This window comes from Tachyglossus aculeatus, chromosome Y4 (assembly GCF_015852505.1).
Source record: "Tachyglossus aculeatus isolate mTacAcu1 chromosome Y4, mTacAcu1.pri, whole genome shotgun sequence".
Taxonomy (NCBI): Eukaryota; Metazoa; Chordata; class Mammalia; order Monotremata; family Tachyglossidae; genus Tachyglossus; species Tachyglossus aculeatus.
In genome coordinates this window covers 1,607,977-1,840,436 of record NC_052096.1, presented here as the reverse complement: position 1 = coordinate 1,840,436, position 232,460 = coordinate 1,607,977, and the positions used below count along the sequence as shown (strand labels likewise).

The 232,460-nt window shown below is 55.2% G+C and overlaps 15 protein-coding genes, 1 long non-coding RNA gene and 1 other non-coding gene across 18 annotated transcripts; 10 read left to right on the top strand and 7 right to left on the bottom strand.

Moving 5' to 3' along the window:
• Positions 1-240: 240 nt before the first annotated feature.
• On the top strand, positions 241-8,109 carry NELFE (negative elongation factor complex member E). The gene is made up of 11 exons (XM_038768546.1): positions 241-296; positions 531-613; positions 4,300-4,369; positions 5,066-5,211; positions 5,328-5,402; positions 5,562-5,599; positions 5,752-6,041; positions 6,137-6,281; positions 7,434-7,488; positions 7,699-7,801; positions 7,956-8,109. The coding sequence occupies exons 2-11, from the start codon at positions 539-541 to the stop codon at positions 8,051-8,053; spliced, it is 1,095 nt and encodes a 364-aa protein (XP_038624474.1). The 5' UTR covers positions 241-296; positions 531-538; the 3' UTR covers positions 8,054-8,109.
• Positions 8,110-8,209: 100 nt separating this feature from the next.
• Positions 8,210-21,598, bottom strand: CFB (complement factor B). Its single transcript, XM_038768545.1, has 18 exons — positions 21,327-21,598; positions 21,008-21,229; positions 20,549-20,734; positions 18,654-18,827; positions 17,898-17,999; positions 17,499-17,635; positions 16,323-16,461; positions 14,820-14,951; positions 14,298-14,399; positions 13,994-14,131; positions 13,222-13,340; positions 12,847-12,964; positions 12,613-12,763; positions 10,602-10,678; positions 10,398-10,513; positions 9,824-9,956; positions 8,804-8,853; positions 8,210-8,582 (listed from the first exon to the last, which is right to left on the bottom strand). The coding sequence occupies exons 1-18, from the start codon at positions 21,415-21,417 to the stop codon at positions 8,433-8,435; spliced, it is 2,337 nt and encodes a 778-aa protein (XP_038624473.1). The 5' UTR covers positions 21,418-21,598; the 3' UTR covers positions 8,210-8,432.
• Positions 21,599-22,026: 428 nt separating this feature from the next.
• On the bottom strand, positions 22,027-49,998 carry C2 (complement C2). The gene is made up of 18 exons (XM_038768707.1): positions 49,870-49,998; positions 49,526-49,726; positions 46,156-46,341; positions 38,503-38,676; positions 37,425-37,523; positions 35,845-35,978; positions 35,407-35,545; positions 33,093-33,239; positions 31,039-31,128; positions 29,025-29,165; positions 28,645-28,739; positions 28,447-28,558; positions 28,133-28,298; positions 26,121-26,197; positions 25,922-26,013; positions 23,745-23,871; positions 23,354-23,403; positions 22,027-22,459 (listed from the first exon to the last, which is right to left on the bottom strand). The coding sequence occupies exons 1-18, from the start codon at positions 49,913-49,915 to the stop codon at positions 22,277-22,279; spliced, it is 2,259 nt and encodes a 752-aa protein (XP_038624635.1). The 5' UTR covers positions 49,916-49,998; the 3' UTR covers positions 22,027-22,276.
• Positions 49,999-54,773: 4,775 nt separating this feature from the next.
• ZBTB12 (zinc finger and BTB domain containing 12) lies at positions 54,774-58,782 on the top strand. Its single transcript, XM_038768708.1, has 2 exons — positions 54,774-54,872; positions 57,326-58,782. Exon 2 carries the CDS (start codon positions 57,352-57,354, stop codon positions 58,768-58,770), a length of 1,419 nt encoding a protein of 472 aa, XP_038624636.1. The 5' UTR covers positions 54,774-54,872; positions 57,326-57,351; the 3' UTR covers positions 58,771-58,782.
• Positions 58,783-65,872: 7,090 nt separating this feature from the next.
• On the top strand, positions 65,873-78,461 carry EHMT2 (euchromatic histone lysine methyltransferase 2). The gene is made up of 26 exons (XM_038768209.1): positions 65,873-66,044; positions 67,072-67,289; positions 68,433-68,517; positions 68,651-68,736; positions 68,943-69,098; positions 69,786-69,908; positions 69,998-70,109; positions 70,278-70,382; positions 70,692-70,840; positions 71,150-71,293; positions 71,405-71,634; positions 72,332-72,514; positions 72,614-72,696; positions 73,079-73,185; positions 73,276-73,398; positions 74,270-74,371; positions 74,679-74,783; positions 75,043-75,197; positions 75,471-75,638; positions 75,843-75,987; positions 76,191-76,268; positions 76,585-76,700; positions 76,806-76,892; positions 77,252-77,330; positions 77,687-77,862; positions 78,197-78,461. Exons 1-26 carry the CDS (start codon positions 65,873-65,875, stop codon positions 78,375-78,377), a joined length of 3,468 nt encoding a protein of 1,155 aa, XP_038624137.1. The 3' UTR covers positions 78,378-78,461.
• Positions 78,462-80,902: 2,441 nt separating this feature from the next.
• On the top strand, positions 80,903-100,383 carry SLC44A4 (solute carrier family 44 member 4). Its single transcript, XM_038768680.1, has 21 exons — positions 80,903-80,977; positions 86,527-86,575; positions 86,872-86,945; positions 87,332-87,410; positions 87,514-87,613; positions 88,439-88,561; positions 88,782-88,842; positions 89,400-89,484; positions 89,585-89,668; positions 91,186-91,421; positions 92,220-92,319; positions 92,931-93,023; positions 93,358-93,460; positions 94,006-94,259; positions 95,161-95,255; positions 95,781-95,884; positions 96,207-96,280; positions 97,682-97,752; positions 97,861-97,955; positions 98,058-98,142; positions 100,166-100,383. The coding sequence occupies exons 1-21, from the start codon at positions 80,929-80,931 to the stop codon at positions 100,267-100,269; spliced, it is 2,118 nt and encodes a 705-aa protein (XP_038624608.1). The 5' UTR covers positions 80,903-80,928; the 3' UTR covers positions 100,270-100,383.
• Positions 100,384-102,288: 1,905 nt separating this feature from the next.
• Positions 102,289-110,244, top strand: NEU1 (neuraminidase 1). Its single transcript, XM_038768731.1, has 6 exons — positions 102,289-102,479; positions 102,583-102,775; positions 104,449-104,711; positions 109,115-109,297; positions 109,402-109,624; positions 109,700-110,244. Exons 1-6 carry the CDS (start codon positions 102,372-102,374, stop codon positions 109,924-109,926), a joined length of 1,197 nt encoding a protein of 398 aa, XP_038624659.1. The 5' UTR covers positions 102,289-102,371; the 3' UTR covers positions 109,927-110,244.
• A 194-nt stretch (positions 110,245-110,438) lies between these two features.
• LOC119947170 lies at positions 110,439-114,164 on the bottom strand. The gene is made up of 4 exons (XR_005456477.1): positions 113,920-114,164; positions 113,679-113,714; positions 111,144-111,186; positions 110,439-110,618 (listed from the first exon to the last, which is right to left on the bottom strand). It is a non-coding gene; the product is annotated as an uncharacterized LOC119947170 (long non-coding RNA).
• Positions 113,802-113,863, bottom strand: LOC119947418. Its single transcript, XR_005456492.1, has one exon. It is a non-coding gene; the product is annotated as a small nucleolar RNA SNORD48 (small nucleolar RNA).
• A 7,373-nt stretch (positions 114,165-121,537) lies between the features above and the next one.
• Positions 121,538-124,433, bottom strand: LOC119947300 (heat shock 70 kDa protein 1A). The gene is made up of 2 exons (XM_038768925.1): positions 124,395-124,433; positions 121,538-123,579 (listed from the first exon to the last, which is right to left on the bottom strand). The coding sequence occupies exon 2, from the start codon at positions 123,550-123,552 to the stop codon at positions 121,624-121,626; it is 1,929 nt and encodes a 642-aa protein (XP_038624853.1). The 5' UTR covers positions 123,553-123,579; positions 124,395-124,433; the 3' UTR covers positions 121,538-121,623.
• A 1,180-nt stretch (positions 124,434-125,613) lies between these two features.
• Positions 125,614-128,959, top strand: LSM2 (LSM2 homolog, U6 small nuclear RNA and mRNA degradation associated). Its single transcript, XM_038768830.1, has 5 exons — positions 125,614-125,707; positions 127,544-127,611; positions 127,911-127,941; positions 128,398-128,457; positions 128,555-128,959. Exons 1-5 carry the CDS (start codon positions 125,705-125,707, stop codon positions 128,678-128,680), a joined length of 288 nt encoding a protein of 95 aa, XP_038624758.1. The 5' UTR covers positions 125,614-125,704; the 3' UTR covers positions 128,681-128,959.
• An 8,590-nt stretch (positions 128,960-137,549) lies between these two features.
• Positions 137,550-149,515, top strand: VARS1 (valyl-tRNA synthetase 1). Its single transcript, XM_038768339.1, has 29 exons — positions 137,550-137,913; positions 138,011-138,145; positions 138,228-138,384; positions 138,715-138,842; positions 138,975-139,059; positions 139,273-139,373; positions 139,456-139,583; positions 139,954-140,118; positions 140,620-140,701; positions 140,835-140,954; positions 141,112-141,220; positions 141,493-141,587; positions 141,742-141,832; positions 142,049-142,173; positions 142,414-142,517; positions 142,625-142,783; positions 142,891-142,981; positions 143,532-143,637; positions 143,752-143,822; positions 143,930-144,055; positions 144,343-144,447; positions 144,561-144,629; positions 144,723-144,801; positions 144,989-145,116; positions 147,038-147,193; positions 147,362-147,589; positions 147,686-147,797; positions 148,160-148,485; positions 149,334-149,515. The coding sequence occupies exons 1-29, from the start codon at positions 137,560-137,562 to the stop codon at positions 149,400-149,402; spliced, it is 3,804 nt and encodes a 1,267-aa protein (XP_038624267.1). The 5' UTR covers positions 137,550-137,559; the 3' UTR covers positions 149,403-149,515.
• Positions 149,516-149,806: 291 nt separating this feature from the next.
• VWA7 (von Willebrand factor A domain containing 7) lies at positions 149,807-166,632 on the top strand. The gene is made up of 16 exons (XM_038768208.1): positions 149,807-150,250; positions 151,999-152,280; positions 153,422-153,518; positions 154,758-154,868; positions 156,876-157,071; positions 157,186-157,355; positions 158,676-158,788; positions 159,531-159,647; positions 161,304-161,492; positions 161,899-162,040; positions 162,278-162,430; positions 162,542-162,634; positions 164,412-164,695; positions 164,795-164,931; positions 166,114-166,276; positions 166,417-166,632. The coding sequence occupies exons 1-16, from the start codon at positions 150,026-150,028 to the stop codon at positions 166,630-166,632; spliced, it is 2,688 nt and encodes an 895-aa protein (XP_038624136.1). The 5' UTR covers positions 149,807-150,025.
• An 84-nt stretch (positions 166,633-166,716) lies between these two features.
• Positions 166,717-186,548, bottom strand: MSH5 (mutS homolog 5). 2 transcript variants are annotated; one of them, XM_038768575.1, is made up of 25 exons: positions 186,501-186,548; positions 184,539-184,688; positions 184,196-184,319; positions 183,228-183,308; positions 182,831-182,902; positions 182,509-182,630; positions 182,127-182,236; positions 181,515-181,550; positions 179,119-179,201; positions 178,354-178,399; positions 177,166-177,304; positions 175,536-175,598; positions 173,942-174,070; positions 172,703-172,775; positions 172,391-172,500; positions 172,117-172,197; positions 171,896-171,983; positions 169,693-169,879; positions 169,494-169,620; positions 168,954-169,103; positions 168,666-168,740; positions 168,433-168,576; positions 167,958-168,095; positions 167,763-167,836; positions 166,717-167,668 (listed from the first exon to the last, which is right to left on the bottom strand). In XM_038768575.1, exons 1-25 carry the CDS (start codon positions 186,513-186,515, stop codon positions 167,557-167,559), a joined length of 2,529 nt encoding a protein of 842 aa, XP_038624503.1. In that variant the 5' UTR covers positions 186,516-186,548; the 3' UTR covers positions 166,717-167,556. The 2 variants fall into 2 exon arrangements, with proteins under 2 accessions (XP_038624503.1, XP_038624504.1); XM_038768576.1 differs by lacking the exon at positions 173,942-174,070.
• An 11,159-nt stretch (positions 186,549-197,707) lies between these two features.
• CLIC1 (chloride intracellular channel 1) lies at positions 197,708-212,599 on the top strand. The gene is made up of 6 exons (XM_038768656.1): positions 197,708-197,765; positions 203,789-203,898; positions 204,443-204,568; positions 206,196-206,302; positions 208,102-208,283; positions 212,135-212,599. Exons 1-6 carry the CDS (start codon positions 197,727-197,729, stop codon positions 212,294-212,296), a joined length of 726 nt encoding a protein of 241 aa, XP_038624584.1. The 5' UTR covers positions 197,708-197,726; the 3' UTR covers positions 212,297-212,599.
• Positions 212,600-218,868: 6,269 nt separating this feature from the next.
• Positions 218,869-224,693, top strand: DDAH2 (dimethylarginine dimethylaminohydrolase 2). Its single transcript, XM_038768807.1, is given in 8 exon segments — positions 218,869-218,922; positions 220,720-221,121; positions 221,459-221,558; positions 222,955-223,028; positions 223,205-223,267; positions 223,269-223,325; positions 223,528-223,677; positions 224,575-224,693. Coding segments are annotated over 7 exon segments (852 nt in total). The 5' UTR covers positions 218,869-218,922; positions 220,720-220,830; the 3' UTR covers positions 224,692-224,693.
• A 1,032-nt stretch (positions 224,694-225,725) lies between these two features.
• MPIG6B (megakaryocyte and platelet inhibitory receptor G6b) lies at positions 225,726-228,396 on the bottom strand. The gene is made up of 4 exons (XM_038768206.1): positions 227,849-228,396; positions 226,388-226,476; positions 225,958-226,040; positions 225,726-225,800 (listed from the first exon to the last, which is right to left on the bottom strand). Exons 1-4 carry the CDS (start codon positions 228,394-228,396, stop codon positions 225,726-225,728), a joined length of 795 nt encoding a protein of 264 aa, XP_038624134.1.
• Positions 228,397-232,460: the final 4,064 nt, after the last annotated feature.

Genomic DNA, 232,460 nt, shown 5'->3' with positions numbered 1-232,460 from the left:
AATAGAATAGAGCCGGTTGAATGAGTGAGGGGACACTACAACAATAAAGAATGTCTCCTGCCCACGACCGTCTCTAGATGTTGCCGACTTGGACATCCCAAGCGCTCAGTACAGTGCTCTGCACACAGTAGGCGCTCAATAAATAGGATTGAATGATTGAATGGGCCGTTAGGGGGGCGGGCCGGGGGAGAGGCAGGGGCAGGGCCCGGCGACGGCCTGCCCACTCGCCCGCCCCCTTCTCGAGTCATCACTGGGCGACCCACCTCCCGCTCCGGTTGCCAAGCCCTTTGGGACAGGTGAGTGGTCCCCCCATCCCCTCCGAGCATCCCAGGTTGCCATAGAAACGCCCCCTCGAGTTGCCATGGTGACCCCCAGGCGACAGAGGAGGGTCAATGGATGCCCCGCCGCCCGCCCTCGTCCCTTCCCCCCGGGCCTAAGGGCTGAGAGGGGCCCCGGCCCTGAAACCCACCCCCTTTCCTCGCCGACTATGTACTGAGCGCTTGTGGCAAACCGAAATCTCCCCGCTTTAGGTGCCACCATGTTGGTGCTGCCCCCGGGGCTGAGCGAGGAGGAGGAGGCGCTGCAGAAGAAATTCAGCAAACTCAAGAAGAAGGTGAGAGGGGGCGGCGGAGGGGGGGGGATCATAATAATGATGACGGGATTTATTAATCAATCAATCGTATTTATAGAAGAAGCCTGGCCCAGTGGAAAGAGGGCGGGCTTGGGAGTCAGAGGTCAATCAATCAGTCAATCGTATTTATTGCGCTTAGTACAGTGCCCAGCACACAGCAAGCGCTCAATCAATCAATCAATCGTATTTATTGAGCGCTTACTGTGTGCAGAGCACTGGACTAAGCGCTTGGGAAGTCCAAGTTGGCAACATAGAGAGACAGTCCCTACCCAACAGTGGGCTCACAGTCTAAAAAGGGGGAGTACGATTGATTGATTGATTGAGCGCTTACTGTGTGCAGAGCACTGTACTAAGCGCTTGGGAAGTCCAAATTGGCAACAGATAGAGCCCACTGTTGGGTAGGGACTGTCTCTAAATGTTGCCAACTTGTACTTCGCAAGCGCTTAGTACAGTGCTCTGCACACAGTAAGTGCTCAATAAATACGATTGAATGATTGATATAGAGACGGTCCCTACCCAACAGTGGGCTCACAGTCTAGAAGGGGGAATCATGGGTTCGAATCCTGGCTCCACCGCTTGTCAGCTGTGTTACCTTGGGCGAGCCACTTAACTTCTCTGTGCCTCAGTTCCCTCATCTGGAAAATGGGGATTAAGACTGTGAGCCCCACGTGGGACAACCTGATCACCTTGTATCCTCCCCGGAGCTTAGAACAGTGCTTTGCACATAGTAAGCACTTAACAAATACCATCGTTATTATTATTATTATTGAGCGCTTACTGTGTGCAGAGCGCTGGACTAAGTGCTTGGGAAGTCCAAGTTGGCAATATATGGAGACGGTGCCCACCCAACAGTGGGCTCACAGTCTAGAAGGGGGAGACAGAGAACAAAACAAAACATATTAACAAAATAAAATAAATAGAATAGATATGTACAAGTAAAATAAATAGAGTAATAAATACATACATATATACAGGTGCTGTGGGGAAGGGAAGGAGGTAAGGCGGGGCGGGGACGGAGAGGGGGACAAGGGGGAGAGGAAGGAGGGGGCTCAGTCTGGGAGGCTTCCTGGAGGAGGTGAGCTCTTAAGCGCTTAGTACGTGCAAAGCACTGTTCCGCAGAAGAAATTCAGCAAACTCAAGAAGAAGGTGAGAGGAGGCGGGGTGGAGGGGATAATAATAATGATGACAGTATTTATTAAGCGCTTACTATGTGCAAAGCACTGTTCTGCAGAAGAAATTCAGCAAAAATTCAAGAAGAAGGTGAGAGGAGGCAGGGCGGAGGGGATAGTAATAATAATGACGGTATTTATTAAGCACTTAATACGTGCAAAGCACTGTTCTGCGGATGAAATTCAGCAAACTCAAGAAGAAGGTGAGAGGAGGTGGGGCGGAGGGGATAATAATAATAATGACGGTATTAAGCGCTTACTATGTGCAAAGCACTGTTCTGCAGAAGAAATTCAGCAAAACTTCAAGAAGAAGGTGAGAGGAGGCGGGGCGGAGGGGATAATAATAATAATGACGGTATTAAGAGCTTACTATGTGCAAAACACTGTTCTGCAAAAGAAATTCAGCAAACTCAAGAAGGTGAGAGGAGGCGGGGCGGAGGGGATAATAATCATAATGATGGTATTTATTAAGCGCTTACTATGTGCAAAGCACTGTTCTGCAGAAGAAATTCAGAAAACTCAAAAAGAAGGTGATAGGAGGTGGGACGGAGGGAATAATAATAATGATGACGGTATTTATTAAGTGCTTACTGCGTGCAAAGCACCGTTCTAAGTGCTGGGGAGGTTACAAGGTGATCAGGTTGGCCCACGGGGGGCTCACAGTCTTCACCCCCATTTTACAGACGAGGCCCAGAGAAGTGGACTGGCCCAGAGTCACCCAGCTGACAATTGGCAGAGGCGGGATTTGAACCCATGACCTCTGACTCCAAAGCCCGGGCTCTTTCCACCGAGCCACGCTGCTTCTCTGTTGTCAATAGGGCCAATCCAGGAGAAGGGGCTGCTGAGAGATCCAAGTCGGTTAGGATGGAGTAGAGGCCATTGGGTTTGGCAAGGAGGAGACCGCTGGTGCCTCTGCACCTCCGCCAAGCTAGCTCTCTTCCTCCCTTCAAGGCCCTACTGAGAGCTCACCTCCTCCAGGAGGCCTTCCCACACTGAGCCTCCTCCTTCCTCTCATTCATTCATTCAATCGTATTTATTTATTTATTCATTCAATCGTACTTATTGAGCGCTTACTGTGTGCAGAGCACTGTACCAAGCGCTTGGGAAGTCCAAGTTGGCAACATATAGAGACGGTCCCTACCCAACAGTGGGCTCACAGTCTAGAAGTCCTCTCCCCCTCCTTCCCCTCCCCACAGCACCTGTGTATATGTATATCTGTTTGTACGGATTTATTACTCTATTTATTTGTACATATTCTATTTATTTTATTTTGTTAATATGTTTTGTTTGCTTGTCTGTCTCCCCCTTCTAGACTGTGAGCCCGTTGTTGGGTAGGGACCGTCTCTATCTGTTGCCAACTTGGACTTCCCAAGCGCTTAGTGCAGTGCTCTGCACACAGTAAGCTCTCAGTAAAGATGATTGAATGAATGGTTGTCTCCCCCTTCTAGACTGTGAGCCCGCTGTTGGGTAGGGACCGTCTCTATCTGTTGCCGACTTGGACTTCCCAAGTGCTTAGTCCAGTGCTCTGCACACAGTAAGCGCTCAATAAATATGACTGAATGAATGAATGGTTGTCTGTCTCCCCCTTCTAGACTGTGAGCCTGCTGTTGGGTCGGGACCGTCTCTATATGTTGCCAACTTGGATTTCCCAAACGCTTAGTACAGTGCTCTGCACACAGTAAGCGCTCAATAAATACGATTGAATGAATGAATGGTGACCTCAGGCCCAACCCCCCAGCACCCACCCTCCGCCGGGGTCCTCCATTTCCTCAGCCACCCGGGCCCCGCCGCTGGGGAGGTCGCCCTGCCCAGAGAGGTCATTTGCCCCTGGGACATCCTAAAGTCCCGCCCCTCTTCCCTGCTCCCGGGGCCCGCCAAGGGATCAATCAATCAATCAATCATATTTATTGAGCGCTTACTGTGTGCAGAGCACTGTACTGAGCGCTTGGGAAGTACAAGTTGGCAACATATAGAGACAGTCCCTACCCAACAGTGGGCTCACCCTGCTTCTCGTGAAACTGCGCAAAGTACAGTGCTTAATGTATGGTGTTTAAATGCCACAGTCACCATCATCGTTATTGTCATTACCACTACTATTACTGTTATTGCTGTCGCAAATTGTTATTCCTAACGTGAATAACACGTTATTTCGGGGCAGGGCAACCCGGGTCGCCGAGTCTAAAGGGCAGGCTGGCCCTCTCACTCGTTCATTCGTTCATTCGGCCGTATTTATTGAGCGCTTACTGCGCGCAGAGCACTGGACTAAGCGCTTGGGAAGTCCAAGTCGGCAACATCTAGAGACGGTCCCTACCCGACGGCGGGGCAGGCAACGAAACAAACCACGGCCTCGGGCCTCGGGTCTAAACCCGATCCCTCCTCCGGCTACAGAGCGAATGTCTGACCGACGCTCGTGCACCCCCGAGTCCCGCCGTGGAAAAATGGGGCGACGGGGGGGGGGGCCCCGTACCGACCTCCTTTTTTCCCCTTCCTCCCCCCCAGAAAAAGGCCTTACTGGCCCTGAAGAAGCAGAGCAGCAGCAGCACAGCCAGCCAGGGCGGGGTCAAGCGCTGTGAGTAGCCGCGGCGGCAGAGCCAATCAATCAATCAATCAATCGTATTTATTGAGCGCTTACTGTGTGCAGAGCACTGTACTAAGCGCTTGGGAAGTCCAAGTCGGCAACGCATAGAGACGGTCCCTACCCAACAGCGGGCTCACGGTCTAGAAGGGAGAGACGGAGGGACCCCCGGGAAGAGCAGTGAGCCCCTCTACCCTGATGTGAGCCCCGTCTGGCCGCAGAGCGAGGAGGGGAGGGTGGCCGAGATAACTGCTTCCTGGGCTCAATCAATCAATCAATCAATCATATTTATTGAGCGCTTACTATGTGCAGAGCACTGTACTAAGCGCTTGGGAAGTACAAATTGGCAACACATAGAGACAGTCCCTACCCAACAGTGGGCTCACAGTCTGAAAGGGGGAGACAGAGAACAAAACCAAGCATACCAACAAAATAAAATAAATAGGATAGAAATGTACAAGCAAAATAAATAAATAAATAAATAAATAGAGTAATAAATATGTACAACCATATATACATATATACGGGTGCTGTGGGGAAGGGAAGGAGGTAAGATGGGGGGATGGAGAGGGGGACGAGGGGGAGAGGAAAGAAGGGGCTCAGTCTGGGAAGGCTCAGAGGGGACCGGCGGGAGAAGCGGGGCGGCTTCGGATGCCCAGTTGAAGCCGCCCCCTCCCCGGCCCCCCTCAGCCATGTCCGAGCAGCCGACGGTGGACACGGCCACGGCCACGGAGCAGGCCAAGCTCTTGGTCAAGTCCGGGGCCATCAGCGCCATCAAGGCCGAGACCAAGAACTCGGGGTTCAAGCGCTCCCGGACCCTGGAGGGGAAGCTCAAGGTCACGGGGGCGAGGGGAGGCATGCATTCGGGGAGGAAGAGCGGGGGCTGGGGGTGGAGCGGGGAGGGGGGCTTCCACTTCCTGAGCTGGGCCCCCGTCATTCCCCCTCCCCGCAGGACCCGGAGAAGGGCCCGGCCCCCACCTTCCAGCCGTTCCAGCGGAGCATCTCGGCCGACGATGACCTGCAAGAGGTGGGCGGGCGGGGCAAGAGGGGGAGCAGGGGGAGGCCGTCGCCACCGTGGGGGTTCTTTCATTCATTCAGTCGATTTGTTGAGCGCTTACTGCGTGCAGAGCGCTGTGCTAAGTGCTTGGGAGAAAACAGCATAGCAATAAACGGTTCTTCCTTCCAGTCATCCAGACGCCCCCAGAGAAAGTCACTGTATGAGAGGTAAGACTCCCCCCCACGCCGGCCCTGCCGCCCAGGGGAAGCAGCTGGGGCCGGGAGGCGAACGTGTGGCCGCCGGGGAGATTGGAAGCCCGAGTCCTGGGGGAAGAGCCCCCAGGCCCCCGTCCACACCTGCCCGTCCCTCTCTCCGCCAGCTTCGTGTCCTCCAGCGAGCGGCTGCGGGGGCTGGTGCCCGAGGGGGAGGAGTCGGAGGGTCCGGGGAGCGGCGAGGGGCCCCCCCGGGGCTTCGACTGGGGCTACGAGGAGCGCGGCGGCCCCCCCGCCCCCGCCTCCCCCCCTCGAGGCCGCAGCCGCGACCGGGATCGAGAGCGAGACCGAGACCGGGACCGCGAGCGGGACCGGGATCGAGATCGAGACCGGGATCGGGACCGGGATCGAGACCGGGATCGCGACCGGGACCGCGACCGGGAAGGGCCTTTCCGCCGTGAGTGAAGGGGCCTGTCGGGAGCAGGGATGGAGGGGCGGTGGGGATGGGCAATCGTGGGGCAGGGTCCCCAACCGGCCCCTTTGGTCTCCCAGGGTCAGACTCGTTTCCGGAGCGCCGGGCCCCCCGCAAGGGGAACACGTTGTACGTCTACGGCGCCGACCTGACGCCGGCCATGCTCCGCCAAGCCTTCTCCCCCTTCGGCAACATCATCGACCTCTCCATGGATCCCCCCCGCAAGTGAGGGCGGGGGCCGGTACGGGGCCACGCGGGAGAGTCCAGCAGCCCGACGGAAGATGTTCCAGAGGGATGGGGGTGGCATCCTGGGAGGGTCCCGAGGGGTCACTGGAGGCCGAGAGCTCCCGTTTGGCCATTCCCCCTCCCGCGGTCCCTTGTTCCCGGACCCCCGAGCGGAGCCCAGGAGCCAGGACCCGGTGGGGGTTTGACCAGTCAAGTCCATCCACGGTACCGACTGAGCGCCTGCTGCATGCAGAGCACCGTGCCGAGCGCAGTACAGATGGATTGTATCGATCATATTTATCGAGGGTTTACTGTGTGCAGAGCACTGGGCCAAGCACAGCAGAGGTGGATAATAATAATAATAATAATGGCATTTATTAAGCATTTATTATGTGCAAAGCACTGTTCTAAGCGCTGGGGAGGTTACAAGGTGATCAGGTTGTCCCACAGGGGGTCTTAATTCCCATTTTACAGATGAGGTAACTGAGGCACAGAGAAGTTAAGTGACTTGCCCAAAGTCACACAGCTGACACTTGGCAGAGCCGGGATTCGAACCCACGACCTCTGACTCCAAAGCCCGAGCTCTTTCCATTGAGCCACGCTGCTTTCCCCCTTACCGACCTGTAGAAGAAGTCTAGGAGAAGCAGCGTGGCTCAGTGGCAGGAGCCTGGGCTTTGGAGTAGGAGGTCACGGGTTCAAATCCCCGCTCCTCCAACCGTCAGCTGGGTGACTTTGGGCAAGTCGCTTCGCTTCTCTGGGCCTCAGTTACCTCATCCGTAAAATGAGGATTAAGACTGTGAGCCCTCCCATGGGCCAACCTGATCAACTTGTAACCTCCCCAGCGCTTAGAACAGTGCTTTGTGCATAGTAAGCGCTTCAATACCATCATTATTGTTATTATTGACCGCATTTATCGAGCGCTTACTGCGTGCGGAGTGCTGTGCCGGGCGCCGCCCGGCGCAATAGAGGTGGAGGGGGCGATCCCTGGCCTCAGAGAGCCTGCGGTCTGGAGAGTGGGCCCCGTTGACGTCCCCCCACCCTCCGCAGCCGGTTTGGGAAGGGGAGCGGGGAGCCCAGCGGATCGGGGGGCGGTCAGGGCTGGGACCGGGGGCCGCGACTCCCGCCCTGACAGCCTCCCCCGGCCCCCCCCAGCTGCGCCTTTGTCACGTATGAGAAGATGGAGTCGGCGGATCAGGCCATCGCTGAGGTCAGAAGCCCCTCCGACCCCCTGGGTCCCTCCAGCTTCTCCCCGACGAACGCTCCGCCTCTCCTCCCCCGCGACGGGAAGTCTTTTGCGTGTGCGTGTGTTTGCGTGTGCGCTCCGGGGAGGTCTTTTGCGTGTGTGTGCGTTTGCGTGTGCGCTCCGGGCCGCCCCTCGGGTCCCCTCTGAGCCATCCTCCGTCATCCCCCCCACCAGCTGAACGGGACCCAGGTAGAATCGGTGCAGCTTAAAGTGAGCATAGCCCGCAAGCAGCCCATGCTGGACGCCGCCACCGGGAAGTCTGTCTGGGGCTCCCTGGGTAAGTCCGGCCGCCCCCCCACCCTCCGGGCTGTGGGAGGCGGGCGGTCTCCCGTCCCCGCGTCCCCCTTCCCCGGCCCCCCGCCCCGGCGGTCCCCCCCTAGCTGGGCGTGCGCGCTCCCCCCGCCCCAACTCGCTCTCCCCTCCGCCGCCAGCCGTCCAGAACAGCGTCAAGGGCTGCCACCGCGACAAGAGGACCCAGATCGTCTACAATGACGACGTATACAAGGAGAATCTGGCCGACGGGTTCTAAGGGAAGGAGGGACCCGGGCTCAATAAAAGGAAGCTCCCATGTGGGAATGTGGCCCAGCCCACTCCCGCCCCGGCGACGCGTCCCATTGACGACTCCATCCCCTGTCCCGGCGAGCCAGACTGCCTTCTCCCCCCAAGACACTCGCCAACTCGCACCCTTGACACAAATCCCCCACTGTTTTATTTCCCCAGATAACCTGGGCTCAGAGGGGGCAGGCGCCGGCTAAGGGGGGCTTCCCGACAGAGGCTGGGCGGTGGGGACTGGAAGCCCCCTTCCCCTATCCCCTCCTCGGGAAGTCGTCCTCTCCTTCCCTACCCTGAGCCCCTGGGCCCAGTCAGTCCTCTTGGTAGCAGGGAGCCCGCGGGCCCCCCCGTCCTCCTCACAGGAACCCCAAGTCTTCCTCCTTGAGGATTTTCTTTAACCACGGTATCACGGAGAAGAGGTTGAAGTGGAAGTCCCGGGCAAAGGAGGGGATGGGCTTGCCCTTCTCCTTGCACACGTCGATTACGCCCCAGCTGATCACTCCCACCTGCGGGAGAGGGAGGGGGCATCTTCCACCTAGCCACGGGTGCGTGCGGCCCACCCGATGGGTTCGGGTGGAGCGGGCCCTCCCACGGTCCCTCACGGCCTCGGCGTTCCCCGTCCGAGCCGTGGAAAGGGCCGGAAGCTCACGGCGGCCACCCCCGGAGACCCAAGGGCGCGAGGGCCGGGCCGGCGGAAAACCGGGTTAGCGCGAGGCCGGAGACTCACCTGGATGAAGCGGCTCTTCTGGTGGATGATGAGGGGCCCGCCCGAGTCACCTGGGGTGGGGGGAGAGGAGGGGAAGCTACAGGGGAGAAGGCTCTCACGGCCCGCCGCGCTCCGAACCGCTCCAAGAGGCTTCAGGGGGGACGGCTCGCGCATCTCCCGAGAAGGAAGGGCAGGGAATCCCCGCATTGTGCCCAGGTGTCTTGGGAATTGAGACCCCGATGTTGCGGGGCGGGGAGAGGAGGGCTCCATGCACGCAGTAGAATAATATTAATAATAATTGTGGTATTTAAGTGCTCACTGTGTACCTCACCTGTAAAATGGGGTTGAAGACTGTCAGCCCCACATGGGACAACCTGATCACCCTGTAACCTCCCCAGCGCTTAGAACAGTGCTTTGCACATAGTAAGCGCTTAATAAATGCCAGTATGATGATGATTACCAGCCACTGCACTAAGTACTGGGGTAGAGACAAGCTAATGGGGTTGGACCCGGTTCCTGGTCCACATGAGGCTCATGGCCTTAATCCTCGTTTTACAGATGAGATAACTGAGGCCCAGAGAAGAGAAGTGACTTGCCCGAGGTCACACAGCAGATAAGTGGCGGAACAGAGTTAGAACCCAGGTCCTTTCGACTCCCAGGTTTAGGCTCTACCTGTTAGGCCATGCTGCTTCCCAGTGTGGGAAAGTATGACACCTGTGGAGCACTGTATTTCCTGCTCGGGAGATTAGCGAAGCCAAGGCACGCTGAATCCTTGCCCTTGAGAGGAGCACTTCTAATGACTGGTATTTGCTAAGCGCTTTCTACATGCCAACTACTGTACTAAGCGCTGGGGAAAGGCACAGTCCCACCGGGGGCTCACGGCTAAAGGGGAGGAAGAACAGATAACAGATGAGGACGCCGAGGCACAGAGAAGTGAAGTGACCCGTCCAAAGTCACCCAGCAGATGGGTGGTGGAGTGGGATTAGAACTGACACCCGGGCCCGGGTTCTCTCCCCTCGGGTGGCCGGAGGCGGCTCTTACCCTTGCAGGTGTTGGGGTCGGCGACGGGGTCGGAGCCACCCGTGCACAGGAAGTTGGGGGTCACCACGTCCGAGATCTGCTTGATGTTCTCGTAGCCCTGGGCGTGACGCGCGTCCTCCTCACACCCGCTCTTCTGTTGGGGAACAGGGGTTCAGGTGAGGGGTGGGGCCCGCTGGACCGCCGGACCAGCAGCCCGTCCGTCCACTTGCCGCGGACGTGTCCCCAGCCCCTCCTACGCCATACCCCTTCCAGTCAGACCCCTGACCCCTCCTCGACACACCCCCAGTCCCGTCCCCACCTGGCCAGCCTTCAGGGACTGAGAGCTCGTTGAGGGCAGGGCATGTGTCTGCTTGTTGTCATATTCATTCAATCATATTTATTGAGCGCTTACTGTGTGCAGAGCACTCTCTCACCCAAGCGCTTCGTACAGTGCTCTGCACACAGCACTCAATACGACCGGATGAACGGCCTCGTCCCCAAACCCTCGTCGGCCTCGACCTTCCCGGCGGGCCTCGGGCCCCGAACCCCGCCCGCGTCCAGGCCTGTTGTCGCCGCGCTCCCTCCGGCCCCTCACCTTCTCCCCGTTCTTGATGAGGACCTCGTTGCGGTTCTGGACCTTCTTCCCGGACGCGGTCTTGCCGTCGGTGATGAACATGGCTTTGACGTTTCCCACGGGCAGGAGCTGGGCCGCTGCGGGGAGACCAGGAGCCAGCTCGGGACCCCGCTCGACCCAGGCCCGGGACCCCGCTCGACTCCGGTCCGCCCCCGGCCTGCTCACCGTGATGCCGACAGGTGGAAGGAAGGGGCAGCCTCAGGGCCCGGGTGGTGCCAGCAGTGCAGGGGAGACACACAGGCCTGTTGGGGGGAGGCAGGGAAGGACGGTCACGGTCCAGCCACCTGGGCGTCCCCCCATGCCCGGCCACAAGCATCCCTTCCCTAGCCCCCAGGAAGGTCGCCCCAGTCCCAGAAGCCCTCCCACCCCAGGCGTCCCCCCGCCCAGCCACAAGCATCCTCTTCCTAGTCCCCAGGAAGGCTAACCCCATCACCAGGCAGGTCACCCCACCCTCCAGGAGGGTCACCCACCCCAGATACCCCCCACCCCAGCCCCCAGTTCCACCCCGCCTAGCCCCCAGCCGCTCACCCTAGCCCCATCCGTCCCCCTCCCCAGCCCCAAGTGTCCCCCTCCTAGCCTCCAGAAAGGCCACCTCAACCCCAGATGCCCGCCTCCTAATAATAATAATAATGGCATTTGTTAAGCGCTTACTATGTGCACTGTTCTAAGCGCTGGGGGGATACAAAGTGATCATCATCAATCGTATTTCTTGAGCGCTTACTGTGTGCAGAGCACTGGACTAAGCACTTGGGAAGTACAAGTTGGCAACATATAGAGACAGTCCCTACCCAACAGTGGGCTCACAGTCTAAAAGGGGGAGGCAGAGAACAAAACCAAACATACTAACAAAAGAAAATAAATAGAATAGATGTGTACAAGCAAAATAAATAAATAAATAGAGTAAGTGATCAGGTTGTCCCACGGCGGGGGGCTCACAGTCAATCCCCATTTTACAGTTGAGGTAACTGAGGCTCAGAGAAGTGAAGTGACTTGCCCAAGGTCACCCAGCACCCTCCTTCCTCTCCCCCTCCCCACAGCACCTGTATATATGTATATGTTTGTGTGAATTTATTACTCATTTATTTTATTTGTGCATATTTATTCTATTTATTTTCTTTTGTTAATATGTTTTGTTCTCTGTCCCCCCCTTCTAGATTGTGAGCCCACTGTTGGGTAGGGACTGTCTCTAGATGTTGCCAGCGTGTACTTCCCAAGCGCTTAGTCCAATCAATCAATTGTATTTATTGAGCGCTTACTGTGTGCAGAGCACTGTACTAAGCGCTTGGGAAGTACAAATTGGCAACATATAGAGACAGTCCCTACCCAACAGTGGGCTCACAGTCTAAAAGGGGGAGACAGAGAACAAAACCAAACATACTAACAAAATAAAATAAATAGAATAGATAGGTACAAGTAAAATAAATAAATAAATAGAGTAATAAATATGTACAAACATATATACATATATACAGGTGCTGTGGGGAAGGGAAGGAGGTAAGATGGGGGGATGGAGAGGGGGACGAGGGGGAGAGGAAGGAAGGGGCTCAGTCTGGGAAGGCCTCCTGGTCCAGTGCTCTGCACACAGTAGGCGCTCAATAAATACGGCTGAATGAATCATCATCATCATCATCAATCGTATTTATTGAGCGCTTACTATGTGCAGAGCACTGTACTAAGCGCTTGGGAAGTACAAATTGGCAACATATAGAGACAGTCCCTACCCAACGGTGGGCTCACAGTCTAAAAGGGGAAGACAGAGAACAAAACCAAACATACTAACAAAATAAAATAAATAGAATAGATATGTACAAGTAAAATAAATAAATAAATAGAGTAATAAATATGTACAAACATATATACATATATCCAGGTGCTGTGGGGAAGGGAAGGAGGTAAAATGGGGGGGATGGAGAGGGGGACGAGGGGGAGAGGAAGGAAGGGGCTCAGTCTGGAAAGGCCTCCTGGTCCAGTGCTCTGTACACAGTAGGCGCTCAATAAATACGACTGAATGAATGAATGAACACAGCAGACATGTGGCGGAGCGGGATTAGAACCCATGACCTCTGACTCCCAAGGCCGGGCTCTTTCCACTGAGCCACGCCGCTTCCCGCAGCCCCCAAGGGGGTCCCAGCGCCCCGGTGGCCCCTCCGCAGCCCCAGGTGACCCCGCTGCTCACCGCACGTTGGGCGAGAACACCAGTTTCTTGTGGAGCTGGATCAGGGCCACGTCGTAGTCGTAGAACTCGCTGATGCCCTGGCCCTTCTTCTTGTTGACGTCGTACTCGGGGTGGAAGTGCACGTGCTCCGTGTCCGAATCCCGCCCCTCCCCTGCGTGGGGAAAACACCGTGTCAGGGAGGCGGCTCCCCCACCTCCCGGGAGGCCGAGGGGCCGGGGAGACGCTGGTCCTCACCCACGGAAACCTTGATGTTCCGGGCTTCGTCGTCCACGTTGAAGCAGTGAGCCGCCGTGAGAATGAAATAGGGGGACACCACGGTCCCCTTGCAGTTCTCCTTCATGCCGGGCGGACGCTGAGAGGGGCCACAGCGTGGTGGGGGGAGAGAAAGGGGGTGGTCAACTCCAGCCCCCAAACCCAATGTCCCACCCACGCCCCATCCCCAAGATCCCACCACCCCACCCCTTAGCTCGGACCCCAGGCCCGCCCTTTCTATCAGGCCCCGTCCCCTCCAGAATCCCCCCAAACACACTCATACATTCCTCTTGGGTCCCAAGCCCCTGCTCTAGGCCCCACCCACCCTCCTCTTGGGGGTCCCGGCCCCAGGCTCACGGTGATGGTGATGCTGGCCTGCCAGGGGTACTTCCGCTGGGGAGGGGAGTTGGGCTGGGACACCTCGGGCGGATCGAACTCCCAGCCCACGCCGCAGAGGCCCAGGGTCTGGCTCTCGTCTGCAAGGGGAGGGAGAGTTGGGGGGCTGTCTGGGAAGCCGAGGGGGCCGGGGGCAGCCCCAGGGGTTGGGGGGAGCCAGGGGGAACAAGGGAGCCAGAGGCAGACCCTGGGATGCGGGGAGAGCCGGGGGTGAAGGGAGAACAGGAGGTGGGCAGGGGGCAGACCCTGAAGTGTGGGGAGAACGGGGGGAACCCCGGGGAGTAGGGGCAGACCCTTGCAGGAGAGCAATCAATCAATCAATCGTATTTATTGAGCGCTTACTGTGTGCAGAGCACTGGACTAAGCGCTTGGGAAGTCCAAGTTGGCAACATCTAGAGACGGTCCCTACCCAACAGCGGGCTCACAGTTTAGAAGGGGGAGACAGAGAACCAAACAAAACGTATTAACAAAATAAAATAAATAGAATAGAGGGATGGAGGGGGCCAGGGGCAGATCTCGGGGTGCGGGGAGAGCCGGGGCGACTTGGACATCCACCAAAGAGAAGCGGGGAGCTGGCAGTCCAAGTCTCAGGGAGGTGCCTGGTGTCTTCCTCATAGGGCAGGGGAGGGGGACCAGGGAACGGGGGAGGCCTGAGCCCCCCAGAAGTGGGGAGGCAAAGGGAGGCACGGGAAGGATCCGGCCGGCCCCAGGAGGACTCTGGGATGGAGCTTACCAATCATCATGTGGAAGGTCTTCTCCAAATCTTGCATGTCCTTGACCTTGAAGACGTGGGTCTCCCCACTCTTCTTGGATGCAAGAGCATTAATCTTCTCTTGGTCAACCAGGGGTCCGATGCCAAACACATAGATATCTGGGGGGGGGCGGGGGGAGCCAGATGTCAGGGTCCCTGGGGTGAGGGAGGACCGGGGGGTCCCAGAGGGAAGACAAGGTGGCAAGACATCCCCCCTTCCCAAGGTAGTGGAGTGGAGGGTGGGAGCAAGATGGGGAGAGTTGGGGTGGCCGGGAGAATCGCTCACCCAGATAGTCCTCTCGGGGGTTCCTGAGGTTCCGTCCAATGTTCAGGAACTCTCTGATGTCAGCTATCACCCGCTCCGGAGTACCCCCCATGTTGTAGTTCCCTGAGTGTTGGGGGAGAGACGGGGGTGAGGGTGGGGAGGAAGCCAGGGTAGGCCAGGGACAGGGAGTGGGGGGAGCACGAGGGCCCAGAGGGACGTCCGGTACGGGGATGGAGAGACCCCACCCCTGCCGGAACGGCTTCGGGAAGGGTGGAGGGGTCACAGAGGTATCATGGAGGAGGAGTCAGATTTGTCAGTGGGGTTCCAGGACCGGGGGCTTGGGGAGCTTTGCAGATGGAAGCCAAGCCCACCCCACCCATTCGTGGTTCCTACCAAAGGCCCCCCAGCTAGCTCCCGTCTGCCCCCCAACTCCCCCGGGCGGGACCCCAGGGAGGGAAGTGGGACTGGGATGGTGACAAGAAGTCATGGGAGGAGTTGGGGAGACTGGTGGGGGGGCGAGGGGGGCGGGTGGGCCCCTCTCACCATCGGTCATGAGCAGGATGACATGGCGGGTGATGTTCCAGCCTTTGGGGTCCTGCTTCTCCTGGGAGATCATCATGTTGTACACAGCCATCAGCGCCTTGTACGTGTTGGTGCCGGGCACCTGCTTGTGGTCTGCGGGGTTGGATGGGGGGCCACAGTGGTCAGCGCACGGAGCCATCTATTGGCCTCCTGGCCCCGTGGCTCCCTGGCCCCCGGCCTCTTGGCCCCTGGTCCCATGGCTTCATGGCCTCTGGGCCATTCGGCTCCCTGGTCCCCTGCCCCATGGCTCCTTGGCCTTCTGGCCTTCTGAGCCACTGGTCCCATGGCTCCCGCTCTCCTGGCCCCCCGGCCCCCTGGCCTCCTAGCCTTCTGATTACCTGGCCCCCTGGCCACTTGACCTTCTGGCCCCCTGGCCTCCTGGCTGTCCGGTCTCCCCCCCGCCGACTCCTCAGGTGACCGCCCCCCACGGGAGTCCCTGCTCTCTCTCCTCCGTGACCGCCCCGTGTTCCCCACCCTTTGACCCATGACCCCCCTACTGTCCCCTCCCTCTTCCCTGTGGTTCCCCACAGCTCCCACCTACTTCCCCATCTCCCCTCACAGTTCCCACCCTCTGCCCCCGTGATCCCTTGGGGTCCCCACCTGCTACTCCGGGCCCCCTCTCAGTCCTCCCCCATGACTTCTGCCATTTCCCCATGCTGTAATTTATTTTAATGTCTGTCTCCCCCTCTAGACTGTACACTCCTTGTGGGTATTCATTCATTCATTCATTCATTCAATCATATTTATTGAGCGCTTACTGTGTGCTGAGCACTGTACTAAGCGCTTGGGAAGTCCAAGTTGGCAACATAGAGAGACGGTCCCAACCCAACAGTGGGCTTACAGTCTAGAATGGGGAAGGGAGGGCAGGGAGCGTGTCTACCCATTCTACCACATAGTCCTCTCCTAAACTGACTCCCAGACTGAGCCCCTTCCTTCCTCTCCCCCTCATCCCCCCTCCGTCCCCCCCATCTTACCTCCTTCCCTTCCCCACAGCACCTGTACCTATGTATACATGTTTGTACATATTTATTACTCTATTTATTTATTTATTTATTTTACTTGTACATATCTATTCTATTTATTTTATTTTGTTAGTATGTTTGGTTTCGTTCTCTGTCTCCCCCTTTTAGACTGTGAGCCCACTGTTGGGTAGGGACTGTCTCTAGATGTTGCCGACTTGTACTTCCCAAGCACTTAGTACAGCGCTCTGCACACAGTAAGCGCTCAATAAATACGATTGATTCATTGATTGATAAACGCTTAATATAGGGCTGTGCACACAGTAAGCAGCTTGGCCTAGCGGAAAGAGCCCAAGGTCACACAACAATCCAGGTCCTCTGACCCCCTAGGCCCAGGCTCTTTCCACGAGGCCACGTTGATTGTCCGGGCAGTTACCCGGAGCCCCCCGTGGCACTGCCCAGGGCTCCCCTTTTCCCCTCTGGCCCCCACTGGGGCCCCGCTGACCGGAGTATTTGATGTTCTCCAGCTGCTGGCTGACCCAGTCGGCGTCACTGCTCCTATCGTCGGTGGTCCTGACGACAATCTGGGTGTTGGTGGCGTAGGTCAGGACCCCGTAGCGCGGCTTCACCCCGTAGCTCGCCACCTGCCAGGAGGGAGACCGTGAGGAGGTCGGGGGGGGGGGGGGGGGATGCAGGGGAGACAGGGGGGCGGCTCTGGGAGACAACCAGAGGGCGGGAGGCTGGGAGATGGACCCCAGAGGGGAGAGGACGGAGGGGCAGCTGGGTGACCTTGGACCAGTCACTTAACCTTTCTGGGCCTCAATTTCGACCGCTACAAACTGAGAATCCAATACCCGTTCTCCCTCCCCCTTCACTTGTGAGTCCCAGGTGGGATGGCGATGGTGTCCCACCTGATGGGTCGGGACCGTCTCCCTATGTTGCCAACTTGTACTTCCCAAGCGCTTAGTACAGTGCTCTGCACACAGTAAGCGCTCAATAAATGCGATTGAATGAATGAATGAATGAATATGTTTTGTTACGTTGTCTGTCTCCCCCTTCTAGACTGTGAGCCCGTTGTTGGGTAGGGACCGTCTCTCTGTGTTGCCAACTTGTACTTCCCAAGCGCTTAGTCCAGTGCTCTGCACACAGTAAGCGCTCAATAAATACGATTGAATGAATGAATGAACCCACGGCCTCCAACTCCCCAGCCCGGGTTCTTGCCACTGGGCCACGCTGCTCCTCGAGCCGTACCGCTTCTCAGTACTAGCAGTCGTAGTATTACAATCGATCGTATTTATTGAGCGATTACTGTGTGCAGAGCACTGGACTAAGCGCTTGGGAAGTCCAAGTTGGCAACATAGAGAGACGGTCCCTACCCAACAGCGGGCTCACAGTCTAGGAGGATTACAAGGTTTCTGGAGGTCGGGGGACTCGGTTCTGGCGGCCGGAGGTGGTGGCCAGGGCGGGGAGTTGGAAAGAAGTTGGGATTTCCTCGGCCCGGGAAAGAGGCCGGAGGAATCCCGGGGGTTTGGAGGAGATGGGGGCTTGGGGGGGTGGGGGAGGAATCGGACCCCCAGACCCAGAAAGGGAATGGGGCCAGGGTGGGAGCGGAAGGGTGGGTGTCTCCGATGGGGCTGCGAGGGGGTGGGAGCGGAGGGCGGCGCCGGCGGGGGCCCCTCACCTTCTCGATGAGGCTGTTGAGACACCTCTTGGCCCCGGTGAAGTTATGGGATCCGATGCTAGAGGAGGCATCCATGACCAAGTAGATGTTCATGGAGCCTGCGGGGTCGATGAGGATCCGCCGCTTCTGCTGGTCCCCTGCGCGGCCGGGGGTGGGGGGCCACCGGGACCTCAGCCTGGCGGCCCTCGGCCCACCCCCAGCCCGCCTCCTTGCCCACTTCTCCCCCCTCTAGGCCGTGAGCCCGTTGTTGGGTAGGGACCGTCTCTATATGTTGCCAACTTGGACTTCCCAGGCGCTCTGCACACAGTCAGCGCTCAATAAATACGACTGACTGACTGAATGAATGAATCCCCTCCCACTCCAGCCCTGGTCTGCCCGGTTTCCCGGGCCCCCACGCACCCGGGTTCTGGCCGCTGGCCGCGTCCGCTCCCTCCAGGGCCTCGGTCAACGAGGAGATGAAGGCCGAAGACACTTCGTCCGGGGTGTCGTACATGTAGGAGCCTACGGGAGGGGATGGGGGGAGAGGAGGGCCGGACCCTCGGTTGTGGACACGGGGGCGAGTGGGGAGGGGGCAGCATTTGTAGGGGGGCGGTTGTGGGCGTGGGAGGTGAGGGGGCAGCATCGGGGGGAGACTCGGTGGTGCACGCTCAGGGGTAGGGGGTCGGAGGTCATGGAGGGCACATGACACGGGGGTAAGGGAGCAGTACTGGGGGGGGAGATGGGGCGGAGCAGGTTTAGGGGGCAAGAGGCACAGCATCAGGAAATTCATTCATTCACTCAATCGTATTTATCGAGTGCTTACTGTGCGCAGAGCACTGTACTAAGCGCTTGGGAAGTCCAAGTTGGCAACATCCAGAGACAGTCCCTCCCCAACGGTGGGCTCGCAGTCTAGGGTAGCATAACAAGGGGGAAGCTCTCAAGGGTCAGGGCTTCTAGCCTGTGAGCCCTCCGTTGGGTAGGGACCGTCTCTCGATGTTGCCAACTTGGACTTCCCAAGCACTGAGTCCAGTGCTCTGCCCGCAGTGAGCGCTCAGTAAATACGACTGAATGAATGAATGGAAGGGCCCAGTCACGGGAACGCAGGGGTGAAGGGGCAGCCTGGGGCGGGGTGGGGCCGGGAGTCGGGGGTCGGGGGTCAGGGCCGGGGGCGGGCACCTCTGCAGGAGGGCTCCGTGCCGCTCCAGGAGCCGTCGTCCATGCAGGTGCGCTTCTGGGAGCCCTGCAGGGTCAGCCCGTGGGCACAGCGGTAGGTGACGGAGTCTTCCCAGCGGTACTGCCAGCCCGTCTTCCTCGTGCCGATGGGGATGCCGGGGTTCCGGCAGTGGGACGCTGCGGGAAAGGGCGGCCTGTGATGGAGGGGTCCGGGACCCTCCCGGGATGAGGGTGGGCAGCCCCTTCCCTCTAGTCCAAGCGCCGCAAAAAATCTACCCCCTCCAGGAAGCCTTCCCAGATTAAACACTAAACATAAGCGCTTAGTACAGTGCTCCGCACACAGTAAGCGCTCAATAAATACAATTGGAATGAATGAATGAATAAACAGCATTTATTTATATTAATTTATATTAATGAAGCAGCACGGCTCAGTGGAAAGAGCACGGGCTTTGGAGTCAGAGTTCATGGGTTCGAATCCCGGCTCCGCCAATTGTCAGCTGTGTGACTTTGGGCAAGTCACTTCACTTCTCTGGGCCTCAGTTACCTCAACTGTAAAATGGGGATTAAGATTGTGAGCCCCCCGTGGGACAACCTGATCACCTTGTAACCTCCCCAGCTCTTAGGACAGTGCTTTGCGCATAGTAAGCGCTTAATAAATGCCATCATTATTATTATTAATGTTTGTCTCCCCTTCTAGACTGTAAGCTCGTTGTGGGTTTATACTGTACCCTCCCACGTGCTTAATAAAGTGCCCTCCCCCTCTAGACCGTAAGCTCGTTGTGGGCAGGGACTGTGTCTGTTATATTGTTAATTTGTATTCTCCCCAGTGCATAGTCCAGGCTCTGCACACAGTAAGTGTTCAATACATACCACTGATGGACCGACAGGAAACGCTCAATAAATACCACCGATTGATCTATCGTCATAGTTGTAGTCTTTGTTGAGCACTTACTAAGGTAAATTAATCGGATGGTCCCACAGGGGACTCACAGTCCAAGCCGATGTACCCGGTCCCTATTTGACAGATGAGGAAACTGAGGCCCAGAGAGGTGAAGTGACTTGCCCAAGGTCACACAGCAGACATGCAGCGGAGCCGGGATGAGACCCCGGGCCAGTCACTCCGCTCGTCTGTGCCTCAGTTATCTCATATGTAGAATGAGGATGTATATATGTTTGTACGTATTTATTACTCTATTTATTTTACTTGTACATATCTATTCTATTGATTTTATTTTGTTAACATGTTTTGTTTTGTTCTCTGTCTCCCCCTCCTAGACTGTGAGCCCACTGTTGGGTAGGGACCGTCTCTCTATGTTGCCAACTTGGACTTCCCAAGCGCTTAGTCCAGTGCTCTGCACATAGTAAGCACTCAATAAATACGATTGATTGATTGATTGATCCCGGTTTCCCCCTCCCGCTTAGACCGTGAACCCGTTTGGGCCGGGGGCTCTGCCTCAGCTGATGATCTTGTCTCTCCCTCAGCATTTAGAACAGTGCACGTAGAAAGCGCTTAACGAATAGCGCAGTTAGGAATGATCTACTTCCCAAGCGCTTAGTACAGTGCTCTGCACACAGTAAGCGCTCAATAAATACGATTGATGATGATGATTTTTGGTGCTCATCCTCTCCTCCTCGGGACTGTAAGCTCGTCGCGGGCAGGGAATGCGTCCGTTTGCTGTTAGAGCGTACTCTCCCAAGTGCTTAGTACAGCGCTCTGCACGTAGTAAGCGCTCAATAAATACGACTGACCCACCGACTGCTGTACCTCAGCCTCCCCGGGAGGCCGGAGCCCCGTCTCGTCTCCGGGATCGTCTCTGGCCCCATTTGGGTCCCGTGTCCCCCGCAACAGGGGGCCGGGGGGCGGGGAGAGGGCTGGGGGTCGAGGGTGCGAGACTCACCCCCGCCGTCGCAGATGGCCGTCTGTCCGTCCCACTTGCCGGAAGGGAGGCAGGTACGCGTGCCGGAGCCGCGGAGGGTGTAGCCGTCGTAGCATTGGAAGGTGAGGACCTGGCTGACGTTGAAGGCCCGGGCTCGGGGCCAATACTCGCCGTTCTCAAAGTCCACGGGGCCCGGGCAGCGGATCACTGAGGGAGGGGGTGGGACGGGGGGCAAGGCCCAGGTGGGCTCGGGCCTGGGCACCGATCCCCTCCGGCCCCCCGCCAGTCCCGGGAACGTGTCCGTAGTATTACATCATCCTCTCCCACGTGCTTAGCACACTGCTCCGCATGCAAGAAGCGCTCGGTAAATACGACCGACCGCCTGGGAGGGTCCGAGCGGGGAAGACCCCCCCCCCCCCCAAAGTGGTACCGTGGGCCCCTCTCCCGGACTCCCGCCTGCCCACCGGCCCCCGGACTCACGTCGACACTCGGCGGTCCGGTGCAGCCCGCCCTGTTGGTCACGCATGGGGCTCCAGGTCCCGGAGCCGCGGCAGACCCGGGTCTGGACGGGGAAGGGGTAGTAGCCCGCGGGGCAGAGGTACTCCAGCCCCGAGCCATCATCGTGGAAGAGGACGCTGCCCCCTGAGATGGCGATCCCCTCGTGAGGGCATTTTCCGGCGGCGGGGGGCTCGGGGGCGACGGCTGAGAACAGAAAGACCGGGGTTGGATTGGGTTGACCCCTGCGGGGTGGGCGGCCGGGGATGGCTCTGGGGGGGCCGGAGGGGAGCCCGGCACTCACCTGCACCGATGAGCCCCGGGAGGAGGAGGCAGACGTGGAGAATCAGGGCTCGCCCCACGTCGGTGTGGACGGTGGCCGTCCTGAGGGCCATCTTTGCCTCAGTTTCTCTCTCTCTCTCTCTACTCTCTCTCGGTCTCTGTCTCTGTCTCTCTCTCCAGCAGGTTCCAAGAAGAGGGAGCTGAGGGCCAGAGGCCTGGGCTCCGTCCAACGGCAAGGGCTCTGCCTCTCCCCGGATCTTGGACGATGTTTCTGACTCCCTCTTGGTCCGAACTGGGGAGTCCAGCCCCGGACCAGCTCCGTCTCCTCCCCCGGGGCCCGCCCCCTCCCCACCCACTTCCCCCCCAATCCCCCCACCTCCAGTTTCCCCTTGCGCAAATCCCTTCCTGATACGGCCCCCACTCTCTGCCCGGCCCCTCAGGACACTTACTGGAATGCCCGGAGGGGAAGTCCCATCACCCGGGCAACCCCGGAAATCGAAACTTCCCTGTCCTCACCTTCCCAAGCCCCGCACCCTGTGCCCGCATCCCCCCCACCCCCACCCGGCCCGGCCGGACCCGGGGAGACCGTCGGTCCGGGCAGAGTCCGAGTCTGTTTGTTGGACGATGGGGTCCCTGACCTCCTCTTCCTGGAATCGCCGGCCCATCGACCCCCTCCGCCCCCGACCTAGCGGGCCTGAGCAATGACAGGGAGGCGGGACGGGCACCTGGGAAGGGCCTGGATTTTATTTGGAGTCACGGCGGCGGAGCGGGGTCGGGGCGAGCGGCAGTCGAAGGGGGAAAGGGAACGGGAAGCGGAGGGTGGCATGGGGGGAGAAGGGAGGGCGGACGAGGAAACTGAGGCCTGGAAAGGTGCGGAAACTCAGGTCTGGTTGGACGGGGGTGATGTCCGCGTGCCCGGGCTCCTGAGGAGGAGGTGGGGATGGAAGGGGGCCTGGACTGGAAGGTCAGAGGTCAGCCGAGCGGCAGGAAGACCAAGTCTCCCGCCAGGTGCTGCCTCAGCCACGGCTGGAGGCGGAACAGGTTGAGGTGGAAGTCGCGGGGCTGGAGGCCGCCCGGGTGCGGGCGGCGTTGGACGGGACCCTGGCCTCGGGACGCCGAGCAGGGGTTGTGTAGACCCCAACTCACCAGCCCCACCTGAAAGGAGAGGAGGGGCGGGGGCGCGGGGGAGAAGCGGCATCGGCAACCCCGTCATAACCACCGTCGCCGGGCTACTCGTCGGCCCCGGGACGAAGGAGGGCGGGATGACCCGTATTCTACTCTCATTTTACAGATGAGGCCCGGGGCCGTGAAGTGACTGGCCTGAGGTCACGCGCCGGAGCCGTGATGATAATAACGACAATGACAGCTGCGGCACTTGTTAAGTGCTTACTGTGTGCCGAGCACTGTACTGAGCCCTGGGGTGGATACAAGATCGTCAGGTCGCACATGGGGGCGGAGGGAGATCAGGGATCGAATCTCCATTTTGCAGACGAGGGAACTGAGGGCCAGAGAGGTGAAGTGACTGGACCAAGGTCACGGAGCACGCAAGTGGAGGAGCGGGATGAGAACCCAGGTCCTCTACTCCCAATCAATCAATCAATCAAACAATCGTATTTATTGAGCGCTTACTATGCACAGAGCACTGTACTAAGCGCTTGGGAAGTACAAGTCCCAGGCCCGGGCTCTTTCCGCTAGGCCACTCACACTCAAACCCCACCAAACGCCGCTGGAGCCTGGAGGCACCCTCCCCCACCACTCCTTCCACCCACAGGATCAGACCCTACTCCTCATCCCCACCTCTCATCGCTCACCCCCATACGTATATACGTTTTTACGTATTTATTACTCTATTTATTTTACTTGTACACATTCTATTTACTTTGTTCTTTGTCTCCCCCTTCTAGACTGTGAGCCCACTGTTGGGTAGGGACCGTCTCTGTATGTTGCCAACTGGGACTTCCCAAGAGCTTAGTCCTGTGCTCTGCACACAGTAAGCGCTCAATAAATTGTCCCATGATTGCATGAATGAATGAATGAATCTCTCCCTACCTGAAAGAACCTGGATCGCCTCTGGAAGAAAACGGACCCCCCGGATTCTCCTGTTGGGAGAGGGAGGGAGGGAGGGGTCACCCTCTGCCCCCTGCTCGGCCCACCCACCCCGGGCCTCTGACAGTGGAGCTGGTATTTTCGTGTCTGTCTTCCCCCCCGGGGGCGAGCATAAGCTCCTTGAGGGCAGGGAATGAGACTTTGGGCTGTTCCGAAGGGCCTAATTAGTGCACCACACCCTCAGGGGACTCAACAAATTCCTGGGCCCCGGGAGATGATGACTGATGGAAGAAATGTGGGATCCCCTGACCCCCTAATTCCAGCTCTTGACATCCTTGCCCTCCCAGAAGCCGTTCCTTCATCTCTGCCCCCCAAAAAAGCCCCCAGGACTCACCCTTGCAGGGGGAGTCATCGTTCTTCAGGCCGCTGCACAGGAACTGCTCCGTCACCACTTCCCCGACATCCACCAAGTTGGCAAACGTGGACTGAGGTTGCAGGATGCCCCGAGCACAGGTTGCCAGCTGCCAGGCGGGAGGAGAGGCTCAGAGCCGGGACAGGGCAGGCCGGGCCGGGGGAGAGAGTTGGGGGGCGACGACCGATGGGGGAGAAGACGGAGGGATGGGCCCGGGGACCTGAACGAGGATGTTTCTAATTTGAAACATGGTTACAAACTGTGAGTACCACTTTGTCTTCCTCTAGCACACGTACTTCCAAACACTCTCCCAATCTACGTAATTTCATTTTAGTCTCAAGCTCCCTGAGATCTAGAAAGGGGCAAATGTTAGTATTTAAATTTGACGAACGAGAGAACTGAAGCACAATGCTTTTTTTTATGGCATCTGTTAATCATTTTAGTACCTATTGAGCACTTACTATGTGCCAGGCTCTGTTCTACGCACTAGGGGAGAGACGAGTTAATCAGTTAGACACAGTCCCTGTCCCACATGCGGCTCACGTTCTAAGTATTCGTTCATTCATTCAATCATTCATTCGTTCAGTCGTATTTATTGAGCGCTCACTGTGTGCAGAGCCCTGTACTAAGCGCTTCGGAAGTCCAAGCTGGCAACATAGAGAGACGGTCCCTACCCAATAGCGGGCTCACAGTCTAGAAGGGGGAGACAGACAACAAAACGAAACATATTAACAAAATAAAATAAATAGAATAAATATGTACAAATAAAATAAATAGAGTAATAAATACGTATAAACATATATACATATACACAGGTGCTGTGGGGAGGGGAAGGAGATAAGGATGGTTCCAAACACTTCAGAGAGGCAACGGGAAGACGGCCCAATCCATTTCCAGCAAGGGAAGGGGGCGAAAAGGGAATCATTCATTCATTCAATCATATTTATTGAGCGCTTACTGTGTGCAGAGCACTGTACTGAGCGCTTGGGATGTACAAGTCGGCAACAACTACCTAGGAGGGAGGAGGATTTAATCCCCATTTTACAAGTGGGGTAACTGAGGCACAGAGAAGTTAAGTGACTTGCTCAAGGTCACACAGCAAGCAACTGGCAGAACTGGGATTAGAACCCAGGTCCTCCGACTCTCAGGTCCGTGGTCTTTCGACTAGACCACGCACCTTCTCTAATTTTGTTACTATTAATTTGTTAAGAACGTACTATGTGCCAGGCATCATACTGAGCGCTGGAGTATCTTCAGTCCACGTCCCACGTGGGGCTCGGTCACCATCCCCATTTGAAAGATGAGGTAACCGAAGCCCAGAGAATAATAATAATGATAATAACGATGGCATTTATCAAGCGCTTACTATGTGCCAAGCACTGTTCTAAGCACCGGGGAGATTACAAGGTGACCAAGTCGTCCCACGGGGGGCTTACAGTCTTAATCCCCATTTTCCAGGTGAGGTAACTGAGGCACAGAGAAGCGAAGTGACTGGCCCAAAGTCACACAGCTGACAACATGGATTTGAACCCATCAATCAATCAGTCAATCAGTCGTATTTATTGAGCGCTTACTGTGTGCAGAGCACTGTACTAAGCGCTTGGGAAGTCCAAGTCGGCAACATATAGAGACGGTCCCTACCCAACAGTGGGCTCACAGTCTAGAAGGGGGAGACAGAGAACAAAACCAAACATACTAATAAAATAAAATAAATAGAGTAGATATGCACAAATAAAATAAATAAATAGAGTAATAAATATGTACAAGCATATATACATATATACAGGTGCTGTGGGGAACCCATGATCTCTGACTCCAAAGCCCGGGCTCTTTCCACTGAGCCATGCTGCTTCTCTTAAGAGAAGTGAGGTGACTTGCCCAAAGTCGCCCAGCAGATACGCGGCGGAGCCGGAATAAGAACTCAGGTCCTCTAACTCCCGGCCCGGGCTCTATCTATTAGACTTCACTGCTTCCATGTACTGTACTTCAATAGGCGCTCAGTAAATCCTGTTGCCATAACGACTACAGGGTTTGGGTCAGGCAGTAGCCATCTGGGGAGGAGAGCGGGGCAAACTGGAAACGAGACAGTGAAAGAGACTCCCACGGGCTCAACGGAAGTGGAATCGGGGGGCGCGGGGAGGACCCCTGGGTTCCCTTACCTCCTTGCCCGTCCTGAGCACGAGGTTCTTCTGTTTGTCGTCCAAGGAGATGAAATGAGCTGGAATCTGGAGCTGGTTCAGGAGATCCGACTCTAGGAGGTGGAGGGCGGGAAGCGGGGAGACCCGGTTGAGACCTCATCGCCCCCCCGGGCCCGGCTGCCGGTTCCCCGGGCGCCCCGGCTCCCCGGCCCCGGATTACCGTGGTCACGGCAGGTGCTGGACGGGCGGCGTTTGAGGGCCACGTTGGCTCCCGAAGTGCAAGGGAGGCAAATGGGTCTAGGGGCGGGAGGAGAGACCGGGACAACAGTTACTAACGGCATTTCCTAAGCGCTTAGCGGGTGGCGGGGCAAGATCATCAGGCCCCGTACAGTCCCCGGGCCACCCGATCTATCAATTTATTGAGCGCTGACTGTGTGCAGAGCACTAGACTAAGCGATTGGCAAAGTCCAATACGACAGAGCTGGTAATCGATCAACGGTATTTACTGAGCGCTGTGTGCAGGGCACTGGATTAAGAGTTTAGGAGAGTCCAACAGAACAGAGTCGGTAATAATAATAATAATAATGATGGTATTTGTTGAGCGCTTACTATGTGCAAAGCACTGTTCTAAGCACTGGGGAGGTTACAAGGTGATCAGGTTGTCCCACGGGGGGCTCACAGTCTTAATCCTCATTTTACAGATGAGGTCACTGAAGCCCGGAGAAGTGAAGTGACTTGCCCAAGGTCACACAGCTGTCAGAGCCGGGATTTGAACCCATGACCTCTGACTCCCAAGCCCAGGCTCTTTCCACTGAGCCACGCTGCAACTGACCGCATTTATTGAGCGCCGTGAGCAGAGCACTGGATTAAGAGTTTAGGAGAGTCCAACACAACAGAGTCAGTAATAATAATAATAATAATAATGATGATGGTATTTGTTAAGCGCTTACTATGTGCCAAGCACTGTTCTGAGCGCTGGGGAGGTTACAAGGTGATCAGGTTGTCCCACGGGGGGCTCACAGTCTTAATCCTCATTTTACAGATGAGGTCACTGAAGCCCAGAGAAGTGAAGTGACTTGCCCAAGGTCACACAGCTGACAGTTGTCAGAGCCGGGATTTGAACCCATGACCTCTGACACCCAAGCCCGGGCTCTTTCCACTGAGCCACGCTGCAACTGACCGTATTTATTGAGCGCCGTGAGCAGAGCACTGGATTAAGAGTTTAGGAGAGTCCAACACAACAGAGTCGGTAGTCAATTGACCATATTTATTGAGCGCCGTGTGTGGAGCACTGGCCTAAGCACTTGAGAGAGTCCAACCTAATGGAATTGGTAATAATAATAATAATGATGGCATTTATTAAGCGCTTACTTTGTGCAAAGCACTGTTCTAAGCGCTGCACTGAGTAGACACATTCCCTGACCACAAAGAGCCTCCGGTCTAGAGGAGGAGACAGGCAGTGATATAAACAATTCATAGACACGTGAGCTAAGTTTAAGAAGGAAGGAGCGCAGGTAATTTATCCCCTTTTACAGAGGAGAAAAACTGAGGCACAGAGAGGTCAAGCAACTTTCTTAAAGTAATGCAGCAGGCTGGCATTAGTAGCTGAGTCTCCTGAGTCCCAGACCCGGATTCTTTCCATGAGAAGACACCACCCTCCCGTTGCGCTACCCGCCGGAGGTAGAGCTCGGATGCCCCGGCAGTGAAGTCCAGAAGTCTGGACCCCTGCCCACCTTCTCAGTCCTCATCTGTAAAATGGGGATAAGACTGGTGATCCCCACGTGGGACGTGGACTGCGTCCGACCTGATTAGCTTGTATCTACCCTAGCGTGTAGTACAGAGGCTGGCGCATAGTAAGCACTTAACAAATACTACTTGAAAAAAAAAGCGCTCAATAAATATCATTGATCGATTGATGCGGGCGCTCTGCCAGTCTCTCCTGTCAGATGCGGGCGCATAGTAAGCACTTAACAAATACTACTTAAAAAAAAAAGGGCTCAATAAAAATCATTGATCGATTGATGCGGGCACTCTGCCAGTCTCCCCTGTTAGATACAGGCATCCCGTTGGTCTCCCCAGTCAGAGGCGGGCCCCCCACCAGTCTCCCCAGTCACACGTGGACACCCCGCTGGTCTCCCCGTCAGAGGTGGACATCCCGTCGGTCTCCTTATTCAGGAGCGGGCACCCCGCCCCGGTCTCCCCAGTCAGAGGCGGACACCGAGTCAGCCGCACCTGGCCACGCTGGACAACTTGATGGGCTCCTTGAGCTTCAGCAGGGCGATGTCGTTGTGGTAGAATTCGGGGATGCCGAGGTGTCTCTTGGCCAGGGCGTCAAAGCCCTCGTGGATGATCCGTTCCTCAATTTCCATGTCCTGGCTCCTCCTGGGACCGGGGTCCCCTAAGGGTGACGTACGGGGAGCCGGTTGAACTCGGAGTGCCCCGAAAAGGGGCAGGAGCTGAGCCTGGGTCTCGGAGGGCAGGGATGGGGGGACTGGGAGCCGGGGGAAAGGAGGGGAAGGATTCGGGGAGAACCCGCCCCCTCTTGCCTACGGTCACCCTCCAGAGGGCCGTGTCCTCGATGTCATGGAAGCAGTGGGCCGCAGTCAGGACCCATCGGTCGGAGATGAGGGAGCCACGACAGGTCTCCCGGGTCGTGGCCTACAGGGGAACCCGGAGCCCCGTCCGTCAGGCCAGACCTGGGACCCGGCCTCACCCTCCAGCCCCCCTCCGGCCCTGGGCGCTACCTTGATGGTGACGTGCCAGGGATGCTTCTCCTGGTCTGTGGCGTTGGCGGACACGTTTCCCAGGCCACAGATGGAGTTCTCAAACTTGGAAATGTCTGGACCGGGGGGCGAGGGGGTGAGGCCCCACGAAGGGCGAGGGAGGGGAGGAAGGAGGGAGAGACTGGAAGGGGGGACGGGAGGGTGAAGAGGGCCGGGAGAGAAGGGTGGGGAGACCAAGCAGGAAGTCCAGGGATCAGCCCCTTGGGCAGCCACCCTGTGGTCCCCAGTCAGGGAAGGAGGGGCGGAAACCGGGGCAGGAGACAGCAGGGCCTGGGGGCCTGGGAGGGGACGGAGCAGGGCCAGAGGGGCGGGCCCCGGGGGCAGGTCCCGGGGACGCTCACCCAGCATGTTCTCAAAGACCTGCCGCAGGGTCTGTGGGTCCCTGAGGATGAAGGCGTGTCTCTCGCCGTCCTTCTTGGAGGCCATCTCATTCAGCTCTTTCCAGTCCATATCCATGTCTCCCACCCCGATGGCGTAGATGTCTGGCCGGGAGGTGAACGAAGCCCGGGGCGTCAGGTGGAGGGTGGTGGAGCGGGGCCCGGGGAAACCCACCAGCATGGCCCGGGGCAGCCTGACCCGAGGGCCGCCCGCCTGCCCACCCGAGACGCTCCAGGAGACGGCCGCTTCTTGTCCCGCTAGACTGGGATCTGGAGCACTGGAGGCTCCACAGCGTCTCCACGGCAACACTCCTGGACTGTCAGTTAATAATAATAATTTTGGTATTTGTTAAGCACTTACTATGTGCAAAGCACTGTCCTAAGCGCTGGGGAGGATACAAGGTGATTGGGCTGTCCCATGTGGGGCTCACAATCTTAATCCCCATTTACAGATGAGGTGACTGAGGCCCAGAGAAGTTAAGTGACTTGCCCAAAGTCACACAGCTGACAAGAGGCGGAGCTGGGGCAGAGACTACACTCATTGTGGACAAGGAATGTGAATGTTTATTGTTATAGTGTCCTCTCCTATGCGTTTAGTTCAGAAAAGCGTTTAGTAGAGAAGCAGCATGGCTCAGTGGAAAGAGCCCGGGCTTTGGAGTCAGAGGTCATGGGTTCAAATCCTGGCTCCGCCAATTGTCAGCTGGGTGACTTTGGGCAAGTCACTTCACTACTCTGGCCCTCAGTGACCTCATCTGGAAAATGGGGATGAAGACTGTGAGCCCCCCGTGGGACAACCTGATCACCTTGGAACCTCCTCAGCGCTTAGAACAGTGCTTTACACATAGTAAGCGCTTAATAAATGCCATCATCATCATTGTTATTATTATTACAGTGCTTTGCACACAGTAAGTGCTCGAGAAATACGATCGAACGAACGAATGAGTGAAAGTGTCTGCCGGCTCGATCGGACTCACCCAAGTGCTCAGTTCAGTACTCTGGACACAGTACACTGGAAGCTTCTGGAGGGCAGGGATCCCGTCTACTAACTCTACTGGACTCTTCCAAGCGCTTAGTACAATGTTTCGTACACAGTAGGATTCCCCGGGCCTGGAATCCCCCAGGCCTGGAATGCCCTCCCTCTGCCCATCAGCCAAGCTAGCTCTCTTCCTCCCTTCAAGGCCCTACTGAGAGCTCACTTCCTCCAGGAGGCCTTCCCAGACTGAGCCCCTTCCTTCCTCTCCCCCTCGTCCCCCTCTCCATCCCCCCCATCTTACCTCCTTCCCTTCCCCACAGCACCTGTATATATATGTATATATGTTTGTACATATTTATTACTCTATTTATTTATTTATTTTGCTTGTACATATCTATTCTATTTATTTTATTTTGTTAGTATGTTTGGTTTTGTTCTCTGTCTCCCCCTTTTAGACTGCGAGCCCACTGTTGGGTAGGGACTGTCTCTATATGTTGCCAATTTGTACTTCCCAAGCGCTTAGTACAGTGCTCTGCACATAGTAAGCGCTCAATAAATACGATTGATGATGATGACGATGGAGGTCAGCCTTTCCAGCCCTCTCCCCGGCAGGGCCCGCCCCATCTTCCTACCGACCCGGGGCCCGATTCCTCAGGGGAACCGGCCCTTATCTAAAGTCGATAAGGCCGGCTTCAGATGCCCTTGGCCTTCTGAAATTCAGCAAACACCCGAGTTTTCGTGGAAGAGGTTTGGGCCTGGCCTCAGCTGGGACTCCATGAAACAACCCCTTGGGGGGCCGCAGTGAGGAAGTGGGCCGGAGGGGTTCTCTTAGCGACTCTCACCCTCGCGGATACCATCTCACTGTTGGGAACCAGGTGTCCAGGGTCTGCTCCGTCCCCGCGCGTGAAAGCCACCGGCCCGGAAATACCCCTTCTTCACCCCCAACCGAGGCAGGCTGGTCAACGGGGATTGGAACAGGCGGCCTAGGGGAGAGGAGGGACTCACCCAGGTAGTTTTCCCTCTCCGGAGTAATGTCCAGGACTTCTTTGATCTCGACGATGGCCGTTTTGGGCGTCCCCCCCATGTTGGACTTTCCTGGGGAGAGACGGCGGTGAGGGGTGGGGAGAGGTCAGGGTCTCTCGGGGGTGGGCCAGAAGGGGCCGGAGGGCAGCCATGGTCAAAGCTGAGGGCGTTCAGGATTTTCTGCAGTGCTTCGTGAAGGCAGGTAACGCCTCTGGTGAGCAGAGTGTTTCGGGACACCTTGGGCTGGGGGGTCGGGCACAAAGCAGCATGGCTCAGTGGACTCAGGGGTCGTGAGTTCAAATCCCGGCTCCGCCAATCGTCAGCTGGGTGACTCTGGGCAAGTTACTTAACTTCTCTGCGCCTCAGTTCCCTCATCTGTAAAATGGGGATCAAGACTGTGAGCCCCCCGTGGGACAACCTGATCACCTTGTAACCTCCCCAGCGCTTAGGACAGTGCTTTGTACATAGTAAGCGCTTAATAAATGCCATTATTATTATTATTATAAAGGATTCTGGGTGGTGTGGGGCAGATAAATGCTATTATTATTATTATTATAATAAAGGATACTGGGTGGTGTGGGGCAGAAGAGAGGAGAATGGTATGCTGAAGGGGCAGGGGGAGATCACTGGGAGGGGAGTTGCTTTTATTTTAATTAATTTTAACTTCTGCCTCCCCAACTAGACAGCTCCTTGAGGGCAGGGCAGAGAGGGTCAACCCACTCTGATGTACCACCCTCTCCCAAGCATTCAGTACAGCGCTTGGCACTCAGTAAGCGCTCAATGAATACCAGGAATCGAATGACTGATTGATCGATCGCTCCCTCCTCACCCCCAGGCCACCTCCCGTCCCCACCCCAAATACCCCAGACCCCCCTCTGTTCCTTCAGAGAAACTTTCCCCCATTGCTGAATCTGGTTTGGGATTACCACACCGGGCCAGGGACACAGAGGAACTGGAACGGGGCCAAGGGAAAAATAACGGAATGATGCAAGGGCTGGAAAAGACTGAGGAAACATCGGGGAAATGTCGGGGGAGATGGCGGGGTGCGGTCCGGAACGAGGAAGGCCGTACGGATGAGGAAATGGCCATGTCGAAATAGAGAGGGGCCGGCAGGGCGGGGTGAGGGGAAGGGATGCTGACAAAACACAGTCCCCGTTTGTCCCCCGGGGAGATGAGGAAAAACCACAGTGAGGGGAAGAGAGGTTAGAAGGTAGGATCACATGACACCAGTTACGTTGTAATAATAATAATAATGATGGCATTTATTAAGTGCTTACTACGTGCAAAGCACTGTTCTAAGCCCTGGGGAGGTTACAAGGTGATCAGGTTGTTCCACATGGGGCTCACAGTCTTAATCCCCATTTTACAGATGAGGTCACTGAGGCACAAAGAGGTTAAGTGACTTGCCCAAGGTCCCACAGCAGACGAGTGGCGGAGTCGGGATGTACTCTCCCGAGCAACTAAGTACTCAATCTATACCACTGATGGACTGATGGTTTAGAAGGAGAGTTAGGCCCGGGGTCAGACGGCCTAGGGGGTTTCGGCTTTGCAGCCCGAAGCCGTTTCTGACAAACTGACATCTGTCTTGGGCCCGACGGTGGCCCTCTTGGAAGCAGGGGGTTGGGCCAAAAGGCCTTTCAATAATAATAATAATAACGATAGTAGTAATTATCGTTATCTTTGAGAAGTGCTTCCTCTGTGCTGAGCATTGGTAAGTATATGGTCGTCAGATTGGACACAGTCTCTGTCCCACCTGGGGCTCACGGTCTAAGGAGAAGGGATAACAGGTATCGAATCCCCATTTTACGGATAAGGACGTTGAGGCCCAAGAGAAGTGAAGCGGCTCGTCCAAGATCACTCAGCAGGCAAGCGGCGGAGCCGTCCCAGGCCCGGGCTCTTTTCCCCGGACCGAGATGCTCCCTGGGCCAGTAATTCTCTCCTCCCGTCCCTCGAGCCAGTTTCAGGGGTCTGTGAGAGCTGGCTGTGACGGACCACCCCCCACCCAAGATCCCCCCCAAAATTGAAGGTCCCCTCACCGTCTGTCAGAAGGATGATGGCGTGGTGGATTTCCTTCCACTCTTTCTCCCAACCTTTCTTTAAGTAGAACGCCCTCTGATTACTCATCATCTCAGAGACCTTCCTCAGGGCTGCCAATGTGTTCGTCCCGGTTCCGTCCTGGTGATCTGGCAAATATTCATTCATTCATTCATTCAATCGTATTTATTGAGCGCTTACTGTGTGCACAGCACTGTACTAAGCGCTTGGGAAGTACAAGTCGGCAACATAGGGAGACGGTCCCTACCCAACAGCGGGCTCACAGTCTAGAAGGGGGAGACAGACAACAAAACAAAACATATTAACAAAATAAAATGAGTAGAATAAATATGAACAAGTAAAATAAATACATAGAGTAATAAATATGTACAAACATTCATTCAATAGTATTTATTGAGTGCTTACTGTGTGCAGAGCACTGCACTAAACACTTGGGAAGCACAAGTAGGCAACACCTAGAGACAGTCCCTACCCAACAGCGGGCTCACAGCCTAGAAGGGGGAGACAGACTACAAAACAAAACATATAAACAAAATAAAATAAATAGAATAAATATGTACAAGTAAAATAAATACATAGAGTAATAAATATGTACAAACATATACATTCATTCATTCATTCAATCGTATTTATCGTGTCTAAGCAACGTGGCCTAGTGGACAGAGCCCGGGCCTGGGCTTCAGAAGGACCTGGGTTCTAAACTTGCCTCCACCACTTCTAATAATAATGATAATGATAATAATAATAATAATGTTCATATTTGTTAAGCGCTTACTATGTGCCAAGCACTGTTCTAAGCACTGGGGTAGATACAAGGTAATCAGATTGTCCCACGTGGGGCTCACAGTCTTCAACCTTATTTTCCAGATGAGGGAACTGGGGCTCGGGGCGTGGACTCCCTCGGGACCCCTCTAGCCTCCCCCCAACCCTCCCCACGAGAGGCCAGGACTCTCCAGAGGGGCCAGACTCCAGAGGCCAAAGCGGAAACGCCCGACAGACCCGTATCTATCCAGAATCCCCCGGAATCAGCTTCACATTAGGAATCCCAGGCCATTCCCATTCCCGTCCCTGTTTCCATTCCAGAAAGCCACGTTTTTCCACTTAACACCAACCATCGCTCTCCCCACCTTCGAGGCCTTACCCGTTGTTGGATAGGGATTGTCTCTATCTGTTGCCGAATTGTACTTTCCAAGCGCTTAGTACCGTGCTCTGCACACAGTAAGCGCTCAATAAATACGATTAAATGGATGAATGAATGAACGATTAAAATCCCACCTACTCCGAGACGCCTTCCCCGACTAAGCCCTCATCTCCCTCACTCCCTCTCCCGTCTGCGTCCTCTACATACTTGAATCTGTTCCCTTTTAGCATATGATACTCACCCCACCCTCAGCCTCTCAGTCCATATCCACAAATCATTTTTATGCTCCACTCTAAGGGAATGTGTCTGGCAACTCTGTTGTACTGTTCTCTCTCAAGCACTTAGTGCAGCGCTCGACACAAAGTAAGCGCTCAACAAATACCACTGATCGACTGATTTCGTACCTGTCCGTAATCTATTTTAATGTCTGTGCCCCCTTCTAGACAGAACCAAAGGCGGGTTCTAGACGCCCGGCGAGGAGGGCCTGGTGAGTCTCTGGGGTAGAGCCGACGGACCGCAGACCTGGAAACTGAGCCACCTGGATTCCAGTCATCCCCATCGCGACCGTTAGCCAACCGAAGAGCTAGACTACCGTCTTCCCCATCTTTAAAGCACTCGATCCCCCTGCCCCCTCCCACCTCACCTCGCTATTCTTCTACTACAACCCAGCTGGTTGCTCCTCCGATGCCAATGTTCTCACTGTCCCTCGATCTCGTCTATCTCACTGCCTCTCAGCCTCATCCTGCCTCAAGCTAGGAACCCCCTCCCGCCTCAAATCCGACAGACAATGGCTCTCCCCACCTTCAGAGCCTTATTGAAGACCCACCAGGTCTTCCCTGACTATGCCTTCCTTTCCTCTTCTCCCGTTCCCTTCCACGACGCCTTGATCTGCTCCCTTTATTCATCCCCCCTCCCAGCCCCGCAGCTCTTCTGTCCATCTCTGTTGTCTCCCCTTCTAGACTGTAAGCTCGCTGTGGGCAGGGAATATGTGTGTTTTTTGTTATACTGTCCTCTCCCAAGTGCTTAGTCCAGTGCTCTGCACACAGTAAGCGTTCAGTAAATATGAATGAATGGCCCAGGGAGTTCCTGAACTACCAACGGACACCCCGACGCTCCTTCGCAAACCACGGGACGCCCGGAGACCAAGAGCACACCTTTGTACTGGACTCCCTCCAGGATGTTAAACACCTCGGCCACATCCCTGGAGTTTGGATGTTGGACGGATAGGATGGTTTTCGGCTTCGAGGCGAAGGTCATGATGCCCACGCTCACGTTGACTTCGAAACTGAAGAGCTGCGGAGGGGAACGAGAGAAGAGGAAGGCCAGCCCTGAGTGGCAAACCCAGGGAACCCCTCGTGGGCACGGACCATGTCTACCAGACTCTCCCAAGAGCTTGGTACAGTGCGCTGCACACAGAAAGCGCTCAATAAATGCCATTGATTGATTGATCGATTGACTGGAGCGGGACTAGGGGCAAGGAGCCAAGTCGGGGACCGAGGGGGAAACTGAGGGAAAGACCGAGAGGAGGATGGGAACTGAGTTTGTGGGGGGGGTGCTGGAGAAGTGAGACCCTCCCTCTCCCTCCTGCTGACCCGGTCCACCATGATCTCCGCGCTTTCCTTGAAGATTTTGAAGTTTTCCAGGGACACGCTCTGGGAGGCGTCAAGCAGCAGGTAGAGATTCAGGAGCCCCAAGCGCTGGATGCTGATTCTTCGGGCCACGTTGCCTGGAAGCCAGTGGGGAAGGCCGGGGCCACGACCCCCGGAATCAATCACGATCATAATAAGCGGGGGACTCGTTAAGCGCTCACGATGTGCCAAACGCCCTACTAGGCGCTGGGGTTACTGCATCAGCCTCCTCGCTGACATCCCTGCCTCCTGTCTCTCCCTGCCCCAGTCCATACTTCACTCTGCTGCCGGATCGTTTTTCAAAAAAAAAATTCAGGCCAGGTTTCCCCACCCTTCAAGACCCTCCAGTGGTTGCCCATCCACCTCCGCATCAAACAGAAATGCCTCACAATAATAATAATGGCATTTATTAAGTGCTTACTATGTGCAAAGCACTGTTCTAAGCGCTGGGGAGGTTACAAGGTGATCGGGTTGTCCCACGGGGGGCTCACAGTCTTAATCCCCATTTTACAGATGAGGGAACTGAGGCATAGAGAAGTTAAGTGACTTGCCCAAAGTCACCCAGCTGACAGTTGGCAGAGCCGGGATTCGAACCCATGACCTCTGATTCCAAAGCCCGGGCTCTTTCCACTGAGCCACGCTGCTTCTCTACCCGCTTTGAAGCCCTGAATCTCCTTACCCGTTCCTACCTCACCTCACTACTCTCCCACTAAAACCCAGCCCGCACATTTCACTCCTCTAATGGCAGCCTTCTCACTGTAGTAAGAATAATCATAATGATGGCGTTTGTTAAGCGCTTACTATGTGCGAAGCACTGTTCTAAGCGCTGGGGGGGATACAAGGTGATCAGGTTGTCCCACGTGGGGCTCATAGTCTCCATCCCCCTTTTACAGATGAGGTCACTGAGGCTCAGAGGAGTGAAGTGAATTACCCAAGGTCACACAGCAGACATGTGGCGGAGCCGGGATTAGAACCCGTGACCTCTGACTCCCGAGCCCGGGCTCTTTCCGCCGAGCCACGCTGCTTCTCGGTACCTCAATTTCGTCTATCTCACCACCCTTGTCCACATCCTGCCTCTCCCTCTTTCGAGCCAACGGATCATCACTCTCCCCACCTTCAAAGCCTTACCGAAGGCCCATCTCCTCCAAGGAGCCTTCCCTGACTAAGCCTCCGTCTTCTAGACCGTGAGCCCACTGTGGGGTAGGGACCGTCTCTCTAAGTTGCCAACTTGGACTTCCCAAGCGCTTAGTCCAGTGCTCTGCACACGGTAAGCACTCGATAAATACGATTGATTGATTGATTGATTGACTGATTAAGCCCTCTTTTCCCCGGGCCCACAGGGGGTTCACATCCTGCACCACCCATGGTTTCCCTGCTTCGCCCCACTCTCGTTCTGTGCTCCCCAAAGTCCGGCCCTTCCCTTCTCACCACCCCCCCGACCCCCATTTCCAACCCTCCGGTCCTGAGGTCACCACACGTCCCCAGTTGGGACCCTCTCCCTCCTGGGACCACCGCCGCGGACCGGCCCTGCCCCCAGTTCTTACTGTCTTTCTGCATCAGGGGATTGGTGCCAGCTAGGAGGTGGGCGAAGGAGGTGCCCAGAGCCGGGGCCACGTCTTCCAGGAAGTCAAAGGAATGGGCGGCTGCAGGGAGACAGGGGATGCTTGGGGGTTGGGGGGCTCGGGGGTGGGAAATAAGGGGGCTGGAAGGATCGGGGAGCCTGGAGTGTGGAGGGATCTCGGAGGATCCGGGGGTGCTTGGAGGGTCAGGGGACTCAGAAGGGTTTGGAGGTATAAATAATGGTATTTATTAAGCGCTTACTACGTGTCAAGCACTGTCCCGAGCGCTGGGGTAGATATGAGGTAAGGAGGTAGTCCCACTTGGGGCTCACAGTCTTAATCCCCATTTTACAGACGAGGTGACTGAGGCACAGAGCAGGGAAGTGACTTGCCCAAGGTCACACAGCGGACAAGTGGCAGAGCTGGGATTAGAACCCAGAGTCCTCTGACTCTCAAGCCCAAACTTTTGCCACTAGGCCATGCTGCTTCTCCTGGTAGGGCAGAGCGGGACCTCCGGGGTTGGAGTGGTCCCTCCTCCGTCCTTCTCCCCTCTTTCCTTCCCTCCTTCTCTCCTTCCCTCCTGCTCCTCCTCCCTCCTTCTCTTCTTCCCTCCTGCTTCTCCCTCCATCCTTTCTAGACTGTAAGCCCGTGGCCGGGCAGGGGCCGTCTCTGTTGACGATTTGCACTTCCCAATCGCTTAGTACAGTGCTCTGCACACGATAAGTGCTCAATAAATACGATTGAATGAATGAATGGTTATTTTATTTTGTTAGTATGTTTGGTTTCGTTCTCTGTCTCCCCCTTTTAGACTGTGAGCCCGCTGTTGGGTAGGGACTGTCTCTATATGTTGCCAACTTGGACTTCCCAAGTGCTTAGTACAGTGCTCTGCACACAGTAAGCACTCAATAAATATGGTTGATTGATTGATTAGGGAGCTCAGGGGATGGGGGCTTGTAGGACGGAAGGCCAGGAGAAGCAGGGGGTTCAGAGAGAGGGTAGGGGAGTTGGGAGGACCGGGGTCTCCGAGGGTGGGGGGCTTGAAGGGTGGGGGTCCGGCACTCACAGCGACAGATGGGTTCGGCCCCGCTCCAGGCCCCGTTGCTCCGACATTCGCGCTCGGCAGAGCCGATGAGCGTGAGCTTCCCGGTACAGTGGTACCGAACCCTGTCCCCCGCCGTGAAGCGAGACCCCGTCCGGGTGGTCCCCACCGGGATGCCGGGGTCTGGGCAGTGCCCCTCTGTGGGGGACACCAGGGGGTGGGGGGACAGGGTGGAGGATTTATTTCTTTCATTTTGTTAGTATGTTTGGTTTTGTTCTCTGTCTCCCCCTTGTAGACTGTGAGCCCGCTGTTGGGTAGGGACTGTCTCTATATGTTGCCAATTTGTACTTCCCAAGCGCTTAGTACAGTGCTCTGCACATAGTAAGCGCTCAATAAATACGATTGATGATGATCATGATGAGGATGTGGGCTCAGGGCCGCCCCGGGGGAGTCCCTCACCACCACTCGCCTCGGCCTTCCTCTGCCCATTCAAGTCTCCCAGGCTCTGACGCTAGTGTCAGAGTAGGAGCTGTGGGCGCTTGTGAATAAAAATGATTAATAATAATAATAATAATACTGGCATTGATTAAGCGCTTACTACGTGCAAAGCACCGTTCTAAGCCTCGGCCTTCCTCTGCCCGTTCAAGTCTCCCGGGCTCTGACGCTAGTGTCAGAGTAGGAAATTGTTATTAATAATAATAATAATGGCATTGATTAAGCGCTTACTATGTGCAAAGCACCGTTCTAAGCGCTGGGGAGGTTACAAGGTGATCAGCTTGTCCCACGGGGGGCTCACAGTCTTCATCCCCATTTTACAGGTGAGGTAACTGAGGCACAGAGAAGTTAAGTGACTTGCCCAAAGTCACACAGCTGACAATCGGTGGAGTCGGGATTAGAATAATAATAAATAATAATAATAATAATGGCATTTACTAAGCGCTTACTATGTGCAAAGCATCATTCTAAGTGCTGGGGAGGTTACAAGGTGATCAGGTTGTCCCATGGGGGGCTCACAGTCTTCATCCCCATTTTACAGATGAGGTAACTGAGGCACAGAGAAGTGAAGTGACTTGCCTGGTCACCCGGCTGACCGGTGGAGCCGGGATTTGAACCCACGACCTCTGACTCCAAAGCCCAGGCTCTTTCCACTGAGCCACGCTGCTTCTCATAGTAATAATAATAATGGAATTTGTTAAGCACTTATGACATGCCAGGCACTGTACTAAGCGCCGGGGTGGATACAAGCAAATCCGGTTGGACACAGTCCTCTGTCCCATGGTGGGGTCACAGTCTCAATCCCCATTTTACAGATGAGGTCACTGAGGCCCAGAGAACTGAAGTGAACATGAGATCACTGAGGCCCGGAGAAGTGAAGCGACTTGCCCAAGGTCACCCGGCAGACGAGTGGCGGAGCCGGGATTAAAACCCACGACCTTCTGATTCCCAGGTCCGTACTCTAGCCCCTGTGCCGTGCTGCTCTGTGCCTCAGTTCCCTCATCTGTAAAATGGGGATTAAGACTGAAAGCCCCATGTAGAACAGGGGCTGTGTCCGACCTGATGGTCTTGTATCTACCCCAGCGTTTAGTACAGCGTCTGGCACATAGTCAGGGTTTAATGAATGCCATTACAAAAGAAAAGCTGCCAGGGTGACCACTGTCCTGGAGACGCCGGGGTTACCGAGCTGTAATAGTCGTCAGTCTGGCCCACCTACTTGGGGGTCCAGGGCCCGGGCCCCACCTGCCTCCCACCGCCTGCTGCTCCCGTGCGATCTATTTCCAGATATTCAGTCGCTCCGTCAGTCAGTCGATCATATTTATTGAGCTCTTACTGTGTGCAGATTATTTATTTTATTTATTTAAATTATTTATTTATTCATAATAAATAAATAAATAATATTTAAATAATATTATTTATTATAATGAATATAATAAATAAACGTATTTACTTATAGTAAATAAATTTTGTATTTTATTTGCACATATTTATTCTATTTATTTTATTTTGTTAACGTGTTTTGTTTCGTTGTCTGTCTCCCCCTTCTAGACTGTGAGCCCGCTGTTGGGTAGGGACCGTCCCTATATGTTGCCAACTTGGACTTCCCGAGCGCTTAGTCCAGTGCTCTGCACACAGTAAGCGCTCAATAAATCCAACTGAATGAATGAATGAATGAATCAATCAATCGTATTTAATGAATATTTATTAAATATTAAATGAATATTCATTAATCGTATTTAATGAATGAATGCAGAGCACTGGACTAACTACTTGGGCGAGTGCACTAGAACGATAGACGCATTCCCTGCCCACAACGAGCTTAAGGTCACGATGGGGAGACAGACATGAGTAAAAATAAAGAAATGACGGAGATGGAATAAGGGCTGCGAGGCTGGAATTGGGGATGAATGAAGGGAACGAGTCAGGGCGCCGTGGAAGACAGTGGGAGAAGAGGAAAGGGGGGCTTAGTCTTTGGGGAATAGCGGATGGCTGGTGCAATAAAGGGAACGAGTCAGAGTGCCGTGGAAGATAGTGGGAGAAGAGGAAAGGGGGGCTTAGTCTTTGAGGAATAGCGGATGGCCGGTGCAATAAAGGGAACGAGTCAGGGTGCTGTGGAAGGCAGTGGGAGAAGAGGAAAAGGGGGCTTAGTCTTTGAGGAATAGCGGATGGCCGGTGCAATAAAGGGAACGAGTCAGGGCACCGTGGAAGACAGTGGGAGAAGAGGAAAGGGGGGCTTAGTCTTTGAGGAATAGCAGGTGGCTGGTGCAATAAAGTGGACGAGTCAGGGCGCCGTGGAAGACAGTGGGAGAAGAGAAAAGGGGGGCTTAGTCTTTGAGGAATAGCGGATGGCCGGTGCAATAAATGGAACTAGTCAGGGCACCGTGGAATACAGTGGGAGAAGGGGAAAGGGGGGCTTAGTCTTTGAGGAATAGCGGATGGCCGGCGCAACAAAGGAAACGAGTCAGGGCGCCGTGGAAGATAGTGGGAGAAGAGGAAAGGGGGGCTTAGTCTTTGAGGAATAGCGGATGGCCGGTGCAATAAAGGGAACGAGTCAGGGTGCTGTGGAAGGCAGTGGGAGAAGAGGAAAAGGGGGCTTAGTCTTTGAGGAATAGCGGATGGCCGGTGCAATAAAGGGAACGAGTCAGGGCACCGTGGAAGACAGTGGGAGAAGAGGAAAGGGGGGCTTAGTCTTTGAGGATTAGCGGATGGCCGGTGCAATAAAGGGAACGAGTCAGGGCGCCGTGGAAGACAGTGAGAGAAGGGGAAAGGGGGGCTTAGTCTTTGATGAATAGCGGGTGGCCGGGACAATAAAGGGAACGAGTCAGGGCACCGTGGAAGACAGTGGGAGAAGAGGAAAGGGGGGCTTAGTCTTTGAGGAATAGCGGATGGCCGGGGCAATAAAGGGAACGAGTCAGGGCGCCGTGGAAGACAGTGAGAGAAGGGGAAAGGGGGGCTTAGTCTTTGAGGAATAGCGGATGGCCGGTGCAATGAAGGGAACGAGTCAGGGTGCTGTGGAAGACAGTGGGAGAAGAGGAAAAGGGGGCTTAGTCTTTGAGGAATAGTGGCTGGCCGGTGCAATAAAGGGAACGAGTCAGGGCACAGTGGAAGACAGTCGGAGAAGAGGAAAGGGGGGCTTAGTCTTTGAGGAATAGCGGATGGCTGGGGCAATAAAGGGAACAAGTCAGGGCACCGAGTCAGGGCACCGTGGAAAACAGTGGGAGAAGAGGAAAGGGGGGCTTAGTCTTTGAGGAATAGTGGATGGCCGGTGCAATAAAGGGAACGAGTCAGGATGCCGTGGAAGACAGTGGGAGAAGAGGAAAGGGGGGTTTAGTCTTTGAGGAATAGCGGATGGCCGGGACAATAAAGGGAACGAGTCAGAGTGCCGTGGAAGACAGTGGGAGAAGAGGAAAGGGGGGCTTAGTCTTTGAGGAATAGCGGATGGCCGGGACAATAAAGGGAACGAGTCAGGGCGCCGTGGAAGACAGTGAGAGAAGAGGAAAAGGGGGGCTTAGTCTTTGAGGAATAGCGGATGGCCGGGACAATAAAGGGAACGAGTCAGGGTGCTGTGGAAGACAGTGGGAGAAGAGGAAAAGGGGGCTTAGTCTTTGAGGAATAGTGGCTGGCCGGTGCAATAAAGGGAACGAGTCAGGGCACAGTGGAAGACAGTCGGAGAAGAGGAAAGGGGGGCTTAGTCTTTGAGGAATAGCGGATGGCCGGGGCAATAAAGGGAACAAGTCAGGGCACCGAGTCAGGGCACCGTGGAAAACAGTGGGAGAGGAGGAAAGGGGGGCTTAGTCTTTGAGGAATAGTGGATGGCCGGTGCAATAAAGGGAACGAGTCAGGATGCCGTGGAAGACAGTGGGAGAAGAGGAAAGGGGGGTTTAGTCTTTGAGGAATAGCGGATGGCCGGGACAATAAAGGGAACGAGTCAGAGTGCCGTGGAAGATAGTGGGAGAAGAGGAAAGGGGGGCTTAGTCTTTGAGGAATAGCGGATGGCCGGGGCAATAAAGGGAACGAGTCAGGGCGCCGTGGAAGACGGTGGGAGAAGGGCAAAGGGGGGCTTAGTCTTTGAGGAATAGCGGAAGGCCGGTGCCCCTGGGCCCAGTGGGAGACGGGAAGAGGTGGGGATTTCCCACCACTGCTGAGGGCCAGTTTTGTTTTCCTCCGCCTGTCCACCCGCCCGGTCAGCCCTTTCCTCCTTCGGTCTTGGGAAAGTCCCGGGGGGCCCAGTGGAGGGGAGAGGCAGGAGGCAGTTGCTGGAGGATGAGGGCCCAACTCTCTGTCCCTCCCCTGGGAGAGGAAGGCGGAGGTCAGAACACCTTATTGTCAGCCAACTTGGGGCCCCCGTGGTCGCCGTGGCCGTGGTTGACCCCGGGGGGAGAGCAGACTGTGCCCTCACCGCAGTCGGGTGGGAACAGGGCGGCGGGGGGAGCGGGCGGGAGATGTCTGACGGGAAAAGCGGCTTGGGCTCCCCCTAAAATTCCACCTCCACTCCGCCTTCATTTATTATTAATTAATCCATTTATTTGTTTATCTTAATGTCTGTCTCCCCCTCTAGACCGCAAGGTCTGGCAGGGCAGGGAATGTGTCTGTTTATCGTTCTATTGTCCTCTCCCAAGCCCTCACTCCAGGTCTCTGCACGCGGTCAGCGTTCAGTAAATACATCTGACTGACTGACTGTCTTTTAGAGAAGCAGCGGGGGCTCAGTGGAAAGAGCCCGGGCTTTGGAGTCAGAGGTCAGGGGTTCGAATCCCGGCTCCGCCACATGTCTGCTGGGTGACCTTGGGCAAGTCACTTCTCTGAGCCTCAGTTACCTCATCTTTAAAATGGGGATTGACTGTGAGCCCCACATGGGACAACTTAATCACCTTGTATCCTCCTCAGCGCTTCGAACAGTGCTTTGCACATAGTAAGGGCTTAACAAATGCCATCATTATTATTATTATTATTATTATTATTATTATTTAGTTGAACTGTGGGAGTTTCAGTTGGGGTGGAAGGGTGGTGGGGTGTCAGGGGCTGTTGATATGGACCCTGTCTGGGTTCTGGAGCCCCTCCACCCCCCGAAACGTTGGCGCTGAATTGGCACCAGGTTGGGGAAAAATTGGCGGGGTGAGGCATCTCGGGCAGCACTGGGGAAACCGATCCCCACTGAGCAGTGTGGCCTAGTGGAAAGATCCCAGGCTTGGAAGTCAGAGGATCTGGGTTCTAATCCCATCTCCACCCCTTATCTCCCACTTGACCTCGGGTGGCTCTGTGGCTCGGTTACCTCATCCGTAAAATGGGGATTAAGACTCTGAGCCTCACGTGGGGCAACCTCATCATCTTGTATCTAGATTTCCCTCTAGACGCGGAGCTCGCTGTGAGCAGGGAATGTGTCTGTCAACTCTGTCGGGTCATACTCCCAAGAGAAGCAGCGTGGCCCAGCGGAAAGAGCCCGGGCTTTGGAGTCAGAGGTCGCGGGTTCAAATCCTGGCTCCGCCAATTGTCAGCCGGGTGACTTTGGGCAAGTCACTTCTCTGGGCCTCGGTTCCCTTATCTGTAAAATGGGGATTAAGACTTGGAGCCCCACGCGGGGCACCTTGTATCCCCCTGGCACTTAGAACAGTGCTTACTATAACAAACAAATACCATCGTTATTATTATTATTATACTCTCCCAAGTCTGGTAATAATAATAATAATAATAATACCAATTGTGGTATTCGGGGTTTTTTAATGGTATTTATTAAGTGCTTACTATGTGCAAAGCACTGTTCTAAGCTCTGGGGAGGTTACAAGATGATCAGGTTTGTCCCACGGAGGGCTCACAGTCTTAATCCCCATTTTACAGATGAGGTAACTGAGGCCCAGAGAAGTTAAGTGACTTGCCCAAAGTCACACAGCTGACAAGTGGCGGAGCTGGGATTTGAACCCATGACCTCAGACTCCAAAGCCCGGGCTCTTTCCACTGAGCCACGTTGCTTCTCTGTTAAGTGCTTACTATGTACCAGGCGCCTTACTAAGCGGTGGGGTAGATGGAAGCAAATCAGGTTGGAAGCAGTCCCTGTACCAGGTGGAGCTCAAAGTCTCAATCCCCATTTTACAGACGAGGTAGCTGAGGCACGGAGAAGTCGAGCGACTCGCCTTGGTCACACAGCAGAGAAGTGGTGGAGCCGGCATTTGTTTTGTTTCGTCGTCTGTCTCCCCCTTCTAGACTGTGAGCCCGCTGTCGGGAAGGGACCGTCTCTATAATGTTGCCAACTTGGACTTCCCAAGCGCTTAGTACAGTGCTCTGCACACAGTAAGCGCTCAATAAATACGATCGAATGAATGAATGAAAGAACCCCAGGCCTGTCCTCTATCTATTGGGCCACGCTGTTTCCCCTAACAGTGTTCTGCACGCATTATTCGTTTATTCATTCATACAATCATCACGCAAAGCACTATACTAAGGGCTTGGGAGAGTACAATATAACGGTAAACAGAAACCGTAAGCTCAGTAAGACACGGATAACAGTGAGCGCTCAATAAATACCGTTGATTGACTTATCTATCCCAACGTTCAGTACAGTGCCTGGCACACCGAAAGCATGCTCTCTTCCTCCCTTCAAGGCCCTACTGAGAGCTCACCTCCTCCAGGAGGCCTTCCCAGGCTGAGCCCCTTCCTTCCTCTCCCCCTCGTCCCCCTCTCCATCCCCCCATCTTACCTCCTTCCCTTCCCCACAGCACCTGTATAGATGTATATATGTTTGTACATATTTATTACTCTATTTATTTATTTATTTTACTTGTACCTATCTATTCTATTTATTTTATTTTGTTAGTATGTTTTGGTTTTGTTCTCTGTCTCCCCCTTTTTATCATCATCATCATCAATCGTATTTATTGAGCGCTTACTATGTGCAGAGCACCGTACTAAGCGCTTGGGAAGTACAAATTGGCAACATATAGAGACAGTCCCTACCCGAGCCTACTGTTGGGTAGGGACCGTCTCTATATGTTGCCAACTTGGACTTCCCAAGGGCTTAGTACAGTGCTCTGCACGCAGTAAGCGCTCAATAAATACGATTGATTGATTGATTGATTTAACAAATACCTTTTTTTGTTTTTTAAAAACAAAAACTCGCTCCGCCCGGCTTCCTGTTCAGCCCCTCCTAGTCTTCCCTGTCTCTCTCCCCTGGTCCCCAGCCCCAGAGCTCACCGCCGCCGTCGCACACGGCCGTCTCTCCGTCCCACAGGCCGTTGGGGCGACAGTGCCGGAGCGGGGACCCCCGCAACCTGTAGCCCTCCTCGCACTCAAAGGTCAGGTTGCCGCCCACCGGGTGGGAGATGAGGCGAGGAGTGTAGTAGCCGTTCTCGAAGGCGGCCGGGGCCGGGCAACGAACAGCTGGGGACAGAGGGGGCGGGGGGGGGACACACGGAGGCTCAGCGTCTTCTGGGAGAAATGGCGATCATGATCATGAGGGAGAGCCGAGGCCAACCGAGGCAGGAGGGAGAGCGCGTGTTGAATCCCCATGCGGCCAAGAGAGAAGCGGCGTGGCCTAGTGTATAGAGCCCAGGCCTGAGAGCCAGAGGACCTGCCTTCTAATCCCAACTCGGCCCCACTTGCCTGCTGTGTGACCTTGGGCGAGTCACTTGAGGAAGCCTCCGCTGGACTATAAGCTTGCAATGGGCAGGGAATGTGTCTGCCATATTGGTATACAATAATAATAATGGCATTTATTAAGCGCTTACTATGTGCAAAGCACTGCTCTAAGCACTGGGGAGGTTACAAGGGGATCAGGTTGTCCCGCTGGGGGCTCACAGTCTTCATCCCCATTTTACAGAGGAGGGAACTGAGGCATAAGGAAGTGAAGTGACTTGCCCAAAGTCACACAGCTGATGAGTGGCGGGGCTGGGATTTGAACCCATGAACTCTAACTCCAAAGCCCGGGCTCTTTCCACTGAGCCACGCTGCTTCTCACTCTACTCCATATCTAGGGGGATATGGCACATATATATATATATATATATATATACATATATACATATATACATATATGTGTATCTGCCACATCCCCGTCCATCCCCCCCCACCTTACCTCCTTCCCTTCCCCACAGCACCTGTATAGATGTTTTTACATCTTTATTACTCTATTATTTATTTATTTTACTTGTACATATTCTATTCATTTTATTTTGTTAAGATGTTTTGCTTTGTTCTCTGTCTCCCCCTTCTAGACTGTGAGCCTGCTGTTGGGTAGGGACCGTCTCTAGATGTTGCCAACTTGGACTTCCCAAGCGCTTAGTCCAGTGCTCTGCACACCGTAAGCGCTCAATAAATACGATTGAGTGAAAGACTGAGTGAATGGTATCTTCTACTTTCCCAAGCGCTGAGCAGCGTGGCTCAGTGGAAAGAGCCCGGGCTTTGGAGTCAGAGGTCAGGGGTTCAAATCCCGGCCCTGCCAATTGTCAGCTGGGTGACTTTGGGCAAGTCACTTCACTTCTCAGGGCCTCAGTGACCTCATCTGGAAAATGGGGGTGAAGAGTGTGAGCCCCCCGTGGGACAACTTGATCACCCTGTAACCTCCCCAGCACCTAGAACGGTGCTTTGCACAGAGTAAGTGCGTAATAAATGCCATTATTATTATTATTATTAAAGTGCCCTGCACGCCGTAAGTGCTCAGTAAATACGATTGACTGACTGACTTCATTTCTCTGTGCCTCAGTTTCCTCACCTGCAAAATGGGGATTCAATCCCTGTTCTCCTTCCTATTAGACTGTGAGTCCCATGTGGGACCTGACCCCAGTGCTTAGTTACAGTGCTTGACACGCAGTAAGCACTTAACAAATACTTCAATTATTACTATTAATGTAAAGATCCTGGGTCTGGGCATCTGAGGACCTGAATTCGAATCTCAGCTCTGCCGCTTGTCTGTTGTGTGACCTTGGATGAATCACATCACTCCTCTGTGCCTCAGTTCCCTCATCTGCAAAATGGGGATCCAATCCCTGTTCTCCCTCCCACTTACACCGTGAGCCCCATTCGGGACCTGATGATCTTGTATCTACCTCAGCGCTCAGTACAGTGCTTGGCACAGAGTTAGTGCTCAACTATGAGCCCGCTGTTGGGTAATAATAATAATAATGATGATGGCATTTGTTAAGCGCTTACTATGTGCAAAGCACTGCTCTAAGCGCTGGTGGGGGGAACAAGGTAATGAGGTTGCCCCATGTGGGGCTCACAGTCTTAATCCCCATTTTACAGATGAGGTAACTGAGGCTCAGAGAAGTTAAGTGACTTACCCAAGGTCACACAGCAGACATGTGGCGGAGCCGGGATTCGAACCTATGATCTCTGACTCCAAAGCCCGGGCTCTTCCACTGAGCCACGCTGGACCGTCTCTATATGTTGCCAACTTGTACTTCCCAAGCGCTTAGTCCAGTGCTCTGCACATAGTAAGCGCTCAATAAATACGATTGAATGACTGAATGAACTGATTCCACAGTTCTTATTATTGCCATTAGATGAGGAAACTGATGCCCCGAGAAGGGAAATGACTTTCCCAAGCATCTATTTTCCCTCCCCTTTAGACCGGGAGCCCCCCGTATGGGACTCTATCTGACCTGATTATCTTGTATCACCCTGAGCGCTTAGTACACTACTCGGTATATAGTAAGTGCTTCACAAATACCTCAGTCCAACTAATCAATCCATCAATTGTATTTATTGAGCACTTACTGTGTGCAGAGCGCTGTACTAAGTGCTTGGGAAGTCCAAGTTGGCAACACCTAGAGACGGTCCCTACCCAACAGTGGGCTCACAGTCTAGAAGGGGGAACTAATACCACAATTAAGGTCGCCTGGCAAACAAGTGGCGTAGCCGGGATGAGAACCCAGAGTCATTCATTCATTCAATCGTATTTATTGAGCGCCTAATGTGTGCAGAGCACTGTACTAAGCGCTTGGGAAGTACAGGCTCTTTCAGCGAGGCTGCCTTGATTGGGGAATGGGGTGGGTGTCCTAGGCTGGGGGAAAGGGTGCTTGGGTCCCTTGGGCAGAGAGAGTCTGAGGTGTAATGGACACTGGAAGGTCAAAGGTGAATCTGCCGCCGGGGAACGGAGAGCTGGGGGACCCCGGGACCCTGGAGAGCACAAGACAGACTGGTGGGGACGCAGAGGACTGACCCTCGGGGCAATCAATCAATCAATCGTATTTATTGAGCGCTTACTGTGTGCAGAGCACTGGACTAAGCGCTTGGGAAGTCCAAGTTGGCAACATATAGAGCCGGTCCCTACCCAACAGTGGGCTCACAGTCTAGAAGGGGGAGACAGAGAACCAATCCATCAATCAATCGTATTTATTGAGCGCTTACTGTGTGCAGAGCACCGGACTAAGCGCTTGGGAAGTCCAAGTTGGCAACATCTAGAGCAGGTCCCTACCCAACAGTGGGCTCACAGGCTAAAAGGGGGACAAGACCAAACATGCTAACAAAATAAAATAAATAGAATAGATATGTACAAGTAAAATAAATGAATAAATAGAGTAATAGGGCAACACCTGGTGCCCCCGACCCCGGCCCCTCCTCTGACCTTTACAGGCGGCCCGGGTGGTCCTCGGAGGATGCCACCGTCCATTCTCCTTGCAGAGCCGGTGCCCCACGGGGTGAGGGTGGTAGCCGGACGGGCAGGCGTACATCAGCCGGCTTCCGGGGGCCAGTCCATCGCTGAGGGAGAAGCTGCCACCTCTGATGGTCACATCTTGGGAGCAGAAGCGGGCAGGGGCCGTGCCGCCTGAGAGGGCACAGATGGGCAGCGGGAGAACACGAGGGGGCCCGCAGGGATCCCCGTCCAGAAGCCGGAGGGAGGCGGATGGAAGGGACCGTCCCCCCGCCCCGCCACCGCAGACCCCCCTCCATCCCTGTGGAATGCCCTACCTGGAAAGGAGGCGAGCAGAAGGAAGATAACTGGCAGCCGGGACATGGTGCCAGCGTTGGGGCAGCAAGGCGGGGTGGGCCGATCTGCCAGGGGAGAGGAGTCAGCTGACTTCTCGAAAATCAGGGCCGCCCGGTCAGCTACCCTGGCTGTTTGCTCTGGAAAGAGAGGGAGGCAGGGGAGGGGCTGCCCGCAGAAGGCACAGGCTGAAGGAGGGAGGGGGGGAAATGTGGGAGACTCCTGGGGGAGGCCCGTGATCCGCTCTCTTCCACCGCTCCCCACGCCCCCCACTCCCGCCAGTAATAATAACCGTGGTATTTCAAGGCTGCGAGCCCGTTGTTGGGCAGGGACCGTCTCTATAGGTTGCCAACTTGCCCTTCCCAAGCTCAATGGCAAGCGCTCAATGAACGAGCGAATGAATGTTAGTCAGTCATCAATCCTATTATTAAAGTGATTACTGTGTTGAGAAACGGTACTAAGCCCATGGGACAGGACAATGCAAGAGTTGGCAGGCAAATCTCACAGCCTAGGGGGGAGAAAGATAATCAATCGGTCAATCGATTTTGTTTACTGCGTGCAGAGCTCTGTGCTGAGCGCTTAGGAGAGTCTGATTCAACAGTGCTGGCAGTTGCATTCCCTTCCAATGAAGAAGCCGGCCTGCTCAGAAGCAGCATGGCCTAGTGGAAAGAGCCCAGGCCCGGGAGCCAGAGGGCCTGGGTTCTAACCTTCGCTCCGCCACTCGTCTGCTGTGTGACCTTGGGCAAATCACTGCTCTGTGCCTCAGTGATCTCATCTGTAAAATAGGGAGGGAGACTTGGAGCCGCCCCAAGTGGGACAGGGGCTGGGGCCGACTAGATTAGCTTCTATCTACCTTTTAGACTGTGAGCCCACTGTTGGGTAGGGACTGTCTCTATATGTTGCCAATTTGTACTTCCCAAGCGCTTAGTACAGTGCTCTGCACACAGTAAGCGCTCAATAAATACGATTGATGGTGATGATCTACCCCACCGCCTAGTCCGGTGCCTGGTCGTTCATTCGGCTGTGTTTATTGAGCGTTTACTGTGTGCAGACCAAGTAAGCACTTAACAAATACCACAACTGGCATTATTATTCAATCAATCAATCAATCAATCGTATTTATTGAGCACTTACTATGTGCAGAGCACTGTACTAAGTGCTTGGGAAGTACAAATTGGCATCACATAGAGACAGTCCCTACCGAACAGTGGGCTCACAGTCTAAAAGGGGGAGACAGAGAACAGAACCAAACATACCAACAAAATAAAATAAGTAGGATAGAAATGTACAAGTAAAATAAATAAATAAATAAATAAATAGAGTAATAAATAAATAAATAGAGTAATAAATAAATAAATAGAGTAATAAATTAGTTCATTGCTCTGGACAGGGTAAGCGCTCAATAAGTTTTATTCTGATGACTTGACATCTGTCCACATGTTTTGTTGTCTGTTTCCCCCTTCCAGACTGTGAGCCCGTTGGTGGGTAGGGACCGTCTCTCGATGGTGCCGACTTGGACTTCCCAAGCGCTTAGTACAGTGCTCTGCACACAGTAGGTGCTCAGTAAATACGATTGAATGAATGAATGAATGAATGAATGCAAAGCACTGTTCTGAGTTCAGGGGAGGTTGCTATGTGATCAGGTTGTCCCATGGGGGGCTCACAGTCTTAATCCCCATTTTGCAGATGATGGAACTGAGGCACAGAGAAGTTAAGTGACTTGCCCCAAGTCACACAGCTGACAAGTGGCGAAGCTGGGATTTGAACCCGTGACCTCTGACTCTCAAGCCTAGTAAGTGCTTAACAAATACCACTGAAAAAAACAAAGAACAAAAAGGGGGACAGTCCAAGCTCAAGTCACTAATGAATTACCTGTATATATGTATATGTGTTTGTACCTATTGATTACTCTATTTATTTTATTTGTACATATTTATTCTATTTATTTTATTTTGTTACTATGTTTTGTTGTCTGTCTCCCCCTTCTAGACTGTGAGCCCGCTGTTGGGTAGGGACCGTCTCTATATGTTGCCAACTTGGACTGCCCAAGCGCTTAGTACAGTGCTCTGCACATAGTAAGCGCTCAATAAATACGATTGAATGAATGAACCGAATGAATGAATGAATTCTATGGCTAAATGGGGGGGCGGTTGCGCGCGTCTCGAGCGCCCCCGTGTGGGGAGGGAGGGGGAGGAAAAGGGCGGGAAAACCCCTCGGGCGCGGGTCCAGTGCGCATGCGTGGGGTCCCTCTCTCTCCCCCCCCCCCCCAGCTTGGGTCACATGGCTGCAGCTGCCAGAATTTTAATTCATTCATTCAATCGTCTTTATTGAGCGCTTACTGTGTGCAGAGCACTGTACTAAGCGCTCGGGAAGTCCAAGTTGGCAACATATAGAGACGGTCCCTACCCAACAGTGGGCTCACAGTCTAGAAGGGGGAGACAGAGAATCAATCCAACAATCAATCGCATTTATTGAGCTCTTACTGTGTGCAGAGCACTGGACTAAGCGCTTGGGAAGTCCAAGTTGGCAACATATAGAGACGGTCCCTACGAAACAGTGGGCTCACAGTCTAGAAGGGGGAGACAGAGAATCAATCCATCAATCAATCGTATTTATTGAGCGCTTACTGTGTGCAGAGCACTGGACTAAGCGCTTGGGAAGTACAAGTTGGCAACATACAGAGCCGGGCCTGACCCAACAGTGGGCTCACAGAGAACGAAACAAAACATATTAACAAAATAAAATAAATAGAATAAATATGTACAAGTAAAATAAATGTTGCCAACTTGTACTTCCCAAGCGCTTAGTACAGTGCTCTGCGCACAGTAAGCGCTCAATAAAGACGATTGAATGAATGAATGAATACAACTGAATGAATGAATGAATTCTATGGCTAAATGGGGGGGCGGTTGCGCGGGTCTCGAGCGCCCCCGCGTGGCCGTTTGCGCGGCGCCCCCTCCCCGCACGTGCCGGAGGGGGGGGGAGGGAGGGAGAGGAAAAGGGCGGGAAAACCCCTCGGGGCCCGGGTCGAGTGCGCATGCGTGGGGTCCCTTCCCCCCCCCACCCCCCAGCTTGGGTCACATGGCTGCAGCTGCCAGAATTTTAATTCATTCATTCAATCGTCTTTATTCATCAATCACCATCAATCGTCTTTATTGAGCGCTTACTGTGTGCAGAGCACTGTACTACGCGCTTGGGAAGTCCAAGTTGGCAACATCTAGAGACGGTCCCTACCCAACAGCGGGATCACAGTCTAGAAGGGGGAGACGACAACAGAACAAAACATATTAAGAGGATAAAATAAATAGAATAAATATGTACAAATAAAAGAAATAAATTGAGCAATAAATATGTGCAAACAGAAATACATATATACAGGTGCTGTGGGGAGGGGAAGGAGGTAAGGTGGGGAATGGGGAGGGGGCTCAGTATTTATTTTATTTTGTTACTATGTTTTGTTTTGTTGTCTGTCTCCCCCTTCTAGACTGTGAGCCCGTTGTTGGGTAGGGACCATCTCTAGATGGTGCCAACTTGGACTTCCCAAGCGCTTAGTACAGTGCTCTGCACAATAAATACGATTGAATGAATGGATGGATGGATGAATGAATAAATGAATGAATGAAAGGAGGCCTGCATTCGGGCTGCCCACCGACCGTCTTTATGCAGTGCCAACTTGGACATGCCAAATGCTTAGTACAGTGCTCCGCACACAGGAAGCACTCAATAAATACGAATGAATGAATGAATGAATGAATGAATGAATGAAAGGAGGCCTGCATTCGGACTGCCCACCGACCGTCTCTATGCGGTGCCAACTTGGACTTGCCAAGTGCTTAGTACAGTAATCTGCACACAGGAAGCGCTCAATAAATACGATTGACTGATTGATTGATTGATTGAATGAATGAATAAATAAATATGTTTGAATGAATGAATGAATACGATTGAGTGAGTGAATGAATGAATGAATACGATGAATGAATGAATACGATTGAATGAATGAATATGTTTGAGTGAATGAATGAATGAATACGATTGAATGAATGAATATGATTGAATGAATGAATATGTTTGAGTACGGTGAATGAATGAATACGATTGAGAGAATGAATGAGTATGATGAATGAATGAATAAATACGATTGAATGAATGAATGAATGAATACGATGAATGAATGAATAAGTTCAAATGAACGAGTGAATGAATAAGATTGAGTGAATGAATGAATGAATACGATGAATGAATCAATACGATGAATGAATCAATACGTTTGTATGAATGAATGAATACGATTGAGTGAATGAATGAATGAATACGAGGAATGAATGAATACGTTTAAATGAATGAATACGATTGAGTGAATGAATACGTTTGAATGAATGAATGAATGAATGATTGAAAGGAGGCCTGCACTCGGGCTGCCCACCGGGAGGGGGCGCAGCGTGGTACGCATGCGCAGTGGGCTGAGGGGAAGCCAGGGAGAGGGAGGGGGCGGGGCCGGGGGGGGGGCTGAGGAGAAAGGGAGAGAAAGGAGAAAGGGGGAGGGGGAGCGAGGAGGGCCGAGGCGTCCGGCGGACAATAATCCCGGCCCGAGGGGGGATGGGGCGGACGCCGCCGGGCCCCTTTAAGGGGGCTGGCGGAGGAAGGGGAGGGGTGGAGGGGGACGACATCCTGCCCCTTTAATTCCGCTCCTTTTTTTCTCCTTCCTCCTGCTGGAGCCTCCGCGCGCTGGGCCTGGGACCGCCGGCGTCAGCCGCCCACGCGGAGCCCGGCACGCGCGCGCCGACGGCGCCGCCCTGCGCCTGCGCGCCGCCCCGACCCGACCCGTGCGTGGGGGGCCGCCGCCGCCCCCGTCCCCCCCGCCCCCCCGCCGCCGCCGGGGGCAGGATTCCAAATTCCGAGAGCACAATCACGGTCGTAGTAACAACAGTCATAATCACAATCATAACAATAAAACAAAGGGCAAGTCGCCGCCGACCCGGCCCAGGTGAGAGGAGGGAGGGGGAGGGGGAGGCGTGCGCGCGGGGCGGGGGCCGGCCGGGGGGACGGGCGCGGGGTGGGGACGGGGCTGGCGTGTAAAACGGGGAGGAGGACGAGGGCCCAATCTCCGGCCCCTCCCCGCTCCGCGGGCGAGCGGGGACCATAGAGGCGGGGCCGCCCCCTCCCCCTCCGGGGGCGTGTCGACATCCGGGCCACGCCTCCTGGGGGCGGAGCCCTCGGAGTGGTGGGCGGGGCCTCGGACATGGGGGCGTGCCTTAGAACGGTGGGCGGGGCCTCGGTCTGGGCGGGGCTTCTGATAGGGTGCTGTCTGGGGGCGTGCCTTCTGAGCCAATGCCTGAGACCTGAGGGGGCGTGGCCTGTGGTCTGGGGGCGTGGCTTCTGAGCCAATGCACGGGGCCTGTGGGGGCGTGGTCTGGGAGGGGCGTGGCTTCGGAGCGGGGGCGTGTTTTCTGAGCCAATGGCTGAGGCCCGAGGGGGCGAGGCCTCTGATATGGGGGCGTGGCTTCGGGTGGGGCGTGGCTTCCGAGCCGGTTCCCGTGGCCCGGGAGGGGCGTGGCCTCGGACCCGGGGCGTGGCTTCTGAGACAATGTTCTGGGGGCGTGGCCTGGGAGGGGCGTGGCTTCTGAACGTGGGCGTTTTTCTGAGCCAGTGGCTGGGGCCTGAGGGGCGTGGCTTCTGAGCCAATGCCCGGGTGCTGAGGGGGCGTGGCCTGGGAGGGGCGTGGCTTTGGACCGGGGGCGTGTTTTCTGAACCAATGCCTGAGACCCCCCTAGGGGCGTGGCCTCTGATCTGAGGGCGTGGCTTCTGCCCGTGGCCTGGGGGCGTGGCTTCGGAACTGGGGGGGGTGTTTTCTGAGCCAATGGCTGAGACCGAGGGGCGTGGCTTCTGAGCCAATGCCCGTGGCCTGGGAGGGGCGTGGCTTCGAAACGGGGGGGTTCTGAGCCAATGGCCGAGAAGCGAGGGGCGTGGCCTCGACAGGGGGCGTGGCATTCTGAACCAATGCCCGAGGCCTGGGGGCGTGGCCTGTGGAGGGGCGTGGCTTGGGAGAGGGGGCGTGTTTTCTGGGTCAATGGCTGGGACCCCGAGGGGGCGTGGCTTCTGAGCCAATGTCAGAGTCCTGTGGGGGCGTGGCGTGTGAGGGGCGTGGCTTCGGAGCGGGAGCGTGTTTTCTGGGCCAATGGCTGGTGTCTGGGGCGTGGCCTGGGGAGGGGCGTGGCTTGGGAGAGGGGGCGTGTTTTAGCCAATGGGTGGGCCCCGGGGGGGCGTGGCTTCAGAGCAGGGGGGTGTTTTCTGAGCCAACGGCTGAGACCCGAGGGGGCGTGGCCTGGGATCCGGGGGCGTGGCTTCTGAGCCAATGCCCGAGTCCTATGGGGCGTGGCCTGGGAGGGGCGTGGCTTCGGCGCGGGGCGTGTCTTGTGGGCCAATGGCCGAGGCCCGAGGGGGCGTGGCCTCTGAGCCAATGCCCGATGTCTGTTGGGGCGTGGCCGGGGAGGGGCGTGGCTTCCGAGCGGGGGCGTGTTTTCTGAGCCAATGGCTGATGCCCGAGGGGGCGTGGCCTCGGGTAGGGGGCGTGGTCCCGGTCCGGGATGCCCGAGTATTGTTCGCTGGGCACGATGCCCCATCATCATCAATCGCATTTATTGAGCGCTTACTGTGTGCAGAGCACTGTACTAAGCGCTTACCAGGCCTTGGGAGAGGAGCGGGAGGGTGCTGGGCAGGTGGGGGGCAAAGAGGGGAACCGGGAAACAAATGTCCTGACTAAACTCTCCTTTCCTCTTCTCCCACTCCCTTCTGCGCCGCCTTGACTCGCTCCTTTTATTCATCCCCCCCCATCCCCAGCCCCACCAATCAATCAATCAATCGTATTTATTGAGCGCTTACTGTGTGCAGAGCACTGTACTAAGCGCTTGGGAAGTCCAAGTTGGCAACATATAGAGACGGTCCCTACCCAACAGTGGGCTCACAGTCCACCACACTTACGTCCATCTCCCTGGCTTCTTTCTTTCTGTTAGTGTCCGTCTCCCCTCACCTCTAGACTGTGAGCTCGCTGTGGGCAGGGCATGTGTCTGTTAGATTGTTCCGCTGTCCTCTCCCAAGCGCTCAGCGCAGCGCCCCGCACACAGTGAACGCTCAGTAAATACGGCCGACCGACCGACACCAGGGGGAAGCCGGGCGGCCTAGCGATAAGAGCCCAATTTGGGAGTCAGGCGACCCGGGTTGGTGGCGCCGGGCAAGTCCCTCAACTTTTCTGGCCCGCCGTCTGATCCTCTGCAAAATGAGGAATAAGCGACCCGTCTGCCTCTCCCTCAGACTCTGAGCCCCCCGGGTGGGGACCGTGTCCGGACGGCCGCTCCCGTCCCCAGGTCGGCGCCTGACACCCCAACCCTCCTTGTCACCCCCTCCCGCGTCCACCCCTCCGACCCCCGACCCCCCAACCAGCGAGACGCCCCCACCTCCCCCCGGCCATGGGCTCCGGCGTGGAAGTCCTGCGCTTCCAGCTCCCGGGCCACGAGGCGGCCACGCTGCGGAACATGAACCAGCTGCGGGCGGAGGAGCGGTTCTGCGACGTGACCATCGTGGCGGACAGCCTGAAGTTCCGGGGCCACAAGGTGATCCTGGCGGCCTGCTCGCCCTTCCTGCGGGACCAGTTCCTGCTGAACCCCAGCTCGGAGCTGCAGGTGTCACTCATGCACAGCGCCCGCATCGTGGCCGACCTCCTGCTGTCCTGCTACACGGGGGCCCTGGAGTTCGCCGTCCGCGACATCGTCAACTACCTGACGGCCGCCTCCTATCTCCAGATGGAGCACGTGGTGGAGAAGTGCCGCAACGCCCTGAGCCAGTTCATCGAGCCCAAGATCGGGCTCAAGGAAGAGGGGGAGGGCCCCGCCGCGGCCATGGCCGCCGCCCCGGGCTGCGGTCGCCCCGGCGGCTCCGGGGTGGGCCGCCCCGGCGGGGTCGGCCTGGCCAAGTCCCTCCTCCTCCCCGCCCGGGTCCCCAAGGCCGCCCCGCGGGCCCCGCCCCCGCCCCCGCCGCTCCTCCGCCCGGTCAAGCTGGAGTTCCCCCTGGACGAGGACCTGGAGCTGAAGGCCGAGGAGGAGGACGAGGAGGAGGAGGAGGACGTGGCGGACATCTGCATCGTCAAGGTGGAGTCGGCCCTGGAGGCGGCCCACCGGCTCAAGCCCCCCGGGGGCGCGGGCGGCGGGGTGGGGGGCGGCGGCGTGGGCGGCGGCGGGGTGACCGGGGGGCTGCTGGAGGCCCTGGCGGGCGGGTTGCCCCCCGGGGAGCTGCCGCCGCCCCAGGGGGTGGTCAAGGCCTGCTACAGCCTGGCCGAGGACGGGGAAGGGGAAGGGCTGCTGCTGCTGCCCGGCGGGCTGGGGGCCCTGAGCGCGGCCGGGCTCGGCGAGCAGGTGGTGGCGGCCGCCGTGGTGGCCGGGGGCGGGGCCGGCGGGCGCGGCGTGGGCCCGCTGCCGGGGGGCTCCGGGGGGAACCCCCTGAAGAACCTCAAGTGCACCAAGTGCCCGGAGGTGTTCCAGGGGGTGGAGAAACTGGTGTTCCACATGCGCGCCCAGCACTTCGTCTTCATGTGCCCGCGCTGCGGCAAGCAGTTCAACCACAGCAGCAACCTGAACCGCCACATGAACGTCCACCGCGGGGTCAAGTCCCACTCGTGCGCCGTCTGCGGCAAGTGCTTCACGCAGAAGTCCACGCTGCACGACCACCTCAACCTGCACTCGGGCGCCCGCCCCTACCGCTGCTCCTACTGCGACGTGCGCTTCGCCCACAAGCCCGCCATCCGCCGCCACCTCAAGGAGCAGCACGGCAAGACCACGGCCGAGAACGTGCTGGACGCCAGCGTGGCCGAGATCAACGTGCTCATCCGCTAGCGGCCGGCCCGGCGGGGGCCCCCCCCCCGGCCCCCGGCGGCCCGGAGGCCCGCGGGGGGACCGGAGGAGGGGCGGCGCCGGGCGGGTGGCCCCCGGCCCTCCGACCCGGTGGGTCGTGGCGGGCGGGGGGTCTGGAGGGAGGCGGCCGGGGGGCCGAGAGAGCGGTCACTTCTGGCGAGGAGGGAGATGCTTCTGGAGGGGGCTTGAGGGCTGGGGGCTTTCCAGGCCCCCCGTGGGGACGGTTGGAGGGAGGGGACGGTCGCTATCCGGTGGGGGTAACAGAAGGGACGCCGAGGGGGGTGGGGGACCCAGAAAGACGGGCGGGGGGCGGGACACGGAAAGGGGCTAAGAGGAGGACGAGGAACTGGAGAGAGACGGGGCGGGGGGGGGGGGGCAGGCGGGAAGAGGACAGGGAGCGATCCCCAGTAGTGGAGGCCCAGATGGGACGGGATGGGGGTGGGGGTGGGGGGGGGGGATGTAGAGACTTATACAGTATTTTTTAAAGAAACCAAATGTATTTTTCAGGACTCACTTTCTCTCTGCGTGTGGTTTTGTTCTGGTTTTTTTCCACTAAATAAAAAAAAAAATTTGGAAAACCGATCCTTTTTTTCCCTCCATTCTCCGCCGTCTCAGTGCCTCATTACTCCCCGCTAGTGCCCATCGTCCTGCCCTTCCGATCTCTTGGGTTTCGCCCACCCCCCAGGAATCGTGCAACTAGCGGTATCTGCCCCATCATTCGGTGTACTAAGCGCTTGGTACGGTGCTCTGCACACGGTGAGCGCTCAATAAATACGGCTAAATGAATGAATGGTATGTATGGAGCGTTTACGGCGTGCGGGGCCGGGGACTAAACCCTTGGGAGGGGACAGCGCGGTGAAGTTAGGAAGCACGATCCGTGCCCTCGGGGAGCTGACGGTCCAGAAGGGGAGATAGACATTAAAATAGATTAGGGACAGGGGAAATTGGAGAGAGTGAGAATATTTACATAGGTATGAGTGGGGCTGGGGTGAGAATCGAATGTGCTCAATTGATGGAGTTCTTACTGTCAGTCGATTGTATTGAGCGAGTGCTTACTGTGTAGAGCGCTGTACTAAACGCTTGGGAGAGAAGAATAGAACAGACGCATTCCCTGCCCACAGCGAGCTCACTGTCTAGAGGGGACTGGACAGAGCGCTTGGGAGAGTCCAGTACAGCAGCGTTGGTAGACCAGACCCCTGCCCACATGGAGCTTCCCGGCTAGCAGGAGGGCAGACGTTAAAGCCTGGCTTCCTCGGCTCCTCAGGCTCAATCAATCAATCAATCAATCGTATTTATTGAGCGCTTACTGTGGGCAGAGCACTGGACTAAGCACTTGGGAAGTACAAGTTGGCAACATACAGAGACGGTCCCTACCCAACAGTGGGCTCACAGTCTAGAAGGGGGAGAAAGAGCAAAACAAAACATATTAACAAAATAAAACAAATAGAATAGATATGTACAAGTAAAATAAATAGAGTAATAAATATGTACAAACATATATACACATATACAGGTGCTGTGCGGAAGGGAAGGGCTCCCCACTGGGTTTCTCTTTCTGACACGTTTAGGGGTTCCCGAACCCCCTTTCCTGTCACAGTGGTGTCATCTGAGAAGCAGTGTGGCTCAGCGGAAAGAGCACGGTCTTTGGAGTCAGAGGTCATAGGTTCGAATCCCACCTCCATCACCTGTCTGCTGTGGGACCTCAGGCAAGTCACTTAACTTCTCGGAGCCTCAGTTCCCTCATCTGTAAAATGGGGATGATGACTGTGAGCCCCACGCGGGACAACCTGATCACCTTGTGTCCCCCCCCGGCGCTTAGAACAGTGTTTTGCACATAGTAAGCGCTTAGCAAATGCCATTATCATTATTATTATTATCCGAGAGGTTGGGGAAGGGACACGTCCTCCCCGCGTGGATGGCCGCCTTTTAGACTCTTCTACAGTGGCGGCCCCCTTGACGGCAGCCTGGCTTGGACTGTGAGCCCGTTGCTGAGCAGGGATTGGCTCTATTGCTGAATTGTATTTTCCAAGCGCTTAGTACAGTGCTCCCCGCACGGTAAGCGCTCAATAAATACGATTGAATGAATGAAAAACTACAGTTCCCGGCAGCCTTTGGGGGAGGCCTACGACGTGGTGGACGGACTACAATTCCCAGCAGCCTTTGGGAGAAGCTTACTGCGTGGGGAGACTACAACTCCCAGCAGCCTTTGGGAGAAGCTTACCGTGTGGGGGAGACTACAACTCCCAGCAGCCTTTGGGGGAAAAGCCAGCTGTCGGGGGGGGGACGGACTACATCTCCCAGGAGGCTTTGCTCGCCCTGAGGCGAAGCAGTGTCCTAGTAAAAAGAGGCAGATCCTGTTCCTTTGTGGTATTTTTTTTCTTTTAACGGTACTTGGTCAGCGCTTACTACAGTCCCAAGCTGTCTACTAAGCGCTGGGGTAGATACAAGTTAATCAGGTCGGGCACAGTCCCTGTGCCCCAAGGGGATCACAGTTTAATGGAGCAGAGGTTAATCCCCATTTACAGATCAATCAATCAATCAATCAATCGTATTTATTGAGTGCTTACTGTGTGCAGAGCACTGTACTAAGCGCTTGGGAAGTACAAGTTGGCAACATCTAGAGACAGTCCCTACCCAACAGTGGGCTCACAGTCTAGAAGGGGGAGACAGAGAACAAAACTTAACATATTAACAAAATAAAATAAATAGAATAGATATGTACAAGTAAAATAAATAGAGTAATAAATATGTACAAACATATATACATATATACAGGTGCTGTGGGGAAGGGAAGGAGGTAAGATGGGGGGTAAGAGGTAATCAGGTTGGGCACAGTCCCCGTCCCCCAAGGGGCTCACAGTTTAATGGAGTAGAAGTTAGCCCCCATTTACAGATGAGATGACTGAGGCAGGGAGAAGTGAAGTGACTTCCCCAAGGTCTCACAGCGGGCAAGTGACGGATCCTAAATGCTTACTGTGAGCCAAGTACTGTCCTAAGCACCGGGGCAGATATGGGGTGATGGGGTTGGACGGGCTCCTTCCAGTCCAGGCCCTGGGGTTTCATGAGAAGCAGCGTGGCTCAGTGGAAAGAGTCCGGGCTTTGGAGTCAGAGGTCATGGGTTCAAATTCCGCCTCCCCCAATTGTCAGCTGTGTGACTTTGGGCAGGTCACTTCTCTGGGCCTCAGTTCCCTCATCTGTCAAATGGGGATTGAGACTGTGAGCCCCCCGTGGGACAACCCGATCACCTTGTAACCTCCCCAGTGCTTAGAACAGTGCTTTGCACATAGTAAGGGCTTAATAAATGCCATTATTATTATTATTATTATGTGTTCTTTGGAGGGACCCCAAAGACCCTTGGAGAGAGAGAGAGAGAGAGAGATACAAACCAGACAGAGAGAGAAAGAAAGACTTTAGACAAGTCACTTCACTTCTCTGGGCCTCAGTTTCCTCAACTGGAAAAAATGGGGATCTCTGTTCTCCCTCCTACTTAGACTGTGAGCCTCAGGTGGGACAGTGACTGTGTCCCGTCTAATTAACTCATACCTACCCCAGTGCTTAGCCCGCTGTTGGGTAGGGACCGTCTCTATATGTCGCCAACTTGTACTTCCCAAGCGCTTAGTACAGTGCTCTGCACACAGTAGGCATTCAATAAATACTATTGAATGAATGAACAGTACTTGTCACATAGCAAGCATTTAACAAATACCATGGGGGAAAAAAAGACAGACCCGAGCCCAAGGTCAAGGGAATACAACTCTTGTAATAATAATAATAATAATTGGCATTTGTTAAGCACTTACTATGTGCAAAGCACTGTTCTAAGTGCTGGGGAGGATATAGGGTGATCAGGTTGTCCCACGTGGGGCTCACAGTCTTAATCCCCATTGTACAGATGAGGTCACTGAGGCTCAGAGAATTAATCAATCAATTGTATTTATTGAGCGCTTACTGTGTACAGAGCACTGTACTAAGCGCTTGGGAAGTACAAGTTGGCAACAGAGAAGTTAAGTGACTTGCCCAAGATCACACAGCAGACATTACTCTCCCAAGTGCTTAGTACTGTGCTTTGCACGCAGCAAGTGCTCAATAAATAGCACTGAGGAGGAGGAGGAGGAGACAAGGAAAGGTGAGAGGCCAAGGAAGAGAAAGGCCTGGGAGGGAGACGGGGAAGCCAGAGCGGTACAAAGATGCGCAGGAAGATGGAGGCACCGAGGCCGGCCATGAGACAGAGAAAGGGGTGCGATGGAGGTGGGCCGTTCTCACTTTCTGGAGCCCAGGAGTCCTTCACAGGCCCTCCCAGTTCTCCACCATCTGGCTCTGGCCCAAGGAAGCTAGAGAAGCAGTGCGGCCCAGTGGAAAGAGCCCGGGCCTGGAGTCAGAGGACCTGGGTTCTAATCCCAGCTCTACCAAGGGTCTGCGGTATGACCTGGGGCAAATCACTTCTCTCCTCCGTGCCTCAGTTATCTCATCTGTAAGATGGGGATTAAGACTGTGAGCCCCGTATGGGACACGGACTCTGTCCAACCTGATTAGCTTATATCTACCCTAGTGCTTAGTATAGAGAAAGGAAAGTGAAAGAGAGAAGGAAAAAGAAAAAGAGAACGAAAGAGCAAAAATGAAAAATAGATGGAAAGGGAAGGAGGAAAAAGAAAAAAGGAAAAAGAAAAGGAGATGGAAAAAGAGAAAAGGATAAAGAAAAGAGAAGGAAAAGAAAATGAGAAGGAACGAGTAAAAATGAAAAATAGATGGAAAAGGAGATGGAAAAAGAAAATGAAGGGAAAAGAAAAAGGAGATGGAAAAAGAGAAAAGGAAAAAGAAAAGAGAAGGAAAAAGAAAAAGAGAAGGAAAAAGAAAATGAGAAGGAACGAGTAAAAATGAAAAATAGATGGAAAAGGAGATGGAAAAAGAAAATGAAGGGAAAAGAAAAAGGAGATGGAAAAAGAAAAAGAGAAGGAAAAAGGAAAAACAAAGGGAGATGGATAAAGAAAAAAGGAAAACGAAAAAGAGAAGGAAAGAGTAAAAACGAAAAATAGATGGAAAATGAAAGGAAAAAGGAAAAGAGGAGGAGATGAAAAAGAAAAAGGGAAAAGAAAAACAAAAGGAGATGGAAAAAGGAAAAACAGAAGGGAAAAGGAAAAAGAAAAAGAGAAGGAAAGAGTAAAAACGAAAAATAGATGGGAAAGGAAAGAGGAAAAAGGAAAAGGAGATGGAAAAAGAAAAAGAAAAGGGGATGGAAAAGGAAAAACAAAAGGAGATGGAAAAAGAAAAAAGAAGGAAAAAGGAAAAACAGAAGGGAAAAGGAAAACGAAAAAGAAGGAAAGAGTAAAAACGAAAAATAGATGGAAAAGGAAAGAGGAAAAAGGAAAAGAAAAGAAGATGGAAAAAGGAAAAACAAAAGATGGAAAAAGGAAAAACAGAAGGGAAAAGGAAAAAGAGAAGGAAAGAGTAAAAACGAAAAACAGATGAAAAAGGAAAAGAAAAGGAGATGGAAAAAGGAAAAACAAAAGATGGAAAAAGGAAAAACAGAAGGGAAAAGGAAAAAGGGAAGGAAAGAGTAAAAACGAAAAATAGATGGAAAAGGAAAGAGGAAAAAGGAAACGGAGATGGAAAAAGAAGATGAAGGGAAAAGAAAAAGAAAAGGAGACGGAAAAAGAAAAAAGAAGGAAAAACAAAGAAAAGGAGAGAAGAGAAAAGAAAAAGAAGGAAAGAGGAAAAATAGCGACGGAAAAGCAAAAAGGAAGGTAAAAGGAAAAGAGAGAGCGTGACAAAGGAAAAAGACGGGAGGAAAAAGAGGAAGCAGAAAAAGGGAAGAGAAGGGAGAAAGAATAAAAGAAGAGGAAAGGGGGGGAAAAGGAAAAAGAGGAAAAATAGGAGGGGGCGAGAAAAAGAACGAAGAAGCGGCCTTAGGAGACTGGGCGGGCGCTCTCGCGGCGGGGTGTGTCTATAATAATAATAATAATAATAATAATAATGGCATTTATTAAGCGCTTCCTATGTGCACAGCACTGTTCTAAGCGCTGGGGAGGTCACAAGCTGATGAGGTTGTCCCACGTGGGGCTCACAGTCCTCATCCCCATTTTCCAGCTGAGGTCACTGAGGCTCAGAGAAGTGAAGTGACTTGCCCAACGTCACACAGCAGACATGTGGTGGAGCAGGAGATTCGAACCCATGACCCCCGACTTCCAAGCCCGGGCTCTTTCCACTGAGCCACAGTGCTTCGCGTGGCTCATCATCATCATCATCATCAATCGTATTTATTGAGCGCTTACCGTGTGCAGAGCACTGGACTAAGCGCTTGGGAAGTCCAAATTGGCAACATATAGAGACGGTCCCTACCCAACAGCGGGCTCACAGTCTAAAAGACTGTATGTATATATGTATGTAACATATGTATATATGTTTGTACATATTTTTTCCTCTATTAATTTGACTTGTACCTATCTATTCTATTGATTTTATTTTGTTAATGCGTTTGGTTTTGTTGTCCGTCTCCCCCTTCTAGACCGTGAGCCCGCTGTTGGGTGGGGACCGTCTCTCTATGTCGCCAACTTGGACTTCCCGAGCGCTTAGTCCAGCGCTCTGCACACGGTAAGCGCTCAATAAAGACGATTGATTGATTGATTCGCGGCTTCTAGGTGGGGGTGGGGGTTGTCCGCGGCCCCTTTAAGACTCCCTCCGCCCCGGCCCGGTCCTGTCCGGTGGGGCCCCGCCCCCTTCCCGGGGCCCCGCCCCTCGGACCCACGTGACGCAGGCCCCGGTGCCAGCGGACATGGCGGCGGTGGCGGCGGCGGACACGGCGGCGGCGGGCGAGGTGCGCGCGGGCCCGGGGGAGGCGCGCGCCCTCTGCCCCCCGTGCGCGTGCGCGCGATGTTCCGGGGGGGGCGGCCCCGGGGACAAAGGTGGGGGGGGAGCCCGGTCCCGCCGGTCCCGGGCCTCACCCCCCCCTTCTGCCCGCACAGGGTCCCCCCCCGGCAGACCCGCCGCCGCAGGATGACGACGCCCCCGGAGCCCCGGAGAAAGAGGAGGGGGCCCCGGGGCCCAACCGGCCCCCCCCCGCCCCCCGCCTTTCCCCCCCGGGACCCCAATGCCGCCGCCGCCGCCGCCGAAGGGCCCCCCCCCCGAGCCGGGGCCGCCCCCGTCCCCCGCCTCGGTGACGGTGACCGTCGGGGAGGAGGCCGCAAACACCCCGCTCCTCGGGGAGGAGGCCGAGAGCCCCCCGGGCGACGGGGGCATCGCCACCCTCCGGGGCCTGATGGGTAATCAATCAATCAATCAATATCAATCAATCAATATCCCAGACTGAGCCCCTTCCTTCCTCTCCCCCTCATCATCCCCCCCATCTTGCCTCCTTCCCTTCCCCACAGCACCTGGGTATATGTATATACCGGGGCCTGATGGGTAATCAATCAATCAATCAATATCAATATCCCAGGCTGAGCCCCTTCCTTCCTCTCCCCCTCATCCCCCTCTCCATCCCCCCCCCATCTTAACTCCTTCCCTTCCCCACAGCACCTGGATATATGTATATACTGGGGCCTGATGGGCAATCAATCAATCAATCAATATCAATCAATATCAATAACCCAGACTGAGCCCCTTCCTTCCTCTCCCCTCACCCCCCTCTCCATCCCCCCCCGCCTTACCTCCTTCCCTTCCCCACAGCACCTGTATATATGTATATATGTTTGTACATATTTGTTACTCTATTTTACTTGTACATATCTATTCTATTTACTTTATTTTGTTAGTATGTTTGGTTTTGTTCTCCGTCTCCCCCTTTTAGACTGTGAGCCCGCTGTTGGGTAGGGACTGTCTCTCTATGTTGCCAACTTGGACTTCCCAAGCGCTTAGTCCAGTGCTCTGCACCCAGTAAGCACTCAATAAATACGATTGATGATGATGATGATGATGATCAATCAATCGTATTTAGTGAGCGCTTACTGGGTGCAGAGCACTGTACTAAGCGCTTGGGATGTACAAGCTGGCAACACATAGAGACAGTACCTACCCAACAGTGGGCTCACAGTCTGGAAGGGGGAGACGGAGAACAAAACCAAACATGCTAACAAAATAAAATAAATAGAGTAGATATGTACAAGTAAAACAGAGTAATAAATACGTACAAACATATATACAGATGCTGAGGGGAAGGGAAGGAGGTAAGACGGGGGGGAGAGGAAGGAGGGGGCTCAGTCTGGGAAGGCCTCCTAACCTTGTAACCTCCCTAGCGCTTAGAACAGCGCTTTGCGCATACCCTACTCCGTCCCCAACTTCCCTCCCCAGGCCACGCCACCAAGTCGTTCCCCTCGTCCCCCAGCAAAGGGGCACCGTGCGGAAGCCGGGCCAAAATGTCCGTGACGGGGGCCGGGAAATCCCCTCCCTCGGTCCAGTCCCTGGCCATGAGGCTCCTGAGCGGGCCCGAGGTCCCCCCGGCCGGCCCGGACGGGAAGCCCAAGGTCCACCGGGCCCGGAAGACCATGGCCAAGCCCGGGAGCGGGCAGGTGAGAGGGGTGCTGGGGAGGGCCCGGGGAAGGTGCCGCGTGGCTACCGGATGGGGCGGGGGGCAGAACAGCCAAGGTTCGCAGCCCAGCTCCATCACTTGTCTGCTGTGTGACCTTACGCGAGTCACTTCACTCCCCGGGCCCGTCTCCTTATCCATTAAATGGGGCTTAAACCCGTGAGCCTCATGTGGGACGTGGACTTCGTCTGACCCGATTGGATCGTTATCCACCCTCGCGGCCCAGCTCCATCACTTGTCTGCTGTGTGACCTTAACGCGAGTCACTACACTCCCCGGGCCCATCTCCTCATCCGTTAAACGGGGCTTAAACCCGTGAGCCCCATGTGGGACACGGACTGCATCTGACCCGACTGGATCGTTATCCACCCTCGCGGCCCAGCCCCGTCGCTTGTCTGATGTGTGACCTTACGCGAGTCACTTCACTCCCCAGGCCCGTCTCCTCATCCGTTAAACGGGGCTTAAACCCATGAGCCCCATGTGGGGCACGGGCTGCGTCTGACCCGATTGGATCGTTATCCACCCTCACGGCCCAGCTCCTTCACTTGTCTGCTGTGTGACCTTACGCGAGTAACTTCACTCCCCGGGCCCATCTCCTCATCCGTTAAACGGGGCTTAAACCCGTGAGCCCCATGTGGGGCACAGACTGCGGCTGACCCGACTGGATCATTATCCACCCGCTCGGCTCAGCCCCGTCACTTGTCTGCTCTGTGACCTTACGCGAGTCACTTCGCTCCCCGGGCCTGTCTCCTCATCCATTAAACAGGGCTTAAACCCGTGAGCCCCATGTGGGACACGGCCCCTGTGTGACCCGATTGGATCGTTATCCATCCTCTTGGCCCGGCCCCGTCACTTGTCTGCTCTGTGACCTTATGCGAGTCACTTGGCTCTCCAGTCCCATCCCCTCATCCGTTAAACGGGGCCTAAACCCGTGAGCCCCATGTGGGGCACGGACTGCGTCTGACCCGATTGGATCGTTATCCACCCCAGCGCTTAGCACAGTGCCTGGAGCGTAGTAAGCGCTTAACGGATATTGTTACAAAAGAGGAAGGGGTGCTGGGGGGGCGAGGGAGCGTCTTGGGGGTGGGGGGCTCCAGGGCTCACACTTTCCACCTCCCGATGGGTAGCCCCCGGTTCCAGAGAAGCGGCCCCCCGAGGTCCAGCATTTCCGTGTGAGCGACGATCTCCGTTCAGTGGGGGACATGGGCCCAGGTGAGTCTCCCCCCATTCCTCCCACATCTGAGCTCCCTCGGGGCCCTTACGGGACGCCCAGCTCTGGGGAGGGGTGAGGCCAGTTGGCTCTGGGGTCTGGAGCGGGGTCTCACTTTCCCCTCCCTCCTCCCAGACATCGCTAAGCGGAGAAAACTGGACCTGATGGATGAAGGATCTCACAATAGAGAACTGGACAGGGGTGGACATCTCAGGGGAGAGGTATGGGGCCCGGGGGGAGGCGGGGGTCAGCCCCTCAGGTCCCAGGAGGGGAGTGGGGACTGCGGAGATGGGGAGGAGCTGCGGCCTGGTGCTGGGGGGGCGGCCGGATGCCTGGATCCCATCTCCCCTCCCCGGTCTTTCCTCTCTTCCTCTCTCCCTTTATCTGCCTCTCCGTCTCTCTCTTCCCCATTCTCCTCCTCTCCCAGTCAGAGGATCTGGGTCCAGCCCAGGGCCCGGGGGCGTCCAGCCTGGACAAGGGGGGCCGGGGGACCCTGGAGGACTGGGAGACGGACGTGGGCGAGGGCTTCAGCCTGTACTACGACTCTTACTCCGTCGACGAGCGGGTCGACTCTGACAGCAAGGTGAGGGGTGGCCCCGCTGCCCCCGACCCCCCCGCCGGCCAGTTCCTTGGCGCCTAACTCAGTTCCACGGCCTCTCCTCCCTTACCGTGCAGATGTCTCGTCTGCTTCCGCTTGCTTGCCTTGGCCTCCCTCTGCTCCCTCTGCCTGTCTCGGCCTCCCTCTGCCTCCGCTTGCCCGCCTTGGCCTCCCTCTATCTCTGCTTGCCCTCCTTGGCCTCTCTCTGTCTCCACTTGCTTGCCTTGGCCTCCCTCTGCTCCCTCTGCGTGTCTCAGCCTCCCTCTGTCTACACTTGCCTGCCTTGGCCTTCCTCTGTCTCCGCTTGCCCACCTCGGCCTCCCTCTGTCTCTGCTTGCCCGCCTTGGCCTCCCTCTGTCTCCGCTTGCCTGCCTTGGCCTCCCTCTTCTCCCTCTGCCTGTCTCGGCCTCGCTCTGTCTCCGCTTGCCCGCCTTGGCCTCCCTTTGTCTCCGCTTGCTTGCCTCGGCCTCCTTCTTGCCTCCATTTGCCCGCCTCGGCCTCCCTCCGTCTCCATCTGCCTGCCGTGGCCCGCCCCGGCTCGTCTCGGCCTGCCTTGGTCTCCCGGTGGCTCCGTCTGCCCGCTTCTGGCCGCCTTTGCCTGCGTCTCGGTCTCCCCGTGGCCGGCCGCCCGCCCCCCTTCCTCACGGCCGGCCGCCCCTCCGTCTCCTCCAGTCTGAGGCCGAGGCCCTGGCGGAGCAGCTGAGTGAGGAGGAAGAGGAGGAGGAGGAAGAGGAAGAAGAGGAGGAGGAGGAGGAAGAGGAGGAAGACGAAGAGTCGGGGAATCAGTCTGACAGGGTGAGGGCCGGGGAGCTGGTTGGGCCGAGGGGGTGGGAGATGGGGTTAGGGGCGGGGTTCCCATCTCAGGTGGCTCCGCTCCCTCCTAGAGCGGCTCCAGCGTCCGGCGCAAGGCCAAGAAGAAGTGGCGGAAAGACAGTCCCTGGGTGAAGCCCACCAGGAAGCGGCGCAAACGGGAGGCCCGGCCCAAGGAGCCGCGAGGTGCCGTCCACCCGTCCACCCTTGGGGTTCGCCCTGGGGGTGGGGGGGTCCACCCTGGAGTCCCTCCTCAAGTCCACCCTCGGGATCCTCCGCCGGAATCTCCCCTTGGGCTTTCAGGTCCCTGGCGCCCCCACCCTCCAGCCCCCTCCTCCTCTCTCCATGCCTCAGGCGTGAATGGGGTGGGACCTTCCACCGCCCCCACTGAGTACATGGAGGTGCCGCTGGGGTCCCTGGAGCTGCCCAGGGAGGGGAACCTCTCCCCCAGCCATGCAGGTAACCAGGGTGGGGTCGGGGGCGGGAGGACCCGGAGGGTGTCAGCTGGGGAGAGAAGACACTGGGCCAACCAGTGGCATTTATTGAGCACTTCCTGCGTGCAGAGCACTGCAGTAAGCAGTTGGGATGGTACAACACTGTAGTAGACACAGTGTCGGCCCACGAGGGACACACATGCAGAGCACCGGACTGAGCGCTTGGGAGAGTCCGATCGTCGCCCTCCGGAAGCTGGCAGTCCGGGGGGTGGGGGGTGCAGGGGTACCGGGGGAGGACCCCCGTGGACCAGCCCCCCTCCGCCCCCGTCCCCAGGGGTCTCCAATGACACGTCGTCCCTGGAGACCGAGCGCGGCTTCGAGGAGCTGCCCCTCTGCAGCTGCCGCATGGAGGCTCCCAAGATCGATCGCATCAGCGAGCGGGCGGGACACAAGTGCATGGCCACGGAGAGCGTGGATGGGGAGGTGAGGGGGTGGGCGGGCCGGGGGGCGCGGCCCACCTGGGTCGATTGGGGCGGGGGGTAACGGGGTAGGGCCTGGGCGGGAAGTAGACAGGGCACACGTATGTGTGTGTGTATGTTGGAGAGAGATCAGTGAGTGATTTGGGGAGGTGATCACGCGTGTGACCGCTGAATTAGTGAGGAGGTGGAGCACCGAGGGGGTAGGGCCTGAGGAAGGGGAGTTAGGAGTGGGATCTTAACTTTCTTTCTAATCCCCCTCCCGGGTGGTCTCCCGTCTCCCCCCCCCCCCCCCCCCCCCCCCCGACCCCCGCAGCTGCTGGGCTGCAGCGCGGGGATCCTGAAGCGGGAGACGATGAGGCCTTCGAGCCGGGTGGCGCTGATGGTTTTGTGCGAGACTCACCGGGCGCGGATGGTCAAGCACTACTGCTGTCCGGGCTGCGGATACTTCTGCTCGGCGGTGAGCGGGGGCCCCGGGGGCTGGGCGCTGGGCTCCGGGGTGACCGCGCCCCCCGCCCGCCTCCCCCACGGCGGGGCGCTGAGCGGCCCCCTCCGTGCCCGCCGCCCGCAGGGTACGTTCCTGGAGTGCCACCCCGACTTCCGGGTGACCCACCGCTTCCACAAGGCCTGCGTTTCCCAGCTGAACGGGATGGTGTTCTGCCCCCACTGCGGGGAGGACGCCTCCGAGGCCCAGGAGGTCACCATCGCCCGGGAGAATGTGGCCGTCCCGCCCCCCGGGACCCCCGCCCCGCCACCCCCTGCCCAGGATGCCCCCGGCCGGGCCGACACCTCCCAACCCAGGTACCGCCGGGGCCCCCTCACCTCCTTTCTCTCCTGCCCTGCCAATCCCGTCTCCGTTCCCTGCCGTCAGCAGGTGTGCCTTATTCTCTGGTGGTCCGGAGAAGCAGCGTGGCTCAGGGGAAAGAGCCCGGGCTTTGGAGTCGGAGGCCGTGGGTTCAAATCCCGGCTCGGCCACTTGTCAGCTGGGTGACTCTGGGCCGGTCACTTCACTTCTCCGGGCCTCGGTTCCCTCATCTGGAAAATGGGGATTAAGACCGCGAGCTCCCTGTGGGGCAACCTGATCACCTGGTAACCTCCCCAGCGCTTAGAACATAGTAAGCGCTTAATAAATGCTATCGTTATTATTATTCTCCATCGTCATCAGTGGCATCTACTGGGCCCTTACTGTGTCCGTAGCGCCGTACTGAGTGCTCGGGAGGGGACGGCACAACAGAGCTGGTGGACGCGTTCCCGACCCACAGCCCGCTTAGAGCCTAGAGGGGCGGGACGGCGTTGGTGCCCACCCGTCTGTCTCCCCCACTGGAACGGAAGCCCCTCGAAGGCAAGGCCCGGGTTGTTTCCCCCCACCGTGCTCTCCTGGGTGCCCAGCACGGTGCCACCCACCCCGGAGGTGTCCCGGGGAGGTGGGCCGACGTCCCCCGCCCCTCAGCTCAACGCTCCGCCCCTGTCTCCCGGTCCGTCCGTCCGGACCCGCCAGCGCCCGGATGCGTGGGCACGGGGAGCCGCGGCGGCCGCCCTGCGAGCCTCTGGCCGACACCATCGACAGCTCCGGGCCGTCCCTGGCCCTACCCAACGGCGGCTGCCTCTCCGCGGTGGGGCTGGAGGCCGGGCCCGGCCGGGAGGCGCTGGAGAAGGCTCTGGTGGTCCAGGAGTCGGAGAGGTGAGGGGAGGCCGCGGTGGGGGGAGAGGGGACAGGGAGGGGCGGGGAGACTGGAGACGCGGAGCCATCCCCCTGTACCGCGCCGTCCCCACCGGGCAGGAGGAAGAAGCTGCGTTTTCACCCCCGGCAGCTGTACCTATCGGTGAAGCAGGGGGAACTGCAGAAAGTGGTCCTCATGCTCCGTGAGTCTCTCCCAGGACCCACGTCTCTCATCCCTCTGAGTCCTAGCATCTCTTGGCTGCGTCTCTGCCCCTCCCAGGGGCGTAGTGTCCCTTGGCGGTGTCTCCCGGCCTTGACTCCGTCCCTCCCTGAGGCACGGCGTCTCTCGGCCTGGGTCCCTGTCCCTCCGCGAGATAGGGTGGCTCCCGGCCACGTCTCCGTCCCTCCCCGAGGCCTGCTGTCTCTTGGCCGTGACTCTCCCTCTCCGAGCCCCGTGGTCTCCCGGTCGGGCCCCTGAAGGCCGTGAGCGATCATCCTTCATCCATCCATCCATCCATCCATCCATCATCATCCATCCATCCATCATCATCAAATACGATTGATGATCCTGTCCCGCCCCCTCAGTGGACAACCTGGACCCCAACTTCCAGAGCGACCAGCAGAGCAAGCGAACCCCGCTGCACGCGGCCGCGCAGAAGGGCTCGCTGGAGATCTGCCACGTCCTGCTGCAGGTCAGGGGGCCCGGCCACCCGTTCCCCCGCTTGCCATCTCCTGGCTTCCCCCGTGGCCTCCGTCCAACCTCCCTCTCCCCCGCCCCGCAGGCCGGGGCCAACATCAACGCGGTGGACAAGCTACAGCGGACGCCGCTCATGGAGGCCGTGGTCAACAACCACGTGGAGGCCGCCCGCTACATGGTGCAGCGCGGGGGCTGCGTCTTCAGCAAGGTGGGCCCAGGCCGGGGCCGGGGCGGGTGCAGGTGGAGAGCGGGCGGCCGGCGGGGCGGTTCAGCCGGGAGGGCAAGCAGCGCGAGGGCCGGAAGACGGGAAAGAGCGTAGATGTCCGCGAGGAGCTGACGGTCGAGACCCTAAAATCCAAAACGGGTGGAGGGGATGGGAGAGGCTGAAGACGTGGACACAAGGGTGGTGGGGGTCACTGGGCCCCGTGAATCTGACGGCTCAGCGCCTCCGAGCCCCAGCGACCCCTCGGTTCGGAATTGGGGCCATGGTGACCCAGGCCCCCCCGCCCGGGGGCTGCAGGAAGCCGGTCCAGTCTGGTCCGGCAGCCGGGCGGGACCCCCCCGCCCCGGGTCACGTCGCGAGCTAAAGCCAACAGGCGAGGAGGAAAAGGGGAGCCCGGGAGAGAGGTGGCAGTGGTGGATGGTGACCCTGAAGTCGTCATCGATGGCAGTCACCGAGCGCTCAGTATACGCGGAGCGCTGACCTAAGCACTTTTGGGAGGGGACGGTTTAAGAGAGTTGGCCGACACGTCCCCTGCCCACAAGGACTCAGGGCTGGCCTCCTTGGCCACTTTGGGGGGCCAGAGGGCCAGTGTGGGCGTACCACCCCTCCCAACAGGGAGCATCCCGGGGCCCGGGAATCAGGGAACCTGGTCACCTGGCAGGCGACCGAGGGCAAGCCACTCTGGGCCTCAGTTCCCTCTTCGGTGAAGTGGGAGTGAAATATCCATTCTCTCTCCCCCTGGACCGTAAGCCCTGACGGGGGCAGGGACCGTGTCCAGTCTGGTGTCCGCTGGGCACCTGGTGGACGCATAACAACCCCGTTGATCTCCTCGCCGTTGCCCGCGTCTCCCGTCCAGGAGGAAGACGGCTCCACCTGCCTCCATCACGCGGCCAAGAGCGGGAACCTGGAGATGGTCAGCCTGCTGCTGGGGACCGGGCAGGTCGATGTCAACGCTCAGGTCAGCCCCGCCCCCCCGAGAGGCACCCCACTCCCAACGCCCGTCCCCGTCGCGACCCCTGACCTCCGCCCGATCCCAGCCCCCGACCTCGTCCGTAACCTCACCTCAGTCCCAACCCGGGACCCCGACGTCCCCGTCCCTCCACCTCATCCTGCTCCCGATCCCTGACCCCATCCCGGGCTGCGTCCGTCCCCCCCCATTTCCGGGGGTGCGTCGATGCGCCCGTCTCCCCCTCGCCCTGTGGCCGCTGGCTGCCGCCCTGGTCTCGGAGGGAGGGGCGTGACCTCTGACCTCAGGTCTCCCCCAGGACAACGGGGGCTGGACCCCCATCATCTGGGCAGCGGAGCACAAGCACATCGAGGTGATCCGCCTGCTGCTGACGCGGGGGGCGGACGTCACGTTGACCGACAATGTGAGCGCGCCAGCGGGGAGACCGCCCGGGTCAGGGGGACGGGGAGGAGGAAGGGGGTGGTCCTGTCCCGGTCCTGCTGACCGACAGTGCGAGAGCTCGAGGGGGACCATCAGAGTTGGCGGGGGTGCCCGACCAACCAACCGAGAGTTTAGGGGGGATGAAGAGACGCGGGGGAGACCGGGGAGAGGATTGGGTCGGGGGGAGCCGGGGTCCGGCCCCCCTTCAGACCCCCGCCGCTGCCGCCGCCCCCCCCCTGCAGGAGGAGAACATCTGCCTGCACTGGGCCTCGTTCACAGGCAGCGCCGCCATCGCCGAGGTGCTGCTCAACGCCCGCTGCGACCTGCACGCCGTCAACTACCACGGCGACACGCCCCTGCACATCGCCGCCCGCGAGAGCTACCACGACTGCGTGCTGTGAGGCCCGCCCCCGCCCTGCCCCGGGGGGACACAGACACACACATACACACAGCGACCCGCCCCCGCACGTCGCCACCCGCCAGAGCTACCACAACTGCGTGTTGTGAGCACCGCCTCCGACACACACGGGGACACCCTGCTGCCTATCGTCACCCACAAGTGCTACCGTGACTGTGTTGTGAGGCCCCCGACCCACCCACTCAGCACTGGGCGGGCGACCCGGCCCCGACACGTGTGTCCGTCCCCCCCCCCCCCCCCCCCCCCGGCCAGGCTGTTCCTGTCCCGCGGGGCGGACCCGGAGCTGCGGAACAAGGAGGGGGACACGGCCTGGGACCTGACAGCCGAGCGCTCCGACGTCTGGTTCGCCCTGCAGCTCAGCCGCAAGCTGCGCCTCGGGGTGGGGAACCGCTGTCTGCGCACCGAGAGGATCGTCTGCAGGTGGGCGCCCCGGGGGCGGCACCGTGAGCACTCGGGGGATGCCGGGGAGGAGGGTGGCCGAGCGGGGGGCGGTGGGAACCCGGCTTGGGTCCGGGGGGCCGGCGGCGGCTGTTGAGGGGCTGGGGCGGGGGTGAGCCGAGCAACGCCCGGGGGTCTGTTCCCCGCGGGCACCGAGCACCACCCCCACTCCTGGCCCCGCCGCAGGGACGTGGCGCGGGGCTACGAGAACGTGCCCATCCCGTGCGTGAACGGCGTGGACGGGGAGCCATGTCCCGAGGACTACAAGTACGTCTCCGAGAACTGCGAGACCTCCACCATGAACATCGACCGCAACATCACCCACCTGCAGGCGAGCCCGGCGTCCCATTTCGGACGGGTCCCCGAGACCTTTTTCCTCCCTTCTGTGCTCGTTCCTCACCTTCCCTGCCCCTGGACTCCATCCCTGCCCCCGGATTCCTGTCTAGGGGGTTGGGAGTATTCCGGGGGGTGGGATGGGCGGGCAGGTCCCAGGGTGACCCCAGTGTCCCTGTCCCACCCCCATCCCCACCTCAGCACTGCACCTGTGGGGACGATTGCTCCAGTTCCAACTGCCTGTGTGGCCAGCTGAGCATCCGCTGCTGGTACGACAAGGTGAGCCCACCCCCCGTCCTGGGCCCGGGGCCCGTCCCGAGCAGGAGGAAGGGTCCCCCCCAGGGTGGCGGGGGGACAGAGATGATGATGATGGGTCAGAGAGCGGAGCATCCTGGAGTGGGGGGCAGGATCCGAGGGGAGACTGGCCACAGGTGACATACAGATATGTCGCCGGCCTCTCCTGTTTCCTCCCCCTACTTTCCTAATATCCCTAGAGTGAACAGGCAGCCCTGGGGGGAGGCGGGGAGGGACTCTGTCAGGGCAAGGGTGGGGGGCGGAGGCTGACCCCTGACCCGCGGCCCCCACCCGGCTGCAGGACGGCCGGCTGCTGCAGGAATTCAACAAGATCGAGCCGCCGCTCATCTTCGAGTGCAACCAGGCCTGCGCCTGCTGGCGCAACTGCAAGAACCGCGTGGTGCAGAGCGGGATCAAGTGAGGACCCCGGGCCCCCCCCCCGGCTCTGCTCCCTCCCCTCCACCCCTCGTCACAGCCTGATGCCCCTCTGACGCCCGGTCCGTCCCTCCTCTCCCCCCGCAGGGTGCGGCTGCAGCTCTACCGCACGGCCAAGATGGGCTGGGGGGTCCGCGCCCTGCAGACCATCCCCCAGGGCACCTTCATCTGCGAGTGAGTCGCCCTGCCCCCTCTATGGGGAGGGGTCTCTGACCTCTGAGGGGTCGCGGGAGGCCGGGGCGGGAGGGCTTGGGACTCTGAGGTGGGTACTTGGGGGGGCCGGGCCTCTCACCTGAGAGGAGAGTGTCTAGGGTCTCTGAGCTGGGTGGTCCTGGAGATGGAGATGGGGGCCTCTAGAGTCTCCAGTCTGAGTGGTCGTGGGGTTGGGGGCAGGGGCTGGGGGGGGTCTCTGCACTCAGGGGAGGGGGATACCTGGGGCTGGGGGCCGGGGTGATGGTGGGACTCGGGGTCAGGGGCCTGAGAGGAGGGGCCGGGCCAGGCTCCAGGACTGAGCCGCCAACCACGCCGGACAGGTACGTCGGGGAGTTGATCTCGGACGCGGAGGCCGATGTGAGGGAAGACGACTCCTACCTGTTCGACCTGGACAACAAGGTACCCGCTGGACCTGGAGCCGGGGGAGGAGGGTATTTGAGGAAGGGTCCCCTCTCCCCCTTTTCCTCCTGCTCCCCTTTCCTGAGGCGTTGAAACTCTTGGCTCGGCCCCTGGGCGGGCGGGCGGGCTATGCAATGTCTGATCGACCAACCCGTCGGTGGCGTTTACCATCATCGCTATTATTTACGGAGCGCTTCCTGTGTGCGGAGCACCGTACTGAGCGCCTGGGAGAGTCCGGTACAGCAGTGTCGGGGGGCGTCTTCCCATCCCACAAGTCCCACGCGCCGGGCGGGAGGTTTAGGGGCCGAGCCGGGGGTCGAGGGTAGCCGTCCGGAGTGTCGGCCTCACCCGCACAGGACGGCGAGGTGTACTGTATCGACGCCCGTTACTATGGCAACATCAGCCGCTTCATCAACCACCTGTGCGACCCCAACATCATCCCCGTCCGTGTCTTCATGCTGCACCAGGACCTGCGCTTCCCGCGCATCGCCTTCTTCAGCTCCCGGGACATCCGCGCCGGCGAGGAGCTCGGGTCAGTCGGGGCCTCGGGAGGGATGGAGGCAGAGGGGGAGCTGGGCCGGGGCCCAGGAGGGAGGAAGGGAAGGGGCTGAGGGGGAACTGGGGTAGAGCGCGGGAAGGAGGGATGGAGCGGGGAGGGGGCGGGTGGCTCAGGAGGCAGGGCCCTGGCGCCGGAGAGGGGACTGGCCCGGGGCTGGGGGATGCGGCTGAGAGGGAGGATCGGCTCGGGTCGGGGCCTGGCGTTTGAGCGGGAGGGAAGCCCGGCCTGGGGCGGCCAGATTGATCCCCCCCACCACCACCTGTCCTTCTGCCCATCCGTCCGCCCGGCCATCCGCACTCCCCCGCAGCTTCGACTACGGCGACCGCTTCTGGGACATCAAGAGCAAGTACTTCACGTGCCAGTGCGGCTCGGAGAAGTGCAAGCACTCGGCCGAAGCCATCGCCCTGGAGCAGAGCCGGCTCGGCCGCCTGGACCCCCACCCGGAGCTGCTGGCCGACCTCGGCCCCCTGCCCCCCTGCCCGCCCTGACCGCGGCCCGGCGACTCCCTCCTGCGCCCGGGGTGGGGGCAGCGAGGGGAGAAGCCCAGCTCAGCCCTCACGCATTCCCTGGCGGGAGCCGGTTGGATCCCCTCGACGGCTTTTAGCATCGCTCCGCGGACCAGCTGCTCGTGGGGGCGGGGACCCCTCCTCTCCCCTCCCTTCCCAGATTTCAGAAGTTTCACTCCACCGTAGCGTGGCACCATCCTCACCTTCCAGACCTCTCCCACTTCCGTGCTCGGCCCCCCCAGCCGGATAATCTAGATCGGGCTGGGTTCCCGGCGGACACGGACACTGGGATCGGAGGGGAGGAGAGAGGCCGACACCCCCAACCTCCCACCCACCCCCCACCGCCCCTACAAGCCGGGTCTGACGGGACTTTTTCTCTTCTTTTTAATTATTTCAATAAAACATTTTGGTTTGGTAAATGCACGGTGTCGAGCTGGAGGGCGGCGGGGGGAAGCCGCGGGCCGGGACACGTCGGGACAGAGACCCTGGTGGGACCGGCCTAGGGGAAGCGGGGCCCGGAAGGGGGCTGGACACCGGTTGGGGAGGGGAGGAGGAGGAGGACAACACCACTGGATTCCCCATTAAAACATAACCGGGATCCTGGCTCCGGATCAATCAATCAATCCATCGTATTGAGCGCTTACTGTGTGCAGAGCACTGTACTAAGCGCTTGGGAAGCACAAGTTGGCAACATATAGAGACGGTCCCTACCCAACAGTGGGCTCACGGTCTAGAGGATGCCTGCTGAGTGAACTTGGAAAAGTCCCCTCGCCCCTCTGGGCCTCAGTTCCCTCATCTGTACGCAGAGAAGCAGCGTAGCTCAGTGGAAAGAGCCCGGGCTTCGGAGTCAGAGGTCATGGGTTCGAATCCCGGCTCCACCACGTGTCTGCTGTGTGACCTTGGGCAAGTCACTTAACTTCTCTGAGCCTCACTTACCTCATCTGTAAAATGGGGATTTAGACTGTGAGCCCCACGTGGGACAACCTGATCACTTTGTATCCCCCCAGTGCTTTGCACATAGTAAGCGCTTAACAAATGCCAACATTATTATTATCTGTAGAATGGGGATTCAATGCCAATTCCCCCTCCCCCTTTGGCTGAGCACCAGGTGGGAGGGGGACTGTGTCCCACCTGATGGACTTCCCAAGCGCTTAGTACAGTGCTCTGCACACAGTAAGCACTCAATAAATATGATTAAATGAATTATAGACATATACACATCAAAATTCAGCAATAGAGATAATCCCTGCCCACCACGGGCTTTCAATCTAGAAGGGGTGGGGGGGGAGACGGACCTCGAAACAAGCGTTAATGTAAATAAATTTTTATATTTACAGTGATGCCACTGATGTCTATTCACTTGTTTCGATGTCCGTCTCCCCCCCCCCCCCTTCTAGACTGAAAGCCCGTGGTGGGCAGGGATTATCTCTATTGCTGAATTGCACGTTCCAAGCGCTTAGTACGGTGCCCGGCACACAGTAAGCGTTCAATCGGTACGACTGAATAATAATGATGGCATTTATTAAGCGCTTACTATGTGCAAAGCACTGTTCTAAGCTCGGGGGGAGATACAAGGTGATCAGATTGTCCCACAGGGGGCTCACAGTCTTCATCCCCATTTTACAGATGAGGGAACTGAGGCCCAGAGAAGTGAAGTGACTTGCCCCAAGTTACCCAGCTGGCAAGTGGCGGAGCCGGGATTTGAACCCATGACCTCTGACTCCAAAGCCCGTGCTTTTTCCACTGAGCCACGCTGCTTCTCTGGCATTTATCAAGCGCTTACTATGTGCGAAGCACTGTTCTAAGCGCTGGGGGAGATACGAGGTGATCAGATTGTCCCACGGGGGGGCTCACAGTCTTCATCCCCCTCTAGACTGTGAGCCCACTGTTGGGTAGGGACTGTCTCTATATGTTGCCAGCTTGTACTTCCCAAGTGCTTAGTACAGTGCTCTGCACATAGTAAGCGCTCAATAAATACGATTGATGATGATGATGATGACTGTCTCTATATGTTGCCACCCAAGCGCTTAATACAGTGCTCTGAACACAGTAAGCGCTCAATAAATACGATCGATTGATTGATTGATCCCCATTTTCCAGATGAGGGAACTGAGGCCCAGAGAAGCGAAGCGACTTGCCCCAAGTCACCCAGCTGGCAAGCGGCGGAGCCGGGATTTGAACCCATGACCTTTGACTCCAAAGCCCGGGCTGTTTCCACTGAGCCACGCTGCTTTGCGATGAATGAGAAGCAGACTGGATGAATAATGATAATTATAACCCAGGAGTGGGGTTGTCAAGGGCAGGAACCTGGGATTGGGATGGGGGGGCGGGGGCGGTGGGGATGGGGACCCTGAGGGGGTGGCAAGCATCCCTGGGGGGGGTGGGATTGCTGTAACCATGGTGACCGGGGAGGGCCCCAGGTGAGCGGGAGGGGTGGGGCCTGTTGCCAAGGTGGGGCTGTGATGTCACAGTGTGAAGCAGGTGAGAGTCCAGCCTGGCGGGGTTCACTTCTTGGGCGCCTGGACCCACAGCCATGGGCCGGGGGAAGGTGGAAGAAGGAGGAGGAGGAGATGAGCCCTATGGTGAGCTGGGGAGACGGACACCTGGGTCCCCAGGAGTTGGGAAGGGGCTGGGGGACCACATCCTCCCCCGGGCCCACCCGCCAAGCTAGCTCTCTTCCTCCCTTCAAGGCCCTACTGAGAGCTCACCTCCTCCAGGAGGCCTTCCCACACTGAGCCCCCTCCTTCCCCCTTGTCCCCCTCTCCATCCCCCCCATCTTACCTCCTTCCCTTCCCCGCAGCACCTGTATATATGGATATGTGTTTGTACATATTTTTTACTCTATTTTATTTGTACATATCTATTCTATTTATTTTATTTTGTTAGTATGTTTGGTTTTGTTCTCTGTCTCCCCCTTTTAGACTGGGAGCCCACTGTTGGGTAGGGACTGTCTCTAGATGTTGCCAGTTTGTACTTCCCAAGCGCTTAGTACAGTGCTCTGCACATAGTAAGTGCTCAATAAATATGATTGATTGATTGATTCCTCCCGCCTTAACTCCTTCCCTTCCCCACAGCACCTGTATATATGTATATGTGTTTGTACATATTTTTACTCTATTTATTTATTTATTTTATTTGTACATATCTATTCTATTTATTTTATTTTGTTAGTATGTTTGGTTTTGTTCTCTGTCTCCCCCTTTTAGACTGGGAGCCCACTGTTGGGTAGGGACTGTCTCTAGATGTTGCCAGTTTGTACTTCCCAAGCGCTTAGTACAGTGCTCTGCACATAGTAAGCGCTCAATAAATACGATTGATTGATTGATTCCCCCCGCCTTACCTCCTTCCCTTCCCCGCAGCACCTGTATATATGTTTGTACATATTTATTACTCTATTTATTTACTACTTGTACATATCTATTAATTTTATTTTCTTAGTCTGTTTGGTTTTGGTCCCTGTCTCCCCCTTTTAGACTGTGAGCCCACTGTTCTCCCCCTTCTAGACTGTGAGCCCACTGTTGGGTAGGGACTGTCTCTATATGTTGCCAACTTGGACTTCCCAAGCGCTTAGGCCAGTGCTCTGCACACAGTAAGCGCTCAATAAATACGATTGATGATGATGATGTTGGGTAGGGACCGTCTCTCTATGTTGCCAACTTGGCCTTCCCAAGCGCTTAGGCCAGTGCTCTGCACACAGTAAGCGCTCAATAAATACGATTGATGATGATGATGTTGGGTAGGGACCGTCTCTCTATGTTGCCAACTTGGCCTTCCCAAGCGCTTAGGCCAGTGTTCTGCACACAGTAAGTGCTCAATAAATACGATTGATTGATTGGGGGCGAGGGGGAAGGAGAGATGGGCTAGGCCTCGAGTGGGTGGAGGGGGACAGGGGCTGAACCAGAGTTGTCGGGGACTTCCTGCTGTCCAAGCTGGTCAATGATTGATGCCCCCGCCCTGGTGGGAAGGGGCAGAGTCCAGAGGGAGGACCTGCCGTCCAGACTGTCCACCCCCCCAAGACTGTCCCCCGACCTTCCTCTCCCCCCAACCAGGCTCTGTGCACTCAAGGAAGTCGGCCCCGGTTCTCCTCCGGGGTCCCGGCGGGGAGACGGGGCTGGGGCAGAGGGGGGAAATGGAGTTCTCCGCCCCACGAAGTGTTTTAACTCCGATGTCTCCCCCTTCTAGACTGTGAGCCCACTGTTGGGTAGGGACCGTCTCTATATGTTGCCAACTTGTATTCCCCAGCGCTTAGTACAGTGCTCTGCACACGGTAAGCGCTCAATAAATGCGATTGACTGTCTCTATATGTTGCCATCTTGCACTTCCCAAGCGCTTAGTCCAGTGCTCTGCACACAGTAAGCGCTCAATAAATATGATTTGATTGATTGACCATCTCTATATGTTGCCAACTTGTACTTTCATTCATTCATTCATTCATTCAATCGTATTTATTGAGCGCTTACTGTGTGCAGAGCACTAGACTAAGCGCTTGGGAAGTACAAGTCAGCAACATATAGAGACGGTCTCTACCCAACAGCGGGCTCACAGTCTAGAAGGGGGAGGCAGACAGCGAAACAAAACATATTAACAAAATAAAATAGAATATGTACAAGTAAAATAAATAAATATTTATTGAGCGCTTACTGTGTGCAGAGCACTGTACTAAGCACTTGGGAAGTACAAGTTGGCAACATAGAGAGATGGTCCCTACCCAACAGCGGGCTCACAGTCTAGAAGGGGGAGGCAGACAGCGAAACAAAACATATTAACAAAATAAAATAGATAATATGTACAAGAAAAATAAATAAATATTTATTGAGCGCTTACTGTGTGCAGAGCACTGTACTAAGCGCTTGGGAAGTACAAGTTGGCTCCCAAGCGCTTAGTACAGTGCTCTGCACACAAGAAGCGCTCAATAAATACGATTGATTGATTCCTGGGGTCTCCCCCGCCAAGAGCCCTCCAGCCCATGCCTCCCCCTGCCCCACTTGAAGCCCCTTTTCTAATAATAATAATAACGATGGCATTTATCAAGTGCTTACTATGTGCAAAGCACTGTTCTAAGCGCTGGGAAGGCTACAAGGTAGTCAGGCTGTCCCACGTGGGGCTTACAGTCTTAATCCCCATTTTCCAGATGAGGGAACTGAGGCCCAGAGAAGTGAAGTGACCGGCCCCCAGTCACCCAGCTGACAAATGGCGGAGCCGGGATTTGAACCCACGGCCTCTGACTCCAAAGCCCGGGCTCTTTCCGCTGAGCCACGGAACTGAGGCCCAGAGAAGTGAAGTGACGGGCCCAGAGTCACACAGCACAGTCGCGTTGGCAAATACGATTGAATGAATGAGTGAATGAAATGCTCAAATAGATACCCTCGATCGACTGAGTCTAACCCCCTTCCTTCCTGCTGCAGTTTGCGGCCCTTTCTCACCAGGCAATCCCCCGATTAAGCCACGTGGGAGAGATGGAGGTCGGGAGGCAGAACCAGAAGGAGACCCAGACCCGAGGGAGGGAAGGGAGAGGGGGCCAACTGAGGTAGACTGTGAGCCCACTGTTGGGTAGGGACCGTCTCTGTATGTTGCCAACTTTAGTCCAGTGCTCTGCACACGGTAAGCGCTCAATAAATACGATTGAATGATTGAATGAAGGAAGGAATGAATGAAGCCGCCCCCTCCCCACCGCCCCAGACTGCAAGCTCCTTGCCCGCGGGGACCGTGCCCACAAACTCTTAAATTGGACTCTCCCAGGCACTTAGTACAGTGCTCTACGTGCGGTAAGCACTCAATAAATAGCACCGGTGGATGGGTGGGTTGGGCAATTCTCTGTCCCAGGGCAATAAGGAAACAACCACAGGAAGTATAAAGCAGGAGGGAGGAGGGCCAACCGCATCCGAGGCAGGGGGTTCCAGGGGTGTGGCAGGGGAAGGGACGCCCAGGGGTCAAGCCTGCGTTCAGGGCCAATCAATCAATCATCAATCGTATTTATTGAGCGCTTACTGTGTGCAGAGCACTGGACTAAACGCTTGGGAAGTCCAAGTTGGCAACATCTAGAGACGGTCCCTACCCCAGCACAGGGCTCACAATCTGGAAGGGGGACACGGAGAAGGAAACAAAATGTATTAACAAAATCAAGTAAGTAGAATAGATATGTACAAGTAAAATAAACCAATAAATAGAGTAATAAATCCGTACAAACATATATACAGGTGCTGTGGGGAAGGGAAGGAGGTAAGGCCATTCATTCATTCATTCAAGCATATTTATTGAGCGCTTACTGTGTGCAGAGCACTGGACTAAGCGCTTGGGAAGTCCAAGTTGGCAACACTTAGAGACGATCCCTACCCAACAGCGGGCTCACAGTCTAGAAGGGGGAGACGGAGAACAAAACAAAACATGTTGACAAAATCGAATAAATAGAATAGATATGTACAAGTAAAATAAATCAATAAATAGAGTAATAAATCCGTACAAACATATATACGTATATACAGGTGCTGTGGGGAAGGGAAGGAGGTAAGGCGGGGTAAGGCCATTCGTTCATTCATTCAATCGTATTTATTGAGCGCTTACTGTGTGCAGAGCACTGGACTAAGCACTTGGGAAGTACAAGTTGTGAGAAGCAGCGTGGCTCACTGGAAAGAGCCCGGGCTTTGGAGTCAGAGGTCATGAGTTCAAATCCCGGCTCCGCCAACTGTCAGCTGTGTGACTTTGGGCAAGTCACTTAACTTCTCTGGGCCTCAGTTACCTCATCTGTAAAATGGGGATTAAGACTGTGAGCCCCAAGTGGGACAACCTGATCACCTTGTAACTTCCCCAGCGCTTAAAACAGTGCTTTGCACATAGTAAGCGCTTAACAAATGCCATTATTATCATTATTATTATTACAAGTTGGCAACACTTAGAGACGGTCCCTACGCAACAGTGGGCTCACAGTCTAGAAGGGGGAGACAGAGAACAAAACAAAACATATTAACAAAATCAAATAAGTAGAATAGATATGTACAAGTAAAATAAATCAATAAATAGAGTAATAAATACGTACAAACAGATATACAGGTGCTGTGGGGAAGGGAAGGAGGTAAGGCGGGGTAAGGCCATTCGTTCATTCATTCAATCGTATTTATTGAGCACTTACTGTGTGCAGAGCACTGGACTAAGCGCTTGGGAAGTACAAGTTGTGAGAAGCAGCGTGGCTCACTGGAAACAGCCCGGGCTTTGGAGTCAGAGGTCATGAGTTCAAATCCCGGCTCCGCCAACTGTCAGCTGTGTGACTTTGGGCAAGTCACTTAACTTCTCTGGGCCTCAGTTACCTCATCTGTAAAATGGAGATTAAGACTGTGAGCCCCAAGTGGGACAACCTGATCACCTTGTAACTTCCCCAGCGCTTAAAACAGTGCTTTGCACATAGTAAGCGCTTAACAAATGCCATTATTATTATTATTATTATTATTACAAGTTGGCGACACTTAGAGACGGTCCCTACCCAACAGTGGGCTCACAGTCTAGAAGGGGGAGACAGAGAACAAAACAAAACATATTAACAAAATCAAATAAGTAGAATAGATATGTACAAGTAAAATAAATCAATAAATAGAGTAATAAATACGTACAAACAGATATACAGGTGCTGTGGGGAAGGGAAGGAGGTTAGGCAGGGTAAGGCCACCTGGGAGGAGGAGAGAAGAACACTCCGGCCTCCAGCCCCAGGAGGCTCAGGGCAGAGCAGGTCATCATCATCATCAATCGTATTTATTGAGCGCTTACTGTGTGCAGAGCACTGTACTAAGCGCTTGGGAAGTACAAATTGGCAACATATAGAGACAGTCCCTACCCAACTGGGACGGGTTCCTTGCCCGTTGCCTCTGTTGCTGAACTGTACCATCCAAGTGCTCAGTCCAGTGCTCTGCACACAGTAAGCCCTCAATAAATACGATTGAACGAGTGAATGAATGAATGAATGAATGAATGAAAGTTTACCATGTACTAAGCACTTGGGAGAGTCTAATACAACAGAATTACGGGACGGGTTCCTTGCCCATTATGAGCTGACAGTCTAGGCTTGATGGGGAGGGGCTTGTGGCCGGTCTTGGGGGCTGCAGGCCCACGACGTCCATCTCCCTCTCCCCCCCTCCCGCCGCAGGGAAGCCCCACCAATTCGACCCTTCGTTCCACGGCCCCATCAAGAAAAGGTGAGGCCGCACACCACCCCGCCCGGGCCCCGGCCCCTCCGCCTCCCCTCCCTGTCTCTCCCCACACCCCCCAACTGCCTCTCACTCATTCATCTTTATTCAGTCGTATTTACTGAGCGCTTACCGTGTGCAGAGCACTGTCCTAAGCGCTTGGGAAGTCCAAGTCGGCAGCACATAGGGACGGTCCCTACCCACCAGCGGGCTCACGGTCTAGGAGGGGGAGATGGACAGGGAAACCAAACACTTTCCCCACTGGTGGTGCTGGGGCCTCCTCACTCCCCTGTCTTCCTGCCAAGGGGCTGCACCGACGTCCTCTGCTACATCCTCTTCATGCTCTTCATCGCGGGATACTGCATCGTGGGGATTGTGGGTGAGTGACCCTCGCCACCCGAGTCCCTGCCCACCTTCCCCTCCCAGCTTTGGTCCCTTGCTTGACCAATCAATCAATCATATTTATTGAGCGCTTACTTTATGCAGAGCACTGGACTAAGAGCTTGGGAAGTACAAGTTGGCAACCTAGAGAGACAGTCCCTACCCAACAGTGGGCTCACAGTCTAAAAGATCCTTCCCCACCCCCTCACTGCCCTCCCCCTCGCCGCCGGACCAAGCCCTGAGTTCGGGTGGGACCCTGCAGGAACACCCCCTCAGTCCCCCACCGGTTCAAGCGTGTGCAGGCACATATGTGTGCACGCGCACACATACGCACAGCCTCCGTGCCCGCCCCCGCCATGCCAGTCCGCCTGTCTCTCCCCTCAGCCTGGGTTTATGGAGACCCCCAGCAGGTCCTGTACCCCAGGAACTCCTCAGGGCTGTACTGTGGGGTCGGCGCCAACAGGTGAGGACCGGGGTGAGGGGGCGCGGAGGGAGGGCGGACCGGGGACCCCATGGGGGCAGCCCGCGGTGTGGCCCATGTTCGACGCCCCGTGTCGTCTCCTCAGGGATAAGCCGAACCTCATGTACTTCAACATCTTCAGCTGCGCCAGATACACCAACATCCTGACCATGGCCACCAACGGCCTGCAGTGTCCCACCACTCAGGTCAGCCCCGGCTCCCCGCCGGCCCCCCACCACCCTCATACTCCACCTCCCTATGCCCCCAACTCTCCTCCTCCCCTACTGTTCTCCCGCTCTTCCTCACCCCCGACTCTCACCACCCCCCACACCCACACCATCTCCTCCTCCAGCCCCCTACCATCCCCTGCCCCACCATCCCCTCCACTCTCTACCCCCTTACCACCCCTCCCTCTTTCAATCAACCAATCAGTCGTATTTACTGAACGCTTACTGAGTGCAGAGCACTGGACTAAGCACTTGGGAAGTACAAGTTGGCAACATATAGAGACAGTCCCTACCTAACAGAGGGCTCACAGTCTAGAAGGGGGAGACGGAGAACAAAACCAAACATACTAACAAAATAAAATAAATAGAATAGATATGTACAAGTAAAATAAATAAATAAATAGAGTAATAAATATGTACAATCATATATACATATATACAGGTGCTGTGGGGAAGGGAAGGAGGTAAGATGGGGGGGATGGAGAGGGGGACGAGGGGGAGAGGAAGGAAGGGGCTCAGTGTGGGAAGGCCTCCTGGAGGAGGTGAGCTCTCAGCAGGGCCTTGAAGGGAGGAAGAGAGCCAGCTTGGCGGATGGGCAGAGGGAGGGCATTCCAGGCCTGGGGGATGATGTGGGCCGGGAGTAGACGGTGGGACAGGCGAGAACGAGGCCCGGTGAGGAGATTAGTGGCAGAGGCCATCCCCCTGCCCCCACCGTCTCAGGGCTCTCCTCCACCCCTACCTTACCTTGCCTTGCTCTCCAACTCTCCTCCGCTCCCCCTCCGCCCCCCGCTCTCCCTCTCTTAGATCTGTGTCAGCTCATGCCCCCAAATTCACTGGGTGGTACTCCCAACCGACTTGTACAAGACTGTCAGCCAAGTCTTCACAGAGAAGCAGGACTTCTGTCACCCCGAGGTGGATGGAAACATGGTGAGGACTTGGCCCTCTCTCCCCCCAGCCCCCTCCTCAACACGTGCACACACACACACGCCCTCATCATCATCAATCGTATTTATTGAGCTCTTACTATGTGCAGAGCACTGTACTAAGCCCTTGGGAAGTACAAGTTGGCAACATATAGAGACAGTCCCTACCCAACAGTGGGCTCACAGTCTCATCACGCCCTCATCACGGTCCCTCTCCTCCCCAGAGGGTGATCGACAGCTTAAAACATGAACTCTGCCCCAGCTTCCTCCTTCAGTCATCTCCCGGTAAGTTCTCTCTGCGGGTCACTGGCCCCGCGGGGGCCGGTCTCCTGGGTCCCTGGAGGGAATTGAGCGGAGGCCTGAGGCCCCGGGCCCTCGGGTCTCGCCTCTGTCCTGGAACTCCCACCCGCAACCAACGGACCTCCGTTCTCCCCACTTGAAAGCGGGACGAAAATCCCATCTCCTCGACGAGGCCTCCCCAAACTAAGCCCTCGTTTCCTCTTCTCCCACTCCCGTCTGTGTCGTCCTTGCACTTGGAATTGCCCCCTTTATTCAACCCTCCCTCAGCCCCACAGCACTTACGTCCTTATCCATTATTTACTTATTTCTATTCATGTCTATCCCTGCCCTAGCCTGTAAATTCACTGTGGGCAGGGAAAGCCCTTACCAGCTCTGTTAATCTTGTTCTCTCCCAAGCACTTAGTACGGTGCTCTGCACACCATAAGCACTCAGTAAATATGATTGATAACTGATTGATTGATTGGAAGGGAGTGGGAGGAGGGCAGAGTGACGAACCAAGCGCTGGGGGCTGCGGGGTTGGCGTCTCTCTCTCTTTTTCCAGTTGCTAGCCGCTGCATTCCCTTTGCCAACCAGTCGACCGTAGACCTTCCTGGCATATCACAAGCCAACATCTCAGATGGCATCAAGTGAGTCTTTATTATCTGCTTCTTTCCCCCCCAACCATCACGACTCTCCTTAAACGCACTCCTTTCTCCCCCCCGCACCTCACGCACATTTCTCCCTCAGGGGGCTGTTCGATACCCTTGGGGCTCGGGATCTCAGCCTCAAGATCTTTGAGGATTTCACCCATTCCTGGTACTGGATCCTCATGTGAGTTCAATCGGTGGTATTTATCGAGCGCTTACTGGGTGCGGGGGACCGCGCTAAGCCCTTGGGGGAGTACATGGGAACAGAGCTGGTAATCATTCAGTGGTACGTATTGAACGTGTGCGGAGCACTGTACTAAGTGCTAGGGAGAGTACAATATAACGGAGTTGGTAGTCAATCAGTGGTATTTATTGAGCACTTACTGTGTGCAGGACACTATGCTAAGCGCTTGGGAGAGTCCAATAAAAGAGAGTTGGAAGGCCCATTCCCTGCCCACTAGGAGCTTCCAATAATAATAATAATAATGGCATCTATTAAGTGCTTACTATGTGCAAAGCACTGTTCTAAGCACCGAGTCCTTCGAGCCGGAGTCGAACCAGCGACCTAAGGATGTGTAAGGGAGTGTAGAGGGAGTGAATTTGCTGGTTCCCCCTGGATTTTGAATTTGCTGGAGGAGGCCAGCGGGGAAGAGAAGGGAGGCTGAAGCTGAACTGAGAAGCAGCGTGGCAGAGTGGATAGAGTTACAGGAGGTCATGGGTTCTCACCCCGGCTCCTCCGCTTGTCTGCTGTGTGACCTCGGGCGAGTCACTTCACTTCATTCATTCATTCAGTCGTATTTATTGAGCGCTTAACTGTGTGCAGAGCACTGCACTAAGCGCTTGGGAAGTCCAAGTTGGCAACATCTAGAGACGGTCCCTACCCAACAGTGGGCTCACAGTCGAGGAAGGGGGAGGCAGAGAACAAAACAAAGCATATTAACAAAATAAAATGGATAGAATAAATATGTACAAATAAAATAAATAAATAAATAGAGTAATAAATACATACAAACGTATATACATATATACAGGTGCTGTGGGGAGGGGAAGGAGGTAAGGTGGGGGAATGGAGAAGGGGAGGAGGGGGAGAGGAAGGAGGGGGCCCAGTCTGGAGAGGGCTTCTAGACTGTGAGCCCACTGTTGGGTAGGGACCGTCTCTAGATGTTGCCAACTTGGACTTCCCAAGTGCTTAGTACAGTGCTCTGCACACAGTAAGCGCTCAATAAATATGATTGATTGATTGATTGATTGAGGTGAGCTCTCAGTAGGGCTTTGAAGGGTGGAAGAAAGCTCACCTCCTCCAGGAGGGCTTCCCCTCATCTGGAAAATGGGATTGAGACTGCGAGCCCCACGTGGGACGGGGACTGTGTCCAACCCAATTTGCTCGCATCCCACCCCAGCGCCGAGTACGGTGCCTGGCACGTAGTAAGTGCTTAACAAATACCACTATCATTATTATTATTGGATGGGTTGGGAAGGGAGTTTGTGCAACCCAATTTACTCGCACCCTACCACGGCGCCGAGTACGGTGCCTGGCACGTAGTAAGAGCTTAACAAATACCACTGTCATTATTATTATTGGATGGGTTGGGAAGGGAGTTCTGGGGTGTGGAGGGGACGGTTCGGAGGGGCGGCCGGGGGTCCGGACGGATGCAGGACGGGACGGGGACCCAACCGCTGCTCCACTCGTCTCCCCGCCAGAGCCCTGCTCATCTCCTTGGTGCTGAGCCTGGTGTTCCTGCTGCTGCTGCAGCTGCTGGCCGGTCCCCTGGTGTACGTGCTCATCGTGGGCGTCCTGGGGATCTTGGCATATGCCATATACCACTGCTGGCACGAGTACCAGTGGCTGCGGGACCACGGAACCTCCATGGCCGACGTCGGCTTCACCACCGACCTGGCCGCGTACCGCAGCACGAAGGAGATCTGGCTGGTCGCCCGTGCGTGAGCCCACCCCCGCCTCCACCCCAGACGGCTCCTCCCTCACAGGGGAACCTCCCGTTCGCTCATTTAATCATATTTATTGAGCACTTGCTGTGTGCAGAGCACTGGACTGACGACACTGTAGTGATAAACAGCCACATTCCCTGCCCACAGTGAGCTTAATTGGTCCCTAAGTGATCATCCCAGTGATTAATCGAATAAATACTATTGAATGAATGAATTACAGTCTAGCGGGGGAGACGGGCATTAAGAGAAATAAATAAATGACAGATATGGACATTAGCTCTGTGAGGCCGGGAAGGGGGATGAATAAAGGGAGCAAGTCAGGGCGACGCTGAAGGTAGTGGGAGAAGAGGAAACGGGGGGCTTATGTATGTTGCCAACTTGTACTTTCCAAGCGCTTAGTACAGTGCTCTGCACACAGTAAGTGCTCAATAAATACGATTGATTGATTAAGGGAGGCCTCTTGGAGGAGATGGGCCTTCAGTAAGGCTTTGAAGCAGGGGAGAGTCATTTTCCGTCGGATGGGAGGAGGGAGGGGGTCCCAGGCCAGAGGCAGGACGGGAGTGAGGGGTCGGCGGCGAGATAGACAAGGTGGAGTTTCAGTGAGAAGGTTGGCAATAGAGCGGCAAGGTGTGGGGGCTGGGATGTAGTTGCCTCTCCCCTGTGCGGCCCCCGATCCGGGCCCTGAGAGACTCCCGCTGGGTTGGGGGTGGGTGGGTCGGCCCTCTGCCTCCTCTCCTCCTGTCTCTGGGCTATCCCTGTTCCCCACTGACCCCCCTCACCCCCCTCAGTGATCGTGGTGGCAGTGCTGGAGGGGATCCTGGTTCTCCTCCTCATCTTCCTGCGGGTCCGGATACGGATTGCCATTGCCCTGCTCCAGGAGGCCAGCAAGTGAGCCAGCCGGGAGTCGGGGGGCCCGGGGGGGAGCGGCCTGGTGGGGAAGAGAATGCGGTGGGGTCCAGGAGACCGGATGGAGAAGCGGGAAACGGGGCGGTGGGGAGAGACCGAGGGACGGTGGGTGGGACCGGTCGATCCACAAGACTACTGTGCCTAGCACTGTGCTGAGCACGCTTCTGAGCCTGGTGCTGGGGGGCTGAGAGCGTACAGCAGAGGTAAAGGGCGTGATCCCTGCCCTCGAGGGGCTGGCAGGAAGGTCTGGGAAGGGCAAGAGGGGCCGAGGGGGCAGGGTGAAGAGGAGAGGGGGGACAGGAAGTGGAGAGGGGACGAGGCGGTACGGAGGACCGGGCAGACGGTGAGGAAGGCCTGGAGCCGGGAGGGAACTTCAGGGAATGGGGGGATGCAGGACGGATGGGGAGCCGGAGGCAGTGGTGGGAGCCTGGGTAGTGACCCCGTCTCTCCTGCTCTTCCTCCTTTCTCCTCTCTCCCTCCTCCCCTACTCTAACACCCTTCCTCCATCCTCCCTTCCCCATCCTCCCTCCTCTGTCACCCTCCCTCCTCCATCCCCGCTCCTCCATCCTCTGACCCTCGCCTTCCCTTCTCAGGGCCATAGGGCAGATGATGTCCACCCTCTTCTACCCGCTCGTGACCTTTGCCCTGCTGATCATCTGCATCGCCTATTGGGCCATAACGGCTGTGTATCCTCTCTTTCCCCACCCTCAAATGGAGCCGGAGGCCCTGGACCCCCCCCGCAGCTATCGGGCCTTAGGGCCCCAAGACCTAGTGGGGTCTGACCCCCTGTTGAGGTCCAGAGACCCCGGTCATCCCCACACCCCAGCCTCTCGCTCCCCGGACTGTCCCCCAGCTCTCGGGCCTTAGGAGTCCAAGACCTCATGTTGGGGCCCAGAGACGTCTCCCCGACCCTCATCCCCTGGGACGGAGCCAGGAACCACCCCCCATCCAGCCCCCGTGTCCCATCCATCCCTCCCTCTGTCCGTCCCTCCTGCCTCCTTTCCTTGATGGCCTCCTCAGCTACCTGGCCACCACTGGGAAGCCCCTTTACAGCCTCTCGGCCCCCAATCTTACCGAACCCGGCTGTCAGCACATCGATTTCAACCAGACCTGTGACCCAAGGGTGAGGAGGGCCAGGGGAGGGGACGGGGAGGGGAGGGTCACCGTTGCTGCTGACTGAGTGGGGAGCACTGTCCCCAGAGCCTAGGGGACCCCGTGACAGGAAGGGGAGTCGTGGTCCCTCCCTCGAGGAGCTCATGGGGGGGTGCAGCATGGAGGGTCGCTTGGGAGGTGCCCCTAGGCTGGGGTCAGAGAGCGGGGTGGAAACCCCGCAGTGCAGGAGGAAGATTATCTGTGAGATGGAGGCGTGAGCCTGGGGAAGCTGCAGAGAGGAAGAGGAGGGTGGGAGGGAGGAAGGGAGGGAGGTTATTGAGGGAATGGGGTGGGATCCGGAAGGAGTGAAGGGATTTTGGGGAAAGGTCTGTCTGGAGGGGGTGGGCAGAGAGGCCCAGGCCCCAAGCGTGGGGAAGGGAAGGGGCAGGTGGGTGGGAAGTAACGGAGGATTCGGCCTGTCTCTCCCGCCCTGTCTCTCCCTTCCCGCCCTGTGTCTCCCGCCCACCCCACGCCTGCCTCCGGCCTGGGGGGCCTTGACTACACCCGCGGGCACAGAAGCCCATCGCAAACAACTCGTGCCCGGGCCTGAGCTGCCATTTCCTGCAGTACAACTCCAATGGCCCAACCCAGCGCGTCCTCTTCGGCCTGCAGGCGTACAGCGTCCTGGGGCTCTTCTGGACGGTCAACTGGGTGCTGGCCCTGGGCCAGTGTGTGCTGGCCGGGGCCTTCGCCTCCTTCTACTGGGCCTTCCACAAGCCCAAGGACATCCCTGCCTTTCCCCTGGGCGCCTCCTTCATGCGCACGCTCCGGTCAGCCCCGGGGACCGCTGGGCCGGGGTGGGGAGGCTGGGGCAGAGGGACGCCGGGGTCCCCGGTGTGATGTAGTAGAACAGAAACCACCCCCGAGCACGGAGGCTGAGGAAACCAGTCCCCAGTGGCCCTGGACCAATCGGTGGGATTTATTTACAGAAGCAGTGTGGCCGCGTGGTTAGAGCCTGGGGCTGGAAGTCAGCAGGTCATGGGTTCTAATCCCAGCTCTGCTGCTTGTCTGCCGTGTGACCTTGTGGAAGTCACGTCACCTCTCTGGACCTCGGTTCCCTCAGCTGTAAAATGGGGATTTAGAGTGGGAGCCCCGTGTGGGACACAGACTGTGTCCGGCCTGATTAGCATGTATCTACCTCAGCACAGTGCCTGACACATAGTAAGCGCTTAACAAATACCACGGGAAAAAAAATTATCGAGCGCTCACCTTGGGCTAAGAGCTGTGCCGGGGGCTAGGGAGGGTACATCTAGGGAGCCCTCTAGACCATCAGCTTGTTACGGGTAGGGAACGTGTCTGCTAACTCTGTTGTATCGGACTCTTCCAAGCGCTTACTGCTGCACATACTAAGCGCTCGATAAATACCATCGATTGATTGATGGCATCAGAAGCCGGGCCCTGTGCCCCCGTTCCCTGCTTACACGGAGCCAACCATCTAGGGCGGGAAAAGTGAGACCCAGAATGCGTTGTCGCCCGGCTGGAGCGGGATCCGACCCTCTCGCCCTCCCCCGACCTTGGCGTTACCGGAGGCGGGGAGGAGAGTGGGGCCCTTCGGGGCCAAGACCAGCAAGGGACGGCGGATGGTGATTCTGGGAATGGTGGCGGTTGAGAGGGTGGGGTGGGGGAGTTGGGGGGGCTGAGGGGTGTCGCCGTCTCCCCCTTCTCGGCCAGGTACCACACGGGATCGCTGGCCTTCGGCGCTCTGATTCTAACCTTGGTCCAGATGGTGAGGCTCATCCTGGAGTACCTGGATCACAAGCTCAAAGGTGAGGGGCTGGGGGGTAGGGGGGGCCTCGGGTTCTGGGAAATATGGGGAGCCAAGAGGTTTAGGGGGGTGAGCTCTGGGGTTCTGGGAAGTGTGGAGGGAGGCTGGTGGGGAGGCCTGGAGCTTTGGGGTCCTGGGAAGTGGGGGGCCAAAAATTCTGGGTTCCTGAGAAAATGAGAGCTGGGGGCCTTGAGCTCTGATTTTCTGAGAAATGAAGGAGGTGGGGAGACTGGGGGAGCCCAGGGCTCTGGGGTTTTGGGAAGTGGGGGTAGAAGCCCCCTTAGGTGTGAAGGGACTACAGGGAGTGAGGTCAGACCCGTGACTTGGCTGGACCAGAGCGTATGTGGGGTCCCGGATGGGACACCCGCGTTCTGGGACACTTTGGTCCAAACTTTGTGGTGTTTAAGGGCTTGCTCTGTGCTGAGCCTCGGGGGAGAGGGAAGGAGACGAGGCGGGACACAGTGCCTGCCCCCCGCCGGGGTCTGCAGCCCCCGGCCTCCTGCCCCATGGACCCCCGCCCCAACAGGAGCCAAGAACTCGGTGGCCCGTTGTGTGCTCTGCTGCCTCAAGTGCTGCTTCTGGTGCCTGGAGAGATACATCAAAATCCTGAACCGCAACGCCTACATCATGGTGGGCTGCCGGGAGCGGGTCGGGGGTGGGATGGGGGTCCCGGGAGGAGGGGGAAGGGGAGAGGAGATGGGGGATAGGGATGAGGGTGGGAAGAGGGGATGGGGAATGGATAGAGATAGGGGATGGGGGGTTGGATAGAAATGGAGGGTCAGGGGGTGGGAGAGGGGATGGAAATGGGAGGAGGGGACCTGGGGATGGGGAACAGGGGGTGGGGAGAGGGGAAGGGGGTGGAGGGGAACCCACCCCCGCTCTGACGGTTCTGGGGGGTCCTGGGAGACCCCAATCTGCCCCTTCTCCCCCTGGCCCCCCCCCCCCCCCCCAGATTGCCATCTACGGGAAGAATTTCTGCGTGTCAGCTAGGAACGCCTTCATGCTGCTCATGAGGAATTTGACTAGGTCTGAGGCCCGCCGCTCCCCTCTACCGCTCTCCCCCTTCCCCCTTTTGACCTCCTCCATCCCCCCCAACCTCCTCTAATAATAATAATAATAATGGCATCTGTTAAGCGCTTACTATGTGCAAAGCACTGTTCTAAGCGCCGGGGAGGATACAGGGTGATCAGGTTGTCCCATGTGGGGCTCACAGCCTTAACTTTACAGATGAGGGAACTGAGGCCCAGAGAAGTTAAGTGACTTGCCCGAGATCACACAGCAGACATGTGGTGGAGTCGGGATTCAAACCCATGACCTCTGACTCCAAAGCCCGGGCTCTTTCCACTGAGCCATGCTGCTTCTCCAATAACTTTAGCGCATGGACCATTAAATTTAATGGACCATTTCTCTGACTCCTCTGCTTCTAAATATTCTCGTCTGCCTCCTCTCTGGGAGGGTCCAAGCTCCTTGGGCGCATGGAATGTGTCGCTGCTCATCTCGTAGGCTCCCAGGCGCTTCGAAATAGTGCACGGCACCCAGTAATAATAATAATAATAGCATCTTGGCCGTTCCTCTGGCCCCATCATCATCATCATCATCAATTATATTTATTGAGCGCTTACTATGTGCAGAGCACTGTACTAAGCGCTTGGGAAGTACAAATTGGCAACATATAGAGACAGTCCCTACCCAACAGTGGGCTCACAGTCTAAAAGGACTGCTCATCCCACCCTGCTCACCTCCTGGAAGTAGAGAGCTCTGGGGCGGCGGAAGAGGGAGAGTGGCTAGAGCCCCGGCCTGGGATTCAGAAGGTTCTCATCCCGGCTCCCTCACACTCATCATCATCATCATCATCAATCGTATTTATTGAGCGCTTACTATGTGCAGATCACTGTACTAAGCGCTTGGGAAGTACAAATTGGCAACACATAGAGACAGTCCCTACCCAACAGTGGGCTCACAGTCTAAAAGGGGGAGACAGAGAACAAAACCAAACATACTAACAAAATAAAATAAATAGGATAGATATGTACAAGTAAAATAAATAAATAGAGTAATAAATATGTACAACCATATATACAGGTGCTGTGGGGAAGGGAAGGAGGTAGGATGGGGGGATGGAGAGGGGGAAGAGGGGGAGAGGAAGGAAAGGGCTCAGTCTGGGAAGGCCTCCTGGAGGAGGTGAGCTCTCAGCAGGGCCTTGAAGGGAGGAAGAGAGCTAGTTTCACACTCGTCCGCTTGTGTGACCTCGGACGAGCCGCTTCACTTCTCCGCACCTCAGTTCCCTCAGAGGGAAAGGGGGGACGAAGACTGTGAGCCCTGTTGCGGGACAGGAACCCGATGATCTTGCATCTACCCCGGCGCTTAGAACAATGCCTGGCGCGTAGTAAGCGCTTGACGAGTACCACAATTATCGTCATCATTTAGGGTCTTCGTCCTCGACAAGGTGACGGATCTGCTGCTGTTCTTCGGGAAGCTTCTGGTGGTCGGGGGAGTCGGTGAGCGCGGGGACCAGGCGGGCGGGGGATCAGGGTAGAGCGGGGGGCTGGAGGGAGGGATGCCGGAGGGGGGACGAAGATCTGAGCCTGGGCCCTCCTCCCTCCCAGGTGTCCTCTCCTTCTTCTTCTTCTCCAATCGCATCCCGGCGCCATCCAAACACCTCCGCGCGCCCACCCTCAACTTCTACTGGCTCCCGATGCTGGTGAGGAGGGTGCCCGCTGGGCTCCCTGCCCCTTCCCCTGCCCCCCGAGCTTCCGGAAGCCCAGGCGCGCTGACCCCGAGCCCTCTCCCCTCCGTGTTGCAGATTGTGATCTTTGGCTCCTACCTCATCGCTCACGGGTTCTTCAGCGTCTTCGCCATGTGTGTGGACACGCTCTTCTTGTGTTTCCGTAAGTCTGCCCCAGCCCTCCTCCCTTCCTGCCACCGTCTCGTCCCGAGGACGGGACCAACCTGGGGCAGAGCAGGGAGAGAGGGCTGGAGAGTAGGGAAAAGGGAAGAAACGAGCAATAGTATTCAGTGAAAATGACCTGTACCCAGCAATTGGGAGAGGACACAATCAATCAATCAATCAATCGTATTTATTGAGCGCTTACTGTGTGCAGAGCACTGTACTAAGAGCTTGGGAAGTACAAGCCGGCAACACATAGAGACAGTCCCTACCCAACAGCGGACTCACGGTCTAGAAGGGGGAGTTGGTAGGCCTGGAAGTTAGGGGGACCTGGGTTCTAATTCGGCCCCCACCACCCATCTGCTGTGACCTTAAGCAAGTCACTTTGCTTCCCTGTGCCTCAGTTCCCTCATCTGTAAAATGGGGATTAAGACTGAGCTGCATCTGGGACATGGACTGTATCCAACCCGATTAGCTGGGATCTCTCCCCAGCACTTAACACAGCGCCCGGCACTGCTTCTTAGAGAAGCAGTGTGGCTCAGTGGAAAGAGCCCGGGCTTTGGAGTCAGAGGTCATGGGTTCAAATCCCGGCTCCGCCACTTGTCAGCTGTGTGACTTCGGGCAAGTCACTTCACTTCTCTGGGCCTCTGTTCCCTCGTCTGTAAAATGGGGATGAATCCTGTGAGCCCTACGTGGGACAGCCTGATTACCTTGTACCTCCCCAGCGCTTAGAACAGTGCTTTGCACATAGTAAGCGCTTAATAAATGCCATTATTATTATTAGTAAGTGCTTAAGAAACGCTTAAGAGGACGGATAGGTGAGCGAGGGGCTTCCTTTGCCAACTAAGACCCTCTCCCACTTCTGGACCCCGTGGTGCAGCCCACCTCTCCCCGATGGGGTCTCATCCCGTCTTCCTGGGGGGGGGGGAAGAAGAGAGAGTAGCCTTGGGGGGGTCCGGAATAGAGGGGCTCTGGTGTGGTACACAGAAAAAGAGTCAGAGGTCCAACGGGCCCGCAAGCTCAGCACCCACCCTTGGCTTTAATAACAATAATAATAATAATAACGGCATTTTTAAGTACTATTCTAAGAGCTGGGGTAGATAGAGAAGCAGCATGTCTCAGTGGAAATAGCACGGGCTTTGCAGTCAGAAGTCATGGGTTCAAGTCCTGGCTCTGCCAATTGTCAGCTGTGTGGCAAGTCACTTCACTTCTCCGGGCCTCAGTTCCCTCATCTGTAAAATGGGGATTAAGACTGTGAGCCCCACGTGGGACCACCTGATCACCTTGTAACCTCGCCAGCGCTTAGAGCAGTGCTTTGCACATAGTAAGCGCTTAATAAATGCCATCATTCTTATTATTATTACATGGTAAGCAGGTTCTCAAATGTGGGGCTCGCAGTCTTTAATCCCCATTTTCCAGATGAGGTAACTGAGGCCCGGAGAAGTGAAGTGGCTTGCCCAAGGTCCCACAGCAGACAAGTGGCGGAGCCGGGATAGAGAAGCGGCGTGGCTCAGTGGAAAGAGCCGGGGCTTTGGAGTCAGAGGCTATGGGTTCAAATCCCAGCTCCGCCAGTTGTCAGCTGTGTGACTTTGGGCAAGTCACTTCACTTCTCCAGGCCTCAGTTCCCTCATCTGTAAAATGGGAATTAAGACTGTGAGCCCCCCGTGGGCCAACCTGATCACCTTGTAACCTCCCCAGCGCTTAGAACAGTGGTGGGCACATAGTAAACGCTTAATAATGCCATTATTATTATTATTATTATTAGAACCCACAACCTCTGATTCCCAAGCCTGGGCTCTTGCACGATGTAAGGTGAAGGGCTGGCCTAAGGGAGCTGGGGCAGGGCTGAGCCAGTGGGAGTCTGGGGCCTACAGCAGGAGGGAATGCGGGTAGACTTGGGCGCAGACTTCAGCGCGGTCTACGGCGTGCCTCCTCCGTAGCGCTGCCGGACCCGGCTAGGGGGGCACGGGGTGGGCACGGGACACCAGGCACCGGGAGCTGAGGGTTTGTTTTGTCCGGTGCAGTGGAAGACCTAGAGAGGAACGACGGCTCGCTGGATCGGCCCTACTACATGCCTAAGTCCCTGATGCAGATCCTGGGCAAGAAGAACCAGGCGCCCAAAAAGTAGCCATGAGGGCATAGGGTGCGCCCCCTCCGCGGCCACACCCGTGCACCTCGTCCAGCGCCCGACTCCGCACTTTTGTAAACAGATTTTAATAAAGCGTGATTTTTGTTTTCCACATTGAACGAGGAAACCCGTCCCTCCGTGTCGGCCGGGGTCTGTGCTTCCGTGAGAGAAGCAGCGTGGCTCAGTGGAAAGAACCTGGGCTTTGGAGTCAGAGGTCATGGGTTCAAATCCCGGCTCCGCCAATTGTCAGCTGGGTGACTTTGGGCAGGTCACTTAACGTCTCTGGGCCTCATCTGTAAAATGGGGATTAAGACTGTGGGCCACCAGTGGGACAACTTGATCACCTTGTAACCTACCCAGCGCTTAGAACAGTGCTTTGCACATAGTAAGCGCTTAATAAATGTCATTACTATTATTATTATTATCTGGGCCTCAGTTCCCTCATCTGGAAAATGGGGATGAAGATTGTGAGTCCCCACGTGGGACAACCTGGTCACCTTGGATCCCCCCAGAGCTTAGAACAGTGCTTTGCACATAGTAAGTGCTTAATAAATGTTATTATTATTATTATTTATTATTCTCTGGGCCTCAGTTCCCTCATCTGGAAAATGGGGATGAAGATTGTGAGCCCCACGTGGGACAATCTGGTCACCTTGGATCCCCCCAGGGCTTAGAACAGTGCTTTGCACATAGTAAGCGCTTAATAAATATTATTATTATTATTATTATTCTCTGGGCCTCAGTTCCCTCATCTGGAAAATGGGGATGATGAAGACTGTAAGCCCCACGTGGGACAACCTGATCACCTTGGACCCCCCCAGCGCTTAGAACAGTGATTTGCACATAGTGACTGCTTAACAAATTTATTATTAATTATTATTATTATTATTATTATTATTATTATTGTTATTCCGTGAGGAGGCGGGAAACCCCCCTCGCCTCACGACTCCCGCGCTTCCGCGCCGCGGGGTCGTCCGACGGCCGGGAGCGTTTGGACCAATAGGGAAGCCGGAGCGGGGTCACGTGCGGAGGGCCCCGGCCAATCGGAAGCGCGCGGGAGGGCGGGTGCCTAGGGAACGCTTGGTCGCTTGCGCTGGGGGGGGCGGGTCACGTGGCGGGGGAGGGGGCGGGGCTACGTCCCGCCTGCCAATCAGAGGGAGGAGGGAGGGCGGGGCTTTAGGGGAGCGGAGGGCGTCAGCTGACCCGGCGGACAGTCTTCCATCCTGGAGCCGGGGGTCAGAGGTCATTCATTCAATTGTATTTATTGAGCGCTGACTGTGTGCAGGGCACTGTACTAAGCGCTCGGGAAGTCCAAGTCGGCACCATCATCATCATCCGTCGTATGTATTGAGCGCTTACTGTGTGCAGAGCACTGGACTAAGCGCTTGGGAAGTCCAAGTCGGCCACATCATCATCATCGATCGTATTTATTGAGCAATTACTGTGTGCAGAGCACTGGACTAAGCGCTCGGGAAGTCCAAGTCGGCACCATCATCATCATCGATCGTATGTATTGAGCTTTTACTGTGTGCAGGGCACTGGACTAAGCGCTCGGGAAGTCCAAGTCGGCCACATCAGCATCATTGATTGTATTTATTGAGCGCTTACTGTGTGCAGGGCACTGGACTAAGCGCTTGGGAAGTCCAAGTCGGCAACGTCATCATCATCCATCGTATTTCCTAAGCGCTTATTGTGTGCAGGGCACTGGACTGAGCGCTTGGGAAGTCCAAGTCGGCAGCATCATCATCATCGATCGTATTTATTGAGCGCTTACTGTGTGCAGGGCACTGGACTAAGTGCTTGGGAAGTCCAAGTCGGCAACGTCGTCATCATCATCCATCGTATTTCCTGAGCGCTTACTGTGTGCAGGGCACTGGACTGAGCGCTTGGGAAGTCCAAGTGGGCAGCAGCATCATCATCGATCGTATTTATTGAGCGCTTACTGTGTGCAGGGCACTGGACTGAGCGCTTGGGAAGTCCAAGTCGGCCACATCATCATCATCGAACCTATTTATTGAGCGCTTACTGTGTGCAGAGCACTGGACTAAGCGCTTGGGAAGTTCAAGTTGGCAACATAGAGAGACGGGCGGGCTCACGGAGGAATGGCTCGGTCTATGGGCCAGCGGGAGCCGGGGCCACGGCCCGGAGTTTTCCTGCTCCTCCCACCCCTGTTCCTGCTGCTGGCATCCGCAGTTGAGGACGCCGCCCAGGTGAGCCCCCCGCCCCGGGAAGAGAGCCCCCCACCCTTGGGTCCCCCCGCCCCCCGGACCTCTCGGGGGTCCACCGGGCCCTCCAGCTGCCTGTCCCGGGCAGGTGCAGCCCCTCGTGACCCTGGAGCAGCTCCTGTGGGTGAGCGGGAAGCAGATCGGCGCCATCGACACCTTCCGCATCCCCCTGATCGCCGCCACCCCCCGGGGGACCCTCCTGGCCTTTGCCGAGGCCCGGAAGATGTCCGCGTCCGACGAGGGGGCCAAGTTCATCGCCTCCCGACGCTCGGTGGACGGAGGTGGGACGGGATTCCAAGATTTTGCAGATGAGGTCACCGAGGCCCAGAGAAGTGAAGTGACCTGCCTAAAGTCACACAGCTGACAACTGGACTACTTCTAGACTGTGAGCCCGTTGTTGGGTAGGGACCGTCTCCATCTGTTGCCAACTTGGACTTCCCAAGCGCTTAGTACAGTGCTGTGCACACTGTAATAATAATGGTGGTATTTGTTAAGCGCTTACTATGTGCAGAGCACTGTTCTAAGCGCTGGGGAGGCTACAAGGTGATCGGGTTGTCCCTCGGGGGGGCTCACAGTCTTAATCCCCATTTTACAGATGAAGTAACTGAGGCCCGGAGAAGTGAAGTGACTTGCCCAAAGTCACACAGCTGACAAGTGGCGGAGCCGGAATTTGAATCCATGACCTTTGACTCCAAACAATAATAATGATGGCATTTATTAAGCGCTTACTATATGCAAAGCACTATTCTAAGTGCTGGGGAGGTTACAAGGTGATCGGGTTGTCCCTCGGGGGGCTCACAGTCTTAATCCCCGTTTTACAGATGAGGTCACTGAGGCCCTGAGAAGTGATGTGACTTGCCCAAAGCCACACAGCTGACAAGTGGCGGAGCTGTGGTTTGAATCCATGCTCTCTGACTCCAAATAATAATAATAATAATAATGATGGTGTTTATTAAGCGCTTACTATGTGCAAAACACTGTCCTAAGCGCTGGGGAGGTTACAAGGTGATCGGGTTGCCCCTCGGGGGGCTCACAGTCTTAATGCCCATTTTACAGATGAGGTCACTGAGGCCCGGAGAAGTTAAGTGACTTGCCCAAAGTCACACAGCTGACAAGTGGCGGAGCCGGGGTTTGAATCCATGACCTCTGACTCCAAACAATAATAATGATGGCATTTATTAAGCGCTTACTATGTGCAAAGCACTATTCTAAGTGCTGGGGAGGTTACAAGGTGATCGGGTTGTCCCTTGGGGGGCTCACAGTCTTAATCCCCATTTTACAGATGAGGTCACTGAGGCCCGGAGAAGTGAAGTGACTTGCCCAAAGTCACACAGCTGACAAGTGGCAGAGCTGGGGTTTGAATCCATGACCTCTGACTCCAAACAATAATAATGATGGCATTTATTAAGTGCTTACTATGTGCAAAGCACTGTTCTAAGCGCTGGGGAGGTTACAAGGTGATCGGGTTGCCCCTCGGGGGGCTCACAGTCTTAGTGCCCATTTTACAGATGAGGTCACTGAGGCCCGGAGAAGTTAAGTGACTTGCCCAAAGTCACACAGCTGACAAGTGGCAGAGCTGGGGTTTGGATCCATGACCTCTGACTCCAAACAATAATAATGATGGCATTTATTAAGCGCTTACTATGTGCAAAGCACTGTTCTAAGCGCTGGGGAGGTTACAAGGTGATCGGGTTGTCCCTCGGGGGGCTCACAGTCTTAATACCCATTTTACAGATGAGGTCACTGAGGCCCGGGGAAGTGAAGTGACTTGCCCAAAGCCACACAGCTGACAAGTGGCAGAGCTGGGGTTTGAATCCATGACCTCTGACTCCAAAGCCCGGGCTCTATCCACTGAGCCACGCTGCTTCTCCGTATTCATTCACGTCCGATTGAAAGAGTGAATCTCCGGGTTGGGAGGGAGGACTGACGGGCCTCAAGCCCTCTCTGCTCTCAGGCTCCACGTGGTCCCCCACGGCCTTCATCGTGGACGACGGGGAGGCGTCCGACGGGCTGAACCTGGGCGCCGTGGTGTCGGACGAGGACACGGGCGTCGTCTTCCTCCTCTTCTCCCTGTGCGCCCACCGGGCCGGCTGCCCCGTCTCCTCCACCATGCTCATCTGGAGCAAGGACGACGGGCTCAGCTGGAGCAACCCCCGCAACCTGTCCCTGGAAATCGGCACCGAGACCTTCGCCCCGGGGCCCGGCTCCGGCATCCAGGTCAGGCCGTGCCCGCCGCGGAGACGGGGCCCCGTCCCAAAGCGGGGCACGCTCAGCCCCTCCCTGGGGAAACCCACCTTCCCTTGCGGGGAACACTGAATGAATGACTATGTATATATATTTGTAATAATAATAATATTGGTATTTGTTAAGCGCTTACTATGTGCAAAGCACTGTTCTAAGCGCTGGGGGAATACAAGGAGATGAGGTTGTCCCGCGTGGGGCTCACAGTCTGCAAAATCCCCATTTTACAGATGAGGGAACTGAGGCACAGGGAAGTGAAGTGACTTGCCCAAGGTCACACAGCAGACATGTGGGGGAGGCGGGATTCGAACCCATGACCTCTGACTCCCAAGCCCGCGCTCTTTCCACTGAGCCACATATTTATTACTCTATTTTACTTGTACATATTTATTCTATTTATTTTATTTGGTTTATATGTTTGTTTTGTTGTCTGTCTCCCCCTTCTAGACTGTGAGCCCGCTGTTGGGTAGGGACCGTCTCTAGTACATATTTATTCTATTTATTTTATTTGGTTTATATGTTTGTTTTGTTGTCTGTCTCCCCCTTCTAGACTGTGAGCACGCTGTTGGGTAGGGACCGTCTCTATATGTTGCCAAAACTTGTACTTCCCAAGCGCTTACTATAGTGCTCTGCACACAGTAAGCGCTCAATAAATACGATTGAATGAATGAATATGTATATATGTTTGTACATATTTATTCTATTTATTTTATTTGGTTTATATGTTTGTTTTGTTTTCTGTCTCCCCCTTCTAGACTGTGAGCCCGCTGTTGGGTGGGGACCGTCTCTAGTACATATTTATTCTATTTATTTTATTTGGTTTATGTGTTTGTTTTGTTGTCTGTCTCCCCCTTCTAGACTGTGAGCCCGCTGTTGGGTAGGGACCGTCTCTAGTACCTATTTATTCCTATTTATTTTATTTGGTTTATATGTTTGTTTTGTTGTCTGTCTCCCCCTTCTAGACTGGGAGCCCGCTGTTGGGTAGGGACCGTCTCTAGTACATATTTATTCTATTTATTTTATTTGGTCTATATGTTTGTTTTGTTGTCTGTCTCCCCCTTCTAGACTGTGAGCCCGCTGTTGGGTAGGGACCGTCTCTAGTACATATCTATTCTATTTATTTTATTTGGTTTATATGTTTGTTTTGTTGTCTGTCTCCCCCTTCTAGACTGTGAGCCCGCTGTTGGGTGGGACCGTCTCTATATGTTGCCAAAACTTGTACTTCCCGAGCGCTTAGTACAGTGTTCTGCACACAGTAAGCGCTCAATAAATACGATTGAATGAATGAATGAATGAATGAAACCTACCTTCTCTTGGGGGGAACACCGAATGAATGAATATGTATATATGTTTGTACATTTTTATTACTCTATTTTACTTGTACATATTTATTCTATTTATTTTATTTGGTTTATATGTTTGTTTTGTTGTCTGTCTCCCCCTTCTAGACTGTGAGCCCACTGTTGGGTGGGGACCGTCTCTAGATGTTGCCAAAACTTGTACTTCCCAAGCGCTTAGTATAGTGCTGTGCACACAGTAAGCGCTCAATAAATACGATTGAATGAATGAATATGTATATATGTTTGTACATATTTATTACTCTATTTATTTTACTTGTACATATTTATTCCATTTATTTTATTTGGTTTATATGTTTGTTTTGTTGTCTGTCTCCCCCTTCTAGACCGTGAGCCCGCTGTTGGGTAGGGACCGTCTCTAGTACATATTTATTCTATTTATTTTATTTGGTTTATATGTTTGTTTTGTTGTCTGTCTCCCCCTTCTAGACTGTGAGCCCGCTGTTGGGTAGGGACCGTCTCTAGATGTTGCCAAAACTTATACTTCCCAAGCGCTTAGTACAGTGCTCTGCACACAGTAAGTGCTGAATAAATATGATTGAATGAATGAATGTGTATATATGTTTGTACATATTTATTACTCTATTTTACTTGTACATATTTATTCTATTAATTTTATTTGGTTTGTATGTTTGTTTTGTTGTCTGTCCCCCCCTTCTAGACTGTGAACCCACAGTTGGGTAGGGACCGTCTCTAGATGTTGCCAAAACTTGTACTTCCCAAGCGCTTAGTACAGTGCTCTGCACACAGTAAGCGCTCAATAAATACGATTGAATGAATGAATGAACACGTCTCAGCCAGCGGGTAGGGTGAGGGGCAACTTCAGTCAATCAATCAGTAATATATATTGAGCGCTTCCTGTGTGCAGGCCTGTCAGTCAATCGTGTTTACTGAGCGCTTACTGTGTGCGGAGCATTGGACTAAGCGCTTGGCGGAGTCCAGTATAGCAATATAGCAGACATATTCCCTTCCCACAACAAGCTAACAGTCTAGAGGGGAAGGCAGATATAAATAAGTAAATTACAGATGAGCACCAGATTAAGCGCTTGGGTGAGTATAATGGACACAATCCCTGCCCACAACAAGCTTATCATTCATTCATTCATATAATCGTATTTATTGAGCGCTTACTGTGTGCGGAGCACTGAACTAAGCGCTTGGCAGAGTCCAGTATAGCAAAATAGCAGACATATTCCCTTCCCACAACAAGTTTACAGTCTAGAGGGGAAGGCAGATATAAGTAAATTCCAGATGAGCACTGGATTAAGCGCTTGGGTGAGCACAATATAACGGACACATTCCCTGCCCACAACGAGCTTAGCATTCATTCATTCATATAATCGTATTTATTGAGCGCTTACTGTGTGCAGAGCACTGGACGAAGCGCTTGGGAAGTACAAGTTGGCAACATATAGAGACGGTACCCCGGGCTCACAGTCTAGAAGGGGGAGACAGACAGCTAACACCAAACATATTAACAAAATAAAATAAATAGAATAGTAAATACGTACAAGTAAAATAGAGTAATAAATCTGTAGAAACATATATACAGGTGCTGTGGGGAGGGGAAGGAGGCAAGGCTGGGGGGAGGAGGGGGAATGAATGAATGAGGGGTAGAGACAGACATTAATATAAAAAAATTACAGATATGAGCCCTGGGAGAGTATTATAGAGCAGAGTTGACAGACATTAATATAAAAAAATTACAGATGTGAGCCCTGGACCAGGCATTTGGGAGAGTACCATAGAGCAGAGTTGGTAGACACAAATTTTCTGGCCGCAGCGAGCTTCCGATGGGGATACCCGATGCGACTGAGGCAGGTGAGAGGCTTCGCCTCTGAGGGTGGGGGATTTCCCAAGTCTGACAAAGCTTCCAGGGCAGGAATTCCTTGTGGAAGACCTTGGGCCTTGTTGAAGGGCACCGAGTACTTCCTAAATTGGGACAGGACTGGCAGGAAGCTACTTCCCGTCGGATATGTCTTGGAGGAGCGGCCGGGGTGGAGTGCTTCCTACTGGGGACCATTCATTCAATCGTATTTATTGAGCGCTTACTGTGTGCAGAGCACTGTACTAATCAATCAATCGTATTTATTGAGCGCTTACTGTGTGCAGGGCACTGTACTAAGCGCTTGGGAAGTACAAGTTGGCAGCATATAGAGATGGTCCCTACCCAACAGCCGGCTCACAGTCTAGAAGGGGGAGACAGACGACGAAACAAAACATGTGGACAGGTGTCAAGTTGTCAGAACAAATAGAAATAAAGTTAAATGCACATCATTAACAAAATAGAATAGTAAATATGTACAAGTAATACAGAGTGATAAATCTGTACAAACATATATACAAGTGCTGTGGGGAGGGGAAGGAGGTAGGGCCTGGGGGATGGGGAGGAGGAGAGGAAAAAGGGGGCTCAGTCTGGGAGCCCCCTTATCTGGGAAAGGGAGAGTGAGCCCCAAGTGGGACATGGATTGTGCTTCACACAGTGCTCTGCACACAGTAAGTGCTCAATAAATACGAGTGAATGAATGATGAGCTTGTACCTATCATAGTGCTTACTACAGTGAATTAGCACAGTGTAGTAGATAGAGCACGGGCCTGCGGCTCTGCCACATTTCCTGTGTGATCTTGAGCAAGGCACCTCACTTCTCCGTGCCTGTTACTTCATCTGGAAAATGACGATCGAGACTGAGCCTCACGTGGGACAGGGAGTGTGTTCAACCCCATTTGCTTGAGTCCACCCCAGTGCTTAGTAAGCACTTAACAAATACCGCATAGGAAGTGCTGAAATTCTGTTCCCGCTCCTCAAAAAAAAGTTTCATGACAGTGCTCTGCACATAGGAATGCTCGGTTAATACCACTGATCTGTAGTTGTAGGGTGAGGAGGGGGGGTGAGGCCCAAGTGCTCAAGGCCCCCCTCTGACCCATCTCAGTCAGCGATGTTTGTCGAGCCCCAGGCTAAGTGAGCGGGACAGCCCCGTCCGCTAGTTGCTCCGAGGTGACAGTGTCCTCTCCCCGGCGCAGAAGCGGCACGAGCCGCAGCGGGGCCGCCTCATCGTGTGCGGCCACGGCACCCTGGACCGCGACGGCGTCTTCTGCCTCCTCAGCGACGACCACGGGGCCTCCTGGCGTTACGGGGCCGCCCTCCGCGGCCTCCCCTTCGGCCAGCCCAAGCGCGACGGCGACTTCAGCCCGGACGAGTGTCAGGTCTGAGGCCTTCCCCTTCTCCCCCGGTCTTCTCCCCTCCCGGCTCCTTCCTCCCGTCCCCTCACGGTGCCCTCCTCTGCGCGCCCCCCCCCCGCCCCCCCCAGCCCTACGAGCTGCCCGACGGCTCGGTGGTGATCAACGCTCGGAACCAGAATAACTACCACTGCCGCTGCCGCATCGTCCTGCGCAGCTACGACGCCTGCGACACCCTGCGGCCCCGGGACGTGACCTTCGACCCCGAGCTGGTGGACCCCGTGGTGGCGGCCGGGGCCGTGGCCACCCGCTCCGGCCTGGTCTTCTTCTCCAACCCGGCCCACCCCGAGCAACGTGAGTTTGGGGGCGGAGGGGAGAGGGGGCGGGGAGCGGGGGCGCAACGCGACCGCCCCGCCGTGTGTCCCGCAGGGGTGAATCTGACCCTGCGCTGGAGCCTCAGCAACGGTACCTCGTGGGGGAAGGAGACGGTCCAGCTGTGGCCCGGCCCCAGCGGCTACTCCTCCCTGGCCACCCTGGAGGCCACCGACTCGTGGGGAGAGCGGGCCCCCCAGCTCTACGTCCTGTACGAGAAGGGCCGCAGCCGCTACACGGAGGCCATCTCTCTGGTCAAGGTCAGCGTCTACGGGACCTTGTGAGAGTGGCCGAGGGGGGAAGGACCGCGTGCCCCCCTGCCGCCTTGAGACTCAACCCTCCACTGGAGGTCCATTGCACAGGCTGCTACGGCTCAGGCGGCCCTTCCTTTCCCCACCCGGCTCCCGGAAAGCCCTTCCCTTTGGCTGATCTATAGACCTTTCTTCTTCCCCTTAGCCCAATTTGATGGATCACGTTTGCACAGATCTGTTCCTAAATGAAGTCCCTCCTCAGGGTGAGGCCCTTTCCTGCTGCTCCCTCTGCCCCACCACCCTGTGGGATGGGGGGAGCCTCTTTATCAGTAAATTGGATCTCTGCTGTGGGGCCTTCTCTGCCATTCCCTTCCTCCACCTCAGGTTATCAATCTCTTCTAGGTGTGGTCCCAACCCCTGCCCTTCAGGAGGCTCGGACGGGGGCAGAGGGAGGGTCCCGGCCCCTTGGTATTTATTTTGCCGAGTTCTACTGCCCCAACCCTTCCCACCTTTAACCCCAGTTCTAAGAATCATTAATGTGAGACTCCAAGCTTTTAAGGTTGCTTTAGTTTATTACAGCCCTTCCCTGCCCGGGGCCCCAGCAGGCCAGAAACAGCATGTGATGTCAGGCACCCGCTGGCCCGCAGCCTTGACTTTTGTTTTCCCCTGAAGTCCTCCTGAGTCTCCACCTCACTTCCTTGACCTTCACAGGGAAGGGGCCAGCCCTGAGAAGGAAAAAATAGCTAATTGAAAAATGGCTTGCTCTCTGCCCAGATCTGGTCACTTCCACGATTCCATCCAGTCTGCGACTAAATACGGAAGCTTGGGATGAGGAGCAGTTAGTCGGTGGAAGGGGGGCTTGACCTCTCCAATCACTAGCAGCTCAGCCTTTTTTTTAAAAAATCCAGTGCTTAGGAGAGGCAAGGTGCTGTCGGGAGATAATAAAGGGGTGGTGGTCCCAAGCTAGGAGAACGGTGGCAGGCCCAGGAGAAATGAAACAAGATGTTTAATACACAGAAAATAAAGTTGGGTACGGGGGCTAAAGGGAGGGAGTGGGTGGGTGTCCCAGAGAGGGTCAGGTGGTTTGAGGGGGTCCTTCAGAGCTCAGCTCAGAGACTCTAGTCCGAATCAATCATCATTCCTGCCCTGGGAAGCCCACTGTCACCAATGGTTATTAAGCACGGAGGTGGAGGCATTCCCATATAAGAGCAGGCAGACCCTTCCCGTGCCCAGAACAAAGCAATGCTCACCTAGAGTTCCAGATCCACCTCAAACGCTGGTTTCTCCCACTTCCTGGAAGGAAGAGAGAGTCACGACAGATTTCCTTCTCCCCGAAACCCAAAAGACACCCCCAGTCCCAGCAACTGAAGTGGGTCAGCATTCAAGTAGGGATTCAGAAACCCTAGTCTGAACTGAACGTCATTCCCAGCACAGGATCCGGGGGTGAGGAGAACTTGCCTGTATGCTGAAGGATGTTGCTCTCAGGACGGGCAGAATAATAATGCTGTTTGTTAAGCGTTTACTACGAGCCAAGCGCTGTACTGGGCGCTAGGGCAGATAGAAGGAATGCGGTTCAGTCGGTCTCTGTCCCAACCGCTGCTCATGAGACAGGGATCGCAACTTCATTTCATAAGAAAACTGGGGTACAGGAGGCAAGTGGCGGAGCTGAGATAGGAACCCAGGTCCTCTGATCCCAGACCCCCGCTCTTTCCACTAGGCCATGGTGCCAGAAACCAAGAAGGCCGAGCCCCCCGGGTGCCTGGGAGTCTCAGAATGGGTCAGAGGTTTGTGTCCTCAGGGAAGGTGGTCAGAGACTCTAGTCTGAAGGACTCATCACCCCCACCCTGCTCCCCAGACCCACCCTCAATGAGGGAGTCTCCCCCCAAATGTGGGTCAGTGATTAGATACAGCCCCAGAAGCTTCCACAGGAAAGGGTGGCGATTAGTCAATGGTCCTTACTGAGTACTTTCTGTGTGCAGGACGTGAAACTAAATCTGCGATCAGATTATAAACTTGTGACTGGGAAACGCGTCTACCGACCCTGTTATGTTGTTCTCTGCCGAACGCTTAGTATAGTTCTGAACACAGCGAGCGCTCAAAAATACCAGATTTTTTTTTCTTAACGGTATTTGTTAGGTGCTCACTATGTGCCAGGGACTGTACTAAGTCCTGGGGCAGATGGAAATGAATCAGGTTGGGCACAGCCCAAGAGGGGGCTCCGGTTTTAATCCCCAGTTTTTAGATGAGGTAACTGGCACGGAAGTGAAGTGACTTGTCCAAGGTCACACAGCAAACAAGGGTCAGAGCCAGGATGAGTACCAAGGTCCGTGCTCTACCCAGTAGACTACGTTGCTTAGAAGAGTACCTGGCACACAATAAGCGTGTAATAATAATAATAATATTAGCATTTATTAAGCGCTTACTATGTGCAAAGCACTGTTCTAAGCACTGGGGAGATTACAAGGTGATCACGTTGTCCCACGGGGGGCTCACAGTCTTAATCCCCATTTTACAGATGAGGTAACTGAGGAACAGAGAATAATGATAACATTTACTAAGCGCTTACTATGTGCAAAGCACTGTTCTAAGCGCTGGGGAGGTTACAAGGTGATCGGGTTGCCCCACGGGGGGCTCAGTCAATCTCCATTTTACAGATGAGGTAACTGAGGAACAGAAAATAATGATAGCATTTATTAAGCGCTTACTATGTGCAAAGCACTAAGCGCTGGGGAGATTACAAAGTGATCAGGTTGTCCCACAGGGGGGCTCACAGTCTTAATCCCCATTTTACAGATGAGGTAACTGAGGAACAGAGAATAATGATAGCATTTACTAAGCACTTACTATTTGCAAAGCACTGTTCTAAGCGCTGGGGAGGTTACAAGGTGATCAGGTTGTCCCACGGGGGGCTCACAGTCTTAATCCCCATTTCCACGCTGGGAAGCAGCGTGGCTCAGTGGAAAGAGCACGGGCTTTGGAGTCAGAGGCTGTGGGTTCAAATCCCAGCTCCGCCACTTGTCAGCTGGGTGACTTCACTTCTCTGGGCCTCAGTTCCCTCACCTGTAAAATGGGGATGAAGCCTGTGAGCCCCTCGTGGGACAACCTGATCACCTTGTATCTACCCCAGTGCTTAGAACAGTCCTTTGCACATAGTAAGCGCTTAATAAATGCCATCATTATTATTCTCTGTTCCTGTTACTTTTACTTATTATTTTACTTGTACATATCTATTCTATTTATTTTATTTTGTTAGTATGTTTGGTTTTGTTCTCTGTCTCCCCCTTTTAGACTGTGAGCCCACTGTTGGGAAGGGACTGTCTATGTTGCCAACTTGGACTTCCCAAGCGCTTAGTACGGTGCTCTGCACAGAGTAAGCGCTCAATAAATACGATTGATTGATTGGTACCTCATCTGTAAAATGGGGATTAAGACTGTGAGCCCCCTGTGGGACAACCTGATCACCTTGTAACCTCCCCAGCGCTTAGAACAGTGCTTTGCACATAGTAAGTGCTTAACAAATACCATAGTTATTATTATTAGTAGTAGTAGTAAGCGCTTAACAAATACCATAGTTGTTATTAGTAGGAGTGGTAAGCGCTTAGCAAATACCAACACTATTATTATTACAGAAGAGAGAACTGAGGAACAGAGAAGTGACTTGCCCAGAGTCACACAGCTGGCAATTGCCACTAAGGGACTTAATGCTTAATATTAATGCTAATTAATTAATAATAATTAATCATTAATATTAATGCTTATGCTTAATATTAGTACTTAATACTTACCCAGATGCTTTCGCGTGGTCCGGTTTCTTTCTCTCCCTGTTTAAAGGATAGACAGGGGGTGAAAGGGGGGGGGGGGGTGTCCAGGCCCATCCCCTCCCCCACCCCGGGGTCGGGGGGGGGGGGGGTCAGTGCGCTGCGGTGGTGACGTCATCGGGACGCTCAGTTTCGGGGGGCTCATCATCCCCCTCCCCCCCCCCAAAAGGGCCCCACGCGGGCAGGGGGAGGGGCGGGGGTCACTCACCGGCCCCACGGCGGGGTCCGTCCTCACCGTCATCAGGCACCTACTACGTGCCCAGCACTGTGCTAAGCGCCCCAGCGCTCTGCACAGGGTAAGCGCTCAATAAATACGACTGAATGAATGAATGAGCCCGCCCAAAGGGGGCGGTTCCCCCTACGACCGGGCCTCGTTTGGCCCTAGGCCCAATCATTCATTCACTCGTATTTATTGAACGCTTACCGCGTGCAGAGCACTGTACTAAGCGCTTGGGAAGTGCAAGCCGAGCCACAATGAGCCCGCTGTTGGGTTGGGACCACCTCTGTAGTCATTCATAAGCGCTTAGTACAGCGCTCTGCACATAGTAAGCGCTCAATAAATGCGATTGATGGTGATTCATTCAATCAATCATATTTATCGAGCGCTTACTGTGTGCAGAGCGCTGCACTAAGCGCTTGGGAAGCCGACTTGTCCTTCCCAAGCGCTTAGTACAGCGCTCTGCACACAGTAAGCGCTCAATAAATACGATTGAATGAATGAATGAAATAATGGCGGCAGGGGCTGCACGCCCGACCTCCCTCCGGCGCATGCGCACCACCCACATGACTCGGCCGACGGCTGGAAGCCGACTGCGCGGGCTCCTTTTCGGAGCCCCTATTTAAGCCCTCGCTCGGAGCGGGGCCCTAACGCCACAGGGCTGCCCCCAGCTAGTGCCTGATACTAACCCTAATAAATCCATCTCCGACCCTTTCCCACTCCTAGTAACGCCCCTCATCAATTAGTTGCGTAGCTGTGGACCAAGTAATTTTCCCCTTCCGCCTCTTTTCGAGCCGGAGAATACGCTCGAAATCCAAAATACCAATCAGGCACAGAAGAGGGCAGCCCATAGGCTGCGCGGGGAAAGAAGGGCCTCGCGGCGGGGGGCGGGGCTTCTCTGGCCCCGCCCCCTGTGCGCGCGACAGGGAGGCGGCAGTTCTCGCGAGAACAAAAAAAAAGAGCGGGAAAGCGCCTGAGGGCGGGAGCTTATGCTGAGGCCGTCAGCGACCCGCCTTCCTCTCCGTAAATAATAATAATAATGGTGTTACAATTATATCATTATTATACTTATAGTGATTATAATTATACGTACCTATAAGATTATACGATTATTATAATGATGGGGTTTGTTAAGCCCTCACTATAATAGTAATAATAACAATGATAGCATTTGTTAAGCGCTTACTCTGTGCAAAGCACCGTTCTAAGCGCTGGGGAGGATACAAGGTGATCAGGTTGCCCCACGTGGGGCTCACAATCCATCCCCATTTTACAGATGAGGTAACTGAGGTCCAGAGAAGTGAAGTGACTTGCCCAAAGTCACACAGCTGACAAGCGGCGCAGCCAGGATTTGAACCTATGACCTCCGACTCTCAAGCCCAGGCTCTTTCCACTAAGCCACAATGCTTCTCTGCTTCATTATAATGATCATAATTATATGTACCTATAAAATTGTATGATTACTATAATGATGGGATTTGTTAAGCACTCACTATAATAGTAATAATAATAATGATAGCATTTGTTAAGCACTTACTATGTGCAAAGCACTGGTCTACGTGCTGGGGAGGATACAAGGTGATCAGGTTGCCCCATGTGGGGCTCACAGTCAATCCCCATTTTCCAGATGAGGTCACTGAGGCCCAGAGAAGTGAAGTGACTTGCCTGAAGTCACACAGCTGACAAGCGGCGGAGCCAGGTTTTGAACCTATGACCTCTGACTCTCAAGCCCAGGCTTTTTCCACTAAGCCACGCTGCTTCTCTATGTGCTAAGCACAGTTCTAAGCGCTGGGGGGGATACAATAATAATAATAATAATGGCATTTATTAAGCGTTTACTATGTGCAAAGCATTGTTCTAAGCGCTTGGGAGATTGCAAGGTAATCAGGTTGTCCCACATGGGGCTCACAGTCTTCATCCCCATTTTACAGGTGAGGGAACTGAGGCCCAGAGAAGTGAAGTGACTTGCCCAAAGTCACACACTAAGTGGTGGAGGCGGGATTAGAACCCACGACCTCTGACTCCCAAGCCGAGCTCTCTCCACTGAACCATGCTGCTTCTCTAGTTAATTACAATATTACTGCATAATCATAATGATATAGCGCAATATAATATTCATAATTATCGTTATTAATGATTGATGACAATTATTTATTTATTTGTATTAATGTTTGCCCCCCACCCCGACTATGAGCTCATTGTGGGGAGGAATGTGTCGTTTGTTGTTTTGTAGTCTCCCAATAGCTCAATACAGTGCTTTGCGCCCAGTAAAAGTTCATTAAGTATGAATGAATGAATGGATGAATGAATGAATGGCTCGGCAGCATGGGGCTCCCACGTGGGGCTCACAGTCTTCATCCCCATTTTACAGGTGAGGGAACTGAGGCCCAGAGAAGTGAAGTGACTTGCCCAGAGTCACACAGCTAAGTGGCGGAGGTGGGATTAGAACCCACAACCTCTGACTCCCAAGCCTGAGCTCTTTCCACTGAGCCACGCTGCTTCTCTAATTACATAATGATATAATTACAATATTATTGCATAATCATAATAATTGATATGTTGCATTATAATAATCATAATTACCATTATTAATAATTGATGACAATTATTTATTTATATTAATGTCCCCCTCGACTGTGAGCTCGTTGTGGGGAGGAATGAGTCGTTTGTTGTTTTGTACTCTCCCAGTACTCAATACAGCGCTTTGCACACCAGTATTAAATGAATTTAATGAAGTATTTAATGAATGAATGAATGACTCGGCAGCATAAGTCAAGACACAGACCCCTTGGGGCTTATGGGAAACTCTCTCCATGCCTCAGTTCCCTCATCTCTAAAATGGGGATTAAGACTGTGAGCCCCATGTGGGACAGAGACTGTGTCCAACCGGATGATCTGGTATCTACCCCAGCGCTTAGAACAGTGCTTGACATAATAATAATAATAATAATAATAACAATAATAATAATAATAAATAATGGCATTTGTTAAGCGCTTACTATGTGCAACACACTCGTGGCCCGGGCTTTGGAGTCAGAGGTCATGGGTTCGAATCCCGGCTCCAGCAACTGTCAGCTGTGTGACTTTGGCAAAGTCACTTCACTTCTCTGGGCCTCAGTTCCCTCATCTGTAAAATGGGAATTAAGACCGTGAGCCCCACGTGGGACAACCTGATCACCTTGTAACCTCCCCAGCGCTTAGAACAGTGCTTTGCACATAGTAAGTGCTTAATAAATGCCATCATTATTATTATCATTATTATTCTAAGCGCTGAGGCGGGGATACAACATGATCAGGTTGTCCCACATGGGGCTCACAGTCAATCCCCATTTTACAGATGAGGGAACTGAGGCTCAGAGAAGTTAAGTGACTTGCCTAAGGTCACCCAGCAGAAGCCCGCAAAATTATTACTATTATTAGCAATAAGATAGTAATGCCTGCCTCATTGCCGATCTCTCCACCTCCCCAACCCCTCCTGGCACTGATGCAGAGCTCTGTAGTTATGCCCATGTTACCGCTGTCTGTATTCATGTAGGTCTCATGTTCTCTGCCTGACAACCGGCCCGTCCAGGGAACTCGGACTCCTCGGTTTCCCCTTTTCCGGGAGAATTGGACCCTGCCTCGTCCTTCCTCCGACCTTCCTCCACGAGGTAATCGGTCCTAACTAAGAAACATCGTGGCTTTAGAGGCCTCAGGGGCACCTGGGTTCTAATCCCATCTTCGCCACTGGTCTGCTGGGTGACCCTGGGGAACACGCCTCACTTCTCTGTACCTCAGTTACCTTATCTGCAAAATGGGGATGAAGACTGCGAGCCCCGTGTGGGCAGGGTCTGTGTCCAACCTGATCAGCTCTGTAATAATAGTTATAATGATGGTATTTGTTAAGCGCTTACTATGTGCAAAGCACTGTTCTAAGTGCTGGGGGGATACAAGGTGATCAGGTTGTCACCTGATACACCTAATACAACCTGATTACCTTGTATCTACCCCAGCGCTTGGCACATAGTAAGCGCTTAACAAATACCAACATTATTATTATCAGGTTGTCCCACGTGGGGCTCGCGGTCTTAATCCCCATTTCCAGATGAGGGAACTGAGGCCCAGAGAAGACTCGACCAAAGTCACACAGCTGGCAATTGGCAGAGTTGGGATTTGAACCCATGACCTCTGACTCCAAAGCCCGGGCTCTTTCCACCGAGCCACGCTGCTTCTCTGTACAGTGCCTGGCATATAGTAAGCGCTCAAATAATCCCAACGAAAAAGGGAGGTGGACATGAAGATGAACTACAGGTAGGGGAAGGTACGGAGTATAAAAAAAGGAGACGGGCTAAAGGGATAGAGGAGAGATATGCCCATTACTGTGCCTTTCATGGAGTGTTTCGTTTTTGTGTACTTCAAGCTTTGCTCACATACCCGTCACCAACCTATCAGCTTCTTTCAGGTTGTGAGTCCAGGGAGAGCCCGGACTGAGTTTTGTCATTCTAGAGCATAAGTTCCCCGTGGGCAGGGAACGGGTCTACCAACTCGGCTGTACCGTCCTCTCCGGGGCACTCGGTCCGGCACTCTTCACACAGTAAGTGCTCAATAAATATGATTTTCTCCTTTCCCGGCATTTAATCCAGTGCTCTGCTTCCTTTAGGGGCTCAAAGAACACCACCGAGTGAACAAATTAGAGAAGCAGCGTGGCTTAGTAGATAGAGCGCAGGTCCGGGCATCAGCAGGACCAGGGTTCAAATTCTGGCTCTGCCACTTGTCTGCTGGGTGACCTTGGGCCTCAGTTATCTCATCTGTAAAATGGGGTTTAAGACCGTGAGCCCCACGTGGGACTGTGTCCAACCCGATTACATTATAGCGCTCAGAACAGTGCCAGGCACGTAGCAAGTGTTTAACGAATACCATTAAAAAAACCAAAACCCAACAACGTGAGAAGGAAAGCCATTGACCCAAGTGACCAGGTAGGGACTGTCTCTATATGTTGCCAATTTGTACTTCCCAAGCGCTTAGTACAGTGCTCTGCACATAGTAAGCGCTCAATAAATACGATTGATGATGATGATGAGCTGGGGTGAGGAAAGAGGGAGGAGGAGACGTGGAAATAGAAAAGAACATGGATATTCGGGTAGACTGTCAACTGGCAGAGTTACATGTCTACCAGCTCTGTTGCGCTGTCTTCTCCCAAGTGCTTAAATACAGTGCTCTGCACATAGTAAGCGCTCAATAAGTAGGATGGATGATGATGATATGAGGAGAGATGGGGGAGAACTGTCTCTATATGTTGCCAACTTGTACTTCCCAAGCGCTTAGTACAGTGCTCTGCACACAGTAAGCGCTCAATAAATACGACTGATTGATTGAGAAGGGAAAGGTCCAGATCCTATCTTGGAACAACAAACAGGAGCAGAGGAGAGAAACTGAGCCTGCAGCAGATGAACAGAGAGAGGAACTAGGTGTCTTGGTCTCCAGTCAAACAATCGATCACCGTATTTATTGAGCACTTACTGTGTGCAGGAAACTGTACTAAGCACTTGGGAGAGTACGATACAAAAGAGGTGGTGGGCACATTCCCTCCCCACAAGGAGCTCGTAATCTCATTTAATTATGGTATCTGTTAGGTGCTTACTATGTGTCAGACACCGTTCTAAGCACTGGGATAGATACAAGTTAATCATTTCGGACATAATCCCTGTCCCACATGGGGCTCACAGTCTAAACGGGAAGGAGAGTCGGTATTGAAACCCATTTTGTCAGAGGAAACTGAGGCACAAAGAAGTGAAGTGCCTTGCCCGAAGTCACAGAGCAGACAAGTGGCAGAGATGGGATTTCTAGACTGTGAGCCCACTGTTGGGTAGGGACTGTCTCTATATGTTGCCAACTTGTGCTTCCCAAGCGCTTAGTACAGCGCTCTGCACACAGTAAGCGCTCAAGAAATACGATTGATTAGAACCCAGGTCCTCTGATTCCCAGGCCTGGGCTCTTTCCGTTAAGCCACGGGTGATCACAGCCTGGAGAGGGAATCCAAAACACCCCGCTTTCTCAAGATGAGCTCCCACAAGCTCCCGACAGCCCTACTGTGCCTTTTCCCAAGCTTACAAGTGTTTCTTTTACATTCCACTCAGCGTGACTTAGTGGGAAGAGCCCGGGCTTGGGAGTTGGAGGTCGTGGGTTCTAATCGCAGCTCTGCCACTTGTCGGCTGTGTGACTTGGGGCAAGCCACTTGACTTTTCTGTGCCTCAGTTACCTCATCTGTAAAACGGGGATTACAACTGTGAGCCCCACCTGGGGCAATCTGATAACTTTGTATCTCCCCCTGTGCTTAGAACACTGCTCCTAGTAAGCACTTAACGAATACCATCATTATTATTCCCCCGCACTGCCTTGTCAACTGATTGTGTGTCCATCTGTTGTCTAAATTCCTCCATTAGACAGACAACTCCCTAAGGGCAGGGACTCCAGCCACCCCGCCCCGTAACACCCACGAGAGGACTTTACTCACAGTGTGTCCATCAATCACTGCTATTTCCTGAGCACTGTACAAAGCGCTTGGGAGAATCCAAGAGAGATGCCTCAGAAAGAAGGGCAAATGCGGTCGATCGTGTGAGATTCTTTTTTTTTTAATCTGGTGTTTTATGTCTTTTCTTCTTCCCTGTTGGAAAAAGCTGAGGCTCAAGGGACATTTTCAACTATCAGTTTTTTAAACCACAGTCACGTTTAAGGGTCTCTGCTCTACTGAAAAGAGACAAAGGCAGTTGAATTAAATCCATTTAGGAATCTCTTTTAGAGCTACGTCTGGATGCCTCACCTTCCTCTAAACCTGGCACTCGGTCTGGGGGTGTCACCCTAAATGTCCCCACACCCAACAGAGGACTTTACTCACAGTGTGTCCATCAATCACTGCTATTTCCTGAGCACTGTACAAAGCTCCTGGGAGAATCCAAGAGAGATGCCTCAGAAAGAAGGGCAAATGCGGTCGATCGTGTGAGATTTTTTTTTTAAATCTGGTGTTTGATGTCTTTTCTTCTTCCCTGTTGGAAAAAGCTGAGGCTCAAGGGACATTTTCAGCTATCAGTTTTTTAAACCACGGTCACGTTTAAGGGTCTCTGCTCTACTGAAAAGAGAGACAAAGGCAGTTGAATTAAATCCATTTAGGAATCTCTTTTAGAGCTACGTCTGGATGCCTCACCTTCCTCTAAACCTGGCACTCGGTCTGGGGGTGTCACCCAAAGATGCCCCCACACCCAACAGCTGCTCCCCTTGAAAACCGGTTTTCCAACTGCTGTTCCCTTCCCGAAACACCACCTCCTCCCACACCTAAGGCTTCCCGGCTCCCTCCTTCCCCCCATCCGCCTCCTCCCCACAACAGTCCAACGCCCTCCATCTTCTGTAGAACAAAACACCAGGACACTTCCGAATCGATTTTACTTTTTATTGTCAAATTCCTTTCGGGGGAGGCACTTTAAATACAGGGCATAAAAACAGAGGTTGAGGGAGGGAAAAAAAATATCTGAGTATGTACAGGACAAGTGCTGTGCAGAGTAGAAAACGGTTCAGGCCGTGGCTCGCGGGCGTAGCCACGCGGAGATCAGCCGGGCGTCGGGGCTAGCGGCGGGCGACGGCCCGCGACCCCAGCGGCCCGGGAGAACGACCAGTCCGACGGAGGTGGGTCGGGGATCCCCGGCCGGCGGTCGAAGGGGGAGGTTAATCCACTTCCTCGATGGTGGGGCCGGCTTTGGAGCCGCCCTGCTGAGCCTGGGCCCCGCAGGTCCCGGCTCCCTCGCCCTGGTAGAGGCGGGTGACGATGGGGTGGCACACCTGCTCCAGCTCCTTCCTCTTGTGGTCGTACTCGTCCTTCTCGGCCAGCTGGTTGGCGTCGAGCCAGGCGAGGACCTGGCGGCACTTGTCCAGGACCTTCTGCCGGTCGCCCTCGGAGATCTTGCCCCTCAGGCCCCCGTCCTCGCCCTCCACGGCGCTCTTCATGTTGAAGGCGTACGACTCCAGGGTGTTCTTGGCGGCCACCTTCTCGCGCTGGGCCTCGTCCTCGGCCCGGTAGCGCTCGGCGTCCTGCACCATGCGCTCCACCTCCTCCTTGCTCAGCCGGCCCTTGTCGTTGGTGATGGTGATCTTGTTGGCCTTGCCGGTGCTCTTGTCGGTGGCCGTGACGTTCAGGATGCCGTTGGCGTCCACGTCGAAGGAGACCTCGATCTGGGGCACCCCGCGCGGGGCCGGGGGGATGCCGCTCAGGTCGAAGCGGCCCAGCAGGTTGTTGTCGCGCGTCATGGCCCGCTCCCCCTCGTACACCTGGATGAGGACGCCCGGCTGGTTGTCCGAGTAGGTGGTGAAGATCTGCGTCTGCTTGGTGGGGATGGTGGAGTTGCGCTTGATCAGGGCCGTCATCACCCCGCCGGCCGTCTCCAGCCCCAGGGACAGGGGCGCCACGTCCAGCAGCAGCAGGTCCTGCACCTTCTCCGACCGGTCCCCCATCAGGATGGCCGCCTGCACCGCCGCCCCGTAGGCCACCGCCTCGTCCGGGTTGATGCTCTTGTTCAGCTCGCGCCCGTTGAAGAAGTCCTGCAGCAGCTTCTGCACCTTGGGGATGCGCGTGGAGCCCCCGACCAGCACCACCTCGTGGATCGCGGCCTTGTCCATCTTGGCGTCCCGCAGGGCCTTCTCCACGGGCTCCAGCGTGCCGCGGAACAGGTCCGAGCACAGCTCCTCGAAGCGGGCCCGGGTGACGGACGTGTAGAAGTCCACGCCCTCGAACAGGGAGTCGATCTCCAGGTTGGCCTGGGTGCTGGACGACAGCGTGCGCTTGGCCCGCTCGCAGGCCGTCCGCAGCCGCCGCACGGCCCGCTTGTTCTGGCTCAGGTCCTTCTTGTGCTTGCGCCGGAACTCCTCGGCGAAGTGGGTCACCAGCCGGCTGTCGAAGTCCTCCCCGCCCAGGTGCGTGTCCCCGGCCGTGGCCTTCACCTCGAAGATCCCGTCGTCGATGGTCAGGACCGACACGTCGAACGTGCCCCCGCCCAGGTCGAAGATCAGCACGTTGCGCTCCCCCTTCCCGGCCCGGTCCAGCCCGTAGGCGATGGCCGCCGCCGTGGGCTCGTTGATGATGCGCAGCACGTTCAGCCCGGCGATCACCCCGGCGTCCTTGGTGGCCTGCCGCTGGGAGTCGTTGAAGTAGGCCGGCACCGTGATCACCGCGTTGGTCACCGGGTGGCCCAGGTAGGCCTCGGCCGTCTCCTTCATCTTGGTCAGCACCATGGACGAGATCTCCTCCGGGTAGAAGGCCTTCTCCTCCCCCTTGTACGACACCTGCACCTTGGGCTTCCCCGCCTCGCTCACCACCCGGAAGGGCCAGTGCTTCATGTCCGACTGCACCACGGGGTCCCCGAACTTGCGGCCGATCAGCCGCTTGGCGTCGAAGACGGTGTTCTGGGGGTTCATGGCCACCTGGTTCTTGGCCGCGTCCCCGATGAGACGCTCGGTGTCCGTGAAGGCCACGTAGCTGGGGGTGGTGCGGTTGCCCTGGTCGTTGGCGATGATCTCCACCTTGCCGTGCTGGAACACGCCCACGCAGGAGTAGGTGGTGCCCAGGTCGATGCCGATGGCGACTCCTTTGGGGGCTGCCATGGTCCTCGGGTCGGAATGCGGAGGCTTCTGGGAAAAAGAGACGAAGAACCTGGAAAAAGGACGAAGAACCTGGGAAAACCGGATCTCCTCAGGAAAGGATGCGCGGGGGGTCGTCGAGTCCCTCAGGCCACCTTCAAGCTCGGAAGCGGCTCGAGCGCTGTCCCCAATCTCGCCGCTTCGGGCCTATTTCTACCCCCTCCAAGCCCCGCCCCCTCCCGGCTCGGCCAATCAGCGGGCGCCCCCCGCCCCCGCAGCCAATGGGAGCCGCCCTCGCTGGAATATTCCGGACCCTTCCGGGGCTGGCCGGGCGGTGCGAGCTCCGGGCGTTGGGCGCCCCCGCCCGCGCGCGCTCACCATGGCAACGGGCAGATCCGGCGCCCTATTGGCCGGAGAGAGGCCCTCATTAGCATAATAACCGCCTCTCCTGGCGCGAGGCCTGAGGAGATTCCTCATTCATTCATTCAATCGTTTTTATTGAGCGCTCACTGTGTGCAGGGCACTGTACTAAGCGCTTGGGAAGGACACGCAGCGTGGCTATTGAGGAGCAGCGTGGCTCAGTGGAAGGGGCACGGGCTTTTGAGTCAGAGGTCAGGGGTTCAAATCCCGGCTCCGCCCACTGTCGGCTGTGTGACTTTGGGCAAGTCACTTCACTTCTCTGAGCCTCAGTTACCTCATCTGGAAAATGGGGATGAAGACTGTGAGCCCCCCCGTGGGGCAACCTCATCACCTTGTAACCTCCCCAGCGCTTAGAACAGTGCTTTGCACATAGTAAGCGCTTAGTAAAAATGCCATTATTATTATTATTATTATTATTCATTCAATCGTATTTATTGATCGCTTACTGTGGTCGGAGCCCCGTCCCCAAGGCGCCGGGACGGCCGCCAGGGGGCACTCGGGGGAAGCCTCGCCCCGCCGGGATTCGGGGACGTCTCTGCGCATGCGCAGAGCAGGGTGAGGCGGCCCCGCCTCCGAGAGGAGGGCTCCGCCAATCCCCGACCGGCACCGCGCCTGCGCAGAGCAGAGAGAGCGGCCCCGCCTCCGAGGGGAGCGCTCTGCTAATCCCCGACCGGCGCCGCGCCTGCGCAGAGCGGAGAGGGCGGCCCCGCCTCCGAGGGGAGCGCTCTGCCAATCACCGACCGGCGCCGCGCCTGCGCAGAGCAGAGAGGGCGGCCCCGCCTCCGCGGGGAGCGATCTGCCAGGGGGCCTTCCCAATCAATCAATCAATCAATCAATCGTAGTTATTGAGCGCTTACTATGTGCAGAGTACTGTACTAAGCGCTTGGGAAGTACAAATTGGCAACACATAGAGACAGTCCCTACCCAACAGTGGGCTCACAGTCTAAAAGGGGGAGACAGAGAACAGAACCAAACATACCAACAAAATAAAATAAATAGGATAGAAATGTACACGTAAAATAACTAATAAATAGAGTAATAAATATGTACAACCATATATGCATATATACAGGTGCTGTGGGGAAGGGAAGGAGGTAAGACGGGGGGATGGAGAGGCGGACGAGGGGGAGAGGAAAGAAGGAAAGAAGGAGGGGAAACATACTTATTACTCTATTTTACTTGTACATATCTATTCTATCTATTTTATTTGGTTAGTGTGTTTGGTTTTGTTCTCTGTCTCCCCCTTTTAGACTGTGAGCCCACTGTTGGGTAGGGACTGTCTCTATATGTTGCCAACTTGTACTCCCCAAGCGCTTAGTACAGTGCTCTGCACATAGTAAGCGCTCAATAAATACGATTGATGATGATGATATGTTGCCAACTTGTACTCCCCAAGCGCTTAGTACAGTGCTCTGCACACAGTAAGCGCTCAAGATGATTGATTGATTGATTGATTGATTGATTGATTGATTGACCGGCGCCGCGCCTGCGCAGAGCAGAGAGGGCGGCCCCGCCTCCTAGGGGAGCGCTCCGCCAATCCCCGGGCGGCAAGCGGGCTCCAGCCGCGCCTGCGCAGAGCAGGGAGAGGCGGCCCCGCCTCCGAGGGGGGCGCTCCGCCAATCCCCGCCCGGCAGGCGGGCTCCCGCCGCGCCTGCGCACTTCAGCTCCCGCCTTTTCCGAGCTCCGTGGGCGCCGCCGTCGGTAACGGTCGGCCTCCGTCGCCGGCCCCGAGCCCGGCCCGCCCGGCGCGAGGACCATGGTAGGGGCCGTGACGTCACAGGGCGGGCGCAAGCGCGCGCGCGGGGAGCTCGGTGGCGGGGGGGGGGGGGCGGTCCAGAGGGGCCCCATGGCGAGCGGGCTGGGGGCCCCTCTGGCCCCAACCCTCCAACTCTATGATCTCCGGGGGGGAGGGCGCAGGCGCAGTAGGGGGATGGGGGGGTTGCAGCGTCAATCAATCAATCGTATTTATTGAGCGCTTACTGTGTGCAGAGCACTGTACTAAGCGCTTGGGAAGGACAAGTTGGCAACATATAGAGACAGTCATCATCGTCATCATCAATCGTATTTATTGAGCGCTTACTATGTACTAATCGCTTGGGAAGTATAGAACAGTGGGCTCAGTCTAAAAAGTGGATGGGGGGGACAACAGTAGGAGGGAGCCAGGGTAGACTCCAGGTTGATGATGATGGCATTAGAGAAGCAGCGTGGCTCAGTGGAAAGAGCCCGGGCTTTGAAGTCAGAGGCCATGGGTTCAAACCCCGGCTCTGCCAATTGTCAGCTGGATGACTTTGGGCAAGTCACTTCAATCAATCAATCAATCAATCGTATTTATTGAGCGCCTACTGGGTGCAGAGCACTGGACTAAGCGCTTGGGAAGTCCAAGTTGGCAACATACAGAGACGGTCCCTACCCAACAGTGGGCTCACAGTCTAAAAGGGGGAGACAGAGAACAAAACCAACCATACTAATAAAATAAATAGAATAGATATGTACAAGTAAAATAAATAAATAAATAGAGTAATAAATATGTACAAACATATGTACATATATACAGCGTCGCGCTGCCCGCTCCACCCCCCCAACACGTGTGACCCAAGGGCCGTGGATGGGGGGACAACAGTAGGAGGGAGCCAGGGTAGACTCCAGGATGATGATGATGATGGCATTAGAGAAGCAGCAGAAAGAGCCCGGGCTTTGAAGTCAGAGGTCATGGGTTCAAACCCTGGCTCCGCCAATTGTCAGCTGGGTGACTTTGGGCAAGGCACTTCACTTCCCTGGGCCTCAGTGACCTCATCTGGAAAATGGGGATTAAGACTGTGAGCCCCCTGAGGGACAACCCGATCACCCTGTAGCCTCCCCAGGCTTAGAACAGTGCTTTGCACATAGTAAGCACTTAATAAATGCCATCATTATTATTATATTATACTATGTATAGTGTTGTATAGTATAATTTAATATAGTGCATATATATAAAGTATTATATAGTAAGTGCTTAGCATGGCTCAGTGGAAAGAGCCCGGGCTTTGGAGTCAGAAGTCATGGGTTCAAATCCTGGCTCCACTAGTTGTCAGCTGTGTGACTTTGGGCAAGTCACTTAACTTCTCTGGGCCTCAGTTCCCTCATCTGTAAAATGGGGATTAAGACTGTGAGGCCCCCTTGGGACAACCTGATCACCTTGTAACCTCCCCAGCGCTTAGAACAGCGCTTTGCATATAGTAAGCGCTTAATAAATGCCATCATTATTATTGTTATTATTATTACCGGGAGGGGAGCTGGCAGGGCAAGGCCCAAAAGGCTTCCTGGAAGAGGTGGGTTTGGTATTCCCGCTCGGAAGATGGGTCGATCGATCGGTTGCTCGGTCGGGGCTGTGGAGGGGGCGACCAGACTTCCCCTTTGGGAGCAGAGAGCAAGAAAGTGGGGGGCGGCGGGGGTGGGGCTGGGAGGGGTCTCGTACCCAGTGGACGGGAACTGGTGGCCCAGGACGGGATTTGGGATTTTTGCCCGAGGAGAAATTGGGGAACCCCCAGCAGGGCGGGGGCTGGGAGGAAGCTCACCCCTTCTCCCCCTCCCCACCCACCATGGATTCCTCTTCCAGCTCTTCTACTCCTTCTTCAAGTCTCTGGTGGGGAAGGATGTGGTCGTGGAGCTCAAGAATGACCTGAGGTGAGGAAAGCGGGGAAGATGTCTCTGTACGGGTGTGTTGTGGTGGGGGTTCGTGGCATTTGCTTCCAGCCCTGTCCCTCAGGGCATTCTTGGGGGTGGGCTTCCCCTTTCCACCTTTTCTTCCCCTTCTTCTCTCTCCTTGCACCCCATCCCTCCCCCGCCAACTTCCGTGGGGTCCCGTTTCCGCTAAACCCCCCCTCCGCCACCACCTGCCGCCCCCCACAACTGAGTCCCTTGAGGCCACTTGCAGCGTGGGCTTTTCATCTCCATCTGACCTTCCTCTCCCCTCCCGTCCCCAGCATCTGCGGGACCCTGCATTCCGTGGACCAGGTGAGATCCCGGGGGGGGGGCGGATTCTGGGCCGGGTGGAGGGGTGTCTCTGGTGAAGTCGGACGATCGAGGCCTCGATCAGATTGGGCCCAAAGCTAGAAGCAGGAAAACAGGTCCAGGATGGGCTTGGGTGGAGGCGGTGGCCCGGACCCCCGGCCTGGTGATCCCTCTCCCTCCCCGGTCTTACTAGTCCAGGCCCCCCCCCGACCGCCATTCCGGGTCTGGATGTCAAAGCAGCACTAGCGCTGCTAAGCCAGGCCCCCGTTCCTCCCCCCCAGCACATAATGCTTAGCACAGTGTTCATTGGGATGCAGTCCCAAGCAGCCCCCAGTGCTCATCTCAGCCCCAGAAAGTTGGGGCCCATTCAGGGCGCTGTTGGGGGTTAGGAAAGGCCCCGGGAAGGGCAGGTGGGAGTTGGGGGGGTTCAGGTTCCGGATCACTGGCTTCGCTCCCCAGTATCTCAACATCAAGCTGACGGACATCAGCGTCACAGACCCAGAGAAGTACCCCCACATGGTGAGTCCTGGGGCGGGGAAGAGGCCTGGCTCTCCCCACTGGGTGGGCGGGATAGAGGGAAAGGCCGCTCTTCCACCCCATCCCCTTCCCCGCCCAGCTGTCCGTCAAGAACTGCTTCATCCGAGGGTCGGTGGTCCGCTACGTCCAGCTGCCGGCCGACGAGGTGGACACGCAGCTCCTCCAGGATGCCGCCCGCAAGGAGGCCCTGCAGCAGAAGCAGTGACCCGCGCCCCCCCCCCATCCGCCCCCCGCCACCCCCCAGGGCCACGGTCCCTGGCAGGAGCTCAGGGGCTGGCGGGGCGTATTTTCATTTTTCAGGGTTTGAGTTTATTTTTGTAACTTAGCGGGGGAGAGGGGAATGGGAGGATGGCGGGGCGAAGCGATTCCCCCATGAAACGCCCCATCTCATCCCCCGATTTCCTCCCAGTCCCCGCCACCCCGGGCCAGAGGGGCCTCTGGGGCCTTTCCCGTATCGGGAATAAAGTTTTGAGTTGAAGCGTGAGCTGCCTGAGTCTCTCTGTAGTAGTAATAATAATAATGGCAGTTGTTAAGCACTTATTGTGTGCCAAGCACTGGGGTAAATACAAGCAAATCAGGTTGGACACAGTCCCTGACCCACCTGGGGCTCTGAGTCTCACTCCCCATTTACCAGATGAGGTAACTGAGGCCCAGAGAAGTTAAGTGACTTGCCCAAGGTCACATAGACATGTGGTGGAGCTGGAACTAGAGCCCAGGTCCTTCCAACTCCCAGGCCCGTGCGCCATCCACTAAGCCACGCTGCTTCCCTGTCTCTCTCCCCCTCCCTCTGTGCGTCTCCCCGCCCCTGGGACTGAATGTTTGCATGGGGCTACGCTGGAGGAGGGAGGATTTGGGCTTCTGATAATAACGATGGCATTTATTAAGCGCTTACTACGTGCAAAGCACTGTTCTAAGCGCTAGGGAGGTTACAAGGTGATCAGGTTGTCCCGGGGGGGGCTTACAGTCTTAATCCTCATTTTACAGATGAGGGAACTGAGGCCCAGAGAAGTTAAATGACTTGCCCAAAGCCACCCAGCTGACAACTGGCAGAGCCGGGATTTGAACCCATGACCTCTGACTCCAAAGCCCGGGCTCTTTCCCACTGAGCCACGCTGCTTCTCACATCGCTGCGTCTCTGATCCCCGGGCCCGGCCTCTTCCCCTTCAACCCCGCCGCCCACAAGAAAGGCGGGAGGGAGAAGACCCGGCTTCCGGGCCCGGCTCGGTCACTGAGTTGCCGGGCGGCCTTGGGTCAGTCGCTTCACCTTCAGCGGGCCTCGGTTTCCTCACCTGTCCAGCGGAGAGAACTGTGCTTGCTTCTCCCCATCTTACCGGGATAGTGTGAGGACCAAATAGTAATTGTGATGCCCGTGAAGCGTTTACTTCGTACCACTGTCACCCACAGAGGTCTGTACAGAGGCCCGCTGTTGGGTTTTGACTGTATGTGTTGCCGACTTGTACTTCCCAAGCGCTTAGTCCAGTGCTCTGCACACAGTAAGCGCTCAATAAATACGATCGATTAATTGATTGATTGTACACGGACCTGGGTAGGTGGGTTCGGGATAAGGCCGGGAAGAGGAGCACCAAAGTTCAGACCGGTCACTTGTTTAAAGAATCGTGATTTATTAGACCGATAAAATACGGAATAAATGACATCTGCAAACAAGCACGCAAAGGCCCACACGCCCTCCATCATCATCTATTTGCAAACACCGCTCGCTTCCACAAGTTACCCGATTTGGAAGTCATAATCTATTCGCCAACACCGCGTTTTTCCCAAACGCTACCTGACCTCGGGAGTCAACTCACGCCTCCGGGAGACCGTAAGTCGTAGTCGCCCTGCAAATGGTGCGTTCTTCCAAGCGCTACCCGACTTGGGAGTCAACGCACCTCTCCGGGAGACGGTAACAACGGCGGAACTGAGCCGGGGACGAGCGGGATGCCGTGGTGCTGCCCGCGGGTGTATCCCCAGGCCGGTATTGAGGAATCGGGAATTGCTCCAGGTCGGTCCGTGGGCCGTCGGATGGGCCCGGTCTGCTACCTGGTAGTAAACGAGGGCAGCTGCCGATGGGTCAATCAATCAATCAATCGTATTTATTGAGCGCTTACTGTGTGCAGAGCACTGGACTAAGCGCTTGGGAAGTCCAAGTTGGCAACATATAGAGACGGTCCCTACCCAACAGTGGGCTCACAGTCTCAAAGGAGTCGTCCTCCAATCGCATCTCACGAGTCCTAGTTGCGGGAGATGTCGGTTCATTCATTCATTCAATCGTATTATTTAATTATTATTTAATTGTTTAATTTATTATATAATCGGATTTATTTATTGAGCGCTTACTGTGTGCAGAGCACTGGACTAAGCGCTTGGGAAGTCCAAGTTGGCAACATAGAGAGACGGTCCCTACCCAACAGTGGGCTCACAGTCTAAAAGGAGTCGTCCTCCAATCGCATCTCATGAGTCCTAGTTGCGGGAGATGTCGGTTCATTCATTCATTCAATCGTCTTTATTATTTAATCGTTATTTAATCGTTTAACTTATTATATAATCATATTTATTGAGCGCTTACTGTGTGCAGAGCACTGGACTAAGCCCTTGGGAAGTCCAAGTTGGCAACATAGAGAGACGGTCCCTACCCAACAGCGGGCTCACGGTCTAGAAGGGGGAGACAGACAACAAAACAAAACATAGAAACCAAATAAAATAAATAGAATAAATATGTACGAGCAAAATAGAGTAATAAATATGTACAGACATATATACAGGTAATAGTAATGATGACATTTATTAAGCACTTACTATGTGCAAAGCACTGTTCTAAGTGCTGGGGAGGTTACAAGGTGATCAGGTTGTCCCACGGGGCTCACGGTCTTAATCCCCATTTTATAGATGAGGTAACTGAGGCCCAGAGAAGTGAAGTGACAATAATAATAACAATAATGGCATTTATTAAGCGCTTACTATGTGCAAACCACTGTTATAAGCGCTGGGGAGGTTACAAGGTGATCGGGTTGTTCCACGGGGGGCTCACAGTCTTAATCCCCATTTTATAGATGAGGTAACCGACTTGCCCAAAGTCACACAGCTGACAAGTGGCGGAGCTGGGATTTGAACCCATGACCTCCGACTCCAAAGCCCGGGCTCTTTCCAGAAGCAGCATGGCTCAGTGGAAAGAGCCCGGGCTTTGGAGTCAGAGGTCATGGGTTCAAATCCCGGCTCTGCCAGTTGTCAGCTGTGTGACTTGGGGCAAGTCACTTAACTTCTCTGTGCCTCAGTTCCCTCATCTGGAAGTCATCGGGATTCGAACCCACGACCTCTGACTCCAAAGCCCGGGCTCTTTCCACTGAGCCACGCTGCTTCTCAGCATAAGTGCTATCTGAACTCCATAAGGGCTTAATAAATAGTATTGATTGATTAATTAATTGTGCTATTAAGCACTTACCTTGTGCCAAGCACTGTTATGCGCTGTAGTAGATACAAGTGAAGTTCCACATGGCAGTAGGAGGGAGAACAGGGGTTGAATCCCCATTCTGCAGGTAAGGAAACTGAGGCACAGAGAAGTGACTTTCCCAAGAACACGTAAAATGACAGAGCCGGAATTAGAACCCAGGTCCTCCGACTCCCAGGCCCCAATTAATAATTAAGGTACTTGCTAACCGCTTGCTATGTGCTGAGCACTGTTCTAAGCACTGTCAGATATAAGTCAATCAGAATTGAAAACAATCCCTGTCCCCTCTTAATCCCCATTTTACAGGTGAGGTGACTGAAGCCCAGGGAATTTAAGTGACTTGCCCAGGGTCACGTGACAGACATGTGGCAGAGTCAGGATTAGAACCCAGGTCCTTCTGACCCCCAGGCTCGTGCTCTGTCTGCTAAGCAATGCCGCTTCTCTAATTCTCTGATTGATTGCGTAGTGCTTTGCATACAGTACGCTCTCAATAAATAGAATTGATTGATTGCTGAAGCATCTTGTCCTGCGGGGGGGGGGGGGGGCTTTATTCATTCATTCAATCATATTTATTGAGCGCTTACTGCGTGCAGAGCACTGTACTAAGCGCTTAGGAAGTACAAGTTGGCAACATAGAGAGATGGTCCCTACCCAACAACGGGCTCACAGTCTAGTCTTGGTTATGCTAAGGGACGTGTCGGGACAGGCGATGGAGGCAGCGTGGCTCAGTGGAAAGAGCCCGGGCTTTGGAGTCAGAGGTCGTGGGTTCAAATCCTGGCTCCACCACTTGTCAGCTGGGTGACTTTGGGCAAGTCACTTTAGTTCTCTGGGCCTCAGTTCCCTCATCTGGAAAAGGGGGATGAAGACTGTGAGCCCCCCGTGGGACAACCTGATCGCCTTGTAACCTCCCCAGCGCGTAGGATAGTGCTTTGCACATAGTAAGTGCTTAATAACTGACATTATTATTATTATTAATAAATACGATTGAAAGAATGAATGATGGCGGCATCCAACTCTCCCGATGTTGTCCAGGGCAACATCCTCCTTCCCCTCCCCACAGCACCTGTATATATGTATATATGTTTGTATGTATTTATTACTCTATTTTACTTGTACATATTTATTCTATTTATTTCATTTTGTTCATATGTTTTGTTTTGTTGTCTGTCTCCCCCTTCTAGACTGTGAGCCCGCTGTTGGGTAGGGACCGTCTCTAGATGTTGCCAACTTGGACTTCCCAAGCGCTTAGTCCAGTGCTCTGCACACAGGAAGCGCTCAATAAATACGATTGAATGACTTCTAAGCGCTGGGACAGATTACGAGCTCATATTATTTTGCCAACTTGCCCTTCCCAAGCGCTTAGTACAGTGCTCTGCATACAGTAAGCGCTCAATAAATACGATTGAATGAATGAATGAATGTACGTATTACTCTATTTATTTTACTTGTACAGATTCTATTTATTTTATCTTGTTAATATGCTTTCTTTTGTTGCCTGTCTCCCCCTTCTAGACTGTGAGCCCACTGTTGGGTAGGGACCATCTCTAGATGTTGCCAACTTGTCCTTCCCAAGCGCTTAGTCCACTGGTCTGCACACAGTAAGCGCTCAATAAACACGATTGAATGAATGAATGTACGTATTTATTACTCTATTTTACTTGTACATATTTCTTCTATTTATTTTATTTTGTTAATATGTTTTCTTTTGTTGTCCGTCTCCCCCTTCTAGACTGTGAGCCCGCTGCTGGGTAGGGACCGTCTCTAGATGTTGCCGACTTGTCCTTCCCAAGCGCTTAATACAGTGCTCTGCACGCAGTAAGAGCTCAATAAATACGATTGAATGAATGAATGTACGTATTTATTACTCTATTTTACTTGTACATATTTGTTCTATTTATTTTATTTTGTTAATATGCTTTCTTTTGTTGTCTGTCTCCCCCTTCTAGACTGTGAGCCCACTGTTGGGTAGGGACCGTCTCTAGATGTTGCCAACTTGTCCTTAGAGCGCTTAGTACAGTGCTCTGCACACAGTAAGCGCTCAATAAATACGATTGAATGAATGAATGAATACGATGGAATGAAAGGGCCGCTAGCTTTCCCCCTCCCGCCCGTCCAACGGCGCCGGCTTCAATGTTCCCTCCCGGCCGCTGGGGGCCGCCCTCCGACTCGATGGTCCCCTCTCTGCCCGACGGGCCCCCCGGGGACGCTCTATCCCACCACGAGCTCGACTCCTCCCAAGGCCCCAGCTGGGCGAGGGCCTTCGCGCGGGGCTGCCCGGCGTCCCGCCTGATCCCTCCTCGGCGCTCCGTTCTCCCTTCCGACTCGGAGACCGCCCTCCCGGCCGGCTCGGATCAGCCGGGAGAGAGGGTTAGTCCGGCAGGCGCCGCGGGCTCCGGCCCTCCGGAGGGAACGGGCAGTGAGCGGGGCAGCCCCGGGAGGGGGCCTTCGGGGGACCGGAAGTGGTTTCCTGTCAGCGAGGCGGAGGCGGCGCACGTGCGCGAGGCGGCGTCGTCGGGGGGCGGCCGCAGGTACGGGGGGCTCCTCCTCCTCCTCCGTTTTGTGGTTATGTTGCCAACTTGTCCTTCCCAAGCGCTTAGTACAGTGCTTTTCACACAGGAAGCGCTCAATAAATACTATTGAATGAATGAATGAATGGGGGGGGCGACAGACCAGGACGCCCCTCAGGGCCCAGGTGCCTGGGGAGCCTTCTGCGCATGCGCCGTCTAGGGGGAGGCCGTTTTTATGATAATAATAATAGGAACGGAATTTTGTCAGCGCTTCCTTATGTGCTAAGCGCTGGGGAGGTTACAAGGTGATCAGGTGGTCCAACTACTATTAATAATAATAATAATAATAATAATGGTGTTTACTAAGCGCTTCCTCTGTGCAAAGCACCGTTCTAAGCGCTGGGGAGGTTACAAGGTGATCAGGTGGTCCAACTGTACTATTAATAATAATAATAATAATGGTATTTACTAAGCGCTTCCTCTGTGCAAAGCACCGTTCTAAGCGCTGGGGAGGTTACAAGGTGATCAGGTGGTCCAACTGTATTATTAGTAATAATAGTAATGGCGTTTATTAATTGTGCTATTAATAATGGCATTTATTAAGCGCTTAGTCTCTGCAAAGCACCGTTCTAAGCACTGGGGAGGTTACATGGTGATCAGGTTGTCCAACTGTACTATTAATAATAATAATAATGGTATTTATTAAGCGCTTCCTATGCGCAAAGCACCGTTCTAAGCGCTGGGGAGGTTACAAGGTGATCAGGTGGTCCAACTGTACTATTAGTAATAATAATAATGGCGTTTATTAATTGTACCATTAATGATAATGGAATTTATTAAGCGCTTAGTCTCTGCAAAGCACCGTTCTAAGCGCTGCGGGGGTTACAAGGTGATCAGGTTGTCCAACAGTACTGTTAGTAATAATAATAATGGTATTAAGTGCTTCCTATGTGCAAAGCACCGTTCTAAGCGCTGGGGGGGTTACAAGGTGGTCAGGTTGTCCAACTGTACTGTTAATAATAATAATAATGGCATCTATTAAGTGCTTCCTGTGTGCAAAGCACTGTTCTAAGCGCTGGGGGGGTTACAAGGTGATCAGGTTGTGCAACTGTACTGTTAATAATAATAATAATGGTTTTTATTAAGCGCTTCCTATGTGCAAAGCACCGTTCTAAGCGCTGGGGGGGGGGTTACAAGGTGATCAGGTTGTCCAACTGTACTGTTAATAATAATAATAATGGTTTTTATTAAGCGCTTCCTATGTGCAAAGCACCGTTCTAAGCGCTGGGGGGGGGGGTTACAAGGTGATCAGGTTGTCCAACTGTACTATTAATAATAGTGGTATTTATTAAACGCTTCCTATGTGCAAAGCACCGTTCTAAGCGCTGACGGGGGGGTTACAAGGTGATCAGCTTGTCCAAATGTACTGTTAATAATAATAATAATGGTTTTTATTAAGCGCTTCCTATGTGCAAAGCACCGTTCTAAGCGCTGGGGGGGTTACAAGGTGGTCAGGTTGTCCAACTGTACTGTTAATAATAATAATAATGGTTTTTATTAAGCGCTTCCTATGTGCAAAGCACCGTTCCAAGCGCTGGGGGGGTTACAAGGTGATCAGGTTGTCCAACTGCACTTTTAATAATAATAATAATAATAATAATAATGGCTTTTATTAAGCGCTTCTTATGTGTAAAGCACTGTTCTAAGCGCTGGGGGCGTTACAAGGTGATCAGGTTGTCCAACTGTACTATTAATAATAATAATAATAATAATAATGGCATTTATTAAGCATACTATTAATAATAATAATGACATTTATTAAGCGTTTACTCTGCGCAAAGCACCGTTCTAAGCGCTGGGGAGGTTACAAGGTGATCAGGTTGTCCAACTGTACTATTAATAATAGTGGTATTTATTAAGTGCTTCCTATGTGCAAAGCACCGTTCTAAGCACTGGGGGGGTTACAAGGTGATCAGGTTGTCCAACTGTACTACTACTAATAATAATACTAATAGCGTTTATTAAGCACTTTCTATGTGCAAAGCACTGTTCTAAGCGCTGGGGGGGGGATAACAAGGTGATCAGGTTGTCCAACTGTACTATTAATAATAGTAATAATGGTATTTATTAAGCGCTTCCTATGTGCAAAGCGCCGTTCTAAGCATTGGGGAGGTTACAAGGTGATCAGGTTGTCCCACGGGGGGCTTCCAATCTTAATCCCCATTTTACAGATGAGGGAACTGAGGCACAGAGTAGTTAAGTGGCTTGCCCAAAGTCACACAGCTGACATTTGACAGAGCCGGGATTTGAATCTATGACCTCTGACTCCAAAGCTCATGCTCTCTCCAATCAATCAATCGTATCAATCAAATACGATTGATTGATTGATTGATTGATCTCCACTGTGCCACGCTGCCTCTCTATCTCCCCCAGCGCTTAGAACAGCACATAGTAAGCGCTTAACAAATGCCATCATTTATTTTTTTACAAGGTAATCAGACTGTCCCATGTGGGGCTCACAGTCCTAATCCCCATTTTACAGATGAGGGAACTGAGGCACAGAGAAGTGACTTGCCCAAGGTCCAGCGGACAAACGGCGGAGCCGGGATTAGTACTTTCCAAGCGCTTAGTACAGTGCTCTGCACATAGTAAGCGCTGAATACCATTGAGTGAATTAGTACACAGCGGACTCTTGGTAACGACTCTTACCAGGCAGAGGAGCTGGGGGCTGTTGTCCACTCTGTGCCTCAGTTTCTCCGTCTGTGTGATGGAGACCCAGTGGATGGAGCCCGGGCCTGAGAGATCAGAAGGACCCGGTTTCTCATCCCGGCTCCGTCCCTCGTCTGCCGCGTGACCTCGGGCCAGTCACTTTACTTCTCTGGGCCTCAGTTCCATCATCTGTAAAAGGGGAATCAAGACCGCGAGCCCCACGTGGGACTGGGTCCAGCCTGATTGGCTTGTATCTACTTTAGCGGTTAGTACAGTACCCAGAACAGAAGGCGCTTAATAAATATGGTTTAAAAAGTGGGCTTTGGGCCCCAGTCCTCCCTCCTGTTTGGGCTGGGAGGCCCCCTGCCCATCTCCCGCCCCCGAACCGACCCGCCTGGTTCTTCCCGCAGGTCCGCGCCGGCCATGTCCGTGCTGTACGTGTCCCCGCACCCGGAGTCCTTCCCCAGCCTCCAGGCCCTCATCGCCGCCCGCTATGGGGGCGCCGAGCCCCGCGTCTGCCCGCGGCCACCGCCCCCCGGCCCGCGCTTCCCCCTGCCCGGCCTGCCGGCCCTGGAGCTGGGCCCGGAACTGGGCGTGAGCGGGGGCTCCGCCGTGGCCCGACTGCTGTGGCCCGGCGGGCTCGGGGGGCCCGGCGGCGGGCGGGCGGCCGCTCTGGTCCAGCAGTGGATCAACTACGCCGACGGGGAGCTGGTGCCCGCCGCCTGCGCCGCCGCACTGCCCGCTCTGGGGCCGGCCCGGCCCGGAGGAGACCCCCAGGTAACGGGGGGCCCGACGAGCCAGAGCGGAATGGGGTGAGGTGGGGGCAAGGGGGAGGAAGTCGGGGCGATGAGTGATCCCCCACTCCTCCCCGCAGGCCGCGATGGCAGCCCTGGGCCGGGCGCTGGCCCCACTGGAGGACCACCTGCGGCTGCGCGCCTTCCTGGTGGGAGAGGACCCCACCCTGGCAGACCTGGCCGCCGCCACTGCCCTGCTCCTGCCCTTCAAACACGTGAGGCCGGGCCGGGGTCGGAGGGTGGTGCCCGGGGGGAGCGTGTGGCGGGGCTGACCCACGCCACCGCCCTCCCGCCCAGGTTCTGGACCCCAAGGCGCGCTCATCCCTGCCCAACGTGACCCGCTGGTTCCTGGCGTGCGTCCGCCAGCCCCAGTTCCAGGCGGTGCTGGGGGAGGTGGGGCTGTGCCCGGGAATCCGGCCCTTTCCCGCTCCGCTGCCCCAGCCGGGGGCCGGAGGTGAGGCCCGTCGGGGGACGGGGACGGGGAGCCGTCTGAGGGATCCAGACAGACGTACCGCGCCTTGGTGGGGTGGGACGGGGATGCTAATTGGCCAGGCTGGGCTCCGCTGCCGTTGCTTCCCTCTCCTCGCTTCCATAGTGGCGGCACTTCCTGTGTGCCGGCGTGCCGTCCTTCCCGGGGGTTGGGAAGGAGGTGGCCGGAGAGGAGAGATAGCGAGGAGGTGTGGGATGGAAGGAACTTCCAGAGGGAGCTGGGGGTGGTTTGGGGGAGACGGGGACCCTTTACCGCCGAGTGCCACTGGGTTCCATCCCCCTGTCCCCGATCCAGGCCCCCAGGCCCCCGCGCCCCCAAAGACGCCCGCGCAGCTGAAAAAGGAGGCCAAGAAGCGGGAGAAACTGGAGAAGTTTCAGCAGAAGCAGGAGAAGAACCGCCAGCAGCAGCCACCACCGGGGGAGGTGGGCAGGCGAGGAGGGGACCTTTTGGGGGGGCACGGGGGTAGTCTGGGGGCATCGGAGAACGGGTGGGGGGCTGGCAGGGCAAGAGAAGGGTAGCTAAAGACTGCGTCACCTCGCCTCTCCCCGAAACAGAAGAAGCCCAAGGCCGAGAAGAAAGAGAAGCGTGACCCCGGGGTCGTCACCTATGACCTCCCGACCCGGCCCGGGGACAAGAAAGGTAACCTGGGGGCCGGAGGGGTGGGGAGGGAGGGGGAAGAGTTCAGACCCTGCCCCGTCCCGGGTCCCACGGTCTCCTGAGTGTTGGGCCGCCCGGTCCCTCTGCCGTGCCCTCTTGCCCGGTTCTGTCTTGGTCTCAGCCCCGCTGCTGCCAGCATTGCCCAGTCCCCTCCCGCCCACCCCTCCCGGGCCACCTCTGTCCCCCTCGCCGCAGATGTCAGCGGGCCGATGCCCGACTCGTACAGCCCCCAGTACGTGGAGGCCGCCTGGTACCCCTGGTGGGAGAGTCAGGGCTTCTTCAAACCTGAGTACGGGGTGAGTGATGGGCCGCCGTGGGGCTGGGCGCCGGGAAGGCGGGAGGGGCCCCGTGGCAGCATCCTGGCGTGTGCCTCCCTAGCGGTCCAGCGTGGCGGAGCCGAACCCCCGGGGCGTGTTCATGATGTGCATCCCGCCGCCCAACGTCACGGGCTCGCTGCACCTCGGCCACGCCCTCACCAACGCCATCCAGGACGCTCTCACGCGCTGGTGAGCTGCGCCCGGCCCCTGCCCCCTGCGGCTTCCCCGGCCCGAGTCGGGCCCCATCACGACCCCCCGGGCCGGTCCTCGGATTGAACCCCCGGAGCGTCAGCCCGGCCCGAGCCCTTCCGCCCCGCTTCCCGAATCGGGCCTCCAGCCGGCGGCCCTCAGTCCTCCCCACCTCCAGCTCCCTGGAAATCCCTGGCCTCCTCCGCACGTGGTCGTCTCTCCCGACCTCTCTCCCGCCGGGGCCGCCGGCCTCCCCCAATCCCCAGCCCGGGCATCCCCACACGGGGCCGGGACAGCGTGGGGGGCGGACTACGCGAGGGAGGCGCCGAGCGGGAGCCTCTCCCCCCGTGTGACGTCCCGGCCCGGGCAGGCACCGGATGCGCGGGGAGACGACGCTGTGGAACCCGGGCTGCGACCACGCAGGCATCGCCACCCAGGTGGTGGTGGAGAAGAAGCTGTGGAGGGAGCGCGGGCTCAGCCGCCACCAGGTCGGGCGGGAGGCCTTCCTACGTGAGGTCTGGAAGTGGAAGGACGAGTGAGTCGGGGCCCCCGCGACTCCCGCGCCTCCCTCCTTCCCTCCCTCCGGCCGGCCCCTGCCCATCACCCCTCTCCTCCTTCGGCCCCCTGTCTGTCTCTGCCCCCGGGCCCCCGTCCCATCCCCACCCCTGGGCCACCATTTCATCACTCCTTACGTCCCTGGGTCCCCCCGGTCCGTTCCCATTCCTGGCCCCGCATCTGCCTCCAGCACTGATTGGGCCCTTGGCCACCCCCGGCCCGTCCCCACCGCTGACTGGACCCTCCCCCCCACCTGTCCGATCCCGGTCCATCCCCGTCCCGGGACCCCCCTCCGCCCCTTCGCAGTCTGTGGCCTCATTGGGCAGCCATGGGAGACGGAGGGGCCCCTTCCCTCCCCGTCCCGTTTGCCTGGTCTCAGCCCTTACGTGAGGGTGGGGACTCCCCGCTGCTTCCTCCAGCCCTTCCGCCTGCCCCCTGACCCCCATCCCAACCGCATATCAGTCTCCCCGCCGTCCCGCAGGAAGGGGGACCGCATCTACCACCAGCTGAAGAAACTGGGAAGCTCCCTGGACTGGGACCGTGCCTGCTTCACCATGGACCCCGTAAGCGGGACTCGGGCCGGGGGCGGGAGCCGGAGGGGGGCCCCGCTGGGCGCCGTGCGGGGTACCAGCGGATGGGCTCGGAGCAGCCGGGGACCCGCTCCGACCCCCGCCGTGCCCCTGCCGCCGCCCCCAGAAACTGTCGCGGGCCGTGACGGAGGCCTTCGTCCGTCTACACGACACCGGCGTCATCTACCGCAGCACGCGCCTCGTCAACTGGTCCTGCAGCCTCAACTCCGCTATCTCCGACATTGAGGTGCTCCTCCACGTCCTCCCCGGGGAGTCTTTGGAGGGGAGGAGCGTGGCCGGGATGGGGATGACTGCTGTGGACCCTCCTCCCGTAGCCCAACCCATTCTGGCCTGAGCCCAGGCCCCCAGCCAGACCCCCCCAAGCCTCTCCTCCCCCCCTGCAGGTGGAGAAGAAGGAGCTTAGCGGCCGCACGTTGCTCTCTGTGCCCGGCTACAAGGATAAAGTCCAGTTTGGGGTTCTCGTCTCCTTCGCCTACAAGGTCGCCGGCTCAGGTGCGGGGGGCTGGGGGACTCCCGGGGTCTTGGGACCAGGAGCACCCGGGGTCGGAAGGCGGGGGCCGGGGATGCCCGGAGTCGGAGGGCGGGGCCTGGGGTTCTGGGGACCCTTGGGATTAGAAAGCAGGAAGATACCTGGGGTTGGGTGGCGGGATTGGGGGTGCCCAAGGTCAGAGGGCAGGGGCCTGGGGGCCGGGGACGCCCAAGGTCGGAGCGCACGGGTGGCCGCGGTGGTGGATTTACGTGTCGAGCGACCGGCCCACCCGCAGACAGCGACGAGGAGGTGGTGGTGGCCACAACACGGATCGAGACCATGCTGGGCGACACGGCCGTCGCCGTCCACCCCAAGGACCCCAGATACCAGGTGAGGAACCCCGGGGGGAGCGGGGGCCGGGGCAGGCAGGACGAGGTGGGGGAAGGGTGGTGGCGTGCGGGCAGGCTGGGCAGGGGGCTGCAGGGGAGGCCCCTCGCCGACTGAGTCGCGCCCGCTCCCGGCGGCTCTGCTCTGTTTGGCGCAGCACCTGCGGGGCAAGTCCGTGCTGCACCCCTTCGTCCAGCGCACCCTGCCCATTGTCTTCGACGATTTTGTGGACATGGAGTTTGGCACAGGTGGGCGCCGGAGGCGGGCGGAGGGGACAGGCGCTGTGGCCGGACCCGTGACTTGGCGAGTCTCGGGGTCCAGGGGTCCCCGGATTCTGGGATCCTGGCTGCTGCTTGGGGGTCGTCTCTGTGGAGGTGTTGGGAGGACGGGGGGGCTCTCAAAACGGGGACCGGTGGGAGGGAGGGCCGAGGGGGTGTGGTTGGCTGACCTCCTAAATCCTCCAGGTGCGGTGAAGATCACCCCGGCCCACGACCAGAACGATTACGAGGTTGGGCAGCGGCACAGGCTGGAGGCCGTGACCATCATGGACCACAGAGGGAACCTCATCAATGTGCCTCCCCCGTTCCTGGTGAGGGCTGGGCTCGGAGCCTGGGAGGCGGGGGGCAGCGGGACGGGGGCTAATGGCAGGGAGGGAGGCCCGGGGGTGTGGGATGGGAAGAGAGGCGCAGGGCCGGGGCCTGGGGTCCCGGAAGGTGGGGGCCCCCACCTTGGGGGGCAGGAAGGAGCGGAGGGAGGACGGGTCTGGGACCCGGAGGGGCGGCGGTCTCCGTGGGGCGGGGTGTGAGGGCTTTGCACTGCCCCTCGGCAGGGGCTGCCACGGTTTGAGGCCCGCAATATGGTGCTGGAGGCGCTCAAGGAGCGCGGACTCTTCCGGGCCATCAAGGACAACCCCATGGTGGTCCCCTTCTGCACGTGAGGGCCCAGGGCGGGCAAGCGGTGGGCACTGGGCGGGAGGGGTGGGGGGCAACACCGCCGGGGTTGACGCGGCGTGTCCCGCCCCCCGCCCTGTGGGCCCGCAGACGGTCGAAGGACGTGGTGGAGCCGCTGCTGAAGCCGCAGTGGTACGTGCGGTGCGGGGACATGGCACGGGCCGCTTCCGCCGCCGTGGCCCGCGGGGACCTGCGCATCCTGCCCGAGGCCCACGTCCGCACTTGGAACGCTTGGATGGACAACATCCGGTCAGCGGGGGCGGGGCCGGAGGGCGGCGGGCCTCGGGGGCGGGTGGGCGGGAGGGGAGCCTACCGCGCCGACGTGCCCGGTTCTCGCCCCCTTCGCCCCTCACCAGGGACTGGTGCATCTCACGGCAGCTGTGGTGGGGCCACCGCATCCCGGCGTACTTCGTGACCGTTGACGACCCCAGTGTCCCGCCTGGGCAGGTGAGGGGCCCCGGGGTCCCCAACCCCGGCCCCAGCCGGCCCCGTGGCCGTTCCTGACGGCGAGGGCAGGGCCGGGAGCCTGCAGGATCGGCCTTGGAGCCCTCCATCTGCCCCAGCCTGTCCGCTGTCCAAGCCTGCTACACCCCAGCTTACTCTCTTCACTCCCCTGACATCAGCCAACTCACTGTCCCCCAACCACGTCTTTATCACTGCTGATCCCTCATCCACGTCCTCCTTCCCGCCTGGACTTCCATCTCCCTTCGTGTCCGTCAGACCACCGCTCTCCCCACCTTCAAAGCCTGACTCAAGTCGCTTCTCCTCCAGGAAGCCTTCCCTGACTTCTCACATCCCCACACCTCATTTCCCTCCCTACTGCATCACTCCAACCCTTTCCTGTCCTTCATCCAGACGCTTGGGCCCCTCCCTGGGACCACTCCGTGATCTTCCTGTCTTCCCAAATGGGGACCCAGAGATCCTGTGTATGGTATAGGGAAGGGATGGTTGGGAGGAGGGGTTCCCAGGGTTACGCTGTCTGTCCCCGGCCCCCCAGGACCCAGACGGACGATACTGGGTGAGCGGGCGCAGCGAGCAGGAGGCGAGGGAGAAGGCAGCCCGGCAGTTTGGAGTCGCCCCGGAGAAGGTCGTCCTCCGACAGGGTGAGGGGCCGCGGCCTGGGGGAGAGGGAGGAGGGAGGTGTGGGCAGGCGGGCGGGCCCGAGGCGCAAGGTGGCCTCAGACCCCGGGTGTCCTTCAACCCCCCACAATCCCCAGACGACGACGTCTTGGACACCTGGTTCTCCTCCGGCATCTTCCCCCTGTCCATCTTCGGCTGGCCAGAGCCGGTGAGCGGCGGGGAAGGGGACGGGGACCCGGCGGGGGGAGGGAGGGCGGGACGTGGAGGGAGGAAGCGGCCGTGACCCGGCCTGCCCCGCGTGTGCCCACCCCGCAGACGGAGGACCTGGCCGTGTTCTACCCCGGGACCCTGCTGGAGACCGGCCACGACATCCTCTTCTTCTGGGTGGCCCGCATGGTCATGCTCGGCCTGCAGCTAACCGGACGGCTGCCCTTCCGAGAGGTCCGCCCCGGCCCCCCGTCTACCCTCCCCGTTCCCAGCCAGCCGGCCCCCGGCCCAGCCATCTGCCTATCCCGCTGCATCCAGTCTGCCGGTCCTCTTCCTTCCCATTCTCCCTGCCACCTGCCCGCCTTCCCCTTGCCTCCCCCTGCCCATCTCTCCCCACCCTGGCTCAGGGCACGGGTGGGAACTGGGCCCGGGCGGGTGCGGGGGTGATTCCAGCAGACAGGGCAGACGGGGGTGGGGTGCGGGTGGAAGCCCCCCGACCCGCGGCCCCGCCTGGCCACCAGGTATACCTCCATGCCGTCATTCGCGATGCTCACGGACGGAAGATGAGCAAATCCCTGGGCAACGTCATCGACCCTCTAGACGTCATCTCCGGCGTCTCCCTCGAGGTGGGGGGAGCTCGACCAGTGGGGGACCGGCGGCGGGGGGCGGGGGGGCGAGGGCAGCAGAGTGCGGGGAGGGGAGGGGGCTCCCCGCTGAGCGGTCCCCGGCCTCCACCTAGGGCCTCCACGCCCAGCTCGCCAACAGCAACCTGGATCCCGCCGAGATGGAGCGAGCCAAGGCGGGGCAGGTATGCGGGGAGGGGTGGGGGGGCGGATGAAGGAGGGAGGGACCAGCGGGGCAGACCCCCCCCCAATACCCGGTCCCCTCGCCTCCCCGCCAGAAGGCAGATTTTCCGTCCGGAATCCCCGAGTGCGGCACCGACGCCCTCCGCTTCGGGCTGTGCGCTTACACGGCTCAAGGTAGGTCCGCCCTCCCCTGCTCGGCCCCCGCTCGCCCCTCCGGGCCCTCCCAGGGGCCACTCTGCCCTCGTCTCCCCCATACCCCCGCCACCCTTCCCTGCCCCTGGGGTCTGGAAGGGGGAGGTCCCGGACCGCGGGAGAGGGGGAGGCGATACCCAGTCTCAGGGTGTCCTCCCCTCCACCCTAGGCCGAGACATCAACCTGGACGTGAGCCGGATCCTGGGCTACCGCCACTTCTGCAACAAGCTCTGGAACGCCACCAAGTTCGCCCTGCGCGGTCTGGGCGCGGATTTCCGGCCGGCCCCCTCCCCGCAGGTCAGCGCCGCTCCCCCCCGCCCCCGGTTTCGCGGCCTGCCAGTCAGCCGATGAGAACCCCTTCCCCGTTGCCCTGCCAAGGGTGCGGCGCTATGCTGGGTACCTGGGAGAGCAGAGCTGAGAGACGGACAAGACCCCTCATTCATTCATTCACATATTTATTGAGCGCTTACTGTGCGCAGAGCACTGTACAAGTCGGCAACGTATAGAGACGGTCCCCACCCAACAACGGGCTCACAGTCTAGAAGTGGCGGGGATGCCAGTTCAGTGGGGCAAGTCCATCGGTCGGATTTATAGAGCGCTCAGTCAGTGCGGGACACTGGACTAAATACTTGAGGAGTCCAGCACAACAGATGGTAGACACGTCCCCTGCCCCTGAGGAGTTTCCTATTTAGAGGAGGAGACGGACACTAAAAATGGATTCCAGATGTATACTTAAGTGCTGAGGGGCGGAGGGTGAAGTGAATATCGAGTGCTTAAAGGGTGCGATCTGTACTTCCCAAGCGCTTAGTACAGTGCTCAGCACACAGTAAGCGCTCAATAAATACGATTGATTGATTGGAAGGAGAGACTTGGTCTGGGAAGACATCTCGGAGGAGATATGTTTCTAGGAGAGCTTTGAAGGGGAAGCGGCGTGGCTCAGTGGGAAGAGCCCGGGCTTTGGAGTCAGAGATCGGGGGTTCAAATCCTGGCTCTGCCAATTGTCAGCTGGGTGACTTTGGGCAAGTCACTTAACTTCTCTGTGCATCAGTTACCTCATCTGTAAAATGGGGATTAAGACTGTGAGCCCCATGTGGGACAACCTGATCATCCTGTAACCGCCCCCCCAGTGCTTAGAACGGTGCTTTGCACATAGTAAGCGCTTAATAAATGCCATCATTATTGAAGGTGGGGAGAGTGACGGTTTGTTGTATGTAAGGGGAGGGTGTGCTAAGTACTTCAATCGTATTTATTGAGTGCTTACTGTGTGCAGAGCACTGGACTAAGCGCTTGGGAAGTACAAGTTGGCAACATATAGAGACGGTCCCTACCCAACAGTGGGCTCACAGTCTAAAAGGGGGAGACAGAGAACAAAACCAAACATACTAACAAAATAAAATAAATAGAATAGATATGTGTAAGTAAGGTAGAGTAACAAATATGTACATACATATATACAGGTGCTGTGGGGAAGGGAAGGAGGTAAGATGGGGGGATGGAGAGGGGGACGAGGGGGAGAGGAAGGAACGGGCTCAGTCTGGGAACCCCGCCTGGAGGAGGTGAGCTCTCAGTAGGGCCTTGAAGCTCTCAGTAGGGCCTTGAGTAGGGCTAAGTACTTAGTACAGTACTTTGCATGGCAAAGGCATGTTCAGTAAATATCATTGCTTGATGTTGTCTGCAGTGATGGGAAAGTCAGGGGAAGGACGGGGTCTGGACGGGAAGATTAGTTCTGTTTCGGACACGTTCAATTTGAGGTGTCAGTGGGGCATCCAAGTAGAGATGTCTGGAAGGCAGGAGGAGACGCAAGACGGCAGAGAGGGAGAGAGATCGGGGCTGGAGGTGGAGATTTGAGAGTCATCCCCGTGGAGGGGGTAGCTGAAGCCCGGGGAAGGGAATGAGTTCTCCGAGGGGACCCAGAACTGAACCGTGAGGCCGACACGGAGGGAGGGAGGGAGGGTCAGAGAGGCTGAAAGTCAGACGGTCGGAGAGACAGAAAGGGAGGCTGACTGAGAGGCAGCTAGAGACTGTCGGAGACAGACTGGGAGACGGATGGACAGACTGTCAGGCAGGCTGGGAGACGGGCAGACTGTCAGGTGGACAGGGAGGGAGGGAGAGGAGGCGCACGGGCTGCCCGTCTGGGTCCCGTCCTCCCACCCCCCGGCCCCGTCTCCCTGTTGCCGCCATTCCCACCGCCCTCCCTCCCCGTCTCCCCCACCCCCAGCCTGGCGGGGCGGAGAGCCTGGCCGACCGCTGGATCCTCAGCCGGCTGGCGGAGGCCGTGGAGCAGAGCCACCGGGGCTTCCGGGACTACGACTTCCCCGGCGTCACCACCGCTCAGTACAGCTTCTGGCTCTACGAGCTGTGCGACGTCTACCTGGTGCGGGGCCCGCCGGACATCGCTGGGCTCGTCGGGGTTGGGGACGGGGGGCGGCGGGTCATCCGAAGCTCCCTGGGCGGGGGGCCTCTGTCTCCAAGGAAGGGAGGAAGGGTCCCCGGGGGGACAGAGACAGAAAGTGACAGCCCTTCTCTCCCCCGGGGGCCCCAGGAGTGTGTGAAGCCGGTGCTGGCGGCCGGGGCGGAGGACGCCGGGACGCCGGCGGAGGCGGCGGCGGCGGTGGTCCGGCAGACGCTCTACACCTGCCTGGACGTGGGGCTGCGCCTGCTCAGCCCGTTCATGCCCTTCGTGACGGAGGAGCTGTTCCAGCGTCTGCCCCGCCGTGGGCCCGCCGCCCCGCCCAGCCTCTGCGTCACCCCCTACCCCGATCCCGACCAGGTGAGCGCCGGGCCCCGGACGGAGAGCCGGGCGGTTGGGGGCCCCGGGGAGAGCGGGTCGGGGTTCCCTCACCGGCCCCTCCCCGCCCCCCGGCAGTGCTCCTGGAAGGACGCCGAGGCCGAGAGCACCTTCGAGCTGGTCCTGAGCATCTCGCGGGCCGTCCGCTCCCTCCGCGCCGACTACAACCTCACACACAGCCGCCCCGACTGTGAGTCGCCCCGGCCACGGCCCTCCTTGCTGCCCGCCTCGCTCCCATCCGCCCCGGGGCCCCGACCCTCCCGGCTGCCCGCCACCACCCCGTCCCGGGCCCTGCCCCGTCTCCATCTGTGTACCTGCTGGCACCCGTAACCCGGGCTGTCTGCCAGCCCGCTGCCCCTAACTTGGACCCTCTCCCTCCCCGCTGACCACTGCCGCCCCTGACCCCGGCCCCGTCGCTCCGTGCCTGCCCACCACCACTCCTAACCCGAGCCCTGCTCGCCCTTCACCCACCCCTAACCCGGGCCACGTCCCTCCCCGCTGCCCGCCGCCGCCCCTAACCCGGGCTCCGCGCGTCCCGTCGCGGCCCCGCAGGCTTCCTGGAGGTGACGGACGAGCCGACGCGCAGCCGGGCGGCCCGGGGGTGTGACTACGTGCGAGCCCTGGCCAGTGCGGGGTCGGTGCAGTTGCTGCCCCCCGGGGCCGCGGCCCCCCCGGGCTGCGCCGTGGGCCTGGCCTCGGACCGCTGCTCTGTCCACCTGCTGCTGTGGGGGCTGGTGGACCCCGCCCGCGAGCTGGCCAAGCTGCAGGGCCGGCGCGCCGAGGTGGAGCGCGGGGCCGAGAGGCTGCGGGAGCGGAGGGCCGCCCCCGGCTACGCCGCCAAGGTGCCCCCGCAGGTGCGCGAGGCCGACGCTGCCAAGGTGAGCACGGACAGGCGGGCGCACGTGCACGGCACCCGCACGCAAACCCCTCACCCCCTCCCTGCCCACCGGGCTGGGGAAGGCCCGCGGGGGGAACCGACTCGGGCCCCTGCCCAGAATGCAGCGTGTGGGGGCGGCCCGTCCTCCCCCTGGAGGGGCCACGGTCTGGGCCTCCGTGGAGTGGCATCTCTCCGGGTCTCTCCCCATTTACCCCGCGGGCCCACTCTCTGCGGTATTTCCCATCTATCCCCATTCTGTCCCCCCCAGCCCCTCCATGACTTACCCCCTTTCTCATTACGGTTTCTCCCAGCTCCCTCAGTCCCTCCCTCCATTTTCCCCAGGGTCTCTCCCACCGTCACCCAGCTCTCAACCCATCCCTTTGTTTTCATAATGGTTTCTCCTACTCCCTATCCACCCCCACCCAACCCAAGCTCTCTCCCGTTTCCCACATGTTCTCTCCCACACCCCATGATTTATCCCATTCTCTGTTCTCACAGTGGTTTCTCCCAACTCCGATCTCCCCCATGGCCTTTCCCGCCACCACCTAGCTCCCATCCCGTCCCTCCATTTTCGTAATGGTTTCTCTCACTCCGCACCTCCGTGATCTCTCCCACCACTCCGTGTCCCCAATGGATTATCCCGTCCGGTCTCACCCCCCCCATCTCCCCCATGGTCTCTCACCCCGACCTCCATCTGGGTCTCCCCCAGACATTTCCCATCTATCGTGTCCCGGCGAGACTTGGGGGAGAGGGGGTCTGGAGCAGGCGGGACCCCTCCGCACCAGCCAGTCTCGGGGTCTCACGTCCTGGTCCCCCCCCCCTCCCCCCCACCCCCTGGGCTCGGTACAGCTGCTGCAGGCGGAGGCGGAGCTGAGGACGGTGGACCAGGCCATCGCCGTGTTCCAGAAGATGGTGTGAGACCCTGCTCCCGGAAGAGCAATAAAATGTTTTGGCAAATAAAGCACCTCACGTGTGTGCACGTGTGTCAGAGCGGGGCCCCGGGGACGGCCGGGGACGGGGAGGGGGCCGTGCCGCGGGTCTCCGCAGCTGCTGGAGCCTGGCCAGGCCTGACTCATCCCGCACTGCGGGGCTTTGGGCCGGAGGGTGCTCAGAGCTGGCCCCTCCTCCTTCCCCCGTCTTCTGCCGGGAACCGACCCTCCTCTGGCCCGTTGTGGGGGGGCCGCAGGGGGCACAGGCTCCGCCCCCTCTCCCCCTCCCTTCCCTGCCCGGGATAATTATAACTGACCTATAGCCCGGACCAGCTGCCCCGGCCCCACGGGGACCCCCGCCCCCGGGCCGCCGAGGGCCCACCTTGCCGCGGGGCTGGGAGCGGGGCGCCCGGGTCCCCGTCTCGGGGCGGGGGTCCCCCCCGTCGGGGCCGGAGTCCGTCCTCCCGGCAGGTGCCGCGGCCCCTCCCCCGGCCTGCTCCCCCGCCGTTGCCGCGGGGACGGGGACCGGGCCGGGCGAGCGGGAGCCTCGCCCAACGCCAGGGAGGGCCGGGCGCCCAGGAGGCCGGCGCAGCCCGGGTGGATGCCTTCACCATGGCCGGCCCCGGGTTCCCCCGGGCCCTGCCCCGGCTCCTCTTCCTCCTCCTGCTTCCCGCCGGCTGTGGCGGCTTCTTCCCGAACATCTGGAGCCTGGTGGCGGCCCCGGGCTCCGTGAGCCACCAGGACCTGACGGAGGAGGCCGCCCTCAACGTCACCCTGCAGCTCTTCTTGGACCGGCCCCGGCCCGGGGTGCCCCCCGTCGCGGCTGAGGACTTCCAGGTGAGGAGCCGCTCCTTTCCCGCTCCTCCCTCCGGGTCCCCGTGCCCCCGACTCGGGGCTTGCCCGTGGCTGCGGTTGGGGGGCTTTGGGGGGCCGTCAGTCACCCACAGCGAGCCGAAGCCCTTACCTAGAGCGGATCCGGAACCCGGGAGCCCCGAGTCCCCTTTCCGCTGAGGGAGCAACCCCAAGGACCGTCCCACCCACCGCGCATGTTGCTTCACAGCCCCACCTGCTCAGGGACCCCAGGGCTGGCTGGGTTGGGCTGCCGGCAGCTTTGCCCTCTGATGACAGTCCCCCCCCGGCAACAGTGCCCAACGCGTACTTCCCAAGCGCTTAGTACAGTGCTCTGCACACAGTAAGCGCTCCATAAGTACGATTTTGTTTTGTTGTCTGCCTCCCCGTTCTAGACTGTGAGCCCACTGTTGGGTAGGGACTGTCTCTAGATGTTGCCAACTTGGACTTCCCGAGCGCTTAGTACAGTGCTTTGCACACAGTAAGCGCTCAATAAATTCATTCATTCATTCAATCATATTTATTGAGCGCTTACTGTATGCAGAGCAGTGGACTAAGCACTTGGGAAGTACAATAAATATGATTGAATGAATGAATGCCCCTGATCCCAGCCTGAGGGCCCCCATCAATCAATCAGTCCATCAATCAATCGTATTTATTGAGCACTTACTGTGTGCAGAGCACTGTACTAAGCGCTTGGGAAGTACAAGTTGACAACATATAGAGACAGTCCCTACCCAGCAGTGGGCTCACAGTCTAAAAGGGGGAGACAGAGAACCATCTCACTCAATTATAATAGTAATAATCAAAACCAATCAGTGGTATTTATTCAGGGCGTTCTCTATGCAGAGCACTGCATTAAGCACGCCGGAGAGTACAATATAGCAGAGAGAAGCAGCGTGGCTCAGTGGAAAGAGCACTAGCTTGGGAGTCAGAGGTCCTGGGTTCGAATCCTGGCTCTGCCACCTGTCTGCTGTGTGGCCTTGAGCAAGTCACTTCACTTCTCTGTGCCTCAGTTACCTCACCTGTAAAATGGGGATGAACCCTGTGAGTCCCCCGCGGGACAACCTGTTTACCTTGTATCCCCCTCAGTGCTTAGAACAGTTCTTTGCACATAGTAAATGCTTAACAAGTACCAACATTATTATTATTAATTGGCTGATACATTCCCACATTATTATTACTATTTTATATGGTAATGGTAGGGTATTAGGCACTATAAGCTCATTGTGGGTAGGGAATGTGTTTACCAACTCCATTGTATTGGACTCCCCAGCGCTTCGTACGATGCCCTGCACGCAGTACGTGTTCAATAAATACCAATCCATCAATCAGTCGTATTTATTGAGTGCTTACTGTGTGCAGAGCACTATACTAAGCGCTTGGGAAGTTCAAGTTGGCAACATAGAGGAACGGCCCCTACCCAACAGTGGGCTCACCGTCTAGAACGGGAAGACAGAGAACCAAACAAAAACACGTGAACAAAATAAACTAAACAGAATTAGATGTGTACAAGTAGAATAAATAAATAATAACAGTACGATTACCACCGATTCAGTCTTTCATTGTCATCTTTATGGAGGGCTTACTGCACTTAGAGGATGGGTATGTGCCAAGCACTGCGCTAAGCGCCCGGGGAGATGCAACCCAATGGGACTGGAGCCCGACCAGGGGTCCCAGTGAAAGCGGCGTGGTCCGTCCTCCCGTCCCTTCCCCTCCCCTCCCGCCCCATCCAGGGCCGGACGCTCCTGGCCGACGAGCTGTTCGCCGCCTACTTTGGAGCCGGCGCCCCGTCCCGCCGCTTCCGGGCGGCGGTGGCCGAGGTGTCGCGGGCCAACGCCGCCCAGGACTTCTTGGCGGCCACCCGCCTGGATCCCGTCCTCCATTTCGACGCGGAGCGGCTGGGCCCCGGCCGGACCCGGCTCCTGAGGACGCTGGAGGAGGTGCTGGGGGCCGCCCGGGCCCTCGCCTTCCCCCTGGCCCGCCGGCGGCTCGGGGCCCTGCTCCACGCCCTCCAGGTGAGCTGGGCGGAGGGGACCGGCCCCGGGCCGCCGCGCGGCCTGGCTCCCGGTGACATCCCCGCCCCGAGTGGTACGGGCCTTCTGGGGTGACCTCCCGCAAGGCCGTTTCCTCTTTCTCTGTACTCAAAGCAGCATCACCTTTTTTTTTTTTTTTTTTAATGGTATTAAGCGTTTACTAGGTGCCGGGCGTCGTACTGAGTGCCGGGGTGGTACAGGTTAGGTTGGACACAGTCCCAGTCCCACCTTTTAATCCCCCTTTTGCAGATGAGGAAACCGAGGCCCGGAGGAGTGAACTGACTTGCCCGACCTTAGTCGATCGTTCACGTTAAGGGCAGAGAGGGAATCTCGGAACAGCGAGGGGAGGTCGTGGGGGAGACTCTGTGGGAGTGGCTCAGACCCCCCCAGCGGGATGACTTCTCACGCCCCCATTTCTCAGATGGAAGCTTTCTCCGGCGTGAGCGGGCTGACTGGAAGGGAAAGCGGGGGCGGGCCCTAACGACCCCCCGACGCACCCGGCCATTTGGGCTTCTCCGGAATGGCGGCACTTCCCGTAAAGCAGTTCTTGCTGCCGCTCAGAGAATAGGAGAAAGGGCGGAGAGCCGGAGTAGATGTGGAAAATGAGAGATGGGCGGAGGAGGCGTTTGGCTGTGGCCGGGAGTGTGTGTGGTAATTGTTTGTGATATTTGTCAGGGACTGTACTAAGCGCCGGGGTGGGGACAAGCAGAGCGGGTCAGACAAGGTGTGTATGTGACCGACGGAGGGGTAGACGTGAGAAATGAGAGATAATAATAATAGCATTTATTAAGCGCTTGCTATATGCAAAGCACTGTTCCAAGGTGATCGGGTTGTCCCACGGGGGGCTCCCGGTCTTCACCCCCATTTTCCAGGTGAGGGAACCGAGGCCCAGAGGAGTGAAGTGACTTGCCCCAAAGTCCCCCCAGCTGACAGGTGGCGGAGCCGGGATTCGAACCCATGACCTCCGACTCCAAAGCCCGGGCTCTTTCCACTGAGCCCCGCTGCTTTTCCGTGGGTGGAGGGAGGGTTGGCTTCTGGTCAGGAGTGGTGTGTGTGTGTGTGTGCTCGTGGAGTGGGGTCGGCGGGGCAGATGGAGCCCCGCTTCTCCCGCGGTCTCCTTTAGGACTTCTACAGCCACAGTAACTGGGTGGAGCTGGGGGAAGATGGAGCCCACCCGGATCTCCTGCGGACTAGACCGGACCTCCGAAACCTGGCTCGGGGTATGGCTACCCCGCAACTCCCCTGGTGGCCCTGTTGCCCCCGGGCCTCCTGCCTCCACCTCACGGTGTCCCGCCTCCACCCATCCTGTCCCGCCTCCATCCTTCCCTTCCCACCTCCATCCTTCCCATCTACTCCCTCATCCCACTTCCAGTGGTCAGCTGTGTGACTTGGGGCAAGTCAGTTAACTTCTCTGTGCCTCAGTTGCCTCATCTGTCAAATGGGGATGAAGCCTGTGAGCCCCACAGGGGACAACCTGATCACCTTGTGTCCTCCCCATAGCTTAGAGCAGTGCTTTGCACATAGTAAGCACTTAACAAATGCCATCATAATTATTATTATTATTATTTTCCATGCCTCAGTTACCTCATCTGTAAAATGGGGATGAAGGCTGTGAGCCCCCCATGGGACAACCTGATCACCTTGTATCCTCTCCAGCACTTAGAACAGTGCTTTGCGCATAGTAAGCGCTTAACAAATGCCGTCATGATTATTATTATTATTTTCCGGTCCTCAGTTGCCTCATCTGTAAAATGGGGATGAAGGCCCGTGGGCAACCTGATCACCTTGTATCCTCCCCAGCGCTTAGAACAGTGCTTTGCACATAGTAAGTGCTTAACAAATGCCATCATTATCATTATTTTCCGTGCCTCAGTTACCTCATCTGTAAAATGGGGATGAAGACTGTGAGCCCCACGGGGGACAACCTGATCACCTCGTGTCCTCCCCAGCGCTTAGAACAGTGCTTTGCGCATAGTAAGCGCTTAACAAATGCCATCATTATCATTATTATTTTCCGTGCCTCAGTTACCTCATCTGTAAAATGGGGATGAAGACTGTGAGCCCCACGGGGGACAACCTGATCACCTCGTATCCTCCCCAGCGCTTAGATCAGTGCTTTGCACATAGTAAGCGCTTAACAAATGCCATCATTATTATTATTATAGCCCTGTGGGGATGGTCCCATCCAATCCAGTCACTTCCTGTTCCTTTCTTAAAACAGGGCCCCATTTCCTTTGTCCTGTTTCCCATCCCTAGAGGGAGCCCATTTCTCCCATCCCGGGGAACTCGCTTCCCGTCCCTTGGCGCACGAAATGGCCACACTTCCCGTGGGCCCTTCTCCAGGCCCAAAGGGACGGGAGCCCCAGGGATGTGCGGGACAGGGCGGTGCGGGGGGCCGAGGGGAGGGCGTCCCGGCTCTCCCGTCCCTTCCCCGGTCTCCGATCCTCTCGTCTCCACAGCCGGGGATGAGACCTGCTCCGATTGCGCCGGCCTGAGCTGTCCGGGGAACCTGCTGGGCTCCGGGCTCCTCACCTCGGGATACTTCGGAGTCGACCCCCCGAAACCTCCAGGTGGGAGCCGCGGGGAGGTCCCAGGGGTGTCCTTTCCCGCGGGAGCGCCCCTTCTCTCTTGGTCCGCTTCCTGCTCCCGGATTCCAGAGTGGAGGGATTTCCTCTCGGGACGAGAGGAAAGAAAGAGCGGAGAACGGGGACTCGCTGAGGTGGCGCAGGTGGAAGCGTGTGGCTTCTGGACCGTGAGCCCACAGTTGGGTTGGGACCGTCTCGAGATGTTGCCGACTTGGACTTCCCAAGCGCTTAGTACAGTGCTCTGCACACAGTAAGCGCTCAATAAGATTGAATGAATGAATGGGTCCAACTCTTTAATAATAATGTTGGTATTTGTTAAGCGCTTACTATGTGCAAGGCACTGTTCTAAGCGCTGGGTAATCAGGTTGTCCCACGTGGGACTGTCAGTCTTCATCCCCATTTTCCAGATGAGGGAACTGAGGCCCAGAGAAGTGAAGTGACACGCCCAAAGTCGCACAGCTGACAAGTGGCAGAGCCGGGATTTGAACCCACGACCTCCGACTCCAAAGCCCGGGCTCTTTCCACTGAGCCCACGCTGTGGAGACGCTTCCTGCCGGAGAAGCAGGAGGTGGGAGCCCTCTTTTTTCGTCTGTTGAGGGAGGATGGGGCATCTCTTAGGATGCCCGTGTCCCAGAGACGGGGATGATTCAGAGAAGCAGTGTGGCTTAGTGGAAAGAACCCGGGCCTGGGGGCCAGAGGACCTGGGTTCTAATCCTGCCTCCGCCTCTTGTCCGCCCTGTGACCTTGGGCAGGTCACCTCATTGAGCGCTTACTGTGTGCAGAGCTCTGTGCCAACCGCTTGGAAAGTACAATTAGAGAAGCAGCGTGGCTCAGTGGAAGAGAGCCTGGATTTTGGAGTCAGGGGTCGTGGGTTCAAATCCGGGCTCCACCAACTTTGGGCAAGTTCACTTAATTTCTCTGTGCCTCGGTTACCTCATCTGTAAAATGGGGATTAAAACTGTGAGCCCTCCATGGGACAACCTGATCACCTTGTAACCTCCCCAGCGCTTAGAACAGTGCTTTGTGGATAGTAAGCGCTTAACAAATACTATCATCATCATCAGTGGAAAACAGCATGGACTTTGGAGTCAGAGGTCATGGGTTCAAATCCCAGCTCTGCCAATTGTCAGCTGAGTGATTTTGGGCGAGTCACTCAACTTCTCTGGGCCTCAGTTACCTCATCTGGAAAATGGGGGTGAATCAATCAATCAATCAATCGTATTTATTGAGCGCTTACTGTGTGCAGAGCACTGCACTAAGCGCTTGGGAAGTCCAAGTTGGCAACATAGAGAGACAGTCCCTACCCAGCAGTGGGCTCACAGGCTAAAAAGAAGACTGCGAGCCCCCCATGGGACAACCTGATCACCTTGTAACCTCCCCAGCGCTTGGAACAGTGCTTTGCACATAGTAAGTGCTTAGTGAATGCCATCATTACTATTATTATTCTTACGATTCGGCAACATCATCATCAGTCGTATTTATTGAGCGCTTACTGTGTGCAGAGCACTGGACTAAGCGCTTGGGAAGTACAAATTGGCAACACATAGAGACAGTCCCTACCCAACAGTGGGCTCACAGTCTAAAAGGGGGAGACAGAGAACAAAACCAAACATACTAACAAAATAAAATAAATAGAATAGATATGTACAAATAAGAGTAATAAATATGTACAAACATATATACATATATACAGGTGCTGTGGGGAAGGGAAGGAGGCAAGATGGGGGGGATGGAGAGGGGGATGAGGGGGAGAGGAAGGAAGGGGCTCAGTCTGGGAAGGCCTCCTGGAGGAGGTAAGGAAGACTGTGAGCCCGCTGTTGGGTAGGGACCGTCTCTATCTGTTGCCAGTTTGTACTTCCCAAGCGCTTAGTCCAGTGCTGTGCACACAGTAAGCGCTCAATCAATACGATTGATTGATTGATTGGAAGGGGGAGACACAACAGAACCAACCAAGTAGACAGGCGTCAATAGCCCCGGTCCCTCGTCCCCCAGGGAAGTGCAGCCACGGGGGCCAGTTCGACCAGAGCAGCTCCCAGCATCCGCGCGGAGGCATCAACAAGGACAGCAGCTCTTGGCTGTTCTCCCCCCACCACGCCCTGCACCCTGCGGCCGCCCGCCTGGCCCAGGAGGCTTCCATCCAGGCCCTGACGCTGCTCCGGGCCCGGTTGGGAGACGGGGACTTCTCCAGGTGAGGGCGGCCGGGAGGGATCCGGGAAAGCCCGGAGCGGCGGCGGCGGCGGCGGCGGCGGGGGGCTCCGGGGTCCCAGCGGACGGACCCTCCCCTCCCACCTCCCACCCGCAGGCTCCTGGACATCACCCCGGCCACCGGCCTCACCTTCGTGTTGGACACCACGGGGTCCATGGGGGAGGAGATCAACGCGGCCAAGGTCCAGGCCCGGAGCATCATTGACCAGCGTCGAGGCGGGCCCCTGGAGCCCTCGCATTACATCCTCGTGCCCTTCCACGACCCTGGTGAGGGGATGCGGGATGAGGAGGGGATGGGGGGGCCTCCTGAGGGGCGGCTTCCTGCGTCCTCCTTTCAGAACGGCGGTAGTTCCCGAGGGAGGCCGGGGGACACGGCACTGGAGGGTGAAGGTTCTGGGCATTCAGACAGTGACCAACTTGTTGCCAACTTGTACTTCCCAAGCGCTTAGTACAGTGCTCTGCACACAGTAAGCGCTCAATAAATATGATTGATGATGATGACCAGGCAGCCACTTCATGTCCTCCAAGGCTCAGGTCGGCGGCACGTCCCGCAGAGGCCGAAGGGGCTGACATTGAATTTATTTTATTTTGTTAATATGTTTTGTTTTGTTGTCTGTCTCCCCCTTCTAGACTGTGAGCCCACTGTTGGGTAGGGACCGGCTCTATATGTTGCCAACTTGGACTTCCCAAGCGCTTAGTACAGTGCTCTGCACGCAGTAAGCGCTCAATAAATATGATTGAATGAACGGTGCCGAGGGAGCCGGCGTCAAGGGGCAATTATGGGCCCGACCGCTCCTAAAATGATGGGGCTGCCTGGGCAGCTCTTCAATCCCTCCATCAGTCAATCAGTGGTATTTATTCAATCAGTCAGTTGTATTTATTGAGTGCTTACTGCGTACAGAGCCCTGGACTGAGCCCTTGGGAGAGGACAGTACAACAGAGTGGATAGACACAGCCCCTGCCCACAACGAGCTTACGGCCTAGCTGTGGAGATGGATATTAAAATACATTGCAGATACGGACATAAAGTGTGGTGGGGCAATTCCTGGTGTAGGGAAGAGAAGGGTCAATTGGGGCAGCCAGTACTTACTGTAGCAGTTCATTCATTCATTCAATCAATCGTATTTATTGAGCGCTCACTGTGTGCAGAGCACTGGACTAAGCGCTTGGGAAGTCCAAGTTGGCAACACAGAGAGACAGACGGTCCTTACCCAACAGTGGGCTCACAGTCTAGAAGGAGGAGACGGAACAAAACTAAACATATTAACAAAATAAAATAGAGTATGTACAAGTAAAATAAATAGCATAATAAATATGTACATATACATATATATATAGGTGCTGTGGGGAAGGGAAGGAGGTAAGGCAAGGGGGAGAGGAAGGAGGGGGCTTCGAATGCGTGGGGGATTGATAGCCCTTTTGGGGGCTACAGGGGCTGCTCCTTCCTGCCCGCCCACTTCCAAAATGGTCATCCTTCCTCTGGGAAGAAGGAAGAGGACTTGGGTCCCACCGGCCCCGCTCTCATTTCTTCCTCCTCTTCCTCTCCCTGTCCCCACATCCCGCCACCTCAACCCCTGGACGCCCCAGGATTCGGCCCAGTCTTCCAGACCAGCGACCCCGACGTCTTCTGGAAGCACCTCAACGAGCTGGATGCCCTGGGAGGCGGAGACGAGCCGGAGATGTGCCTCTCGGCTCTCGAGGTCCGCCTCGCATCCCCTCGCCCCCCTTCCCCTCCTCCCTCTCCCCGCCCTCCCACAGGAAAGCGGCCCGGCCTAGTGGCTAGCGCCCAGGCCTGGGATTCGGAGGATCTGGCAGTCGGAGAAGCAGCGTGGCTCAGTGGAAGGAGCCCGGGCTTTGGAGTCGGAGGTCATGGGTTCGAATCCTGCCTCCACCAATTGTCAGCTGTATGACTTTGGGCAAGTCACTTTTCTCTGGGCCTCAGCTACCTCATCTGTAAAATGGGGATTAAAACTGTGAGCCCCCCGTGGGACAACCTGATCACCCTGTAACCTCCCCAGCGCTTAGAACAGTGCTTTGCACATAGTAAGCGCTTAATAAATGCCATCATTATTATTACTTTTATCTGGCCCCTCATCCCAGCTCTGCCACTGTCTCCCGTGTGACGTGGGGCAAGGCAACTCCTCAGTTACCTCGTCGGAGAAATGGGATTGAGACGGTGAGCCCCACGTGGGAGAGACTGTATCCAGCCCGATTAGCTTGTATCTACTCGGCGCTTGGTACAGTACTCGCCTGGCACGTAGTAAGCGCTTAACAAAGACCATCCCTCGGCTCTGCCGGCCCCCGGGCAAACAAGAGAGCCTTCTCCCCTGCGTCCCCCGTCTCTGGTCCCCCTTCCCTTCCAGTCTGGTCCTTTCCTCCCGGGCCAGCCGCTCTTCGGCTGTTGACTCTCTCCGCTCTTCCCTCCGCCCCACCCCGGGACAGCTGGCCCTGCTGCACACGCCGCCGCTCTCCGACATCTACGTCTTCACCGACGCCTCCCCCAAGGACGCCCACCTCAGCAACCGCGTGGAGGCCCTGAGCCAGGAGCGGCGTTGTAGGGTAAGCGGAGGCGGGCGGGGGGCTCGGGGAATCATTCCTTCATTCATTCAACCGTATTTATTGAGCTCTTAACGGGTGCAGAGCACTGGACTAAGCGCTTGGGAAGTACAAGTTGGCAACATACAGAGATGGTCCCTACCCAACAGCAGGCTCACAGTCTAGAAGGGGGAGACAGACAACAAAACAAAACATATTAACAAAATTAAATAGAATAGTAAATATATGTACAAGTGAAATAAATCGCGGTCCCTACCCAACATTCATTCTTTCAGTCGTATTTATTGAGCGCTTACTGCGTGTAGAGCACTGTACTAAGCGCTTGGGAAGTCCAAGTTGGCAACATCTAGAGACGGTCCCTACCCAACAGCGGGCTCACGGTCTAGAAGGGGGAGACAGACAACAAAACAAAACATATTAACAAAATAAAGTAAATAGAATAGTAAATATGTACAAGTGAAATAAATCGCGGTCCCTACCCAACATTCATTCATTCAATCATATTTATTGAGCACTTACTGCGTGCAGAGCACTGTACTAAGCGCTTGGGAAGTCCAAGTTGGCAACATCTAGAGACGGTCCCTACCCAACAGTGGGCTCACGGTCTAGTAGGGGGAGACAGACAACAAAACAAGACAGATTAATGAAATAAAATAAAAGTACGGTGCTCCTTCACCGGGGCCCGGACACCCCCAACTCAACAGTCCAGCAGCCGGGGACACCGGGTGTCGGGGAACGGGAGGATCCCCCCAACACCCACCGTAACCACAGTCAATCGATGAAGAGAAGCAGCGGGGTTTAGGAGATACAGTGATGGCCTGGGACTCAGAAGGACCTGCGCTCTTGTGCAGCTCTACTCCTTCTCTGCTGTGTGACCTCGGGCGAGTCACTTCACTTCTCTGAACCTCAGTTACCTCATCTGTAAAATAGGGGTTAAGACTGTGAGCCCCACCTGGGATAGGGACTGTGGCCCAACTGATTAGGACTCAATCAGGGCTTAGGACAGTGCCTGACACGTGCTTAACAAATACCAGTGGTATTCACTGAGTGCTTAGTGTGTGCACGGCACTTTGCTAAGTGTTTGGGAGAATGCGGTACAACGGACTTGGGAGACACATTCCCCGCCCACGATGAGCTTTCAGTTCGGGGGGAGACAGACTGGAATATAAATAAACAATGGATATGGACGTAAGTGTTGTGGGGGCTGAGGGAGGGGTGAATAAAGGGAGCAAATCCAAGTGCCAGGGCGACACAGAAGGAAGGGAGAGAAGAGAAGCAGCGTGGCTCGGTGGAAAGAGTCAGAGGTCATGGGTTCAAATCCCGGCTCCGCCACTTGTCAGCTGTGTGACTTTGGGCAACACTTAACTTCTCTGTGCCTCAGTTACCTCATTTGTAAAAAGGGGATTAAGACTGTGAGCCCCCCCGTGGGGCAACCTGATCACCTTGTAACCTCCCCAGCGCTTAGAACAGTGCTTTGCACGTAGTAAGCGCTTAATAAATACCATTAAAAAAAAAAAGAGGAGACGAGGGCTACCATCTCTTGGCGGAGATGGGATTTTAGAAGGGATTTGAAGGTGGGGAGAGAGTGACGGTCCGTCGGCTGTGATTCGGGGGGTGCCAGAGCTGGGGGCCCTCCCCTCCGCCCTCTGCCCCCGACAGGTGACGTTCCTGGTGACGGAGGACCCGTCGAGGTGGAGGGCCCGTGCCCGCCGGGAGCTCCTGCCCCCCGAGAGGTTCGACCCGTACGTGGCGCTGGCGGCCGCCTCGGGAGGCGAGGTCATCTTCACCCAGGATCAGCACATCAGGGATGTGGCGGGCAGCGTCGTGGGGGACGGCGCCGCGGATGTGGTGAGCCCAGCCCCACCGTGACCCCCATCTCCAGTGGCCTCCTGGCTTCCCCCTCCTCTGCCAGCTCCTCAGCCTCCCTGGGGGCTCCCGCCTTTTCCGTAGGCCCACCTTCCCTAATCCCCCTCCCCGCCTACAGGAAGTGCTGCCGTTTTGAGTGCGAGAGGCAGGACGTGGGCCGCTTCCAGCTCTTTCCCCACATGTTGGGAATAGATTTTGGGATCCCTTTAGTCACGCCCCAGCCCTTCCCCCTTCCCTCCTTTTCTCTGAGTAGTAGTAGCGGCAGCCGCAGCCATGTTTCATTAGTTCTGGGAACAAAAATCCCCCTGTGAAAGTTAGACCCAGGGGACCCACTGTAGGAGTAGGGTGGGGAAAAGTTTACCCTCTGCCTCTTCCCCCCCCGCCACAGGTGACCCTCCTCCAAGTCCGGACTCTGGGGGGGCCGGGGACCCCAGGGACCCCCCTCAGCTTCTGGGTGGACAGGCTGGTCACGGAGGTCGTGATCCGAGTCTACGGGGAGCTCAGCGGCTTTTGCCTGCGGGACCCCACGGGTAACGGGGGGGACGGGCGGAGCGGGGGGTCGGGGGGGGACCGGGAGGTGATTGGGTAGAGGGGAGGAAGGGCAGATGGGGATGCGACCATATGGCGGGAGAGGGAAGCAGGAAAGGGCTGGGCGGAATCTCCGCTTTCTCCCCCCCCCCCCCCCCCCCCCCCGGGCATCCCGTGCCCGGCCCTAAAGCCCTGCCCCTCTCCTTGCCCCGGCCCCCCGTCTGCCCCCCCCTCCCCAGGGGTCCGTCAGACGGAGGCGGAGGGCCCGGGCCCCCTGGCTCGCACTCGCCGCTCGGGCCAGTTCTGGGCGGCTGCGCTGCTGGACCCGCCGCGGCCCGGCGCCTGGGGGCTGGAGGTGACCGCCACGGGGAACTACAGCGTCAGGGTCCAGGGTGAGCGTGCGGGCCGGGCCGGGGCTGGGGGCCGGGCCGGGGCTGGGGGCCGGGCCGGGCCGGCGGGGAGGATGGGGTGGTGAGGGGCTGCGCTCTGCCCACCCCCCGCAGCCCGCACCAGCCTGGATTTCCTCTTCTACTTCGGGGCCCCGGTGGAGGGCGGGCCTCACCCCGGCCTCTACCCCCTCAGCCAGCCCGTCACCGGTGAGTCCCCTCGGCCTCCGGCCCCCGTCGCCCCCGCCACCCGCCCCGCCACGGCTCCCGTCTCACCGCCTCTTCCCGCACCCTGACCTCCTCCTCCTCTTCTGCCCCTGCTCCCCTCACTTCTGCCCCGGGCCTGGCCGCCACCGTGGCCCTCAACTTCTCCCGGACTCCACCGACCTATTCATGATGACATTTGGAAAGCGCTTACTCTGTGCCAAGCCCCGTACGAAGTGCTGGGGAAGATATACGGCAATTAGGTGGGCGCAGTCAATCAATCAATCAATCGTATTTATTGAGCGCTTACTGTGTGCAGAGCACACAGGGAGGAAGAGAGCCGGTCCAACTTGGGGCTCGCAGTCTAAGGGGGAGAGGACGGTATTTTATCCCCATTCTACAGATAAGGAAACGGAGGCCCAGAGAGGTTCAGTGACTTGCCCAAGGTCACACAGCAGGCAGGTGGCAGAACCAGGATTCATTCATTCATTCAATCGGATTTAGTGAGCGCTTCCTGGATGCAGAACACTGTACTAAGCGCTTGAGAAGTACAAGTTGGTAACATATAGAGACGGTCCCTACCATAAGAACCGGCAGCATGGCTTAGTGGAGAGAGCCCGGGCTTTGGAGTCCGAGGTCAGGGGTTCAAATCCCGGCCCTGACCTTGGACTCCAAAGCCCGGGCTCTCTCCACTAAGCCACGCTGCTGGTTCTTATGGTACCTTCTGTGTGACTTTGGGCAAGTCACTTCACTTCAGCTCAGTGACCTCATCTGTAAAATGGGGATGAAGACTGTGAGCCCCCCGTGGGACCACCTGATCACCTTGTAACCTCCCCGGCGCTTAGAACAGTGCTTTGCACGCAGTAAGCGCTTAATAAATGCTTCATTAACCCAAGTCTATAGTAATAATAATAATAATAGTTGTTATTATTCTGACATAGAAGCACTTACTAGGTACCGAGCAGTGTACTAAGCCCTCTAGAATGTCAGATCATTGTGGGCAGGGAATATATCTGCCAACTCTATTGTATCGTCCTCTCCCAAGCTCTTAGTGAATGAATGAATGACTGTCTCCCCCTTCTAGACTGTGAGCCCGCTGTTGGGTAGGGACCGTCTCTCTATGTTGCCAACTTGGACTTCCCAAGCGCTTAGTCCAGTGCTCTGCACACAGTAAGCGCTCAATACATACGCTTGAATGAATGAATGATGGGTAGGGACCGTCTATGTTGCCAACTTGGACTTCGAAAGTGCTTAGTCCAGTGCTCTGCACACAGTAAGCGCTCAATAAATACGCTTGGATGAATGAGTGGTAGGTGGGGACCATCTCTCTATGTTGCCAACTTGGACTTCCCAAGCGCTTAGTCCAGTGCTCTGCACACAGTAAGCACTCAATAAATACGATTGAATGAATGTATGATGGGTAGGAACCGTCTCTCTATGTTGCCAACTTGGACTTCCAAAGTGTTTAGTCCAGTGCTCTGCACACAGTAAGCGCTCAATAAATACGATTGAATGAATGGAGGGAAAACAGGTATTGCATCCCCATTCTATAGAGGAGGAAACTGAGGCCCCAAGCAGTGAGGTGATTTGCCCAAGGTGTCACACAGCAGTCAAGAGGAGGAACTGGGATTAGGACCGCCAGGCCTGGGCTGCTTTCCCCAAATTAGACCTTTGTCCCCGGCATCCCCGCAGACATTTCTCTTCTCCAGGCTTGTCCTCGTCCTCGGTTTCCTTCTTTTCCTCCCTCTCTCTCTCTCTGTCTCTCCCCGTCGGCGTCCCCCAGGTCTCCCTGCAGTGCTGCTGGTGGAGGTGGCGGGGGCAAAGGCGGGCCCGGGGGCTCCCAAGCTGAGCCACGCCGTCCTGCGGGGCCCCGGCGGCGCCGAGCTGGGCCGGGTGGCCCTGAGCCCGGCGGGGAGCCCGCGCCGGGACCTGCTGTCCGGCCCCCTGCCCCCGACCCTCCCCGCTCACGAGCCCTTCTCTCTGGAGCTGGTGGGCCGGGACGGGGGCGGGCAGGCCCTGCGGCGAGTGGCCCCCCAGCCGCTCTTCGTGGCCCCCGTCCTGGTGGAGGTGAGCCGGGCCGGGGTGCGGGAGGGGCCCGGGGGGTGGGGGTGGGCGGGAGGGTGGGCCTCCTCTCCTGGAGCCGCCAGCTGAGCCGCCCCCCTCCAGCTGAGCCGTGCCGGCCCCCCGGGCCCGGGCCCCGCCGCCCGCCTGCTGCTCTGCGTCTCCAGCTTCTCCGGCCCCCGGGAGCTGCTCCTCACGGCTGCGGCCGACCGCGGCTTCGCCGTCCGCTCCAACCTCTCCCGGTGAGACGGGGAGGTCGGGGCGGGCAGGGAGCCGGTCGGCTCACCCCGCTGCGTCGGGCTCTCCCAAGCGCTCAGTAAAGTGCCCTGCGCTCGGTAATAGTAATAATAATAATAATAATGATGATGGCGGCGTTTATGAAGCGCTTACTACGTGCTGGGGAGGTTACAAGGCGATCGGGGTGGCCCACGTGGGGCTCACAGTCTTCATCCCCATTTTCCAGTTGAGGGAACTGAGGTGACTTGCCCAAAGTCACGCAGCTGACAAGTGGCGGAGCCGGGATTTGAACCCGTGACCTCTGACTCCAAATAGTAATAATAATAATGATGGCATTTATTAAGCGCTTACTATGTGCAAAGCACTGTTCTAAGCACTGGGGGGATACAAGGTGATCAGGTTGTCCCACGGGGGGCTCACAGTCAACCCCCATTTTCCAGATGAGGTAACCGAGGCCCAGAGAAGTTAAGTGACTTGCCCAAGGTCACACAGCTGACAATTGGTGGGGCCGTGATTTGAACTCATGACCACTGACTCCGAAGCCCAGGCTCTTTCCACTGAGCCACGCTGCTTCTCAGTAGATACCGCTGATTAAGCGATCCCCACATGGCCGCCCACCCCTCCATCCCAGTCCCTCCCAGTCACCTCCCTTCTCCCTCCGGACTTCGGACCGCCCCTCGCCCCTAGTCCCGTCCAAGGCCAGGTCCCGGGGGTGGGGCGCGGAGTCGGGGGCGGCCCGGGACCCTCACCGTCCCATCCACAGCAGCAGCGTGGCTCAGTGGCAAGAGCCCGGACTTTGGAGTCAGAGGTCACGGGTACGAATTCCGGCTCCGCCACATGTCTGCTGTGTGACCTTGGGCAAGTCACTTCACTTCTCTGGGCCTCAGTTCCCTCATCTGGAAAATGGGGATGAAGACTGTGGGACAACCGGATCACTTTGTAACCCCCCCAGCGCTTAGAACAGTGCTTTGCACATAGTAAGCGCTTAATAAATGCCATTAAAAAAAAAAGTCACTTACCTTCCCTCAGTTCCCTCATCTGTAAAAGGGGGATGAAGACTGTGAGCCCCACGTGGGACAACCTCATCACCTTGTATGCCCCCCCAGCGCTTAGAACAGTGCTTTGCACATAGCGCTTAACAAATGCCATCCTTATGATTATTATTATCCCCCTCTGCTCTTCCACAGCGTCCGTCTCGGGCAGAACGAGACAGCCTGGGGCGAGCTGAGCCTGCAGCCCCCGAGTTCGGTCGCCCCCGACTCAGTGGTGACGGTGACCGTCTCTGTGGGGGCCGGCCCCTCCCCGCCGGTCCATGCCTTCCTGCAGCTGCTGGTGCAGCCCCCCGAACGGGTGAGATGCCCCCCGCGTCACCCGGGCTTGGCTCCCTTTCCCCCTGCGCCCCGTACCGGCAATGGGTGGCCCCCGGCTGATCTCCGCCACTTCTCCCCGCTACCCCTCGTGTTTTCTTACCTCCCTCGCCTCCCATGCAGGATGCTTCGCGGGGCCACACTTCCGTCCCAGAGGCAGCAGCTTCTCCGGTGCACGGCGGGCCGCCCCCCGAGCCCAGCGTGGGGGCCGGGTTGGAGCTGGGCACGGGGCTCAGTGGGGCGGGGGAGGCTGCCGGGAGGGGCCGGGGGGGCCTCCTGGGGGCCCTGGTGTTGCCGGGTGTCACCCTTGGGTGCCTGGGGGTCCACTACAGGATGTGAAGGCCTCCCGGGCCCTCACCCCTGACCCCCCCCCAAGATCCCCAGCCTCCACCGGGGTAGTAGGCCGGGCGCCTGTCCATCGTCCCTCAGGCCCCGTGTCCTGAGCTCCCATCATGCACTTTTGCCCCCCTCCTTGTAGCCACATAGGGGAGGGTTTGGGGATTTTCCCACAATGCACTTTGCTCCCCATCCCTCATCCCTTCTCTTTGCGACTTGAAGCCGGCTAAGGATGTTCGGGGCCGATTGATTTTCCCTTTGGCTAAGAAATGTGTTTCCCGGAGATCTCTAATCCAAGACCCTCCCCGGCCCTCCGTCCTGGGGCCCGCCCCCCACCTCTTACTTACAGTGAGGGGTGATGTAGGGAACGCCACTGGGACTGGGGGAGGCCCCAACGCTCTGGATTGAGATTTTAATTTTTGCTGCAGGCATTTCGGCACTTTATTTTTCTAAAGAAAACAGGGCAGGGACATTGGCCCAGGCTCCCCCCACCTCCTCCACTCTGGGTGGGAGAGAGGGGAAAATAAAGCGATGAAGGAGGATTTCAAAAAGAGCGGGCAGTGCTGGGTCTGTTGTCTGAGAGCGGCTGGAAACCCCCGAGAGCTTGCGGGGAGGGAGAGGGGATCCCGAGGTTTCCCAGCCTCCGCCTTGGGACGCCCCCCAGGATCCGGAGCATCTGGAATTCGCCTCGCTGCCCGAGTGGTGGGATGGAAATGGCCCACAACTGGCAGTGCCAAGGGGCGTCTGACTGAGGCCGCTTTACCCCTTGGGAGCCGCCGGTGGTTGTCAGCCTCCAAACCAGGCGCCCCGGGCCCTCCTGCCTCAGGGCTGGTTTTGGTAAATTGTCTCTTTCGGGCATCTTGTTCTCAAGACCTTTGCGGGGCTCCGGAGGAGGGGAAGGGGAGGGGAGGGGGACGGGGCAGCCGCTCAGAGGATGGAGGAGGCCACCGGCAGCACTTCCTGACTCAGGAAAACACTCGGGTCCAAGTCGGGATCGTCCAGGTCGAGAGTCAGGAACTTGTCAACCAAGGCCTGGCACCTGCGGGGAGGCGAAGGGCCGGGCTGGGGGCACGGCGGGGAAGAGGGGAGGCGGTGGGGAAGGGGAGAGCCGAGGGCCGCCCGGACCCACTCACTTGTCCATCTGGTCTTCCTTGGTGGGGGGGTTGAGGGGTCTGATGGGTTTCCCGCTGCAGATCAGCTCCGACACCTGGGATCGGGAGGAGGGGGACAAGCAATTGGCTGGGGAGACCAAAGGGATGCGTGGGGGGAGGTGGGGGAGACACGAGAGGTGGGAAGCGGGCGGATGGGGCCCCTGGGGGGCCCGTTACCTCCTTTCCACGGGCGATGAGGTTGGCGGGCAGCCCGGCCAGGGCCGCCGTGCGGGAGGCGTGGCTGGCACCGGCCACGCCTTCGCGGACTTGATAGAAAAAGACGAGGTCTTCCCCGTCCTCACAGGTTTCCATGGTCTGGGGAAGAGAGGGACGGGGTGGGCCCTTGGGCGGGGGTGGGAAGTGCTGGGAGCACGGGGTTGGGGTCCCTGTTCTGGGACCACTGTGGGGTGCACTGCGAGGCCTGCTTTGCCGGCTGTGCGACCTTAGCCAAGTCGCTTCACTTCTCTGTGCCTCAGTTCCCTCATCTGTAAAATGGGGATTGAGGCGGTGAGCCCCATGTGGGACTAGGGACTGCGTCCAACCCGATTTGCTTGTCTCCATCCCAGCTCTTAGGGCAGTGCCGGGCACAAAGGAAGCGCTTAACAAGTACCACAATTATTATTATTCTTAGGGGGAAAGCAGGACTTCTCACCAGGTAGTGCACCAAGGGTTTGGGCGGCAGCAGCTGCAGCTGAACGAGGCTCAGGAAATTGGTGGCGACGAACACCTGGGGGCAGGTGGGGCCTTGGGCCACCCAATGTCTGAGCACCGCCGCCAGCAGGGCCAGCCCGTCCACCTGGGCAATGGGGAGAGAAGGCCGAGTCTTGCCCCGTCCCTACTGTGGGATGGAGCCGGTCCCCTGGCCCGCCCTCGCGTCCCGCTCACCGCATTGGTGCCTTTTCCAAACTCGTCGATGAGAACCAGCGAGTGCTCCGTGGCGTTGTTCACGGCCTTCGCCACCTGCCAGCCCCGGCCAAGAAGTCGCGGCACGGCCCGTGTCGTTGCAGAACCAAGGCCGGCCTCGCCCCCGCCCCTCACCCCTGCGGCCTCAGCGGGGATGGATGTCCAGGGGGCCAGGACGGGTGGACGTGATTGGGAGGGAGGGAGAGGACCGGGCCTGGGGGGTTCCGGGCCTCTCTTCTGTCCCACCTTCAACCTACTCCCCCCCCTCACCTGGTTGAGGTCGATCATGAAGGTGGAGAGGCCGAGGGACACGGACTCGCGGCTGTGCATGCGGGTGAAGACGGCGTCCACCGGCCCGATGAGCGCTTCCGCCGCGGGCACGAAGCTGCCCACCAGGGCCATGAACGTGATCAGTCCGACCTGCGAGGGCGGGGGGTGGCGGGCATCGAGGGCGATGGGACGGGGTGGGGGCGCGGAGATTCACTCATTCCGTCACGTTCGTTCAGCGCTTACTGGGTGCAGAGCACTGTACTAAGCGCTTGGAAAGTGTAATGAGGCAACAGATAGAATCCCTACCCAACAGTGGGCTCGCACAGTCTAGAAGGGGGAGACAGACAACAAAACAAGTAGGGATGGAGTTGGGGGGCTTGGGATTAGGGATGGGGGGCTACTGGAAGCATGAAGGGGAACGGCCGAGGGGCAAAGAGTCTCGACCAGATGGAGCCGGGGCCGATGAGGAAGGAAGGGACGGCTCCCAAGTGCTTAGTCCAGTGCCCGGCCCGCGGTAAGCGCTCGGTAAATACGACCGACCTGCTTCAGGTAGATGCTCTTCCCGGAGGAATTGGGCCCAGTGAGGACCTTGACCCTGCCAAGGTCTCCGCCGCTCTCGACCGAGTTGGGCACGAAGGTCCGGGCGCAGAGCTCCATCAGGGGGTGCCTGTGGGGGGAGAGGGGTGAGCCGGGGTCCCCCCCAGGGGCCTCGCCCCCCATTCCCATCCCCGGGGCTGACCTTCCGTCCTTGATGCGGACGCCCCCGTGGTTGGAGTAGCGGGGCCGGGAGTAGCCGTGGTCCCGGGCGGCCCCGGCCAGGGCCAGCAGCGCGTCCAGCTGCGCCGCCAAGTCCAGCACCCGGCCGAGGGTGGCTCCGCGGGACAGCACCTGGCACTGCAGCTCGTGCATCAGCAACATCTCCTGGTCTGCGAGAAAGTCCCTCAATCGCCCGATGCCCGGAGCGCTTACTACTTGCTGCCCTTGGCGGCGGCGTCTTAGGCCGTCCGGTCGGGTCCGACCCGGAGCGACGCCACGGACGCGTCTCTCCCAGAACCGGGCCCGTGGTTGGGTAGGGAGTGTCTCTATCCGTTGTCCAATTGTACTTCCCAAGCGCTTAGTACAGCGCTCTGCACACGCTTAGTACAGCGCTCTGCACGCAGTAAGCGCTCAATAAATACGATTGAATGAATCTGCAATCATTCTGCTAGCGCTACTACTAATTAATAATGATGATGGTATTTGCTCTGCACGCAATAAGCGCTCAATAAATACGATTGGATGAATGAATCTGCAATCGTTCTGCTAGTGCTACTACTACTAATTAATAATGATGGTATTTGCTCTGCACGCAGTAAGCGCTCAATAAATACGATTGGATGAATGAATCTGCAATCGTTCTGCTAGCGCTACTATTCATTCAATCGTATTTATTGAGCGCTTACTGTGTGCAGAGCACTGTGCTAAGCGCTTGGGAAGTACAAGTTGGCAACATATAGAGACAGTCCCTGCCCGACAACAGGCTACTAATTAATAATGATGATGGTATTTGTTAAGCGCTTACTATGTAAGAGGCACTGTAGTAGATAATAATAATAATAATGGCATTTATTAAGCTCTTACTATGTGCAAAGCACTGTTCTAAGCGCCAGGGAGGTTACAAGGTGATCGGGCTGTCCCACAACGGGCTCACAATCTTAATCCCCATTTTTCAGATGAGGTAACTGAGGCCCAGAGAATTGAAATGACTTAATAATAATGATAATGGCATTTATTAAGCACTTACTATGTGCAAAGCACTGTTCTAAGCGCCAGGGCGGTTACAAGGTGATCGGGTTGTCCCACGGCAGGCTGACAATCTTAATCCCCATTTTTCAGATGAGGTTACTGAGGCCCAGAGAGGTGAAGTGACTTGCCCAAAGTCACGCAGCTGACAACTGGCGGGGCCGGGATTGGAACCCATGACCTCCGACTCCAAAGCCCGGGCTCTTTCCATCGAGCCATGCTGCAGGAAGTGCCGTGGGGCTGCGGGGGAGTAGCGAAGTGCTGAAGGGAAGGAGCTGGTGAGGGGCAGGAAGGGGAGGCCCTGCATGGCAGCCCTCCGGCCGACTTCCCTCCCCTCCAGCTTCCTCCACCCTTTTTTATGATGGCATTTATTAAGCGCTTACTATGCGCAAAGCACTGTTCTAAGCGCTGGGGAGGTTACAATGTGATCAGGTTGTCCCACGGGGGGCTCACAGTTTTAACCCCCATTTTTACAGAGGAGGTAACTGAGGCCCAGAGAAGTGAAGTGACTTGCCCAAAGTCACACAGCTGACAATTGGCAGAGTCGGGATTTGAACCCACGACCTCTGACTCCAAAGCCCGGGCTCTTTCCACTGAGCCACGCTGCTTCTCACACGCCCTTCTCCACAGCTTCTTAGAGAAGCAGCGTGGCTCAGTGGAAAGAGCCCGGGCTTTGGAGTCAGAGGTCACGCGTTCAAATCCTGGCTCCGCCACATGTCTGCTGTGTCACCTTGGGCAAGTCACTTCACTTCTCTGAGCCTCAGTTACCTCATCTGTAAAGTGGGGATTATGACTGTGAGCCCCATGCGGGACAACCTGATCACCTTGTATCCCCCCTCCCCCAGCGCTTAGAACAGTGCTTTGCACATAGTAAGCGCTTAACAAACGCCATTATTTTTATTATTTATTCTCTTTCCCCTTCTACCCCTCCCCATCCCTCTCTGTCCCCTCCATCCCTTTCTGCTTCCCCCCACCCCTCTTCACTTCTCTCCGTCCCTTTCCATCCCTACTCCATCCCACTGTGCCCGTCTCCATGCCTTTCTTTCCCATTCCACCCCTTTCCACGTCTGCCCATCTCTCTCTGCCCCTCCCCGCCCGTCACCACCTCCGTCTGCCCAGGTGCCAGCCCGCACCCGCCCTCGCCTGCCGGGTGGCCTCACCTCTGATCTCACAGTGCAGGTCGCCCAGCATCCCATCCAGTTCCTTCGTCCTCGCGCTCCGGTAATGCAGCTTCTCTTCCGACAGGAACTGAGGGGCGAGGGGACGGGAGGGGGACGGACAGGGTGGCATATGGGGGCAGGGAGCCGGGCCACCCCTCAAGTCCTTCTCCACCACCAGGGACTTCTACTCAAGGCCTACCACGCGGGGCGGGGGGAATTACCATGAAGTCCAGTCCCTCGATCTCAAAGTCGCTCTGGTCCACCATGAAGGGCAGGCGGGGGATGGAGAGAAGGAAGCCGATCTGGGGCGGGGGGAGATGATGGGGGTGGGGGATGACGGGAGCCGCGGGGAGCCTCCATCCGGACAATCCGGACAAAGCCCCCACGCCCCAGCTCATTCCATCCGGCCGCCGCCCAGGGTGGAGAACAGGGGTCCCGCACCCCTGATGGGGAAGGGAGTGGGGCCCAGCCCACCCACCTGCCCACCACACTCACCAGGGGGATGTAGAGGACGCTGCAGGAGGGGACCCGGTGGTCCAGCGTCTCCAGTTCCTTCCGGGCCACCTCCGTCAGGAAATCTGAAAGTCCCATCAGCCTCCTCTTCTCTGAGGATGAAACCGTGGGCTCCCGGTGGGAATACGAAGGGTGATTCCCAACCACCCCCCGCAGGCCCTCCTGCCACCCCAACACACCGGGTCCCCGCTTTGGGGACAAGGAGCGGGCGGGGGTCTCTCCCACCCAAAAGGGGCCCGGGGAATGGAAGGTAGTCACTCGCCCCCACCCCGGCCCAATTTGGCCTCCACTCACTCTCGTCAATGGCGGGATCCACACTGGGCCTCACGATGAAGCGGTTTTCGGCCAAGCTGCCCTCAAAGTCCACCTGCGTCCGACACCAAGGGTGAGGGAGAGGGTGGGGAGGAGTTCTCCTTTGGCCTCTTTCATTCCAGTTCCCTCCCCCGGCACAGAAGCAGCATGGCTCAGTGGAAAGAGCCCGGGCTTTGGAGTCAGAGGTCATGGGTTCGAATCCTGGCTCCGCCACATGTCTGCTGTGTGACCTTGTGCAAGTCACTTCACTTCTCTGAGCCTCAGTTACCTCATCTGGAAAACGGGGATTACGGCTGTGAGCCCCACATGGGACAACCTGATTTATTCATTCATTCAATCGTATTTATTGAGCGCTTACTGTGTGCACAGCACTGTACTAAGTGCTTGGAAAGTCCAAGTTGGCAACATATAGAGACGGTCCCTACCCCACAGCGGGCTCACAGTCTAGAAGGGGGAGACAGAGAACAAAACAAAACATATTAATAAAATAAATAGAATATGTACAAATAAAGCAAATAAACCTGATCACCTTGTATCCCCCCAGCGCTTAGAATAGTGCTTCGCACATAGTAAGCACTTAACAAATGCCATCATTATTATTATCTTCAATCCCCAACTCTAACCCCGCCCCAACGCCTGACCTCAGAGACCCCACCCCATGTCCTCTCTTCCCAGACCCCCCTTTCTTTACAAAAATGGTATTTGTTAGGCGCTTATTATGTCCCGGGCACTGTACTGAGCACTGGGGTAGATTCAAGCTGATCAGGTTGGACGCAGTCCCCATCCCGCATGGGGCTCACTGTCTTAATCCTCATTTTACGGACGAGGGAACTGAACCACAGAGGAGTTAAGTGTCTTGGCCAAGACGAACAGCAGACTAACGGCGGAGCCAAAATGAGAACCCAGGTCTTTTGACTATTAGGTCCGTGCTCTAATCACTAGATAAGACTGAGCAGTAGACGGTGCCTTATAAAGCGCCCCTCACCACTTTACTGAACAGCTTGGTGATCATCATCATCAATCGTATTTATTGAGCGCTTACTGTGTGCACAGCACTGTACTAAGCGCTTGGGAAGTACAAGTTTGCAACATATAGAGACAGTCCCTACCCAACAGTGGGCTCACAGTCTAAATCACAGTCTAAAAAGTGACGTGCCGCAGGTCGTAGAAGGCCTCCCGGGGCCCGCCCCAGCCAGCCGCCCCCAGCCCCGGTTGTCTCACCACTTTACTGATGAGCCTGGCGATGTGGTGCAGGTCGTCTGTGAATTCCTGGGCCACGTCTCGGAAGAGGCGGATGGAGCCGGGCAGTGCGCGGCAAGTGTCCCGCAGGCCCAGGGCGCTGTACACCGTCTGCGGGGCACCGAGGGACAACCGACCTGCCGGGCTCAGACAACTTCTCTCCCCCTTCCTTCATCCCCCCCACTCCCCTTCTTCCCCAGGGACATGGGGTCTGAGGGCCGTGTTGGCCGCGGGGGCCGCCCCAGAGGGTAGCTGGGAGTCCAGCAGTCCCCCGTAAAAGCCGTTCGTGAACCCCAACGTGGCAACGGTGGCACTTGCTAAGGACTTACAATAATAATAATGATGGCATTTATTAAGCACTTACTATGTGCAAAGCACTGTTCTAAGCGCTGGGGAGGTTACAGGCTGATCAGGTTGTCCCACGGGGGCGCTCACAGTCTTAATCCCCATTTTCCAGATGAGGGAACTGAGGCCCAGAGAAGTGACTTGCCCAAAGTCACCCAGCTGACAATTGGCGGAGCTGGGATTTGAACCCACGACCTCTGACTCCAAAGGCCGGGCTCCTTTCCACTGAGCCACGCTGCTTCCAAGCACCGCGCTCGACGCCAGGGTAGACAATCCAAAGGGATCGGACCCAGCCCCCTCCCCGCACAGGCCTCCCGGTCTAAGGAACGACCACGGCATTTGTTGAACACCCGGGCAACCCAATCGGAACCAGGCCCCGGCCCTGCCGCGATCCACTCCCGATCCGCGATGGCGGTGGCCCGGGTCAGCCGGAAGCCCCCGAGCACCGGGCCAGGTCCGGCCTAAGCAGGGCTCGGAGACCAAAGGGGCACTGAGACCCCATGCAGAGAGTCACGGGAAGAAAGAGAGAGATGAGGGACAGAAGGGACAGTGGGGGCCTGAAGTATTGTCCTCTCCCAAGTGCTTAGTCCACCGCTCTGCCCACAGTAAGCGCTCAGTAAATACCACTGGTTGACTGAAGTAGTGGAGGCCCCCAGCTCCAAGTTCAGGATTTCCCCAGAGCATTCGGGCCTGTCGGTCTCCTCACTGCCTGCCGAGCCCCCATCTCCTTAGGATCCCCCCCTTCATTCAGTCGTATTTATTGAGCGCTTACTGTGTGCAGAGCACTGTACTAAGCGCTTGGGAAGTCCAAGTTGGCAACATATAGAGACGGTCCCTACCCAACAGCGGGCTCACAGTCTAGAAGGGGGAAACAGACAACAAAACAAAACATATTAACAAAATAAAATTCATTCATTCATTCAGTGGCAGGGGATGCAGGGAGAGTGGGGGTGCCGACAGGATGGACCCTAGGGCAGGGACTGAGGGTCCCCCTGCCATCAGAAGGGGAAGGGAAGCGAGAGATAATAATTCATAATAATTATGGTACTTGTGACGTGCTTACTACGTGCCAAGCACTGTTCTACAGAAGGATTTGCCCAGGAGGTAGGAGACGGAGGTCTGTAGCGATGCAGGGGAGAGGGGAAAGGAACGGGCGAAGGCCAGAGGGGATGGCCGGAGCGGATGAAGGGAAGTGTGGGCGGGCAGGAGACGGGCGGGAGGGAATTCTCACCTTGTACAGGACCTGCCAGTCGCTGGCCTTGGTGTGGGACAGTGTCATCCGTCTGAGGATCAGCTACAGTCGGATAAAGATGCCCCCCGGGAAAGCCCAGTCAATCAATAGCCGGTTCTCGTGGCTCAGGGAAAATAGCCCAGGTTTGGGAGTCAGAGGTCGTGGGTTCTAATCCCAGCTCCGCCACTTGTCAGCTGTGTGACTTCGGGCAAGTCGCTTCACTTCTCTGGGCCTCAATTCCCACATCTGGAAAATGGGGATTAAGACTGCGAGCCCCGTGTGGGACAATCTGATTACCTTGCATCCCCCCAGTGCTTAGAACAGTGCTTGGCACGTAGTAAATGCTTAACAAATGCCATCATTACTATCATTACTGCGTGCAAAGCCCTGAGCTAGGCGCTTGGGAGAGGACCGGAGAAGCCGAACGGCATGGCCTAGAGGAAAGACCTGAGAGTCAGGAGGCCTGGGTTCTTGCCCCAGCCCCGCCACCTGCCCGCTGGGTGCCCTTGGGCCAATCACGGCACTTCTCTGGGCCTCAGTTTCCTCAGATGGAAAATGGGGATTCGATACCTGTTGCCCCCGCTCAGACTGTGAGGCTGGTGAGGAACTGGCACTTTGCACAATGCCTGGCACAAGGTAAGCGCTTAACAGATACCATAATAATTGTCTTCTAGACTGTGAGCCCACTGTTGGGTAGGGACCGTCTCTATATGTTGCCAACTTGTACTTCCAAAGAGCTTAGTACAGTGCTCTGCACACAGTAAACGCTCAATAAATACAATTGAATGAATGAATGAATAATAATTGTGCTATCTGTTAAGCGCTTACTCTGTGCCAAGCACTGTATTAAGTGCTGGGGTAGATCCAAGCTAGTCAGGTGGGACACAGTCCCTGTCCCAAATGGAACTCATAGTCTTAATCCCCATTTTACAGAAGAGGCACAGAGAAGTGATATGACTTGCCCAAGGTCACACAGCAGACTAGTGAGGGAATTGGAACTCAGGTCCTTCTAACTCCCGGGCCTTTGCTTTATCGACTAGGCCACGCTGTTCCACAGTGATGGGGATGGTGGCGGTCCCTTGCCCTCAGGGACCTTACAATCGAATAGGGGAAGCAGACGGGTGAAAATCATTTTGAACGGGGAGTGGGGGGGAAGAAGAACAAGGAACAAAGATCAAGACCACAAGCGGAAGGGACTGATGAGTGCAGGGGAGAGGGGCGGAGGAAACTGAGGCCGGAGACAGGTGGGACTTGGAATGGGGGTCTCCCCCAGCTGGATGGTGACCCTAACTCTCCCTCCCTAGTTCCCAATCCCCTCGGGGCTCCAGGGGTAATAATAATAATAATAATGGCATTTATTAAGCGCTCGCTGTGTGCAAAGCACTGTTCTACAAGGTGATCAGGTTGTCCCCTGGGGGGCTCACAGTCTTCATCCCCATTTTCCAGATGAGGGAACTGAGGCCCAGAGAAGTGAAGTGACCTTCCCAAAGTCACCCAGCTGACAATTGGCGGAGCTGGGATTTGAACCCATGACCTCTGACTCCAAAGCCCGGGCTCTTTCCATTGAGCCACGCTGCTCCCGCTCTCGGCTCCCCCGGCCCGGCCCGGCGGCCCTCCGCCCCCAGCTCACGGGCACGTTCTTGATGTTTCCCAGTAGGCCGTGGAGCGCCTGGGCCGTCTCCAGGTTCCGGGGCTGCAGAAAGAACTGGATGACGTCCAGCCGGGCGTTCAGCTCACTCAGGTCCCGGGTCGGGCGCATCAGCCACAGCCTGAGAGGGAGGAAGCGTGGTCGGAGCCGGGGCCTGGGTTGGCATTGGCTACCGGACCGCAGGATGGATTGGGGGCCGAGGGGCTGGGAGAGAAGGGGAGGGGTGAAGCAGGTGTTGAAGTGGAAAGAGTCAATAAACGCTCAATAAATACGATTGATTGAATGAATGAATAGTCCAGGCCTGAGAGCTGTTGGACCTGGGCTCCCATCCTGGCACTGCCACTTGCCTGCTGTGTGACCTTAGGCAAGTCATTTCACTTCTCTGTGCCTCAAACACCTCATCTTTTAAGCCCCACGTGGGACACAGACTGAGTCCAACCTGACTAGCTTGGCTCTACCCCCGTGCTTAGTACAGTGTCTGGCACAGAGTAAGCATTCAATCCTATTTATTGAGCACTTACTGTGCGCAGAGCACTGTACTAAGTGCTTGGGAAGTACAAGTTGGCAACATAACAAGCACTTAACAAGTACCATTTAAAAATAAGCGTGAAGACTGGGTGCGTAGTCCGTCAGTCAGAAAATCGTAGCAGCGTGGCTCAGTGGAAAAGAGCCCAGGCTTTGGAGTCGGAGGTCATGGGTTCAAATTCCGACTCTGCCAATTGTCAGCTGTGTGACTTTGGGCAAGTCGCTTCACTTCTCTGGGCCTCAGCTACCTCATCTGTGGGAACTGAAGCCCAGAGAAGTGAAGCGACTTGCCCAAAGTCACACAGCTGACCAGTGGCAGAAATGGGGTTTGAACCCATGACCTCTGACTCCAAAGCCCGGGCTCTTTCCACCGAGCCATGCTGCTTCTCTCGAGCCCCGCTGCTTGGATCTACCTCAGTGCTTAGTACAGTGTCTGGAACAGACTAAGCACTTAACAAGTACCATTTAAAAATAAGTGTGAGAGCTGGGTGAGTGGATTCAGTCACCCCCTACCCCAAACAGCGTGTTTTTGTCCCAGGCTTCAGAGGGGCTGAGTTTTGCCTTCCTGCCTGCCTATCTGCCCTATGGGGTTCTCCCCCCGTCCCTTCCCCAGCATCCCCCCCATCTTTCCATCCTCCCCCTCACCTGAGTTGTTTTTCTCCCCACTTGCAGCGGCACCTGTTCAGGAGTCCTGGAGAAAAGGAGAAACCCGGTGAGTGGGGCCTGCAGGAGGGGAGGGCGGGGGTTTGGGCTACGGCAGGGAGAGGACCAAGATGGCAGTTTCTATGGAGCTGGTGTCCCTCAGGTGCTGGCAGAAGTGTTTGTTCCCTGGGGTGCCAGTTCTCACCCCCCACCCCCGAGCCTTCCCCAGCTCAGGACTCCAGGGGAGCTGGACCACCTGGGATTTGACCTCTAGGAAGAAGGAGATGGGAGTGGGAACAGCTGGGATTAGGCCTCTATGAAGAGGGTGATCAGAGCAGGAGCAGCTGGGATTAGACCTCTAGGAAGGGGCCAGGAAAAGACAAATCACGCACACTCACACATGTATCAAACGCACATGCGCCCCTGAGACCACACAGAGTGATAGGTTACACGCACACATACGTGTCCCTTCCAGAAAGAAAGTTGACACAAACCTGAACAACCCACCAGAATTAGGAAAACTACCCCACACAGCACAAACCCTAGCTGGCTTCACACCACCCAAAATGGACAACCTTCCTCCAGGGGAAGACAGCAATGGCTTCGGACACCAGAGACACCCAGTAGGGAGGTCACGCCCCCCCCACCTATACCCCGCGCTTGGCCCCTGCACAGACTAAGTGATCCCCATCCCTCATGGAGGAAAGACACACACAGGGTGGCAGGGAGAGGGAAGGGATGGGGTAAGGGTAAATAGTAAGCACCTACCAAACAGACTGAGTCCCTCCTTCAGGCCTGTGGCCAGCTTGTATACTGACGGATGGGCCTCACTCTTGAATATCTGCAGCACACTGCAGGGTAGGGAATGTGTCTTTTTACTGTTATATTGTACCCTCCCAAGCGCTTAGTAGTCCTTCCCAGACTGAGCCCCCTCCTTCCTCTCCCCCTCCTCCCCCATCCCCCCTGCCTCACCTCCTTCCCCTCCCCATGGCACCTGTATATATAATAATAATAATAATTATGGCATTCATTAAGCGCTTACTATGTGCAAAGCACTGTTCTAAGCGCTGGGGAGGTTACAAGGTAATCAGGCTCACAGTCTTAATCCCCATTTTCCAGATGAGGTACCTGAGGCACAGAGAAGTTAAGTGACTTGCCCAAAGTCACACAGCTGACAAATGGCGGAGCCGGGATTATGTTTGTACGTATTTATTACTCTATTTTATTTGTACATATTTATTCCATTTATTAATAGAATCATTAATTCTAATAGTAATAATATTATAGATTTATATTATATAATTCTAATAATAAAACCTATTCTATTAGGTTTTACTTTGTTAATGTGTTCTGTTTTGTCGTCTGTCTTCCCCTCTAGACTGTGAGCCCGCTGTTGGGTAGGGACCGTCTCTATGTGTTGCCGACTTGTACTTCCCAAGCGCTTAGTCCAGTGCTCTGCACATGGTAAGCGCTCAATAAATACGATTGAATGAATGAATGAATACAGTGCCCCGCACACCGTACGTGCTCAATAAATATGACTGACTGAATGAATGAATTAGGAGCAGGGCCCCAAGATGTGGGTCTAGAACCCAGTCACCCCCTATTCATTCACGAGAAGCAGCGTGGCTCATTGGAAAGAGCCCGGGCTTTGGAGTCAGAGGTCATGGGTTCAAATCCTGGCTCCGCCAATTGTCCGCTGTGTGACTTTGGGCAAGTCACTTAGCTTCTCTGGGCCTCAGTTACCTCATCTGTAAAATGGGGATTAAGACTGTGAGCTCCCCGTGGGACAACACGATCACCTTGTAATCTCCCCAGCGCTCAGAACAGTGCTTTGCACATAGTAAGTGCTTAATAAATGCTATCATTATTATTATTCAATCGTATTGAGCGCTTACTGTGTGCAGAGCACTGTATTAAACGCTTGGGAAGTCCAAGTTGGCAACATCTAGAGATGGTCCCTACCCACTAATGGGCTCACAGTCTAGAAGGGGGAGACAGACAACAAAACAAAACGTGTGGACAGGTGTCAAGTCATCAGAATAAATGGAAGTAAAGCTAGATGCACATCATTAACAAAATAAATAGGATAGTAGCCTAGCCAGGAAGCTGCCAGATTGGACACTCCTTGAGGGCAGGGATCGGATCCACTAACTCTGTTGTACTCTCCCAGGAGCTCAGTACAGTGCTTTATTCACCGTAAGTGCTCAATAAATAACAACGACGAATTGATTAATGGATTGAAAGGGGCTGGAGGAAAAGCCACTATTTCCCCACCCCTAGACCAGAGCCCACTTGACTTCTGCTTTAGCGTAACAGCAGCTTTATCATTTTGGTATTTAAGCGCTTACTATGTGCCAAGCTCTGAACTAAGCCCTTGGGTAGAAACAAGATCATCAGGTTGGACATGGCCCCTGTCCCACTTGGGGCTCACAGTTTAAGGAGGAGGGAGAATCCCCATTGGACTGATGAGGAAACTGAGGCAGTGAGAAGTGAAATGACCTGCTTAAGGTTACACAGAGACTGTGAGCCTGTTGTGGGCAGGGATTGTCTCTCTTTGTTGCTGAATTATACTCTCCCAAGCGCTTAGTACAGTGCTCTGCACACAGTAAGTGCTCAATAAATATGATTGAATGAATGAACTGGGATTAGAACCCGGCTCCGAAAGTCGGTTCTCCCAAGTGTTTAGTACAGTGCTCTGCACCCCGTAAGTGCTCAACAAATACAACTGATTACCACTGATTTATTGACTGATAGCAGCAGCATTGACTATAGAGAGTGCGGGGTGTAAATACAGCAGGGCATCTGAACGCCTCGATTCTTCCTCCACTTTCATTCACTTTCATTCAATCAATGAATCACTTTCATTCAATTTATTGAGCGCTTACTGTGTGCAGAGCACTGTACTAAGCGCTTGGGAAGTACAAGTTGGCAACATACAGAGACGGACCCTACCCAACAGTGGGCTGACTTGCTCCCTCTTTTCCACAGGAGAATGTTTGAATGTTTCATCCTGTCCCCTCCGCATCCTACACTCCCTCCTCTCCAGGAGTTTCTAACCGACAGTCTGGGAATTCCCTGCAGGCAGGAAAGTTTAGAAAAACAAAGGCTCATTAGGGTCATTAGATTTAATCCTTGGACTCAGCGCCCTCGGGCTTCCTCACCAGTAGGTGTCCTGATCCACGCTCACTAGGTTTGTCCTAAGGTCAAGAAAGAAAGTGGAGATGAGTTTCCTTCCCGGGAATCCTCCCAAGGGCACCCCAAAGCCCCACCGTTATTCCTTCTCTGGCCCACACCTATCCTGGGTCCTCTTCCCACTACTCCCCAGCCCGTACGATTAATTCCTCCCATACCAACCTACTCACTGGGCTTCGCTCTCCTCTCTCTCCCTCCATATCCAAAAGGCCATCACTCTCCCCATCTCCAAAGCCCTACTAAAATGGCATGTCCTCCAGGAAGCCTTCCCTCACTAACCTGTCATCTCTCTAACCTATTCACCCTCCTTTCTGCATCGCCTCGCTTGGGCCGGTACCCACTAAGCACTGAGGTACTTCCCTCCCACAGCACTTCTATACTTTCCCTACCTATAATTTGTTTTCACGTCTCGATTTTATGCCCTTCGAGGGCAGGGAATCGTGTCTACTTCCACTGTACCCTCCCGAGCACTCAGTCCAGTGCTCTGCCCACTGATGGATCTCTCCTGACCCTCAGGGATTAGAGCGGATGTCCTATTTTGAGGTCCAAGGGGAGGGGGAAGCAGGGAAGGAATTACTCACAGGACAAACTTCTTGAAGCCCAGGATGGGGACGGCCACACTGCTTTCTTCCAGCTCCACCCCTATTCTCTTCTGGTCCAGGAACTTTAGCAATCCCCCGAGAGCACGGACCTGGGAGTGGGGTTGGAGTTGGGGTGCTGCAGGAGTGGGGGTGGTCGGAGGGGGAAGTGGAAGGGCAAGGCAAGAGAGTCACGGAGAGGACCCAGGGGCGGGAAGAGGGAATAAGGAGGGCCAGGAGGCCCAGAAGGCCGGACACCCCTCAACCCCTGACGCAGCCAGAGCCCACCCAGGATTTTAGCCCGGGCTGAAACAGATCTCTGGGAGACTCCAGATCTCAGGGGTTGCTTTGGTCACCATCAAGGCCGGGTCCAGGGCCCACTCACTGTCAGGGGACAGTCGAACGGCATGATGGACGAGAGGAAGAGAATCTTCTCTGTGGGGCTCATGGGCTCCGTGATGAAGGAGAAGGAGCCAGAGAGCAGACGCTGCTTGCTGATCTCCAGGCCTGGGGGAGACGGAGAGCCCGCTGGTGGGTGGTCAGGAAATGGGGTGACGGGACAGGGAGGCTGGGGTTGGGGCATAGGGAAGAGGGCAGGGGAGCCTTGAGGGATCTGAGGCCAGGAGGTGGGAAAAGGATAAGCAGGAGAAAAGGGAAGGAAGAGGGAGGAAAAGGACCTAGGAAAGGGAGACGGGAAGAGAAATTACCGAAATCCACGCTGGGAAACAAGACTACTTCAGGTCTTCCCATCACTTCGTTGTTGCCAGAACCTGCGGAGGCTTAAAGGTGGATAGGGGAAGAGAGAGAGGGAAGGCAGGGAAAGGGAGAATCTGGCCTTTACTTCTTTTATTTTTAAACTGTATTTTTTATGCATTTACTATCTGCCAGGCACTCTACTGAGTGCTGGGGTAGATTTAAGCTAATCAGGTTGGAGACCAGATAATCATTCCCATCCGCCACTGAATCTCCCTTTTCCCCTTCCTCCTCCCCCATTTATCCCATCTTCCCAGATCCTCTGCTCTCCCAGCCCTCTTTGCAACTCTGACCTCCCTTCCTCTTGGTCCTCCTCCCTGTCCTCCCCTCCCACCTCCCCTCGGGTCTCACCCAATCCTTCCAGGAACCGAGTCATGTTCTCATCCCGCTTCATGCTGGTCACGATGGACCGAGGCCCGATCTCATCCACGACTCAGAGAGGGAGAGAGAATGCGGAGTTTTGGGGGACCGGAAAAGGCCGATCTTAAAGCCGCCTTCCCCCTTCCCACCGGTTCCCCCGGCTCCCGTTCCCTCCGCACACCCCAGCCAGTGTCATCAGACACGCAAGGACAGAGGAAGTCAGGTTCACCAGTGAATCCCCTCTTCTGGGACTCTCCCAGCACAGTAATGATAATTATGTTACCTGTTAAGCGCTTACTATAGGCCGAGTACTTTATACTACACATTGGAGCGGAACCACGTAAGCAGATCGGACACAATCCCTGTCTTATACGGGGCTCACACTAAGCGGGAGGGAGAATAGGTATTTCCTCCCTATTTTTCAGAGGAAACTGACACACAGATGAGTAATTGCCCAAGGTCCCACAGCGGGAAATCAATTTATTGAGTGCTAACTGTGCAAACCACTGTACTATGAACTTGGGAGAGTATAATACAACAGAGTTGGTAGACTTGTTCCCTGTCCACAATGAGTTTATGGTTTAGAGGACAGTGATGGAACTGGGATTGGAACGCAGGTTTTTCTATTCCCAGCCCTATGTTCATCCCACGTGGCAACACTGCTTCTCAAGGGACGCACCCCAGGCTATTGGGGCCTGGGAAACAAGATGGTTTAGGGAACGAGGCATCTCCACCCCCTCCCTTTGGTTGGTGCCTGAACAGAGATGGGGAAAGCGAAGTGAACGCTCTGAGAAGGGCCTGAATTCTTCTGGGGGTTGAAGCATGGCGAGATGGCCATTGGAGGTACAATATCAGCCTCTTCTTTGGGTTGTCAGGATCCCTATACCCTCTCCTTCTGGGGACACCCCAACCCCTGGGATGCCAGAAGGAAATGGAGAACTACTCCAGTTCCTGCTCACCTCGCTGGAGGAGTCGGAGATTTTCATGGTCTGGGGCATCTGGCATAAAGTAGATGATGGAGTCACCCGTGTCGTAGTAGGCGATGCCCAGGTGTCCCGCGTGCCACACCACGCTCAGGTGTGTCTGTTGGTAAATCGCCCCCCGCCCCCAGTAGCTCAGTCACCTCACAATCCTCCAGTATTCCCCCACCCTCTTCTTCGCCTTTTTCTTTCTTCCCAGCATTGGATCCCAGATCCAAACCTCCTGCCCTTCCCAGTTCCACATCCCTGGTCCAATCCCTCCTCCCTTACAACCCACCCCTCCATTCTCCCCCTGCCCCATCCCCTCTCTCCCCGTACAGACCTCTGCTGTCTCCTCCTCTTCCTCTTGCCCAAAATGCCCCTGCATGGACGGTGAGATCTGGGGGTCGGTGGGGATCATCCCAGCCACCTGCCCCTGAGGGCTTCTGGATGCCATGCCGAGGGAAGTCATGTTGTCAGAGATCCTGCCCGCCTAAAAGGTGAGGAAAAAAAAGGCTTCTTTAGGAAGGGGACCAGGGCAGGGAACTGGGACTCGGGGGAACCTGACAGAGCAGACTGTAATCTACCCACTAGTGAGACGGGTAGGCAAGTCAGTCAGTCAGTAGTGTTACTAAATACCTGCTGTGAGCACAGTCTCAAGAATGGCCAATAGGGAGTTTCGAAATAGGAGCAAAAAGAAGTCCTTCACCTGCAGATTGTACTCTCCCAAGCATTCAGTTGGGTGCTTTGCACAGACTAAGCACTCAATCAATACCACTGATTGACTGCAGGAGGTCTCTCGAACCCAGGAGCTAGGACCAACCCAAATCAATCAAGCAATCAATCAATGGTATTTATTGAGCGCTTACTCTGTGCAGTGCACCGTACTAAGCTCTTGGAAGACAGCAGAATTAGCTGCCCATAATGAGCTACAGTCTAGAGGCGGAGACAGACATTAATATGCATAAGTAATTTATAGTATATAATTTAAAGATATGGACATAAGTGCCGTGGGGCTGAGGAAAACCAAGGACAAATGTACCTGAGCAGACAGAGGAAACACGGAACTCAGAAGAAACTTACCAGTACCTAAATAACAGAAACATCTATTGAGCACGTAATTATGGAAACATACAGTGTCAGGAGGAAGCTGAAAGGATCCATGACCTGGGAAGGCTTCCTACAGGTGATTAAAAAAAAATCTTTAAAGGGAGAGGTGCCCTTAGTACAGTGCTCTGCACACAGTAAGCACTCAATAAATACAATTGAATGAATGAATGCCCTTGTCAAAAAGAGTGACGAGGACACCTTTGGCGAGGGGTACAGTCGAAGCCACAGGTTTGGGTTCACTTGACATCGTATTGAACAGACGATACGTATCCTGTGAGGGAAGAGGCTTAGGATGTTGGGAAATTTTAAGTGGGCCATCTTTTGAGAGGTTGTGGCTCACTGGAGAAATCTGTTAGGGTGGGATGGCTCCAAATTTTCCTTTAAAAAAATGGTATTTGTTAATCGCTTACTATGTGCCAGGCACAGAACGAAGCACTGAGGTAGATACAAGACTGTGAGCCCCACGTGGGACACCCTGATCACCTTGTATCCCCCCCCCCAGTGCTTAGAACAGTGCTTCACACATAGTAAGCGCTTAACAAATACCATCATCATTATACAAGATAATGAGGTTGGACACAGCCTCTTTATGGTCTTACTCTTAAGCGCTCAATAAACACGACTGAATGACCGAAAGTGAATGAGGTAACTGGGGCACAGAGAAGTGAGCTGCCCAAGGTCACACAGCAGACAGGTGATGGAGCCGGGATTAAAACTCAGGTCTTCTGATTCCCAGGCCCGGGCTCCTTCCATGAGTTCACCATATTTCCTTAGCCCTGTGGGGAGAGGGAAGGGGAGATACCTCCATTTCTGCCATTTGGGTGAAGTGAGGGAGACTCTGAGGAGAAAGGAAGTCTAGAGGTGGCAGCAGTGTGGGCAAGGAATTCCGGGGCTGAGGAACCTTGGAATACACTTTGTTTCCTGATCCTCTTCTTCCCAATTCGCAACGCTATTTCCTTTGCCCCGTGAGGAGATGTGGGGAGGGGGAAGGGGAGATACCTCCATTTCTGCCATTTGGGTGAAGTGAGGGAGACTCTGAGAAGAAAGGAAGTCTAGAGGTGGCAGCAGTGTGGGCAAAGTATTCCAGGGCTGAGGAATCTTGGAATACACTTCATTTCCTGATCCTCTTCTTCCCAATTCGAACACTATTTCCTTAGCCCCATGAGGAGATGTGGGGAGGGGGAAGGAGAGGTACCTCCATTTCTGTCATTTGGGTGAAGTGAGGGAGACTCTGAGGAGAAAGGAAGTCTAGAGGTGGCAGCAGTGTGGGCAATTAATTCGGGGGCTGAGGAACCCTGGAATACACTTTTTGTTTCCTTATCCTCTTCTTCCCAATTCGCAACGCTACTTCCTTAGCCCCGTGAGGAGATGTGGGGAGGAGGAAGAAGAGATACCTCCATTTCTGTCATTTGGGTGAAGTGAGGGAGACTCTGAGGAGAAAGGAAGTCTAGAGGTGGCAGCAGTGTGGGCAAAGAATTCCGGGGCTGAGGAACCCTGGAATACACTTTTTGTTTCCTTATCCTCTTCTTCCCAATTCGCAATGCTATTTCCTTAGCCCCGTGAGGAGATGTGGGGAATGGGAAGGAGAGATACCTCCATTTCTGTCATTTGGGTGAAGTGAGGGAGACTCTGAGGAGAAAGGAAGTCTAGAGGTGGCAGCAGTGTGGGCAACGAATTCTGGGGCTGAGGAACCCTGGAGTACGCTTCGCTTCCTTATCCTCTTCTTCCCAATTCCCAACCGTCAGTCGAGATCCCTGGCTCCCTCAGGAGTTTTCCCGCCTTTTCCCTCCCCCTCCTTCACTCCGTCGCCCCCCGCCCGCTGACACGCATGCGCAACCTGGACTCCGGGCTCGCACCGCCCTCCTTGTCTCTGATTGGCTCAGGCGCGGGCGGGGCCGTCGCGAGATCGGCGCGCGGGGGCTCGCGCTTGAAGTTCCCGCCTTTTTTCGGAGGGGCGGTGGCCGTTGGGTAAAAGGCGGGAAGCGGGAGGTTAATGAGGGCCTGGAGAGGGGAGGGGGGAATCGTCCTTAAATGGATGGTTGCCCGTACCCCTCTTCCTCACAGGGGAAGAAAGCCCCCTAAAATCCATCTCAAGAGAGCCCAGTTATTATTTTGATCATTACTGACAATAATAATAATGATTATAATAAAATACTATCTGCTAAACACAACGTGCCCTCCCCCACAGCACCTGTATATAGCCCACTGTTGGGTAGGGACTGTCTCTATATGTTGCCAACTTGTTCTTCCCAAGCGCTTAGTGCAGTGCTCTGCACACAGTAAGCACCCAATAAATACGATTGATGATGATGATGTATATATGTTTGTACAAATTTATTACCCTATTTTACTTGTACATATTTACCATTCTATTTATTTCCCTCCCCGCAGGTGCTGCACAGCACCTGTATATATGTTTGTACAAATTTATTACCCTATTTATTTTACTTGTACATATTTACTATTCTATTTATTTTATTTTGTTAATATGTTTTGTTTTGCTGTCTGTCTCCCCCTTCTAGATGGCGAGCCCTTTGTTGGGTAGGGACCGTCTCTATATGTTGCCAACTTGGACTTCCCAAGCGCTTAGTATTCATTTGTTTATTCAATCGTATTTATTGAGCACTTACTGTGTGCAGAGCACTGGACTAAGCGCTTGGGAAGTACAAGTTGGCAACATACAGAGTCGGTCCCTACCCAACAGCGGGCTCACAGTCTAGAAGGGGGAGACAGACAACAAAACCAAATATATTCTGCACACAGTAAGCGCTCAATAAATACGATTGAGTGAATGAATGAATGAATGTGGTCATCTTTGGGGTAAATACAACGCAATCAAATCAGACAAGTTACTATTCTATTACATATTTATTATTCTATTTATTTTATTTTGTTAATATGTTTTGTTTTGCTGTCTGTCTCCCCCTTCTATACTGCGAGCCCTTTGTTGGGTAGGGACCGTCTCTATATGTTGCCAACTTGGACTTCCCAAGCGCTTAGTATTCATTCGTTCATTCAATCGTATTTATTGAGCGCTTACTGTGTGCAGTGCACTGAACTAAGCGCTTGGGAAGTACAAGTTGGCAACATACAGAGACAGTCCCTACCCAACAGCGGGCTCACAGTCTAGAAGGGGGAGACAGACAACAAAACAAAACATATATTGCTCTGCACACAGTAAGCGCTCAATAAATGCAATTGAGTGAATTAATGAATGAATGAATGTGGTCATCTCTGGGGTAAATACAATGCAATCAAATCAGACAAGTTACTATTAATAATGATAATGATGGCATTTGTTAAGCGCTTACTATGTGCAAAGCACTCTTCTAAGCACTCGGGGGGATACTAGGTGATCAGGGTGTCCCGTGTGGGGCTCACAGTCAACATCCCCATTTTACAGATGAGGTAACTGGGGCTCCGAGAAGTTAAGTGACCTGCCCAAGGTCACACAGCAGACATGTGGCAGAGCCAGGATTCAAACCCATGACCTCTGACTCCAAAGCCCGTGCTCTTTCCACTGAGCCATGCTACTATTCTATTACATTATTTACTATTCCATTTATTTTATTTTGTTAATATGTTTTGTTTTGCTGTCTGTCTCCCCCTTCTAGACTGTGAGCCCGTTGTTGAGTAGGGACTGTCTCTATATGTTGCCAACTTGGACTTCCCAAGCGCTTAGTACAGTGCTCTGCACACGGTAAGCGCTCAATAAATATGACTGAATGAATGAAAGGTGCAGAGTTTAAGGGGGAGGAAGAACAGGTATTGAACCCCCATTTTACAGAAGAGGAAACTGAGTCCTGGAGAAGCCAAGTGCTTTGCCCGAGGTCACATAATAGGCAAATGGTGACTGGTGGAGCCGGGATTAATAATAATAATGATGGTATCTGTTAAGCGCTCACTATGTACAAAGCACTGTTCTAAGTGCTGGGGAGGTTACAAGGTGATCAGGTTGTCCCATGGGGGGCTCACAGTCTTAATCCCCATTTTACAGATGAGGGAACTGAGGCCCAGAGAAGTTAAGTGACTTGCCCAAAGTCACACAGCTGACAGTTGGCAGAGCCGGGATTTGAACCCGTGACCTCTGACTCCCAAGCCCGGGCTCTTTCCACTGAGCCTTGCTGCATCTTCATTAGAATGGAACTCCCTTTTTTTTTATGCTTAAGCACTTACTATGTGTCAGGGACTGTAGTAAGATCCAGGGTAGATATGAAATAATCAGGGTGGACGCGGTCCATGTCCTACATGGAGTTCTCAGTCTTAAATTCTCATTTTACAGATAACTGAGGCGGAGAAGTGAGGTGATTTGCCCAAGGTCACATAATAGGCAAACAGATGAGTCAGGATAAGAACCAGAGTCCCTCCTTTTTTTCTTTTTTTTTTATGCTATTTGTGAAGCGCTTACTATGTGACAGGCACTGGAACAAGATAATCAGGTTGGATGCATTCCATGTCCCACATAGGATTCACAGTCTTAATCCCCATTTTACAGATGAGGTAACTGAAGGACAAAGTGAAGTGACTCACCCAAATTCAGAGCTGGGATTAGAACCCAGATCCTCAGATTCCCAGGCCCAGGCTCTTTTCCACTAGGCCACAGTGCTTCCCTTTTGTTATATTATTATCCTGTATAGAGCCCTGTACTGAACTCTTGTGAAAGAGTACAATAGAATCGGCAGATACAATCATCATCAATCGTATTTATTGAGCGCTTTCTATGTGCAGAGCACTGTACTAAGCGCTTGGGAAGTACAAATTGGCAACATATAGAGACAGTCCCTACCCAACAGTGGGCTCACAGTCTAAAAGACTAAAAGTCTAATCCCTCCCCGTAAGGAGTTTACAGTCTTCAAAGGGGAGAGAGATATTGAAATCAATTGCAGATGGGGGAAATAGCAGAGTATAAGGATATTTACACAAGGGCTGTGGAGCAAGTGAAAAACGTCATGCTCCCTTAGTCACAGAAATGTCAAAAATTGACCCCAAGGAAAGGCCCTCACCCTATATCACTCCCCAAAAGACTCCTGTCCGGCCCACTGGGTGTTTGTTTGTATTTGGGGCAGGGAAATCAACTCTTCCTACCCCAAATTCCCTCTCCCACCTCCTCTGCCCCTGTTATGGCAACCGAGGATGCAAACAGCCTGAGGGGGTAGGGAAAGGGTAATCGTTGGCATATGCTGGCAGTGTGGTGAGGAAGACTTGATGGGTGATTGAAAAATACTGGTAGAGTCTGTCAGGCTAATCATTAGCTGGACAAGTTATTGTGCAAGAAGCTCATAAAAAAAAAAATAAAGGCATGCTAGCAAGCACAGCTTCAGCTGCCTCCTGTGGCTTCTCTCCCTCAACATAAAAGAGACCGAGAGCCAGGCGTGTTGGCGTGTTGTTTTGTTTTGGCAGGTTTTTTTAGTATCTGTTAAGAGCTCACTTTTTATCGAACACTGTTCTAAGACCTGGGGTAGATGCAAGATTATCAGGTTGGACGCAGTCCCTGTCCCACCTGGGGCTCACAGACTTTATCCCCATTTTACAGATGAGGTAACTGAGGCACAGAGGAGTGAAGTGACTCGCCCACGGTCACCCAGTTACCTCATCTGTAAAATGGGGATTAAGACTGTGAGCCCCCGGTGGGACAACATGATCACGTTGTAACCTCCCCAGCGCTTAGAACAGTGCTTTGCACATAGTAAGCGCTTAATAAATGCCATCATTATTATTATTATTATTAAGTGGCGGAGCCAAGATTAGAACCCAGGTACTCTTAACTGCCAGGGCCGGGCCTTCTTCTCTAGGTCGTGCTGCCGCTGTGTTGGTCGCGGGGTGGGGAGCAGGAGGAGGGGAAGAGGGGAGAGACCAGAAAGTGTGATGGGAGTCACCTAGACCGCAAGCTCGTTACGGGCAGGAAGCCCGTCTGCTAGTTCTGTTGTGTCGTACCTCCCCCCAAGTGCTTAGTACAGTGCTCTGTGCACAGCCCTCAATAGAGTGACTGGATTAATTGACCTAGTTGGGGGACGGCCTGGGAAACAAGGAAAGGAAGAAGTGATAAAAAAGGAGAGAGATTGAGCACAGAGAAAGGTGGACATCTGTGAGAGGACGAAGGACTTCCAGGGACAGGAAGGGAAGACAGAAGTTGGAAGCAAAGGGAGGGAAAGCGGCTTGGGGTGGAATGTAGAGGATAAAACGAAGAAGGGGGAAAAAGAGAACTGACAAAGCCAAGCCAGTTCCCCTCCTGAAACCAAGGCCCAGCCGGCCCCGCCCTGGTACTGGGCTTTTAGTGGCCCTACTGGACCCTGTCCAGAGAGGCCTAAGGTAAAATGAAGGTATTTATTGAGTGCTTCTAGCACCGGTGTATATACAAGATAATCACTTGGACCACAGTCCCTCCCTCACACAGGGCTCGAAGTCTAAAACAGGGAGGGAAAACAGGAATTTTATCACCGGTTTTACAAAGACGGAAACTGAGGCACGGAGAGGATGAGTAACTTGCCCAAGGTCACACAACGGGTGAGGAGCGGGGTCAGGATTTGAACACTGGTCCCTTGCCTCCATGTCCCGTGATCTTTCTACTAGACTACGCTGCCACCCCTTAACTACGGGGTTAGTTGTGCGCAGGCCTCTTGGGGGGTTTAACAGAATGTTTGGCACATAGTAGGGGAAGCAGCTTGGGGAAACAGCCTGGCGTAGTGGACAGAGCACCGGCCAATGCGTCAGAAGGTCATGGGTTCTCATCCCAACTCTGCCACTTGCTGCTGTGTGGCTTTGGGCAAGTCACTTAACTTCTCTGTGCCTCAGTTACCTCAGAATGGGGATTAAGACTATGAGTCCCATGTGGGACAGGGACTGTGTCCAATTTGTTTGTATCCACAAGTGCTTAGTACAGTGCTTGGCACCTAGTAAATGCTTAACAAATACCGCAATTATGATTATTATTATAGTAAGGGCTTAACAAATACCGTAATTAATTATGATTACCTGTATGCCTCCCAGGAATATGGATTTTAGTTTTGAGACTATGGAATGACACTGTCCTTCCTTCAGTCCCTGCAGATGGACAGAATACATGTGATATTCACCCCACCCACAACCCCACAGCACTTATGTACATATCTTAGAACAGTGCTTGGCACAGTAAGTGCTTTATAAATGCCATTATTATTATTATTATTATTATTATTATCTTTACATTATGTATTATAAATTACTTATTTATTCATATTAATGTCTGCCTCCCCCTCTAGTCTGTGATCTCCTCATGGGCAGGGAATGTGTCCGCTAATTCTGCTGTATTGTACTCTCCCAAATGCTTTGTACAGTACTCTGGACGTAGTAAGCGCTCTACAAATACCATCGATTGAATGATTGATTTGTGATGCTCAAATGGAGGATAAGCTTGCATCTCCGCCTGAAAGGACTTTGTGGGATTATCATTATTATTACTGTATTTGTTAGGCGCTTACTATGTGTCAAGCACTGTTCTAAGTGCTGGGGTAGTCAGTCAGGTCGGACACAGTCCCTGTCTCACATGGGGCTTCCTGTCTAAATGAGAAGGAGAACAAGCACTGAATCCCCATTTTACAGAGGAGGAAACTTAAGCACAGAGCAGCGGTTTGCCCAAGGCTCACGTAGCAGGCAACTGGTGGAGCTGGGATAATAATAATAACAATAATGATAATAATAATAGTGGTATATGTTGAGCACTTACTATGTGCCAGGCACCGTTCTCGATGCTGGGGTAGATAAAAGATAATGGGGTGGGACACAGTCTCTCTCCCATATGGGGCTCACAGTCTTGATCCCCATTTTACAGATGAGGGAACCGAGGTACAAAGCAGTTACGTGATTTACCCAAGATCAAATGGCAGAGCCGGGACGAGAACCCAGGTCCTTCTAACTCCCAGCCTCATGCCCTTTCCACTTCTCGTCTTGGGGGACAATCTCAAATTCTTGGAAAGCTGAAAGCCCCCAAATTGCACCCCAAATCCCCAGGACAAATGCCTGTTGGCACCAGACGGGGCCAGTTTTGCCTGTCGTCTGTAAGTTTGCCCCCCTGTAGACTGTAAACTCGATGCGGGCAGGGAATGTGTCTGCTTATTGTTGTATTGTATGGTCCCAAGTGCTTAATACAGTGCTCTGCATACTGTAAGTGCTCAGTAAATGAGGATGAATGAATGACTGCTCACACAGCTGCTCTGAGCTGTCTGCCGAGGTCAATATGGATGCTGAAGGCAGCTGTTTCCGGGGGGAGAAGGGCCAGCCTGACAGACCCGTTAGCCCTGAGAAGGCCTTGCCCGTCTCCTGCTACTCCCGCCATTCCCTGCCGCTCCAAGAGGGAATAGATTCAACCCGGGATGGGAGGTGAGGTGGGGTGGGGGCAGTGACAGGGTCAGGGCGATGTGGGGAGAATCCCAGCCAGCCTTCTTCCCTTCTCTGAGGCTTGTGTGTGTGTTGGGAAGGTCACCTCCCTTCCCCCATCTGGGTTGTTCTGCCCGAGAGCAACCAGGGAATGCTTTTTTACATTCCCAGGAGCCTCAGGCCCTTCCTCTAATCATGGTGGTATTTGTTACATGTTTATTCTATGACAAGCACCGTCCTAAACACTGGGCTAGATACAGAATAATCCCACATGGGGCTCACAGTCTAAGGAGGAGGGAGAACAGGGATTGGAGCCCCATTTTAAACTAGAGGAAACTGAGGCTCAGAGGAGTTAAGGAATTTGCCCGAAGTCACCCAGCAGGCAAGGGGTGAAGCCGTGATGAAAACCCAGATCCTCTCACTACCAGGCCAGGGCTCTTTCCACTAGCCACACTGCTTCCCTTCTCCTCTTCAGGCTCTGGTTCTTTCCCAAGCCCCTGGTCCCCGGTCTGGGACCCAGGGGATCCAACCCCTGAAGACCGGGATCCGATACGGAGCGAAGAGGTTTAGGGAAGGGGGAGTCTCTGAAGCGGAAACTTGAAAAGGAAACTGTTCATTTCCTCTAGTTACAAGTGCTCTCTCTCTCTTTCATCTCAGCCTCCTCTGCTTCTTCCTCCCAAAAGGATGGGGGGGCAGGGTTTTCCCTTCCTGGAAAACGGGGGCCAGGGGTGGGAGAGGGCTGGTGGAGGGGACAGGATTCCTGGGTCCCTGGAGGGAACCCTAAATGAGGGATACCATTTACCTCAATCAGATACCTCAGATACCATTTACCTCAGATACCTCAATCCTTCTAAATGAGGGATCTGGACATAGGTGCTAAAGGGCTGAGGGAGGGGTGAACAAAGGGAGCAAATCAGGGTGACGCAGAAGGGTGTGGGAAAAGAACACTTTGGGAATCCCTGCCCACAGGGAGTTCGTAGTCTAAAGGGGAGACAAACATGAATATAAATAAATAAATGAGGGATCTGGACATAGGTGCTAAAGGGAGAAGCAGCGTGGCTCACTGGAAAGAGCACGGGCTTTGGAGTCAGAGTTCATGGGTTCAAATCCCGGCTCCGCCAATTGTCAGCTACGTGACTTTGGGCAAGTCACTTCACTTCTCTGGGCCTCAGTTCCCTCATCTGTAAAATGGGGATTAAGACTGTGAGCCCCCCATGGGACAACCTGATCACCTTGTAAACTCCCCAGCGCTTTGAACAGTGCTTTGCACATAGTAAGCGCTTAATAAATTCTATTTTTAAAAAAGGGCTGAGGGAGGGGTGAATAAAGGGAGCAAATCAGGGTGACGCAGAAGGGTGTGGGAAAAGAACACTTTGATACTCTCCACATCCCTACAGCACGTCTGTTTCCTTAATACTCCATTCATTCATTCAATCGTATTTATTGAGCGCTTACTGTGTGCAGAGCACTGTACTAAGTGCTTGGAGAGTTCCCTGGAGGGAACTGAAAGCCATGTGGAGTTGGGGCTTCATATCGCCCTACTCCATGAGACCCTCCGGTGGTTGTCTGTCCACCTCCGCATCAATCGGAAACTCCTCACCATCGGCTTTAAGGCATTCAATAAGCTCTCCCCGTCCTACCTCACCTCACTGATTCCCTACAACCCAGCCGGCACACTTTGTTCCTCTAACACCAACCTACTCTCTGTACCTTGATCTCATCTATCTCACCGACGACCGACCCCTCGCCCACATCCGGCCTCTGGCCTGGAATTACTCTCCCTCCTTCAAAGCCTTATTCAAATCCCATCTCCTCCAAGAGGCCTTCCCTCATTTCCACTCCTTGGTCTGTCCTCTACCTGGTCTATGCACTTGGCCTTTTATCCCTCGATCGATCAATCAATCAATCAATCGTGTTTATTGAGCGCTTACTGTGTGTAGGGCACTGTACTAAGTGCTTGGGAGAGGACAGTAGAGTAGTTAATAGACATAATCCCTGCCCACAGGGAGTTCGCGGTCTAGAGGGGAGACAAACGTGAATATAAATAAATAAATGAGGGATCTGAACATAGTTGCTAAAGGGCCGAGGGAGGAATGAATAAAGGGAGCAAATCAGAGTGACGCAGAAGGGTGTGGGAAAAGAACACTTTGATACTCTCCACATCCCCACAGCACATGTCTGTGTCCTTAATACTCCATTCATTCATTCAATTGTATTTATTGAGCACTTACTGTGTGCAGAGCACTGTACTAAGTGCTTGGAAAGTACACTGAACTGTTTCCCCTGTCTGTATTTTTTTTTTTTTTTTGGTCTGTTTCCCCCTGTCGACTGTAAGTTCCTTGTGGGCAGGGAACATGCCCAGCAACTCATTCGTTTATTCAATCGTATTTATTGAGCTCGTACTGTGTACAGAGCACTGTAGTAAGGGCTTGGGAGAGTACAATATAGCAATGAACAGATGCATTCCCCGTCTGTACAGAGCACTGTAGTAAGCACTTGCAATAGTACAGTATAGCAATGAACAGATGCATTCCCCGTCTGTACAGAGCACTGTAGTAATAATAATAATGGCATTTATTAAGCACTTACTATGTGCAAAGCACTGTAATAAGCACTTGCGATAGTACAATATAGCGATGAACAGATGCATTCCCCATCTGTACAGAGCACTGTAGTAAGCACTTTTGATAGTACAATATAGCAATGAACAGATGCATTCCCGGTCCACAATGAGCTTCTGTTGTATTGTCCTCTTCCAAGCGCTTAGTACAGTGCTCTGCAAGCAGAAAGTGCTCAATAAATAGCAGTGATTGCGGGCTAGAGGTTGCGGAAGAGGCAGAGCTGGGAGACAGGATGCCTAAGGCTTGGCGAGGCTGCTGCCCCCCATCCCCATTTTACAGATGAGGGGACTGAGGCACAGAGAAGTGAAGTGACTTGCCCAAAGTCACACAGCTGACAATTGGCCGAGCCGGGATTTGAACCCATGACCTCTGACACCAAAGCCTGGGCTCTTTCCACTGAGCCACACTGCTTCTCCTGGGGTGGGGGGCGCGGTGGCTGGGATGGGCCTGGCCCTAGCACTGCCCCTTGGCCTCATTCATGCATTCATTCATTATTAAGCGGTTACAATAGAGAAGCAGCGTGGCTCAGTGAAAAGAGCACAGGTTTTGGAGTCAGAGGTAATGGGTTCGAATCCTGGCTCCACCCCATGTCCACTGCGTGACCTTGGGCAAGTCACTTAACTTCTCTGAGCCTCAGTTACCTCATCTGGAAAATGGGGATTAAGACTGTGAGCCCCACGTGGGACAACTTGATCACTTTGTAACCCCCCCAGTGCTTAGAACGGTGCTTTGCACACAGTAAGCACTTAATAAATGCCATTATTATTATTTTCTGGGTATGCATATGCTAGGTATCTAAGCAAGGGGACTTTCCTTTTTTCAGAGCAGTAGTTGCCCCAAATCAATCAATTAATCAATGGTATTTATAATAACCAGAATAAGAATGGCATGTATTAAGCCGTTACTATAGAGAAGGAGCGTGGCTCAGTGGAGAGAGCACAGGCTTTGGAGTCAGAGGTAATGGGTTCGAATCTCGGCTCCACCACATGTCTGCTGTGTGACTTTGGGCAAGTAACTTCTCTGAGCCTCAGTTACCTCATCTGTAAAATAGGGATGAAGACTGTGAGCCCCCCATGGGACAACCTGATCGCTTTGTATCCCTCCCAGTGCTTTGCACATAGTAAGCGCTTAATAAATGCCATTATTATTATTTTCTGGTATCTAAGCAAGGGGACTTTCCTTTTTTCAGAGCAGTAGGTGCCCCCAATCAATCAATTAATCAGTGGTATTTATAATAATCAGGGTAAGAATGGCATGTATTAAGCGGTGACTATGTGCTAAGCGCTTGGGAGGTTACAAGGTGATCAAGTTGTCCCCCGGGGGGCTCACAGCCCCCCGATTGTCCTGCCCGCAGGCCCCTCCCCATCCTGGCGGCCGGATTCCCCGGTCCCTCCCCCAGCCCCTCCCAGTCCTCCCAGCGCCAGCCGCTTCCTGGTCCCAGTGCAGACATGGCTGAAGAGCAGGCTCTGGTCGAGCTGTTCGTCAAGGTAAGGGCGCCCTTATTTCTGGGGGGTCGGGACGCCCCCCACCCCATCGGGGCCTGCCCTGGCCCCTCTCCCCTCCTGCCCTGGGGGGGGGGTCCCGACCACCCACCAAAAAAACCAAACTTTCCAAAAGTCCAGATTTGGGGGTTCAGGGGTGGAGAGGGGGTGAGGCTGGGGTCCAGGGCCCTTCAACTTTTAAGGGGCCTGGGGAGGGGGACTGATGGGGGGGCAGAGGCTGGAGGGGGGGCAGAGTTGGGGACAGTTACCTCCTTCCCTTCCCCACAGCACTTGTATATATGTATAAATCAATCAATCAATTGTATTTATTGAGCTCTTACTGTGTCAGAGTTTGTATGGATTTATTACTCTATTTTACCTGTACATAGCTATTCTACTTATTTAATTTGGTTAATATGTTTTGTTTTGTCCTCTGTCTCCCCCTTCTAGACTGTGAGCCCACTGTTGGGTAGGGACTGTCTCTATATGTTGCCAACTTGGACTTCCCAAGCGCTTAGTACAGTGCTCTGCACACAGTAAGTGCTCAATAAATACGATTGATTGATTGATTCTAGACTGTGAGCCCTCTGTTGGGTGGGGACCGTCTCGAGATGTTGCCAACTTGGACTTTCCAAGCACTTAGTCCAGTGTTCTGCACACAGTAAGCACTCAATAAATAGGATTGATTGATTGATTGATTCCAGACTGTGAGCCCGCTGTTGGGTAGGGACCGTCTTTATATGTTGCCAACTTGGACTTCCCAAGCGCTTAGTCCAGTGCTCTGCACACAGTAAGCGCTGAATGAATAGGATTGATTGATTGATTGATTGATTCCAGACTGTGAGCCCGCTGTTGGGTAGGGACCGTCTCTATATGTTGCCAACTTGGACTTCCCAAGCACTTAGTCCAGTGCTCTGCACAGAGTAAGCGCTCAATAAATACAATCGATTGATTGATTGATTGATTGAGAGGGTGGGGGGATTGGAGGAGGGACACGGGGGGAGAGGGCAGAGAGCAGGGCGGGTCATGCTGACGTTGATCAGAGCAGGAATATAGGAAGTGGGGCGTGTGTCTGCGCCTGTGTCTCTAGATTTGGTGGTTTTTAGCATCTGGACTTAGTCCAGTGCTCAGCACAAAGTAGGCGCTCAATAAATACGATGGATGGATTTGGTTGATTGCTCGATCGATCAGCTCAGGTTGACTAGTGCCCATTCCCACAAATATTCCGCTGACGGAATCACCTGATTCAGGCCACAGGAGCCTGGCCTTGATTAATGATTTATATACAGTTATGATTCTGTTTTATTCGGATGGTATCGACACCTGTTTACTTGTATTGTTTTGTTGTCTGTCTCGCCCTTCTAGACTGTGAGCCCGTTGTTGGGTAGGGACCGTCTCTGTATGTTGCCAACTTGGGCTTCCCAAGCGCTTAGTCCAGTGCTGTGCACACAGTAAGCTCTCAACAAATACGAACGAATGAATGAATGATTCCCATCCCTACCCCCGTCTCTCATCTTTCTTTCAATCAATCAATCAATCAATCAATCGTATTTATTGAGCGCTTACTGTGTGCAGGGCACTGTACTAAGCGCTTGGGAAGTACAAGTTGGCAACATATAGAGACAGTCCCTACCCAACAGTGGGCTCACAGTCTTTCCCACTTCAGCGGTCCCGGCTCTCCCCCCTCAGCCCCCGTCCAAGTTTTGGGGTCCCCCTCCGGGCCCCCCGGATCCCCCTCGAGTTTCCTTGTCGTCTTCCCATCCGCTTCTCCTTTTCGCTCAGTTCCCCCACCCTGCCCTCTTCCCCTTCTCTCTCCATCTCACTGGGTTGCTCTGTTTTTCCAACTCCAACCCGCTCATCCTCCCTCTCCCTCTGCCCATCTTGGTGTCATTCAGTGTCCCCAGTCCCCCTTCCCAGTTTCCCCAGTGTTCCCCACTCCCCCCAGCCCTGGGCAGCCCTGGGCAGGGGCCAGGGAAGGTGGGACTTCCCTTCTAAAATAAAAAAAATAAATAAATGATGACATTTTGTTAAGCGCTTACTATGTGCAAAGCACTGCTCTAAGCGCTGGGGGGATACAACGTGATCACGTTGTCCCACGTGGGGCCCACAGTCTTAGTCCCCATTTTACAGATGAAGTAACTGAGACTCAGAGAAGTGAAGTCTTACCTCCTTCCCTTCCCCACAGCACCTGTATATATATATATATGTTTGTACATATTTATTACTCTATTTATTTATTTTACTTGTACATATCTATTCTATTTATTTTATTTTGTTAATATGTTTGGTTTTGTTCTCTGTCTCCCCCTTCTAGCCTGTGAGCCCACTGTTGGGTAGGGACTGTCTCTATATGTTGCCAACTTGTACTTCCCAAGCGCTTAGTACAGTGCTCTGCACACAGTAAGCGCTCAATAAATACGATTGATTGATTGATTGAAGTGACTTGCCCAAGCAGACAAGTGGCCGGGCCGGGATTAGAACCCATGACCTCTGACTGCCAAGCCCGGGCTCTTTCCACTGAGCCACGCCGCTTCTCTAGACTGTGAGCCCGTTGTTGGGAAGGGACCGTCCCAATATGTTGCCGACTTGTACTTCCCAAGCGCTTAGTCCAGTGCTCTGCACACAGTAAGTGCTCAATAAGTATGATTGCTGAATGAGTGAGTGAATGGGACGGGCCCAGTCCGGGTTGTAGCCCCAGCCTTGCATGCTTGCCCCCTCTGCCTCTCCCAAAGGCCCTGGGTAAGGTGGAAAGGAGGTGCTTGGGGGCGAGGGGCAGGACGGGGCTAGACTGTGAGCCCACTGTTGGGTAGGGACCAGCTCTATATGTTGCCAACTTGGACTTCCCAAGCGCTTAGTACAGTGCTCTGCACACAGTAAGCGCTCAATAAATATGATTGATTGATTGGGAGAAGACTGGGCTTGGGCTAGGAGAGGGACTCTGCCCCGATGCCCCAGGGCATGGCCACTGGCCTGGGATGCCTGGGTGGCCCGGGCTAGTAGGCCCGAAGACAGACAGGGCCGGAAGGAAACTGGAGGCCGGACAGAGACATATGAATCACTTTGCCCATGTCTGGAAGCCTGGAGGGCGGGGGTGGGGGGGGTGGGGGGTGGGAATGAGGTCACCACCAGCCAATCGGAGGGCAGGGCCAGTTCCCCTGCCCCCCCCCCTCCAGTAATAATAATAATAATGATGACATTTGTTAAGCGCTTACTATGTGCAAAGCACTCTTCTAAGCGCTGGGGGGATACAACATCATCAGGCTGTCCCACCGGGGGTTCACAGTCGTAATCCCCATTTTGCAGATGAGGTAACTGAGGCCCAGAGAAGTGAAGTGACTTGCCCAAAGTCACACAGCTGACAGTTGGTAGAGCCGGGATTTGAACCCATGACCTCTGACTCCAAAGCCCGGACTCTTTCCACTGAGCTATGCTGTACCCACCCATGAGGCAAGGACCGCAACTCCCCTCCCTCTCCCCACAACCTTCTCCAACCTCCCCCTCCCCTTCGGAGGCCGGGATCCCTCCAGCCTCACCCCCGGACCCCGGCTCCCGCTTTTTTGTCTGTCTATCATGGTATTTAAGTGCTTACTATATTCCAGGCACTGTACTGAGCACTAGGGTAGACCCAAGGTAATCAGGTTGGATACGGTCCCTATCCCAGCTGGGGCTCATGATCTTAATCCCCATTTTACAGATGAGGGAACTAAGGCACAGAAAAAGTGAAGTGGCTGGGCCAAGGGCACACAGCAGACAAATGGCAGAGCTGGGATTAGAACTCAGGTCCTCTGAATCCCAGGCCCCGGGGTCTTTCCACTAGGCCACACCAGGGCTTAGAACAGTGCTTTGTACATAGTAAGCGCTTAATAAATGCCATCATTATTATTATTAGAAGAAGCCTCCAGCCCTGCCAAAAATTCCTGCTCACTCGGGCCGGTCTCCACCGCCTACATCTAGGGAGACTGCAGGGTGGAGGGTGCGGGCCCCCTGAGGGGTTCCCCTCTGCCCCCACCCATCCCTTCCCCCTTTTCTGCCCCCATTCTTCTATCAATCAATCAATCAATCAATCATATTTATTGAGCGCTTACTATGTGCAGAGCACTGTACTAAGCACTTGGGAAGTACAAATTGGCAACATATAGAGACGGTCCCTACCCAACATTGGGCTCACAGTCTAAAAGGGGGAGACAGAGACTTGACTGTGAGCCTGCTGTCGGGTAGGGACCGTCTCTATATCTTGCCAACTTGGACTTCCCAAGCGCTTAGTACAGTGCTCTGCACACAGTAAGCGCTCAATAAATACGACTGAATGAATGAAAGGGAAGCAGCTCAGCCTAATGGAAAGAGCCCAGGCCTGGGAAGGGGGAGACCTGGGTTCTAACTCTGACTCCACCCGTGGCCTGCTGCTTGGCCTTGAGCAAGTCACTTCACCAGTCTCCAGTTTCCTCATCTGTAAAATGGAGATTCAATAGTTGTTCACCCTCCCCCTTGTTCCCGTGTGCGTGGGCAGGGACTGTGTCCCTTTATTGTGGGAGTGTACTCTCCCAAGCGCTTAGTACAGTGCTCTGCCCACAGTAAGTGCTCAGTAAATACGATTGACAGCGACTGGGTCCGATCTGATTCTATTGTTTCTCCCTCCCTGTGCTTAGCACAGAGCTTGACGCTTAGGAAGCCCTTAACAAAGACCAAAATTATGATTATTTAGTGTCAAATTAGTTATTTGATATGGGGGGGTAGCTGCTCATTCATTCATAGGAGAAGCAGCGTGGCTCAGTGGAAAGAGCGCGGGCTTTGGAGTCAGAGGTCATGGGTTCAAATCCCGGTTCCGCCAGTTGTCAGCTGTGTGACTTTGGGAAAGTCACTTCACTTCTCTGGGCCTCAGTTACCTCATCTGTAAAATGGGGATTAAAACTGTGAGTCCCCCCGGGACAACCTGATCACCTTGTAACCTCCCCAGCGCTTAGAACGGTGCTTTGCACATAGTAAGTGCTTAATAAATGCCATCATTATTATTATTCATCCATCCATCCACCCAACACAATCGACCCTACCCACTCCCAACCCAAACCCACTTCCTGCTGTTAATTATCTGGTCCAACCTCATCGAGCAATCAATCAGTGAGCACTTACTGTGTGCAGAGCATTGTGCTAAGCACTTGGGAAAGTCCAGTGCAAGAGAGTTAGTGTCCCTGTCCTCAAAAAACTTACAGTCTAGCAGGGGAGGCCGACACTAAAATGAATTCCAGGTAGGGGGAAACAGCGGAGTTTAATTGGCCAGTGGAATTAATTGAGCTTTTACTGAGTGCAGAGCAGTGTGCTAAGCGCTTGGGAGAGTTTCGAGAGAAACTTAAGAACTAGCGGGGCGGGGGAGGTTGAGTGAGTACTTAAGGGCTTAGGGGGTATGGTTTCAAGAGCATGGGTGACAAAGTTGGGGGAGAACTAGGGTGGGGAGATGAGAGATTAGTCAGAAAAACCTTCCTGGAGGAGTTATGATTTTAATAGGACTTTGAAGATGGGGAGAGCGGTGGTCGGCCAGATATGTGAAGGGGGAGTGAGTTCCAGACATGGGGGAGGGCGGTTTATAGGGGACCATGATGGAGACAGATGAAAGATTAGTCAGGGAAGGCCTTCTGGACCAGATGTGATTTCAGAAGGGCTTTGAAGATGGGGAGAGCGATGATGGTCTGCCGGATGTGAATGGGGAGGGAGTTTCTGGGGGGGAGGGTTTGAGAAAGGGGGGGCGGACCTGCCGGATGTCGGTGGTGGGGGAGTTCTTGGTAAGGGGGAGGGCGGGAGGGAGGGAGATTTGTCAGGAAAGATGTTGAAGATGGGGAGAGCAGTGGTCTGCCGGATGGGAAGTGGCTGGGAGTTTCAGGCAGGGGGCTGGGCGTGAGCGTGAAAATGAAGCACCTGAGGAGGAGCATTACAGTCTCGGAAAGAGGGTGTCGGGGTGACTGGGTAGAGGAGGGGGCCCAAGGCCCGAGACCGGAGGACCCGCCCCCCTCCACGCCGTCTGACTCTGGGTTTTTCAGGCCGGCAGTGATGGAGCCAAGATTGGGAACTGCCCCTTTTCCCAGCGCCTCTTCATGGTGCTGTGGCTTAAAGGAGTCACCTTCAACGTCACCACGGTAGACACCAAGAGGTGAGACTGACCGTTACCCCGCCCGTTCCCTCCTCCAACTCTGACCCCTTTGCTCCCCACCCCCAGGACTCCCCTCAGCCTCATACCAAGCCCTGTTTCCTCCAGCACCCCCAGACCTCAGCTCTGCCCTCCCCTAATGCACCCCGACACCCCCGCGCCATTATGGTCTGGAAGCTACTCCGTCCTCTGGGGCTCCTTCACCCCCAGCTCCGTTCCCCGCCCCCCGGTCCATTCTAGACTGTGAGCCCACTGTTGGGTAGGGACTGTCTCTATATGTTGCCAACTTGTACTTCCCAAGCGCTTAGTACAGTGCTCTGCACACAGTAAGCGCTCAATAAATACGATTGATTGATTGATTGATTTCTCCCCTACTCCAACTCTAAGAGTCCCTTGGGACTCCCCTTTCCTGAGTCACCCCACGCCCCCACTTCCCGTCCTCCCTCTCAGCTTCCCCTATTCCCTGCCACTTCTCCCGGCCTCCCCCTTCTCCTTGCTCCTTCTCCCTCTGATCCTCCCGGGATGGGGGCTGGGGGACCCGTTGCAGGCGGACAGAGACGGTACAAAAGCTATGTCCCGGAGGACAACTCCCTTTCCTGCTGTACGGCACCGAGGTGCACACGGACACCAACAAGATCGAGGAATTTCTGGAGGCCGTACTCAGTCCCCCCAGGTACCAGAGATGGGGATGGGGGGGGCTCGGGCGGGAAAAAAATTCAACCTTATTTATTGAGCTCTTACTATGGGCGGCACACTATGCTAAGCACTTGGGAGAGGACAATAGAATGATAAACGGACATGTTCCCTGCCCACAACTTTACGGTCTAGAGGGGGAGACGGACACTAATATAAGCGTGACCTACTGGATAGGACGCTGGCCTGAGAGACATAAGGATCTGGGTTCTAATCCCGGCTGCACCACCCGTGTGACCTTGGGCAAGTCGCTTATCTTCTCTGTGCCTCAGTTACCTCAGCTGTAAAATGGGGATTAAGCCTGGGAGCCCTAAGTGGGATAGGGACTTTGTCCGACCTGATTAGCTCGTAGCTACCCCAGCACTTAGGACAGTGTTTGACACATAGTAAGCGCTTATCAGATACCGTCATTATTATATAAATAAGGAGAGACGGAGAGAGTTTGCAGAGCTAGAGAAGGTAGGGGAGGAGGGAGAGGAGAGAAGGAACCCGCCAAGCACAGAGAGAGGTAGAATGGCAGCGTGGCTCAGTGGCAAGAGCCCAGGCTTTGGAGTCAGAGTTCATGGGTTCAAATCCCGGCTCTGTCAATTGTCAGCTGTGTGACTTTGGGCAAGTCACTTAACTTCTCCGGGCCTCAGTTCCCTCATCTGTAAAATGGGAATGAAGACTGTGAGCCCCCCGTGGGACAACCTGATTGCCTTGTAACCTCCCCAGCGCTTAGATCAGTGCTTGGCACATAGTAAGTGCTTAATAAATACCATCATTATTATTATTATTATTATTATTATATTCCCTGTTGGAAGAGAGTCAGAAATGCCGACAAGACCGGGAAATCAGAGTATATAAATTGACCGGTCAAATAAAATAGACAAACAGGGTCTGTACAAGTTCTGAGGACAGGCGTGAACAGCTTCATGAGGACCGGTGGTGGCCAGTGGCCAGACAACAGGTGGTCAGTGTATGGAGGAAGGGGTGGAGGGAAAGTTTGGGCAAAGGGTGAGGAATGGAAAAGGGTGAAATCCCCTTGAGGGGGGCCGGGTTTAAGTCCCCCTTGACCGTGGAGACCGGAAGACCTCGGTTGGAGGGGAGGAGCTCCCAAACTTCCTGGTTTTGGGGTGAGCTCACCGCGGGCTGACTTGCTACTGGGCAGAGAGAGGGAAAGTGGGGGGAAAGTGAGGTGATGAGGGAAGACAAAGGGACCTTTCATTCATTCATTCATTCAGTCATATTTATTGAGCACTTACTGTGTGCAGAGCACTGTACTAAGCACTTGGGGAGTACAGGTTGGCAACGTAGAGAGACAGTCCCTACCCAACAGTGGGACCAGGAGGGCCAGAATGGAGAGAGAAAGGGCAGAAGGGCTCATCCTCCCCTCTAGACCGGGAACCCCCTGTGGGACATCTGATTATCTTGAATCTCCCACAGCTCTTAGCTCAGTGCTTGGCACAGAGGAAGCGCTGAGTAAATACCCCAATTATGAGCAAGAGCGGGGCAACAGAGAGGACAGGAGGAGCTGAGGGTGGGTGACGGCGGGTTTGAGGGGCGGTAGGAGAGCAGGGTGGGGTCTCCCCTCTCACCAACAGTACCACCACCCCTTTCTCGCCCAGGTACCCCAAGTTGGCAGCCAAGAACCCCGAATCCAACACGGCCGGGCTGGACGTCTTCGCCAAGTTCTCAGCCTACATCAAGAACTCCAATCCCGCGCTTAATGCCAGTGAGTCCCCGGGGGAGGACCAGGGACGTGGGCAAGCTAGAAGCAGTGCGGCTTAGTGGAAAGAGCCCGGGCCTGGGAAGTCAGAGGACCTGGGTTCTCATCCCGGCTCCGCCACCTGTCTGCTGTGTGACCTCGGGGAAGTCACTCCACTTCTCTGTGCCTCCGTTCCCTCACCGGCAAAATGGGGATTCAATCTCTGTTCTCCCCTCCTACTTAGACTGGGAGGTCCATGTGGGACCTGATTATCTTATAGCTACCCCACTGCTCGGTACGGTGCTTGGTACGTAGTAAGCGTGGAATGGAAAACTACGGTTAGTATTATCATTACTAATAATTATTTTGATCCCGGGGGGGTGGTCAGAGGGAGGGGCCGGCAGCCCCACACTAGTCCTTGGGCTTCCGGCCCTTTGCTGTTTCTCCCTAATCTGCGTTCCCAATGGCCGACCTCTTTTCCCTCCCCTGATTGGCTCCCTTGTGGCCCACACCAGTCCTGGCTACCATGATGCCACCCACTCTCCCCTCCCCGGCCACTCCAATTCCCATTCCGCCGTCTCTTTGTGAACTTGGGCGAGTCACTTCGCCTCTCCGTGCCTCAGCCCCCGGCCCACAGCCCCCGGCCCATGCCAACCTCCTCACCGGGCCTCGTTCTCGCCTGTCCCGCCGTCGACCCCCGGCCCACATCCTCCCCCTGGCCTGGAATGCCCTCCCTCCACACATCCGCCAAGCTAGCTCTCTTCCTCCCTTCAAAGCCCTACTGAAAGCTCACCTCCTCCAGGAGGCCTTCCCACACTGAGCCCCCTCCTTCCTCTCCCCCTCCTCCCCTCTCCTTCCCCCCCGCCTTACCTCCTTCCCTTCCCCACAGCACCTGTCTATATGTATCTATGTTTGTACAGATTTATTACTCTATTTATTTATTTATTTTACTTGTACATATCTATTCTATTTATTTTATTTTGTTAATATGTTTTGTTTCGTTCTCTGTTTCCCCCTTCTAGACTGTGAGCCCACTGTTGGGTAGGGACCGTCTCTATATGTTGCCAACTTGGACTTCCCAAGCACTTAGCACAGTGCTCTGCACACAGTAAGCGCTCAATAAATACGATTGATTGATTGATTGATTGATTGATTGGAATACCCTCCCTCCGCACATCCTCCGAGCTAGCTCTCTTCCTCCCTTCAAAGCCCTACTGAGAGCTCACCTCCTCCAGGAGGCCTTCCCCCACTGAGCCCGCTCCTTTCTCTCCCCCTCCTCCCCCTCCCCATCTCTCCCGCCTTACCTCCTTCCCCTCCCCACAGCACCTGTATATATGTATATATGTGTGTACGGATTTATTACTCTATTTATTTTATTTGTGCTTATTTATTCTATTTATTTTATTTTGTCAATATGTTTGGTTTCATTCTCTGTCTCCCCCTTCTAGACTGTGAGCCCGCTGTTGGGTAGGGACCCTCTCTATATGTTGCCAACTTGGACTTCCCAAGCGCTAAGTCCAGTGCTCTGCACACAGTGAGCGCTCAATAAATATGATTGATTGAATGAATGAATAAGTGAATGAATGAATGATGCCCCAGGCATTATGATGCCCAGCAGCCGGGTCAGCTGAAGCCAGAGCTGTTCCATTCCGACCGGCCGCTCATCCTCCACCGCCCCTTCTCTTACCTCCCGGCCTTTCCTTGGCCCCCTCCCTCACTGACCGGCTCCCCTGGGGCCTCATCTCTCCTTTCCGATCGATCGATCGGCTCCCCCGGCCCTCCCCTCGCCGTTCTGATTGACTACCGCCCTCCTCTCCGCCCTCCAGACCTGGAGAAAGGGCTGCTGAAAGCCCTGAAGATCCTGGACATCTACCTGACCTCCCCGCTGCCCGAGGAGGTGGACGAGACCAGCGCGGAGGACGAGGGCATCTCCCAGCGCAAGTTTCTGGACGGCGATGAGCTCACGTTGGCGGACTGCAACCTGCTGCCCAAACTCCACATCGTTAAGGTGAAGCTGCCCCAGGGGAGTTGGGGCTGGGGAGGGGCTCCGGTCCGGTCCGGTCGGCGCTTAGAATGGTGCTTGGCACATAGTAAGCGCTCAACAAATACCATCATTATTATATCTACCCCAGTGCTTAGTACAGTGCTCTGCACACAGTAAGCACTCAATAAATACGATTGAATGAATGAATGAAAGCTTAGAACAGTGCTTGGCACATAGTAAGCGCTTAACAACTACCATCATTATTATTTCAGTGCCAACCGTAGCCCGGTGGGGGACGTGGCCGGCAGGCCGTCCCGCGATGGATAGCGGCGGCCATTGCTAGCCTCCTTTCAAGGTGGCTATTAATAATAATAATGATGGCATTTATTAAGCGCTTACTATGTGCAAAGCACTGTTCTAAGCGCTGGGCACTGTTCTAAGGCTATTCTAGCAAGGGGCTTGCCCAAACATACACAGCCTGGGGTTGCCCTCCAGTACCGTCGAATTGTGGGGATGGCCAAGGACATCTTCTCCATCCCCCTGCCTCTGAGTGGAAATGCTACCCACTCTCCCCTCCCCGGCCACTCCAACTCGCCGTCCGCCGTCTCTTTGTGAACTTGGGCGAATCACTTCGCCCCTCCAGGCCTCAGTTTCTTCATCTGTGAAATGAGGATTCACTGTCTGTTCTCCCTCCTGTTGAGTCCGGGAGCCCCATTTGGGACAGGGATGTGTCTGACCTGACTGTCTTGTATCTACTGTATCTACTTCTTCTATTGGAGAAGCAGCGTGGCTCAATGGAAAGAGCCCGGGCTTTGGAGTCAGAGGTCCTGGGTTCAAATCCCTGCTCCGCCACTTGTCAGCTGCATGACTTTGGGCAAGTCACTTCACTTCTCTGGGCCTCAGTGACCTCAGCTGTAAAATGGGGATGAAGACTGTGAGCCCCCCGTGGGACCACCTGATCACCTTGTAATCTCCCCAGCACTTAGAACAGTGCTTTGCACATAGTAAGCGCCTAATAAATGCCATTATTATTATTATTACTGCAGTGCTAGGCACATAATAAGCACTTAACAAATGGCTCATTTCTTCTTATGATTAAAATGATCAGTCAGTGAGTGGCTTTACTGAGCGCTTATTAGGTGCAGAGCACTGTCCTGAGCAGCGTGGCGTAGTGGAAAGAGCCCGGGCCTGGGAATCAGAAGGACCTGTGTTCTAATCCCAGCTCCACCACTTCTCTGCTGTGTGACCATGGGCAAGTCACCTAACTTCTCTGCGCCTCAGTGACCTCATCTGTACAATTTGTGATTTAAGACCGTGAGCTCCTCATGGGACATGGACTGTGTCCAACCTGATTAGCTTGTTTCTACCCCCGTGCTTAGTTACGGTGCCTGGCACGTAGTAAGCGCTTAACAAACACCATGAGAAAAAAAGCCACAGGAAGCAATTTGGAAATAGCAGACCACTACACCAGACCCACGTTGCCAAAGAGAAGCAGCGTGGTCTAGTAGAAAGAGCCCAGGTGTGGGAGTTCAAGGATCTGAGTTCCAATCCTGGGTCCGTCCCTTGCCTGCTGTGTGACCTTAGGCAAGTCACTTCACTTCTCTGGGCCTCTGTTGCCTCATCTGTAAAATGGGGATTAAGACTGTGAGCCTCATGTGGGACATTATTATTATGGTACTCATTCAGTGCTTACTATGTGCCAAGCCCTGTTCTAAGCACAGGGGTGTTCATTCATTCATTCATTCAATCGTATTTATTGAGCGCTTATTGTGTGCAGAGCACTGTACTAAGCGTTTGGGAAGTACAAGTCGGCAACATATGGAGACGATCCCTACCCAGTAACGGGCTCACAGTCTAGAAGAGGGAGACAGACAACAAAACAAAACATGGAGACAGGTGTCAAAATCGTCAGAACAAGTAGAATTAAAGCTTAATCAGGTTGGCCACAGTCCCTGTCCCAAATGGGCCACACACTGTTATCCCCATTTTACAGATGAGGAAACTGAGGCACCGAGAAGTTAATCCGGTTGGACTGGGTTCAACCTGATTAACCTGTATCTACCCTGTTGCTTAGTACAGTGCCTGGTGCATAGTAAACGCTTAATAAAAAGCGTGAGAAAAAAAGCAGAGGATGCCATTTGGAAATAGTAGAACGTCACTCCCAACCCATACTAAGAGAAGCTGTGTAGCCTATGATGATGATGATGATGGCATTTATTAAGCGCTTACTATGTACAAAGCACTGTTCTAAGCGCTGGGGAGGTTACAAGGTCATCAGGTTGTCCCACGGGGGGCTCACAGTCTTAATCCCCATTTTACAGATGAGGGAACTGAGACATAGAGAAGTTAAGTGACTTGCCCAAAGTCACACAGCTGACAATTGGCAGAGCCGGGATTCGAACCCATGACCTCCGACTCCAAAGCCCGGGCTCTTTCCACTGAGCCACGCTGCTTCTCTCAGTGGAAGCAGCCTAGTGGAAAGAGCCCGGGCCCCGGGAGTCAGGGGACTTGGGTTCAAATCCTGTGTCCACCCCTTGCCCGCTGTATGACTTAACTTCGCTGGGCCTCAGTTTCTCTGTCTGTAAAATGGGGATTCAGTACCGGTTTTCCCTCCCTCTTAGACTGTGAGCCTCAGGGGGACAGGGACTATGTCCAGCCTGATTATCTTTTATCTGCCCCAGTCCTTTGCACATAACTAGCACTTTACAAATGTCAGTTAATCGATTGTATCTATCGAGTGCTTACTCTGGGCCGAGCACTGTACTAAGATTTTGGAAGAGGACATTATAACAGTCAGTTGTATTTACTGAGCACTTACTGTGTGCAGAGCACTGGACTAAGCGCTTGGGAGAGTATGCTTAGAGAAGCAGCATGGCTCAGTGGAAAGAGCCCGGGCTTTGGAGTCAGAGGTCGTGGGTTCAAATCCCGGCTCCGCCAACTGTCAGCTGTGTGACTCTGGGCAAGTCACTTCACTTCTCTGGGCCTCAGTTCCCTCATCTGTAAAATGGGGATTAAGACTGTGAGCCCCCCGTGGGACAACCTGATCACCTTGTAACCTCCCCAGCGCTTAGAACAGTGCTTTGCACATAGTAAGCGCTTAACAAATGGCATCATTATTATTATTACACTTGAATGCTAAGCAGATGCGTTCCCTGCCCAACAACGAGCTTACACTAGAGATGATACAGACGTTACAGGACGATACAGACGTTAATATAAGTAAATTATGGACATGTTCATAAGGGTAGGGACCGTCTCTATATGTTGCCAACTTGTACTTCCCAAGTGCTTAGTACAGTGCTCTGCACACAGTAAGCGCTCAATAAATACGATTGATTGATTGATTGATTGATTGATAAGGGGCTGTGGGGCTGAGGGAGGGGTGAATAAAGGAAGCAAATCCAAGTGCAAGAACGACTCCGAAGGGAGAGGGAGAAGAGGAGATGAAGGCCTCTTGGAGGAGAGGGGATTAAAACACGGATTTGAAGGCAGGGAGAGCGATGTCTGTCGGATATGAAGAGGGAGGGCGGCCCAGGCCAGAGGAAGGACGTGAGAGGTCGGCGGCAAGATAAATGAGATCAAGGTACAGCGAGGAGGCTGGCATGAGAGGAGCAAAGGGGGTGGTTGGGGTTGTAGTAGGAGATCAGTGACATGAGGTGGGAGAGGACAAGGGGATTTAAAGCCAATGGCGAGGAGTTTCTGTTCGGGGTGGAGGTAGATGGGCCTCCACTGGAGGCTGTTGAGAAGTCGGGAAACAAGGACTGAATGGTTTTGTAGGATCCCGGTAGCCGAGTGAAGCAGGAATTACCACTCCCACCGGCCTCCCGGGCTGGCCGCCAGCTAACCCTTCCCCTCTCCTCCCCCGCTCCCCTCAGGTGGTGTGCAAGAAATACCGGGGTTTCTCCATCCCCGAAGAGTTCCGGGGGGTGCAGCGGTACCTGAAGAACGCCTACGCCCGCGAGGAGTTCGCCTCCACCTGCCCGGACGAGGAAGAGATCGAGCTGGCCTACGAGCTGGTGGCCAAGGCCCTGAAGTAGCCATCCCTCGGGAAACCCTTACTAGATGGCCGCCTCCCCCGTCCCCCCCATCCCCACCCAGAGTGGACCAGATCCTGTGACCCCGAGGGAGCCCCCCGGACCCAGGCTAGAAGCTGTGCTGGCCCGGGGACCCATTCTGAAACGTTTTTCGTAGATTACCCATCCTAGGGCTTAGTACGTTGCTTGATGCATAGTAAGCAGTTAGCAAATATGCCCCTTATTATTATTATTAACGTTATTATTATTATTAGATTGAGTGACGGGTGGAGAGGGCCACCCCGGAGGAATAGGAGTCGGGTGGGAGGGGCGGGTTTGATATTTCAGTAATAAAATATGGATTTTGCTTGTACGGAAGGAAGCAGTTTCTACCCGGGGAACCGGGACACTGAAGTCTGGGGGTGGGAGTGCAGAAATGCCTGAATTGGGCAAGTCACTTCACTTCTCTGGGCCTCAGTTCCCTCATCTGGAAAATGGGGATGAAGACTGTGAGCCCCCCGTGGGACAACCTGATCGCCTTGTAACCTCCCCAGCGCTTAGAACGGTGCTTTGCACATAGTAAGTGCTTAACAAATGGCAGCATTATTGTTATTATGCTTGAACACTAAGCAGACACGTTCCCTCCCACTGTTGGGTAGGGACCGTCTCTATATGTTGCCAACTTGTACTTCCCAAGTGCTTAGTACAGTGCTCTGCACACAGTAAGCGCTCAATAAATATGATTGAATGAATGAACGAACTTACGATAGAGACGATACAGACATTACAGGACGATACAGACGTTAATATAAGTAAATTACGGACATGTTCAGAAGGGTAGGGACCGTCTCTATATGTTGCCAACTTGTACTTCCCAAGTGCTTAGTGGGGGAGCAACTATTTAATATCAGACTCTCCCAACCGCTTAATACAGTGCTGTGCACACAGTAATCAATCAGTGGTATTTATTGAGCACTTACAGTATGCACAGCACTGTACTGAGCGCTTGGGAGAGTCCTGTACAACGGTTAGCAGACACATAAGTGCTGGCCTAGTGAATAGAGCATCAGAAGAACTTGGGTTCTCATCGCAGCGTAGCTCAATGGAAAGAGCCTGGGCTTTGGAGTCAGAGGTCATGGGTTCAAATCCTGGCTCCGCCAACTGTCAGCTGTGTGACTTTGGGCCAGTCACTTAACTTCTCTGGGCCTCAGTTACCTCGTCTGTCAAATGGGGATGTGAGCCCCACGTGGGGCAAACTGATCACCTTGTATCCTCCCCAGCGCTTAGAACAGTGCTTTGCCCATAGCAAGCGCTTAACAAATGCTATTATTATTATTATTATTATTATTATTATTATTATTATTATTATTATTATTATTGAGAAGCAGCAGGGCTCAGTGGAAAGAGCCCAAGCTTTGGAGTCAGAGGTCATGGGTTCAAATCCTGGCTCCGCCAACTGTCAGCTGTGTGACTTTGGGCAAGTCACTTCACTTCTCTGGGCCTCAGTTACCTCATCTGTCAAATGGGGATGTGAGCCCCAAGTGGGACAACCTGATCACCCGGTATCCTCCCCAGCGCTTAGAACAGTACTTTGCCCATAGCAAGCGCTTAACAAATGCTATTATTATTATTATTATTTTTTTTTTTTTTTTATTGAGAAGCAGCGTGGCTCAGTGGAAAGAGCCCAGGCTTTGAAGTCAGAGGTCATGGGTTCAAATCCTGGCTCCTCCAACTGTCAGCTGTGTGATTTTGGGCAAGTCACTTCACGTCTGTGGGCCTCAGTTACCTCATCTGTCAAATGGGGATGTGAGCCCCACGTGGGGCAACCTGATTACCTTGTATCCTCCCCAGTGCTTAGAACAGTGCTTTGCCCATAGTAAGCGCTTAATAAATGCCATCATTATTCTTATTATTACTATTATTATCATCCCAGCTCCGCCACTTGTCTGCTGTGTGTCCTCAGGTGAGTCACTTCCCTTCTCTGCACCTCAGCTCTCTCATCTGTAAAATGGGGATGAAGAGTTGGGACAGGGGCTGGGTCCAACCTGCTTAGCTTGGATCTAGCCCAGCGCTTAGTACCGATTTACTTGTATCCAACCCCAGGGCTTAGTCCAGTGCCTGCGCATAGTACGCGCTTAACAAATACCATTATTTTAATTAATTCATTCAATCGCATTTATTGAGCGCTTACTGTGTGCAGAGCACTGGACTAAGCGCTTGGGAAGTACAAGTTTTTATTTACTGGGAAGCAGCGTGGCTCAGTGGAAAGAGCCCGGGCTTGAGAGTCAGAGGTCATGGGTTCTAATCCCGGCTCCGCCACATGTCTGCTGTGTGACCTTGGGCAAGTTTCTTCACTTCTCTGAGCCTCAGTGACTTCATCTGTAAAATGGGGATGAAGACTGTGAGCCCCACGTGGGACAACCTGATCACCTTTTATCCCCCCAGCACTTAGAACAGTGCTTCGCACATAGTAAGCACTGCCATCATCCTTATTATTATTATTATTCAGCATTTAGAACAGTGCCTGAACATAGTAAGTGCTTAGCAAATACCATAATTAGTATAGTGCCTGGCACATAGTTCGCGCTTAACAAATATCATAATTGGGACAGTGCCTGGCACACTGAAAACGCTTAACAAATACCATAATTTGTACAGTGCCTGGCACATAGTAATCGCTTAACAAATAGCCTAATTAGTACAGTGCCTGGCACATAGTAAGTGCTTAACAAATAGCGTAATTGGGACAGTGCCTGGTACATAGTAAGCACTTAACAAATAGCCTAATTAGTACAGTGCCTGGCACATAGTAAGCGCTCAATAAATACCATAATTAGTACAGCGCCTGGCACATAGTAAGCGCTTAACAAATAGAATAGTTAGTACAATGCCTGGCACATAGTAAGCGCTTAACAAATAGAATAATTAGTACAATGCCTGGCACATAGTAAGCACTTAAATAGAATTGGGACAGTGCCTGCCAACTTGGACTTCCCAAGCGCTTAGTCCAGTGTTCTGCACACAGTAAGCGCTCAATAAATACGATTGAACGAATGACTGACTGTGAGCCCCGCCTTGGGACACCCTGATCACCTTGTAACCTCCCCAGCGCTTAGAACAGTGCTTTGCACATAGTAAGCGCTTAATAAATGCCATCATTATTATTCTTATTATGGGGGGCTCCGCCCTCCCAGCGCTTAGAACAGTGCTTTGCACATAGTAAGCACTTAATAAATGCCATTATTATTCTTCTAGACTGTGAGCCCACTGTTGGGTAGGGACCGTCTCTCTATGTTGCCAACTTGGACTTCCCAAGCGCTTAGTCCAGTGCTCTGCACCCAGTAAGCGCTCAATAAAGACGATTGATTGATTGATTATTATTACCGGGCACGTTCTGGGACTTCCCAAGCACTTAATCCAGGGCTCTGCACACAGTAAGCGCTCAATAAATATGATTGATTGATTGATTGATATTACCGGGAGCGTTCTGGGACTTCCCAAGCGCTTAGTCCAGTGCTCTACACACAGTAAGCGCTCCAGAAAGACGACTGATGGATTGATTATTATTACCGGGCGCGTTCTGGGACTTCCCAAGCGCTTAGTCCAGTGCTCTGCACACAGTAAGTGCTCCATAAAGGTGATTGATTGATGGATTATTATTACCGGGCGCGTTCTGGGACTTCCCAAGCGCTTAGTCCAGTGCTCTGCACCCAGTAAGCGCTCCGTAAAGATGATTGATGGATGAATTGATTGTTATTACCGGGCGCGTTCTGGGACTTCCCAAGCCCTTAGTCCAGTGCTCTGCACCCAGTAAGCGCTCCATAAAGGTGATTGATGGATGAATTGATTGTTATTACCGGGCGCATTCTGGGACTTCCCAAGCGCTTAGTCCAGTGCTCTGCACACAGTAAGCGCTCCAGAAAGACGATTGATGGATGGATGGATTATTACCGGGCGCATTCTGGGACTTCCCAAGCGCTTAGTCCAGTGCTCTGCACACAGTAAACGCTCCAGAAAGACGATTGATGGATGGATTATTATTACCGGGCGCGTTCTGGGACTTCCCAAGCACTTAGTCCAGTGCTCTGTACACAGAAAGCACTCCAGAAAGGCGACTGATGGATTGATTATTATTACCGGGCACGTTCTGGGACTTCCCAAGCGCTTAGTCCAGGGCTCTGCAAACAGTAAGCGCTCCAGAAAGATGATTGATGGATGGATTGATTATTATTACTGGGCACGTTCTGGGACTTCCCAAGTGCTTAGTCCAGTGCTCTGCACACAGTAGGCGCTCCATAAAGACAATTGATTGATTGATTATTATTACCGGGCGTGTTCTGGGACTTCCCAAGCGCTTACTCTGGTGCTCTGCACACTGTAAGCGCTCCAGAAAGACGATTGATGGATGGATTGTTATTACCGGGCACGTTCTGGGACTTCCCAAGCACTTAGTCCAGTGCTCTGCACACAGTAAGTGCTCCATAAAGATGATTGATTGATGGATTATTATTACTGGGCGCGTTCTGGGACTTCCCAAGCGCTTAGTCCAGTGCTCTGCACCCAGTAAGCGCTCCAGAAAGCTGATTTATTGATTGATTATTATTACCGGGTGCGTTCCGGGACTTCCCAAGCGCTTAGCCCAGTGCTCTGCACACAGTAAGCACTCCATAAAGACAATTGATTGATGGATTATTATTACCGGGCGCGTTCTGGGACTTCCCAAGCGCTTAGTCCAGTGCTCTGCACACAGTAGGCGCTCCATAAAGATGATTGATTGATGGATTATTATTACCAGGCGCATTCTGGGACTTCCCAAGCGCTTAGTCCAGTGCTCTGCACCCAGTAAGTGCTCCAGAAAGATGACTGATGGATGGATTATTATTACCGGGTGCGTTCTGGGACTTCCCAAGTGCTTAGTCCAGTGCTCTGCACACAGTAAGCGCTCCAGAAAGACAATTGATTGATGGATTATTATTACCGGGCACGTTCTGGGACTTCCCAAGCACTTAGTCCAGTGCTCTGCACCCAGTAAGCGCTCCACAAAGACGATTGATGGATGGATTGATTATTATTACCAGGCGCGTTCTGGGACTTCCCAAGCGCTTAGTCCAGTGCTCTGCACCCAGTAAGTGCTCCAGAAAGGCGATTGATGGATTGATGGATTATTATTACTGGGCGTGTTCTGGGACTTCCCAAGCGCTTAGTCCAGTGCTCTGCACACAGTAAGCGCTCCAGAAAGACAATTGATTGATGGATTATTATTACCGGGCACGTTCCGGGACTTCCCAAGCACTTAGTCCAGTGCTCTGCACCCAGTAAGCGCTCCACAAAGACGATTGATGGATGGATTGATTATTATTACCGGTCGCATTCTGGGACTTCCCAAGCGCTTAGTCCACTGCTCTGCACACAGTAAGCGCTCCATAAAGGCGATTGATGGATTGATTATTATTACCGGGCGCGTTCTGGGACTTCCCAAGCGCTTAGTCCAGTGCTCTGCACCTAGTAAGTGCTCCAGAAAGGCGATTGATGGATTGATGGATTATTATTACTGGGCGTGTTCTGGGACTTCCCAAGCGCTTAGTCCAGTGCTCTGCACCCAGTAAGCGCTCCAGAAAGCTGATTTATTGATTGATTATTATTACCGGGTGCGTTCCGGGACTTCCCAAGCGCTTAGCCCAGTGCTCTGCACACAGTAAGTGCTCCAGAAAGGCGATTGATGGATTATTATTACTGGGCGTGTTCTGGGACTTCCCAAGCGCTTAGTCCAGTGCTCTGCACACAGTAAGCGCTCCAGAAAGAGAATTGATGGATGGATTATTATTACTGGGCGTGTTCTGGGACTTCCCAAGCGCTCAGTCCAGTGCTCTACACACAGTAAGCGCTCCAGAAAGACGATTGATGGATTGATTATTATTACTGGGCGTGTTCTGGGACTTCCCAAGCGCTTAGTCCAGTGCTCTGCACCCAGTAAACGCTCCAGAAAGACGATTGATGGATGGATTATTATTACTGGGCGTGTTCTGGGACTTCCCAAGCGCTTAGTCCAGTGCTCTGCACCCAGTAAGCGCTCCAGAAAGCTGATTTATTGATTGATTATTATTACCGGGTGCGTTCCGGGACTTCCCAAGCGCTTAGTCCAGTGCTCTGCACCCAGTAAGCGCTCCAGAAAGCTGATTTATTGATTGATTATTATTACCGGGTGCGTTCCGGGACTTCCCAAGCGCTTAGTCCAGTGCTCTGCACCCAGTAAGCACTCCATAAAGACAATTGATGGATGGATTATTATTACCGGGCGCGTTCTGGGACTTCCCAAGCGCTTAGTCCAGTGCTCTGCACCCAGTAAGCGCTCCATAAAGACGATTGATGGATGGATTGTTATTACCGGGCGCGTTCTGGGACTTCCCAAGCGCTTAGTCCAGTGCTCTGCACCCAGTAAACGCTCCAGAAAGCCGACTGCTGGCTGGCTGGCTGGCTGGCTGGCTGGATTATTGTTACCGGGCGCGTCCCCGGTGGGGCGGGGGCGCGCGGGGCGGGTCCCGGGAGGAGGCCCCGCCCCGCCCCGGGCCCGTCCAGACAATGCCCGGCCCCCGCCGCCCCCGCCGCCGCCGCCGCCGCCGCGCCCCCCGACCCTGGGAGGGGACACCTCGGTGAGTCTGGGGGAGCGGGGGACCCCCCCCCCCGGGGGGCCAGGGGAGATGCTTGGGGCCCCCGGACGGAGACCCCCCCCCACCCCTGCCCCCCCAATCACCCCCGGGGACCTGGGGGGAGGGGCGGGGGGCTGATTTGGCCTCCCCCAAGCGCTCAGTACAGTGCCCTGCGCGCAGCAAGCGCTCAATAAATGCGATCGACTGAATGAACGGAGAGAGAGAGATCAATACATACGAACGAGTGGAGAGAGAATTGCCAACTTGTCCTTCCCAAGCGCTTAGTACAGTGCTCTGCACACAGGAAGCGCTCAATAAATACGATTGAATGAATGACCCCACCACGGAGGCCGCCCCCCGCCCCATTCTCTCTCCATTCATTTATATTTATTGATCTCTCTCTCTCTCTCTCTCTCTCTCACTCTCACTCTCTCTCTCCATTCATTCATTCATTCAATGAATTCAATGAGCTTATTTATTGCCAACTTGTCCTTTCCAAGCGCTTAGTCCAGTGCTCCGCACACAGGAAGCGCTCAATAAATACGATTGAATGAATGACCCCACCACGGAGGCCGCCTCCCGCCCCATTCTCTCTCTCCATTCATTCATATTTATTGATCTCCCTCTCTCTCTCTCCATTCATTCATTCAATGAGCGTATTTATTGCCAACTTGTCCTTCCCAAGCGCTTAGTCCAGTGCTCTGCACACAGGAAGCGCTCAATAAATCCGATTGAATGAATGACCCCACCACGGCTGCCGCCCCCTGCCCCATTCTCTCTCCCTCTCCATTCATTCATATTTATTGATCTCTCTCTCTCTCCATTCATTCATTCAATGAATTCAATGAGCTTATTTATTGCCAACTTGTCCTTCCCAAGCGCTTAGTCCAGTGCTCCACACACAGGAAGCGCTCAATAAATACGATTGAATGAATGAATGGCTATAGAGACGGTCCCTACCCAACAAGGGGCTCATTGTGGCTCGTCGGGGCCTGAAAGGGGCTTCGGCAGGGATTGCCAACTTGGACTTCCCAAGCGCTTAGTCCAGTGCTCTGCACACAGTAAGCGCTCAATAAATACGATTGAATGAATCATCAATCATCAATCGTATTTATTGAGCGCTCACTGTGTGCAGAGCACTGGACTAAGCGCTTGGGAAGGACAAGTTGGCAACATATAGAGACGGTCCCTACCCAACAGCGGGCTCACAGTCCACTTTCCACTTCGGACCTCTCCCAGCCCCCCGGGACCCGGACTGGTTTGAACTGGGTTCTCACCAATAGCTGCGTGACAGGGGTGGAACTGGGTTTTAACCTCGTAGTGGTCAGTGGTCAGCGGTCAGCGCCCGGGACCCAGGCCCCCCGACCATCTGCCTCTCTCCCTTCAACACCCCCGGCCCCAACCGCCCAGTCCTTTGTTATTCCCTCCCGCGACCACCCTTTCCTCCCCTTCCCCTTTTCCTGGGACCCAGGCGTCCGGCCTGCTCACCGCCCAGCAGACAGCGGAAGGGTTAAGGGGGTTGCGGCCAACGCATAGTTGGGGAGTGAGACCATCCGAGCAGCTGTTGCGGGGTTGGGGCGGCCCGGCCCTGTGGAGCCGCTACAGGATGGCCGGCACGGTTTAGGGGGGCCGGAAAACTCCTCCTCCTCCTCCCGACACCCAGGAAAAGTCAGGAGAGACGCCCAAACCGGGGGTCCAAAGTCAGGTTGGTTTGAGGTGACAGGGAGACCCCACTCAGCACCCCACCTTGGGCATCCTCTCTTTCTCTCTCTTTGTCTTTTTCTCTTTCCGTCCTGGCAGGTCAAGGGGGAGAAAGTCGGAAGAGAGGCGACACCCAAAGGAGACCGAAAGGGAGAAAGGAGGAGGGCCGGTGCCCGAAGGAGAGACGGAGAGACAGCCAGAGAAGGGGAGATGGGCACCCCCGGGGAGGGGCTGGGCCGCTACTCGCATGCCCTGATCCGCGGGGTCCCGGCGGCCCTGGGGGAGGAGGGCGCCAGGGAAGGGCCCGTCCTGGACCTGGCAAAGGCGCAGCGGGAGCACGGGGTGTTGGGGGGGAAACTGAGGCAACGGTTGGGTCTGCAATTGCTGGAGTTGCCTCCGGAGGAGGGTCTGCCCCTGTGTCCCCTGCTGGGGGACACCGCCATCATCCAAGGGGACACGGCCCTGCTGACCCGGCCCTGGAGCCCGGCCCGCCGGCTGGAGGTAAGAACACCTGGGGCCCCGAGGGAGGCAGCTGGAGGATGGGGGATGAGAGCTAGGGGTCCCATGGACCCTCGGATCCCATCACCCTGCCTTCTTTCCTCACACCCCAGGCTGGGGTGACCTGGGGAAGAGTCGGCTGGACTTGTCCCCATCCCGCGAAGCCCTTCCCTGACCCTTCCACTCTCCCCTCCCGCCCCCGCACCTCGCCCAACAAATCTGCCCCCGCCCATCTTGCCCTGAGCCCCCGCACCTGCCCTCTCTTCTCCTCTCCCCTGCTCTGCCCGCTCCCCTCTCCCTCCTGGTCCGGGCCCTCAGCCCCCGCCCCCGACCTCCCCAGATCGACGGCGTCCGCAAAGTCCTTCAGGACCTGGGGCTTCGGATCATGGAGGTTGGAGATGAAAATGCCACGTTAGACGGGACTGATGTGCTGTTCACCGGTAATAATAATCATAATAACGCAGTAATTATTAGGCGGTTAAGCCCTTGTTTTTTTTATAATGGAATTTATTAAGCGCTTTCTATGTGCAAAGCACTGTTCTAAGCGCTGGGGAGGCTAGAAGGTGATCAGGTTGTCCCACGGGGGGCTCACAGTCTTAATCCCCATTTTACGGATGAGGTCACTGGGACCCAGAGAAGTTAAGTGACTCGCCCAAAGTCACACAGCTGACAGTTGGCAGAGCCAGGATTCGAACCCATGGCCTCTGACTCCAAAGCCCGGGCTCTTTCCACTGAGCCACGCTGCTTCTCCCAGCCGAGTACTGCGCCAAGCGCTGGAGTGGGCACCGTGTAAGCTCCTGTTCAACTCGGGGCTCGTAGTCTAAGGGTGGGGAGGACAGATGTTGGAGCCCCATTTTACAGATGGAGAAACTGAGGCCTTGAGGAGTTAAGTGACTTGACCAAGGTCACACAGCAGACAAGCAGCAGGGCCGTGATTAGAATCCAGGGCCTCTGACTCCCGGGCCTGGGCTCTTTCCACTAGACTGCGCTGCTTGTTTTGATGTGTCTATTATTTGATGTGTCCAAATATTTCTATTTATTGATGTCGATGCCTATTTACTTGTTTTGATGTCCGTCTCCCCTCTTCTAGGCTGTAAGCCCGGTGTGGGCAGGGTTTGTCTCTCTTTATTGCTGAATTGTACTTTCCAAGCACCTAGTTGGAGAAGCAGCGTGGCTCACTGGAAAGAGCCCGGGCTTTGGAGTCAGAGGTCGTGGGTTCAAATCCCAGCTCCGCCAACTGTCAGCTGTGTGACTCTGGGCAAGTCACTTAACTTCTCTGCGCCTCATTTACCTCATCTGTAAAATGGGGATGAATAATAATAATAATAATGGCATTTATTAAGCGCTTACTATGTGCAAAGCACTGTTCTAAGCGCTGGGGAGGATACAAGGTGATCAGGTTGTCCCACGGGGGGCTCGCAGTCTTAATCCCCACTTTACAGATGAGGCAACTGAGGCCCAGAGAAGTGAAGTGACTTGCCCAAAGTCACACAGCCGACAGTTGGCGGAGTCTGTGAGCCCCCAGTGGGACAACCTGATCACCTTGTAACCTCCCCAGCGCTTAGAACAGTGCTTTGCACATAGTAAGCGCTTAATAAATGCTATCATTAGTAGTAGTAGTAGTAGTAGTACAGTGCTCTGCGTACAATAAGTGCTCAATAAATACGATTGAATGAATGAATAGCCTGAGAGAGAAAGAGGCGGGAATTGCCAGGGGAGGAAGACTACCAGGGGAGGAGGGTTGGGAAGGTCAGAAGCTTGGGAATATGGGGAGCCAGAGGGGCCTTCTTATCCCCGCCCTTCCCCATCCCCAACTTGGCTCTACGTCCCGCACAGGCCGAGAGTTCTTTGTAGGACTTTCCAAGTGGACCAACCACCAAGGAGCGGAGATTGTGGCTGATACGTTCAGGGTGAGAGGAAGAGAAGGGCAGGGGAAAGGCTGGGAAAAGGGGGTGAGGGGAGAGAGAAATGGGAGGGACTGGGATGGGAAGAGCTTGAGAAGGGGGTGGTCTCTACCATGTGGCATCTTGCATCTGATTCTGGACCCTGTCCCCCCTCCCCGCCCTTCCCCTCTCCTTCATCTCAGGACTTTGCCGTCTCCACAGTGCCAGTCTCTGGCTCTGGCCATCTGCGGGGGCTCTGCGGCATGGGGGGGGCCCCGGACGGTCGTTGCGGGCAGCAGTGAAGCCGCCCAGAGAGCCGTGAGGGTGAGCGGGGCTGGACGGAGCCCGGGGAGCGAGAGTGGGGGGAGCGGACCCCTCGGTTGGCCAGCTAGGGAAAGGGGACAGAGATTTGGAGGGTTGTGGGGGGGAATCTGAGATGGGGAGGAGGCCTTGGGGCGAGGGGAGTCCCACCCCATGTGGGCTCTGACCTCTCCTCTGCCCACCTCGTCTCTCCGCCTCCGCCCAGGCCATGGCCTCACTGACGGATCACCCCTACGCTTCCCTGACCCTTCCCGACGATGCAGCTGCCGACTGCCTCTTCCTGCGGCCCGGCCCTGCCGGAGCCCCCCCCTTCCTGCTGCACCGTGGGGGTGGGGATCTGCCCAACAGCCAGGAGGTGAGGAAGGGGCCCGGGCTGGGATTGCTCCCGGACACCGAGGAAGACTCAGGGAGACCGAGGAAGACCGAGGGGTGGGACTTCTCCCTGGACAGGAAATGATGGGATGGGATGAGATCTAGCCCCAAGAGTTTGGAAGTGAGGGGCAGGACTTCCCTTCTCTCCAGGAAAGTGCTGAGTGGGATTTATCAGTATCATTTTTTACAACTATTATTACTATCATTATTATTGTATTTAAGTGCTCACTATGTGCCAAAGTGCTGAACTAAGTGCTGGGGCAGAGAGAAGATAGATCCAGCCCCCGTCCCAGCTCACGGTTTAGAGGGGAGATCGTGTCGAATCCCCATTTTGCAGATGAGGAAACTGAGGCCCGGAGAAGTGAAGTGACTAGGCCAAGGTCATCCAGCAGGCGAGCGGTAGAGCCAGGATTAGAATCCAGGCTTTGTAATTCCCAGGGCCGGACTCCTCTTTCCACTAGGCCATGCCGTTTCCTTAACTGCACGGAGAGGGAGGGAAGCAAGGGCTGGATCTGTTTTTTTTTCATTTGATTTGATGGTGGTATTTAAGGGCTCACTCTGTGCCAGGCAGTTTATGGTGCTGGGTAAGTGCTGGGGTAGATACAAGCTAATCAGGTTGGGCACAGTCCCTGTCCCAAATGGGGGGCTTAACCCCCATTTTACAGATGAGGTAACTGAAGCACAGGGAAGGGAATTAACCTGCCCACAGTCAGGCAGCAGGCAGACGGCGGAGTCGGGGTTAGAACCCAGGTCCTCCGATTCCCAGCCTGGGCTCTTTCTACTAGGCCACACTGTTTCTCTTCCCGCAGGGAGAAGGCAGGAAGTGTGGGCAGGCTCTCTTGCTGATGGTCTATCCTCTCTCCCCGCTCCCATTTTTCAGGCCCTGCAGAAGCTCCCAGATGTGACTCTGGTCCCCGTGTCCTGCACAGAGCTGGAGAAGGCCGGGGCGGGGCTCAGCTCCCTCTGCCTTGTCCTCAGCACCCGTCCCCACAGCTAAGCGGGGCGGGGGGCCGGGGGACAGGGGCGGGACCCCTCACGGGAGAGGGACGACGTGTAGAGTAGCGGCGTAGTAGGGCCTAGCCATCCAGGACGTCAGGGCGTCTTAGGAGCCCTTGGACCGGGAAGGGAGATCGGGTTGACCGGGAGGGCCAGAGGGGCCAGGGTAGCCGAGGGGGCCGGACAGGCTGGGGATGGGGAGGTGATGGTGGGGAGACCCTGAGGAACTGGTGTCCCTCCCCCAGCCAGGAACCAATAAAGATGGACCGGACCTTTCCCATCCCACGCTGCCCGTTGGCATCTGATTGGAGGAAAGGGGGCAATGAGGGGCCTGTTCAAAACAGGTGGAGAGGTGGGGCTGGAATTGTGAGGGGGTGGGCTCCTTCAATCATGTATTGAGCACTGACTGTGTGCAAAGCACTGTACTGAGCGCTTAGGAGAGTACAATGCAACCACAGACAGAATCATTCCCTGCCCACAGTGAGCTCACAGTGGTGAGGGGTGGGACGAACGGGGGGAGTGTTTCGGAGTGGCGAGGGGTGGGGCTGGAACTGGGAGAAGGTGGGGCTCGAAGGATGATGAGTGGGCCCAGAGCGCTGGGGAGGTGGGACCAGAACTGAGAAGAGATGGGGTCATAATGATGAGGGGCGAGGCCAGAACTGAGAAGAGATGGGGTCACAATGATGAGGGGTGAGGCTGGAATGGGGAGGGGGCGCTGGGATGGGGAGGGCTGGGGCCGGGGTTAAGAGAGTAAATTCACTGTGGGCCTGGAATACGTCTTCCAACGCTTATGTTGTACTCTCCCAAGGGCTTAGTGCAGTGCTCTGCACATAGTGAGCGCTCAATAAATGATGGTGATGATGAGGGCTGGGCCAGACCAATTGAGAGGTGATTCCGGGCCTGGAGAGGACAGAGTTTTGTTGTAGCGAATAGAGGGATGACAAGCTGCTTGTTCCAGAGCCACGGCACTTTATTCCTAGTGGGGGAAGGAGGTTAGTGGGGATGAGGCAGAGGGAGAGGAGGGGTCCCAGTCCATCAGACAACAACAGCATAGATGGTGGGGGTGTCAGGGCTCTGCCGGCGGGGGTTCCAACGGGGAGCGTGATCCAACTGAGCATAGAGAGGGCCCTGGAGAGGCGTAAAGAGGTCATACTACAGATCTCTCCTGTCCCATTGCCCCTCATTTCCCCCTACAGCCTGATCTCCCAGCTCTCCTCCCCCGCACCGAGCCCAGGCGCCTGCCCCTCCAACCCCCCAAGCTCCCCACCTTGTCCAAATCAGAATCCCCCCGCTCCAGGATGGGCTCCTCCGGTGCCGGGGGCAGTGTCTTGGCCTCCCCTGGAACCAAGCCTGCAGGGAAGTAGCCGAGAAGGTTGCGGGGAGGTGGGAGTCCGCCGCTTCCCAGTGGGACGGCACCCCTTCCTCAGGGAGAGGAAGCTGGGAAGAGCGTGTGCGGGGAAGGGAACTCTGGTGAAGGGAAGGTGGAGAGAGGAAGAGGAGTGGGGGGGGCGTGAGGGGGAAGAGAAAGGGAAGTGGGGTTGAGGGAATTGGCTCAAGCCCTTAGTACAGTGCTCTGCACACAGTAAGCGCTCAGTAAATACGATTGAATGAATTGGCTTACCAGTGCCCAGGGTTGAAGGGAGCGCTGGGCTGGAGGACCGACTGCTGGGAGGAAGGAGTGTTGTGGGGATCCTCACCCTGCTTGACCCTCTCCCCGATTCCTCGGATGTAAAGCCCTCTCCTTAACAGCTCTGCCACTCCCCAAGGCTCACTGCCTCTCCCGCCCCTGCAACCCTGGATTCGGACATTCCCGGTCAGTTAATCCATCTCTCATTACCTCCTCCTCCTCTTGGGTCCAAATTCTACCCTTTCCCCACTCTTGGACCTTCCCCCATCAATTTGGGGATGACAGAGCCCTCTCCCTTTCACTAGATCCTCCCTCCCATTTTCCCCTCCTCCCCGTCAATTTGGGGCTGGGGCCGATCCTCTCGCTTTCACTAGCCCCTCCTCGTGAGACCAAGCCCCATCCCCGGTCCTCCCTGCCCATTTGGGGTTGGCACCACCTTTTCACTTCCCTATGCCCTCCCTCTTGCCCAAAGCCCCTTCCCATCCCTCGTCTTCGCCCTCCTCCGCCCCCCACCCCGCGATTTCTCCCCCTTCTAGACTGAACCCATTCATTCATTCAATAGAGAAGCAGCGTGGCTTAGTGGAGTCAGAGGTCATGGGTTCAAATCCCAGCTCTGGCGATTAATGATGACATTTGTTACACGCTTACTATGTGCGAAGCGCTGTTCTAAGCGCTGGGGGGGATACAAGGCGATCAGGTTGTCCCACGTGGGGCTCACAGTTTTAATCCCCATTTGGCAGATGAGGTCACTGAGGCCCAGAGAAGTGAAGTGACTTGCCCAAAGTCACATAGCTGGCAAGTGGCGGAGTTGGGATTGGAACCCATGACCTGCGGCTCCCAAGCCCGGGCTCTTTCCACAGAACCACGCTGCTTCTCTGCCACTTGTCAGCTGTGTGACTTTGGGCGAGTCACTTCACTTCTCTGGGCCTCAGTGACCTCATCTGGAAAATGGGGATTAAGACTGTGAGCCCCCCGTGGGACAACCTGATCGCCTTGTAGCCTCCCCAGGAGTGCTCTGCGCATAGTAAGCGCTTAATAAATACAATTATTATTAATAATAATAATAATAATAATGATGATATTTGTTAAGCGCTTACTATGTCCAAAGCACTGTTCTAAGCGCTGGGGAAGTTACAAAGTGATCAGTGCTATGATTCAATCATATTGAACAGGACTAAGCGCTTGGAAAGTACAATTTGGCAATGGGTAGCCCGACAACGGGCTCCCAGTCTAGAAGGGGGAGCCCATCCATCGTTGGGTAGGGCTCATCTCTGTCCATTACCGCTTTGTCCTCTCCCAGGCATCCAGCCCGGGCTCAATCAATTTGATGAGTGAATTTCACTTAACAAACACTGTAATGATCGTTGTTAGACTGTTTTTAGACCTTTTAGACTGTGAGCCCACTGTCTCTATATGTTGCCAACTTGTACTTCCCAAGCGCTTAGTCCAGTGCTCTGCACGCAGTAAGCGCTCAATAAATACGATTGATTGATTGATTGATTGATTGTTAGGATGTCGCAGTTCGACTCACCGTCGCAGCTTCCAGGCCAGGCCCAGCCCGGCGAGGCCGAGGACCAGCCCGGCGGCCAGGGGCGGGTAGAGCTGTCCGGGGGGCACGGGGGAGGCCGTGGGGGGAGGCCTGGCCGGGGCCCTTTGGGGCAGGCAGGCGGCCAGGTCCTCCCTAACGGTGACCCGGACGCGGCTCTCGGTGTCCCGCGGCTCCCCGATGCAGTAGAAGGTCCCCGAGTCCCCCCGGGCCACGGTCAACTCCAGCTCCCGGATGCCCGGGGGCAGGGCCCGGAGGCGCTGGAGGAAGGGCAGCCTGGAGGAGGGGGCGACGGCTGGGCCCAGGACCGAGCGACGGCCCGGGCTGACCCTGGACCCGCAGTTGGGGAAGCGGGGGGCCCAGGCCCAGCGCAGGGGCCGGAGGATCCCGTCGCACGACAGACGAATCTTCTCCCTCACGTTGGCCAACAGCAGCGGCCCCTCGCCCCTTCCCCAGCCCGCGGACCCGGTTGGCCCGCTCCCCCACGCTTCCCCAAGGGTCAGCAGCCAGAGGAGCCCCACAGTCGCCTCCATGTCCGCGAGTCCGGGCTACCAGGGGCCGGGACCGGAGGGAAGGCTGGGGGGACGAGATAACGGGGGCAAGCCCGGCAGGCTCCCCGCACGGTGACGTCTCGTACTGGGCCTCGCTCCCTTCCTGCCCCTCCTCTCCCCCCGGGGCCCTCGGCCTCTTTCTCTGGGCCCCCGAGAAAGGGGGACGGGGGAGCCCCCACCCCGCCCCACTCACTCAACCGTATTTCTTGAGCGCTTACTGTGCTCAATTGAGCGCTTGGGAAGGCCAAGTTGGGAACATAGAGAGACGGTAGTCGTATTTATTGAGCGCTTACTGTGTGCAGAGCACTGGACTAAAGCGCTTGGGACGTCCAAGTTGGCAACATAGAGAGACGGTAATCGTACTTATTCTTTCAATCGTATTTATTGAGCGCTTACTGTGTGCAGAGCACTGGACTAAGCGCTTGGGATAGTCCATGTTGGCAACATAGACAGATGGTAATCGTACTTATTCATTCAATCGTATTTATTGAGCGCTTACTGTGTGCAGAACACTGGACTAAGTGCTTGGGAAGTCCAAGTTGGCAACATAGACGGTAATCGTATTTATTGAGCGCTTACTGTGTGCAGAGCACTGGACTAAGCGCTTGGGATACTCCAAGTTGGCAACATAGAGAGACGGTAATCGTACTTATTCATTCAATCGTATTTATTGAGCGCTTACTGCATACAGAGCACTGGACTAAGCGCTTGGGACGTCCAAGTTGGCAACATAGAGAGACGGTAATCATATTTACTCATTCACTCAATCATTCATTCATTCAATCGTATTTATTGAGCGCTTATTGCATGCAGAGAACTGGACTAAGCGCTTGGGACGTCCAAGTTGGCAACATAGAGAGACGGTAATCGTACTTATTCATTCAATCGTATTTATTGAGCGCTTACTGTGTGCAGAGCACTGGACTAAGCGCTTGGAAAGTCCAAGTTGGCAACACATAGAGACAGTCCCTACCCAACAGTGGGCTCACAGTCTAGAAGGGGGAGACAGAGAACAAATCAGAACATATTAGCAAAATAAAATAAATAGAATAAATATGTACAAATAAAATAGAGTAATAAATATGTACAAACATATATGCATATATACAGGTGCTGTGGGGAGGGGAAGGAGGTAATAATGATGGCATTTATTAAGCGCTTACTATGTGCAAAGCACTGTTCTAAGCGCTGGGGAGGTTACAAGGTGATCAGGTAGTCCCACGGGGGGCTCACGGTCTTAATCATCATCAATCGTATTTATTGAGCGCTTACTGTGTGCAGAGCACTGTACTAAGCGCTTGGTAAGTACAATCCCCATTTTACAGATGAGAGAAGTTGAGGCACAGAGAAGTGAAGTGACTTGCCCAAAGTCACACAGCTGACAATTGGCAGAGCCGGGATTTGAACCCATGACCTCTGACTCCAAAGCCCAGGCTCTTTCCACTGAGCCACAGTGCTTCTCCATTGGCGGATGTGTGGAGGGATGTCCGTCCCACCGCAGCCGCCACCAAATATATATATATATATATATATATATATATATATATATATATATACACATACATATTTGTATTCGTTCATTCATTCATTCAATTGTATTTATTGAGCGCTTACTGTGTGCAGAGCGCTGTACTAAGAGCTTGGGAAGTACAAGTTAAGAGTTTACTATAGGCCGAGCCCGTTGCCAAGGGCCGGGGTAGGTAAACGATAATCAGATTGGACCCAATCCATGGTTCACGTGGGGTTTAGTCTTAATCCCCCGTTTGCAGATTGAGGAAACTGAGGCACGAAGAAGTGAAGAGCCTTGCCCAAGCTAATAATGTTATTCGTTTGGCGCTTACTATGGGCCGAGGGCTGGGGTAGATGCAAGATCATCAGGCCCCCACACGAGGCTCAAGCCCGTTGTTGCGTAGGGACCGTCTCTATATGTTGCCAACTTGGACTTCCCAAGCGCTTAGTACAGTGCTCTGCACGCAGTAAGCGCTCAATAAATACGATTGAATGAATGAGGGATCGAATCCCTATTTTACAGTTGAGGAAACTGAGGCGCAGAGCAGGTAAGCGAAATACGATTGAAGGAATGAATGAGGGCTCGAATCCCGATTTTACAGTTGAGGAAACTGAGGCACAGAGAAGGGAAGCGACTCGCCCAAGATCACAGGGCAGGGAAGGGACGGAGAAGGCATTGGAACCCAGGTCCTGGGACTCCCAGAATTGGGATCCTTCCCCTGGGCAACGCTGCTTCTGTCCCGGGGAGGGAGAAGGGTGGGGAAAGCTTCATTTGGTCCTCCCCGCCCCGGGGGCCGTGACTTCACACTGACTTCCAGTGACATAACCGTTCCCACTTCCCCACTCAGGGCGCGGCCGAATAATAATAATAATAACGATGATGGCATTTATTAAGCGCTCACGATGTGCAAAGCACTGTTCTAAGCGCCGGGGAGGTTACAAGGTGATCAGGTTGCCCCACGAGGGGCTCACAGTCTTAATTCCCATTTTACAGATGAGGGAACCGAGGCCCGGAGAAGTCAAGTGACTCGCCCAAAGTCACCCAGCTGACAGAGCCGGGATTTGAACCCATGACTTCTGACTCCAAAGCCCGTGCGCTTTCCACTGAGCCACGCTGCTTCTCAGAAGGGAGAGAATTTTAGGGGGGCAAACTGGGAACACTTGTGGAGTTCCCCGCGGGACAGGGACGGTGTCGAATTCCCACCTGCGTATTTTCTCGCAGCGTCTAGTACAGTGCCCTGCCTACAGAATGCAAGCCCCACGACGGACAGGGACGGTGTCGAATTCCCACCTGCGTATTTTCTCGCAGCGTCTAGCACAGTGCCCCGCCTACGGAATGCAAGCCCCACGAAGGACAGGGACGGGGTCTAATTCCCACCTGCGTATTTTCTCGCAGCGTCTAGTACAGTGCCCTGCCTACAGAATGCAAGCCTCACGAAGGACAGGGACGGGGTCTAATTCCCACCTGCGTATTTTCTCCCAGCCCTTAGCACAGTGCTCTGTACACCGACCGTGAGCCCCACGAGGAACAGTGTCTCATTCCCACCTGTGTATTTGCTCCCAGCGCTTAGTACAAAGCAGCGTGGCTCCCTGAAAAGAGCCCGGGCTTTGGAGTCAGAGGGCGTGGGTTCAAATCCCGGCTCTGCCAACTGTCAGCTGTGTGACTTTGGGCGAGTCACTTAACTTCTCTGGGCCTCAACTGGAAAAAGGGGATTAAGACTGTGAGCCCTCCGTGGGACAACCTGATCACCTCGTAACCTCCCCAGCGCTTAGAACAGTGCTTTGCACATAGTAAGCGCTTAATAAATGCCATTATTATAATAAATGCCATTATTATTAGCCCCACGAGGAACATTGTCTAATTCCCACCTGTGTATTTGCTCCCAGCGCTTAGTACAGTTAGCCCCACGGGGGACAAAGACCGTGTCTAATTCCCACCTGTATATTTTCTTCCAGCCTTTATTAGTCGAGCCCCCCGACGGACAGGGACCTTGTCTAATCATCAATCGTATTTATTGAGCGCTATGTGCAGAGCACTGTACTAAGCGCTTGGGAAGTACAAATTGGCAACATATACAGTCCCTACCCAACATTGGGCTCACAGTCTAAAAGGGGCTCCCTGAGCCCCTTCCTTCCTCTCCCCCTCGCCCCCCTCTCCATCCCCTCCATCTTACCTCCTTCCCTTCCCCACAGCACCTGTATACATGTTTGTACATATTTATTACTCTATTGATTTATTTATCTTACATGTACCTATCTATTCTATTTATTTCATTTTGTTAGTATGTTTGGTTTTGTTCTCTGTCTCCCCCTTCTAGACTGTGAGCCCACTGCTGGGTAGGGACTGTCTCTATGTGTTGCCGACTTGTACTTCCCAAACGCTTAGTCCAGTGCTCTGCACACAGTAAGCGCTCAATAAATACGATTGATTGATTGATTGATTCCCACGTGCGTACCTTCTCCCAGCGCTCAGTACAGGGTGGCGCACATAGTAAGCGCTTACCAAATACCTACATCATTATTATTACGCAGTACAC

What these genes read in the sequence shown, in the direction of transcription:
- NELFE (XM_038768546.1), top strand. Translation starts at nt 539, where the DNA reads ATGTTGGTGCTGCCCCCGGGGCTGAGCGAGGAGGAGGAGGCGCTGCAG. An exon ending in CCCTGGAGGGGAAGCTCAAG is followed by an intron (nt 5,212 to 5,327) that starts GTCACGGGGGCG and finishes CCCTCCCCGCAG; the next exon opens with GACCCGGAGAAGGGCCCGGC. An exon ending in CGGATCAGGCCATCGCTGAG is followed by an intron (nt 7,489 to 7,698) that starts GTCAGAAGCCCC and finishes CCCCCCCACCAG; the next exon opens with CTGAACGGGACCCAGGTAGA.
- CFB (XM_038768545.1), bottom strand. Translation starts at nt 21,417, where the DNA reads ATGGCCCTCAGGACGGCCACCGTCCACACCGACGTGGGGCGAGCCCTG. An exon ending in GTGTTCTCGCCCAACGTGCG is followed by an intron (nt 10,679 to 12,612) that starts GTGAGCAGCGGG and finishes TCCCCCCAACAG; the next exon opens with GCCTGTGTGTCTCCCCTGCA. An exon ending in CGACCCCAACACCTGCAAGG is followed by an intron (nt 8,854 to 9,823) that starts GTAAGAGCCGCC and finishes CCCCCACCCCAG; the next exon opens with GTGACTCGGGCGGGCCCCTC.
- C2 (XM_038768707.1), bottom strand. Translation starts at nt 49,915, where the DNA reads ATGTCCCGGCTGCCAGTTATCTTCCTTCTGCTCGCCTCCTTTCCAG. An exon ending in GGTCTTTGAGAACATGCTGG is followed by an intron (nt 28,740 to 29,024) that starts GTGAGCGTCCCC and finishes CCCCCGGTCCAG; the next exon opens with ACATTTCCAAGTTTGAGAAC. An exon ending in CCTGGCACGTCACCATCAAG is followed by an intron (nt 28,559 to 28,644) that starts GTAGCGCCCAGG and finishes GTTCCCCTGTAG; the next exon opens with GCCACGACCCGGGAGACCTG.
- ZBTB12 (XM_038768708.1), top strand. Translation starts at nt 57,352, where the DNA reads ATGGGCTCCGGCGTGGAAGTCCTGCGCTTCCAGCTCCCGGGCCACGAG.
- EHMT2 (XM_038768209.1), top strand. Translation starts at nt 65,873, where the DNA reads ATGCCGCCGCCGCCGCCGCCGAAGGGCCCCCCCCCCGAGCCGGGGCCG. An exon ending in TCTGCCACGTCCTGCTGCAG is followed by an intron (nt 73,186 to 73,275) that starts GTCAGGGGGCCC and finishes CCCGCCCCGCAG; the next exon opens with GCCGGGGCCAACATCAACGC. An exon ending in GTGGTGCAGAGCGGGATCAA is followed by an intron (nt 76,701 to 76,805) that starts GTGAGGACCCCG and finishes CTCCCCCCGCAG; the next exon opens with GGTGCGGCTGCAGCTCTACC.
- SLC44A4 (XM_038768680.1), top strand. Translation starts at nt 80,929, where the DNA reads ATGGGCCGGGGGAAGGTGGAAGAAGGAGGAGGAGGAGATGAGCCCTAT. An exon ending in AGGAGGAGATGAGCCCTATG is followed by an intron (nt 80,978 to 86,526) that starts GTGAGCTGGGGA and finishes CTCCCGCCGCAG; the next exon opens with GGAAGCCCCACCAATTCGAC. An exon ending in CCGAGGTGGATGGAAACATG is followed by an intron (nt 88,562 to 88,781) that starts GTGAGGACTTGG and finishes TCTCCTCCCCAG; the next exon opens with AGGGTGATCGACAGCTTAAA.
- NEU1 (XM_038768731.1), top strand. Translation starts at nt 102,372, where the DNA reads ATGGCTCGGTCTATGGGCCAGCGGGAGCCGGGGCCACGGCCCGGAGTT. An exon ending in GGCCCGGCTCCGGCATCCAG is followed by an intron (nt 104,712 to 109,114) that starts GTCAGGCCGTGC and finishes TCCCCGGCGCAG; the next exon opens with AAGCGGCACGAGCCGCAGCG. An exon ending in CCCGGCCCACCCCGAGCAAC is followed by an intron (nt 109,625 to 109,699) that starts GTGAGTTTGGGG and finishes TGTGTCCCGCAG; the next exon opens with GGGTGAATCTGACCCTGCGC.
- LOC119947300 (XM_038768925.1), bottom strand. Translation starts at nt 123,552, where the DNA reads ATGGCAGCCCCCAAAGGAGTCGCCATCGGCATCGACCTGGGCACCACC.
- LSM2 (XM_038768830.1), top strand. An exon ending in GAGCTCAAGAATGACCTGAG is followed by an intron (nt 127,612 to 127,910) that starts GTGAGGAAAGCG and finishes TCCCGTCCCCAG; the next exon opens with CATCTGCGGGACCCTGCATT. An exon ending in CAGAGAAGTACCCCCACATG is followed by an intron (nt 128,458 to 128,554) that starts GTGAGTCCTGGG and finishes TTCCCCGCCCAG; the next exon opens with CTGTCCGTCAAGAACTGCTT.
- VARS1 (XM_038768339.1), top strand. Translation starts at nt 137,560, where the DNA reads ATGTCCGTGCTGTACGTGTCCCCGCACCCGGAGTCCTTCCCCAGCCTC. An exon ending in CTACAAGGTCGCCGGCTCAG is followed by an intron (nt 141,221 to 141,492) that starts GTGCGGGGGGCT and finishes GCCCACCCGCAG; the next exon opens with ACAGCGACGAGGAGGTGGTG. An exon ending in ATGGTGGTCCCCTTCTGCAC is followed by an intron (nt 142,518 to 142,624) that starts GTGAGGGCCCAG and finishes GTGGGCCCGCAG; the next exon opens with ACGGTCGAAGGACGTGGTGG.
- VWA7 (XM_038768208.1), top strand. Translation starts at nt 150,026, where the DNA reads ATGGCCGGCCCCGGGTTCCCCCGGGCCCTGCCCCGGCTCCTCTTCCTC. An exon ending in TGTGCCTCTCGGCTCTCGAG is followed by an intron (nt 158,789 to 159,530) that starts GTCCGCCTCGCA and finishes ACCCCGGGACAG; the next exon opens with CTGGCCCTGCTGCACACGCC. An exon ending in CCTCAGCCAGCCCGTCACCG is followed by an intron (nt 162,635 to 164,411) that starts GTGAGTCCCCTC and finishes GGCGTCCCCCAG; the next exon opens with GTCTCCCTGCAGTGCTGCTG.
- MSH5 (XM_038768575.1), bottom strand. An exon ending in GCGTCCTCTACATCCCCCTG is followed by an intron (nt 172,198 to 172,390) that starts GTGAGTGTGGTG and finishes CCCCCGCCCCAG; the next exon opens with ATCGGCTTCCTTCTCTCCAT. An exon ending in TTGGAAAAGGCACCAATGCG is followed by an intron (nt 168,577 to 168,665) that starts GTGAGCGGGACG and finishes CCCATTGCCCAG; the next exon opens with GTGGACGGGCTGGCCCTGCT.
- CLIC1 (XM_038768656.1), top strand. Translation starts at nt 197,727, where the DNA reads ATGGCTGAAGAGCAGGCTCTGGTCGAGCTGTTCGTCAAG. An exon ending in ACCACGGTAGACACCAAGAG is followed by an intron (nt 203,899 to 204,442) that starts GTGAGACTGACC and finishes GACCCGTTGCAG; the next exon opens with GCGGACAGAGACGGTACAAA. An exon ending in CAATCCCGCGCTTAATGCCA is followed by an intron (nt 206,303 to 208,101) that starts GTGAGTCCCCGG and finishes TCCGCCCTCCAG; the next exon opens with ACCTGGAGAAAGGGCTGCTG.
- MPIG6B (XM_038768206.1), bottom strand. Translation starts at nt 228,396, where the DNA reads ATGGAGGCGACTGTGGGGCTCCTCTGGCTGCTGACCCTTGGGGAAGCG. An exon ending in CGGGGAGAGGGTCAAGCAGG is followed by an intron (nt 226,041 to 226,387) that starts GTGAGGATCCCC and finishes ACTTCCCTGCAG; the next exon opens with GCTTGGTTCCAGGGGAGGCC. An exon ending in GGGATTCTGATTTGGACAAG is followed by an intron (nt 225,801 to 225,957) that starts GTGGGGAGCTTG and finishes CTCTATGCTCAG; the next exon opens with TTGGATCACGCTCCCCGTTG.